Source organism: Hyperolius riggenbachi, chromosome 10, assembly GCF_040937935.1.
Source record: "Hyperolius riggenbachi isolate aHypRig1 chromosome 10, aHypRig1.pri, whole genome shotgun sequence".
NCBI classification, from domain to species: Eukaryota; Metazoa; Chordata; class Amphibia; order Anura; family Hyperoliidae; genus Hyperolius; species Hyperolius riggenbachi.
The window spans coordinates 35,043,936-35,332,293 of NC_090655.1; the positions used below are offsets into that span (position 1 = coordinate 35,043,936).

A 288,358-nucleotide genomic window follows, 5' to 3' on the forward strand; every position below is an offset into this window, starting at 1 on the left:
CTGAACTGAGGGATATGGAGGCTGCCATATGCATTTCATCTTAACTACTTAACTTCAGTCAGGAATAAAAAATCAGTTTTACTTTCCTGGGGCTTCTACCAGCCCCCTGCAGCCGACCCGTGCCCTCGCAGTCACTCACAGAGCCTCTGGTCCCCCGCTGCCAGCTAGTTTCGTTTACGCCGACAGGCCTGGCCACGTGTATTTTTCTTTGCGTTCCCGTCTGCAATAACGGCCTGCGCCTGTGCAGGATGCCATTGAGGATGGGAACATGAAGAAGAATACGTGTGGCCAGGTCTGTGCAGGCGCAGAAAGCCCACCCACTCCCTATCAGGGCCTGTCAGCAAAAATAAAACTAGCTGGCGGCGGGGGAACAGAGGCTCTGTGAGTGCCTGAAAAGGCACAGGATGGCTGCAGGGGGCTGGTAGAAGCCCCAGGCAAGTAAAACTGTTTTTTTTTTTCCTGGCTTAAGTGTCCCTTTAACCCGCCTGGCGGTTTGCTAAAAATCCGCCAGGGGGCAGCAAATCCGTTTAAAAAAAAAAAAAAAAAAATTATTTTTCATGTAGCGAGACAGAGATCAGGAGATCCTGTTCAAAGAACGGGATCTCCTGGAGGGCTTCCCCCATCGCCATGGCGACCGGGTGGGATGACGTCATCGACGTCGTGACGTCATAGGGGACTCCGATCCACCCCACAGCGCTGCCTGGCACTGATTGGCCAGGCAGCGCACGGGGTCGGGGCCGCGGCGTGACGAATAGCGGCGGATCGGCGGCGATCGCATTGCACACGCAGCTAGCAAAGTGCTAGCTGCGTGTAGCAAAAAAAAATTATGCAAATCGGCCCAATGGGGGCCTGAGAGGTGCCTTCCGGCGGCATGGCCCGTGCTCAGCACGGGCTTACCGCCAGGGAGGTTAAGGACCAGGCTCTTTTTGGCTAATCTGTGCTGCGTGGGCTCTTCAGCCCACAGCACAGATCAGATAACAGGCAGGGCGATCAGACTGCCCGCCCCCCTTTTTCCCCCACTAGGGGGATATCCTGCTGGGGGGGGGGGGTGAGGGGCTCCTCAAAGCCCCCCCCCCCCCTCCGCAGGGATTTTTTTTTCAGCCTCCCTCTTTCTCTCCTTCCCATAGGCGGCACAGGACGTCGATCCGTCCTGCACCGCCTCTGATAGGCTTCAGCCTATCAGATGCCGGTACTCCCTGGCCAATCAGAGGTCGGGGATCGCCGATCACCTTTACGGCGCTGCTGCGTGTGTTTACATTTAGCCTGCGAGCCGCGATCGGAGGCTCGCAGGCTGTTCACGAAGACACCCTCCGTGAGCTAACATGGAACGGCCGCTCAAACGAGCAGCCGGTTCCATGTAAATCCATTTACGACCAGCCGCCGCCTATCGGTGTTAGGCGGTCGTTAACTGTTTAAACAATACCAGTTGCCTGGCAGCCCTGCTGATCTATTTGGCTGCAAGTAGTGTCTGAATAACACCAGAACAAGCATGTGGCTAATATGTCAGATCTGACAATGTCAAACACCTGACCTGCTGCATGCTTGTTCATGGTCTATGGCTAAGGCCCCGTTCACATCACAAACGCGGATGGCCATGCGTGCGGAACGCAAAGCATGCGAACGCACGCCATCCGCGTTTGTGTGCGTTGCGTGGCTGATCCCATCACTGAAAAGTGAGTGGGACAGCCACGCGTTTTGACAAAAAAATGCGTGCAGCATGAGTTCCTGGACCGCATGCAGTGTGAACATCAGACAGTGCACTCTATGCACTGTCTGATGTCGTGCGTGTCAGCCTCCTGCACGCGTTTCCAAAACGCGGCTGGAAACGCGTGCAGTGTGAACGGGGCCTTAGAGAACCCGAGGTGGGTTTGAAGAATATTATCTGCATACAGAGGCTGGATCTGCCTATACAGCCCAGCCTCTGTTGCTATCCCAAACCCCCCTAAGGTCCCCCTGCACTCTGCAATCCCTCATAAATCACAGCCACGCTGCTGACAAACAGCTTGTCAGAGCTGGCTGTGTTTATCTCTATAGTGTCAGTCTGCTGCTCTCCCCACCCCCTGCAGAACTCCAGTCCCCGCCTGCATCCCTTCCCTCCCTGCTGATTGGAGGGAAGGGACGGGGGCAGGGACTGGAGCTATTCAGGAGGCGGGGGAGCAGCTGAGACTGACACTACAGATGTAAACACAGCCTCACAGCACGGCTGTGATTTATGAGGGATTGCAGAGTGCAGGGGGACCTTAGTGGGGTTTGGGATAGCAACAGAGGCTGGGCTGTATAGGCAGATCCAGCCTCTGTATGCAGATAACATTCTTTAAACACACCTCGGGTTCTCTTTAAGGATTAGAGGCAGAGGGTCAGCAGGACAGCCAGGCAAACTGTTATGGCTTAAAAAGAAAACATGGCAGCCTCTATATTCTTCTTGCTTCAGTTGTCCTTTACATTAGTCAGACCCTGCTTGGATATTTGGTGGTATTCTGCTGCCAGCCATTTGTGAACCCAGAGCTGCACTGCAGCTATCTGCTCAGCGGATTGTTCAGAAACAGCCTTATCAGTCTGCCGATAGCGCATACACATGAGCTACTGTCGGCTGAACGTCCGCCCAGCAGAAGGGTCTGACGGATCCGTTGTTTCCGGCGGTATGGTGTGTGTACACGCCTTTAGACTTATGTCTCTGCTCCTAATGTATTTTCTTAGCTGTACTACATACACCCCCCCCCCCCCCCCCTCACTTCAGTTTCTTTAACTTGCAGCCACTGCTTGATTAAACTCTCTTACCTGGAACGCAGATCTGTTTAACTTGCTGCAGGTGAAACTTAAATAGGGCTGGGCAGACTTTAAACATTATAAACATATTAAAATGAATGACAAGAGTCCAATATGAAAATACATTTTACTATCATGAGTACAATTACATAAGTTTAGAAAATACATCACTGATCTCTAGAATTTATGTTAATGTCTTTAATGAGGTACAAACATAGGTCATAGATAAAAGAAATCTTTAATACAGGTTTTTTTTACTAGATGTATCTTAATAAAATTGGACATCTGCATATATTACATTAATAGTCTTGCCAATAATGCTAGAAAGATATATCTTTAATCATTTTATACTGAGGGGCAGAGTCTACACTAGCACCCTTCATATAGGAGGCGATTTCAATGCTTCTAGACTGGTTTAGAACATGACTATCACGGCACCACATGGGAGATTAAACCATGAAATGTGGAAAGAGAAAAAGGAGAGAAAACAAAGGCATTATTATGGAGACATTTTTAATTCTCTCCACTACAAACAATGCAATAAGTTTTTTTTGCTAGGCATACATTGATCAGGTACACAGCTAAAGTGATAACTACTTTGTGCCAGTAGACATTACACACTTTCAGCAAAAATCTTAATTTTATTGCAGTTACTTGTGCAGTCAAGGTTATAAAGCAATTGCATTTGTACAGCTCCACGCTTTGATGCAATAAAGAATGAATGTAGCCGATCCATATTCAGTTGATAAACTGTCAATCATTGATTGTCATTACAGTGTCTTGTTATATTGGGGGGGGGGGGGGGGGGGTTTACACTACCTGTATCTGTCATCCACAGGAATCAAACCTTAAAGTGGATCCGAGATGAACTTTTATTCATTGCATAATTGTGTTCCATACATATATAGGGCATTCCTCAGGCCAAATACTTTCTTGTTTTGTTTTAATACTCTCCCTATAAACTAAACAAGCCTCGCCCACAGCTGCTCCAAAACGCCAAGGCACTCAGACCCATGTAGCAAGGGCTTATGGGAGCTCAGTCTGGGCAGGAGGAGGTTACTAGCCAGAGACTTCAGAGGCAGAGGGGAGTGAATTTTTCACAGGCTGAGGGGTGGAGATGCAGTTGCAGATTACCTGTGTAATGATGAAACAGAACATGGCCGCTCTCATTGTATCACAGCAATAAATCATCATAAACTGTTGAAGCAGTTTGAGCCAGATTTGCTGTGTAAACTATCTAAACTTTAGATAAGATATATAGACAAATTACTTGTTATAGTTAGTTTTTCATCTTTGATCCACTTTAAGACTGTTTTGGGCACAAACTCATGCAGACATGTTCCTTGGCTATAACTGGGTGACTTGTGCTTTAGCTATGGGGATGTGTGAGTAGGGAAGATATCACAGCACTCAACGGAGCTGTCTCTAGCTGGCATGTTAAGGAGAGGAGCAATGCTCTGTATGGCCTGGTGCACACCAAAAACCGCTAGCAGATCCGCAAAATGCTAGCAGATTTTGAAACGCTTTTTCTTATTTTTCTATGGCGTTTTGCGGATTGCTGCAGCGGATTTCAGTATAGTACATTTCATATATTGTTACAGTAAAGCTGTTACTGAACAGCTTCTGTAACAAAAACGCCGCCAAAATCGCTCTGAACAGGCGTTTTTCAGAGCGGTTTGCATTTATCCTATACTTAACATTGAGGCAGAAACGCATCCGCAATCCAAAAAATGCCTCACCCCGGCATTTTTCGTTTCTGCAAAACGTCTCCTGCTCTGGTGTGCACCACCCCATTGAGATACATTGACCAAGCGGATCCGCAGCCGCAAGCGGCTGCAGAAACGCTGAAAAAGCCGCTCGGTGTGCACCAGCCCTATGTCATTAGGGCTCCTTTCACATTGGCAACAGACAGGTGGTGACTTCTGCAAGTCAGCTGCTCTCTTGCATCGGCTGGGCGCTTGTTAGCACTCTGTGTCCATGTGGAGGGGGGAGCGCCGGTACAGTCGTTAGACTGAACTGCTGGTCACTGAGATGCAAATATTTGATTCATGCAGATTTATGTAAAAATATGCAGCTTGAAAATGCACCAATCAAGTCCCACCCAGGTTTAAATACATTGGTCCATTTTCAAGCAGCATATATTTGCATAAACATTTACATAAATCTGCATGTACATGGAAATATTTGCATCGCATTGATCATCCCTACTTACTTTAAAATGTAAAGTGTATGCCTAGCCTGTATAAGAACATATGTATACAAGGTACGTTGATAGCAGTGGCATCATGTAAGGCTGAAGGGAACTAGTGCTATAAATGAACATTCTCATCTGTAATAAAATTGTATTAACATTTTCACATTAAATGCAATTGGGCACCAGGGGGGGAAGAAAATGTAAAATTGAGTGTGCTGTTTGGGTGAGAAGTGTTACTTACCCGTGGAGGGGGCTGCTCCTGTGGTCTCTCGTCCATATGAAGTTGGCTATCTTCCCCCACAGAGAGCTTGCACAGTGCTGCATTTTTAACTGTAAATCAGTGTCATGCATGTGCACCTACCGCCGTGCATACTAGGAGATGATGCCTGTGGATGTGAGTACATTGCCTGGCATGCACAACACTGCCGGGAAGTGGGGAACATGATGCACTCCATATTGATGAGTGGCCACAGGAGCAGCAATGTTTGTCCACAGCTTAAAAATTGATTGGAAGTTGACTTTCTTCAGTAAAGCAGATTCAATTTACATGGTTGGATCTGCAAAAAGTTGGATTTTGTTTTCTCTATATTAGCGGAGTAAATTTTCCTTTTAACAGGGATACAGGCAACTGTTAAATCCATGAATGGTTCTCGCCATCCACTCCAACTGTTGTAAAAAGTTAAAGGAAACCTTAACTGAGAGGGATATGGATGTTTCCTTTTAAAATAATACCAGTTGCCTGACTCTCCTGCTGATCCTGTGTCTCTAATGCTTTTAGCCACAGCCCCTCAACAAGCATGCAGATCAGGTGCTCTGACTGAAGTCAGACTGGATTAGCTGCATGCTTGTTTCAGGTATGAGATCCAGATACTACTGCAGAAAGGGATCATCAGGACTGCCAGGCAACTGGTATTTTTTAAAAGTAAACATCCATATCCCTCTCAGTTAAGGTTCCATTTAAAGGGACTCCAAGCACCTCTCATGGGCATGCCTTTAAGACTCCAACCAGTACTGCAAAGTACTTAAAGATGCATACCTTACTGCAGCTTGTGCTCTCCTCTTTCATTTGATGTCTGAATCGCCGTTCTACACCAAATAGTTTTCGTTCAATTTAAAAATCGGGGCTGCCATCTTGGCTATGTTATAACTTCCGGGTCACCCCTGTTTTCTCTGTTAGAGAAGTGCATCACTGAATGAAGCAGGAAGAGAAAGTGACATGTATGGCCATTGCAAGACGGTCCTCCAGAGGGGTCATAGCACGACTTTGTTGGAAGTCGTCTGTCTTAAAGGCATGCCCATGAGAGGTGCTCGGAGTCCCTTTAAGGCTGGGTTTACACTGGCAACTGATACATTTGAACTAAATCAGTTCAACGGCTGCTGTGTTTTTAATACACTTGACTAATACCACGGTCCACAACACACAAAATGCTGCAGGCATTACATTAGCATGAAGCACTGTGTTACAGCACATAGATCTAAACTGGTCCATTAGAAGTCACTAGATGCAGAATTCAGTGCACTGCGGGTCAGTTGTGTTCTGATGCTTGGCAGTGCACCCACTGTGATCCCAATAATACGGAAGAGAGCGCTTCACAGTTGTGTTCAGTCAATAATGTAACATGTTGGCGCGCTTCTTTCATGTACCCAGGAGAGTCATATGTTAGAAGGGAGCGCTACACAACGCAAGTACCATCAATGAGTCCAACAATAGATCTCCGTTACTTCGGATGCCCGCTGTCACTTCCATACACTTATACTATTTCCTGCTGATATACAGCAGATTCGATCACTGTGATATTGTTGCGCAAACGCCGACCGAACGATCGATTTCTGTCCGAAATCGATTGATCCCGTCAATCTGTCTGCACGAAAGGTTTTGCTCGATCGCCGGCGGGTCGGGAGTGTGTCGATAGCGGCGTTCGAATGTCCGACAACCAACGCTGGCGGCAATACATTACCTGATCCGGCCGGCACGTATCCCCGCTGTCCCCGCTGCTCCTTCTCCGTGCTGGGCTCCGGCTGGCTTCACTTCTTCCTGTCCCGACAGGAAGTTTAAACAGTAGAGCGCCCTCTACTGTTTAAACTTCCCCGGACAGGAAGTAAAGTGAAGCTGGAGCGGAGAAGAAGACAGCGGAGACCGGGGGACTTGCGCCGGCCAGATCAGATAATGTATGCACGGGCGGCAGCGGTAGCTTCACAGATTGTGAATCGATTTCAGCATGAAACCGATTCACCATCTGTTTGCAGTAAAGGCAGCCATACGATCCCTCTCTGATCAGATTTGAGCAAAGAGGGATCTATCTGTTGGTCAAATCTGATGGCAAATCGACCAGTGTATGGCCACCTTTAGTCAAGTACGCAGGTGACCACTACACATGATGTATACAGACTCACCAGATCACAGGACCTATATGTAGGCCAGCGTGCACCTTGGGACACTAGGCTGTCCCCCATTAGGCATCAGTCTGCTGTGAAGTCCTCTCCTGATGGTTTACTGCCACATGGACATATGATTGAATCTATAAAGAGGAATGTGGGTGTTTGAAGATTGAGGTTACCTGCAAAGCCAATGAGGTGGGGGACAGCCTAGTGCTGAACTAACGTTCCTGTGACCTGGAGAGCCTGTATACGTTGGGTGTAGTGGTCACCTGCGTACTCAACTAAGAAAATGACAGCTGTCATCGGAACAAACAGATCTATTTGTTGGACACTGATTACGCTTGGGTTGTGTAGAACTCTCTTAACACGTATAACGCCACTGTAAACCCAGCCTATAAGGAACCTGATGTGAGAGGGATATGGAAGCTGGCATATTTATTCCATTACCAGTTTCCTAGCAGTCCTACTGATCTCTTTGGCTGCAGTAGTGTCTGACTAGATCAGCCACATTAGTCTTTGGCTAAAAGTATTAGGCTGTGTTCCCACTTGCTTGCTGGCCCGAGATTATAGCCGACTGCACAGAAGTGCGGATTGTTGCAGCGTGACAAGTGTGAGCGTCTCCTATGTATAACATAGATGCCATTCACTCTCTGGTAAGCAATGAGCAGAGGACGGACTAAAAAAGGCCGTCTGCATTGTTTAAAGAGAAAGTAAATGTCACCCTCCATATCCCTCTCATTTCAGGTTTTCTGGTTACCGCCATTCAAACCAAACGTGAGCTGCACTTACCAATATAATTAGATTTGTTTATTCCTGCATTGCCAGCATTTCTGTAATAATATCTTGCTCCATAGGTCAGTACTTTCTGCCACTGAGGTCTATAAAATGGGATCTTACAGTACAAATCAAAATGTACCTCCTGAACAGCTGTAGACCAGCATTTCCTGTCCAAAACCCATAGTGACCTGACATACATCTATGTCACACTCAGTTATACCCACCTACAGATTACTGAGGGTGCCACTAGAAAGGATCATATCTCCCTGTATAAACAGTGGGGTTGCCTGGCTGTCATCTGCATGCATATTGAAGTATTAGAAGCAGAGCATCAGAATAGAGGTCGGGCAACTGGCATTGTGCATTAGTGAATGTAGATTAAATAATCTGTATACCTCTCACTACAGGTTCCCTTTAAAAACCTGACATTTATGGTTCTGGACTGGCAAATGCTGCAGCTGATTTCCAGTACAGGGAATACTTCATTATAAAACAAAGAAAAAAGTCTAACATGCTAATTTGAATCTATGCGCAACCTGCAGCAGATATTATATATAGCCCCCTGAGCATTTAGGTACAATGCTGATACAGAACCATAATATGTTGTGTTCATTTCAAATGACTAGATTAAAATGGAAGGCTAGAAGATAAAAAATTGTCCAAAAAACTCTTAATTAACCAGAAGGCAGAGTAAAAAAAAATTACCGTAATAATTAACAAAACCAGTCTAAGGCCTGGTGCACACCAAAGGAGTTTTTCTGAGCGTTTTGAGTTTTTAAATCTGCTGCTAACGTTATCCTATGTGTCTGTGCACACTGGAGCAATGAGGTTTTGTAAAAAACCCCATAGCATTACATTGGGAAGAGCTTTTGAAACCTGTAGCGTTTGGGCGCTAGAGGTTTCAAAAGCTCTTCCCAATGTAATGCTATGGGTTTTTTTTTTACAAAACCTCATTGCTCCAGTGTGCACAGACACATAGGATAACATTAGCAGCAGATTTAAAAACTCAAAACGCTCAGAAAAACTCCTCTGGTGTGCACCAGGCCTAACTGCTAATCCAAACTATTTGGTGAACACTGATTTAAAATGTAAGCAATGTGTAGAGAACTGCTCACTATTCTTACCTTTGCTCGTGTGGCTTTCTTGCTGAGGGCATCTGAGTGCACCTTTCATCCAGTTCATCATCTTCATCTCTCTCTCTGGCCTCTTCCTCTGAGCACTGCAAGTTAGAAGCATTTGTAAACAGCTAAGGTGAAGTTGTCTAACAGTGGCACCCCAGACAGTGTAAATGTGGACTCCGCTGAAGGGCAAACTCTTTCCAACAGGAAATGTCAGGAATCATCTTATTTAGATATTTAAAGGACACCTGAAGTGAGAGGGATAAGGGGGCTGCCATATTTCTTTTTAAACCAGGGGTAGGGAGCCTATGGTTCGGGAGCCAGATATGGCTCTTTTGATGGCTACATCTAGCTCACACCATAAGGTGTTGATTCACTAAGCTACACTGCTCAAGCAGCGCAGTTTAGAGTGACAGCGCAAGTAAAAATCTTCAAAGTAGGCACGCTACTGCTGTTGCATGCACTACTAACTACTCGCGCTCCCCCCAAAACTAACGGCCGCTCCAATTGTCCCACCCTGGACCATGTCAGGTCCAGTGACTTTGTAGGACGAGATCTCTGCACGTTGATTGGCCCAATAGGCTGCCTGTCACTTGATAGGCCAGCTAGCTAATTGTACAAGCTGTTAGTCTGTATTTCTCCTGTCTGGCTCTTGGGGAGATTGCTGATGTTGCCGAAACCCAAGAGAAGCTGATGACGTGTCTGACACTTCCACTGCCTGTCGGATCAACTGTATACACATCACTTTTGCAGCAGGGACATGAGCCCCCTGCCACACGTGCGCACTGTCCCAGTTTGAGACATATTGTATGGCTCTCAGGGAAATACATTTTAAAATATGTGGCATTAATGGCTCTCTCAGCCAAAAAGGTTCCTGACCCCTGCTTTAAACAATACAAGTTAGGCATAGACCCTGAACAAGCATGCCGATCAGGGTCTGATCCAGGTCTGACTGGATTAGCTGCAGTACAGCTTGTACATGGACGGTAGAGCAGCCACTACTGCAGCTAACGATCAGCAGGACGCCAGGCAACTGGTCATTTTACAGGAAATAAATATGGCACCCTCTATACCACTTTGACTTTAGGTGAAATAGAAGTCAGAAGAATATGGTGGCTGCCATCCCTGATTGTCACTGTTAAAGGGGAATTAAACTAGTAATAGAAAACTCTTGCACCTGTTGCTAGGTACAGGAGTATTAGTGCAACATTTTTCCTCCCCACCACTTAATGTTATAAATAGATCATTTTATACATTACCTGTGTCCTTGAGTTGCCTGTATACTGGAAGCCGATGCCAAGCAACAGGAAGTTCTCTTATGCTTCTGTAGTGACGCTTTGCTGTGGCAATGGCTGACACGTCATTTAGTAGTGAACCGGAACAGCACAGCTTTCCACTGGCCTGATACTGCTGCTGGTAATTGTGTTGTCAGCGGTATCAAGCAGCTTTGTGGTACTGGACATACTCGTGCAGCACAGCCAAGCTTGTACATGGACGGGAGAGCAGCCACGAGAACATATTCCACAAGCTCTGTAGAAAATGGTCAGAGGGTCCCAGCGCTGGAACAGTGGTCGCCAGGAGGATCCAGGAAGGCTCTGGACTAACCAGAAGCTTCCCTCTACTGGGGTATCTATTTGTACATTGCCTGTCTATGATTAAAAAGAGAGCAGCATTTTCCATTGCCCTGTATTGCAGAAATGGATGGACAATGGTCACTGCCAGCAGATCAGTGGTTGGCGAGTTTAGAAGGCCTCCCCAAGTTTCCTTACCTGCATTTTCTGATACATCTCGAAGTTTATTGCCTTTACTTCTTCAAGCTGTTCCTTCAGGCCAATGAGGGTGTCCTGCTTCTCATGAATGTCCTTCTCCAGCAACTTCACAGCAAGTTCAATTTCATGCTGCATTCTTACTGGTTCAAGGTCCGAGTCCGTTTCCTGAAATGGTAATACAGTAAGGATTACGGAGGGCACAAAAGAAAGCAAACGAATAGGTCTGCGTACATCTGAGAACTCCATTAGGTCAGAACTCCTGGAAAAAAGACTCTCTTTTCATTGCTTTACAATGAGTGGAAAGGACCCTGGGCAGAACTGAATCAGACTCAGAAGGTGAATGATTGACACCTGTCAGCCAGTCTTATTAGCTGTCACGTAGTAGTTTCCACATCTGAAAGTGGTATGAAACTCAAAATGTCATCCCTGCTCTGAAAGATTATACCAGTAAATTATTTTCCTCATGCTGTGTTTAGGCTGGTTTCACACCAGGACGTTGCGTTTTAGGGAACGTTATGGTCGCATAACGTGCCCCTAACGCAACGCCTGGTGCTCTCTGCTGTGGACGTCAGAGTGAGCCGCATTGTGCAGCTCACTCTGGCGTCCGTGATGCCGTGATGCGTACTCTTGGACGCATGCGGCATCACGTGGTCTTGCCCGGCCAATCGCCGCACAGAGGGCCGCTCCAGGAAGTAAACACTGCACGTCACTGAGTGCAGTGAATATTAATTAGCCATGTGCCTGGCCGCTCTCCGCTCCTCCCCAACGTTACTGAGCATGTGCAAACAGTCTAACGTGGCTCTGCCGCTTATAAAGTACTGCATGCAGTACGTTGTCTTATGGCGCAGCGTTACTAAGTAACGCAACGTGGGCACTATGAACAGCCCATTGATTTTTCAGTGCTGTGCGGTGGGGTGCGTTACAGGCTGCTCTGACGTGCGCCTGTAACGTCCCACTGTGAAACCAGCCAAGTCACTGGAAGGGCTAATAATGCAAACTTCAATATCACTTGCAAGCCAATTGATAACACTGCCATAAAATCATCAGATGGTGGTGCGCTTAGTATTTGCAGAGCAGCTTCTGCTGTATCCAGGGAAAGGCAGAGAACTTTCTCAGGTTTGTTTTATTTCCAGATAGTAAGGCTGGGGCCACAGTTGCATCTGTGGATGATTTAGTACATATAGGGCTGGATTCATAAAGCCATGATAAATGACATCACGGCCGTGACATGCTTAGCGTGCGGGTTAGCGAACGTACAGGTTTGCGCGCATTAACTTCCCCGTTCACATTCTAACATATGGGATAGCGCATGTACGGGGAAAGTTAATGCGCGCAAACCTTTACTTTTATACGCGCTAACCTGTACGCTCGCTAACCCTTGCGCTGAGCATGTCACGGCCGTGATATCATTTATCATGGCTTTGTGAATCCAGCCCATAGTGTCCATTTTAATGCAAGCTTCAGCCACCAAACAATTATCTATTTGCTTCAGTGTGAAGTGGAACTTTGTATTATTAACCCTTCCAGTGACTTGATACCGGAACATAGTTTTCCCTATGCTGTGTCTAATCTTAAAGGGAACCTAAACTGAGGAGAAAAACAAAAGTTTGCTTTCCTAAAACAGAAAGAATTTGCGATAATTCAGGTTGGAGTGAGCTTGAGATGTCTCCCAGAGCAACACTGCTGAATATATGCAAATTAACCATTGTACCCTTAGAAGCTAAACACACCTCCAGAACCACTGGAATGCAATGATGTGTCAGCTTGTTAATTTGTACAGAGCCATAATAATCCAACATGCATACAGACTGTTTCGGATTGTTTGATCCTCATCAGTGCATGGCATGGATTAATTTGGCTCTATGGAGTAGGGCTTGTAAACCGAGAGGTACAGACTAACCAGCAAGCTCATGGTGACCCAGAACTCATTGGTGTGTGCGAGGGGCTACAATGGTCCTAAAAGCCCCCTTACTAAGATGTTAAGAAAAACAAAAATTTGCTTTCCTAAAACAGAAAGAATTTGCGATAATTCAGGTTGGAGTGAGCTTGAGGAGGATATGGATTTTTCCTTTTAAAATAATACCAGTTGCCTGACTCCCTTCTCTAATACTTTTAGCCACGGCCCCTGAACAAGCATGCAGATCAGGTGCTTTGACTGAAGTCAGACTGGATTAGCTGCATGATTGTTTCAGGTGTGTGAGTCAGCCACTACTACAGGCAAAGAGATCAGCAGGGCTGCTAGGCAACTGGTATTGTTTAAAAGGAAACATCCATATCCCTCTCAGTTTAGGTTGCCTTTAAGGAAACCAAAGACTTAAAAAAAAAAGCTTTATTATACGCACCTGGGGCTTCCTACAGCCCCATGCGCACGGATCGCTCCCACTCTGCCGTCCTCCGCTGCCTGCAGCTCCGGTATCGGCTCCCGTTAGTTCTGCCAGTCTCCGCAGCCGGACAGATACGCAAAGAGCGCACTTCCCTTACGTCAGACCGCTGCGACTGTCAGAACTAACAGGATCCGATACCGGAGCTGCAGGCAGCGGAGCAATCCGTGCGCATGGGGCTGGGGGAAGCCCCAGGTACGTATAAAACTTTTATTTTTTCGTCTCTGGTACACTTTTAACTATTTGGAAATAAAACAAAGCAGGGAAGTTCTCTGGATATGGGGGAAGCTACTTTTAAATGGTAAAACAAGGAGGACTTACGATTAAATTATTCAGAGTAGGAGGAACATGTGCAGGTACATGCACATCCTAAGTTGAAGGGGGATAAAACTAACATCTTAAATGTGCCCTACAAGGGCCCCTAATTGCATTACATTTCAGTTGTAATTTTTGATAACAGATCTAGTCACATGATCACAGTTCTCTTGTTCTCATTCTAGGAGGGGGGGTTTGTGTGTTAAAATGGACCTGAACTCAGAACTTCCTTTCTGCTCTAAAAGATAAAAAGAAAAAAAACACTTCTTTGTTACAGCTGATACAAATCCTGCAATAGATATGCAGTGTGTCTACTTCCTGCTTCATGGAAGCAGACATAGGGTTACTATCCTGTGTTTACCAATTAACTGCTCTGCCATGGCAGAGGAGATTCCAGAGCTGACACAGTTGAAACGATCATATTACATTGGTCACAGGTCAGGGGGGATTAGACAGGCTAAACTCTCTAAAAACATAAAGGGTACATTTCTCTATGTTTTGCTTCAGTCCTGTGCAAGACTTCAGGTCCACTTTTTAAAGGGATAGAGGCTTTGGTCTGAAATGAGTTAACCTTTTCAGGACCACAGGCCCAGCCCCCCCCCCCCCCCCTAAAGACCAGGCCATTTTTCACAAAAATGGCCACTGCAGCTTTAAGGCCTTGCTGCAGGGCCACACAACTCAGCACACAAGTGATCCAGCCCCCCACCTCTCCCCACCAACAGAGATTTCTCTTGGTGGAGTCAGATCACCCCCCAGATGTTTGTTTATTTTTAAATAAATAAATAATTTTATTTTTTTTTATAAATTTCCCTATTTATTATTTTAATTCCCCTCCCTCCCTTCCCCCGTCAGCCTATCACTGCCGATCGCTCCTGTGTCCCCCAGCTGGCCCCAGTACAGTGCTGCTGTAGATTTCAGCGCTGTACTAACTAAATAGACGGCGGTTTCACCGTCTCCGAGCGGCGATCGCGGTCAACTGAAGGCGGAGTGGAGCTCCACCTTCCAAACCGAGATGCGCACGCATCGGCACGCAAACTCCTGCAAAACCCAGCCCCAGGACTTGACGCCAATTAGCGTTTGGTGGTCCTGGGACTGCCGCCGTAATCATGTCCATTGGCGTGACGCGGTCATTCTGTAGTTAAACAATACATGGGTACCATCACATTTATATGCCCACTGGAGAGTCCTCTCAGCCTATATTCACCTGCGTCAGTTCTGAGTCTTCATGATCCGTACAAATGTCGGTGAAAATCTCGCTCAGTCCATGTCTTGAATGCTGTCTGTACATCTGTTCAGCTTCAATGCTGGCCTTAGCTGCCTGTGCATAAAGCAAATCAATTGTTACACAGTGGAGGCGATTTCCTGTAGAGACATGTGGCTTTATTGTTTTCCCTTCTGATGATGGTAGAGTCAAAGTTATGGGCAGTTTTCGGGACTTGGCTTCCCCACTAACTACACAAATATAATAGCCCACATTTACATAAATAAAGCATGCTTGCTGGCTCTCTGATGACCCAGTTCCTTGTCTTCTGTGATCTCATTCAGCTAAGCATGACAGCATTTGACCAAACAGCCAGTAGTTATCTCTGAAACTATATCTAGAGGTTGGACCCTAGCTTCTGTTCCATCTGGATCTATGGTAGCAAATCCTAAATCTAGACCTGTATCTTGAGTGTTTAAGTTCATACAAGTCCTAGAGCAGTGATGGCTAACCTTGGCACTCCAGCTGTGGTGGAACTACATGTCCCATGAGGCATTGCAATACTCTGACAGCTCTATGCATAACTCGGGGAGGCAGAGGCGTGATGGGATTTGTGTTTTTGTCACAGCTGGAGTGCCAAGGTTAGCCATCACTGTCCTAGACTAAACTTGGCTGTGGTGGCAGATAAACACCCTCTTGGCCAAGAATCTACCACGATGTGGACAACGGCTGCCAAACGGAAAGGAGGACACATGGTGTCATGATACTGGATGTATGGCGCCCCCTCTCTTTATTGGATAGTCAATCTAATGGGAGATTCATCATACTTTTTAACAGGACATGCAGAAGGAAGAGGGTGATGTAATGCACTTGTTTAAAGACCCCCAAAATAACTGGTAACTGCACTTACATGACAGATGTGAAAAATGTTAAAACTAGCTTGGCCACTAGGGATGTTGAGTAGGAGCTAAAGCTTGGCAGCAAGGGTTCGTCAATGAGATGCTATTAAAGAGGAACTGTAACAACATATAGTAGAGCACAGTAAATTTTTCAGGATACCCACTCTCATGGTCATTTTCCTTGATTCAGCATCAGAAACACTTCCAATAGCTATATACTGCTGTATGTTGGTGTGTAGCCTCGCCCTCCCAGTGATGTCACTGCCTAGGCTGTTTAACTATGCGTCATTTTTCTTGCAGTGCCTGGGAGACCAGGGGCCATATGCAATTCCCCTTTTCTCCTGAGTTTTCTCCTAGGAGAAAGCTCAGAAGACACAACCATTCCGCAGTGATGCACCTGCCAGCACTGGTCACCACCTGTGATAAATTTCAGAATGTAAGTCGGGGTACGGTAAGATTTTACAACGGACAGAACACTGAGAGCTTATTTTTGTTACAAAATTCAATTTTCTTAATTACGTTGTTTTCCCTACAGTTCCTCTCTAAGCCTGAAATGTTGACAATATTATGCAAATATATGCAGCTTGGGAATAATTTTGGTTGGCCTATTTCCAAGCTGCATACAATTAGCATCAACTTGGAATTCTTAACATCTCACTGATTTCCCTGTGGCCAATACAAGGGTGAAACAACGGCACATCCGAGAGGCATAGACAGTCATCAAACATTGGTCTGATTTGTGGAATTAGTGTGATTTGTACCTCCAGATGTTGATGAGCTTTCATGAAAATCACAGCATTTTCATTCCTTAACTGATGGTTTTCTTCTTGCAGTTTGATTATATTATTCTTGGCAATAGCTAACTGAAGCAAAAACAAGAACAAACAAGTACATAAAATAAATGGCCACCACAAACAAAAGTAGATCCAGAGAGTTTAGAAAACTTAAGTTGTAATGTAGACATTTACAGTTCTAACTGCCTACAGTCCCAGAGTTCTGGAGAGATCAGGGCTTCTGGAGGGGTGAGCAGTCGGCTGAAACAGCTGGACTTAAAGAGAAACCATGACCAAGAATTGAAATTCATCCCAAACAGTAGCTGATACCCCCTTTCCCATGAGAAATCTATTCCTTTTCACAAATGGATCATCAGGGGGCTCTGTATGGCTGATTTTGTGGCTAAACCCCTCCCACAGTGTGATGTCAGCACCTCACAGCACTGAGGTACTGACATCACACTGTGGGAGCCTTGTTGCATTGTGGGAAACAACAGCTGTTTCCAACTGCCAAAAAAGCAAGCAGCATCCCCTCCCAGTGACATCTCCTGCCAGCAGTAAAAATGTCGCCATGTGATAAATGTCAGAATGTAAATCAGGGAGAGGAAAGATTTTACAATGGGAAAACACTGACTAAATCATTTAGACATAATTATTGTAAAAATTAAGCACTTTTTTATTACATTTTTTTCACTGGAGTTCCTCTTTAACTGGACCGAAACATGACTGTGGGGGGTGGAGGACTCATGCTCACATACAGATGTGGGGGTATGAACCTGGACAAGTGACCAGTGGATGACCACAATTTCAGATGAGATACCATGCAATGATGTTTATGGTGAACAGAAATCTATATACAAATATACAAACAATTTCCAGCATGATAAATATAGACACATGTGCATAGACAGTACAGAGCACAGCAGGTGAGGAGGTCAAGGCAGAATGTAAGGTTCAGCAACAGGTAAGCAGGGTACAGGAGAACGGACCGGAACAGAATATCCAGATACTTGGGGCCTAGCAACAGGAAATTCTGGCACAGCTGAGGAAGGGGTGCCCGGTAAAATGGGTGCAAGGGAATCCCGATAGTTCAATATTGTCAAAAGACGACGCCCAAATTACTTTAAAAACAGCATATTTTGGGCGCCAGCAATAGCCGGCAGCTGAATTACGTCTTTCTCCCATAGTCCATAGTGGCCTGGAAAGGGAATAGTAGCGCCGCCAGCACTTTTGAAGGAGCAAGGTAAGCAGTTTTTCAGCTCCACCCTGCGCCCAAATTTCCCGGTGTCGTTTTTCAATGTATGCGCGGGGGAGGGCCACAGCAAGAGGCGCTGCAGAGCGGAGCAGATATCTGGCACCCAAATAACCCGCCTGGCACCGACATAGCCGGTAATTACAATGTATGCTATGGCGGCACAGAAATTAACAGGTGCAGTGTGATAAAGAGAACACACCGGTGCCTACATGGGAAAGAGGAGCCGGGTGACTTAGGTGCCAGATCCACCGGTAATCTATTGCCGATAGTGAGGATATTGGTAACATTACCAATATTCTACTATTGGCTTCCCCAAACTTATCCCTAACACTAACGAGCACCGTGCCACCCACAGTTATTCCCATATGCCTCCACTGCTTACCATATGTCTCTCAACTCAGGTTCCTTTTAACACCCAGATTTTGTTCTATATTTGAGATGCCCTATAGGGATGATATAAGGTATGCAAATTTTTTGCGTTTATGTAAATTTGTCATTTTTATTTAAATATATGCAACTTGAAAATGGACAAATCAAATCCCCTAGGTTTAAACTGATTGGTCGATTTTCAAACTTCATATATTTTCATAAACAATTTACACACATTTGCATAAACTCTGAATAAAATTTGCATATCATTGACCATCCCGATTGTTCTCTCTAGTATAGAACAGGACTGACAGCCCCACAACAGGGCTAAAAAGCAGAAATAGCAGAGATAGGGGATCCAACCCATCTATATTCAATCAAACACTGCACCTCTGCTCTGAATAATTATCTTTCAAGGAGTAAGAATTTGTGCATTTCATTCATTTTTTCAATAGATTTTACACAAACGGCAGATTAAGTGACATTGGATTTCACATACATGTCATACCTCCTCAATCAGCTTAGCATTCGACTTCTCCATTGTATCAATTCTTGCATGAAGACTGCTAACAGTACCGCTGCAAGCAAGCAAGAAAATGAATCATAGTCTCCTTCAATGCTAAACACACAGGTCCTGATTTACTACAGCACTGCAGAACATACAGTAGGTCAACCTTAAAGAGAAACTCCGACCAAGAATTGAACTTTATCCCAATCAGTAGCCGATACCCCCTTTTACATGAGAAATCGATTCCTTTTCACAAACAGACCATCGGGGGGCGCTGTATGGCTGAAAGTGTGGTGAAACCCCTCCCACAAGAAACTCTTGAGTAGTACTCCTGTCAGTTTCCTGTCTGTGAACCTTGCTGCATTGTGGGAAATAGCTGTTTACAGCTGTTTCCAACTGCCAAAAAAGCAAGCAGCAGCTACATCACCTGCCAACAGTAAAAATGTCACCATGTAATAAATGATAGAATGTAAATCAGAGATTTAAAAGATTTTACAATGGGAAACACTGGCTAAATCATTTATACATAATTATTGTAAAAATGAAGCACTTTTTTTATTACATTATTTTCACTGGAGTACCTCTTTAAAGGACAACTGAAAGAGAACCCGAGGTGTGTTTAAAGAATGTTATCTGAATACAGAGGCTGGATCTGCCTATACAGCACAGCCTCTGTTGCTATCCCAAACCCCACTAAGGTCCCCCTGCACCCTGCAATCCCTCATAAATCACAGCCATGCTGTGAGGCTGTGTTTACATCTGTAGTGTCAGTCTCGGCTGCCCCCCCCCCGCCTCCTGCATAGCTCCAGTCCCTGCCCCCAACCCTTCCCTCCAATCAGCAGGGAGGGAAGGAATGCAGGCGGGGACTGGAGTTCTGCAGGAGGCGGGGAGAGCAGCAGACTGACACTATAGAGATAAACACAGCCAGCTCTGACAAGCTGTTTGTCAGCAGCGTGGCTGTGATTTATGAGGGATTGCAGAGTGCAGGGGGACCTTAGGGGAGTTTGGGATAGCAACAGAGGCTGGGCTGTATAGGCAGATCCAGCCTCTGTATGCAGATAATATTCTTCAAACCCACCTCGGGTTCTCTTGAAGCAAGAGTTATATATATATATATATATATTTATATTTTTATTTTTTTTTAAGGAAACCAGAGACAACGAATGTTAAACGTTTTATACATACCTGAGGCTTCCTCCAGCCCCATGCGCACGGATCGCTCCCACGCCACCGTCCTCAGTCTTCTCACTCTTCGTTAACGGGTCCCGTAAGTTCGGCCAGCCGTGGCCAGTCTCAGCATGCGCAGTGCACTCCCTCCGTCTCTCCGGCGGAGAATAGTACTATACAGGCACAGTACTATTATCCGCTGGAGAGACGGAGGGAGCGCACTGCGCATGCTCAGACTGGCCAAACGTACGGGACCCGTTAACCAAGACGGCGTGGGAGCGATCCGTGCGGATGGGGCTGGAGGAAGCCCCAGGTATGTATAAAACTTTTAAGATTCATCGTCTCTGGTACACTTTAAGCAATCCCAGTTGCCTGGTAGCCCTGCTGATCCTCTAATACTTCTTCATCTTCCCCCCATGAGGAGGTGGGCTGGTGTAAAACCTGTCAGTTCTGTCAGATTTCTACTACCTACTGTAAGTGACAGCAACATAGGAGAAAAGTAATTTATGACTCATTTTGCTCTGTCAGAAATGTATTTTTTATTTATGTTTTTTCATCTATTTTAAGTTTTACAATTTTTCATGATAGTGGTCTTTTAATTACATGTATGCCTGTAGAAGGATGCAGGGAGCTTCTGGAGGGTTCCCTGTATCAAGGTGAGTTTCCAACGTTAGCTTTTTTTTGTTAATTGCAGGTTTACTTTAAAGTGGACCTGAACTCAGAACGTCCTGTATGCTCTAAAAGATACGCAACAGCATAATAACATTTAAACAAAACACATTTCTCTGCTGCAGCTGATACAAATTCAAAAATAAATCTGTACTGCTCCACTTCCTGTTTTCATGGAAGCAGACACATTGTTAACATCCTGTGCTTTCCAATGAGCTTATCTGCCATCTCTGCCGTGGCAGTCATGTGACAGAGAGGAGAGATCAAATTACAGCTTGTGATTAGTCACAGATGAGGGGGAATTAGACAGGCTACACGCTCTAGATATATACAGTGTGCACATCTCTATGTTTTCCTCCTGACCAGTGCAGGAGTTCAGGTCCACTTTAAATAACATTTTAAAATTTTACTCTACATTAGCTATAATTTCTAATGCTGGTACTGCTATAAATATAAAACTAAGCAAACAAAACAACATTACCCTGTGGGGAAGTCATATTGCTCTGGATGAAATAATTCTGACCTAGCACTTCCTGTTAGGCAATCACTGTGTGCATTGCATTGTGAGCTCTATATCAGAATGATGCAGGTCTTTGCAGTACATCTAGCTACAATGCTTGTCCTGTATGGAAACACTGTTGAGGATTGTTCTATATTTAACCAATATATATTTAACTGCATTCCACGCCACTGGGGCCTCCCATGTCTTATCTTTTACCAGGAAGGTGATAAATGAACAGATGTAGAATACATGTGGTAAAAGTACTGTTCTTTTTTCTGTGGAAAAAGTAATGAATTGAAAGCACGGGAAAAAAATTCAAGGCACAGAAGATTATAAATGGATTAATAAATGTTTCCAGCAAATCACAATTGTTCATTGTAGTTCACAGCTGTACACAGAGCCGGCCTTTGGGGGTGGCAAATGGGGCAATCGCCCCAGGCCCCGCACCTGAAGAGGCCCCGCACCCTCTGCAGCTGTGGGGAGAGCGGGCATAGTAGTTAAAACTCAGGTTTTTTCTTCCGATCCTCACAGCTACCATCTATTTCCTCTCCCAGCATCTGTGTATTAGTGTTGTCCGGATCATGAACGATTCGGATCTTTGATCCAAATCTATTTTGTGAGTCGAATCATCCGAATCATCAAAATGAATTCGGATCGGAAAAGGGGCAGTGCAAGGAGCGACACACCCCCTCTCAGTGGGCAGCGGGGTCCTGGAAGCAGAGCAGAGATGGATCGCTCTGTTGAAGGGGAGGCAGCCTTGCACAGCCACAGGTAGATGAGAGAGAGGGGACATCGGTGCCACTGCCAGATATGTGTAGAGCACACATACTGGCTGCAATGTGCTGCCCATTATAGGCTGTCTGTTCCGTAGTTGTGCACAGTGAACACATTGGAAGTTTTTGGCTCAGCTCAGCACAGCTCAGTAACTTTGCAGGCACTGTGATTGAAAGGCAATATGATCCTCCTGCACTCGCTCTAAACAGCTGCACTGCACTTCTGGGAATGCTTTGGGGAATGCTTTCTTTCACTGTGTGACGTTTGCTTTCAAAGTATACAGATGAGCATGTAGGTGAAATACATGTAAAGCATATGACTTCAGCATGTGGGTATTACGTGCAAACATTTCTGCTCTCTGCTCGTCCCTCCTCCCTTCTCTGTCCACTCCCTGCCCTCTGTCCATCTTCTCCCCTTCGCTGTGTGTCCACCCTCCTCCCCGTCTCCTGCCCACAGCAGGGAAAGACCTGTCCTGCTATTCATTTCACCCCCGAATGCTTCGGTAGTAAAATGAGCCGAGATTCGTATCAAAGATCCGGATCTCTTCAATGATCCGATTCAAATCATCCGGATCATTGAAAAGATCCGAACTTCCCATCTCTACTGTGTATTGGTAACAGCGCCCCCTATGATGACGTGACCGCATGTCACCACAGGGGGCACTGTTACCAATACACAGATGCTGGGAAAGGAAATAGATGGTAGCTGTGAGCATCGGAGGAAGACATGTGAGTTTTAACTAATATGCCCTCTCCCCACTGCTGCAGCCACCTTCATATCTAACCTGTACTGTGGGGCACCTACCTATCTAATCTATACTGCAGGGCACCTACCTATCTAATCTATACTGCTGGGCACCTACCTATCTAATCTATACTGCAGGGCACCTACCTATCTAATCTATACATCGATGATGTGACCAATGTAGGGTCGAAATTGATTGTATGTATCGATCGGACATGCTGAAAAATCTCAGGCCGACATACTTGTTCAGCTGCGTGGCGGTAATGGCGTGTGATAATCGCATACAACGAACGTGACGCAAACCCCCAACATCTGTCCCTTCTAATGGACTTGTACCCCCTGGTGGCCCTGCAGTGATACTTTACTGGTGGGTGTCTGCTGCTTGCCTATATGTCTCTATCAGATTTGCACCCCATGTGTAGTATTGCACGTGGCCTGTCTGCAGTACGCTGGCAATCACATGGGGGGCAAACGCAGAGAGGAGTCCAGACACAGCGGCAGACACCAGACAGGTAAAGTATTCATGCAGGAGCTTGGGGTGGGTGAGGAGAGGGGACCCATACTTTGGGGGGACATCACAAGGCCGATTGCTGAAAGATTTCATGCTGAAATTGATCACGAATTGGCCTGCAGTTTATGGTGACCAAAAGATCTCTCTCCGATCAGATTCAATCAGAGAGAGATCTGTCTGTTGGTCGATCAGCCCCAAAATTGCTAGATGTACCTTTATCTATATGTATATGGTCTTGTCACGAACTGTCCCTCAGAGGAGCTCACAATCTAATCCCGAACATACTCATATGTCTATTGTAGTCTAGGGACAATTTAGGGTGAAGCCAATTATCTTATCTCTATGCATTTGGGATGTGGGAAGAAACCAGGGTGCCCGGAGGAAACCCACACAGACACGGGGAGAATAATCGTCACACAACAGTCATGCAGTCACAGACTTACTTCAGTTGTCTATTAAGTTCCTCAACGTAGTTCTTCTGGTCCAGTATAGCAGAAATATGCACATTCCTAACAAAATGGTCAACAGTTAATGGAAATTTTAGCAACACTTGTAAAGTCAATAATATGGATACACAAAGGCATGCTTAGAGGTCAAATACAAAGTTATTTTTATAGCAAGACTAAACAGCATATCCACACTTTACTTAAAGGACAACTGAAGCGTAAGGGATATGGAGGCTGCCATATTTATTCCCTTTTAAGCAATACCAGTTGCCTGGGTGTCCTGCTGATCCCCTGCCTCTAATGCTTTTAGCCATAGACCCTGAACAAGCATGCAGAACAGGACAGGTGTTTCTGACATTATTGTTGCATGCTTGTTTCTGGTGTTATTCAGACATTACTGCAGCCAAATAGATCAGCAGGGCTGCCAGGCAACTGGTATAGTTTAAAAGGAAATAAATATGGCAGCCTCCATATACCTCTCACTTCAGTTGTTCTTTAAAGAGACACTGAAGCGAAAAAAAATATATGATATAATGAATTGGTTGTGTACTATGAATAATTACTAGAAGATTAGCAGCAAAGAAAATATTCTCATATTTTTATTTTCAGGTATATAGTGTTTTTTCTAACATTGCATTATCCTATAATATGTGCAGATTACACAACACTCAGCATTCAAAATGAGTCTTTCAGAGCAGTCTGTGAAGTAATGACATCTCCTCTGCCAGAGGAAAAGTAAACAGTTCAATTACAGTTGAGATAATAAAAGTCAGATAACAGCCCTCTCCACGACTAAGTTAGTCGGAGAGCTTAATAGCTTTTTTGCATAGAGATAACAACTGGAGTTTCTCAACTCTTCCTGTACTGGAAACAATTAGACTGATGTATCTGATCTTAATGTTTTTTTTCTTAGCTGTACTACACATACAAATCATAATATCATCATTTTTTTTTCGCTTCAGTGTCTCTTTAAAGGGGCACTATTGCTAATTTGATCTTTTTCAGACCCTTTAACATACATATGTCTCTTTGTAGTAATGTTATGGCACAGTATATAGTCCAAGATAAATTTAATTGTTCACTGCCACTAATGATTTATAGCCAGGCAGTCACGTCAGTAGCTTTCCCTTTCTGACGCCAATGCAGGACTATACCATTGTATAGTAGGGAGGCATCTGTTATTGATGGTAAGAGCTGCCGTTATTTGAAAGCTGCCCAGGCTTATTTACCTTTCTCCGCCTTGTAACTGCACTAATGTGCAGTTACTCTGCTCACAGCAGCTGCCGTAAAGCGTAGGACGCAGCCACCTCCGTACAGCGCTGGCTGTGTGCGCTGTGTGGTGATTCGCTGCCCGGCCACCAAGGACTGCGCCGTGCGGAAGCCGATCGGGTTGCCATAGAAACGGACAACAATAGGTGTCCGTTTCATTGCCAGCTTAGTGAAAGGGGTCCTTGGCGGCTGGGCAGCGAATCACCACACAGCGCACACAGCCAGCGCTGTACGGAGGAGGTCGGCCTGTACTGCGCCTGCGCGAGCGGCGCTGTCAATCACCGCCACGTGGGCCCTGTGCAGTCCGCTCCAGTCCACGTGGCAGTGATTGACAGCGCCGGTCGTGCAGGCGCAGTACACGTCATCGCCGGGGACACGGAGGCAGCGGCGGCGACCGGCTGACGGCAGAGCTGTGGCGAGGGACATGCTGGGAGCTTGGGGCTGGACAGAGCCCCGGGTAAGTTGCACTTATTTGACTTAAAACAGCCTGATAACTCCTTTAAAGCACACCTGAACGGAGAGGGATATCCTGCTGAGCCTCTAATACTTTAGGCCATAGACTCTGTCATGTCGATTAGTTGTTTCTGACTAAAGTCTGACTGGATAAGCCGCATGCTTGTTTCATGTGTGTGATCCAGACACTGCTGAAGCCAAACAGATCAGCAGGACTGACAGGGAACTGGTACTGGTTAAAAGAAAATAAATATGGCAGCCTCTATTTGCCTCTTCCAATTTACTGTTCAGTGTGAGGCAAATGAAATGGGCAAATTGCAATATATACCCAAATAAAACCTTTCAATATAAACCAACCTCCCACCACCCCCATTTTTACCTACGAGAAAAGGTTTAAAAAAAATTGCAGTCCAATTATAAACTGGGTGGACCTTTATGGCTCACGGGCAACTTTTCTTCTCTGTCGCTAGCACACGGGAGCGTGTACGCGACAGTTTGGCGACAGCTCGTCGCCACGTCCCTCCGCGTACACACGCGGAAGAGGGATCAGCGGTGCGACGGAAGCTGTCGCCAACGTTCCTCCTCCCCCCGCCGGAAGCTCCGTGTTCTTTATGTAGGTTGACTGCGCCAATCGCCTGGCGACAGTAGCGGCGAGCGACGGTTCGGGGTGCGCGCCCGCGCAACGCCTCATACTCACGGGCGACCTGTCGCCGCAACACACGCGCGCCGCGTGTTGCGGCGACAATTGTAGCCTGTGAGTATGGGCCATTACTCTTTCACTGCCGCCAAGACAGACAAACTACTTCCTGCCCTCGGTGTGGTCCCTGTCACTAATACTGTGGTCCCTACTTACCGGTCCTGTTGCCACTGGTGGTGCCCTACTTCCACAAGCAGAGCGCTACCTCCTGCCTCACCGACCATTCCTGTATCACTAACTGCAGAAAGCAGAGCATCTTCATAGTGGACCACAACCCTACCAGAATATTTCCATACTCTCCTCCCTCTACTGTAGCTAAGGAGCTATGCCCCCCCCCCCAGCACCCTATACATAAAAATGAATACGGTGTACCAAAACCTGCCGAGGACAACACCACAGTGCCAGAGGTGCAAGAAGGGGATGGAGAAATGCTTGTTAATGATTACTACCATTCAAAGTACCTATAGAAGTGATTATTACCAGCACAGGACTAATAAAGTGCTAATGCTGCAGTTGAGAGAGGGTCCCTGCATTAGAGAACTACGTAATATTTGTACAAGCATGCTGAGTGGAGTGTGACAGGTAATATTAAAACTGCGACAACCCCCCCCCCCCCCCCCCCGGGATAATTATTCAATAATCTCACCTTCCTTCTCGTTCATGATCAGCTTCCTCAGATTTTAAGTATATGGAGAAATCAATCACTCCCACCTAACAAGATATAGGAATGACAACATAACATTTTATGTAACAGTTTTTAAAAGACCAGTTACAATACATGAAAGAGCTGCGTATATAACATTCATTGGAACCAGATAGTTTCAACTGCTTTATTTGACCATAGGACATGGATGGTAGCGCAAATGGTATTTGGACAGTAGCCCATATGACATTGGGATGCCAACACACAGGGCATTGGGATACAGGCAAACATTACCAGGATGCTAGCAAGTAGAGCACTGGGATGCCAGCACACAGGGCACTGGCATGCTGGCACACAGGGCATTGAGATACCAGCATACAGGGCATTGGGGTGCCAGCACACAGGGCATTGAGATGCTGGCACACAGGGCATTGAGATGCTGGCACACAGGGCACTGGGATGCTGGCATACAGGGCACTGGGATGCTGGCACACAGGGCATTGGGATGCTAGCACACAGTGCATTGAGATACCAGCATACAGGGCACTGGCATGCTGGCACACAGGGCATTGAGATGCTGGCACACAGGGCATTGAGATGCCGGCACACAGGGCACTGGGATGCTGGCATACAGGGCACTGGGATGCTGGCACACAGGGCATTGGGATGCTAGCACACAGTGCATTGAGATACCAGCATACAGGGCACTGGCATGCTGGCACACAGGGCATTGAGATGCTGGCACACAGGGCATTGAGATGCCGGCACACAGGGCACTGGGATGCTGGCATACAGGGCACTGGGATGCTGGCACACAGGGCATTGGGATGCTAGCACACAGTGCATTGAGATACCAGCATACAGGGCACTGGCATGCTGGCACACAGGGCATTGAGATACCAGCATACAGGGCATTGGGGTGCCAGCACACAGGGCATTGAGATGCTGGCACACAGGGCATTGAGATGCTGGCACACAGGGCACTGGGATGCTGGCATACAGGGCACTGGGATGCTGGCACACAGGGCATTGGGATGCTAGCACACAGTGCATTGAGATACCAGCATACAGGGCACTGGCATGCTGGCACACAGGGCATTGAGATGCTGGCACACAGGGCATTGAGATGCCGGCACACAGGGCACTGGGATGCTGGCATACAGGGCACTGGGATGCTGGCACACAGGGCATTGGGATGCTAGCACACAGTGCATTGAGATACCAGCATACAGGGCACTGGCATGCTGGCACACAGGGCATTGAGATGCTGGCACACAGGGCATTGAGATGCCGGCACACAGGGCACTGGGATGCTGGCATACAGGGCACTGGGATGCTGGCACACAGGGCATTGGGATGCTAGCACACAGTGCATTGAGATACCAGCATACAGGGCACTGGCATGCTGGCACACAGGGCATTGAGATGCTGGCACACAGGGCACTGGGATGCTGGCACACAGGGCACTGGGATGCTGGCACACAAGACATTGGTAAAAGACCACACAGGGCACTGGGATGCTGGCACACAGGGCATTAAGAAGCTAGCACACAGGGCATTGAGAAGCTAGCACACAGGGCATGCTAGTATGGCTTGCTAGTAGGAATGCCAGCTGATGATCAGTGAACCTTACATATACATTTTCCACATCCAGCCGGCACTTATCTCTTGCATGAGAGTGACTGGGCTGTGCATCAGCTGTCAGTGCTCCCTACTATTAGTAGCAGTGTCTGCTGGATGGAAGATCACCCTGTCAGCCCACTATCAGCAGACCAAAGCATCCAGTCTGCGGGCACCACAGAGGTCAAGGCCTTACTTCCATGAGCTTCTCCTCAGCTTTCTCACAGCAGTGGCTTTCTCCACCTTGTTCAGTAAAATACCTTTTCAGACCCCAGTAAACAAAAAATGCTCAAAAGAAGTATCAAAATACCGTATTTTTCGGCATATAAGATGCACCTAAGTTTAGAGGGCAAAAATCAGGAAAAAAAGCAAACTACTAAACCTGGTGCTTCTAGAGTGCAGGGGGGTCTTACAGATCCCCCCCCCAACTATTTATTCCAGTCTTTATGTCAGCTAAACTGACTACACTGCCTGTACAGAGGCGCTTAATTTGAATCCTTGTGCAGATTGTCTGATACTCCTCCCTATATTGCCTGATGAAGCGGGGTTGAACCTGCGAAACGCGTTGCATTTCTTTTTAATAAATGTGTTTGACTGTCTGAATCGCAGTCGTTGTCGTGTCTGCTTGAGGGAGGTAAGACCACCACTTCCTCCTTCAATTTTGCCATTTAAGTTGGTTTTTAAGCTCATTTAATCTAATCTTATACTTTTGGCGCCTCTGTTCATTGTATACAATTTTAAGTCCACCCTTGGTGGAAGGTTGCTACCCTTTCTTCCTGTCTACAGAGAGCGACTTCTTAATCCTGAGTGGGGTCAGGACAATCTCCCCACCTGCCTTTACAGTGGTTGCCTGCTGGTGACCCTGACTTGTGAGTATTTAGCAATACAAACTTATTGCCACCTTGTCCAGTACAAATTACACTATTGGGGCTCTTGGTGTTCCCTGTTTTTGACTACACTGCCTGTACATTGACTACACTCCCAGCTACACTTACTAAACTCCCAGCTACACTCACTACACTACCAGCTATACTCACTACACTCCCAGCTACACTGACTACACTGCCAGCTACACTGCCAGCTACACTGACTACACTGCCAGCTACACTGACTACACTGCCAGCTACACTCACTACACTGCCAGCTACACTCACTACACTGCCAGCTACACTCACTACACTGCCAGCTACACGGACTACACTGCCAGCCACATTCACTACACTCCCAGCTACACTCACTACACTTCCAGCTACACTCACTACACTCCCAGCTACACTGACTACACTCCCAGCTACACTGACTACACTCCCAGCTACACTGACTACACTCCCAGCTACACTGACTACACTCCCAGCTACACTCACTTCACTCCCAGCTACACTGAACTCACTACACTGCCAGCTACACTGACTACACTCCCATCTACACTCAATACACTGCCAGCTACACTGACTACACTCACAGCTACACTGACTACACTCACAGCTACACTGACTACACTGCCAGCTACACTGACTACACTGCCAGCTACACTGACTACACTCCCAGCTACACTGACTACACTGCCAGCTACACTGACTACACTGCCAGCTACACTGACTACAGTGCCAGCTGCACTGACTATACAGCCAGCTACACTGACTACACTCCCAGCTACACTGACTACACTGCCAGCTACACTGACTACACTCCCAGCTACACTGACTACACTCCCAGCTACACTGACTACACTCCCAGCTACACTGACTACACTGCCAGCTACACTGACTACACTGCCAGCTACACTCACTACACTGCCAGCTACACTCACTACACTGCCAGCTACACTCACTACACTGCCAGCTACACTCACTACACTGCCAGCCACATTCACTACACTCCCAGCTACACTCACTACACTTCCAGCTACACTCACTACACTCCCAGCTACACTGACTACACTCCCAGCTACACTGACTACAGTGCCAGCTACACTGACTATACAGCCAGCTACACTGACTACACTCCCAGCTACACTGACTACACTGCCAGCTACACTGACTACACTCCCAGCTACACTGACTACACTCCCAGCTACACTGACTACACTCCCAGCTACACTGACTACACTCCCAGCTACACTGACTATACAGCCAGCTACACTGACTACACTCCCAGCTACACTGACTACACTGCCAGCTACACTGACTACACAGCCAGCTACACTGACTGCGCTCCCAGCTACACTCACTTCACTCCCAGCTACACTGACTACACTCCCAGCTACACTGACTACACTCCCAGCTACACTGACTACACTCCCAGCTACACTGACTACACTCCCAGCTACACTGACTACACTCCCAGCTACACTGACTACACTCCCAGCTACACTGACTACACTACCACCTACACTGACTACACTCCCACCTACACTGACTACACTCCCACCTACACTGACTACACTCCCACCTACACTGACTACATTGCCATCTACACTGACTACATTGCCATCTACACAGACCACACTCCCAGCTACACTGACTACACTCCCAGTTACACTGACTGCAATCCCAGCTACACTGACTGCACTCCCAGCTACACTGACTGCACTCCCAGCTACACTGACTACATTTCCATCTACACTGACTACACTCCCAGCTACACTGACTACACTCCCAGCTACACTGACTACACTCCCAGCTACACTGACTACACTCAAATCTACACTGACTGCACTGCCACCTACACTGACTACACTCCCAGCTACACTGACTACACACCCAGCTACACTAAATACACTTCCAGCAACACTGACTACACTCCAATCTAAACTGACTACACTCCAATCTACACTGACTACCCTCCCAGCTACACTGACTACACTGACTACACTCCAATCTACACTGACTACAATGCCATCTACATTGACTGCACTGCCATCTACAGTGACTACACTCCTAGCTATACTGACTACATTGCCATCTACACTGACTACACTCCCAGCTACACTGACTACATTGCCATCTACACTGACTACATTGCCATCTACACTGACTACACTCCCAGCTATACTGACATCTACACGGACTACACTGCCATCTATACTGAGTACACTCCCAGCTACACTGACTAAATTGCAATTTACACTGTTACTAAAAAGTTAGTGCTCAAATTTAATGGCAATAAACGGCTCTTGAGCCTCACATGCTTGGATACAGACTTCAGAGTGGAGGCTCATCGAACGGTTTGATAAACATTTCACACTATAGCACATATGACTTATTACAATGACTGTAGACAACATACTTGTGAATCCAGATCTTCTCCTTTGACACAGAGATTGGCGTCGATCACATTCAGTCCAACCAACAACCCAACAATCACGGTTCCTTCTTCTTCCATCATCACCGCATAATTTTCATAAAACTCACTAAAATACATGAAAATTGTGTTGGTCTTCTAAAAGTAGCTCAACTGTTGTTCACTTGAAAGAAACCTGTAATGTCCACCCCCCCCCCCCCCCCCAAAGAAAAAAAAAAAAAAAAAGAGTTTCACCTACCTGGGGCTTTAGCCAGCCCCCTGCAGCCTCCCTGTGCCCGCATTGTCTCTAAATGATCGTCCGGTCCCCGCCACGGCTCAATTTCGTTATCGGAAGTCGCTGGCAACTGCGCCTGCACGGCCCTGGCCACGTGTATCTCTGTTACCCACGCCGGGAGCGTCCTGTGCAGTATAAGGTTTTCTCTTGATGCTCCTGCCGACAGAAGCGCGAACGTGGACGCACATCACCAGGGCTGCGCAGGCACAGTGGCCGTTGCCTTGTAAGTCGGCAGTTACGAAACTGAGCAACAGCGGAGGACGGATGGATCGTTCAGTGACGGCATGGGCACAGGGGGCTGGCAGCCGCCCCAGGTAATTGAAACTCTTTTTTGGGGGGGACATTTCAGGTTTCCTTTAATGCAGGCTTTCTCAACCAGGGTTCCCTGGTTGAGAAAGTCCCTCGAGTACTTTGCAGGGGTTCCCTGGCATGTTGCCCTCCTGTAACAGTGGTGGGCTGAGAATGTTTCCAAAGTACCTCTTTGGCTCTTCTGTGTCCTCTTCACTCATTATATGCTCACCACGAATGGTGGGGGAAATATCATAGAGCAAACTACAATAGGAGGTACTGTAAAAAGCAGCACTAAATTGGGGGATAGAACAATAAGGATCCTTAACCTGCATGCCCATGTGGCTAAAGGGGAAGAGGTAATCTGCCTGAAGATGGGCAGGCAGCAGTAGGTTGCTGAAGATAAGATGAGAATCTATGAATTGGAGTGGCAAGAAATGACAAGAAAAGCTCAATGACATAGTCTGTCTCAGAGAGCTAAAATATATGAACTATTAACCTTTTTAGAAGCCCCAGGTAAGTTAAACCCACTTTTTTATTTTTAATTACAATAGTGCTTTAAACAGCTATCAAGTTTGCTTTAATTGAAGGCAAGAAACATTACACTCAGCATATTATGATTACTACTTTCCATTTTGAACAACACAAGTATGAATGGTTAAATTACAAAGTAAAACATTACCAGCATTCAGGCATAAACTATACTGGGCTGCAGTGCTAATAAAGCCACATCAATAGTATAAAATGTGTTCCATACGAATCATTTATTTTCCTTGTACATTCTTGATGCCATGCTGGCTGAGGAGTATCTAGTACATGCTGATGCCTTGCTGACTGAGTAGTATTTAGTACATACTGATGCTATGCTGACTGAGGAGTATCTAGTACATGCTGATGCCTTGCTGACTGAGTAGTATTTAGTACATACTGATGCTATGCTGACTGAGGAGTATCTAGTACATGCTGATGCATTGCTGACTGAGGAGTATCTAGTACATGCTGATGCCTTGCTGACTGAGTAGTATTTAGTACATACTGATGCTATGCTGACTGAGGAGTATCTAGTACATGCAGGATTCCTTGCTGACTGAGGAGTATCTAGTACATACTGATGCCTTGCTGACTGAGGAGTATCTAGTACATACTGATGCCTTGCTGACTGAGGAGTATCTAGTACATACTGATGCCTTGCTGACTGAGGAGTATGTAGTACATACTGATGCCTTGCAGACTGAGGAGTATCTAGTACATACTGATGCCTTGCAGACTGAGGAGTATCTAGTACATACTGATGCCTTGCTGACTGAGGAGTATCTAGTACATCCTGATGCCTTGCTGACTGAGGAGTATCTAGAACATGCTGATGCCTTGCTGACTGAGGAGTATCTAGTACATGCTAATGCCTTGCTGACTGAGGAGTATCGAATACATGCTGATGCCTTGCTGACTGAGGAGTATCTAGTACATACTGATGCCTTGCTGACTGAGGAGTATCTAGTACATAATGATGCCTTGCTGACTGAGGAGCATCTAGTACATACTGATGCCTTGATGACTGAGGAGTATCGAATACATGCGGATGCCTTGCTGACTGAGGAGTATCTAGTACATACTGATGCCTTTCTGACTGAGGAGTATCTAGTACATGCTGAAGCCTTGCTGACTGAGGAGTATCTAGTACATGCGGATGCCTTGCTGACTGAGGAGTATCTAGCACATGCTGATGCCATGCTGACTGAGGAGTATCTAGTACATGTTGATGCCTTGCTGACTGAGGAGTATCTAGTACATCCTGATGCCATGGTGACTGAGGAGTATCTAGTACATACTGATGCCATGCTGACTGAGGAGTATCTAGTACATGCTGATGCCTTGCTGACTGAGGAGTATCTAGTACATGCTGATGCCTTGCTGACTGAGTAGTATTTAGTACATACTGATGCCATGCTGACTGAGGAGTATCTAGTACATGCTGATGCCATGCTGACTGAGGAGTATCTAGTACATCCTGATGCCATGCTGACTGGGGAGTATCTAGTACATCCTGATGCCATGCTGACTGGGGAGTATCTAGTACATCCTGATGCCATGCTGACTGAGGAGTATCTAGTACATGCTGATGCCATGCTGACTGAGGAGTATCTAGTACATGCTGATGCCATGCTGACTGAGGAGTATCTAGTACATGCTGATGCCATGCTGACTGAGGAGTATCTAGTACATACTGAAGCCTTGCTGACTGAGGAGTATCTAGTACATACTGATGCCTTGCTGACTGAGGAGTATCTAGTACATGTTGATGACATGCTGACTGAGGAGTATCTAGTACATGCTGAAGCCTTGCTGACTGAGGAGCATCTAGTACATGCTGATGCCTTGCTGACTGAGGAGTATCTAGTACGTACTGATGCCTTGCTGACTGAGGAGTATCTAGTACATACTGATGCCTTGCTGACTGACGAGTATCTAGTACATACTGATGCCTTGCTGACTGAGGAGTATCTAGTACATAATGATGCCTTGCTGACTGAGGAGCATCTAGTACATACTGATGCCTTGATGACTGAGGAGTATCGAATACATGCGGATGCCTTGCTGACTGAGGAGTATCTAGTACATACTGATGCCTTTCTGACTGAGGAGTATCTAGTACATGCTGAAGCCTTGCTGACTGAGGAGTATCTAGTACATCCTGATGCCTTTCTGACTGAGGAGTATCTAGTACATGCGCATGCCTTGCTGACTGAGGAGTATCTAGTACATGCTGATGCCATGCTGACTGAGGAGTATCTAGTACATGCGGATGCCTTGCTGACTGAGGAGTATCTAGTACATGTTGATGACATGCTGACTGAGGAGTATCTAGTACATGCTGATGCCATACTGACTGAGGAGTATCTAGTACATACTGATGCCTTGCTGACTGAGGAGTATCTAGTACATCCTGATGCCTTTCTGACTGAAGAGTATCTAATACATACTGATGCCTTTCTGACTGAGGAGTATCTAGTACATGCTGAAGCCTTGCTGACTGAGGAGTATCTAGTACATCTTGATGCTTTGCTGACTGAGTAGTATCTAGTACATACTGATGCCTTGCTGACTGAGGAGTATCTAGTACATGCTGAAGCCTTGCTGACTGAGGAGTATCTAGTACATCCTGATGCCTTGCTGACTGAGTAGTATCTGGTACATACTGATGCCTTGCTGACTGAGGAGTATCTAGCATTTACAGACCCAGGAAATTATAAACAGAAATGTTCGAGTCACACACCTCAGGAGATCCCGACGCATGAGCAGGCATCGCAGATAGTCTGCCAGCTTCTTCTGCATCATTGATAGCCTCAGCCAGGCTCGGGCTCGACCAAGAGGAGTTCTGCAATTGAGATGAAACTCCATTAGAGAGCTTGTGCTTTTATACCATCCACAGAAGCACCATTGCAGCAATTACGGCTTCTGCGGAAGAGTGGTTGCCTGGCAACGTAACATGCCCACCTGAGTCCTGGCAGGTCTCGTACGCTGGCTGCTATCTCCTCAGCTTCTGGGCAAAGCTTCTCCACAAGTTCCAGGGGTCCCCATATTGTTCTGTTGAAGCTCAGAAACGACTTCCGCACTGCAAACAGGATAAGGTGTTTGGAAATCAGCACTAAAATCATTCACACATTGGAAAAAAAAAATCAAAAAGGCAGCTGATGTCTACCTTTACCACTGTTATTATAGTTATCTACTAGGTGAAGACCCAGATTTGCTCAGGTATGTATTTTGTTGGGTCTATTTCTAACCTTGACACACAGTCACTCAATGACCAAGTTTGTGAGCTTTGGGGTCCTTGGCATCAATTATGTGAGAATGGAAGCAGTTTAAATTTTCCCATCGAAAGCAAGCAAACAAATCTGATTGGTTGTTTGAAGCTCTTCCCCTTTTCTGAATGTGAACCTCAGTTACCCAATGACTGACTGTAGCAAGTTTGAGGCCTCTGCCATTAACAGTGTAAGAATCGGAGCAATTAAAATATTCCCCTTGAAAATTAATAGGTGAATTTTGATTGGCTGTTGAAGGCTCATTTTCCTGATTTTTTTTTTCAGCAAAGATTTATTAAAACATATATAGGAAACAGTACAGTAATGCCAGTAGAAAAGCCAATGAAAACAAACTTGGCAAATATCAAATTGCATAAAAAAGTCAATACAATGTACATCACAATAAAGTGGTAGAAAGCCGCCATCCAAAGGTTGACTAAAGGGCAACAAAAACTATTACATATAATGTCCAGTATAAAGTGCGATGGCTAAACACAGGAAACAAAATCCAAATGAGTTTAGTTGGATGGACACCAATCCGACCAGGGAGACCAAACCTTCAGGAAATAATCTTCTCTGTTAGTGAGAGAAAAAAGGTAATTCTTTCCAAAAGGTATATTTCCTGCAACTTATTTTTCCAGGCTGCCATGCGAAGGGAGGAGGACTTCCATTCCTTGGCTATAATGGCCTTAGCGACATTACAGAATTGGACCAATAGAGCATTTTGGTATTTATCTAATGAAGAAGCTTTCTTATGAGAAAAGGCAACCCATGGACCTGGAGACATCTGGGCCTCAACAACCTCTGAAGCCAAGTGGAGGAACTCCTTACAAAGACGATACACAATTGGACAGTCCCACCAACAGTGAGCTTTATCTGCTTCGACCCTGCAAATATTCACTGAAGAGATACCCCTCTTAAACAACCAACCAGGAGTCCTAAACCAATCATAAAATACATGGTATCCCCGTTCTTTAATAGAGCAGTTGATGGAGGATTTGGCTAAATCCAAAAATATTTCATCCCATTCTTCGGTCATCCAGGAGCACTGGAACCTATCCAGCAATTTAGTCATGGCCGGGTAATATCTACCAGTGTAGAGTACCACATTTCTGAGTACATCATAGATATCAAGCCGGGCTTATGAACATAGGAATGAAACTCGGCGGAGATGGGTGTCGGAGAGATATCCAAGCCCAATTTAATACGAGCTGAAAATACAGAAGAAATTCTGCAGGACGCAAATTGAACTGCAGCCCAGTTTCCTCCCAAGTTATGAGTTTACCGTCAATGATAAGTTCTCTGATCCTGAGAGAGCCCGTGACAGTTCCCCTGAATTTTTAACCTCGGTCGCCAAGTGATCCACGTGCCAAGTTTGGGGACTCTGGCTTTATGGCCTTGAGAATGGCAGCCTTTTAACTGAATATTAATCCCAATCACCCAGTGACCAATTGTGCCACGTTTGAGAACCTTGCCACTAACAGTGTAAGAATGGCTACAGTGTATATTTTCCCATTTAAAATGAATTGCTGATATTTGATTAGCTGTTCTATGCTCCACCCACTTCGCCTGAATTTTTAACCTCGGTCACCAAGTGACTAATGGTGCCAAGTTTGGGGACTCTGGCTTTATTACCCTGAGAATGGCAGCCTTTTACATTTCCTCATTGACGTGAATGGGTGAAATCTGATTGGCTGTTTATGGTTCCGCCCAGGTTTGCAGGGGGGGAAACGAGACCCCAGAATATATCTTCCCAGGTAGTAAGGGATCTGTATACCAAAGTTTCCTTGAAATCGGTCCAAAGTGTTTGAGTGATGTCGGCACATACACACACATACAAATTATACATGCCCAGGGCTTTCTCCAGGCTAATTGGTCCCTTTCCATCCTCTCGGGCCGCCTGGATCCTCTGTTAGATGCCCCGTTAACTCCGTGAATCAGGGTATACTGCACATGCACGGCTGGGCGCCTGCACTGACTGGCCCCGTCTGGCAAAATTACCAGGCCGCCTAGTGGAGGATTCAAATGGCCTGGAAAGACGGCGAGGGACCAATTAGCAAGGGGGCTGGACGAAGCCCCAGGTATGTATAATTTTTTTAATTTTTCTAGGTCTCAGGTACACTTTAATACATTTTAAAGCAGTGCCTGTGCAGTAGCGCATATAGCTGCTTGTGGACGAGTGGCTTCCACTTACTGCACAGCCCCGGCCATACCAAGGTACCCGCAGTACAGCCTCATTCTTACACAGCGAGGACAGTGCAGCCATGAGAACATGCCTGACAACATCTCGTCAGATATATTCAGAGGGTCCATAGGCGGCAACCATGGGGTCGAGGAGGAGATGGGAAGCCTCTGGGCTATCTAGAGCTTTCCCTCTACAAGTCTCTAACTTTTTTTTTTTGGGGGGGGGGGGGGCAGAATGAGGTATTTATCCCCCCGAAATCCCCACGGCAAAATTCTGTGATCGCTTCCCGGTAGAGGCAGAGCTTTGTGCAGTAGCTCTGCCCCTGCTCCAGTCAGGGGAGAGGCGGAGATCGGCGGAGATTGACTGGACTGGAGGCAGAGCTGCAGCGCAAAGCACTGCCTCCCCGCGCAGCAAAATCCATGACCTGGAAAGTTGTGGAATTTTGCCCCGGGATTTGGGGGGAGGGGGTAAAATACATTGTTCTGCTGCAGGGATGTGGCGAATCAGTTTTGATCTTAATGCTTAACATGACTAGGCAATAAAAAGAGGTAATTTATATGGCTTCAGACTCTCTTGAAACTGGATAAAAAAAGAGTGTATAACATCACTAAAGTGGAGTATAAAGCATATACAGACATATTTTAGCACCATCCTTGGCTGTAGTTAGACACTGTACCTTTAAGGCCGTGCTTGAGGCAGTGTTCCATCACAACAAAGAACTGCTGAAGAGGAGGGTAATCTGAATCCAGGGTCCGGCCGTAGCTCAGAGCCGATTCAATGAGTCCTTTTATGCTTAGCTTAGCCATGTTCAGCAGATTTGCCCGCTCCACAACAGCTGGGTCTTTTACTGCTGGTACACAAGGAACAAAAACAGTGATGTAATGCTGAACCAGTATAAACGATACCCAGATATGTAATACATCCTTTAATCAATACCACACAAGGCTAATGGACTATTCTGGGCTCTAGGAACACTAAGTACTCACTTGGAGTTTTTTATTGAAGACAGAATCTTAAACAAATCATGCCCATAATTCTCAGCTGATGAAAAACATTGGAAAGAAAAGACAGCTGACAGGCTTGTATGTGTGAAGCTTCTTGTACACTGCAAATCGCAATTCTGATTGTGATTCCGATTTTCACTGGATGCTAGCAACACAAGAAGAACCACGCAGAAAAAAACGCAGCATGCGGGAATTATTTTAATTGCATAAAAAAGTCGGAATCGAAAAGCCTGTAGTGTAAAAGATCCCTCAAGCACACAGATGCACGCCATTGGCTAGGTTCACAGTGCGGCAGTGTGCTGCGGCGTGTAACGGCAATTTCTATGTAATGGTTGGATAGTTTACTGGGTAAGGGCTCTGCTTCTGGCACAGGAGACCTGGGTTCAAATCTCTGCTCTTCCTGTTCAGTAAGCCAGCACCTATTCAGTAGGAGTTCTTAGGCAAAAATCCCTAACACTGCTACTGCCTACTGAGCTCGCTCTCATGATTGCCTTGCAAGCGATTTGGTCCGACAAGAGGAAAGCGCCATACAAATATTTGCATTATTATTAATATGAGGGACCACCTGAGTGTATTCACTCTGTTTACCTTTCTACTACATAGATGTGGTAAGATTGTACAATCAAGATTATATCATAGTGGAGACCTCTATATATATTCTGCTCTCCTGCGGGCGAATCATGAACTATTAAACTTTTTGTCTGCTCCCTCCACTCAGCAGTGAGGGTTGAGGTCAGAGCTGGATTTCTGGGGAGGCCGCAAAGGCCCGGGCTTTGGGCGGGAGCAGAAAACGTATAAATCCAGCCTTGGTTGAGGTGCCCACCAATGGTACAATGTTTACTGTAAAATCTTACCACATCTATGTAATAAAAAGGTAAACTGAATGAACATACTTTGAACAGATACTTTAGGTAGTCATAGAAGTGGTAAGATTGTACAATCAAAATTGTATTATTAGTGGGCACCTTAAAATATGTCCAATGCTTTAAAAAGGTGACTTGGGGCAAAGCGAAGATTCATCTCTAGCATAAAAATGCTGTTTCTTTTAATATGTGAGAGAAAAATGACTGGCCTCAATTCACTAAGCTTTATCAAACACTTTATCAAACGTTTGATAATTAGGGATGTAGGCGAAGGGTTTGCCGGCGAACCCCTATGGGCCGCTATTACTTCCGGGTCGCTATGACCCAGAGTAGTACGGCTGCACTGGGCCGGCGGTGCACGTCTTTGATCGCGCGCCTGTTGCCGCCCACTCTCTGCGCATGAGCGTGACGTCACTCATGATGTCACGCACATGCGCAGAAAGTGCCCGGCAACAGGCGCGCGATCAAAGACGCGCACCGCCGGCCCAGCGCAGCCGTACTACTACGGGTCATAGCGACCCGGAAGTAGTCCAGGGTGAGGTGTTCGCCGACATCTCTATTGATAATTGACCTCATGAGTAAAATCTAATTTTGAATTCACTAAGGTTTTATAGATTTATTGAACATTTTATCGATAAAACATTCGAAATTAGATTTTACTCATGAGGTAAATTATCAAACGTTCGATAAAGTGTTCGATAAAGCTTAGTGAATTGAGGCTATTGTCTCTTCAAAGTGAGGGGTTGTGTAACTCTTCTCAGTTGTAACGCTGGTTATCATTTCCTCTGAACATACAATGAATTTCATATGGACAAATACATATGGTCATTTACAAATGTAAAGAATAAGGCAACACTCTCCCTATAGGAGTTCTACTCAGTTCAGTACATAGAAAGAACAGACAATGTACCTGGCTGGGACACCACCGCTGCAGTGAGGTGGGATACCCAATTCACAGGATTCCTCGGTGCTCCAAACTGGGCCATAATCAGGAGGAGACGTCACTCTTATCACTGCAATCTGCACAAGGAAGACAAAGAATAACTTCACATCTGCCACTAACTCTGCTTACCAAACTGTGTCATAGAAAACAAAATACAAAGCATTGAAACACCATCATCCAACTATCTCTACATCTACTGGCATTGTCAGGGTCGAAGCAGTTAAGTGATAATGGAGATCACATGACAGGAAACAGGTGGTAAGAAGACTAAAATACCACCAGATAGGGGCTCCCAATCTACTGACTCGCTGGAGGCAATCTAGAGGGCCTTCAGCTCAGCAGAGACTGTATCCTGTCCTGGGCATATCCTGTTCTGGGCACACTGCAGGAAAATGAATGCTAAAGGGACAAAAAAAATACACCAGAACACATTTATAGTAAGTCCTTTAGGGCTTAGAGGGGTGAAATCGGAAACAGTAAATTCGGGCGCCTGAGGCTAGTGGACAAATCGGGCGCCGCCATTCACTCCTATAATAAATATCATTTAATGGGCGCCCGATAGGAAAAAAGGGCGCCGGTGAAAAATAACGTTTTAAAAGCGGCGCCCGGAGACTTAATGTTTTATTACTGCTTCTCATGATTACACATTATTTAATGATTTATACATTTTTAAATATTATTTTTAAACGAAAAACAGTACAATATTTTTTTTCAAACATTATTTTTAAACGAAAAACAGTACATTTTTTTTACATTATTTTTAAACGAAAAAACCAACAGGGGGGTCTTAGGTTTAGGCACCAACAGGGGGGTCTTAGGTTTAGGCACCAACAGGGGGGGTCTTAGGTTTAGGCACCAACAGGGGGTCTTAGGTTTAGGCACCAAAAGGGGGGTCCTAGGTTTAGGCACCAACAGGGGGGTCTTAGGTTTAGGCACCAACAGGGGGGTCTTAGGTTTAGGCACCAACAGGGGGGTCTTAGGTTTAGGCACCAACAGGGGGGTCTTAGGTTTAGGCACTAACAGGGGGGTCTAGGGGTTAGGGGTAGGTACAGGGAGGGTTACTTAGGCACCAACAGGGGGGGTCTTAGGTTTAGGCATCAACAGGGGGGTCTAGGGGTTAGGGGTAGGTACAGGGAGGGTTACTTAGTAATTTTTTATTTTTAACGTTATTATACGTTTCAGTATTTAAACGAAAGATTAACGTTTTTACAATTGCCGATTTAATGCACATTATTTAATGATTTATAACTTTAAAAAACATTAATTTTAAACGAAATACAGTACAATACATTTTTAAACGTTATCCATGCTTATCGTTAAAAACCCGGCGCCCTTTTTTCCCAGCGCCCCTTTTTAACGTACGCGTGAAATCAACCCAGTAGCATTTTACCATGATACACCAGGGACATTCTCTAGTGCTCAGAGGGGTGGAGTCACCCCAGCAGCATGCCACCATGATGCTCCAGGGAAGACCTCTAGAGCTTAGAGGGGTGGAGTCAACCCAGTAGAATTCCACCATGATGTAACAGGGAAGTCTTCTAGGGCTCATCAGTCAACCCAGTAGCATGCCACCATGATGCACCAGGGACATTCTCTAGTGCTCAGAGGGGTGGAGTCACCCCAGCAGCATGACACCATGATGCACCAGGGAAGTCCACCAGGGCTCAGATGGGTAGAGTCAACCCAGTTGCATGTAGATTTACCTCACAGGAGCCTATAGGCACAGATGTCCTGGTACCTTAGATTTCGCCCTCCGTGAACCTACAAACACCCGCCACTGCACCGCACGTGTGCTGACTGTCCCAGCTGTCACTTCTCCCTTACTTCCCTTGCTTGTCATAGGTAGCTACAGGTGCCCCTTAGCTTTAGGTAACCAGATGTACCCTCGGTATTAAGTAGCTAGAGCTGCCCTCGACTGAAGGGAGATCTCATCAGTGGAATGCAGAGAGCAGGGTGAGTCATATCTAATTTATGCTCCGCTTGGGGAATGGGGAAGGGAGGGAATAGGGGAGGGGAGTGGGCCGCCCTTCATCAGGTGCCTCTAGGCACATGCCTACAGTGCCTTATGGTAAATCCGGTCCTGAGCCTAGCGCTTAAATTTAACCCTGTAGAAGCAGTGAGGATAGGTTTAGATCAGATTATCTAAGCAGAAGCCAGCACAGAATGCATCTTGTTTACTAAACACAGCTAATACTGTACATGCTGAAGATCACATGCTGGTGTCTTAAAAATGGGGAGCGAGAAATCAGCTTTGTTGCATTATTAATAATAAATAACTAATTTTATGTAATTTAAAAAATAAAAACATCTTGATTGAACCTGACTGAAGTGCAACAGTTCCCCCAGTGCAATTATAAAATGAAGGTAAAATAAAAATAAATATAAATAATAATAACGATCACAGGCATATGACATTTGCCTAGCACACCATAATGGTGCATCTTAATGCTCACCCACTGCCTGCAATGTTACTGACAAGCCAGGTTAGTGCATAGATCGCATAGATCACATACAGCTGGGCTTCTGTAGCCGGCATAGTCAGCTGATGCTGATAGACCGACGCAGATTCCCCATCAGCTGCCTCTATGATGTATGCTGCAGCCGTGCAGGCACAGTATACTGTATCTGTAGTGAACGCAGCATCCATGATGCCTTCCCATGCATTCCCCAGGCAGGCTCAGCACAGGATACTCACCAGCAAGATGCTCGGCGTGCACCACCTTCCTCTCTAGCTTGTTGGGGGAGTCCGCCCAGAGACGCGGCGATCTGCGCAGGAGCAGCAGAGCGTCACCAACAAATCAGCGTGCTGCAGCTTCAAGAATACCGTACTTGCGCACCATGCGGGGATTATGCAAGGTGTGATACGCATCGGCTACGCTAGGATGAATCGGCTGCTGACCAACGTGCTGAACTAATAGGCTCCGGCGTGAGTAACCTATAGCCTTTTCAGTAGGACATAATATTATCATTTATCAGGTACAATGTGTAACTACTATTCATGAGGAGCCCCCCAGCTAAACTTTGATCTTTGATGCCCCCCCTTAATGTTTACACCCCTTTCCTTGCCTCAACTTGGTGCCCTCACAGCCTCGGGGCCCGCCTTACAAGGGACAAGTGTAGCCATCATGTTCTTCACACATACCAAGTGTAATCACAAAAACATCTGATCTGAGTTACAGCCCCCTGTATTGGAGGAATCGGGTGTAGCAATGGGGGGTGCAGAGGTAGCGACCGCATCGGGGCCCTTGGGCCAGGAGGGTCCTCCTTCAACTACAGTGTTAGCTCTCTATTGGTCCTGTGCTGGTAATATTCACTTCTATAGCTACTTTGAATAGTAGTGATCATTAACAAACTGCTCCCCATCACCTTCTTGCACCTCTGACACTGTAATTGCCATTGGCAGATTTTGGTGCGCCATATAAATTGTTATGTATAGAGTGCTTGGGGGGCCCCATTGTAAAACTTGCATCGGGGCCCACAGCTCCTTAGCTATGCCACCGGGAAGAGGAATGATAGATAGTAGTTGGGGCCCCTTACAGTAGTTCAGGTATATATTAACTTTTTAATGTCCTTCAGCTTTTCACAAGTTCTTTGGCAGGGACATTTCTCTTTATTGGGGCACAAAGATCGTCAGGCGTCTTATGCATGCCAGTGTCAATTTTTGGTATTTGGCTGCCCTAAGTGGTTGGTTGAGCACATCATTGGGAAGCTAGTAACCAATCGGTAACAGTGGTAGCATTTCGGCCACTACGTAGGATTCAGTTACACTGGCCGATGGCTACTGCTTGCGGGAGGGAGAATTAGGGTTAGGCATTAGGAGGACGGTTAGTGTTATGCATTTGGAGGGAGGGTAATGCTGGGAATACACGGTTCGTTTTTTAGCTGATTAGATGGTTCGATAGATAATTTCCGACATGTCCTATCTGCCTTTCGATTCTTTTGCCGCTCAATTTCTGATAGAAGTGAATGGAAAAAGATAAGAAAAACGAGCAGAAGATAAGAGAATTGACTGCAGAATCAAGCTGCAAAAATGATCGAGAGGAGAATCGACTGCCAGAAACGAACAGTGTATTCCCAGTATTAGTGTTAGGCATTAGGTGGCTGGTTAGTGTTAGGCATTAGGAGGGAGGGTTAGTGTTAGGCATTAGGAGGGGGTTAGTGTTAGGCATTAGGTGGGGGTTAGTGTTAGGCATTAGGAGGGAGGGTTAGTGTTAGGCATAAGGAGAGAGGGTTAGTGTTAGGCATTAGGAGGGGGTTAGTGTTAGGCATTAGGTGGCTGGTTAGTGTTAGGCATTAGGAGAGAGGGTTAGTGTTAGGCATTAGGAGAGAGGGTTAGTGTTAGGCATTAGGAGGGGGTTAGTGTTAGGCATTAGGAGGGGGTTAGTGTTAGGCATTAGGAGGGGGTTAGTGTTAGGCATTAGGAGGGTGGTTAGTGTTAGGCATAAGGAGAGAGGGTTAGTGTTAAGCATTAGGAGAGAGGGTTAGTGTTAGGCATTAGGAGTGAAGGTTTATTGTTAGGCATTAGGAGGGGGTTAGTGTTAGGCATTAGGAGGGAGGGTTAGTGTTAGGCATAAGGAGAGAGGGTTAGTGTTAGGCATTAGGAGGGGGTTAATGTTAGGCATTAGGAGGGGGGTTAGTGTTAGGCATTAGGAGGGGGTTTGTGTTAGGCATTAGGTGGCTGGTTAGTGTTCGGCATTAGGAGGGGGTTAGTGTTAGGCATTAGGTGGCTGGTTAGTGTTAGGCATTAGGAGGGAGGGTTAGTGTTAGGCATTAGGAGGGAGGTTAGTGTTAGGCATTAGGAGGGGGTTAGTGTTAGGCATTAGGTGGGGGTTAGTGTTAGGCATTAGGAGGGAGGGTTAGTGTTAGGCATAAGGAGAGAGGGTTAGTGTTAGGCATTAGGAGGGGGTTAGTGTTAGGCATTAGGTGGCTGGTTAGTGTTAGGCATTAGGAGAGAGGGTTAGTGTTAGGCATTAGGAGAGAGGGTTAGTGTTAGGCATTAGGAGGGGGTTAGTGTTAGGCATTAGGAGGGGGTTAGTGTTAGGCATTAGGAGGGGGTTAGTGTTAGGCATTAGGAGGGTGGTTAGTGTTAGGCATAAGGAGAGAGGGTTAGTGTTAAGTATTAGGAGAGAGGGTTAGTGTTAGGCATTAGGAGTGAAGGTTTAGTGTTAGGCATTAGGAGGGGGTTAGTGTTAGGCATTAGGAGGGAGGGTTAGTGTTAGGCATAAGGAGAGAGGGTTAGTGTTAGGCATTAGGAGGGGGTTAATGTTAGGCATTAGGAGGGGGGTTAGTGTTAGGCATTAGGAGGGGGTTTGTGTTAGGCATTAGGTGGCTGGTTAGTGTTAGGCATTAGGAGGGGGTTAGTGTTAGGCATTAGGTGGCTGGTTAGTGTTAGGCATTAGGAGGGAGGGTTAGTGTTAGGCATTAGGAGGGAGGTTAGTGTTAGGCATTAGGAGGAGGTTAGTGTTAGGCATTAGGAGGGGGTTAGTGTTAGGCATTAGGAGGGGGTTAGTGTTAGGCATTAGGAGAGAGGGTTAGTGTTAGGCATTAGGTGGCTGGTTAGTGTTAGGCATTAGGAGGGAGGGTTAGTGTTAGGCATAAGGAGAGAGGGTTAGTGTTAGGCACTAGGAGAGAGGGTTAGTGTTAGCCATTAGGAGAGAGGGTTAGTGTTAGGCATTAGGAGGGTGGTTAGTGTTAGGCATTAGGAGGGAGGTTAGTGTTAGGCATTAGGAGGGGGGTTAGTGTTAGGCATTAGGAGGAGGATTAGTGTTAGGCATTAGGAGAGAGGGTTAGTGTTAGGCATTAGGAGGAGGTTAGTGTTAGGCATTAGAAGGAGCGTTAGTGTTAGGCATAAGGAGAGAGGGTTAGTGTTAGGCATTAGGAGGAGGTTAGTGTTAGGCATTAGGAGGGGGTTAGTGTTAGGCATTAGGTGGCTGGTTAGTGTTAGGCATTAGGAGGGAGGTTAGTGTTAGGCATTAGGAGGGGGGTTAGTATTAGGCATTAGGAGGGAGGGTTAGTGTTAGGCATAATGAGAGAGGGTTAGTGTTAGGCATTAGGAGGGGGTTAGTGTTAGGCATTAGGAGGGGGTTAGTGTTAGGCATTAGGAGGGGGTTAGTGTTAGGCATTAGGAGAGAGGATTAGTGTTTGGCATTAGAAGGAACGTTAGTGTTAGGCATAAGGAGAGAGGGTTAGTGTTAAGCATTAGGAGAGAGGGTTAGTGTTAGGCATTAGGAGGGAGGTTTAGTGTTAGGCATTAGGAGGGGGTTAGTGTTAGGCATTAGGAGGGAGGTTAGTGTTAGGCATTAGGAGGGAGGGTTAGTGTTAGGCATTAGGAGGAGGATTAGTGTTAGGCATTAGGAGGGAGGTTAGTGTTAGGCATTAGGAGGGGGGTTAGTGTTAGGCATTAGGAGGGGGTTAGTGTTAGGCATTAGGTGGCTGGTTAGTGTTAGGCATTAGGAGGGAGGGTTAGTGTTAGGCATTAGGAGGGGGTTAGTGTTAGGCATTAGGAGGGGGTTAGTGTTAGGCATTAGGAGGGGGTTAGTGTTAGGCATTAGGAGGGGGTTAGTGTTAGGCATTAGGTGGCTGGTTAGTGTTAGGCATTAGGAGGGAGGGTTAGTGTTAGGCATAAGGAGAGAGGGTTAGTGTTAGGCATTAGGAGGGGGGTTAGTGTTAGGCATTAGGAGGGGGTTAGTGTTAGGCATTAGGTGGCTGGTTAGTGTTAGGCATTAGGAGGGAGGGTTAGTGTTAGGCATAAGGAGAGAGGGTTAGTGTTAGGCATTAGGAGGGGGTTAGTGTTAGGCATTAGGAGGGGGTTAGTGTTAGGCATTAGGAGGGGGTTAGTGTTAGGCATTAGGAGGGGGTTAGTGTTAGGCATTAGGTGGCTGGTTAGTGTTAGGCATTAGGAGGGAGGGTTAGTGTTAGGCATAAGGAGAGAGGGTTAGTGTTAGGCATTAGGAGGGGGTTAGTGTTAGGCATTAGGAGGGAGGGTTAGTGTTAGGCATTAGGAGGGGGTTAGTGTTAGGCATTAGGTGGCTGGTTAGTGTTAGGCATTAGGAGGGAGGGTTAGTGTTAGGCATAAGGAGAGAGGGTTAGTGTTAGGCATTAGGAGGTGGTTAGTGTTAGGCATAAGGAGAGAGGGTTAGTGTTAGGCATTAGGAGGGGGTTAGTGTTAGGCATTAGGTGGCTGGTTAGTGTTAGGCATTAGGAGGGAGGGTTAGTGTTAGGCATAAGGAGAGAGGGTTAGTGTTAGGCATTAGGAGGGGGGTTAGTGTTAGGCATTAGGAGGGGGTTAGTGTTAGGCATTAGGTGGCTGGTTAGTGTTAGGCATTAGGAGGGAGGGTTAGTGTTAGGCATTAGGAGGGGGTTAGTGTTAGGCATTAGGAGGGGGTTAGTGTTAGGCATTAGGTGGCTGGTTAGTGTTAGGCATAAGGAGAGAGGGTTAGTGTTAGGCATTAGGAGGGGGTTAGTGTTAGGCATTAGGTGGCTGGTTAGTGTTAGGCATTAGGAGGGAGGGTTAGTGTTAGGCATAAGGAGAGAGGGTTAGTGTTAGGCATTAGGAGGGGGGTTAGTGTTAGGCATTAGGAGGGGGTTAGTGTTAGGCATTAGGTGGCTGGTTAGTGTTAGGCATTAGGAGGGAGGGTTAGTGTTAGGCATTAGGAGGGGGTTAGTGTTAGGCATTAGGAGGGGGTTAGTGTTAGGCATTAGGTGGCTGGTTAGTGTTAGGCATTAGGAGGGGGTTAGTGTTAAGCATTAGGAGGAGGGGAGTTAGTGTTAGGCATTAGGAGGAGGGTTAGTGTTAGGCATTAGGAGGGGGTTAGTGTTAGGCATTAGGAGGGGGTTAGTGTTAGGCATTAGGTGGCTGGTTAGTGTTAGGCATTAGGAGGGAGGGTTAGTGTTAGGCATTAGGAGGGGGTTAGTGTTAGGCATTAGGAGGGGGTTAGTGTTAGGCATTAGGTGGCTGGTTAGTGTTAGGCATTAGGAGGGGGTTAGTTTTATTAGTGTTAAACTGGAACAGTTTTCTCTTTATTTACTATATAAAATTCAATAAAATCAACATTTGGACAGTGTAATGCATATGTTATGTAAGTAGAGGAAGTATTTATCTACTTATATGTGTGTTATTGTTTTTTCCTGGGATAGTATGGCTGTCCCTGCTGCTTTAAAGAAGCCCCAGCATGTGAGGAGGAGCACCAATATTACCATCACACCAAATGCACCATTCCCTCACCACTAAGGGGCACAAGCTTAAGTTGCCTAGAAATGAAAGGTCCTGCAATCTTTCACTGGTCAGCAGCAGGTGTTGTATCTCTGTGTCATATACAGTATATTACCCCAGTCATTTAGCAGCAGATGTGTTAGTGGTGAATATTATAAAGCTCTAACTGGTCCTTTTTAATGACTTTCCTTACTGCTGTGCATGCTGCAGCGTGTGGATTATTAATTGCATGTGCTGCAGAAATTACACCAGGCATTGAAATAGATCTGTAAGTAGAAATCATCATACCTTTGGAAGAGCCCCCCCCCCATTAAAAATATAAGGCCTGACTGCTGTACAAGCAGCCATATAAGCTGAAATAAATCAGTGTAGACAGTGAATTATGACTGTTAAAGAGAAACTCCGACCAAGGGCTCGATTCACAAAGCGGTGCTAACCCAGTTAGAGACTTTAGGCATGATAACCATTTTTATCATGCCTAAACTCAGTTTAGGCATGATAAGTTTAGGCATGATAAGTTTAGGCATGATAAGTTTAGGTGTGATAAGTTTAGGCATGCTAAGTTTAGATAAGTTTATTACGCGCGCAAAGTCCCGCACGCAAAGCAGCGCCATTAAACTCTATGCAAAGTGCACCAGACTTTGCTAGCGCAAAACTTTTGATCAGCTGTGCACTGCGGTGCTAACCCAGTTGGTGCTTAAACTTATCACGCCTAAAAACTTATCACACCTAAACTTATCATGCCTAAACTTATCACACCTAAACTTATCACACCTAAACTTATCATGCCTAAACAGAGTTTAGGCGTGATAAAGGACTTTTCACCACGGTGCTAACTGTTAGCACCGCTTTGTGAATCAGGCCCCAAGAATTTAACTTTATCCCAATCAGTAGCTGATACCCCCACTTACATGAGAAATCTATTCCTTTTCACAAACAGACCATCAGGGGGCGCTGGATGACTGATATTGTGGTGAAACCCCTCCCACAAGAAGCTTTGAGTACTGTGGTACTCTTGGCAGTTTCCTGTCTGTGAACCTCGTTGCATTGTGGGAAATAGCTGTTTACAGCTCTTTCCAACTGCCATAAAAGCATACAGCAGCTACGTCACCTGCCAACAGTAATAATGTCACCATGTGATAAATGTCAGAATGCGAATCAGGGATTTAAAAGATTTTACAATGGGCAAACACTGACTAAATCATTTATACATAAATATTTTTAAAATGAATCATTTTTTATTACATTATTTTCACTGGAGTTCCTCTTTAAGGTGGCCATACATCTCTCGACTTGGCGGCTGATCGACCATCAGATTTGATCATTATTATTCAATTGGATGAAAATTGGTGCTGCCAAGAGCATACCAGTTCCATGATGCAACTAATTTCGGGCTGAAATTGGTTGCATGCATCGATCGACATGCTGCAAGACCTCGGGGCTGTCGTGGTCGATCAGGTGCAGGGCGGTGATGAGGAATGACATCGGGCTGAGCAACAAATTCAGCAAAACACCCAGCACTGTCCCCCTAGTGTATAAATGTGCCTCCCCGTGTGTGCATTTGTGCATTTATACTTTACTTGTCCAGTTTTGCCCAGCCCACGGTGCCCATCTGTCTTCAGAATCCCCTGCTTTTTTGTTGGCGCTATACACACCATCGGCATATATCGCATAGTATGCGTGTCACTGTCACACACGTGCAACATGCTATATGCCAGCAGACAACACAGGACAGGTAATGTATAAAGCAGTGGTCCTCAAACTAAGGCCCGCGGGCCGAATGCGGCCCCCTGAGGCTTTTTCACCGGCCCCCCACTCACAAAATGTATTACTTATAGATGTGGTCCACTGTATCTTTAAATATTGGTGTCTCACAGATAGAATAGCAGTGCTGGTACCATCAATCCACAGGGAAGCCAGCGAGCAGTCATTCGCTGGCTTCCAATCCAATTCTGCATCAGGTGACACTGCTGTCCAATTGGACGACAGGTTGCTCCCTGAGTATGCTTCATTGTCTGGTGAAAAGAGGTTTTTTTACTATCTGCACATGCTGTATTGGGGGCATAATATCTGCATGTGTCAACAGGTAATAGTTTACACTACCTAGGTTCAATGTAATGTTTTCTACATGATATCATGTATACTCCGGCCCCCCATTACTTTGAAGTATGTTGACCCGGCCCTTGATGGAAAAAATTTTGGGGATCCCTGGTATAAAGGCAATGTACAAAGAGAGTGCAGTTGGCACTACAGCAGGTGAGATAACCTTGTCAGAAGCGATGTGAGTGACAGTGGGTGCAGGGCACTGTTAGCCTTACGGCCATTTTGCACAATCCAGCGCTTCATTAAGAGCCTCCATGGAAGTGCTAGACGGCGCGAAACGGCTGTAAGGCTAACAATGCCCTGCGCCCACATCGCTTCTGACACTGGTATGTTGCTGTTTTGTCACTTTGAAGTGTATTGCCAATTGTGTCTCACTATGCAATAAATGGAGCTTTGCCGTGCCGATCTTCTCCTCTCCTCCTTTCTCTAATGTATAAAAGCACACACCGGGGGGAACATTTATACACTGGGGTGCAGCGGTGAGGCGGCGGACTTGGTACATTCCCGAGAGATTTTGTGCTGAAATCGACCTGCAGTGTTTGAGCAGCCGACAGATCTCTCGTTAATCAGATTCGATTAGAGAGAGATTGTCTGTTGGTTGAATCTGCCCATCAGATAGATGTATAGCTACCTTTAAAGAAGACCTCTGATTAGAGTGACTAGAGTGGACCTGTGTTTACAGAACACTTATAGGTCCTCGTTAATGTGTCACTGCCAAACACTGCGGGGTGGTAAGGAAGCCCTGTTTATATTAAAAAATACAGACTTGCCTGTCAAAATGGATCTTTACTACAGGCATTTTCTTGCTGCCACAGCTGCAGAAGCTGCTTTCCATCCAGGATGTGTGCCGCCAATTGCTCTGCTCTCCTACTGACACCACAGCCTGCTCACTCAACTGACACGACAGAACTGGTGCTGAGGGCAGGTGTGGAAGTGTTAAAACAGCCTGGCATTTGTCCCTTACACGCACTCACTATGCTGTCGTCAAGTGCATTACCTGGTATACACAGGGAATAGGGGGACCGAGGATCCACCCACTTGCAAGTAGGTCCAGGGAGACGCTATTTAGGGACAAACAGACTTCTAAGATGCTCTCCTACTGCCCGTAATTTTTTTTTTTCCACTTCAAAGAGGACCACGGTCACGCAGCCGCAGTTCTATTCGTCTAGTTAGACGAATAATGACACTGGTGCCGGCGGCGGGGAACGGATCATCGGAGGAGGATGGCCTGTGACATTACAGCTCCAGGGGGCCGATAGAAGTCCCAGGTAAGTGGCAGTTTTTGTTTTTTAAAACATGCAAGAGCTTTAAGAAAAAATGCCGCAGTGGTTTTGCCAGGAAAGAGGTAGAGTTTCAAAAGTGGAATGAATGCTACACTTGTTGTGGGTGTGAAGGTCATGATGTCCACATGACTCTTTTGAGATAGTATTTCAGGATGTGAGGATGACCAAGGTGAGCAAAGTTTTGCTGGGGGCACCATACTTCGTAGGTACACCCAACTCAGTCCACTCCATATTACTGTATGTTCATATAACCAGGCAGTGTGCTGTTCTGCAAAACAAGTCGATCTCACTTATTATAATCAAGGATGAGTGGGGACAGTACTTCCCACATACGATCTCGGTGGTAGCTTGATTGAGCAACCCAATTTTGTGAGTACTGGTTCTGTAGGGTCAGCTGGATATTGTACTGGTGAAGCTGTTGCCTTTGATGTGGGATTTGAGCCCTTTGACAAGGGTTTGAATCCAGTCTCAAGCCAGTATGTAAAGCAGTAAGGAGTCAAGGCTCCCTAATGATCCTGGTTGCCTAGGTGGCTGCAGCTCTGGTGCTTGAAGTACACCAGGAGAAAAGCTCAATATAATGTTCTGTGTCTTGTTCTCACCTACAGTATAATGATGCTAGATTGTGTTCCTGGTGTTATTGTTGCTTTTATCAATAACTAATGGGTAAGGTAACAGTAAATTGCTAGACCAGTGAGGTACAGGAGTCCCAGAGGTGTGTGAAGAGACAAGGTGGATCAACACAGCAGCCACTTTGTGCCTGGTGACTCTTGCTTTTGTTGTGCTGGGACTCATTCACTTCCATAGATTACTGTATTTTTTGGACTATAAGACTCACTTTTTCTCCCCCAAAGAAGGGGGGAAAAAGTCACTGCATCTTCTAATTCAAATGCAGGGAGTTCCTGACTTGTGAATGGCTGCCAATACTAACCTCCAACCTGCCGCAATGTCGGGGACTCCCTGTACTGTGCCCATGCAGAGGAGGACATGGGGACAAACGGAGGACTAAGGGGCATAGAGGCTGACAGAAGGGGAACACAAAGGGTAATAGAGGACACAAGGAAGACAGAGGCGGACACATACGGGACACAGGAGGACAGAAGGGGGACAGAGGCAGATACATGGGAGACACGGGGTACAAGGGAGCATCAGGTACAAAGGGGGCATAATCCACAAGATGCCCCTTCACCATGGATGCACCAGGTTTAGTTTATATTTTTCCCCTGGTTTTTGTCCTCTAAAGCTGGGTGTTTCTTATGGTCAGGAGCGTCTTATAGTCCGAAAAATACAGTTCCTGTTTACCATTATGCAACACATTAGCAGTGGGTCCTCCTTGAGTAAAGATCTTGTTGCTGGATGTGCCTAGGGTAACAAAATGTTTGCAGGAACCTTTGAAGCTTGTGCATCCCAGTATGTATAACTTTATGGCATTTGGATGGTTTTAAACTCTATCTTTTGAGGCAAGAGTGGTGGTCTCTGTTTTCTAATTCTCTGTCTAAAGAGAAACTCTAGGTGCCATTGTCAAAATGCACGGCAGAACAGATACATAAACATGTAGACGTGTTTGATAGACCCTACATCGGATCCACTGTGACCGCAGACATTGCTAGTCCAGGGTAGTGTGGACCCAGCCTTAGCTGGAGAGTGTGCAGCTCAGCATTAGCACAACTGTAAGGTCCTTTTGGACAGGGCTACCCTCCTGAATGTGTAACACTAGTGCTGGTTATTGACTTGCCCTTCTGCTATGTACCTTCTACCAGCTATATTGTAAGTCTATTGTAAGTCTACGGGCAGCACGGTGGCGTAGTGGTTAGCTCTCTCGCCTTGCAGCGCTGGGTCCCTGGTTCGAATCCCAGCCAGGGCACTATCTGCAAAGAGTTTGTATGTTCTCTCCGTGTCTGCGTGGGTTTCCTCCGGGCACTCCGGTTTCCTCCCACATTCCAAAAACATATGGATAAGTTAATTGGCTCCCCCTAAAATTGGCCCTAGACTACAGTACTTACACTACATAATATAGATATATGGCAATGGTAGGGATTAGATTGTGAGCTCCTTTGAGGGACAGTTAGTGACAAGATATATATATATACACTGTACAGCGCTGCGTAATATGTCGGCGCTATATAAATACTAAATAATAATAATAATAATAATGCAGTATCTTTACGGCCCTTGTTTGTATTGTGGAGTTGCCTCTCTACTTAGTATGCCCCATTGTAGTAGCAGTAACCTGAAGGAGGGTTGACCGATTCTATATGACTTGAAAGAAATGTATTCTTCTTTGCAATACATTATCCACAGATGACTATTTTGGGGATGCACAGATCCCCTTTATCATCGGCATCTGTGCATTCACAGATGTATTACAAATAATAATACGTTTCTTTCATATCATATAGTGTGCGGATCATACTTCAAGTTACTGCTTCAAGCTTCCAAGACAAGGGCTGCACATACATACATACATACATATACCCCTGATCTTTGGTGGACCCATTGTAATTACACTGATTGGCCCAAAAAAAATAGAGCCACACCCCTAATAATGAGTTGGTCCACCTTTAGGTCTGATCACAGCTGATATTCTTCTTGGAATGGACTCAACAGGATGCCAATACTGTTGCTGAGGAATGTTGGCCCGTGCTGACATAATGGCAGCTCTAAGTTGGATCAGATTGGATGGTGGCGTTTCTAAGCTTTGAAGTGATCTTACAATTTTGCTTCTCAAATGCTCAATAGGATTGAGATCAAAGGACTGAGCTGGCCATGGAAGCAGGGTAAACTTTGACTGATGTTCCTCAAACCAATCCAAGACCGATCGTGCACAGTGGCAAGGGTCCACAACAGGTGTCTTTTCATACTGTTCTGTGATAAAAGGCACTCTTGATGTTCTTCTGCTGCTAAAGCCCATCCTTTGCAAAGTCCATCTTGTTGTACGTTGGGAGTGTCTTTAATTCTTGGCCACTCAGTGTAATATGGAATATGCTGACACTTTATTGTGATTTTTATGAAGAGGACACTTCTTTGGGTCTAAAGCCTGCCATACCCAGGGAGAGTTTCTCACGACATGTCCAAAAGAAAGATCTGTTACTGCCACACAATGCACATTGATTTTTAGATTTCATCATGAAATAAATCTATTAAAAATCAATGGCTGCCAGGGCTCCCAAAGCCGGTGATTGGCCCTTTAGCTCTTCCCCTAGATATACTGCTCCCCCTGCGGGGTAAAATTGTAACAGAGCGCACTAACCCTCCCCTGACCAGCAGCAAGCTCCTTTCTGTTTCCGTCATCTCCTGATGCTCATACCCAGTGACATGGCAGTGTTATTACGGCAGTACGTATGTGCCTCCAAAAGGCAGTGCAGCGAGAGAGCAGTATAACTGGGAGGATTTGGGGGGCTGTGTTCTGTCACCAGCTCTAGGCCACCACTGGCATAGATATCACCATCCCCTTTTGACCACAGACAAAAACCGTCCTGTCCAATCTGTAACATTGATCAATTTTTTTCTCAAGATTGACTGAAATTACGATCGTGCAGCATGTTGGTATATCGCTTTTCATAAAAGCTGAGGGCAGGACTGGAGGGTGCGTTCTGTCGCTAGCTCTAGGCCACCACCATAGACACCACCCAGCCCCTTCTGATCACAGAAAAAACTGTTCTGTTCAATCTTTAACGTCGATCGTGTTTGTCTAAAAAAAACAAAATTACGATTGGGCAGTATGTTGGTGCATAGATCTTTGCCAAATTTGATCACAGTGATCAAACTTGCTGGGGAATATCACACAAAGATCAGGATAAATATACAGTCTAGGTGTAGTAATAACTCAAGCACACTAATGACATTTAACGTGTGCTCAGGAATCAAGCTACACTCCAGCAGAAGTGCCAGATCCCCCGCCGAACCGAGGCAGGGGCAACAGCACAATACTGCCAGACTTCTGTGGTGGCGGAAGTCATGTAAATCAATGGGCAACACATACCTTTTAAAAAGGTTGGTAGCGGCGTTGAGGCGTGCATGCGCGGAGCGGCGGGAATACTATGGGAATCCCAGTGACGTACTTCCTGTCCAGCAGGGAGTACCTCACTGGGCGGCGAGGAGCGTGCGGTAGGTCTGCGCTATGCATTGTGGGATACAGCAAGGGCATCGCATTTCCACCGCAACTCAAATATTAGATGTAAATCGGACCTCAGAGATCCATTATGCAATACATAAACAAGATCAATTGTTTTGCAACATCTGAACGTTAATATAGTTGTGACATTGCTGTGAGCGCCACCTCTGGTGATTTGATAAACAAGACCAACACACAGGACCAAGAGACACATGTTGGAAAAGTTTAATAAGTTGATAAATAACAATAGTGACTCTAGTGAGGCATAATATGGTTTTCTGGCCTAAACTCAATCTGTCAGGCGTTTGTTTTTCATACAGACATTAAAAACAAAAATAATTCACACCTATCTCAACACATCCAATCACAGTGCAACAAAAAATATTCATATAAAAGTGTACGACCTCTCAGGGGGGTAATGAAGCGTAGCAGCTAAAAAGAAGACTGGCCCCCAACAGACAAATGTAGGTTGATACTTGCCTGACATTGAGAACAAAACATACATGTGGAATCGAGGCATATTACTTGCAACACAACACTATTTGTACAAGCAATGAGAAATGCCCCAGACACCAGAATGACCATCTGTGTACTGTGTTCTACCCAGAATTCTCTGTTCCTAAGCTGATACTGCCCCTTGTGTCCACTAGCCAGCACTACATCTAACTGCAACAAGCTTCCAATGGTAGTATGCCGTATTTATGTACTATGCAGACTTTCTTTTACTACATGTCTCATGGAACAGAGGCATCACTAAGGTTGGTGTCACCCAGTGCGGAAACTCATGGTGTCACCCCCTCTTACGTCATGAACCTCCAACCTCACCAGGTAGTATTATTTTGCTTGTTATTGGGCAGTGATGGCTAACCTTGGCACTCACTGTGACACAACTACAAATCCCATCATGCCTCTGCCTCTCCGAGTTATGCTTAGAGCTGTCAGAGTATTGCAATGCCTCATGGGACTTGTAGTTCCACCATAGCAGGAATGCCAAGGTTAGCCATCACTGTTATAGGGGGATGTTATAGATAATCACCTTGTGACCCTGGTGGCCTCTGAACTATGTTATCAGTTCAACATGGAGCAGCCAGAAGGGAGAAGAGCAGGAGGGGGAAAGTACATCAGGCACTAGCCTGGTCTGTATTTACATAGCCTGCTCCACTCTCCCTTAGCCTGGAGCTTGGTGCCACCCCCTCTGCTGGTGACACCTGGTGCGGTCCGCACCTAACGCACCTCTCTAGTGACGCCACTGTCATGGAAACCAGTTTTAGACCAGTGAAATCATGGAAAAGCTGATGGAATCAAACAACATTTGTACAGATGTCGCCAAAACGCATAAATAATAGTATAAAATAGCAGAATAAATTATGAACAGATTTCGATGGCGTAGAATCGGTGGTATCCGATGACGACTGATGGGGGATGGAGTCCAGTAACGGCCAGTGCTGCAGATAATACTCATTCCTATGGTGGTCTTCTACCTCCCCGTGGTCACATTCCTAAGGACAGTGCAGCTGGACACATCCAGCCTCCATACAGTTACTGCTTGAAATGAAAGTACTGAGAATGCAGGAAACACAAGCAAGGTGATCTGATGGTTAATTCTGCTGAGCGTCACGCAGCCGACATCCCACCGCAGTGATGAGGGCCGCCCCTTTGCCGCTGCCGTCCTCCGATAGTAGGAAGGATACATTGCATTTGGGAGCAAGAGCCGCCACTGTCTGGTGCATGATTCTGGAGAAGCTGCAAGAGGAAATTACTGCATGTAAGAAAGCAGAACACAGAGGAAGCTCAGTTCAAACGTCTGCCAGACTTAAAGGGGCACTATGGTGAAAAATTGTAAAATGTAAAATATGTGCAAACAGACAAATAAGAAGTATGTTTTTTCCAGAGTAAAATGAGCCATAAATTACTTTTCTCCTATAATTCTGTCACTTACAGTAGGTAGTAGAAATCTGACAGAAGTGACAGGCTTTGGACTAGTCCATCTCTTCATAGGGGATTCTCAGCAAGGCTTTTATCCTTTATAAAGATATTCCCTAAAAAGGATTTAAACAATGATGCTGGCCAGCTTCCCTGCTCACTACACAGTTTTTGGGCAGTTGGACGGAGCAACTGCCATTCACTACGGTAAGTGCTTTTGAAAATAAATAAATCCCTGAGAATCCCCCATGAAGAGATGGACTAGTTTAAAACCTGTCGGTTCTGTCAGATTTCTACTACTTACTGTAAGTGACAGCAACATAGGAGAAAAGTAATTTATGGCTAATTTTACTCTGGAAAAAACGTACTTCTTATTTGTCTGTTTGCACATATTTTAAATTTTACAAATTTTCACCATAGTGCCCCGTTAATTAGAAGTATGAGATCTCAAATTAGCAGCACACACTATATTGGGGAAAGAACCACAGGACATCACCTGTAGCACTCCTCTTAGCCCAGATGCAATTCACTTTTTCTCCTGGGTTTTCTCTTGGGTGATATTTTACATCTTCTATTTAAAATAACTTTTCAACACTTTGTAACTGAAAAAGTATAAAAAAGTAGGTGAGAAAGTACTGTCAAAATGATTTTGAGTATTTTCTTGCTTGCTGGTGGTTTGAAGGGCATTTTATTAAAAATTTTGTTAATATCACCTAGGAGAAAACTTAGGAGAAAAAGTGAATTGCATATGGGCCCCTGTGTCCAGTCACAAGAGCAATTAAAGATTAAGTGTAACCAAGGATTTAACTTGATCCCAATCAGTAGCTGATACTCCCTTTCCCACGAGAAATCTTTACCTTTTCTCGACTAGATCTTCAGAGAGATCTGTATGGCTGAAACCCCTCCCACAGTGTGATGTCATGACCATGGTCCTGACAGTTTCTGTCTGTGAACCTTGTTGCATTGTGGGAAATAACAGCTGTTTCCAACTGCCAAGCAACCAGTCTCTCCCTCTGTGTATATGTATATCTATTATTATTATTTATTATTATTATTTAGTATTTATATAGCGCCGACATGTTACGCAGCGCTGTACAGTGTATATATATATATATATATATATATATATATATATATATATATATATATATATATATATATATATATATTGTCTTGTCACTAACTGTCCCTCAAAGGAGCTCACAATCTAATCCCTACAATTGCCATATGTCTATATTATGTAGTGTAAGTACTGTAGTCTAGGGCCAATTTTTTAGGGGGAGCCAATTAACTTATCCGTATGTTTTTGGCATGTGGGAGGAAACCGGAGTGCCCGGAGGAAACCCACACAGACACGGAGAGAACATACAAACTCTTTGCAGATAGTGCCCTGGCTGGGATTCGAACCAGGGACCCATTGCTGCAAGGCGAGAGAGCTAACCACTACGCCACCGTGCTGCCCACTACGCCACCGTGCTGCCCATCTATAAAAAACAAGTTCCTCCTTAACTGCTTGCCAACCTGGAGAGGTGAGCGTGATGGTGGCGGAAGAGGAATGAGCCCTGAGGGGCCGGCACCCAGAGGCTGGGGCCTCTTCAGCCTATGCCTCGGTGCGGCGTTGCCTTAGACTATAACAGGATCATAAGACAATGACTGACTATGGTAGAGATTAGATTGTGAGCCCCTCCCCTCTGAGGGACAGTTAGTGACAAGACAATACTCTCTGTACAGCGCTGCGGAAGATTTCAGTGCTACATAAACAGACAATATTCACAGTGGTAAGATTGCCTTCACTTACTGTGGATGCAGCTTATATAGTGTTCCATCCACTCCAACCGTCACTTCCAGATGATCCAGGCCCCTGTTTTCCCTTATCTTATCCACAACAGCTGCCATTCCAGCGCCACACAGCTGCGCCGCCCTTCTGGAGACGGCACCACACACCTCCTTCACGATGATACTGTCATCACAGGTGCTGTTCAGACCGAGCTGCTGGAGAATGGACCGCACTTGCAGGAGAGCGAGTCTGTCACTGGAGAGAGGGAAACATGCTGGCTGGTCATCGCTGGTCTATTTGTAATGCTTATTTATATGCAACATCCACTCTGAACATGAAGGACGAACAGCTCACATTCTAGACACAAAAGCTACTATTAAAGTGGACCTGAACTCTTGCACAGGACAGAAGGAAAACATAGAAATGCGCCATGTAATTCGAGTTTAGCCTGTCTAATTCCCCCTTATCTGTGTCTAATTGCAAGTTGTACTTCCATCTTTCCCCGTGTCAGCTGACTGCCATGGCAGATAAGCTCATTTGAAAGCACAGGATGTTAAAGGGACTCTGATCACCTCTAGGGCTTGATTCACAAAGCGGTGCTAACTGTTAGCGTGCCTGTGAAAACCCCCTTAGCACGTCTAAACGAGCTTTTCGCGCATAAAACTTTATGCGCGTAAAACTTTACGCGTGCACTGCGCAGGGCGCTCCGCGCGAAGTGCCCATTAAAGCCTATGGGACTTAGCGCGCATAAAACTTTGCGCGCACGCAAAGTTAGCGCGCGATCTGATTGAGAAATCCGGTGCTAACCTACTTAGCACCCTGGTTAGCACGTCTAAAGACTTTAGACATGCTAAGTAGGTTAGCACCGCTTTGTGAATCAAGCCCCTAATGGGCATGCCTTTAAGACAGACGACTTCTAACAAAGTCATGCTATGACCCCTCTGGAGGAGCCCCTTGCAATGGCCATGCGTGTCACTTCCTCTTCCTGCTTCATTCAGTGATGTACTTCTCTAACAGAGAAGACAGGGGTGACCCGGAAGTTATAACATAGCCAAGAGGGCAGCCACCATTTTTAAATTGAAATCAAACGAAAACTATTTGGTGTAGAACTGTGATTCAGGCATCAAATGAAAAAGGAGAGCACAAGCTACAGAAAGGTTTGCATCTTTAAGTACTTTGCAGTACTGGTCAGAGTCTTAAAGGCAATGCCCATAAGAGGTGCTCGGAGTCCCTTTAACAATATGTCTGCTTCCATGAAAGCAGGAAGTAGACACACTGCAGATTTATTGCAGGATTTGTATCAGCTGTACCAAAGAAATGTTTTTTTTTAAAGGCTATCATGCTATTGCTTATCTTTTAGAGCCAAGAGGAAGTTCTGAGTTCAGGTTCGCTTTAGATAAACCTGAAGGGACTCCAGGCAACAGAAATACAGCATGAGGATAGCGGCCCACTGCATTGCTTTCAGTAGCATTCTGGGATTGCAGATGATCGCAGGCGTGCCCATAAAGCGCTATGTCACTGAAAGTGCATGCAGGTGAACCCACTGGAGAAATGGCCATTCGAGGCAAATTGGGCATTTTTGGAGCAATTGCGCTCCAGTGCGAAGTGTAGGAGTGCTGCAAAATCGCTTTTGAATCGCAGTTAGTGAGTGATTTTGCAGCGATTTTGAGTCGAACAGTTTAATCTACCTGCCGGATCTTTCCGCTTCCATGTGCACCAGCTTCCGTAGCCTTGCCCACTTTGCAGAAATGGTCATTGCTTCTCTATTTAGAGATATAGAGACGAGGTCATGACCTTTTATACAAGGTGACAATTTACAAACGTCCAGTAAAGTTGCAGGGAGCCTAAGGCAATTTTATGAGTACATGGCGTCTCGGCACCAGGCAGTTTGGCGCAGGGGGCGCCAAATGACAGCTTTCCCTGCTGCTGCTAAACTCGGGGGTTAAATACTATTCCCCTTCCAAGTTGTCGCAACTCAGAGGGAGATGTAGCTTGAAGAAAAGGAAACCGAGAGCCCGATATGGTGTAGTATGTGAGTGTAGTGGTATCAGATGCAAAAGGACATGATGATTATACTCCCAAAGATGGGTAGCCACCAAGGCAAACACTGGATAAGCAGGCTGGGAGAATTATAACCTGACCTGCTCAGGTTTAAGAAGTCGCTCTCTGTAGACAGGTGAAAATGGGGATAACCCCTCCACCGAGGGTGGACTAGATAATTTTGTAATACGATAACAGAGACGCCAGATAGAATAAAATTAATTAAAATCGCTAAAAAGGGGGAAGTGGGTGGACTCAACTCCCTTCTGGAAAAAATGGCCGGACAACGGGCAGGTTACTAACAGTTTAAAGTAACATTTATTATAAGCTCTTATAATAAATGTTACTTTAAACTGTATGTAACCTGCCCGTTGTCCATTTTTTCCAGAAGGGAGTTGAGTCCACCCACTTCCCCCTTTTTAGCGATTTTAATTAATTTTATTCTATCTGGCGCCTCTGTTATCGTATTACAGAGGGAGATGTAATTCGGGGTCTGGCAGCCGCTGGAGCACAGTATTACCGATACGTGGGGTGCGCAGCATAGCATCGCTGCTATGACGGCGTCCAGCTTCACAATTTTACAGTTAATCATGCTTCCCCGCAACACCTAAGTAACACGAACATTGTTAGCAGGGGCGTAACTAGAAATCACGGGGGCCCGAGCAAAACATTGATGAGGCACCCCCAATGTTCTCACCCTTACCATAACTCCTGTTGACCCTCACAGCCTGGGGGTCCATCTAGTAAGGGTCATAAAACAAGTGTGGACGTCGTAACCTTCACACCCATAACAAGTGTAGCCACAAAAACACCTGATCTGAAGGATGGACCCCTTTATTGGAGGGAGTGAAGTAGTAGTAGGGGACCCCCTTACAGCTCTGGCCCCCCTTGCGGTTGTAGGGCCTGCTCCCCTGTAGTTAAACCCCTGATTGTTATAATGTGCCACCTATATGATATGCAGGAAGAAGGAGGCCACCTGCAGTCCTGTGTAGGCTCCACTCTACCTGCAGCCCAGCTCACTCACTCTATGCCATGATCTATGTTATGCTAGTACTGCACAGCAGATGCTTACATATGATCACTGCTTACCTCTCAATCTGTGAAAGGAATTTGGTTTCAAAGATGCTCCGTGTTTTCAGCGCCTCTGAGATCTGTCCTCGGAACAGGAATCCTCTTTTGGTAAAGTCGATTAAAATGTTGCGTACAATTTCTCCTAAATACATTCCACTGATCATCTTCTCATACCTGAAATCACAAGAACATACATTTGATTTAATCATTATATTGAATTGGAAGAGAATCGGTGCCGCAGAATGGCCGTCCGACCTTTTCAATTGATTTCTGGCCAATATCTGTCGAAAGGATAGGACATGCAGGAAAATTTTGGTTGTAAGGGCTCGATTGGGTGCACGGCTACAACAGTGTTCAATATGTCATCCCCCTCCCCGAGTGCAGTGTTAGTCTTGCCTACCTGCAGGTACGACTCCTGGCCTCTTCCAGTCTCCGCTGTCACTACAAGCACTGGTATCACATGACACTGGTGCATGTGTGACGTCACATGTGCTGAGCCACGTGGTAGGTGATACCGAACACTGGAGGAGTCCAGGAACAGATGAGAGTTTAACCATTCCTGCCTCCCAGTCGTGAGCTTCATGTCTGCGACAGGTACTGCTGTAGCTGTAGGGATGTAAGGCTCACGTCTGTGCAGTCTGCCTGAGCTGTGCCCACGATGGTGCCAGCATCAGGGGGGATTCATGTGTAACTGAAAATGTGATATATTTCTTGAAATGCCCCTGTGGGGTTGGATATGTAGGACAGACTTCTAGAGCTGTTCGTGTAAGACTTAATGAACACCGTAGTAATATTAGAATGTACAAGAAATATGCTAATAATCCTGATAAAAAAATTGACTCCCCTGTAGGGAAACACTACTACGAGTGTGGACATAATGTCAGTGATTTGCGCTGGTGTGTCCTGGAAAAAGTTTACACGAATGAAGGTGATAACGGTGAAATTACGCTACTAAGAAGGGAAAGCAGATGGATGGATAAGTTAAGTACGCTTACACCAAATGGACTTAATGAGGCCTTTAGCCTCAAATGCTTTCTGTGACACTGTCTCTTTAATTGCTAATGTCTCTCTGAACTTACTAAGTGTGTGCCCGCCCTTGATGGGTGTGTTTTAATGTTTATATAGGTGAGTGATTTTTGTATTTGGTAACACTTGATAAAGGCCGTTGGGCCGAAACGTCGTGCTGTTTGCTACTATGGTGCTAATAAAGCCAAAGCTATAATTGCAGAATCCAGGTTGAGACCCAGTTACTTCCTTTCTTCGTGTGTTGGCTTCCCTCACCCTTGATGGATCAGGGTGCTACTGGTCGACTCCCTGGTACATAAAAATCGTGGTTGAGCCCGAGGACATAGCTTTTTCTTCAGGGGGGATTGGTGCCAGGGGACAGAAGTCCCATGAGCCAATCCGTGCATGTCCGTCAAGAATGATCACTGTTGTTGTTCAAAAACAGTGATCATCCTCAATTGGTGCCACCGCGCTGCCTCCCGCTTGCTCGTTTCTGCTGCTCCCGCCGCTGATCGTTAGATTAATGAATGGGAACTTTGTTTCCATTCATTCATCTCCCCTCTAGGCCACCGTGATCGCAGGCATGAATGAGTTGCCGCCGTCACTTCCGAAGTAACACTGTAACGCATTTCTTCCTATTAAGCGTACTTATTGTGTGCTTAAAGAGACACTGAAGCTAGAATAAATCTCGCTTCAGTGATTATATTCAGCAGGGGCATGTGTGCCCCTGCTAAAACGCCGCTATCCCGCGGCTGAACGGGGGTCCCTTCACCCCCAAATCCCCCCCTGCAAAATCAACGACCAAATTGGTCGTAGATTTTGCTGCTCTTGAGGCAGGGCTAACGGCTGCAGCGCTATTAGCGGCGCATTGCCGCCTCTCCCCCACCCCTCTCAGCGAAGGAAGACTGAGAGGGGCGGGGGAGAGGCGGAGATACGCGCTGACAGACGCGCGTGAGGCTGGGCTGCGGCCATTAGCCCTGCCTGAATGCGGAAGCGCTGCCCGGGGCTCCACAAGGGGATTGGGGAGGTAAGGGACCCCCGTTTAGTCGCGGGATAGCGGCGTTTTAGCAGGGGCACACATGCCCCTGCTGAATATAGGCACTGAAGCGAGATTTATTCTCGCTTCAGTGTCTCTTTAAAGGAAGTAATGCGCGAGGACATCTTGTGGCCAAATAGTAAAATTACACCTACATACATTAGGGACTAAAAATGTTTTACTTTGTATGTCAAGAGGGTATATTATTATTAAATTATTTGCATATTATTAGTGATGGATGTAAAACTGAAAAAATACACCTTTATTTCCAAACAAAATATTGTCACTATGCATTGTACTAGGAATATAATTTAAACGTTGCAATAACTCGGACAAATGGGCAAATAAAATTTGTGACTTTTATCCAAAGTAGAACGTTTTATTTTAAAACTATAATGGACGAAAACTGGGAAATATTTTTTTTTTTCCATTTTTTTTCTTATTATTCCCATTAAACTGCATTTAGAATAAAATTATTCTTAGCAAAAAGTACCACCCAAAGAAAGCCTAATTGGTGGCAGAAAAAAAAACAAGGTATAGATCATTTTGTTGTGATAAGTAGTGATAAAGTTATTGGGGACTGAAAGGCAGGAGCACTGAAATGTGAAAATTCCTCTCGACAACCCGCGGGCTGAAACGGTTAAAGCACTGAGTAGGGGGTCACTAAGGGAAAGGGGGAGGCTATCAGGCAGCAGCAGGACCATCTGCAATACATTCCATGCTGAAATATTAGACTAGACAGTGTGTGAGAAGCAGGGCTGTGGAGTCGGTCCGAAAATCCACCGACTCCGACTCCGACTCCTCCGTTTAGGATTCCACCGACTCCACGACTCAGACTCCTAATTTGCATATTACAATTTTGTTGATTAAAAGTATGTAACATGAAATTCGTCTCTTAACTGCCAACGCTTAGGAATTTTACAAGACAACTGAAGTGAGAAGGATATGTAGACTACTATATTTATTCCCTTTAGACTAAAACTAGTCCTTGGTAAGAGTACTTGTAAAAGGTACAAACCGGAACAAAGAACATCTATCAGGCCCTAGGCAATGTAAGTGTGGGTACATGTAAGAATGATGTGCAGGTACTCTGCAGGGGAATGAGGAGATTCTTCCTCTATTACACATTCTTCATGCACAATCTGAACAAGGTTTATGGGTGACAGACAACACCTCTGTGTTCAATGTGCACAGCATTCTCAGTGGATTCCCTGCAGCTCTGTGGGGAGTGCATATGTAGAGTATAGTACTACTGTGTAACAAAGTAAACCTGAGACAGATGAAATTTAAGTTTTATACATACCTGGGGCTTCCTCCAGCCGCCTTCAGGATAATCAGTCCCTCGTTGTCCTCCTCCACCACCTGGATCTTCTGCTATGAGTCCAGGTACTTGAGCCAGTCGGGCGTAGTGCGCATGCACACACTCCGCCGCCAGAAGCATACTACACCTGTGCAGCACTATTGCGCAGGTGCAGAATGTTCCTGGCTGTGGGAGCGGCAGCACTGACTGGCTGAATTACCAGGACTCATAGCAGAAGATCCGGGTGGTGGAGGACAGCGAGGGACTGATTAGCCTGAAGGGGGCTGGAGGAAGCCCCAGGTATGTATAAAACTTTACTTTTCATCCATCTCAGGTACCCTTTAATTTGAAGTCACCAAACCAAATTTTAACAACATATCAAATTATTTGATTTCATCAGCAAAGGGAGTGCATACATTTGCATAAATCAGCATCAATGCAGAATTATTTCCATCTCGTTGACCATCTCTATTAGTGACACAGCTACACATCAGGCTTTATTCTTACAGCATAGAGGTTATTTAGTATATATAAGAGATTCCTGTGTACACATCATATATACAGTCACAATCAGATGTGTATATCTGACCTTAAAAATACGGGGACTGCTTTATTGAAGCAGCACAAGTAACTAATTTTGATTGATTTATTTCATTTTTGTGGACTAAGCACAGCTATTACTGTATATATACATTATTTTTAATGACTATTATCTGAGAAATAGAACATTTTATCATATTTTCTATTTTAATTACAGTTACAAATTCATTAGGAGTCGGAGTCGGTGCATTTTTTCCCGACTCCGACTCCAGGCACCCAAAATTGCCCGACTCCACGACTCCGACTCCACGACTCCGACTCCACAGCCCTGGTGAGAAGGCAATAGATCCCTCTCTGATCAGATTCAGTCCGAGAGGGATCTGTCTAGTGGTTGACCTGGCCATACATCAAGTAATGTATGGCCAGCTCTTTAGAGTGTACTACTGTGCCTACACAGAATTTACCTTGGACTAGCCATACACATTAGATAATGGTTGGACACCACTTGGGGGGGAGGGGCAGCAGGCAGAGGCACTAGGGCAATTTCCAATAGATTTCATGCTGAAATCTGTTTGAAATCTTTCTGCAGTGTGTGTAAAGGCTAGAGATCCCTCTCCAATCAGATTCGATCAGTGAGGGAATAATCTGATGGTTGATCTGGTGGCAGATCAATAGGTGTATGGCCACTGTGCTTATCTCTACCTTGTCAGGTTAAGGCTCGTACGCACGTCTGACTGAAGCCAACGACGGGTCCGTCGGCACCTCCCGCTGGGCGGGTTTTAAGCAGAAAGTACAGCGTGTGTACAGTCTGTCGGCGGACTGATAAGGCTGGTGGGTCCGCCCGGCTGATCGTTCAGAAACAGCCTCATCAGTCCGCCGACAGACTGTACACACGCTGTACTGTCTGCTGAAAACCCGTCCAGCGGGAGGTGTCGACGGACCCGTCGTTGGCTTCAGTCAGACGTGTGTACGAGTCTTAAGAACAGGAAGAATGCAGCCAATGGTTTTCAACTCAGCTTATCTCTTCCATCCTTTCATCTGCTAGTGGTGCCTACATGATACTCCGGCCTGCCTACTTATAGTCTGACACAGTCTAATATTGCAGAAGCTGCCTATGGATACATTTAATGACTACATAACGTACCTTTGTTTTCCTGAATTTAATGAAAGTTCATCTACAGCCTTGTCAAATACTGTTCGGATATCATCAAGGCACCCATTGTCACCAAACGCTCCCCATTCCATATTGATGCACATTCTACCCTCGTCTCCTTCAACCATTTCTATATTCTTTGTTTCTTCCATATAACACGCATTGCTTCCGGTACCTGAAATCAATCAAGACATACGCTGTATAGTAAAGTGATATTACACGAAATATTTATCATGGTCACATATTGCCGAGCGTACATTAATCTAGTCCCAAAAAGTAATTGATGAGCATTTGTAACTTGAATGTTCTTTGAGAACCTACTGTATTTACACTTAAAGAGAGACTGAGGCAAACAAAAATTGCTATTTTTACCTTCTAGTTCCCCGGGAGGGGGGTTGGGACACGACTGTTCAATCCGGGCAGCGCTTCCTGAAAGAGGCAGAGCTTTCAGCTGCAGCTCTGCCTCTACTGGTGTCAATCACTGCGGATCGCCGCCTCTCCAAGATGGTCGTGGATGTTTGCTGCGGGATTTGGGGGGTCTAAAGCCCTCGATTTGCAGCGGGGATGCGGCGGTTTACATCTAATAAGACTACTGAAGCGAACTTCAAGGTAAAAATAGCAATTTTTGTTCGCTTCAGAGTCTCTTTAATGCATTGTGCTGAATTGTGTCACATCCATTTTGGCAAATGGGAAGCAACGCTACACAGCGCAATACAGCTCAATGCAACGCATTAAGTGTAAATAGGGCCTAAGGGCCCTTTTCCACTAGCGCGTTTGCGCTGGCTGAATCGGAAAGTCGCACACCGCTAGCGATTTTACAATCGCTATGGTTTGCTTTTTAACATAGGAATCGCGGTAGGTCATTTCCACTACCGCGATTCGTTTTTTACAGGAACGCGAAGCGGAACGATTATTGCCGCGATTTTGCTATGCAGTGCATAGCATAGCAAAATCGCGACCGCAAACGTCGGGAAATCGCCGCAAATTTTTGTACTTTTGCGATTCAGCAATCGCTAGCGTTCAGCGTGAACGCTAGCGACTGCTAGTGGAAAAGGGCCCTAAAGGTGCGTACACACCGGTGACTGATGACGCCTGTCGGGGATCAGGATCTGATCCCCTTGGGCGACATTGCTGGGCTGTGTTGCAAAGATGCATACTGTGTTGCTATGCGGGGGGCGGGGCCACAGGGGGACGACAGAGGGATGACGGAGCTGTCACTCGGCAGGCAGGGGAGTGACGTGAACAATGTAATCGACCTTCACTGGGGTTGAGTAGATCCGCCAGACTAATCCCTTATGCGGCGCAGGTTGGTGGCCGCTGCAGTGTTCTCCCCAGGCCTTTTTAGCCGGGTGCTCCACCCGGCTAGTTTTGGTGAGCACCCGGCTGTCATTGGCTTACCTCCTCCTCTGCAAAGCTGCGCAGAGAAGCGCCGGCCCTGCATTCTCATATTGTGCCCCACCCACTTTTTCATGTCACCCAGGAGGACACTGCGCTGTACATACACCTGATTTTTGGCTGAGGCCATCGTTATTGGCCACCTCAGCTGACTTGTGTCAGGCGTGTGTATGAGGCTTTAAAGAGAATCTGTACTCTAAAATTCTTACAATAAAAAGTAAACCATTCTATTCATTATGTTCTCCTGGGCCCCTCTGCCACTCCCTGCTGCAATCCTGGCTTGTAATTGCTATTTTTATGCAGTGTTTAAAAGACATAGCAAGTGATAGGCTGAGAGTAGCTCAGTGTGTGAGTCATACAGAGCTTGCAGGAGGCCTGGAGAGGGTGTGTATAGCTTCTATCCAATCACAAGCAGCACAGCACATTCCAGCCTGACTGCCTGAGCCCGACAGAGCCGTCAGAGGAAAGAAGATTAGATCATATAACAGAGATAATACAGCCACTGTGCAACTAGGAAAGGCTGCAGTAAGACAGAGCACATTAGAACAGGTATAGGAACTTATAGAAGAAATAAGGCTCAAAATTTTGTTACAGAGTCTCTTTAAACTGTAGAAATTTTAGTCTGATTGGTCAAGTAGAATTGTTTTAAGGCCCAATCGGGTTGATGCACAAAACTTATTGCATACGTTATTTCACCTTCCTCACCAACTGACAATTTATCTCTCCTTATCTGTCTGAACACAAAATCTATCCCTACTTAGGGTAAATTCACATAACTGCCATAAAATTTCCTAGAGCAAGCAGCACGTTACACTAGCAGCTAACAGCCCTACTAGACATCACGCTGTCAGCAGACCGTAGTTTTTATTTTTGCTCATAAATGGAGCTAGGAAATCTGCTGAGGACATTCATTTATCAGCAAACGTGCATGTGAAATTTAAAGGGATTAGCAGTTCCTGGTTTCAAATAGCTGAAAGGGCTGCCATGTTTGAGAGGTTAACCCCCCTGCTTCCTTTCCACTGCCATTATCCAGGGTTGGTGTGAAATGTATCAAGTGTGACTGTTATCTGTTTGAAGCACAGTCTTCTCACTCATCCCCCTCCCTACTGCACAAAGTAACCCAGAGCTACAGAAATAAAAAAAACAAATCAATACTTACCTGCTGCTTCCTCCAGCAGCATAAACACGTGCAAGTCCCTCGCCGTTCTCCCACGGCCTGCCGTTCAGCCACTATCAGCCCTGGTAACTGTCTCAGTCGCGTCCAGTCTGGGTCTTCTGCGCATGAGGTACACTTTAATGGGTTTGTTTGATCTAAGCTTGTGGGCAATTAAGTCTAATTGTATGAGTCCTTATCTGCCTTCCATCCTCTGTTGCTTTTGCCCAGAGGAAGTACGGGAAGTAGAAGGATTCTTCTTGTAATTAACCCTTAAAGCCAGTGGGTACCACTTTAAAAATGAAAAAAGTCAGATACTCACCTAAGGAGAGGGAAGGCTCGGTTCTAATGAGCCTTCCCTCTCCTCTCCCGGTGCCCTCGGTGCTGTGCTGGCTCCCCCGTTCGCGTCCGCCGCCGCAGGGACTTCGGAGGTCTTCGGGAGCACTCGGGCTTCCGAAGATGGGCCGCTCCATACTACGTACGCGCGAGCGCGTCATAGAGGGCGCTCGCGCATGCGTAGTATGGAGCGGCCCGTCTACGGGAGCCCGAGTGCTCCTGAAGGCTTCCGAAACATCCCTTCGGCAGCGGAAGTGGCAGTATTTGACTGAACTGGTCGAATACTGCTACGGGGGATCCTGCGCGCGACCGGGCACCGGGAGAGGAGAGGGAAGGCTCATTAGGACCGAGCCTTCCCTCTCCTAAGGTGAGTATCTGACTTTTTTATTTTTAAAATGGTAAACATTCACTTTAAATGTAAAAAGATACGGTAAAATGATTTTTTTAATAATGAACCACATTTTTAGCATGCATTTTTATTTGTTATTGAGCTGCCCTGAGAGTTAAAAATGATGCTTGGTTCTCTTTAAAGTATCACTTCAGGAAAGCATGACATTTCTTCTCTTTTGTGATGGGGTATGGCCAGGATTGTTAATCACCCCACCTTCAGTGAAGCCTGATGGAAGGGGGTGTGGCCTGGACCGATGTACAGGTTAAAGCCTGGCTAGTTGATACAGGAAAGCAGAGATCTGCTGCCACCACATAATCTAGGTGCAAAGATTAAAATAAAGGTATTTCCATTCTTTATGAGCTCAAGCAGCGCTACAATGTTTGATGGTAATGGGAGAAGTTGAGACATGTTATGCTTTTATTTGTATAGCAGAATTTTGAACGCACCGACAATGAGACCGATTTCACAATTTGGATCTTCATATGCACAAGTCATCATTGTTCCAACAGTATCATTCACTATGGCAACTACATCCAGGTCAAATTCCTTAAAAAAAAGAAAGTAAAAAAAAAGACAGAATGCAATTAATATACGGACGAAACACATCTTTTCATTCTTAAGCACTATGGTGATTGCTATACAACACTCTCAAAATCTGTTCAAGATTGGGCACCATGGTGGCGTAGTGGATATCACTCTCACGTTGCAGCACTGGGTTCCAGATTTGAAACCCAGCCAAGGCACTTAGGATTGATTCACTATAACAAATAGCGTGCCTTATCAGAGTTAACATGCCTTATCAGAGTAGCATAGCGAGCGTTACAAACTTATGCCTGCTAATTGGCAATGACGAGAGCTCCATTCGTCCTGCCCTGAGCCCCTGTGGGTCCAATCACTTTAAGGGCTGGTTCACAGGGACGACTGCATAGCGTCGCGTTTGGGGGCGTTGCGGCGGCTGCGCGGTCAGGCTTTCAGCAGCCTTCGCGTTCGGATGCGGTCGCGTTTTTTCTTCCCCTAGGGGGACATTAGCCGACGCGGTTGGCCGCCCCTGGAAGCTACATGTAGCTTCCAGGGTGGCCACGAACGCTAGCGAAAATGGGGACCTGAACGCCGCGTTCGTGTAAAAGCTTGGTGCAAATGCTCCCATTCACTTGAATGGGAGCGTTTAACGCGACGTTCCGAACGCTTGCGGTAAACGCTCCGCAAGCGTCCGTCTGAACCAGCCCTAAAGGACATAATCCCCGCACTTTGATTGGCCCAATAGGCTGCCTGTCACTTGACAGGAAATTTGACAGGCAGCCTATTGAGCCAATCAAAGTGTGTGGATAATGTCCTTTAAAGTGATTGGACCTACAGGGGCTCAGGGCAGGACAAGTGGAGCTCTCGTCATTGCCAATTAGCAGGCATATGTTTGTAGCGCTCGCTATGCTACGCTGATAAGGCATACTGACTCTGATAAGGCATGTTAACTCCGATAAGGCATGTTAACTCTGATAAGGAATGCTATTTGTCATAGTGAATCAACTCCTATCTGTTGGTATGTTCTCCCTGTGTATGTGTGTGTTTTCTCCAGGCACTCCAGTTTCCTCCCACATCCCAAAAACATACACAAAAGTTAATTGGCTTCTCCCTAAGACAAAATTGTCCCTTGACTACGATGGACAAATGACTGGTAGAGATTAGACTGTGAGCTCCTCGGAGGGACAGTTAGTGACATGACTGTATACTCTGTAAAGCCCTGCAGACGATGTTGGAGCAATATAAATACTAAATAATAATTGGAATACTGACAATGACCAGTTTCCAGTATGAAGAGAAGCCAGGAGTATTCATGGTGTACATGATATTATCTTACCTAATAAATGGCAGAGTTGTTACGTCCTATGCCTGCGTATGTGCGGCCGCAGGTACGTAAGCTGCGCAAACTGCGCAAACTGCGCATCTCCAAACACATACCCGTACATGCGCAGTGAGGATGCACTTTACGCCTGCGTGGGCCGCTTGGACCTACATACTCCGCAATGGTAACTATGCAATTAAAAAAAGGCAACAAGCGAAAGGAGGTCCTGGAAGAAAGACCGTTCCTGTAAACATTTCTGCACCCGTTAAAGTGGACCTGAACTCAGAACTTCCTCTCTGCTCTAAAAGATAAGAAACAGCATAATAACCTTACAAGAAAAAACATTTCTTTGTTACAGCTTACAGAACTCCTGCAATAAATCTGCAGTGTGTCTACTTCCTGCTTTCATGGAAGCAGACAAACATCCTGTGTTTACATACTAGCTGTTCTGCTGAGGACTGCTGTATTCCTGTGCTGACACAGCTGAGATCAAATTACACTAGTGATTACTTGAAGATGAGGGTGAATTAGATAGCCTCTTCTCTCCAAAAACACACAGGGTGCATTTCTCTGTTTTCCTTGTGTCCTGTGCAAGAGTTCGGGTCCACTCTAATGTAACGTAGTTTAATATATAAAATTGTGAAAAGCCACCATTATTCTACCTCACCCATGAAAACAGTTTTGGCTCTCTACACAGATTGCAAAAAAAGAGCATTATCATAAAGGATAAAAGAACTCATTATATATGAAATTAATCCCTGCTGCTCCTAGGTCAGTGATCTGCAAACTTGGCTCTCCAGCTGTTAAAGAGAACCCGAGGTGGGTTTGAAGAATATTATCTGCATACAGAGGCTGGATCTGCCTATACAGCCCAGCCTCTGTTGCTATCCCAAACCCCCCTAAGGTCCCCCTGCACTCTGCAATCCCTCATAAATCACAGCCACGCTGTGAGGCTGTGTTTACATCTGTAGTGTCAGTCTTAGTTGCTCCCCCGCCTCCTGCATAGCTCCGGTCCCTGCCCCCGTCCCTTCCCTCCAATCAGCAGGGAGGGAAGGGATGCAGGCGGGGACTGGAGTTCTGCAGGAGGCGGGGAGAGCATCAGACTGACACTATAGAGATAAACACAGCCAGCTCTGACAAGCTGTTTGTCAGCAGCGTGGCTGTGATTTATGAGGGATTGCAGAGTGCAGGGGGACCTTAGGGGGGTTTGGGATAGCAACAGAGGCTGGGCTGTATAGGCAGATCCAGCCTCTGTATGCAGATAATATTCTTCAAACCCACCTCAGGTTCTCTTTAAGGAACTACAAGTCCCACAATGCATTGCAGGAGCCTGACAACCACAGTCATGACTCATAAAGGCAACTGCATTGTAGGACTTGTAGTTCCGTAACAGCTGGAGGGTCAATAATATAACTATAATGCATTACTGATTTTGCAGTATATAGGGCACTTTTACTTACTCTTGGATTAGATGTATCCAAGAGGGGAGAAACATGCGAGACAAAAAAAGGAGCAGGGTATAAAATAAAAAAATGGGATCATTTTAGTACTCTTCTTTTCATGTAAACAAATACGCCCCAAATGAATCCCACATATGCTTAAAAGTAACATCATCTTCATAGAAGTATTATATCTGATTCCATAATTAGCTCTGCTAAGCCCATAAGCAATCTTTAACGAGTAGCATTTCTGCTCATTTATAGTATAATTGTTCATAAAATCCTGAGTCATTGCACAATCTCACAATGACACTGCCTCAGTTATAACGCAATTATCACAAACTATAAAGCACTGGAATGAGATTTTATAAACCAATAAGACGTGATGAATAGTGCTGTGCAATTTATGAATGCGGCAGATGGCATGTTAGTCATACTCACCTCTCTCCTCTTGATTCCTTCTCTTAGTAAGTTAACCACATCCTCTCCTTCGCAGTCAGTTGCCTTGAAGCCTTTGGTCCAGGTTAGCAGGATACCCTGGATGTTTATGAATAAAGCAAATGCATTAACTGACGTAACATAGACAAAAAAATTGTTTTAAAAAAGGGAGGTATCGCCTAAAAGCAGCCATTGAAATCCTAGTTGTCATTCCAACAGAAATACACAGTAAGGACATGTTCAGACTATGAAAGCTTTTTAAGTGCTAGTGATTTGAAAAGCTCTTGCTAATGCAATGCTATGGGGGATTTTTACAAAATCACATCAGTCCAGTGTGAACACACGCTTAGGATAACATTAGCAAGAGCTTTTAAAATCACAAAGCACTTAGAAAAGCAGCTCTTGTAGTATGAACAAGCCCTAAAGGAAGGTAAGCACCTGCCAAAGGCAGCTTAGCGTAGATTTCCTATGAATCCTAGTAAAAGTATAGCCATATGGGTTTAGCAAACCTGGGATTACACAAAAGACAGACATATTAAACATCAGGCCCGTTTTAAGCGCCGTGCGGCCCGTGCCGCCGCCCGGGGCGCTGTTGAGAGGTGGGCGCTGAAATGGAGGGGGGAGCCGGAGCCGCTGGGAGGGCAGCCCGACCTCTCCCTCCCTCTCCTGGGCCGCCCTCCGTGCTCCCCCCTCAGATGCAGAGCGCAGCAGCAGCAGCCAGGGAGGAAGCGCTGTAAACAACATACCTCCCTGCGTTTCAAGCGCTGGTCTCTCACCGCCGGTCTCTTCCTCTCTGCCGCCTATACGATGATGCACACACTAGTTCCGGCTAACAGGAACCAGCGTGTGCATCATCGTATAGGCGGCAGAGAGGAAGAGACCGGCGGCGAGAGAGCAGCGCTTGGAACGCAGGGAGGTATGTTGTTTACAGTGCTTCCTCCCTGGCTGCTGCGCTCTGCATCTGAGGGGGTAGCACAGAGGGCGGCCCAGGAGAGGGAGGGAGAGGTCGGGTTGCCCTCCCCGCGGCTCCGGCTCCCCCCTCCATTATGGGGGACAGCTACCTATCTAACCTACCCTGGGGGGCACCTACCTAATCTAACCTACGCTGGGGGGCACCTACCTATCTATCCTATACTGGGGGGCACCTACCTAATCTAACCTACCCTGGGGGGCACCTACCTAATGTAACCTACCCTGGGGGGCACCAACCTAATCTAACCTATACTGGGGGGCAGCTACCTAATCTAACCTACGCTGGGGGGCACCTACCTATCTAACCTACACTGGGGGGCACCTACCTATCTAACCTACACTGGGGGGCACCTACCTAATCTAACCTACACTGGGGGGCATCTACTTAATCTAACCTACGCTGGGGGGCAGCTACCTAATCTAACCTATACTGGGGGGCAGCTACCTAATCTAACCTACACTGGGGGGCACCTACCTAATCTAACCTACACTGGGGGGCACCTACTTAATCTAACCTACGCTGGGGGGCAGCTACCTAATCTAACCTATACTGGGGGGCAGCTACCTAATCTAACGTATGCTGGGGGGCAGCTACCTAATCTAACGTATGCTGGGGGGCAGCTACCTAATCTCACCTACGCTGGGGGGCACCTACCTATCTAACCTATACTGGGGGGAACCTACTTAATCTAACCTACACTGGGGGGCACCTACTTAATCTAACCTACACTGGGGGGCACCTACTTAATCTAACCTACGCTGGGGGGCAGCTACTTAATCTAACCTATACTGGGGAGCAGCTACCTAACCTATACTGGGGGGCACCTACCTAATCTAACCTATACTGGGGGGCAGCTACCCATCTAACCTATACTGGGGGGAACCTACCTATCTAACCTATGCTGGGGGCAACTATTCTGGCTACCTATATTAGAGGCACCCACCTAGCTAACCTGTACTGGGGCACCTACCTAACTAACTTATACCGGGGGCGCCTGCCTATCTAACCTATACTGGGGGCAACTATACTGGCTACCTATACTGGAGGCACCTACCTGGCTAACCTATAGCGGGGGCAACTATACTGGCTCACCTATGCCTGGCTACCTATACTGGGATACCTATTCTTGGCTACCTATACTGGGGGGACCTATACTAAGTGCAACTAGACCTGGCTAACCTATACTGCGGGCACCCATACCTTGCTTGGGGGGGGGGGGCGCAATTTTTACACACTCGCCCTGGGTGCATTTTAGCCTAGAAACTGCACTGTTAAACATAACTTACTAAGCGCCTCAAAGTCTGGTGAACACCGAAGTACTGGCAAGAAACCTCCAGGTTGTTTTAGCTTCTGGTGGTTTGTTTTGGATGTAGTTCCATTGGACACCAGAGGGTGTCTCCCTGCAGTCTCTGGCACCTCATTATGCATAACATGCTCACCACAACCAATGTATTTACTGGTTTCACCCTTCCCTAGTTGCTGTTGCATTCAGTTCAGTTTCCTAGTTTGCTGCTCTGGTCACTTGCCCTTTAACCTGTTGCAATACCCTGCCCTGTCTTTCTCCCACCCCTGATACTCACGCCATTACCCTGATCTGTTAAAGGGAACCTTAACTGAACGGGGGGTAAAGAGTTTTACTTAGCTGGGGCTATTACCAGCCCCCTGCAGCAGTCCTGTGCCCTCGGCGCCGCTCTGGAATCCTCTGGTCCCCCGCTGTCACTTAGTTACGTTTTTGACGACTCACCAGTCGTTTTTGACGCATTCACCAATGCAATTAGCGCTATTGCGGACCGCAACGCGTACAAAAATACGCGTTGCCGCATATCTACGCGTGCGGAATGCACGCAATAGCGCTAATTGCATTGGTGAATTGCTAGCAATTGTAGGCAGATTCAACCAAGAGACCGATCTCTCTCTAATCGAATCTGATTAGAGAGAGATCTGTCAGCTGCCCATACACCACATGCTGAAATCAATCTGGATTTGGCTTTGTGGCGATGTCCCCCTAATGGTGCCCATACATGGTACAATTTTTCATTTTTTTCGATTAGATAATTTAGTTCGATTATTCAGTTAGATCGAATATAAAGATTTTTCCAGCATGTCCAATCTGATTTTTCTCGAAAAAATGGGATAATCGTTCTAATTTCTTGATCGAAAAACAAATATTTTAAACTTTCATTCGATTCGATCATTTAGATCGAATAAACGGGATAATCAAACGTTTTATTGTACCATGTATGGCCACCATAATGTTCACAGCTATTCAAACGATCACATGACACTCCTTTCTGTGTTTGTGTGTCAGTATATGCTGCAATCTGATCTAGCCTGTGCCATAAGTTCCTGCAGTCAGGAGAACTAATTACCGGAGTAGACGTCAGGCAGACTATGAGGAGGATAGTGAAACAGTGGTTGTATTGTCTTATTGGCCACACTATAATTAGGAATGCCTATAATTTCTTACTTTATGATCTAACTTAAATCTAAATGAGCCCTCCTTCTGACCATTAACCCTTTCCAATCCTATGTCAGACTGTGTCCGACATTGGCTTCTTCCAGTATGGGCCCAATGACGGTAAAAGTCCAACACAGGAAAAATGGCTGCTGCTTGGGGGCACTGTTGCCACACAATAACCGGCACAAATCCGTCCCCTTTAGATCCTTCCTCCGCCGCTGCACCATGTCATTTAAATATGACGTGGGGGCATTTGGGCTCGCCATTAGGGGCGCTGTTGCTGGATGTAGACCGGCACAGCATCACCCTAAGCTAAGGCCCCGTTTACACTCAATCAGTTGGTGTGCGTTAGTACGTGTTAGTGCACCTTGGTACGCATTTTTTCCATAACAGTGCATTGGGAAGAAGATTTGAGTTAAAACGCGTTAAGTGTAAAAGAGGCCATAGGCAAACATGGTCATTACTTTGAAAATCAGTTTTCTTTCAGTTATAACTGAGAGCAACTGATTAAGTGTAAAAGAACCCTTAGTAGACACTTCTGTACCACGCTGAGCCATGTAATACCATTAATACACTGGAGTGCATGCAATATGGGTGGAGCTACAGCGTGTGAGCTGGTGCTGCCCCCCCTCCTTCTGCTGATGCTGGGTCACTGGCTCACTCTCGTGCAAGAAGGTAGAGACCCTCCCCATCCCTACCCCGGCAGCACTCCCGCGATCACCCACATCCTCCCCGCACACCGGAAAAAAGAAAGTGCTGGAGAGGATGTGGGTGATCACATAATCGGATCGGAAAGGGTTAACGGCAATGGAAAGGGTGAATGGCAATGTATATCGACTATTTATTAACTGAGATTCACAGCTAGGGACTCCAGTGCCACAGCTTAGTGTCTCTCCTGCATAGTACAGGGGCGGTGCTTGTTATGTGTCATTGCTCTATTGTAATCCATGCTTTCTGGAGGAGCATTACCATGAAGAAAGCAGCAAGCATTGCAAGCGGCCTACTACAATCTAAGAGAAAATGGCTATTGGTTTCTACCGTACTAGTGCCATCCGTCTCCAAGACGGATGCCGGCACTTGTGTGCGCCGATTACCCATCCAAATCCCTTTAGCCGTGCCATGCATGGACGTGTTTAGGGGCATAGCAGTAGGAGGTGCAGAGGTTACAAGCACATTGGGGCCCTCCCTCAACTTTAGTATTAGCTCTCTATTGGTTCTGTGCTCATAATAATCACTTCTATAGATACTGTGAATAGTGGTGATCAGTTAACAAGCTGTTCCCCATTCCCTTCTTGCACCTCTGACACTGTAGTTGCCATTGGCAGGTTTTGGTGCGCCGTATCAATTATTATATATAGCGTGCTTGGGGAGCCCCAATGTAAAACTTGCATCGAGGCCCACAGCTCCTTAGTTACGCCACTGGAGGGGTTGTCCAGAATTTGAATTTTTTTCACGCACCCAAATTCGGAAAGCAGCCTATTGATATAAATAGGCTGAGATTCTGGACACGTATTCATGCGCGTGAATTCGGGCACAAACAGCCCTAGTGGAAACAGGCCCTAAGGCCTGGAACCCACTAGGAGAGCTTTTCTGAGCGCTTTGTGATTTGAAAATCTCTTGCTAATTGTAATGATCCGCTCAGCTGGTTGCACAGGCAGACAGCTGTTTGACCATTCCTCTAGTCTGTGGGCTGCAGGTCTCTGGAAGAGAGACCTGTCTTTTCTTTGCAAGTTCCAGACCTGCTTTGCTGCTGAGGGATTTGCATACATTGGTTATGCAAATCACCTAGCTGCCTCCTTTGTAGGCTGGTAGTATAAAAATCTATGTTTTCCCAGAGTCCTTGGCTGGTCATCCCTTCAGGGTTTGTTGAAACACTCCTAGAGTGTCAGCCATGCTATTTCTTGTCAAAGTTATCTTAGAGTAATTCTTGGGACTGTACTAGGCAGTTTCCCTAGTGCAGTTAGATTGTTTATCTGTGTTGTCTGTATTGCCTCTTTGTTGCGATTGTCCTGTCACCAACGGTGGTTGTCAGGAAATCGTTCTGTCTGTCTCAGGTGCTAACCAGAGCAGCGGTCGCTACTGGTAGCCCCTTCTGTTAATCTGTCTGTCTTGTTTGGATCGCACTAGCCTCTAGCGGTAGCGGCTGTGGATCCTTCTGATCCATGTTCTTGGAGTGTAAGCTGGAGCAGCGGTTGCTACCGGCTACCTCATCTGTCTGTCGTGTTTGGATCGCACTGGCCCCTAGCGGTAGCGGCTGTGGCTCCTTCTGATCTGCCTTCTTGTCCCTGTACTTGGATCGCACTCGCTCTGGCGGAAAGAGCAGTGGATCTTATCTGACCTATACCTGTTTTCTGTTGATCTGTCTGTCTTGTCTGATACGAACGCTTGCTGTAGGCTCGGTGAAGTAACCGTTAAGCAAGTGCTCGCGTTCTCTGTTTCGTGTTTGTCTGTCGGTGGTTAGTTAGGCGTGCTTGTCTCTGTTGCGCTTAACGTGCGGTGTTCGCGCTGTAAACGTGTTCGCTGTTGCGAATGAGTGCGGTGTTCGCGTTTAGTTAGCGTTTGCTATTTTCGTTATTTTCTCATTGTCGTTTGCTGTGCCTTTGCTACTCTTGAGTTCTGTTCTGATCAGTCTTGTGTCACTTCTGGCGATCGCCTTTCTCGCGATCGCGTTTTTGCTTTTGTTTTTGCTGATGTGTGTTCACTGTCGCAGGGTCGCGACTAGACTGGTGAACACACATTCATCCTGTATCTGTGCTCTTTCTCTTTAAGGGCTGTTCAGCCCCGCTTTGTCTTAGATCTGTACAATTCCCATCTGGCATTTGTGGCTGTGCTCGTCTGCACTCCACAGCGCCATCTGCCGGTGGGAATTGCCCTCTGCTGGTGCATTGCACCTAGCCTGGGTTCACCCAATTATACGCTTGTGGGGTTTTTTCGCTGTGTCAGTGCGCATCTTGTGCGCTGACCGCGAAAACAATTCCGCAGATGTTACACTAATGTAATGCTATCGGTGTGATCCCACTTGAGCGATGTGATTTTATAAAAATCCCCCATAACATTGCATTAGCAAGAGCTTTTACAATTCACAAGCGCTTAGAAAACTCTGCTAGTGGGGTTGAGCCCTTAGACTCCCTTCTAAGCGCTAGTGATTTGAAAAGCTCTTGCTAATGCAATGCTATGGGGGATTTTTATAAAATCACATTGCTCAAGTGGGATCACACCCATAATTACATTAGCAAAAGCTTTTCAAAGCACAAGCGTTTACAAAAGGCTTAGAAAATCACTGCTAGTGGGTTCCAGGCCTTAGGCCTTAGCTTAGCAGTATGTTACTAAGCACTTGGGATTGGAAAAGCTTTTGTTAATGAAATGCTATAAGTGTGATCCCACTTGAGGGATGTGATTTCCCCATAGCATTACATTAGCAAGAGCTAAAATGCTTAGAAAAGCACTGCCAGTGAGTCCCAGGCCTTATAGCTTTATATCTGAACGCCACTGTTTGAATTAGACATCACTGCAACACAACAGCATAAGAGGAAGACAGTAAGGGCAGCACTCCGCATTCCCAGCCAGCATCCCCCCCCAGTTGACTTACGGCATCTAGGCTGGTCTGCTTGCAGGGGAACGAGAAGGTGAATCCCAGGGGAAGCTTGGCTCCTTTGATTCCCATGTAGTCCAGGAAATCGGAGATGCAGTGAACAATGTGATCGAAAAGCTGAAAAACAAGTTTCACATTCACACACTATTACACACCAAGAAGGGCAACCGTGAAAATGCTAAACGTATTCCCAAACAGTACTAACTATACTTTCCATATAAAGTTCTCTGTTGAGAACTGCTGTTCTGCATGCATAGCTTTGGGACATATTGTTATGGGCCCCCAAATAATTGAAGTGATTTGATCTAATCTATTTAGACATTTAGGTATTTTTGACATATTTATAGATCTACCTTTTCTGCATATATATGGTTAGGATGTATTATAATGTATGTTGTATACACGCATGTGCACCCGCCTACCTCTTCTCCATCCTGGCCATCTGGGGAGTGCAGAGTACAACCTGGAAAGGCTATGGCCTCTCGCGCGCGTTTGGTTGTCTGTGGTATGCGCCCCTCTGGACGGGCTCTGGAGGATTATCGTGTCACTATACAGTTAGGGGGCGTCTGCACCCTTCCCAGTGACACGCCTATCTATGCGTTGTCTGGCCCCGCCAGAGTCCGCCCTTTTAGGGCGGAGTCCGGGTATAGTCAGCCTAATCCCATTGGCTGCTATCAGGGTGGACGCGCTTTCGTGCGTTCCACCCTGAGGCGCTTGGCGTCCTCTTTCCGGTTCTCTCCGTGTTTGACATGGGGCGTCTCCGGATATGACGCCGGGCGCTTGGAGCAGCACACCGATTGGCTCGGGGCGGAGGATGGAGGTGGGCGGTGCACCTATTGCGTTCTTATGGCGGCTCTGGCGTTCGTGCATAGAGTCACCTATTGATCTGGCGTTACCACCTGAGGAGGCTGACTTTGTGATCAGCGAAACATGTCGTGGAGTCATCTAACGCCATGATATATCCCCAGCTTGTGATTCATGACCTAATCTACACCAAGGACTGGTAGCTATGTACACTGGCTGATCCACTTTTTCAGTTTTACAATTGGAGCATGAACTTTCCTGAATTGCATACACATCATGCAGGGATGGGCGTTTCTCTATGGCTGCTTAAACTGCATGGCTTGATGTGATATATCTCCTGATGGACTGCAATTGGGTCTTGTTGGAGTTCTGGTGATCTCCTTTATTTATGATTGTTTCAATACAGTCGTCCAGATCTGCGAGTGGGATTATGGATTACACAGAACGTTGCCTGATGTGATTGCTATTTTTGGAGTCACCTGCATCTGGAGTCATTGCTTATTACTAACTGCTGCTTGCTGCATGCTACATTTTGCTATGCTTTGAAGGCTCATCTATACTACCATTTAATTTGCCTGCAAGAACTGCATGCTATGCTGTTGTGCTAATATTTCTGCTCAAGGCCTTTGGAAGTTACATCTGGATCTATCAATATACATCCTTTTAGGCCACTTCATGTGCACATGAGTACCAGAACCTTTTATTGGAGGGCTGCAGCCTCCTTTTGGTCATGTTTTTCTATGGGGATGTTTTTAACATTTGTATGCATTGTTTTTTGTCTTGTGTTTTTTTCACAAACTTTTTGCTATCAGCTTATTGTCTGAACTTTTCAACTAACTAATAAATTATACGTTTTCTATGTGCACCCAAGAGCCAATTCCTATTTTTTGCAGTATTCAAGTTTCACATTCATTGTCATTTGAATGCCTACAACAGCAGCTTTTATTTGAAACACAGGAAATCATATTACTCCACGCAGAGACCATACGAAAGCAAGTATACAGTGTTATGCGCCAGTGTTTCTCAACATTTTGTTGGTATGTACCCCTTTTAAAACCCTGTACTCACTAAGTACCCCCTAGCATGGGAAACATTATCACAAGTACCCCTTGACAAATCGAGTTGACTCCAATATTTGACCCTTTTAAGCTGGAATTTTTTGTTGACTCAAGTATAAGTCTATACAGTAAAGTGAATGGCTGCACTTGGGAACCAGGAGGCATTAACAGCTGCACTTAGAAAAGGGGTTAATGACTGCACTACATTCAGTATTGCAGCCATTAACCCTTCCTATCCCTTAAGTGCAGCCAATAACTCCTCCAGGCCACCAAGTGCAGCAATTATTCACCCCCCTTCCCGCATGCCCAGTATTCCCCCCCCCCCCTGCCCCTTTTCCCGTTAATTGTTGTGGGCAGGACTTTCAGACTTGTTTTTTCTTGGCATTTCCTTTATCAAGAAAGTTTACTGCTGGGTACATTGCTACAAATGGGAATGTCACTAATAGTACATACATTACTCAGTGTGCTCAGTGTTGCTCGTGACTCGTGTATAAGTCGACCCCTGTACTTTTATTTAGTGAGTCAGACCTAAATTATTAGACTTATAGTCGAGTATATCGAGTATATTTAATCGTAGTACATGATAATTGGTTCTAAACTATATCCACGCATTTACTATTGCTTTTAATCAGCTAAAACACTAACTTGGTGTTGCTTAAATAAGATTTAGCATTTTCTAAAACTCTAAATTTGTTGTTATTGGTTAAATATATCAAGCCCGAGTACCCCCTGGAACCATCAGAAGTACCTCCTCGGGTACGCGTACCACACATTGAGAACCTAGGTTATACGCAATGACATACTAAAGGGGGCCACACACTATGCAATTTCTTTAGATTTCTTTTCAATTCGATTTTTCAGATTCATTGTAACATTTGAAAAATCTGACCAATGTATCACACACATGTTCAATTTTCCCAAAATTTTGAAAAATAAATAAATTATCGCTTGGGCCTATCAATGAAGAAACTGACAATCTAACCTACACCATTCAATTTTGACTTATAGCGATAAAAACAAGAAATTCTAAGGAAAAAAAAACACCTTTCGATTCTTTAGTACAGCCAATCGTTTTTATCAAATGCTGTAAATTCAACTATTTTTAACCTATCGTGTGTGGCAGTCAGATCTAGCAGGAGTTTCTTTTCAGGGAATGGCTGGGACAGCACACCTAAGAGATGACCATTTGCTATTACACTGAGACAAGCAATAGAGCAATAAAAGCCCACCTCCTTTCCTGTAGTCATCTGTTAAAGACTTCAACAACTTGGGGGGACAGATGGACAGATAACATCCTGTAACATTTTACGCTAAAGACAAATTTGGGTTAGCGGACACATCAAGCTTGCAGTGATCAAATGTGCGACCGCTATGCTTAAACCTGGTACACACCTTCAACTTTGATTGGCCAATCACTGACCAATTTTACCAACTCCATGTAGTATGAGAGTTGGGGGCAGGGCCGGCGCTGCCATTGAGGCAAGGGAGGCAATTGTCCCAGGCCCCCTCCGCCCACATCAGCCCCGTTGCCTGTCTCTTCTCTATGCCAGGGCACGTTATTTGCACATAATGTGTGCCAGACGCAGGCAACAGGGCTGAAGATGGAGATCGGGATAGAGCAGCCACCAGGACAGGTGAGTTATTTCAAGGCAGCAGAACTACCAAACATGGGGGGGCGGGAGTAGTCAGAGGGAGGCCACCTAAGGGGGTCTGGTAGAGCGGGAGCCCCCAGGAGCTTGCTTTGATGGGGGGCATTCGCCCCATGGCCCCCGTGTGGCCTAAACCCACTTTGCACAAAAGCTAACATGAAGTTCCTGAATGGTGAACTGCAAACTCTATAATCACTGGTCCTTGTGCCTCACTGACTTCCCATGAAATCCAACTCATTCCATGTACATAATAGCATTCATAATCCAGCTGATGTATAAAGCATGGAGACTAGTGGCCAGGATGACTAGGAGGAAGCATGTATATATGTATCATGTATGTGGCATACCTCCTCTCCAGTGCCCTGCATACTATCTATAGGGATGGCATAAATCTTATTATGCATCTCCACTGTTCTTCTTTTACCACTTCTAATCTTGACAAGTAATACTCTGAAGTTTGTTCCTCCAAGGTCCAGTGCCAGAAAATCACCATTTTCTAAAATAAAAAAAAGAAAGAAAATTATACAATATTAGTGTAAAGAAAATACAATAGATGTTTCCCAGAATGTAATACTCCATGTGGGCAAAATATATAACAGCTGCTGCCAACAAATAGTGGACACACTTACCCATGCTCCTCCCTTCTTCAAATCTATAATACCAGGCAGTCACATGACCACTCAACCTCTAGGGCTGCCCCCACCTTCATGCAGTCACAGTATATACTGTATATACAGTATATATATACCGGTGTATATATATATATATATATATATATATATATATATATATATATATATACAGGTCCTTCTCAAAAAATTAGCATATTGTGATAAAGTTCATTATTTTCTGTAATGTACTGATAAACATTAGACTTTCATATATTTTAGATTCATTACACACAACTGAAGTAGTTCAAGCCTTTTATTGTTTTAATATTGATGATTTTGGCATACAGCTCATGAAAACCCAAAATTCCTATCTCACGGAGCTTACCTCCGCTGCAGCGGTCAATGGCGCAGCCGCGTCTTCCGGGTCGCCTGAGCACGCTGTCGACGATGACATCGACAGCTCATCTTAGCGGCAGTTAGATGGTGGATGCACACGCTGTGTGCGTCGCACCTTTTATGGCCTCAGGAAGCGTGTCAGCTGACAGCCGGTCAGCTGACACAAAGGGCTGCATCTCCAGCTCCTGATTGCGGGGTGGTTGGGGGCGTGGCTCTCCTGCCGTCTCGGGCTTCTTAAGCCCTGTGCTGACAGTCTTGCATTGTCAGTCGTAGCTAAACACTACGCAATGGAGGCTTCAGACCTTAGTTAGATCCGTGTGTGCTTGAACCGGCAGGACCCCGGGGATTCACACTTAGCTCAGGAAAAACATTTATTGTGTATTTGACCTTTTGCCTTGCCTTTTACTACCCTCTTGCCTAACAATTCTGTACATAAACAGACGTGAATTGCACAAAATGTTTTGCATAGCCAATTAATTTGCATTAACTATAACCTACATTAAAAATGAGAAGCTTAAAGGGAACCTAAACTGAGAAGGATATGGAATTTTCCTTTTAAAATAATACCAGTTGCCCGACTCTACTGCTGATCCTGTGTTTCTAATACTTTTAGGCACGGCCCCCCAACAAGCATGCACATCAGGTGCTCTGACTGAAGTCAGACTGGATTAGCTGCATGCTTGTTTCAGGTGTGTGATTCAGCCACTACTGCAGCCAAAGCGATTAGCAGGACTGCCAGGCAACTGGTATTGTTTAAGAGGAAACATCCATATCCCTCTCAGTTAACCTATTTTGGTTCCTGGACGTAGAAACTACGTCCAGGAACCATGCGCGCTACCGCGCGCTCCCGCGGCCGATCGCGCGCGTGCACGCGCACTCCCGGCCGCGGATTCGGTAGCCGCAGAATCAATGTATCGGGCTATGGTGCCCGATCACTGATTCCTCTCCCCCGCTGAAAAAGCAACAGCTTCTCTCGGAAGCTGTGCTTTTTCTGGCCGTTCCCTCCCCGATGAGTCACTCTAAGCGTGTGTTACGCTTAGAGTGACGTCATGTAAACAAACTCATGGCCGCCATCTTGTGGCCAAAAAGTAAAACTACAACTAAAAAAAAAAAAAAAATTAAAAATAACACACAATTACATTATAAAACTATACTTTACATCCCACCCTCCCAAAAATACCCAAATAAAATGTTTAATATAAAAAAAAAAAAAAACCATTACAATAAAAAAAAAACATGTAAATATTTACCTAAGGGTCTAAACTTTTTAAATATCAATGTAAAGATGAAATATTTCTATATTTTTTTTATTTTAAACTTGTAAATAGTGATAGATGCAAAACGGAAAAAATGCACCTTTATTTCCAAATAAAATATTGTCGCCATACATTGTGATAGGGACATAATTTTAACGGTGTAATAACCGGGACATATGGGCGAATACAATACGTGAGTTTTAATTATGGAGGCATGTATTATTTTAAAACTATAATGGCTGAAAACTGAGAAATAATGATTTTTTTCCATTTTTTTCTTATTCTTCCTGTTAAAATGCATTTACAGTGAAGTGGCTCTTAGCAAAATGTACCCCCCAAAGAAAGCCTAATTGGTGGCGGAAAAAACAAGATATAGATCAGTTCATTGTGATAAGTAGTGATAAAGTTATAGGCTAATGAATGGGAGGTGAACATTTCTCAAGTGAAAACGACGGAACGCGAATGGGTTAAGGTTCCCTTTAACTCTGGCTTCTAAATGGCTATGTGGTCCAAATAAGATACATGGCAGGAAAGTATAGCAATGCCACGCATAGAATGGTGTCAGCTAAAGCAGGGGAAGTTCATATTCCCCCTCCTGCTTTTCTTCTGAGAGAGGGGATTGGACAGCAGGATATTATAGCCTGGATGAATTTGGTCACTGTTCTATCTTTACTAGCTGTTGTAGTGTAGTTCTGTATGTTGCAGACCTCGTGCCAGCTCTGTGGATGGGAACTCAAGATATGTAAGGCTGTCAGCAGAGCCCTCTAGTGCCAAGTGAAGCTCTTCTCAGCAGGTTACCCACCCTCCCTACCTCCTTTGGTCATGTGATATACTTCTGTGGATGTCACTCCTCTAGGGGAGTGAGGACTTTGCTTTTAGCACTGAATTTCACACTTGTCTGGGCTGTGGTGGCCAGGCTAAAGGCATGCTATTTCTTACTGACTATTATTAACATTTTAAAGTGAGTTAAAATTTTAAATGCCCACTACCATGAAAAAATGTTAAAATCTAAAATACATGAAAACGCATAAATAAGAAGTACGTTTCTCCCAGAGTAAAATGTGCTATCAATTTATTTTCTCTGATGCTGCAGTCATTTACAGTAGGTAGTAGAAATCTGACAGAACTGAAAGGTTTCAGACTATCCCATCTCCTCATGGGGTGTTCTCAAGATTTTCTTTACTTTCAAAAGCACTTAGTGAACGGCAGTTGCTCAGTGCCGCTGCCAAAATAGAGTCAAGACTGGGCCAAGAAATATCTCAAGACTGATTTTTCTAAGGTTTTATGGACTGATGAAAGGAGAGTGAGTCTTGATGGGCCAGATGGATGGGCCCGTGGCTGGATTGGTAAAGGGCAGAGAGCTCCAGTCCGACTCAGACGCCAGCAAGGTGGAGGTGGAGTACTGGTTTGGGCTGGTATCATCAAAGAGGAGCTTGTGGGGCCCTTTCGGGTTGAGGATGGAGTCAAGCTCAACTCCCAGTCCTACTGCCAGTTTCTGGAAGACACCTTCTTCAAGCAATGGTACAGGAAAAAGTCTGCATCCTTCAAGAAAAACATGATTTTCATACAGGACAATGGCTGGCAAGAAAGGGTATAAAAGAAGAAAAACTAATGACATGGCCTCCTTGTTCACCTGATCTGAACCCCATTGAGAACCTGTGGTCCATCATAAAATGTGAGATTTACAAGGAGGGAAAACAGTACACCTCTCTGAACAGTGTCTGGGAGGCTGTGGTTGCTGCTGCACGCATGTTGATGGTGAACAGATCAAAACACTGACAGAATTTTGAGTGTCCTTGCAAAGACATGTGGCTATATTGGTCACTGATTTGTTTTTGTTTTGTTTTTGAATGTCAGAAATGTATATTTGTGAATGTTGAGATGTTATATTGGTTTCACTGGTAAAAATAAATAATTGAAATGGGTATATATTTGTTTTTTGTTAAGTTGCCTAATAATTATGCACAGTAATAGTCACCAGCACACACAGATATCCCCCTAAAATATCTAAAACTAAAAACTACTTTCAAAAATATTCAGCTTTGATATTAACCACCCTGGCGTTCTATTAAGATCGCCAGGGCGGCTGCGGGAGGGTTTTTTTTCAATTAAAAAAAAACTATTTCATGCAGCCAACTGAAAGTTGGCTGCATGAAAGCCCACTAGATGGCGCTCCGGAGGCGTTCTTCTGATCGCCTCCGGCGGCCAAAAGTAACACGGAAGGCCGCAATGAGCGGCCTTCCGTGTTATGCTTACTTCGTCGCCATGGCGACGAGCGGAGTGACGTCATGGACGTCAGCCGACGTCCTGACGTCTGCCGCCTCCGATCCAGCCCTTAGCGCTGGCCGGAACTATTTGTTCCGGCTGCGCAGGGCTCAGGCGGCTGGGGGGACCCTCTTTCGCCGCTGCTCGCGGCGGATCGCCGCAGAGCGGCGGCGATCAGGCAGCACACGCGGCTGGCAAAGTGCCGGCTGCGTGTGCTGCTTTTTATTTGGTAAGAATCGGCCCAGCAGGGCCTGAGCGGCACCCTCTGGCGGTAATGGACGAGCTGAGCTCGTCCATACCGCTAAGGTGGTTAATGAGTTTTTTGGGTTCATTGAGAACATGGTTGTTGTTCAATAATAAAATTATTCCTCAAAAATACAACTAATAATTCTGCACTCCCTGTATTCTAAGAAGCTGACTTTATTTAGTCACATAGTCACCTATGTAAACGGAAGGCTCTGGATCTTATGGAGCATTCCCTGTCCTCACTTGGTCCCCTCCTTCCAGCGTTGTCATCCACTTTACACATATTAGATCAACTGGTTGAATATGCCTTCGGGGATCCTCGGAAGAACTCCTCACCCTGAGTGCTTCAGAAGACGCACAGCTCTGTACTAAGCATGGACAGTATGGAGCCACCTGTCTTCAGAAGCACTCGGGACGCAAGTGCTTCTGAAAATGGAAGAGGATCCCCGGAGGTGGCAGATTCAAATGGGGAACCAGGACACCGTGCAGGGGCGGCCTTAGGTATGTGCCATCTGTGCATGTGGACACCATTCCCGGAGGACGACCCGGTCACTATGGCTGCACACATCTCTGCGTGACTCATGTCACTGCAGCGCAGCAGGTCACAGTGACACCAGAGGACTGGTATAGCTCTATAAGATCCAGGCCGAGGCAGAGGCCGCCAGCCTGCACAGTGTAGGAGGGGGCACACAACTCACTCAGCTATCATTCCCCTATTGTGTTTGCAGCAGAGAGAGATAAGAAAAGGGGATACATGGCATTGACTGCAAGGCAGATAACTCGAGATTAGGTGTTGGGGGCCCTGGGGTGCCTCTTAGTCTAATAGCAATCAGTGTGTGACAGCTGGAGTGAGAGGGATGGAGGGGCGCACTTTGGTGTCTCAGCCTTGGGTGCTGGAGGACCTTGTCCCGACTCTGATAAGATCCAGAGCCTTCCATAAGTGAGTATGTGACTTTTTTTTGGTCACTACAGATTTGCTTTGCGTATATTGTATTGATGGAGTGCCATGCACTATTAGTACCTGTGCCATCTGGTGTACTGCGAACAAAGGTTGGCAACATTTTCACTTTAGCAGTCTCATGAGTTCTCTTCTTTAGTCCGCACTCCATCTCAACCCGCATCCTCCTCTTCACCTCCAATAGCTGCTCGTGACTGAGGGCGAACTCCTCCAGCGTCTGGTCAATGTGCCGCCTCTGCTCTGCAAGGCGGTAAGCCACTGCTGTCACCATAGCAGCACCCTTACCGCTACCACTCTCTGACAGCAAGAATCGCACATCACAGTCCGGGACCAAGCGTCTCACAGTTTTATGAAGGCGTCGAGAGTACCTGAACAACACACAAAATAAAGAAAAGTAAAGGTAAGAGATCTCCAAAGTGCATCAGATTGCTAAACTGCACCTCCTACTCTGTGTGTGTGTTTGTGTGTTTAGTGGCTGGATAGTGTACTGGTTAACCACTTCAGCCCTCAGTCGTGTTTCACTTTATGCATCTGAGCAATTTTCTCCTTCCATTCATTAGCCTATAACTTTATCACTACTTATCACAATGAACTGATCTATATCTTGTTTTTTCCGCCACCAATTAGGCTTTCTTTGGGTGGTACATTTTGCTAAGAGCTACTTTACTGTAAATGCATTTTAACAGGAAGAATAAGAAAAAAATGGGGAAAAAATCATTATTTCTCAGTTTTCAGCCATTATAGTTTTAAAATAATATATGCCTCCATAATTAAAACCCACATATTATATTTGGCTAATAGTCCCGGGTATTACACCGTTTAAATTATGTCCCTATCACAATGTATGGCGACAATATTTTATTTGGAAATAAAAGTGCATTTTTTCCATTTTTGCATCCATCACTATTTACAAGCTTATAATAAAAAAAAAAATTTGAAATATTTCATTTTTACATGGATATTTAAAAAGTTTAGACCCTTAGGTAAATATTTACGTTTTTTTATTGTAATGTTTTTTTTGTTTGTTTTTTTTCTTATTAAACATTTTATTTGGGTATTTTTGGGTGGGTGGGTGGGATGTAAATAGTAATTTTTTTAATGTAAATATTTTTTTATTTTTTTTTTATTAAATGTGGATGTAGGTTTACTATTTTGCCACAAGATGGCAGCCATGAGTTTGTTTACATTACGTCACTCTAAGCGTAACATGTACACTTAGAGGGACGTAGGAGGCAGAAAAAGCGAGGCTTCCGAGAGAAGTCGTCACTTTTTCAGCCGGGGAAAGGGATCCCGATCGCTGATTCCCTGACTATCAAACCGTGGGCCGGGAGTGCGCGTGCACGCGCGCGATCGGCCGTGGGAGCGCACATGCGGCCTTTTGGACGTATATTATACGTCCAAAAGGCCAAAGTAGTTAAGGCCCTGTTCACAGTGGTCAGTTGCGTTGCAGAATAATTCTGCATGCCAGCTCACTGCCCATATAATTCTATGGGCCTATTCACAGTAACGTATCGCATTATTCTAACTCGCTGCATGCAGGCTTTGTATTACAGTCTATGGCCAGTCTCCATTGTAGTTCACAGTCATAATGCGTGAGATATGCAACTGACCACTGTGAATCTAGTCTTAGGGTTCTGCCTCTGACACAGGAGAACTGGGTTCAAATCCCAGCTCTTTTTGTTCAGTAAGCCAGCACCTATTCAGCAGGAGACCTTGGGTAAGTCTCCCTAACACTGCTACTGCCTATAGAGCGCGCCCTAGTGGCTGCAGCTCTGGCGCTTTGAGTCCGCCAGGAGAAAAGTGCGATATAAATGTTCTGTGTCTTGTCATGTGTATATATCCTTAAAATTATGAAAACAAGGGGAAGTAAACAGGTTGTATGTCCAAATACAGAGATGTGGAGGCACGGTGACGTAGTGGATAGCAGCCTTGCAGCATTGGGTCCCCGTTTCGAATCCCAGCCAAGGCACCACCTGCATGGAGTTTGATTGTTATCCCCATGTCTGTGTGGGTTACCTCCAGCCACTCCCATATCCCCAAAACATACAGGTAAGTCGACTGGATTCCCCCTAATCTTCCCCTAGACTACAATGGACATATGACTATGGTAGGGATTAGATTGTGAGTCTCTCTGAGGGAAAGTTAGTAACAAAACTGTATATACTCTGTAAAACGCTGTGGAATATATCAGTGGTACAGTGGAGGAAATAATTATTTGACCCTTCACTGATTTTGTAAGTTTGTCCAATGACAAAGAAATGAAAAGTCTCAGAACAGTATCATTTCAATGGTAGGTTTATTTTAACAGTGACAGATAGCACATCAAAAGGAAAATCGAAAAACTAACCTTAAATAAAAGATAGCAACTGATTTGCATTTCATTGAGTGAAATAAGTTTTTGAACCCTCTAACAATAAAAGACTTAATACTTAGTGGAAAAACCCTTGTTTGCAAGCACAGAGGTCAAACGTTTCTTGTAATTGATGACCAAGTTTGCACACATTTTAGGAGGAATGTTGGTACACTCCTCTTTGCAGATCATCTCTAAATCCCTAAGGTTTCGAGGCTGTCTCTGTGCAACTCTGAGCTTGAGCTCCCTCCATAGGTTTTCTATTGGATTAAGGTCCGGAGACTGACTAGGCCACTCCATGACCTTAATGTGCTTCTTCTTGAGCCACTCCTTTGTTGCCTTTGCTGTATGTTTTGGGTCATTGTCGTGCTGGAACACCCATCCACGACCCATTTTCAGTTTCCTGGCAGAGGGAAGGAGGTTGTCGTTCAGGATTTCACAATACATGGCTCCGTCCATTTTCCCGTTAATGCGATTAAGTTGTCCTGTGCCCTTAGCAGAAAAACACCCCCAAAGCAAAATGTTTCCACCCCCATGCTTGACGGTGGGGACGGTGTTTTGGAGGTCATAGGCAGCATTTTTCTTCCTCCAAACACAGCGAGTTGAGTTAATGCCAAAGAGCTCTATTTTGGTCTCATCAGACCACAGCACCTTCTCCCAGTCACTCACAGAATCATTCAGGTGTTCATTGGCAAACTTCAGACGGGCCTGCACATGTGCCTTCTTGAGCAGGGGGACCTTGCAAGCCCTGCAGGATTTTAATCCATTGCGGTGTAATGTGTTTCCAATGGTTTTCTTGGTGACTGTGGTCCCTGCTAATTTGAGGTCATTCACTAACTCCTCCCGTGTAGTTCTAGGATGCTTTTTCACCTTTCTCAGAACCATTGACACCCCACGAGGTGAGATCTTGCGTGGGGCCCCAGAGCGAGGTCGCTTGAGGGTCATTTTGTGCTCCTTCCATTTTCGAACAATCGCACCAACAGTTGCCACCTTCTCTCCCAGCTTCTTGCTAATGGTTTTGTAGCCCATTCCAGCCTTGAGCAGGTCTACAATTTTGTCTCTGACATCCTTGGACAGATCTTTGGTCTGTCCCATGTTGGAGAGTTTGGAGTCTGCTTGATTGATTGATTCTGTGCACAGGTGTCTTTTATACAGGTGACTAGTTAAGACAGGTGTCCTTAATGAGGGTGACTAATTGAGTAGAAGTGTCTAACCACTCTGTGGGAGCCAGAACTCTTAATGGTTGGTAGGGGTTCAAAAACTTATTTCACTCAATGAAATGCAAATCAGTTGCTATCTTTTATTTAAGGTTATTTTTTCGATTTTCCTTTTGATGTGCTATCTGCCACTGTTAAAATAAACCTACCATTGAAATGAAACTGTTCTGAGACTTTTCATTTCTTTGTCATTAGACAAACTTACAAAATCAGTGAGGGGTCAAATAATTATTTCCTCCACTGTATATACATACTAAATAATAATAATGTGGCCACTGCAGGCTAATATAACTGGATTTAGAGATTCCTCTAAAGTAGGGCTGACTAACTGGCGGCCCGCGGGACAGACGTGGCCCCCGGGCCGCACTCACTAGCCTGGCTTAATTTTTGTGTCAGGCTCCCTCTTCTGGCAGGCCCACCTTTTGTTTGCACTTGGCTCCACCCTTGAAGCCAGGACATTGATGCTTTGCCCCCTCCAACCAAAAAATCTGGTGCTAGGCACACCCCCTGCGTGAAGTTGGACAGCACTGGTCTGAGGCAGGCTGTACATTACACTGCAGAGAATAAAGCCAGCGCTCACCACATGGGCTGCATTTGAATGACTTATCACCTTATGTGCACCACTTATACAGCTCAAATACACACTCAGCAATCAAACAGATGCAAAACATATGCATAACTAAATACTTACCATGCAAACAGGAAAGCACAATGGGAGCTGCTAGCCTGGTAGTTACAAATCTATGGAAAGAAATACGGGTAGAAGGCTGTGCATCCCTGACCTAATACTACAGTTGAATGGTTAATCGCTGTGGCGTACACCGCCCCTCCTGGACTAAAAATGCACGCCCCGCATCCAAACAATGCAATACTGGCTTATGGAGAAAGTTTAGCTTCCATTATAGTTTGCATGCAAAATACAATTTACTGGACATCTGCACCAACGTTGAGGTAATTCTCTGGAACAGATGTCCTACAATATTTGACTTAAGTTAAAAGCATATGTCCTTACCCTGGCAGCAGCTAAGCAAAAATGTGAAACTTACATTCAATATGGACAGCAGAGAATAAAGACAGCGCTCACCCGTATTTGTTTTCATAATTTTGTAACTACCAGGCTAGCAGCTCCCATTGTGCTTTCCTGTTTGCATGGTAAGTATTTAGTTATGCATATGTTTTGCATCTGTCTGATTGCTGTGTGTGTATTTGAGCTGTATAAGTGGTGCACATGAGGTGATAAGTCATTCAAATGCAGCCCATGTGGTGAGCGCTGGCTTTATTCTCTGCTGTCCATATTGAATGTTTTCTGCCAAAAAGCTAAAGAGTTGGGAAATCGTGGCCTAGCAGAAAGGGAAGATTAAACTAAATGTATTTTTGACATCATTTGTGGTTGAAACTTTTACTATATTCAAAATGTATAATAGACCCACATTTTGGAAAAGGTACAAGCAAAAAATTCATGAAAATTAATTGAACCTCTTTTTGCACAGAATTCCAGCAGAAATTGAACATCACGGCCCTTTTACACTTAATCAGTTGCTGTCAGTGGTAGCTGAAAAGACAACTGATGTGCAAGGCAATGTCCATGTTTCCCTATGGCTCTTTCACACTCTACGCTGAAAAACTGAAGCTTTTTCAAAATGCACAGCTAATGCAAGGCGTACTAGTGCATACCAATGCATTGTGTAAAAGAGCCCTCAGGTAGGATAACAGAATTTCAAACTGTGAATTGGCTTTTCAGAATGTCATAAGGAATTGGGTATCCCTATAGGTGATAAGTAAAGTACAGATTAGCACTCACTGTGGATGCATCTTGTATAGCGACCCGTCAATGCCCACAGTAGTACGCAGCCTGGGGATCCCTTTGTTCTCCCGGAGACGAGTGAGGATGCCACCCAGAGTAGCAGCTATCAGGTTGGCAGATCGGAAGGACACAATGGTACATACATGTTGTACAGCAATACAATCTTCATGGGCAGGCTCCACCCCCAGGCGGGTCAGTATATCTTTGGCCTTGCTTAAACCATCTTTACTCCTGAAAATAATAATAAAGAAAACATTTTACGAACACAGAACTAGAAAATATCATCAACTCTAATGTTGGTAGTTCCATGGATACAGTAGAGTCTTGGCTATCCGGCAAGGATGGGAATTGGCTTGAGAATCAACGATGGTTGCTTGAGTCTCCATGTTAAAAATGGTCCAAGAAAATACAGTACTATACTCCATATACAAGCCAGGAACACTGTGTTAAATGTTAAAATATAGTAATTGAAAGTATATTCACCTTGAGGGAGCCATGGAACTCAATCTTTAAGCACAGCAGAGCCCACAAACAGCCTAAGAAGTTGGCCTTCACCACTGTGACTACAGCCAGAAATTTGTGCTAGTTTCTTGTGACTGCTGGTTAGTTGAGTTCCGGAATAACTGAGAATCTACTGTACATAGATACAGCCCCGTTTCTATGGGCGTGCGATATGTGCAATCGCCCGGGGCGCTTGATTGTGAGGCAGGAGGGGGGGGGGGGGGGGCGCAGCAGCGGGGGGAGCAAACATAATAGTTATATCTCACCTTCTTCAGCCGTTTCCCCGCAGCTTCAATGTCTTTCCTCTCCCAGCGTCCGTTGCATGGTAACAGCGCCCCCTATGATGATGTACCGCATGTCATCACAGGGAGCGTTGTTACCAATGAGACAGATGCCGGGAAAGGAAGGACATTGAAGCTGCACGGATTCGGCGGAACAAGTTGAGATGTAACTATTATGTCCGCTCCCCCCGCCTATTTAACCTAAACTGCGGAAACCTACCTAACTAACCTAAACTGCGGGAACCTACCTATCTAGCCTAAACTGCAGGAACCTACCTAACTAACCTAAACTGCGGAAACCTACATAACTAACCTAAACTTCGGGAACCTACCTATCTAGCCTAAACTGTGGGTACCTACCTAACTAACCTATACTGCGGGATCCTGCCTATCTAATCTAAACTGCAGGAACCTACCTAACTAACCTAAACTGCGGGAACCTACCTATCTAGCCTAAACTGCGGGAACCTACTTAACTAACCTAAACTGCGGGAACCTACCTATCTAACCTAAACCGCAAGAACCTACCTAAATAACCTAAACTGCGGGAACCTACCTAACTAATCTATACTGCTGGAACCTACCTAACTAACCTATACTGTGGGAACCTACCTAACTAACCTATACTGCTGGAACCTGCCTAACTAACCTATACTGCTGGAACCTACCTAACTAACCTATACTGCGGGAACCTACCTAACTAACCTATACTGCGGGAACCTACCTAACTAACCTATACTGCAGGAACCTGCCTAACTAACCTATACTGCGGGAACCTACCTATCTAAACTATACTGCGGGAACCTACCTATCTAACCCATACTGATGGTAACTATACAGGCTACCCTATACTGGAGGCACCTATGTAGCTAACCTATACTGCAGGCACCTACCTATCTAACCTATACAGGGGGCACCTACCTATCTAACCTATACTGGTGGCAACTATACAGACTACCCTATACTGGAGGCACCTATGTAGCTAACCTGTACTGCGGGCACCTATGCCTGGCTCCATGAGGGGGGCAATTTTTACACCCTTGCCCTGATTGAAATTTAGCCTAGAAACTGCCCTGCATAGATAGATACAGACATGTCCCACTGCAATATCCAAACAGGAAACAGGAAGTGCTGCATTCTCAACCAGCTCTCTGTTACACACAGGACTACACTTCCCATGATCCCCATTTCTATATCTGCATTTCAGGGGGCTTAGATGCTTTCCTTGCTTTGAAAGACATCCATGACTATAATTATTAGGTCATTCCTGGTGGTGTAGATCCAAGGATTTTATTTCATTGTCATCTGGAGTCAGGAAGGATTTCGTTTTCCCTTTAAGGGTTAATGGTCCTCCAAGCCTTGTAAGGTTTATTTTGCCTTACGCTGGAGGAGGAACTGAGATATGTGAGGGTGCAGGCTAGTGTTGTACATTTATTTCAGGTTGAACTCAACCGTCGTTTGTCTTTTTTCAACCCAAATAACTGTAACTATTTCTAGTGGTAACAGTTGCAGCTGTCAATACACGTCCAACATCAATGAATGCAGATGGCTGATGTCAGCTTGCAGTTCTTCTGGCCATCAGTTGTTAATAGGAGTAGTAGAATCAAAGTATTTAACACCAATCTTTGACATCCCAATACAGAAAGTGTGGCCATATTGATATTTTCTGAAAGACCATTTGACCATTTAATTGAGACAACTTACTTTTCAATGGCGGAGACATGCTTAGTCTCAAACTTTCCTCTGGTTAGGAGTTCTGGGGTGATCCTTCCTTCGAAGAGAAGGCCTTCTTTGGCCATTTTGACCAGTATAAGTCTCACCAATTCTCCCATGTACATGCCACACACCATCTTCTCAAACCTGCAGGAAAAAGGATAAAGAACATCAATAAATACACTGAAATCAGTGATGTACAAGAGTTCTAATCGGTCATATTTTGTCATCAAGCATGAAAATCGGACTATGGGTGTATGGTGACCATTGCTGAACCACAAATGACATTGTCTACAGCAATGAGCCTGTAACCAGCTTTCATTTGTGCAACCAACAGTGGAAACCATCAACTGAAAAGTATTTCCAGTAAACAACTTCTTCATGGTATCATAAGCACTGAAATATCCTCCCTCTGTGTCTAGAGAAGAGGCACAATGGTGTGGCGCATAATACTTTCACCTTGCAGAGCAGGGGCAATTAGCATGGAGTTTTTATGTTCTCTTTGTGTTTCTCCCAAAATCATATTGATAAGTAGATTAGCTCGCCCTAAACTGGCCTTAAAGGATAACTGTAACGTCCCCCCTAAAAAAGTTAAAAATTCACCTAAGAGGAGGGAAGGCTCTGAATCCCTTAGGGACTTCCTGTTCCTCTCTGCGACCCCTCGTTTCACTGCTGGGCCCCCGTTCCAGCCTCTGACTTTAATACTGAGGAGACCTTTGGGTCTCCTTGAAAGGCCACAGAAGTACTCAGGTCTCTGAGCACTTTAAGAGACTGAGTACATGCAAATGTGTGGACTCGTGCATGTGCAGTACGGAGTCGCTCGTCTTCGGAAGTTCATGGAGACCAAAAGAGACAGCTATGGGAGATCTGAACAGGGCCTGGTGGTGGAACGAGGGGACACAGAGAGGAAAGGGAAGGCTCTAGTCTAAGGGATCCAGAGCCTTCCCTTCTCTTAGGTGAGTATCTAACTTATTTGTTTTCAAGAAATTTGACTGGAATTGTAGTTTTTCCCAGAATTGATCATCAAGAAGGTTAGAAATATCATATTTATTTGACCAGAAATTGAATAGTGAGTGGTAGGTTGTATGAAATTCTTTCAACCAAATAAAGTAAAAATGAAAGAATCTATTTGTAGAAAAGAGAACAGAAATGTGATCATTGAAACAGATGTAATTTGTGAATGCAAATTATAGAGCTCATGAGTAGTCAGAAACAGGTAAATCTCCTGACTTTTAAGGTACATATACAAAGCAAACACTATCCTTACACGTCGACTCGCAATGGCTTGCTGTGGGACATCTTGGAATTACTCCCTATGACGCGTGCAAAAAGCGTGTCTTTTTTCTGATCAAATCTAAACCATTTTTTTCTCGATTTTTACTTCCAACTCAATTTTTATGATTTATTTGATCTTTTTTCTCTTGATTGTTTCAAAATCGAATACACGCATGTGGTACATCGGTTCGATGAGTCTAATGTTTCATTTGACTGGAACCTTTGGACTATGGTATGGACATTAGACGTTGACAATGGCAGTGATTAGATTGTGAGCTCCTCTGTGGGATGGCAACATAACTATGTACTCTGTAAAGCACTACAGATAACAGAACTATAAATACAGTAACAAAAAATAATAATCAGTAAGAAGGTGAAATAAATGTCCTCTACTGCTTGGGTATGAAGAAAAACCTCTGTGCAGCACTGCTAACGAGTACGCCAATATGCTAGTAATGAGTACGCCAATACGCCTGCAGTGTAACAGTCAGCCTGATTCTATGGTAAGTGCATGAAATGGTCTAGAGTCTAGACACATGAAAATGCTTACAGTTGTTTTCCTGGATTCAGAGAGCCTCTGTCAATCTCTCTATCAAACTCAGTTCTGATGTCCTCCAGAGATCCGTCATCTCCAAATGCTCCCCATTCTGTGTTAATGCACATCCTGCCCTCGTCTCCTTCCACTAAATCAATATTCCTCAGTTCCTCCATATAGCAGGCATTCGTTCCAGTACCTTAGAGGATAAACACAATGAGCGGACTCAGCGCAACAGCCATAGCATGATTGACATAAACCGGTATGTCTCATTACCAATGATTATGCCAACTTCACATCTCTGGTCATCAAATCCACAGGTCATCATTGTGCCCACCGTGTCATTTACCACCGCCATAATATCGGCATCATAGTCCTAGAGAAGGAAAACCACATAGTGACTGAGGGTGTTTATACCTGGAAATTAAAATGGATGTATTAATGCCAGTGATGTCACAGACACAAGGATCAGAATGGTCACATGGGAACAGAGGGCCCAGACTGAGAGCACATATTGCTGCGCCACCGCATCAGTTGGGCGCAAGGTGGTGCCACTAACAGTAAAATATTGGTAATTTCTACCCGGCACCTATCCTAACTTTAACAATTCGCTGTAAGTGCCTAACCTTAACCCCCACATTTAATGCCTAACCCTAAAGCCACAGCTACACGATACGATTCTTTGTGCGATTCGATTACGATTCTATTTACGGTCCGATTAAATCCGACGTGTCCGATCGGAATTCGATTTGATTTGCCATTGTTTTGCAATGGCAAATCGAATTGAATCGAATACCGATCTGATATGTCGGATTTAATCGGATCGTAAATAGAATCGTAATCGAATCGCACAAAGAATCGTATCATGTAGATTGGGCTTAACGCCCCCTGTAGGTGCCTAAACCCCACCTAATACCTAACCTTAAAAAGTGTACCAGAGCTGAACAATCTAAAAGATGTTATACATACCTGGGGCTTCCTCCAGCCCCATCCTCTCTGATCGCTCCCACGCTGCCATCCCCCACTGCCCGCAAATTAGGGAACCAGGTCCCCGCACTTCTGTCAGTCGGAGCCAGTCTTAACGTCAGAGAAGTGCGCTGTGTGCGTATCTTTCCAGCAGCCGTAGAGGGCGCACTTCTCCTGCGTAGGCTGGCCGTGATGACAGAAGTGCGGGGACTCGGTTCCCGAAGCTGCGGGCAGTGGGGGACGGCAGCGTGGGAGCGATCAGAGAGGATGGGGCTGGAGGAAGCCCCAGGTATGTATAACATATTTTTAATTGTTCAGTTCTGAGTGCCTTTAAGCTTGGGCGCCTTTGTAGGAACCAATCGGCTACTGCTTGCATCGGACACCCAAACGACCAGCTGGGAGCCCGACTGCTGAAAGTTAACACAGGCATATATGAGGTGACTGGCGATCGCAGCGCTGAATTGACCTGCTCCGCAGCCTGCTTCTCTCTGTAAACCACTGTATTTGTATGCAGCTTAAGCCACACTAACCATAGATATTATCTCCAGTAAATATTTGAACAACACAAAAACAACAACTAATAACATTTGTAAAGCGATTTTCTCCCGTAGGGCACAAAGTGCATTAGCATGGCTCCGACCAATAATTGGTTGCTTGGTAAGTATAAATCCTTGTGTTGCACTGGTCTCAGGTTTAAGACTATTATCCATGCTATCTACTATCTTTTACCAAGTGGAATTACAAACCTAACCTGGGTTGTATTCAAAACAAAAAGAGGTGTGTGCTCAAACCCGGTATCACCTGACTTATATACTAGCTGCCCAAATGCCTATTGATACATTAAAAGGGCACAGCAAATACATACTGCATCCGCTTGGCGGAATGTGCCGGGTCTAAGCTAACTCACTGCAATGCAGGAGTTAACCCACGCAAAATAATTTGCATCTCAACAGGGGTGCCCCATTACAGACTCCCATGCCCCCAAGAAATGAGGGGCAGAGCTGACAGCACCACCAGCATGACCCATTGGCAAAGCCTGGGGGGCTATCTGCAGTTCTCTGCTCCTCTCCCACCCGGGAAGCCGCTGCTGCGCTCCTGAGCGGTGGCAATGCTCGGGGTGCTGTCAGCGCTGCTCCCCATTTCCTGGAGGTATGGGAGGCCTACACACTCCCCGTTGTGTGAAGATGTAAAATGATCTCTTTGGAAAAAACTCAGGAAAAAAATGTATTGCATTTGGGCCCTGATGTCTATTTATTGTGATTATTTTAAATGTTTCAAATCATTTAAAAGCTCTCTACAGAAAAACATTAGAAAAGTGGAGATCATGTGTTACTTACCCCTCGTTTCTTAATGGCTTTGTTTAGCAATTTAACTACGTCCATCCCTTCCACACCGCTGGCTTTGAATCTTTTGGTCCAGGTAACCAAAATACCCTATTGGGAAAATGAAAGAAGCTGCATTATTGCTGCGTTAAAGGTAATCAAACAACAGGTACATAAAAAGGGCCCCTGGGGGTACTTACCTCGGGAGGGAGGAGCCTCTGGATCCTATCGATTCTTCCCTGTCCTCCTCCGTCCCACGGTGGTCTCACTGGGCCCCTCCAAATGGCGGCCATGTAAATATTTTCCTCTCTGGTGCCAGAGCAGGAGCAGTAGCAGCTCTCAGCTCGGGATCAGGCAGAAATAGCCGATCACAGTCGGGTCTGCTCTACTGCGCAGACGCAAGTCGCCTGCTGGGGAAGGTAAATATTGCAGGTGCCACAGCTTGACAAATCCTTGGCTGTGGTTTTGGAGGGGCCCAGCTAGACCACCGTGGGATGGAGGAGGACAGGGGAAGCCTCGATAGAATCCAGAGGCTTTCCCCTCCTGAGGTAAGTTACAGGGGCTCTTTAAGGCAGAATTCAGATGTCAAAGAGGGATCTTAAAGCCCAACTTTGGCCACATGCATGAAGATGTGATCATGTGTTCTGGAGCAGCCTGGCTGATTGGCTCCTTATCATGCTGTCCAGACTGCATAAGGCACAGACAGAGATATCTACAAATACTGCAGCCAGTAGCTCTGGCAGTCCATGCTGCAGGAAGTGGTTGGTGATGGGTGTCTTGACCAGGTAACTGAAAAAGACTATACTTCCCTTGGTGCCTCAACCAATGAACAGCCAAGAGGATTGACTCAGCCGAGCAAATTGTTCTCCCCACTTACCCAGCACCCTCTGTACAGCTTTATTGGCTCTCATCCCCTCACCTCCCCATAGGAACAGAACGCATTGCTAGCCTCTAAAATGCACAGCCATGGCCCTGAACTCTCACCTGAGGAATTGAGTCCCAATCTCTGCCAGGTGATAGTAAGTGCACACAAGTACGCGTCTTAAAGTGGGATTGTCAGCCAAAAAATCAAATACTATTTACCCACTGCTCTGTGTTTATTATGTAGTCTACAACCTCACCCTGCATTAAAATAATTCCAATATAATAAATGTTTCTGCTGTAATGAATCATATCTCAGTCAGCCAGGCTCTATTTGGTACATTGCCGAGGAGAGGGAAGCTTGTTTTCTCCCCTCCTACATTCCTGCTCCTCACTGATTGGCTGAGGGCCGTTCAGTGTGGCAGGCTGAGAAGGGAAATACAGAAGCTGCTAAGATAGGATCTATGCTGTGCTCACAAGTGTTTACAAACAAGCTAGATATGACAGTGCAGTTCCTTGGAGAAAAAAAAGAGTAAGGGCCAGGGGCGTAACTAGACAACACTGGACCCCCCTGCAAAACTTTGGATGGGCCCCCCCCCCCCCGCAAAACTTTGGATGGGGCCCCCCACCCCCCTCGCTTTATGCACAGGAAAACTGAGGACCAATGTGTTTTCCCCATGCAGATAAAAACACTTAGACTTAAAGGAAACATCAGGCAATCTATGCTACCCCCAGATCTACTTACCCGGGGCTTCCTCCAGCCCCTTGCAGCTGACAAGTCCCTCGTTGCAGCTCTGCTCCCAGTACATACACACACACACAGCTGTATTATTTTACTACATGAGAGCACATGGTATATGGAGGAACAATGACATGCTGAACATAACATATAGTATTTACTGTAACTTTGGCAAAACATTCAGAATGTCACTGATTGATACTCTTATTACGGGATCTTGGACTCAGTATGAGACAACAAGCTCTCAATGAAGCAGCAACAGTAAGATATCAATCTCCACTCTGCTGTGTTGTAAAAGTAATCAGAGGCCATAAGGTCTTTAGCCTGTGTGATAAGAATCTAGGAATCCTTTCAGAGTGAAAAAGGGAAAGTCTACATTTTTTTTTCAAAATGTGATTACGTTCTTTATTAGGTTGTACATGCAGTCATCAGATCTTTGCAGCAGTGAGAGACAGATGTTTTTTTACGAACCCTAGGGAGCAGGGACAGTGTAAAAATTGTGTGTATGAGTGTGTATGAGTCCTTATCTGTGTGGTGGAAACATGCAGTCAATATAACAATGGTGCTAGAGCAGAATACGTTTTTTTCTCTTGGTGCCCTTAGCTGTCAGTCTCTCAAAATTTTCTCCCCACGGGCCCCCTGTGGCTTCTGGGCCCCCCTGCGGAGGCATCCCTTGCAGGGTCTATTGTTATGCCCCTGGTAAGGGAGGAAATGACATAAGGAGGCTTCAGTGAGAGGTGGTAAAGCTGGAAAATGCCTGAAACTGTTTTCTCTTTATTTATTATATAAAATTCACTGAAATCAAACCGTGGACAGTACAATATGTTATGTAAGCAGAACAAGTTTTTATCCACTTATATATATGTGTTTGTATTTTCCTGGGATGGTATGGATGTCCCTGCTGCTTTAAGGTGTAGTACACTGTACACTATACCTATTTCCCCACTTTGGACTCAGAGGCTGCAATCAAAACAGTAAATATCACTGACTGGGCCATGTAAGGGGAGGTCTGAAGCATCTTCTCCCTTGAAGCACATTCAGTGGTTGCCTAATATTGCTTGCAACCAGAACATTGTGAGTATATCCATCTCAAAGTTATTTCCAACCACTCAACAAAAGCTATTACACCATATCTGGATTCTATGGTGTCTCCTTTTCTGGGTCATCCACACACAAATAAAGCAAGCAAGAAAATGTGTACCTGAAGATGGGACTAACTAAACTCAAATTATCTAGCATATCAATGCTATTGTGCTGCTGAAGTGGCAACATCTCACCAATTATAGGCCTCAATTCACTAAGATCATGCTGGTGATAATAAGACAAGTGAAAACTTATCAGCACACGTCGTCGATCAGTATGTCATGACTCACAGACATGACATACATAAGCCTAGTTATGTTCTTTTAGGTTAGGAATAGGAATGGGAGGGCAGAGGGAATAGGAATATGATAGGCGTTATACTTAGACAAAGGCCTGTGGGACATTACCTCATCCAGTTTGGTTTGTAGGCATGGGAAGGAAAAGGTGAATCCCACAGGAAGCTTCCTTTCTTTAATCTGCTTCTTCTCCATGAAATCCCCCAGGCACTCCGCCACGTGGTCAAAGAGCTATCGGGACACAAATATGCAATTGTGAGTCACAATGTTGCCACATAAGAAAGAATTTATATACTATTACAGGGTACATGAAGTGACATGGTGGTACATTTACTTGAAACAGCGCAAAAACAGTGCAGGGAAATTTGGGCCCCCTATGCGCCCCCAGAGGCTGTAATGTGTCGAAAGACGGCACCCAAATGACGTTATAACCTGCATAATTTGGCCGGCAGCAATAGCTGGCAGCCGCATTACATCTTTCCCCATTGCGTCCACGGTGGCCTGGAGGGGAATAGTAATTAACGCCGCCGGGACTATTGCAGGCTCAGGGTGAGCTGTTTTTTGGCTTCACCCTGCACCCAAATTTCCCACTCTGTTTTTGCATGTATGCATATTTACTAAGCTGCAGTAATTAGAACTACTTACATAAAGTCGGATCACACAACGAGTAGAAGTGAATGCAATACATCACATGTCATGCATTACGCTCTACTCATCGTGCATCAGACTTTGCGCATATTATTCTGATTACCGTAGTGAAGTTCATATAGCTTATGATGAGATAAACGTGATGTACAGACCAAAATCTAATTTTTGACCTCCAATTTTTTTCCTTCTTCTTGTTTGGGTTTTTATGAGGCTTTTCACATTCTGATTTTTCCATGCATACCAATAAACGTAATTTACATTAAATCGTATGTTACCAACTGCACATGCAAATTTTCGCATTTCTATTGAGTTGCACCGTATGCGATTTGCATGTCCACTGCAGTAAAAAGCATACAGGTAGGCTGGGGCTGGGGGGGGGGGGGGGGGGGGGCTGTTTGCTGCAGAAAATTCTAATGCAAAAATTTGCGCACCAACTACTGTGAAGCTGTGTACACACGCTTGACTAAAGTCGGCTGAGGTGTAATCAGGCATGTATACAGAGGCCTGATTCCCGATGCGAAGGCAATCTGCCAAGCGGATCAACTCACCTCCCCCCCCTCTCCCCCCAGGGACGGCCGATTCCTTTGTGCACGCCGTTCCCATGGATGCCGTCACACATGTGCCACTCCATTGTCCCTCCACATAGCAACAGTACGTGTGGTCAGCTATACAGATGACTCACATCTGTGCAGTGCAGCCTTGCCCAGCCATGTTGCCCAAGGAGATTGGATACCGATCACGAGTGGAAAGGGCACTGAACCAGGACATACTGAATACACACACACACAAACATACACAGACTTAACCAGGACATACTGAATACACACACACACAAACATACACAGACTTACGCAGACATGTACACACAGACACATACAGACACACACACATACAGACACACACACGTACACAGACACACACACACACACACACACAGAGACGCACAGACACACGCACACATACATACACACACACACACGTACACACAGACACACGCACGTACACACGCGCACACACACGTACACACACGCGCACAGACACACACACATACAGACACTAGAGATGTGGCAAACGGTTCGCGAAGTAGTACGCCTGCGCTGCCCGGCCGGAGCGCGTCCTAGATTGCGCTCCTGTTGCCGGGCACTCTCTGCGCATGAGCATGACGTCGTTCATGACATCACGCACATGCGCAGAAAGTGCCCGGCAACAGGAGCGCGATCTAGGACGCGCTCCGCCGGTCAGCGCAGGCGTACTACTCCGGGTCAGAGTGACCCGAAAGTAGTAAACCCCCCAGGGATTCAGAGATGTTCGCCTCTAACAGACACACAGACGCACACACACACAGACACGCACACACACACGCGTACACACACGCGCACACACACACAGACACACACACATACAGAGACACACACACAGACGCACACACACACACACACACACACACAGACACACACAGACACACACACACACACAGAGAAACACACACATACAGAGAGACACACACACACACACACAGACGCACACACATACAGAGACACACACACATACAGAGACACACACACACACGCACGTACACACACACACACCAGAAAAACAGATTCTAGGCGATTCATAATTATCACCCATTATATCCAAATATGCATTTTATTTATTATTTTATTAATCACATCAGTGATACAGGTTTCCTTTAAAATACAAGAACACCACTGACAATTAAACAAAGAAAAGACCAAAGATCTCCTTTGTTTGGTTGGAATGTCTTTTTCCTAGCAGGACTTTCAGAAGGAGACACAGCCACACAGCGTTGTTTAGTTATAGTAGAACAGATGCTGCATTCAGTGGGTTTCCTGGGTGAATGAAGAGTACAAAGGATTGGTCCTCTGTCTATAGTATTGTTTCTGGTGAATTCCTCAGTAACCCTCTGAGAAGTGATCATCAATGATCCAAAAGACCAGCTGTAAGTCACTATTATTATGCAGGATGAGGGGAGGCCTTTAGTTACTATTTGTTCCCACAATTGACAGAAGAGGCCAGGCAACTACTGAGGTAAACACAATGATTGCCAACAGGCCCACTGCACTATGTGAGGAAGACCCCCATATTTGCTAGTTACAATTTTTGTGTAGCGTGTGAAGGGTACTGATGTGGTCTTTATTGAAAATCCACTTTTATTGGAACTGTAGCTCCACTGGTAAATTGAACTACAGTTCTGTAAGCACCCTGCGCATGTCGGTTCAGTCTTTAGAGACGGATGATGAAATAAACACACACAACTTCAGCCGAAGTCGCAGGATTACCGGAGCTGACAGCCGGACAACGCAAGGGAGCAAAAGGATGCCGGACGACCTCGTGGGCTACAGGGGGCTGGAGGAAGCCCCAGGTAAGTCCAGATTTTAAATGTAACCCTCTGCTCAGGGTCCCATTAATAACCTTTCTCTCAATTCCTCAGTGCCTACATACGGACTTCCATCTCCCAGTGTGCATTGCGGCGCGCATGAGAGTTCCCCAGGAAGTTCATAATGCAGTATAACTGTGGTTGGTCCGTGGCAAAGATGGCAGCTCCCATGGCCAGAGAAGTAGCACCCTGTAGGTAAGTATTTACAATCACCCCAACCCCTGCCCCCTCAGTAACATACTCTACCACGAGCTTCCCTTAAAGGGAGGTTTGTTGAACAAAAAAACAATAATTCCAGGTGCCCAGTCCTCTTTAACCTCCCTGGCGTTATGGTTGAGCCTGACTCATCCAGAGAAAAATAGCTGAAAACGGTGTGGACGAATAAGGCTTTTTCAGCAGTTCTAAGTAAGGTTTCTGTTTCTGCTAATGTGTTTTTAACATTTAAATTTTCACTGCAAACCTGCATGCAAAAAATTGCATACGAACGCAAACTTTAATGCGAAAAACGCGTGCAAAAAAACTGAACAACTTCTGCCAAAAAGATGAAGATTTGGGAAATTGTGACCTGGCAGAAAGGGAAAATTAAATACATTTTTTGCCATGATTTTGTGTTTGAAGCTTATAATTATGCTCAAAATGTATACTAGACCCTTATTTGGCACATTGTGGTAAGTTACAGGCAAAAATGTCATGAAAATTAATGGAACCACTTTTTTTGCACAATAATCCCGCAGAAATTGAGCGCCAGGAAGGTTAAAACTTGTGAGGAGAAAAAGTTTGTTAGTAGAAAGCCTTTCTATGCTCCAAAGGCTTCCCAGATCTTCTGCAAGCCCACCGCTCCTGGGTGAGACCGTTCACCTCCGTGGCCACGTCCAGTTCATGTACAAGCACGGCTGTACTGCGCATGCGTAAATACAGTCCACGCATGTCTGGCCTCCCCTTGAACAGCTGCCAGACTCATGCATTCTTCTCACTGCTCTGCATCCACATCGCCCCTCTGTAAATCCCTGCACTGGCCCCTATCCTATTCAGGATAAGTTTTAAGATTCTATGCCTGGCCTACAACTCTGTGCACAAAACCTGGCCTACAACTCTGTGCACAAAACCTGGCCTACCTACATTCTGGAGCTTGTTCACAGGTATACACCAGGCATTCCCCTCCGGCCCTCCAACGACCTTCACCTAGCTGCCTCATGCATTTCCCAATTCCATGCACGCCTGCATGGATTTCTCAAGAGCCGCCCAAATCCTCTGGAACTCCCTTCCACCGCCCATCAGACTTGCCCCTTCCTTCAAGCAAGCCCACCTCTTCAAAATGGCCTACCCAACGCCTTCCACAAAGTAACTTTCTAATGAATACTTATCAGAGCTGGCCTTTGGGGGGGGGGGGGCAAGTGGGGCAATCGCCCCAGGCCCCGTGCTTGAAGAGGCCCTGCGCACCGCCACTAATTTAATATTCACTGCGGCCGGACCGCCGATCGCTCACTGACCTGAAAGCCCCTGGCTTCCTGTATGTGGAGCGCATCAGCATCCGGACGGTGCGCTGCGTGTTCCAATCCTTTCCTCTGCCCGGCTGCTGTGTGCGCTCTGCGAGTGACGTCACGATTGGCGTCATATGCATGTGCAGAGGGTGCTACCCGCGGCAGCCCGACCTGAAGAGCCGACCCGGACGGACACAGAGCCACTTTCACGCTGCACTTTGCAGCCGCCGCCAGACATATTGCAGAGGCAGAGCAGATACCGGTCCGGTAGGATTATTTGAGAGACAGAAGGGGCTATCTAATCTATACTGCGGGGTACCTATCTAATCTATACTATGGGGCACCTACCTATACTGCGGGGCACCTATCTATCTATTATTATTATTATTTAGTATTTATATAGCGCCGACATATTACGCAGCGCTGTACAGTGTATATATATATATATATCTTGTCACGAACTGTCCCTCAAAGGAGCTCACAATCTAATCCCTACCATTGCCATATGTCTATATTATGTAGTGTAAGTACTGTAGTCTAGGGCCAATTTTAGAGGGAGCCAATTAACTTATCTGTATGTTTTTGGAATGTGGGAGGAAACCGGAGTGCCCGGAGGAAACCCACACAGACACGGAGAGAACATACAAACTCTTTGCAGATAGTGCCCTGGCTGGGATTCGAACCAGGGACCCAGCGCTGCAAGGCGAGAGAGCTAACCACTACGCCACCGTGCTGCGGAGCACCTACCTATCTATACTTCGGGGCACCTACCTATCTATACTGCGGGGCACCTACCTATCTATACTGCGGGGCACCTACCTATCTATACTGCGGGGCACCTATCTATCTAATCTATACTGCGGGGCACCTATCTATACTGCTCGGCACCTACCTATCTATACTGCGGGGCACCTATCGATCTAATCTATACTGCGGGGCACCTATCTATCTAATCTATACTACGGGGCACCCATCTATACTGCGGGGCACCTACCTATCTATACTGCGGGGCACCTACCGATCTAATCTATACTACGGGGCACCTATTTATCTAATCTATACTACGGGGCACCTATCTATACTGCGGGGCACCTATCGATCTAATCTATACTACGGGGCACCTATCTATACTGCGGGGCATCTACCTATCTATACTGCGGGGCACCTATCTATCTAATCTATACTACGGGGCACCTATCTATACTGCGGGGCACCTACCTATCTATACTGCGGGGCACCTACCTATCTATACTGCGGGGCACCTATCGATCTAATCTATACTGAGAGGCACCTATCGATCTAATCTATACTACGGGGCACCTATCTATCTAATCTATACTGCGGGGCACCTACCTATCTAATCTATTCTGCGGGGCACCTATCTAATCTATACTGCGGGGCGCCTACCTATACTGCGGGGCACCTATCTATACTGCGGGGCACCTACCTATCTATACTGCGGGGCACCTATCTATCTAATCTATACTGCGGGGCACCTATCTAATCTATACTGCGGGGCACCTATCTATCTAATCTATACTGCGGGGCACCTACCTATACTGCAGGGCACCTATCTAATCTATACTGCGGGGCACCTATCTAATCTATACTACGGGGCAACTATCTATCTAATCTATACTGCGGGGCACCTATCAAATCTATACTGCGGGGCACCTATCTAATCTATACTACGGGGCACCTATCTATCTAATCTATACTGCGGGGCACCTACCTATAGTGCGGGGCACCTATCTATACTGCGGGGCACCTATCTATCTATACTGCGGGGCACCTATCTATCTAATCTATACTGCGGGGCACCTATCTAATCTATACTGCGGGGCACCTACCTATCTAATCTATACTGCAGGCACCTATCTAATCTATACTGCGGGGCACCTACCTATCTAACCTGTACTGCAGGGCACCTATCTAATCTATACTGCAGGCACCTACCTATCTAACCTGTACTGCAGGGCACCTATCTAATCTATACTGCGGGGCACCTACCTATCTAATCTATACTGCAGGCACCTATCTAATCTATACTGCGGGGCACCTACCTATCTAACCTGTACTGCAGGGCACCTATCTAATCTATACTGCAGGGCACCACCCTACCTAATCTATACTGCAGGCACCTATCTAATCTATACTGCGGGGCACCTACCTATCTAACCTATACTGCGGGGCACCTACCTATCTAATCTATACTGCAGGCACCTACCTAATCTATACTGCGGGGCACCTATCTAATCTATACTGCAGGCACCTATCTAATCTACACTGCAGGCACCTATCTAATCTACACTGCAGGGCACATACCTATCTAATCTATACTGCGGGGCACCTATCTAACCTGTACTGCGGGCACCTACCTATCTAACCTATACTGGGGGCACCTACTTATCTAAACTATACTGCAGGCACCTACCTATCTAACCTATACAGAGTGTGTGTTTCCACAGCATATCTGTGTGTGTGTGTGATGTGTGTGTGTGTGTGTGTGTGTGTGTGTGTCTGTGGTGTGTGTGTGTGTGATGTGTGTGTGTGTGTGTGTCTGTGATGTGTGTGTGTGTCTGTGATGTGTGTGTGTGTGTGTGTCTGTGGTGTGTGTCTGTGGTGTGTGTGTGTGTCTGTGGTGTGTGTGTGTGTGTGTGTCTGTGATGTGTGTGTGTGTGTGTCTGTGGTGTGTGTGTGTGTGTCTGTGGTGTGTGTGTGTGTCTGTGGTGTGTGTGTGTGTGTGTGTGTGTGTGTGGTGTGCGTGGTGTGCGTGTGTGTGTGTATCCACAGCATATGTCTCTAGGCCCCGCATATGGCACTCGCCCCAGGCCCCGCGTACTCTAAGGCCACCTCTGATACTTATTCTACATCACTACCTAGTGTGTCTATCTCCCCTCACCTTAGATTGTAAGCCTTTGTCAGGTCCTCCCTTTCTTAGTGTACTCCCCATGAGCATGTGCTCCTTTCCTATGACCACCTCATACATGTATTACTGGGCCTAACTAACCAGCCCAAAATCACATGATAATGTATTTTGTACCCAGTTTGCCTTGTACAGCTTTGTCCTATGTTGTATAACCTATTTACGTCTGTCATCCTTGTATCATTGACGATCGGGGAAGCGTCTGTACTATCCAGAGCATTGCCTCTACTGAGGTATCTTTTTTATTTTTTTCCCTGCCTCAGATGCAGAATTGGAAGAGAGAACATGCTGCAGCATTTATCCTTGTTTAGATCCATCCTGAGCAGTAGGGTCACTTACCTTGGTCCCCGTGCCATGGATAATATCCTCCGGCGTATCGTAGATCTCACTCTCCATCTGCACCGTCAGCTTCTTTTCATGCGAAACTTTAACCCGCAGGATCCGGAAATGAGAGCCGCCCAGATCCAGAGCAATGAAGTCTCCTTTCTCTGTAACACAAGACAACAACAATGAGGTGCTTCTGTGGCCAGCAAGGTCGGCATGCAAGACTGTTATGCTACGTACACACATTACAATTTTCTGTTAGATTTACCTGCCAGATCGATCTTTTCCAACATATCCAATCTTAATTTTGATCGTTTTTCCGATCAATTCCCATAGAAGTGAACAGAAATCGATCAGAAAATCAATTGGAGAATTGAAATTAATGCTAGGTACACAGCATACAATTTTGTGTTAGATAGATGGTTCAATAGATAATTTTCCGACATTTCCGATCTTATTTTCAATCGTTTTTCTGATCAATTTCTCATAGAAGTGAATGGAAATAGATAAGAAAAGATAGCAGATTCGAATCGGAAATTGATCGGAAAATCAAATCGGAAATCGATCAGACGGAAAATCCACCGAAAAAACGCATTGTGTGTACCCAGCATTAGACATGTTGGAAAAATCGATCTGGCAGGTAAATCCAACAGAAAATTGTATGGTGTGTACCTAGCATTACACATTCAGGTGAAATGATGCGGAAATCACAAGGTTTCACTTTGCCATTAGCAGAAAATAAACTCTGTAACAGATGTCTGTGTCATTATGCCTGAGTGATGCCAGACTCAAACCGTAACTAACTGCTGGATGATTGCAAAGGTAAACACACTCAACAGGTAATGTGGTGACAATATCATTAACCAATGACTGGTAATTACGCATATCTGGGAGATTAAAGAACCACAACTACAAAAAAACTATAAAATGTAAAATACATGTGTACACATAAAGTGTACCTGAAACGATTGTAGAAAAAGGATTTATACTTACCTAGGGCTTCTTCCAGCTCCCTGTAGTCTGTCTGCTCTGCCGGGATCCTGCCAGTCCCCTCCTGGGTGCCGCTCTCAGTCCTGTAAAATTTCAACTCGGCTGAGTCTTGGAATACTGCAGATGCGGGATCACAGCAGTGTGCACCCTCCAATTGCGCTCCCATAGCTGGCAGCGTTCTGCACATGCGCAGTTAGTAAAGACTAACTGCGCTTGCACAGAACTCTCCACTGAAGTGCGATCGGGGGTGTGTGCAGCAGGGGCAACGCATGTACAGTAACCTGCAACCCAGCTGGATCGCAGACTTCACAGCGGCAGAACAGAGAGCACTGGACAGACACAGAGGGAGCTAACTGACTAAGGGGGATGGTGGAGGCCTCAGGTAAGTATGAACCTATTGCTATGATCATCTTTACTTTTTTCCTATTCAGCTGTCACTTACAGTGCCTCTTTTTGTAAAGACAGAAGAGAGCACTCAAGAGACATCTCAACTTGAAGGGGGGGGGGGGGGGGGTTGAAAAGATAGGAGACTCCGGGGAGTTTTTCTCAGCTGGGCCTTCATATAGCGAATCAGATGTGCTCCTTGTAATTGAGGAACTGAATTGAGGGCAGTGAAAGTCAAAGGGCAGCAACCTGATTTGCCACCCCCTGGGCATCCGTCAGTCAGTTCTGCTCTCCTCATTGTCTGCTGTCTAATAACTGGGCACCTTGGATTTCATTGTTACAAAAAAAAAAAAAGCATTATATCAGATCGGTGCCCTTTGGCTTTCACTGCTTTGATTCATCTTTTACAGAAGGTAGAATTAAAGAGAAACTCTGACCAAGAATTGAACTTTATCCTAATCAGTAGCTGATAACCCCTTTTACATGAGAAATCTATTCCTTTTCACAAACAGACCATCAGGAGGCGCTGTATGGCTTATATTGTGTTGAAACCCCTCCCACAAGAAACTCTGAGTATGTACTCCTGGCAGTTTCCTTTCTGTGAACCTTGCTGCATTGTGGGAAATAGCTGTTTACAGCTGTTTCCAACTGCCAAAAAAGCATGCAGCAGCTACATCACCTGCCAACAGTAAACGTGTCCCCATGTAATAAATGTCAGAATATAAATCAGGGATTTAAAAGATTTTACAATGGGCAAACACTGACTAAATCATTTATACATAATTATTGTAAAAATGAAGCACTTTTTTATTACATTATTTTCACTGGAGTTCCTCTTTAAAGGGAACCTGTACGGAGTAAAATTATTTAAAATAAACACATGAGGTAACTTAAAATGAACATTACATAGTTACCTTGCCATCAGTTCCTCTCAGAAGCTCACCATTTTTTTCTGACAGTGATCCCTTCCAGTTCTGACAACATTTTGTCAGAACTGAAATATATCAGTTGCTGTCAGTTACAGCTGAGAGGAGAACTGATGTGTCCATGTTTCCCTATGGCTCAAGTGGGCGATGTTACAGTTTAACTGTGTGCTGACCAGAAAGCTGTTATCGGTAATGGCCATTTTCAAAATGGAGGACGGAAAATTCTCTTGATCACAGTGAACAAACAGGACGTGGGACAGGAGAAAGACGCTGAGGAGTAGACTACATGGAAGGTAAGTATGACTTGTGTATGCTTATTTTGACTTTTAATTTTCAGTTCAGGTTTTCTTTAAACTGACAGCTCTGAACCTCTTACTGACAGGTTTTGGACTAGCACATCTTTTTAAGTTTCCTTAAAGAGACACTGAAGCGAAAAAAAATTATGATATTATGATTTGTATGTGTAGTACAGCTAAGAAATAAAACATTAAGATCAGATACATCAGTCTAATTGTTTCCAGTACAGGAAGAGTTGAGAAACTCCAGTTGTTATCTCTATGCAAACAAGCCATTAAGCTCTCCGACTAAGTTAGTCATAGAGAGGGCTGTTATCTGACTTTTATTATCCCAACTGTAAGTGAACTGTTTACTTTTTCTCTGCTAGAGGAGAGGTCATTACTTCACAGACTGCTCTGAAATAATCATTTTGAATGCTGAGTGTTGTGTAATCTGCACATATTATAGAATAATGCAATGTTAGAAAAAACACTATATACCTGAAAATAAAAGTATGAGAATATTTTCTTTGCTGCTAATATTCTAGTAATTATTCATAGTACACAACCAATTCATTACATAATATATTTTTTTTCGCTTCAGTGTCTCTTTAATCTTTTCAAAAGCATTCCCTTTTAGGGCTCATTTCCACCATAGCGAATCCGCATGCGGCGCCGACATGCGGATTCGCTTGGTACATTGAAGTGGCCGGGGCTGTTTCCATATGTGCGGCGTGCGGGAGCAATTTGGCGGCGGGCCAAATCTGCACGACGGGACCCACAGAATTCGCCTGCGTCGGGAATCCATGCGAATTGCCGCTAATGTATTTAATAGGAAAAACGCATGCGTTTTTTACATGCGTTTTTACCCGCGATTCGCGTGCGATTTCGCACCTTTTTCAATGTTATTTTGCCCTGGCAGAGTCATGGTTAATTTCGCATGGCACCCTGCCATGCGAAATCGCACGCGAAATCGCGGGTGAAAACGCATGCGGAAACGCATCCGCATGCGTTTTTACAAGCGTCGGGATGCCGGCGAAATCGCGTCGCAACAGTGGAAACGGACCCTTAAGGACCTATACAAAGATGGTAGCTGTCAGGTCCACTTGCATGCACACTTTTCTGGCAGGTGGTCTGTGCCACTGTCATCCACAAAGTGTTTTTTTTTTTTTTTTTAAAGGAAACCATTGTAATACCTGTGAGGAGATGGACTAGTCCAAGACCTGTCAGTACCAGGTTCAGAGCTGTCAGGTTAATACTACCTACAGTAAGTAACAGCTACACTGGAAAAAAGTCATTTACAGTGTATTTCAATCTAGGACATATGTACCTCTTAGGTATGTGTACGCATGTATTTTACATTTTAAAGTTTTTGATGGTAATGGTTCAGGTGTTCAGATCACATGACAATATTAGCTACAATTAAGATCAGAGTAAAGGTGGCCACTAATGATACAATTTGCTGAACGATTGGTTGCAAACTATTCTTTGCATGAACAATCGTAATTGACCGTTTGGGACCACTAATTAACAAAAATCTCCTAACCAATCCGATCAGATTGACGGGAACAAACCCGAAATTTGGATCGATTTCATTAATATGATTGGGTTGGTTAGGAGATTTTTGTCCATTAGTGGTCCCAAACAATCATTTCCGATTGTTCATACGAAGAATCATTCGTAATCGATCGTTCAGCAAATTGTATCATTAGCAGACACCTTTAGGCTACTAAGGAAACATGGAGGGCTCTGTACTCCTGGAATAGGAATAGCTCCATCCAATACACACTGTATTTGTTTTATCAAAATGCCGACTACAGCTCAATTCTGATTTTTAATTAATTAATTCAGAAATGATTGATATTGAGTGTAGGAAATTAAAGAAGCTTGATCGGGAAGATCGGAACATTTACAACGTATCTGAATGATTTTGCGGCCTTTGCTCTGTGTTGAAGAGGAACTTTCACAAAAAGGGTAACAAAATAAATCAATACATTGCAAAGTGAGAAGCTAAAAAATAGGAGATCAAAAAATGATTGATATTTTCTTGTAATTTCTTTAAATTGTTTGATCCACAATCAGCCTGCACGTCATCATCTTTGCTACTGGCAGACATAAAAAAACCCAGCACCAACCGCCATTATCTATAACCACACCCCTTAACAATGCGTTAGGCTAAAAGGTTGTTTTTTTTTTATAGATATACATATGCACAGGGAGGGGATACTGGTTGCTTGGCAGTTGTAAAAAGCCACTTTAAAGAGAACCCGAGGCGGCATACTGAAATCCTAATAGGACCCAGAGGCATGTTGTGTACACAAAGACATGCCTCTGCATCACTGTATCGCTGCTGCTAGCCCCCACCCCCACCCCTGCACCGCGCTGCACCCCCTTAAAAGATCGCCAGGCTAGCGACAATCTGCTTGTCACTAGCCTGCTTTATTTATGTGAGGCTTGTCAATCACCCTCATAGCATCTCCCCCAAGATAACACGCTCCCCCCGCCGCTCTCTGCCTCTGTTAGTTTCCTCCAATAGGAAGCCAAACTGTGACCCAGGAAGTCAGCAAAGCAGGAAGCAGGCCTGACTTCTTCAGGCCAAAGTCTTCTCATAACAGAGCCGCCAGCTGGGACCGGGAGAGGAGCCAGGAGGACACCGGGGGATCTTGCAGCCTACGGTGGGCTGGAGGAAGCCTCAGCTAAGTCACTATTTCATTTTTAACAAGTACTCAGGGTCCCTCTAAGTGCAATAATACCACGTCATAGGAAGCCTACTGCCACTTGCTGTGCCTTCTTGTAAATATTCACAATGACAGTAATAATCAGATAGCATGATTGACAACAAATAAAGTAAAATGATACAAAAAGATACCACCAGTCCCAATCGCAAGGTAAAGAATAAAACTTACAAAGTGTAAAACGCCTTCGTCAGAACGCCGAAACGCGTAATGACGCACTAAGGCGCAGGACTACTGCAAGCTTGCTTCCGTGTTCCGGGTCCCGCTGGCGCTATCGGATCTCCGAATCCCGCTACTACTGGCCATAGAGCGGAGGCGTTCGAGCAGGTGTCATCCATCTCCTGGGGCACGGTGATATACACTATAAGTGTGATAAGCTTTTCCATCTTTTACACTTTGTAAGTTTTATTCTTTACCTTGCGATTGAAGCTACATTAAAAAAGTTAATACACCAGGGAGCGCTCCTCCTCTCTCTTTTTGTATTTCTGTATTTCTACCAGTGTCCATACCTTGGTCCCAGGGTATTTTGGAGCAGCACCTGGTGGAAAACTTGTTTGTTCCGTGGATTCTACACTCGTCGGAGCGCAGTGGAATTGTGTGTGTGATACCACCAGTCCCATCTGCCTGTGGTATGTGTAAAATACGTGTAATGTTCTACATAAGGCACCAAAACTATTTAATAAAAAAAATACAAAGTACTGTAACCCACAACAGCCAATCACATGTCAGTTTTGTAAGGCCAGCTTAGAAAAAGATAGACAAGACAAATAACATTTATATTGCACTTTTCTCCTGGCGGACTCAAAAAGCACTTGAGCTACAACCAAGAGGGCACGCTCTATAGGCAGTAGCAGTGTTAGGGAGTCTTGCCCAACGACTCCTTAATGAATAGGTGCAGGCTTACTGAACAGGAAAAACAAGGACTTGAGCTCTCCTGTGTCAGAGCCCTTATTTAACCAGTACATTATCTGATTGGCTGCTATGAGTTGCTGTATCCTGTTTTGTAACTGAACGTTTTGCTTTCTGTAAGTAGGCAAGACTTTCATCACTCTTATCTCCTCTGTGCAGATCCTCCTTGTGGTTTCTGGGAAGAACACTGAAGACGTTCCTGGCATGCAGCTTAATCTGTACCATGCTCTATATCTGATCTGTTAATACGGCCTCTTGGGCTATATGTATGATATTACCAATTACGTGGCGACGCTGTCTAGACATTTTTGTACCCTTTTACCCCCCTCCCCATATCATGTTCCTCATTAGCGGTTACTATATTGTATGTATGTAATTACTCGTGTCATCTCACAAGCTCCAATAGAAGTTCACCATCGCAGCTGCTCATAAGTCAACAACATGGGGAGCAGTCAGAGACCACTCTGCAGACTGACCCCAGAAAGGCACGTGAGAGATGAGCTGCACTACTCACTATGGAAGGCTTGGGCAATGGCATCGCGTGGACTCCGGAGGCCACAGGACAGACAGCTGACACTGGCACAGCCACAGAACGGAGCTCTTTAATAAAGGTTAAACAGGCCAGCTTTTCCCAGCACTAGGTGCAGCAAGGCTGGTGACTCCAGGCACAGTTATTTTGGTGCTGAGCTGTTATAAATAAAATTGTCTATTAGTGTAAAAAAAAAAATAATGACCTTGACATTAACTTTGGCCTATCACTAACCTTCTTAAACCTTCCGCTACCTCTGACCAAGGTTGTAAAGCAAACCTGAAAGGGGAACTTCAGCCTAAACAAACATACTGTCATTAAGTTACATTAGTTATGTTAATTAAAATAGATAATATAATCTCTTACGCACCCTGTTTTAAAAGAACAGGCAAATGTTTGTGATTTCATGGGGGCAGCCATCTTTTTCATGGGGGCAGCCATGTTTTTGGTTGAAAGGAGGTGACAGGGAACAGGAGACACAGTTCCAACTGTCCTGTGTCCTGATCACCCCTCCTAGCTGCGCACGCTAGGCTTCAAATTCAAAATTACAAAAAAAATTGCACAGCAGAAGAAGAACAACAACATCAGAAATCCCATCAAGCATTGCACAGCATCAGGGGGAAAATGCCCGGGCATTTTTCTTCTGTGCAGCTAAAAATGATGCTTGGGTTAGAAAAACAAAGTTCTGATGCTGTGAAACTGTTAAAGGAGAACTGTAGTGATAGGTATAAAGGAGGCTGCCATATTGATTTCCTTTTAAGTAATACCAGTTGCCTGGCAGCCCTGCTGAGCTATTTGTCTGCAGTTGAGTGAATCACACCAGCAGTTGAGTGAATCACACCAGAAACAAGCATGCAGCTAATCTGTCAGATCTGACAAAAATGTTAGAAACACCTGATCTGCTGCATGCTTGTTCAGGGTCTATTGCTAAAAGTATTAGAGGCAGAGGATCAGCAGGGCTGCCAGGCAACTGGTATTGTTTAAAAGGAAATAAATATGGCAGCCTCCTTATATCTCTCACTACAGTTCTCCTTTAAAGAAACACCAAGCCTTTTCAGGGCTGCCGAGTAGATTTTTAGTCTGGAGGTTCACTTGAAGTGACAATAAACTTATGAAATCATTACTTGTAGGTGTAGTAGTAATGATAAACAAAACTTTCCTTAAGTTTGGTATTAGTATTATTTTTAAGTTAAAGAGACACTGAAGCGAAAAAAAAATTATGATATTATAATTTGTATGTGTAGTACAGCTAAGAAATAAAACATTAAGATCAGATACATCAGTCTAATTGTTTCCAGTACAGGAAGAGCTAAGAAACTCCAGTTGTTATCTCTATGCAAAAAAACCATTAATCTCTACGACTAAGTTAGTCGTGGAGAGGGCTGTTATATGACTTTTATTATCTCAACTGTAAGTGAACTGTTTTCTTTTTATCTGCTAGAGGTGAAGTCATTACTTCACAGACTGCTCTGAAAGACTCATTTTGAAAGCTTAGTGTTGTGTAATCTGCACATATTAGAGAATGATGCAATGTTAGAAAAAACACTATATACCTGAAAATAAAAGTATGAGAATATTTTCTTTTCTGCTAATCTTCTAGTAATTATTCATAGTACACAACCAATTCATTATATAATTTTTTTTTTTTCGCTTCAGTGTCTCTTTAAAGAGAACCCTGAGGTGGATTAGAACAAAAAAATTAGATACCTAAGAAGAGGGAGCCACTGCCTTCTGGAGACCACCACCGCTGCCAGCCTGAGTCTTCCTCCATCTCCTGGAAGCCTGTATGTCCATCGCTGCAGCTCAACTCTCAGCCAGTCCATTGGGGTTCCCTTGCGGCACTTTTGGGTGCGCTTCCGTAGACAGGAGCATTCTGCTCAGGCGCAGAAGTGCTGCACTTGTGCAGGAAGCTCCCTGCCACAGGAGCGGGAGCTGAGCATCCGCATGCTCCTGCATGTGTAAAGCCACGGAGGAGACCCTAGGAGACTGGTTGAGAGTGGAGTTGTGGCAAGGGACACATAGGCTTCTATGGGCTGCCGGAAGCCCCAGGTACTTAAATCTGCCATTATTTTATTCAGCTTATGTATACTTTAAAAATGAGAAATAAAATCCTTTTGAACTCTTCAGCACTATCCTGTTATCAGCAATGTTTGTTCGGCCAGACAGAAGTGTGTAGCTTCTATTTGCTTGAGGAAAACTGCCTCTGCATTTGACTGTAATTCGATTGCTTCATTTACATGCATAAAACTGCTTGATTAACACTTGCAATGAAAAAAATAAACACTGGTTCACACGACAGTCAGGGGTCCGAGAACCTGCCACAGACCGGGAGCCCTAAACCACCATGTGATACCTAGAGGGAGATACAGGTAAGCCCTGGAATTCTCGCCACCAGGGGAATCACCCACACTGCCTCTAAACTGAATGCTGACTGCAAAACACACAAAAAAATGCACACTCCCAGTTAGCTCCTCGATTCAGGTGGGAGGCTTCGGGCGGAGGTAATCGTACATCCCTCTGCCACAGACCGGGAATCAGAGTTCCAGGGCTCACATGCATCTCCCTCTGGATATCGAATGGTGCTTTAGGGGTTCCAGTCTGTGGAATATTCCAGCACCCCTGACTGTCGTGTGAACCAGTGTTTATGATTTACATTTTTTTTTGCAGCTTCCAGGATGCGGGTGACAGGTGAGTGGTTAGGGTGGGACCCCTGTGGGAGCAGTGCCTGCATGGGGCGTCCTTGCTAGTGACATAATCTACGATCCGACCAAAGCCTCCCACCTGAATGCTGCTAAATGTATGCAATTCCTGCTAGATTTGATACAGCAGACAAAAGGTGCGTATATATGCCTGATTTCTTCAAACTACGGGTCGTCAGACCCGTCCACGGGGCGGCCCTTCTGACCACAGTTTGCCCGTGTGTATAGTCTGTCGACAGGCTGATAAGGCTGGTGTTGACCGATCCGCCGAGTGGATCCGTCAAAACCAGTCTTTTATTTCGCTAGGGTTGCCACTTTAACATAGGAATCGCGGTAGCGATTTTTACCACAATTTTGCAATGCAAGTGCATTGCATATGCAATGTGTTAAAAAAAAGTGACAAGGCGCAATCGCTAGCGTTTAGAAATTGCGATTGCTAGTAGAAAAGGGCCGTCAGGGTTAGGCATTCGGGGGGAGGATGGGAGGGCTTTGTGTGAAAGTAGGATTAGGTTTGGCCATAGTAAAATATCAGTCTTTAGTGGGTGTCTAAATTCCCAGGCGCCTTTATTTAACGGACACAACGCCCTGGGCTGCTTACATGTGAACCCAGGGCTGCAAAACCAGAAAGCAATCTCCTTAGTCACAGTGCTGCTTATTTTAGTAATAGCCTTGTTGCTCTACAAGTAAAGTCCATATCGAATGTGCTGCATAAATGACCAGAAAGAAATTACAGACTCTGTGTTGGGGAGGGGATCAGAAACAGACTGAATCATTCTGAACTACTCTGTCCTTGTCATTCTGTTAGCACTCTGTATTTTTAACTGGCGTGTATGCCAGCTGTCACTAGCCCCTGGCTAAATATAGGGACAGGAGAAACCAGAGACAGGCCAAACAAATGGTGTGTCAGAAATGTCAGGGCAGTGAAAGCTATCGGAGGAGTGCTCAGACACCTCCGCCCCAGCAGGCTGATTGTGTACCTTCATTCAGGCCACTTCCTCCTTCCACTGTACAATCTGTATGCACAATGACTGTCATTTGTACACATGATCGATGGATGGGTCAGGCCCTGGCTGCCGTGAGAAGTCATTGCTGCAGGTGACAGGATTGTCTCCTCTATGCTAAAAGATCAAGAGGAGATAAAATAGCTAGATTTCTTCCATTCACGTTGTAAACATGGCCATACACAGTGCAATAATGGCAAGAGGTGTAAGTTCAGGCTCATGTTTTCTAATGCACATTGGGGTCAGTGGCGTAACAATAGGCCCTGCAGCCCATGCTACCGCGGGGGGGGGGGCGCCCCCCCCCCCCGGGCCGCTCGTGGCCGTTTTGTGGGGGCTGGAGGGGTGGCAGCATGAGGGGAAAGCCTTGGCCACAGTCGGCAGGGAGAGGGTAAGTTCCCCCCCTCTACCTCACCTCGGGGCTCTCCCCTCTGCGCTCCCCTCCAGCTAGATACAGTGTGGGCAGCGGCGGGCAGATACATACCTTCTTCCGTGCGATCCACCGGAAGTGACGTCAGCCACCAGAGCGAGGAGTCTGCGGTGGAACGCATGGAAGAAGGTATGTATCTGCCCGCCGCTGCCCACACTGTAACTAGCTGGAGGGGAGCGCAGAGGGGAGAGCCCCGAGGTGAGGGAGAGGGGGAAACTTCCCCTCTCCCCGCCGACTGTGGCCAAGGCTTTCCCCTCATGCTGCCACCCCTTCAGCCCCCACAAAATGGCCACGAGCGGGCCCCAGGGAGGGGGGGGGGCGCTCTGAAATTCTGCAGTGGGGCCCGGTGGGGCCTAGTTACGCCCCTGATTGGGGTCGATTCATAAAGCATTCCCGCATGCGGTAATGCTCAAAACAGCAGACTTTACAGACCACTTAGCAAAATGTCAATTCATAAAGGCTGTTACTGCATGAAAAGCTGACATTCCCGAGCAGTGAGGTAAATTACCGCCTTGTGCAGTGATTATCTCAACAGGTCACTAAATGTCAATTCATAAAGATTAGAGCAGGCAGTATTGGGACCGAGAATACTGTCTATTTAGAAAAGGTGATAAGAGAGCAGATAACAGCAAAGTTAATGGAGACAGACCTTCCAGGCAGCAGCGAGAGGAGGGAACAAAAAAGGCTTTCCGGAATACCCAGGCTGTGTTTTTTAACCCCTTGGGTACCTGTTTTCAGACATATTTCACATCAGAAAGCCTGCATGTGTAACATTTCTTGAAGTTCTTCTAAGCTGTGGCAATTAAATAGATTGTTTAGAAAGACTAATAGACAGATTCAGCGCAGATTCAGGACAAGGAGAGGCAGTTTATCCCATCTTCCCTCCACATGATGAAATCAGAGAGTAGCTGGGAGGTGGGCAGTCTTCTATAAGCAAAGAACTGACCCCACCAACTGGAGGAAGGAGTAGGGTGGATTCAGGTGGTGATTTTGAGCAAAGCATTTCCAAGTCTACTGATAGCGCTAGACTTCAGGGAAGTCAGTATCGTGAATTTCTGTGGAATGGCTGCATCAAATGTTTAAATTGTGTGGAAATATACTATTATACTATCAATGAAAATAATCTAGGAGTGTGAGGTCTCTGGCTAGATGGAAACATTTGCCTGTCCAGGTTTAAGAATAAGCTATCATACAGCAAAGGGTGATCAAATAAGCAATGCTGTCAGAGGGTGAAGAACTCTTCTTTATATGGTTCTTGGGATTTGCTTGATGCTGGTCAGATCCTAAACAACAGACTTCAACTTCTGCCCAACCTGGAGTTACTTGCAGAAGTTAAAGTCCTATAGAAGGGCTTCATGGCCAGCAGAGGCTGGAACATTGGGCTTTGGATGGGCTAGAGCCTACATTGAGAAGGGGCAAGGTATGGCAGAAGTCAAGGCCTACTAAGTATCCATAGACTCCCTGGCTACAGATTATCCTTTTAGCAAATACTACAGTACTTGAAGGCACCACAAGGTCACTGCACTTTGGGTGCATTCCTTGACCGCTTCCTGTGAACGCACCGGTTCCATTTTACAATACTTTTAAAAATAGTGGACATTTATTTAAATGTTTTGGTTTATCTGCCCATATACAGGGCCGGAGCTACCATAGGAAAAATTAGGCAATTGCCCCAGGGCCTGTAGGGGTCCCCAAGGTGTCCCTCCCCCATCTTAACTGTTGCTCCCCAGGGACTCTGCAGAGTCTGTTAAGTTGGGAGGTGATTGGGGGAGGGTCAGCAGCCAGCTCAGGGGCCCAGGAGGGAAATTTGGCTGCAACAAAGGGCCTCTAATGACGCTTTTTGGTTGGGGATGTCTGTTGGGGGGCCCCCAGGCTAATTTTGCCCTAGGGCCCAATTGTTACTTGAACCGGCCCTGCCCATATACCATGCTAGTATCTTGTTGGTCACTCTGTTGTAGCTTAAAGAGGAGCTGTTAGGTATAAGGTCTCAGAGAAAATAAACACATATATCAGTAGCTAAAGATTGGCTGTACTTACATTACATATGCATTTCACTGTCCACGTTTGGATTTCACAGAATTTGTATATAGTATATGCAGAGATAGATGCTCCTGACAGCTCATGGCAGGCTCCATGTTTTTCTATCAAATATGTCGTCATGTCCTGCCTGCTTCCTGATCACAGATAAGCTCGTACTTGAACAACACAGTGTGCAGTGAATATTAATGAGCCATGTGGCTAGGAACAATAGCTGACTCCTGCAGTGTACTCTGCCCGGAGATTTATCAGTGCTACGCGCTGGACTGATTACAAGCTGCTGTAACGTCTCATTAGCAGCCGAGGGGAGGGCCCCAGAATGCTTTGCAGTTTAGTATGCGGCTTGCGTCCTTATGGGTCTATAACAGCCTTTCTGATAAGCACACATCAAAGGTAACTGAGATTTTTATCTTCACTAATGGCTTTATGGCTTCCTTCTAAACTGTTTAACACAGGAGAATAGAGGTTTAAATTAGCTTCTGCAGCCTGACAGTTACTCTTTAACTTATCTTTTCACCATTCACCAGATACCATATCTTTGATGGTCTAGTCTAGTGGCTAGGATTTGGTGCGCTCATTGCTGCGGCCTGGGTTCGATTCCTGGTCAGGGAAGGTCTACTTCCTATGGGCAGCATGGTGGCCCAGTGTGGGGTCCCTGGTTTGAATCCCAGCTGGGGCACTATCTGCACGGAGTTTGTATATTCACCCCATGTCTGTGTGGGTTTCACCCCAAAAACATACAGATAAGTTAATTGGCTTCCCTGTAAAGTTGGCCTTAGACTACAATACATATACTATATGATACATACATATGACTATGGTAGGGATTCAATTGTGAGCCCCTCTGAGGGACAGTTATGTAACAAGACAATAAACTCTGTACAGTGCTGTGGAAGATGTCGGTGCTATATAAATAATAATAATAATAACTCGCTGTACTTGTTCTGTAATTTACATTCCCTAATGTTTTGTTCTGTTATATACCGCAAACAAATTCACACACCAATAAACCCAACCACACATAAAAATCAATATAGGAATCAGAAGGCCATTTAACCTACAGTCAAGTGTTCAGGTTGTGGGAAGAACATATATATTTAGAATGACTGTAACATGTGACCTTGTATGACATTGTGTTTGACCTCTCAGCTTCTCAGTTTTCATAGGCTGTGTCTCCTGGTGTCAGAGTGACGATTTGTTCTCATCATAACAGTCCTGTTTCCTCTTCACAAAGCTGTAACCTAGGGAACCTTTGAAGGTCTGAAACATGTTGTTCTCTCCTGCAATGTGACTGAGGCATGAAACCCCTCTCAGGGCAGCACAGAGAAGGGACACATTGTGAACTCAGCTGTGAAATCTCAAATAGGACTCCACCCATCCGTGCATCACCTTTTGAACTCCTTTGTAGAGATGACAGAATGTTATTTTAAAGAGGGAGACAATAATTTACTACTGTGATACAAGATGGTCACATAACAATGCTAATTTTGAAAGGGAGATGCCATTTGAGACAAGTATGTTCTTTGCTTAGGGAAGCCCCACCACTGCAAGCGCAGAACGCAGCAGCCCTGAGGAGATGGTAAAAATTGTGCCACATGAGTTAACGGCTCATTCAGAGTGCAGTAACCCACAGCAGCCAGTGCTCCTATTTCATTCGTATACTGTAGTTTTACCCTCTTAACCTTCTGGGGACCCCCTAACGCCAATGGGCGTGATCAAGACGGCAGCCCCAGGACCGCCTAACGGTAATTGGCGTCAAATCCTGGGGCGGGGATTTGCAGGAGCGCACATCTCCGCATGGATGACGGAGCTCTGCTCCGCCTTCAGTCTCCCAGCGATCACCGCTAGGAGACTGTTAGATGGCGAAACCGCCGTCTATTTAGTCCATATAGCGCTGCGATCTAATGCAGCGCTGTACTGGGGACAGCCGTGTGACACGGCTGTCCCACTGGCAGGCTAAGGGGTGATCCGCTGTCATAGGCTGAAGCCTATGACAGCCGACAGCCGATCACAGTGATTGGCTGGCAGGGGGAGGAAGGGAGGGCTGAGTAAAATAGCAAAATTTATTACACTGCACCACCAATCAGAGCCCACCAAGAGAGAGCTCTTTTGGTTGGCAGAAAAGGGGGGAGGGAACCACTTGTGTGCCGAGTTGTGTGGCTTTGGTCCTTTTTGTGAAAAATGGCCTGGTCACGGGGGGCAAGGGGGGGTGAAAGCCTAGGGTCCTCAAGTGGTTAAAGCAAGTCTGAAGCGTAAATAAAATAAAAAAACAGATACTTACCTAAAGGAGAGGGAAGGCTCTGGGTCCTATAGAACCTTCTTGTTCTCCTCACAATGTCCTCGTTCCCCCGCCAGCTCCGCTGTCGGCACTCAGGCTCCCGAAGATCGGCGGCTCTGTACTGCACGCTCGTGAGAGGCGACTAGCGCGTTCGCAGAATGGAGCGGACCATCTTCAGAAGCCCAAGCACTTTCGAAGACCGCCTAAGCTAGCCCAACCCACAAGAGAGAAGTCTAAAGGTGGCCACACATGATACAATAAAATGATCCGATTTTACAGTAATTCGATAAAAACGATCGTATCTCGCGAAAACATTGAAAGCTTTTTTTTCATTTGACTGAAAAATCTGATCGGATTTCCCATTTTTTTCGATTTAAATCGATCCGGAATGCCAGATATTTCTCTTCAATTTCTACTGAAGATTGTATGGTGTGTGTTGGATTGTTAATTTATTAATATACACACCCTAGCAATTTTCTCTGAGTTTCCAATTATTTTTATCATAATTGAGGAAAAAATTGGACATAGGTGTGTGGTACATTGGTCATATTTTTGAAATGTTACAATCAGTTAGAAAAATTGATTGCAATTCTTAAATTGAACAGATATTTAAAAAATTGTATGGTGTGTGGCTACCTTAAGACCAAATGGCTATCGCTGGTTGGCCGAATTACAGTGTTTTTAAAGTAGTTTGGGCCCCGGCTTTCGGCGCCGCCCAAATTACGGGCTGAGAACCACTATAACCATAATTCACCTTACAGCCTATGGCCTATTTGTTCTGCTTCCACCATGCAGGACACCTGCACTGAGGCTGGATTTCCACCCAAGATTATCACAAACGATTGTCTTGAGCACTGAAAATCCAGCATCAGCTGTCACTAGTCTCTGCGACAAGTTGCTAAGCAGTTGCTGCTAATGTTACTCAATGTAGTTACCATGGTAACTAGGACACAATAAGGCTGCATCAATAAGTCGTTGTTATAAGGCTGCAGCAATAAGTGTGCCGTAGTGGTTACCAGCTCCTTTTTATAACATCAGCAGCAGCTGCTTAGCTTCTTGTCACAGGGATTAGCTGCAGCCATAAAGTGGCCTGTGTGACCTGATCCTGAGGACTCACAGTACGTGCGGGTGAGTGCTGTACAGTGCACTACACACACTCGCTTGATTCACTAATGGCCCATACTCACGGGCTGCAAATGTTGCCTGTCGCCAGCACACGTGAGCGTGTGGGCGACAGGCCGGCGACAGCTTCTCGCCAGGTCCCTCCGCGTACACACGCGGAAGAGGGACCAGCGGCGAGGCGGAAGCTGTCGCCGACGTTCCTCCTCCCCCCGCCGGAAGCTCCATTTGATACAATGGAGGTTGCTGTCGCTAGTCCGCGTACTCACGCGGACTAGCGACAGTTGCGGGGGAGGTGCGGCGGCGACTGTCGCCATGCGATTGAAACTTTCAATCGCATGGCGACATGAGCGGCGGGCGACAGTTCGGGGTGCGCGCGCGTGCGACGGCCCATACTCACGGGCGACCTGTCGCCGCAACACGCGCGCGCCGCGTGTTGAGGCGACAAAAGTCCCTCGTGAGTATGGGCCATTAGACAAATAGCATGCCTTACAGTGGCGTAGCTAAGGAGTTATGGGCCCTTTGCTTTGGGGCCCCCCAAGCATGCTATACATAACAATTGATACAGTTCTCCAAAACCAATAAGGGAAAACCACAGTGTCAGAGGTGCAAGAAGAGGATGGGGAACCATTTGTTAATGATCACTACTATTCAAAGCATCTATAGAAGTGATTATAAAAACAGGGAACACGACACCAAGAGCCCCAATAGTGTAATACGTACTGGATAAGGTGGCAATAAATTCATATTGCTAGATACTCACAAGTCAGGGTTACCATTAGGCAACCACTCTAAGGCAGGTGGGGAGATTATCCAGACCCCACTCAGGATTTAAGAAGTCGCTCTTTGTAGACAGGAAAAAAGGGTAGCAACCCTCCACCAAGGGTGGATTCGAAATTGAGACAGAGGTGCTTAACTTGAATCCTTGTGCAGATCGCTTGATACTCCTCCCTGTATTGCCTGATGAAGCGGGATTGAGCCTGCGAAACGTGTTGCAACATTTTTTGGGGGAGTTTCTAATAAATGTGTTTGGTCGTTGTCACTTACCGCTCCCTCGGGTTCGCCGCCTCCGTTCTCCCTTCACAGGCCCGTTCTGGCTCCCGACCCGATCGCCGAGTTTGGAAATACGGCGCCACACATGCGCAGTATTTCCTTTCTGCTCCCATGACAGCGCTCCTCTGACATCACTTAGACGCGCGCTCCTGGCTTGCTGACGTCCTGCCGTTGCGCACTCCAAAGCCCTCTGCAGTTCATGCTGTGGAGATGGGAGTGAGCGCATGCGTCTAAGTAATGTCAGAAAAGCGCGGTCACGAGAGCAGAAAGGAAATACTGCGCATGCGCGGCGCAGTATTATTTCCATACTTGTCGATCGGGTCGGGAGCCAGAATGGGCCTGGGAACGGGGAGGCATGCAGCGGCAAACAGAGGGAACTGTGAGTGACAATGACCCCCTCCCATAAGCACAATATTTTTTTAACAGAGATGGTTGGGCTGGTAGGTGATGTGTTAAGGTTAGGCTAGGACAGTTAAGGTTGGCAGTGGGGGAAAGCCATGGGGGAAGGGCAGGGGACAGATCCGATCTGATTTCTGATCATTTTTCTGATCGATTTTGAACAGAAGGGTTTGGTGAATCGATCAGAAACATTATCGGAAATCAGATCAGACCTGTTGGAAATGATTGATTGCACCTGAAATTTAGCGGAAAAGTCAAGTGTGTAACAGGCATAAAATGTTTAGCCACAGCCCCCAAACAAGCATGCAGATTAATGTTTGACCTAAGTACACCTGAAGTGAGAGCGATATAGAGGCTGACATATTTAATTTTAAAACAATACTAGTTGCCTGGCAAGTCCTGTTGATCCTCTGCCTCAAAAAATTTTAACTATAGATTCTGACAAGATTAGCTGCATGCTTGTTTCAGGTGTGTGACACTTCTACAGCCCAACAAACCAGTAGTGCTGCCAGGCAACTGGTATTATTTAAAAGGAAATAAATATGGCTGCCTCCATACACCTCTCGCCTCAAGTTCCCTTTAAGTCTGACTGGATTTGCCTCATGCTAGTTTTAGGTGTGCATGAAAGACACCAGGACTGCCAGGCAACTGGTATTGTTTAAAAGGAAATAAATATGGCATCCTTAAAATACACCTCTCACTTCAGTTGTCCTTTAATGCAAACTAAATGAGCCATTTAACAGAATCCTCATTCACACCTAAAATCGTAAACGCAAGCGTTTTACATTTTTGTGCGCTCCCCCCCTCGGCGCTCCACTGTGCGTTGCGTTTCTGGTAAAAAGCGCTTTTCTGAGCGCTTTTCCAGAGCAGTTTTGTAATTCACTCCCTGACGTAAGTCAGGAAGTGAACTCTTTGACCCGCAAAAGAATACAATGTAAAAATGCGAATAAGGCGGTTTTGTGAGTGTTTAGCGCTCTTCCTATACCTTCCATTATAGCAAAAACACCCCAAAAATGATACAGGCACCACTTTGCTGAACGGACAGCGCATGGACCACGCTATGAACCTTCTCATAGAGATTCATTGCACAAGCATTTTGTGGGCGATTTTAAAAATCGACTGCGCTTGAAAAAAGGCCGAAACCGCCTCTAGTGTGAACCAGCCCTCAGTGATAGCACATTTCAATGCATAAATCTTGTTGCCAAGCTCTCTCAGAAGTGATAGCAAGAAGATCAATTATTTTGTCACCCTCTAAAACATAAATATCGATGAGAGGGATTCTTGACATAACTTCTGTGTGTTTACGGTTGGGTAATACGTAGTGCAAGTTCACGACAAAGGCCTACAGTTTTCTGCAAAGGAGATTAGCTACCAGTTCACAGGGCCCTTTCTCTAGCCTGCTTATGGGTCAAGGAGAAAGTGGGTTAATCAAACTGAGAATGAGGTCAGAGAGTGGCTCTGCTAACGCGCAGGATCATAGTCACTGGGAGCTGTATACACATAACACAATGCGCAGAGCAAATCTGCTACGTGCAGCACTCATTACCTGGATTGCGACACACAGTAATACTAACACATCAAGGACCCAAGCCATTCAGCTGCTTAAAATCCAAGTGTTTTATAAAGGGCTTTACACCCTATTTACACTGAAAACAGAATAACCAAGCAGTTCTGTGTGACCCAAAACCACAAGGAAAGTACAGAGGACTAAAAGAGACTGAATGGCCTCCTACTAAAAAGCAATGCTTAGTGTGGTTTGCCTTCTTAAAACAGAAGATACTAGCGATAATTCAGCTATAAGTGAACGTCTGTGGTTACCCACAATGCACTACTGCTGAATTTGCAAATTATCTCTTTATGCCCCTGAAAGCCAGGCAGGCATCCAGAACCGCTGGTGTATAGCAAGCCTATAGCTTTAAATTATACAGAGCCACATCAACCCCACATGCAGACAGCCTGTTTCGGACTGTTGGTCTCTTTTAGTCCCCTATACTATCCTAGTGGTTTTGGATCACCCCGAGCTGCTTGGGTATTCTTCTGGTCTGGACCAAGCCCTGTCCCATTGTAACGGTCGGTGTCAGCACACAGAGAGTATCTGATTATTGGTGATCTGCAGTATCACCGACAATACAGATATATACCTGATTATTAGTGATCTGCAGAATCATCAATAGTACAAGTATGGCTAACCTCTGGACACCGAATAAAGTGTAAGTGTTTGGGTGCAACCGTAACTTTAATAGTTTGAAGAAACCTCACCAGAGGGGCTGGTGAGGTACTATCAGTACACGCCGCGTGCACTAGCGTACAAGTTCCAGCAATCTGGAGAAACAATACTGAAGAGGCTGAATCTCCCGAGGAGCGGGTGATTCATAATATACTGCTGGAAAATGAACACCCGAGGGGTAGGTGAGTCAAACTGTACTGCAGCCTACGAGATACAGTAATACTAAAATGACAGATATCTAGTGAGCAGGTAATTAAGGCTGAACTATAGCCTAGTAGAGTTGCTTAACCAGCGGAGCTGGCGCAGTAAACACCTCACCAGTGGCGAGGGCCCAGTGGCGAGTAGAATGGTCAGGCAGGCAAGGGTCAGTAACAGAGAGGTGCGTATCGGTACAAAATCGTGAGACAAGAGAGTAAACGGTAATCAGACAGAGGTTCAGCAACAGGAAGATACGTATCGGTACAGAATCGTGAGACAAGAGAGTAAACGGTAATCAGGCAGAGGTTCAGCAACAGGTAGACCGATAGGCGAAAGTACAGGATCAGAAGGCAGGATCAGAGTCAGAGGTAATAGCTAAGAGTCATACACAGGAGATCAATACAGTAGTAATATCCTAGTCTGGGTGTGAAATCCGTGGCATCAACACCCGGGAACTAGTCTACAAGTAACAATAGCAATACAGCAATCCTAGACTAGGTATGAAATCCTTAGTATCAACACCAGGGAACTAGCCTAAGGTCTGAGCGCTAACACGCAAGTATTCACGACAACAGACAATCCTACAATGAAGCCCGGAGGCTTATGAAGCAGAGGAGACCCCACTGGCACGCCCCCTTGAATCAGCCAATCCCGGGCGGCGTGGGACTCCTCTGACGTCAGCCGACCGACAGGTCAGCTGACGGGCTTCCTCCCTGCATAAAGGTCCCGTCTGTGCGCGCGCCCGCGTGCTACGGCGACCCCCTGCCCGAAAGAACGTTCCGTCCTCGGCATCCTGGACGCCGAGGGTACGGATGGCCGCATGGAGGCAGCTGCGGCGGCGGTGCTGTTCGCCGCATCTGCCTCGTTTCTCACACCCATAGCGCAGTGTTCCCCAAGCCTGTCCTCAAGGCCCACCAACAGTGCGTGTTTTGTGGAAATGCTCAGAGGTAGTTAATCAGCTCTGTTGAGACACTAAATACCCCACCTGTGAATGTTTGTGGCTTTCTGCAAAACATGTATTGTTGGTGGGCCTTGAGGACGGGGTTGGGGAACTCAATCCCATATCAATCCCTGCCACGCACTGAGGAAGATCTGAAACAGGCATGTGGGGTTAATGTGGCTCTGTAAAATTTAAAGGGCCACTATCACGAAACAGAATGCTATCTGAACGGGATAGTGAAGGGTTAACACTATCTCATGACCTAAGCCAGGCACATACATGCAGCCCAGAGTACAGCCTCCGTTGGTAAACTCCTCTCAAAATCACGCAGACGGGAATGTGTAAGGAGCAGTGTGATTTATTTATTAACTTATTGTTAACCCTTTACTATTCTACTAGCATTCTGTTCAGTAGAAATCTTTTTTAGTTTTAGTTTTTTATACATTTCACGATAGTGGTCCTTTAAAGCTATAGGCTTACTATACACCAGCGGTTCTGGATGTAAGCCAGGGGTATAATGAGACAAAATCTCAGTGATTTTGCCACAATTTGTCATTGATTTTGCTGCATTTGTGTTTGCAATTCTCATTCAAGTGAATGAGAATTGCTGTAGAAATGTCGTAAGCAGCCAGGAGGCCGCAATAGCAGCATTGGAGGGCGATATACAGGCTGGGAACGCGAACAATCACTCGCGTTCCCATGCCTGTCGGTCGGTGACAGCCAAACCGTAAGTGTTCGCCGGCGGGTCCTGGAACATCGGAGCGCGGCTGCGAGGGTACCGATCGGCTGCAGGGGCTGAGGGAAGCCCCAGGTGAGTTAATCTCATTTTTTTTACTTGGCTTTAGATTCACTTTAACGCAGCCCATGCAGCCAGTGTGGATCAGGCCTAAGGGCTGTTTTCCACCACACGTGATCTTGATGAGCTTTCTAGTCTCATGCAAAATGCAAGGACATCAGCAACATTGTCTTGTGAGTGTTCTGATGTCTGAGTCTGGAAGTGACGCTCCTATAGGTGCGTACACACGCACTACTAAAGAGTACGACGGGTCCGTCAGACCCTCCCGCTGAGCGGTCGTTCAGAAACAGCCTCATCAGTCTGCAGACAGACTGTACACAAGCACTACTGTCGGGAGAACGCCCGCCCAGCGGGAGGGTCTGATGGACCCGTCGTTCTCTTTAGTAGTGCGTGTGTACGCACCTTATGACTAGGGAACAGCTAATAATAAGGTGACACAGCTCAGCATGAGGCATGCTGGGATTTCCCATTAAGAAAAGAACAGTGTCAATGCCAGAGATCTCACAAGCACCCTTTACTTGCTGGCTGTTCCATGGCTGATTAAATCAAACCTGAAGCAAAAAAAGCGTATGATATAATGAATTGTATGTGCAGTACAGATAAATAATACAACATTAGCAGCTAAGAAAACAATTTTTATTTTCAGTTATAGTGTTATTCTTTATAACATTGCATCGCTCTGTCATATTTGTAGTTTAGAAAGCACACTCTGTCTTTTAAGTTATAAAACAAAGCACAACTAATGACTCTTTGAACTTTCCAGCAGTAAAACCTTATCTCAAGTTGTCTCTCACTGTTTCTTAGCTGTTTAAGTGCTTCAGAAAACAGGACTGTATTTAACCCAGTGGGTCAAAGAGCTCAGAGAAGCTCTTTTGTATAGATAACTGATTTTTTTTTTTTAACTCTGTGGGTTGACTCTGACTGTTCTCACCATTCGTCGCTTCTGTTTATCCGAGATTTTTCTTGGTCTGCCGCATTAACTTGAACTGAGCGTGTGGTCCTCCATTTCCTCACTATGTTCCTAACTGTGGAAACAGACAGCTGAAATCTCTGAGACAGCTTTCTGCATCCTTCCCCTAAACCATGATGATGAACAATATTTGTCTTTAGGTCATTTGGGAGTTGTTTTGAGACCCCCATGTTGCTACTCTTCAGAGAAAATAAAAAGAGGAGGGGAACTTACAATTGACCCCCTTAAATACTCTTTCTCATAATTGTGTTCACCTGTGTATGTAGGTCAGGGGTCACTGAGCTTACCAAGCCAATTTGAAAACACTATAAAACTCTTTTCTTTGCTACTTATGTTCTATTTCTTAGCTGTACTACACATACAAGTCATTATTTCATGTTTATTTTAGCTTCAGGTTTGCTTTAAGAAACTCTACATCAAATGTGATGTCATTCACTTTTATGGGACTCCACCGCAGACGTACTAAATAACAAAGCAACACAAGGGATTTGAAGGCTTAGAGGCCTTGATTGAAAAGGCAAATAAAATGTTGTATTAAAGCCTCACCTTCCATGAAAACATATAACGTCTGAGCTGTCATACTAGAAAAAAACACGTGACTCATATTTGTACTGACTTATATGTATAGTGGGATGCGAAAGTTTGGGCAACCTTGTTAATTGTCATGATTTTCCTGTATAAATCATTGGTTGTTACGATAAAAAATGTCAGTTAAATCTATCATATAGGAGACACACACAGTGATATTTCAGAAGTGAAATTACATGTATTGGATTTACAGGAAGTGTGCAAGAATTGTTTAAACACAATTAGGCAGGTGTATAAATTTGGGCACCACAAAAAAGAAATGAAATCAATATTAAAGAGACACTGAAGCGGAAAAAAAAATATGATATAGTGAATTGGTTGTGTACTATGAATAATTACTAGAAGATTAGCAGCAAAGAAAATATTCTCATACTTTTATTTTCAGGTATATAGTGTTTTTTCTAACATTGCATCATTCTATAATATGTGCAGATTACACAACACTCAGCATTCAAAATGAGTCTTTCAGAGCAGTCTGTGAAGTAATGACCTCTCCTCTAGCAGAGAAAAAGTAAACAGTTATCTTACAGTTGAGATAATAAAAGTCAGATAACAGCCCTCTCCACGACTAACTTAGTCGGAGAGCTTAATGGCTTGTTTGCATAGAGATAACAACTGGAGTTTCTCAACTCTTCCTGTACTGGACACAATTAGACTGATGTATCTGATCTTCATGTTTTATTTCTTAGCTGTACTACACATACAAATCATAATATCATAATTTTTTTTTCGCTTCAGTGTCTCTTTAAGTAGATCCGGATTTTGCAGAAATTACAGCCTCTAAACGCTTCCTGTGGGTTCCAATGAGAGTCTGGATTCTGGGTGAAGGTATTTTGGACCATTCCTCTTTACAAAACATCTCTAGTTCATTCAGGTTTGATGGCTTCCGAGCATGGACAGCTCTTTTTAACGCTCACCACAGATTACAATTATATTCAGGTCTGGGGACAGAGATGGCCATTCCAGAACATTGTACTTGTTCCTCTGCATGAATGCCTTAGTTGATTTTGAGCAGTGTTTAGGGTCATTGTCTTGTTGAAAGATCCAGCCCCGGCGCAGCTCCAGCTTTGTCACTGATTCCTGGACATTGGTCTCCAGAATCTGCTGATACTGAGTGGAATCCATACGTCCCTCAACTTTGACAAGATTCCTGGTCCCTGCGCTGGCCACCCAGCCCAACGGCATGATGGAGCCACCACCATATTTGACTGTAGGTAGCAGGTGTTTTTCTTGGAATGCTGTTATTTTTCCTCCATGCATAATGCCCCTTGTTATGCCCAAATAACTCAATTTTAGTTTCATCAGTCCACAGCACTTTATTCCAAAATGAAGCTGGCTTGTCTAAATGTGCTTTAGCATACCTCAAGCGGCTCTGTTTGTGCTGTGGGCACACTCTCACATACAGCATCTCCTTGTGGAAACTGCGCCGAATGTTTGAGCGATGCACAGTGACTACATCTTCAGCAAGTTGATGTTGTAGGTCTTTGGTGCTGGTCTGTGGGTTGACTCTGACTGTTCTCACCATTTGTCACATTAACTTGAACTGAGCCTGTGGTCTTCCATTTCCTCAATACCTGTATGTTCCTAACTGTGGAAACAGACAGCTGAAATCTCTGAGACAGCTTTCTGCATCCTTCCCTTAAACCATGATGGTGAACAATCTTTGTCTTCAGGTCATTTGAGAGTTGTTTTGAGACCCTCATGTTGCTACTCTTCAGAGAAAATTAAAAGAGGAGAGAAACTTACAATTGACCCCCTTAAATACTCTTTCTCATAATTGTGTTCACCTGTGTATGTAGGTCAGGGGTCACTGAGCTTACCAAGCCAATTTGAGTTCCAATAATTAGTTCTAAAGGTTTTGGAATCAATACAATGACAACAGTGCCCAAATGTATGCACCTGCCTAATTTTATTTAAACAATGATTGCACACTTTTTGTAAATCCAATAAACTTCATTTCACTTCTCAAATATCACTGTGTGTGTCTCCTATATGATATATTTAACTGACATTTAACGTAACAACCAACGATTTATACTGGAAAATCATGACAATTAAAAAGGTTGCCCAAACTTTCGCATCCCACTGTATAAAGCAGCAAGCAGTGGAACCCAACAGCCTAGGTTGTCAAACAGATGGTATTTGGGGTTATTCAGGTTGGAGTGAGCATTTCAGGTGTCCCACAATGCATCACTGCTGAGTATGTAAATCATCCCTTTGTTGCCCCTGATAGCTAAACACACCTCCAGAGCCGCCGGAATGCAATGATGTGTCAGCTTGTTAAAGTGATGTATAAATGTATACATACCTGGGGCTTTCTCCAGGCTGATCCCTCTCACGCCGCTCTCCTCCCACCCCCAGTTTGTCCACAATTGTCCCCAGAAAATCCTCCACTTGGGGCCAATCGGCGCAGCCACAGTCTGGCCAGGCACGCTCCCCCATCTCGTTCTTGTCGCCAGGAGCATTCTGCGCCTGCACAGGCACAGAACACCATGGTTCTGACATCACACTGTGGGAGGCTTGTTGCATTGTGGGAAATAACAGCTGTTTCCAACTGCCCAAAAAAAAAGCAAGCAGCATCTCCTTCCTCTGACATCATCTGCCAGCAGTAAAAATGTCACCATGCAATGAATGTCAGAATGTAAATCAGGGATTTAAAAGATTTTACAATGGGCAAATACTAACTAAATAATTTATACATAATTATTGTAAACATGAAGCACTTTTTTTATTACATTATTTTCACTGGAGTTCCTCTTTAACTGTCCATTTTACCTGATCCTACAATAAAACAAGTGGGGAAATGCACAGATTGTAGTTACCGCTGTGCTGTCAGAATACTTCTAATTGCAAGTGTGGTAATTATCAGCCCTCCCCAGGGAGGATTTTCATTGGACCACTACTCAATTGTCCAGCATTTCCTCCCTTGTTTTATTGTAGGATCAGAAAGCTAACGGAGAAAAAAAGCAGGAAGCTTTAAGGAGCAAAGGTGGGGAGGGCTGTTACTTTTACAATTAGAAGTATTCTGACAGCACAGCGGTAACCACACCTCCCAACTTTTTGAGATGAGAAAGAGAGACAATTAAAGAGAATCTGTACTGTTAAAATCGCTCAAAAGTAAACATACCAGTGTGTTGGTGGACATCTCCTATTACCCTCTGTCACAATTTCGCCGCTCCCCGCCGCATTAAAAGTGGTTAAAAACAGTTTTTAAAAGTTTGTTTATAAACAAACAAAATGGCCACCAAAACAGGAAGTAGGTTGATGTACAGTATGTCCACACATAGAAAATACATCCATACACAAGCAGGCTGTATACAGCCTTCCTTTTGAATCTCAAGAGATCATTTGTGTGTTTCTTTCCCCCTGCATCTCTCATGCACTGAAGTGTCAGGCTGCTCTTTTCTTCCTGCAAACAGCTTTGCCCTTGTCTGTAATTCCTCACTATGTGAAAGCCCAGCCAGCTCAGAGGACGATTTATCCAGCTTGTAAAAGATAAGAGAGAAGAGAGAAGCTGCTCTAATCTAAATAATACACAGGCAGTGTGCATAGAGGGTCCTGGAAGGGGGGAGTTCATAGCAGAACCACAACACTGAAGAACTTGGCAGCCTTCCAGACACAGGCTGACAAGTCTGACAAGAGAGAGATAAGTTGATTTATTACAGAGACTGTGATAGCAGAAAGTGCTGCAGTAAGCCAGAACACATTAGAATAGCTTTTGGAACTTGTAGGATGATAAAAAACTGGATGCAATTTTTGTTACAGAGTCTCTTTAAGCCACACCCCTGCCACACCCCTGATCACGCCCCCACCACACCCCTAGTTACGCATACAATACAGATTTCATGAGAAAAATATGTGGTTTTATAATTCACACCACACTGGTCCTTTCTATCCTGGTTCATTTTCTTTCATAGTAACATTTTAAAATTAGTAATATATCAATTTACAGGATGGGAATAAAGTTTAGAGTCAATCAACACACATTTTTTAGTAGAGAAATATATATATTTACATAGAAAGAGGGACAAAGTCCTGAAAGAGGGACAAATAAGGAGGAAAGAGGGACATGGAGGAAAGAGGGACTGTCCCTCCAAAAGAGTGACAGCTGGGAGCTATGACGGTAACCACAATTTGTGTATTTCCCCCCTTGTTTTATTGTAGGATCAGGTAAAATGGGCAGCTTGGGCTTGTTCATACCTTTTTTCAAGCGCTGGCGGTTTTGAAACTCGCCCTAAAAAGCTTGTGCCATGATTCCCTATAAGAGTGTTCTCATCTGGTCGGTTCGTTTCCGATCCCCTGGGCAAAACGCTGCCTGTACCGTTTTCTGAGCGTTTTTGCTCAATAAAAGGTATAGGTAAATCGCAAAGCACTCAAAAAAAAGTGCTTTGTATAGAGATTTCCCAAGCGCTTCTATGAATACATTATATTTATTCATTTCCGGGTCAAAGAGTTCACTTCCTGACTTGAGTCAGGAAGTGAAAAAAGCTGAATCGCTCTGCAAAAGCGCTTTAAAAAAACCGCAGTGAGGGGAAAAAAATTGCCCACAAAATCGTAAATCGCTGGCATCAGCAATTGCGATTTTAGATGTGAACAAATACTCAAAGTTTAGTGCACTGGGCACAGGAGGAAGGGGGGGGTTTAGCACATTACATTTTAGGGGGGACAGTGTTGAGCTGGCGAGACGGTCGGCTGTAGCGTCACAAGGCCAATTCCGGATTGATTTCAGCATGATCGGGAATCAGCCTGCGGTGTATGGGCAGTTGACAGATCGTTCTCTAATCAGATTCGATTAGAGAGAGATTTGTCTCTTGGTCGAATCTGCCAACCATCGCTAGATGTATGGATATGTTCAGCTTTGAGATGGAACAGACAACAGCCCTGATAATACAGAATGTATTCTAGCTGCAGCAATCCTGAGCCTTATCACTATGAGAAGGGAGAAGACTTTCCTACCAGCGATTCTCTGCTCCTGATGATAGGTAACTCAGAGCCCACACAGAAAGATTAATCTCCTGCAAATCTGCTTACTCATAAGCTGGACAAAACCTGAACTGAAAGTGTGGCCAGTCAGCTCTCCATGCCGCTCGGCCTGACGATGACTGCCAGCCAGGGTCGGTTCTCTCATGAAGCAAGGTGAAACATTTGCATCAGGCGCAGAGATTACAGGGGCAGCATGTTTGTACACTAACAGCATGCAGTCAGAGTAGGAGAAGCAAGCGAGGCAAATAGGTCATCATTGGGGAAAAGCAGCTTGTTGTGCTGTGTGAGGAGTCTGACAGTGAGTGAGGAGGGGGAGGCAGGAGAGCAGCAGTGTTTCATTTGACTTGCACAGCAGAAGGGAGGAGGTGGCACTGCTGTCCTGATTGAGGAGGATTGGAGTGGCTGAGGGTAAGCAGTTTGTCTGTCACAGACTCCCAGCCAGCCAGTGTGCTATTGTGTTGAGCTGCAGCATGTCATGTGAGAACATTAATGAAGCAGAGTAAATTGTTGGGTGCTGTGCGATCATTCCAAATCGGAGGGGGTCAGACCCTCACAAGTTTGCCTCAGGCAGCAAAAAGTACAAAGGCCCTGCTGCCAACCTACCTGTGCCATCGGGGATGGATCTCACAAACGTGGGCAGCATCTTGATAATGGCTGTAGGGTTTGTGTCCCTTGAGAGGCCATTCTCCATTTCCTTCTTGAAGCGAGACATGATATCCAGCAACGTCTCGTCCGAGAGCCGCATGCCGTACAGATACTTGTCGATCTGTGGAGAGATGAAACGGGTGTAAAATCAGAGCAAGGAAATCAGACACCATTGCATTAAAGGGAACCTGAGGCAAGAAGTATATGGAGGCTGCCATATTTATTTCCTTTTAAACAATACCAGTTGCCTGGCAATCCTGCTGATCTATTTGGCTGCAGTAGTGTCTGAATAACACCAGAAACAAGCATGCAGCCAATCTTGTCAGACTTGACAATAATGTCAGTCACACCTGATCTGCACATGCTTGTTCAGGATCTATGGCTAAATGTATTAGAGGCAGAGGATCAGCAGGATAGCCAGGCAACTGGTATTGCTTAAAAGGAAATACCAGTAAATACAGCAGCCTCCATATAACTCTCGCTTCAGGTTCCCTATAAATAGCAAGTTTTCAGGTATGAAAGAAACTAGTTCAAAATGTTGTATCGTGGCCACGGATTTTGTCAAAGGGATCTCAACCGCCACCTAAAAACCATCAGTGGCTGTTATTTGGGCCCATACACACTTCAAAGTAGCAAAACGGTATTGCGTGGGTGATTTCACCACAATTAGCATGGTAAAAATCACTGGACGCCCTCCTGATTCCCGACGATTGCGATCAGCGCTTTGCTAAGCAGTGAACCGCTATCACTCGAGAATCGCGGCAAAATGCTGCAGGCAACGCATTTGAGATTGCCGCTAATTGCAGAAATGCCCGTGATCGGCTGCAATCGCTACAGTGAGATCACTGCAATATAGTTACCATTGCACTAGCGTTTTGGCGATTAGTGGGAATCACCCGTTAATCACCATAGTGTGAATGGGCCTTTAGTGTACATTGGGCTTGATCTACAAAAGCGTGATCACTTACTTATCACGCCTAAAAGCTTTGCATGTGCAAACTACGGTGCTAAGTAGTTTGCACATGCAAACTACTTAGCACCCTAGTTTGCATGTGCAAACTACTTAGCACCCTAGTTTGCACATGCAAACTACTTAGCACCCTAGTTTGCACGTGCAAACTACTTAGCACCCTAGTTTCCACGTGCAAACTACTTAGCACCCTAGTTTCCACGTGTAAACTACTTAGCACCCTAGTTTGCACGTGCAAACTACTTAGCACCCTAGTTTCCATGTGTAAACTACTTAGCACCCTAGTTTGCACATGCAAACTACTTAGCACCCTAGTTTCCACGTGCAAACTACTTAGCACCCTAGTTTCCACGTGCAAACTACTTAGCACCCTAGTTTCCACGTGCCAACTACTTAGCACCCTAGTTTACACATGTAAACTACTTAGCACCCTAGTTTGCACGTGCAAACTACTTAGCACCCTAGTTTGCACGTGCAAACTACTTAGCACCCTAGTTTCCACGTGCAAACTACTTAGCACCCTAGTTTCCACGTGTAAACTACTTAGCACCCTAGTTTGCACGTGCAAACTACTTAGCACCCTAGTTTCCACGTGCAAACTACTTAGCACCCTAGTTTCCACGTGCAAACTACTTAGCACCCTAGTTTCCACGTGCCAACTACTTAGCACCCTAGTTTACACATGTAAACTACTTAGCACCCTAGTTTCCACGTGCAAACTACTTAGCACCCTTGTTTCCACGTGCAAACTACTTAGCACCGTAGTTTCCACGTGCAAACTACTTAGCACCGTAGTTTCAACGTGCAAACTACTTAGCACCCTAGTTTCCACGTGCAAACTACTTAGCACCCTAGTTTCCACGTGCAAACTACTTAGCACCCTAGTTTCCACGTGCAAAGCCTTGAAATCAATGGAGCTTCACCCGCACAGTATAATAAAGTATGTTAATGTAATTATGAATGGTGGTTACATTAACATGTGTGGTACTGTAAAGCGGCGCGCGCAAAAGTCCTATGTGTGCCGCATAATGAAGTATATACAGTAATCAATGTTTTACATTGCGCTCGCGTGATCTGCACTGACTTTGCGTGCTAACTATCATTATCACGTGAAGTCAGTGCAATTCACGGTACTTTGCACGTGAAGTGCTTGCGCGCAAAACTTAACGCACAAAAACTCTTACGTGCATGTTAGCATGTGCAAAGCATGTTAGCACGTGCAAAGTGGCTTTTCACTGGCGTGCTAACCGTTTGCACACTTTAGTGAATCAAGCCCAATGTGTGGTCAGAAGGCCCGTGTGGAGCTGGAGGACAGATTCCCGGTCTATCATGATTGAAGGAATTACTATTACAGGTATAGATATTGATGGAGTACCAGTTTGCCATATTATCCTTGACTTCTGCTGGGCTTCACTATTTCAACTTAAAGGGGCGCTAAAGTGAACAAAATGTACCCAGTTTACCTAGGGCTTCTTCCAGCCCCTATAACAGAGCTGGATCATCCACAAGGTAAACCTAGGCAGTGGCCTAGGGCCTGGAGAGGGTCTAGGAGCCTGGTGGATGCTAGCTCTTCTTTCTTGCCTAGGGCCCCATTTCATCTTCATGCTTTTCTGCACAATAGTCATCCTGGTCCCTTGCAGTTATTCCGTGCTGCTCTGTTCAGTAGCTGTCAAATGCTGTATTCGCACCTCCTCAGGGGCACTCCCATAGCCGGGAGCATTCAGTGCATGCACAGTAGCAGTTTTTACAAACTGTACAGCACAGAATGCACCCGGGTATGGGAGCGAGATCGAAGAGGCGGAGCACAGCTGCTGCAGGGATCGGAGTGGAATGACGGCTTAAAATGCAGCAATGGATCAACAGGAACCGATGCCAACTGCTTTTCTTGGCTAAACAAGAAGTCAGCAGAAGTCCATGTGAACAGACCGTAATCCCCAAGTCACAAACCCAGAACAAGATTTGCAGATCAGGTGCATGCTAAGTCCAGGGGTATAATGCTCAATGGACATATATGCAATTTTTTTAGACATGTCAAGATTTGAGCCGATTCTGAACTAGCCTCTATCAACTCGTCTATCCGGTGACTGGACAGGACATCATTAAATTGCTGTAGAAGCATTACTTTGCAACATTGTTTCCACCTGCGGCTTTATTCTCACTGCTTACAACCTTTCTGATTTACGTCTATTTGGACATTTCACATATTACACATATTCAGCCTAAACTAACCTTCTGCATACTGGGCCTGATATACCTCTCCAAACAGGTTGCCACAAGTGACTGAGCAAACGTGCACTGGATAGGTGAGGGGAGTTTACAATCATCATCTGCTATACCGACACAGTAGGGATTTGTGGAAGGTTAGTATTTGTGCTGTGTGCTGCGTGATTTCAGTCTCACGCAGTTACACTATGATATAACTGCTGGAACTTCAAGGTAACCTGAACCAAGTAAAATTATTTAAAATAAACACATGATGTACCTGCAAATTCATATGACATACTTACCTCGCTGTCGGTCCCTTTTAGCCTGACAGCTCCTCTTTAAAGCGGATCCGAGATGAAAAACTAACTATAACAAGTAACTCGTCTATATATCTTATCTAAACTTTAGATAGTTTACACAGAAAATCTAGCTGCAAACAGCTTAAATAGTTTATGATTATTTATTCCTGTGATACAAAGAGGGCAGCCATGTTCTGTTTGTCACAGGCTGAGGGCTGGAGATGCTATCAGCTTGCCTGTGTGTAATGTGAGAAATTCAGTCCCCTCTCCTCCTCCATCCTCCCCTCTGTCTGTGAAATCTCTGGCTAGTAATCTCCTCCTCCTGCCCAGACTGAGCTCCCATAAGCCCTTGCTACTGTCTGAAAATAATGTCTGAAAATGATTGAGCTCCCATAAGCCCTTGCTACTGTCTGAAAATGCCAAGGCACTCTAAAAAGCTGTGTGCGATGCTTGTTTAGTTTATAGGGAATTAGAGTATTAAAACAAAACAAAAAAAGTATTTGGTTTGAGGAATGCCCTATAAACTATATGAAAGGAACACAATTATGCAATGAGTAAAAGTTTATTTCGGATCCACTTTAAAGAAAACCTGCACTGAAAAAAAGTTCCCCTGGGGGGTACTCACCTCAGTAGGGGGAAGCCTCTGGACCCCATAGAGGCTTCCCCCGTCCTCCTGTGTCCCACGGCGGTCTCGCTGCAGCCCCCGGAACGCACAGGTGACAAATCCGACAGCCTGTTCAATATTTACCTTTTTGGGCTTCAGCGGGGGCGCTGTTGCGGCTCTTCCTGCGCCTGCGCAGTAGAGCGGACCCGACGCAGATCGGCTATTTTCGCCTATCTCCGTGGGAATGAGCGGATACTGCGCACGCGCTGGAGCCATAAGGTAAATATTTACATCGCCGTCGCTCCGGGAGGATTTTCGCCGCCGCCGTGGGACCGAGGAGGAAGGGGAAGCCTCAATAGGATCCGGAGGCTGCCCCCACCCGAGGTGAGTACCCCCCAGGGGAGTTTTTCTCATTACAGATTTTCTTTAAGGTGCTTAGGTCTACAGAATGCAGGGGTGGGAGGGGGTCTGGAGGAAGTAAAGTAAAGTGTAGCATTCATGCTAGTACTCCAACAGCAAAGTGTACTATTTACTGACTGTAGTCTTTGTCTGTCAGCAGCCATAAAGCAAAGATCTGTCACCAAACCAAATAATTGCATCTAAAGCACAACTAGAATAAGACAAACATCACCGTGGTTACATGGCTGTAATACTGACTAAGCTACAACACTTCTGGCCTGAGCACACTTGTGCTACTCTGTACATTTATCAGCAACACACTGATGTTACAGACTGATATTTAACGCGGACCTTAACTCAGAACTTCCTCTCTGCTCTAAAGGGCAAGCAACATCATAATAACCTTTAAAGAAAAACATTTCTTTGTTACAGCTGGTACAAATCCTGCAGTAAATCTGCAGTGTGTCTACTTCCTGCTTTTATGGAAGCAGCCATAGGGTTAACATCCTGTTTGCAAATTAGCTGCTCTGCAGAGGCAGCCAGCTGTCACAGCTGAGAGATCAAAATAAAACAAGCTAAAACAGGCTAAACTCTCTAAACACATACAGGGTGCATTTCTCTGTTTTTCTTCTGTCCTGTGCAAGAGTTCAGGTCCACTTTAAAGCAAACCTAAACCAAACCTGTGCAATATATAATAAGTATACCCCAGTATGCCCCTCCGTTTGTGCACCCCAATAATCATTTCCAATCGATCCCAACCAGAACTGTTGAGTCGGTGCAAAAATCATCCAACTCCTCATTTTATGAAACCACCGACTCCGACTCGAGGTACCCAATATTGCTCCGACTATTTAACTCCGACTCCACAGCGCTGATCACATTGATAGAATCAGATGGTCGATCTTTTGGAAAATTGTATCGTTAATGAGCATCTTAGACAAATACTTGTGGCAGTTTCTTATCTTTACTGTATATTTGTTTTTAGAAACATTACCTTGCGGAGTTCAAAAATGAATTTCCAAGTAAAAAGAAAGCTTTAGCCGTATATATCATTATCTGCAGGGCACTGAGTATGCTGTTCATTCCCACAACTAATAAGATAATTGTTCTTAAAGAGAACCCGAGGTGGGTTTGAAGAATATTATCTGCATACAGAGGCTGGATCTGCCTATACAGCCCAGCCTCTGTTGCTATCCCAAACCCCCCTAAGGTCCCCCTGCACTCTGCAATCCCTCATAAATCACAGCCGTGCTGCTGACAAACAGCTTGCCAGAGCTGGCTGTGTTTATCTCTATAGTGTCAGTCTGCTGCTCTCCCCGCCTCCTGCAGAACTCCAGTCCCCGCCTGCATCCCTTCCCTCCTTGCTGATTGGAGGGAAGGGACGGGGGCAGGGACCGGAGCTATGCAGGAGGCGGGGGAGCAGCTGAGACTGACACTACAGATGTAAACACAGCCTCACAGCACGGCTGTGATTTATGGGGGATTGCAGAGTGCAGGGGGACCTTAGTGGGGTTTGGGATAGCAACAGAGGCTGGGCTATATAGGCAGATCCAGCCTCACTATGCAGATCACATTCTTTAAACACACCTCGGGTTCTCTTTAAAGAGAAACTCGGACCAAGAAATGAACTTTATCCCAATCAGTAGCTGATACCCCCTTTTACATGAGAAATCTATTCCTTTTCACAAACAGACCATCAGGGGACTCTGTATGATTGATATTGTGGTGAAACCCCTCCCACAAGAAACTCTGAGGACCTACTCCTGGCAGTTTCCTGTCTGTGAACCTTGCTGCATTGTGGGAAATAGCTGTTTCCAACTGCCAAAAAAAGCAAGCAACAGCTATATCATCTGCCAACAGTAAAAATGTCACCATGTGATAAATGTCAGAATATAAATCGGGGAGAGGAACGATTTTACAATGGGCAAACACTGACTACCGGTAAATCATTTATACATAATTATTGTAAAAATGAAGCACTTTTTTTATTATATTATTTTCACTGGAGTTCCTCTTTAAAGGACCACTATCGCGAAAAAAGTATTAGATTTTCTTTGTTTTCAACAGCATTTCCTGAACAGCAGTTTAACTGCCAAAATAGTAACATACACATACCAGCCGGCCTCCTTACTCAGTTGCACACTATTTTTTTCAGTTAGACTTCGCATCTGCTGTTCAGGAAATGCTGTTGAAAACAAAGAAAACCCTGAGAATCCCCCATGAGGAGATGGACTGGCCCAAAACCTGTTGGTTCTGTCAGATTTCAACTGCCTACTTTTTTCGTGATAGTGGTCCTTTAACCTCCCTGGCGGTTAATTTTTTTTTGCCAAATGGGCAAAAATCCTTTTTTTTTTTTTACATTTTTTTGTTTCATGTAAAGCTACCAGAGTGGTAGCTACATGAAACACCACTAGAGGGCGCATGTGTCCCTCTAGTGCGATCGTCGCTGGCACTAATAGCGCGTATATAACGCGTTCCCCTGTTTGGCTTCTCCTGTCGCCATGGCGACGATCGGGATGACGTCATGGACGTTAGCCGACGTCCTGACGTCAGACGCCTCCGATCCAGCCCATAGCGCTGCCCGGAACTCATTGGTCCGGGCAGCGCAGGGCTCTGGCGGAGGGGGCCCTCTTTCGCCGCTGCGAGCGGGCGATCGCCACAGAGCGGCGGCGATCAAGCTGTGCGCACGGCTAGCAAAGTGCTGGCTGCACGCACAGCACTTTGAATGGGGCGAATCGCCCCAGTAGAGCCGGAGAAATCCTCCTGCGCGGCATAGCCCGAGCTCAGCTCGGGCTTACCGCCAGGGAGGTTAAGGCTGGTTTTACACCTGTTGGATGTTCCACAGAAATGAGGCTTAATATGACCCTGTGCTACGGTGCTGTGACAGGGACATATGCATAGACCCGCCCCCTGGTTAGTGACGTACTCCTTGCTGGGCAGGAAGTACATCACTGGGATTCCTGTCGGTCTGCATATGTGCGACACACTCCCATCGTGCACTGCACACTGCGGTAAGCACAGTTCATGTAGTTAGATGCTGCAGACGCTTCCGTCGCATCGCACCTCACTAAGTCTGCACGGCTCCATTGACTTACATTGCGATAAGAAAAGGTATCACAACGCAGGTTCACAATGCCAGTGTGTAAGGGGCCTCAAAAATACCTGAAGTGAAGTGAATATTTGGGCTGCCATATTTATTTCCTGTTAAACAATACCAAGTGCCTGGCAGTCCTGCTGATCTCTTTGGCTGCAGTAGTGTCTGAATCACACCAGAAACAAGCATGCGGCTAATACAGTCAGACTTCAGTCAGAAGCATGTGATCAGTATGCTTGTTCAGGGTCTATGGCTAGAAGTATTAGAGGCAGAGGATCAGCAGGACAGCCAGGCAATGTGCATTGTTTAAAAAAAAATGACTATGGCAGCCTCCATATCTGTCTCAGGGCAGGTGCGCTTTAAGTTCACATATAATATCTCAAGAAGAAAATACAGAAATATTTTAGGTATGGCGGTGGAATTTGTGGAATAATCAGAAGCAGGATGGGGCATGTTACTAGGAATGGCAACCACTGAGCAGTACAGAAGAAAACGAGTTCATAAGGTGTTTCTTTCTGTTTACTTTGTACAACGAGGAACTCGCATATCTCTGTCAGGGCTGCTGCACACCAAGTGTTTTTGGTAGCGTTTTAAAAACCGCTGCCGCCTGTGAAAATGCTTGCCTAATGTATCTCAACGGCATGGTGCACACCAGCGGTTTAAGGTTTTTAGCAAACCGCAAATGTGGCTCCTGCAGCATTTTTGCGGTTTGCAGATGCGTTTCTGTCTCAATGTAAAGTATAGGAAAAGCTCAAACCGCTCTAAAAAACGCTAGATCAGAGCGGTTTTCCAGGCGTTTTTGTTACAGAAGCTGTTCAGTAACAGCTTTACTGTAACAATATATGAAATCTGCTACACAAAAACACTCCAGAAAACGCTAGGCATGTTTAGAAAACCTCTCTAAGGCCTCTTGCACACTGCAAGTGATTCTGATTCAGATTCCGCTTTTTAATCAGTTTTTACATCCGATTCAGATTCCGATTTGCAGTGTGCAGGGAGCAAACTGCAAATCTTAATTTGAATCGGATGTAAAAACTGATTAAAAAGTGGAATCTGAATCGGAATCGCTTGCAGTGTGCAAGAGGCCTAAACATGCCTAGAATCGCTCTGAAAATCTGCTTCAAAAACCTCTAGCGTTTTGCAGATCTGCTAGAGGTTTTTGGTGTGCACTGGGCCTGAGTTGTGTTCCAGTTATCCAGAAGTCTGTGAGCACTTCCAGTTACTGAACATTCATCTCTGAGGACATCTGGGCCTGTCAGTGGGGCTTAGGTTTATAGAACAGAAAGCAGTGCTGTGTCATCTGGGCACCACACTGTAGTCATCTGGGGGGAGAGCTGGCTGGTCTGCACTAGGCCCGCTGACAGACCCCTTACCACAGAGGATGGCAGCAGCCCAACGGACGTGCAGAACGCGCCACATGCTTTCCTATGGGAAACATGCATACACATGTCCGCTTACACCGTGACCACATTTGTTCCTTGCATTTCTGCTACACACAAATCTGACCTGCATGACTTTTCAGACAGCGGATGCCTTGCCTAAAGCTACGTACCCACACCAAGATTTTTGCAGCATTTTTTTCTGTGGCCGGAGATTTTTTTGTGCAACGAGCAAACGTTTCTGTGATTTTGCGACGTGGGTATGGAAGCGCTATTAAAGGACGACTATCGCAAAAAAAAGTAGCCAGTTAAAATCTTTCAGAACCGACAGGTTTTGGGCCAGTCCATCTCCTCGTGGGGGATTCTCAGGGTTTTGTTTTTAACAGCATTTCCTGAACACCGACACCTGAAGCGAAAATAAACTAATGAATTAAACGCTATTTACAAAAAATTCTTGTTGCTGTCTCATGCACATGTACAAAATTTTATTACCGCCTTAGCTGTATATTGGAAGATCACAACACATTAAAACAACAGACACTTAAAATCACTACCTGGCCAGGAGCGCTCACTATTTTAATAAAGGGGACCAGACCTGTGCATACATGCAGCGTGATCGCCCAGCCTTGGCCTATGCAGAAAACGCTTTGCACCACACTGGTCTATACGGTCCTCATCCCACCACCACAACACCCAGCACGCTGTGCTCTGCTGACTCGAGTGCCTACTATTGGCACAGATTACGGATCCTCATGACATAGCTATGTACGGGGTTCCGCCCAGAATGTTCAGACTTTAGATTTGCGTGTTGTCATCTGCCTCATGGTAACACTGGTTTGCTAAGGAACTGGCTCTGCATAGCGTATACTGTCACTTAGTGGCTTTGATATACTTGCACTTTCAGATGGCGGACTCCTGTCCGCTTGGCCAGACCTACAGTGCACTGGGTCTCTTGAGTCACGCAGACATATCTCGTGTCATGATCCTCTGAAGCGGTCAATCCTCTTGGCTGTTAGCAGTAGAACTAGGGATCCCAGCAGTATGGAGTTTCGCTCAGCGTGCCGGCGTTTGCACGTGGAAGGCCAGCGCGAGCACTCCGGAGGTAGCCACGCCTACCAATGAATTAAACGATTGTATCTATCTTCCTTCTCCTAAAAATGACTTTTTAAGATATTCCAAAGTGTTATGTTATGTTTAAATCTACTTTTTAAATGTAACTGTTTTATTGTTTTTGCTCAATGACACATTCATTGAAGTATGCCAGAGCTAAAATGTATGAACTATTGACCCTTATTACCTCTTTCCTGCTCTCAGAAGCCATTTTCTGCTAGGAAAGTGTATTATAGTTGGAATTTCTTATGAGTGATGGTCACACTATAGTCACTTCCTGTCTGAGTCAGCCACTTACATACCTGGTATTTAACTCTTTCAGGCAGGGAAAGAAAAAAAACGAACACAGCATAGTTCTTAGTGTGCTAGGCACTGTACATACACATGTCCATCTCATCATGTCACATGTCACCTTGGGTATCCTTTAACTGCTAAAATAGTAAGATACCAGCCAGCCTCCCTAATCACTTGCACACTATTTTGTCAGTTAGACTTCGCAACTGCATACAGGAAATGCTGTTGAAAACAAAGAAAACCCTGAGAATCCCCCATGAAGAGATGGACTAGCCCAAAACCTGTCGGTTCTATCAGATTTTAACTGCCTACATTTTTTGCTACAGTGGTCCTTTAAGCGAACGTTTCGTGATGCATGGCAATTACGACCGCCATGACGGATCGGCTGAATTAGGATCCTGTGCAAAGTGCCGCGATCTTTTGAACTCTTGTCTGCACTCGTCGTGTGTTCCCAGCGGGTAGGAAGATGGCCTAGAGAATGCTCATTCATCAGGTTGCGTCACTGAGCATTCCCGAATCCATCTACCAGTGAGTGCAGGCCTTTAAGATGCATACACACATCCAATTTTGATTGGCCAATTTTACCACTTCCATGAGGTATGTGGGCTAGCAGATTTTGAATACTATGCATAGATTGTGTAGGTAAGCTCTCATACTGCATAGAAATGGTAAAATTGGCCAATTACTGGTCAACCAAAATTGAATGTGTGTATGTGCCTGATATGCGATTGCAAATCCACTGGCATGTAATTTTTCTGTTTTACACCGATCCCTTTTTGACATGATTTTCATGCATTCAATTGTCTTCAAAATATCATTGCTAAACAAAAGGGGAGAGTACCCTGGCGCAACACAAAGTTTACCATCTCCAGTACTACCCGGTATGTATGAAGATGAATGGTTCATACCTCAGTGTGTCCTTTCAATGCTCCATCCAGTAATATCTCTCCAGCTGGCAAACATCACCTCTGTAAGCTAAGCTGAGGAAGTTCCTGGATGCAACATGGGCAGTGTGCCACTTCACCCGGGGCATCATGATAAAAGTTATAATGACAGCATGCTAGTGATCAAGGAATTGTCACTTAGAGAGAAACTCCGACCAAGAATTGAACTTTATCCCAATCAGTAGCTGATACCCCCTTTTACATGAGAAATCTATTCCTTTTCACAAACAGACCATCAGGGGGCGCTGTATGGCTGATATTGTGGTGAAACCCCTCCCACAAGAAACTGAGTACGTACTCCTGGCATTTTCCTGTCTGGGAACCTTGCTGCATTGTGAGAAATAGCTGTTTACAGCTGTTTCCAACTGCCAAAAAAGCATGCAGCAGCTACATCACCTGCCAACAGTAAAAATGTCATCATGTGATAAATGTCAGAGTGTTAATCAGGGATTTAAAATATTTTACAATGGGCAAACACTGACTAAATCATTTATACAGAATTATTGTAAAAATGAAGCACTTTTTTTATTACATTGTTTTCACTGGAGTTCCTCTTTAAGCCGGTTTCACACAGTAAACTGGCGTCAGCAGTGCGCTGCAGCGGGCCCACTGCACCGAAACGATAGAAACAGGCCTTTAGGGAATACCGCATTACTACACGGTATTCCCCTTTAGGCATCCAGACAAACAGGAAGTGACACAAGCTTGCGTCACTTCCTGTTTTTGGAACACGAAGTGCACGGAAGCGTATTGTAAAAATGAATACAGTGGATGCTATGGGAACTGGAGTTCAACATCAACGTGGATATGATGGTAAACAATGATGGTAAATATGCTTCAAATCTATATATATAAAATCGGATGTATGTATGTATGTGTGTGTGTATGTGTGTGTGTATGTGCCGCGATCACTCGAAAACGGCTTGACCGATTTGAACGAAACTTGGTACACAGATCCCCTACTACCTGGGATGATATGTTCTGGGGGTCTTGCGGCCCCCCTGCACACATGGGCGGAGCTACAAACAGCAAATCAGATTTCACCCATTCAAGTCAATGGAAAAAATGTAAAAGGCTGCCATTCTCACAGTAATCAACCCAGAGTCCCCACACTTGGCACAGTTGGTCACTTGGTGGCAGAGGTTACGAATCCAGGAAAAGTGGGAGGAGCATAAAACAGCCAATCAAATTTCAGCCATTCATTTTAAATGGGAAAATGTAAACTGCAGCCATTCTTAAGGCTCATACACACATCAGACTATAGTCTTTGGAAAATGAAAGATCACAGACCAATCTTACCACCCTTCATGTAGTATGAGAGCCATACTCTACACAGTCTTTTCTATGGAGCTGAACTCCACATCAGAAAAAAATCTTTGCAAGATGCTGCACACACAGATGCTGTACAGACACAAAAGATCAGTATCTGCAAAAGATCTGCTCCTGCCAAAAATCCATTCCTGCAAATTGCAATGATAGTCTATGAGATCTGCAGATCATCATACACACATGATTTAACTGACATTCATCTGCAGATCAAGCAATCATCTGCAGATCTGAAAATCCATCCTGGTGGATCTGATCTGCAGATGAATGTCAGTTAAATCATGTGTGTATGATGATCTGCAGATCTCATAGACTATCATTGCAATTTGCAGGAATGGATTTTTGGCAGGAACAGATCTTTTGCAGATACTGATCTTTTGTGTCTGTACAGCATCTGTGTGTGCAGCATCTTGCAAAGATTTTTTTCTGATGTGGAGTTCAGCTCCATAGAAAAGACTGTGTAGAGTATGGCTCTCATACTACATGAAGGGTGGTAAGATTGGTCTGTGATCTTTCATTTTCAAAAGACTATGGTCTGATGTGTGTATGTGGCCTAAGACTGTTAATCACAGGGTTCTCAAACTTGCCACAGTTGGTCACTGGGTGACTGAGATTAAGATTCAGGGAAGTGGGAGGAGCCTACAACAGCCAATAAAAATTCACCTATTGATTTTCAGGGGGAATATTTAAACTGCTGCCATTCTTACACTGTTAATGGCAGAGGCTTCAAACTTGCTACAGTTGGTCATTGGGTGACTGGCGTCCAAATTAACTAAAGGGGCGGGGCCACCTACAGCCAATCAGATTTCCTTGGTGGATAAACTGCTTCCATTCACACATTTTTGATGCCAGGAACCTGAAAGCTCACAAACTTGGTCACTGGGTGACTGTGTGTCAAGGTTACAAAAAGTGGGCGGAGCTAAAAACAAATTTCACTGGAAAATATAAACTGCAGCCATTCTTACACTGTTAATGGCAGGTCTCTCAAACTTTGCACAGTTGGTCACTGGGTGAATGAGATTAAGATTTTGGAAGGTGGGTGGAGCCTACGAAAGCCAATAAAAATCAACTTTTGATTTTCAAAGGGAATATTTAAGCTGCTACCATTCTTATACTGTTAATAGCATATGCCTCAAACCTGATACAGTCAGTCATTGGGTGATTAGGGTTCAAATTCAGAAAGGGTGCGGAGCCACAAACAGCCATATTTGTTTATTTTTCAATGGGAATATACAAAGTATTGATACCAAGGACCCCAAAGCTGATAAACTTGATAACTGAGTGACTGTATGTCAAGGTTAGAAAAAGTGGCCGGTGCCAACAACTAAATTTTTAACATGGCAGGGTTCCCAAACTTTACACAATTGGCCACTGGGTGACTGGGATGAATATTCAGAAATGTGGGTGGAGCCTACAACAGCCAATCAAAATTGACCTATTGATTTTCAAGGGGAATATTTACATTGCTACCATTCTTACACTGTTAATGGCAGAGGCCTCAAACCTGATACAGTCAGTCATTGGGTGACTGGGGTCCAAATTCGCTAAAGGGGTGGAGCCACAAATAGCCAATCAGATTTGTTAGATTGATTTCAGCCGTTCGCTTATTGGCAGGTTTCTCAAACGTGACACAGTTGGCCACTGGGTGACTGGGACTAATATTCAGGAAAGTGGGTGGAGCCTACAGCAGCCAATCAAAATTTACCTTTTGATTTTCAAGGTGAATATTTACATTGCTGCCATTCATACACTCTTAATGGCAGAGGCCTCAAATCTGGTACAGTCAGTCACTGGGAGACTGGGGTTTAAATTCTGAAGGGAGCGGGCCAAACACAGCCAATCAGATTTGTTTAATTTCAATGGTAAAATGCAACTTATTTATGCCAAAGACCCCACAGCTCATAAACTTGGTCATTGAGTGACTGTGTGTCAAGGTTAGAAATAGTGGGTGGAGCCAAAAACAACTAACTTTTTACATTGGAAAATATAAACTGCAGCTTTTCTTACACTGTTAATGGCAGGGTTCTCAAACTTCCCACAGTTGATCACTGGGTGACTGGGATTACTATTCAAAAAAGTAGGTGGAGCCTACAAGAGCCAATCAAAATTCACCTACTGATTTTCAAGGGGAATATTGAGACTGCAGCCATTCTTACACTGTTAATGACAGAGGCCTCAAACCTGCTACAGTCGGTTGTTCAGTGTCTGGGGTTCAAATTCAGTAAAGGGGCAGAGCCAAACACAGCCAATCAGATTTCTTTGCTGCATAAACTGCTTCCCATTAGCAGAATTTTGATGCCAGGAACCCAAAAGCTCACAAACTTGATCACTGAGTGACTGTGTGTCAAGGTTACAAAAACTGGGTGGAGTCAAATACAGATTTTTCTGGGAAATTGTAAACTGCAGCCTTTCTTCACTGTTAATGGCAGGGTTCTCAAACTTTGCACAGCTGGTTTCTGGGTGACTGGGATTAATATTCAGAAAAGTGGGTGGAGCCTAAAAATGCCAATCAAAAATCACATGTCGCTTTTCAAGGAGAATATTAAAATTGCTACCATTCTTGCACTGTTAATGGCACAAGCCTCAAACCTGGGACAGAGCCACAAACAGTCAATCAGATTTGTTTCATTTCATGGGAAAGTACAAATTATCGATGCCAAGGACCCCAAAGCTCACAAACTTGGTCATTGAGATACTGTGTGTCCAGGTTACAAAAACCAAAACCAAATTTCACTGGGAAAATATAAACTGCAGCCATTCTTACACTGTTAATGGCAGGGTTCTCAAACTTTGCCCAGATAATAATAATTGCAGTATTTCTCCTGTCGGACTCAAAGCGCTTGCGAGGCAGCCACTAGAGCGCACTCAGTAGGCAGTAGCAGTGTTAAGGAGACTTGCACAAGAAACTCCTTACTGAAATAGGTGCTGGCTTACTGAACAGGCAGAGCCGAGATTTGAACCCAGGTGGTCACTGGGTGACTGAGATTAATATTCAGGGAAGTGGGTGGAGCCTATAATAGCCAATCAAAATTCACCTGTTGATTTTCAAGGGGAATATTTAAATTGCTGCCATTTTTACACTGCTAATAGCAGATGCTTCAAACCTGCTACAGTTGATCATTGGGTGACTGGGGTTCAAATGCTGGAGAGGGGGTGAAGCCACAAACAGCCAATCTGATTTGTTTCATTTCATGGGAATATACAAATTATTGATGCCAAGGACCCCAAAGCTCACAAACTTGGTCATTGAGTGTTTGTGCGTTTTAGGGTTAGAAAGTGGGCGGAGCCAACACCAGTCAAATACATACACAGGCAACGCTGGGTCATCAGTGGGTGGAGACAAATACAAATTTCCCTGGGAAAATGTAAACTGCAGCCATTCTTACACTGTTAATGGCAGGGTTCTCAAACTTTGCACAGTTGGTCACTGGGTGACTGAGATTAATATTCAGAAAAGTGGGTGGAGCCTACAAAAGTGAATCAAACTTCACCTATTGCTTTTTAAGGGGAATATTTAATTGCTGCTATTCTTGCACTGTTAATAGCACAGGCCTCAAACCTGGTACAGTTGGTCATTGGGGTTCAAATTCAGAAAAGGGGGTGGAGCCACAAACAGCCAATCAGATTTTTTAATTTCAATGCAAATTATTGATACCAAAGACCGCAAAGCTCCCAAACTTGGTCATTGAGTAATTGTGTGTTAGGGTTAGAAAAAATGGGCGGAGCCAACACCAGCCAAATACATACCCGGGCAACGCCGGGCAATCAGCTAGTACTGTATATAAAAAGCCTGGAAACTGTCCCTATACCACTAGGCCTCGTAATGTAGCACTACGGGGACCATTTCCTGTACACGGAAGCTTCTTTGTACAACATACTGAATTTACAGTGCAGATCTGTTGTGTCACTTGCTGAGGGTGACTATCATGTGCAGTGACATAAAGGACTGACAGGGTAACATGAGCTACGAGCGACTAGTAAATCTAGCCCCTGCCGATATTTCCACACTCTGCAGAAAAGAATGCAGTCAAACTGGCAGTTAGTGTTTGCCGACACAGGAGGGGGAGATTGCATTTACTGGGTAATAATACGCTACACAACTCTGAGATTCATGATGCCGAAATCTCTACATTCCACAAGATCCTGCCCAGTCACCACATGTAAGCAGTTCTCTACAGCCTGGGGAACCGGCAATGACCTGAGAAACATATCTGTAAGGAGGCATTGGTAGAATACAGGGCAAACTGATAGGAAGGGAGGGTAAGCTTCTGAGAGGTCATATGATAATCAGTTGCTTCATATAGTTTCTGCTTGATCATGTGGCAACCTAATATCCACAGAGAAATGCTGAGAAGACCATCTGACTGGATACATTAGGAGGTTAGGCTAAACCACTATGGATCTTTGCAAAATACCTGCTCATGGCCGTGGCCGGATTTAAGCCAAGGCCACCGAGGCCATGGCCTAGGGCACCACAGGAGTAAGGGCACCAAAGCAGCAGGCTAAACTGGTGCAGAATTTGAAAGCTTGCAAATGCTGCAATGCAGGGAGATAGGCGGGTGCCTGACTGCGGTACTCTGCTGCTAGCTGCCTGTGCAGCAGCCACCTTGCTCTCTCTGCATGTTTGTGTTGTGGCCGGTGGCTATGGACTTGGCAGCATTGGAGACAGAAAGGAAGAGGAAGCTTCTGCACTGGAGACGAGCGGAGAAATGAGTGACACTGATGGCTGCTGCGGTGTGAAGGCGAGCTGGCTACCTATACTGAAAGGGTGGGGGGGGGGGGGGGGAGTGAAAAAGGGAGAGATTAAGGGAGTAATCTGGCTATCTATAAAGGAGGGAAAGGGGGGAGAGGTCGTCTGGCTACATATACTGGGGAGGGGGGGTCATCAGGCTACCCATACTAGAGGGAAGGGAGGAGGGGTCATCTCGCTACCTATACTAGAGGGAAGGGGGGAGGGATCATCTAGCTACCTATACTGGAGGGAAAGGGGGAGGGGTCATCTCGCTACCAATACTAGAGGGAAGGGAGGAGGGGTCATCTCGCTACCTATACTAGAGGGAAGGGGGGAGGGATCATCTAGCTACCTATACTGGAGAGAAAGGGGGAGGGGTCATCTCGCTACCTATACTAGAGGGAAGGGGGGAGGGATCATCTAGCTACCTATACTGGAGGGAAAGGGGGAGGGGTCATCTCGCTACCAATACTAGAGGGAAGGGAGGAGGGGTCATCTCGCTACCTATACTAGAGGGAAGGGGGGAGGGATCATCTAGCTACCTATACTGGAGAGAAAGGGGGAGGGGTCATCTCGCTACCTATACTAGAGGGAAGGGGGGAGGGATCATCTAGCTACCTATACTGGAGGGAAAGGGGGAGGGGTCATCTCGCTACCTATACTGAAGTGGCCTTGGGCGGTAAGGAGTACAAATCCGGCCCTGCTCATGGCCCCACCCCCTTCACCACCCCTCAGGCTCTGTTCCCAGTTCACGCTCTAGACAGTGCAGTGTCCGATCTGATTGTCCGTTTGTAGTCTGGCAGGAGCCCGAGGCCGATGTATTTCCACCAAAGGCCATAGGGCTGGTTTACACTTCTTGTTAAAACGTATCCGTGGCGCCGTTCTTTGGCCCAGACCAAAACCAGAGCCAATGTTAAAAATAGCAGCCGTCTTCACCCAATGCAAAAACGGATCCGTGGGTGGTCTGGGGGATCCAGCTTGAAAAACTGAACGGAGGGTCCGGATTCCTCAGGACTTAACGGTGCCCAGATACATGGAGGGATAGTGGCAGGCAATGCAAAAATGGATCTCCCTCTACACAGATACAGAAACAGAGGGAGATCCGGATTGCCTACTGCCTGCTCCTCCCCTCAAAGCATAGGTGTCCCCTGGTAGGCTGGAGGGGGAAGCAGCCAGGAAGGGGGGCGCAGCGGCGCCCCCTTGTTGTTACAGGGAGACAGAACACAAGGACAGAAAGAAGAAAGAAGTAAATACGCGTGTGAAAGACCCCCGCCGCTCCAACCCCCTCCACCCACACCTGCCTAACTTTACTGCGGGCACCTATTCCTGGCTATATATACTGGCTGCACCCATCCCTGGCTACCTATACTGCGACCACCTATTACTGGCTGCACCTTTCCCTGGCTACCTATACTGCGACCACCTATTACTGGCTGCACCCATTCCTGGCTACCTATACTGCGGCCACCTATTACTGGCTACACCTATCCCTGGCTACCTATACTGCGGCCACCTATTACTGGCTGCATCCATTCCTGGCTACCTATACTGCGACCACCTATTACTGGCTGCACCCATTCCTGGCTACCTATACTGCGGCCACCTATTACTGGCTACACCTATCCCTGGCTACCTATACTGCGACCACCTATTACTGGCTGCACCTTTCCCTGGCTACCTATACTGCGGCCACCTATTACTGGCTGCATCCATTCCTGGCTACCTATACTGCGACCACCTATTACTGGCTGCACCCATTCCTGGCTACCTATACTGCGGCCACCTATTACTGGCTACACCTATCCCTGGCTACCTATACTGCGGCCACCTATTACTGGCTGCATCCATTCCTGGCTACCTATACTGCGACCACCTATTACTGGCTGCACCCATTCCTGGCTACCTATACTGCGGCCACCTATTACTGGCTACACCTATCCCTGGCTACCTATACTGCGACCACCTATTACTGGCTGCACCTTTCCCTGGCTACCTATACTGCGGCCACCTATTACTGGCTACACCTATCCCTGGCTACCTATACTGCGAGCACCTATTACTGGCTGCACCCATTCCTGGCTACCTATACTGCGGCCACCTATTACTGGCTACACCTATCCCTGGCTACCTATACTGCGGCCACCTATTACTGGCTGCATCCATTCCTGGCTACCTATACTGCGGCCACCTATTACTGGCTACACCTATCCCTGGCTACCTATACTGCGACCACCTATTACTAGATACAGCTTTCTCTGGCTACCTATACTGCGGCCACCTATTACTAGATACAGCTTTCTCTGGCTACCTATACTGCGGCCACCTATTACTGGCTACACCCATCCCTGGCTACCTATACTGCGGTCACCTATTACTGGCTGCACCTATCCTTGGCTACCTATACTACGGCCACCTACTACTGGCTACACCTATCCCTGGCTACCTATACTGCGGCCACCTATTACTGGCTACACCTATCCCTGGCTACCTATACTGCGGCCACCTATTACTGGCTACACCTATCCCTGGCTACCTATACTGCGGCCACCTATTACTGGCTACCTATACTGCGGCCACCTATTACTGGCTACACCCATCCTTGGCTACCTATACTGCCACCACCTACTACTAGATACACCTTTCCCTGGCTACCTATACTGCGGCCACCTATTACTGGCTACCTATACTGCGGCCACCTATTACTGGCTACCTATACTGCAACCACCTATTACTGGCTACACCGATCCCAGACTACCTATACTGCGGCCACCTATTACTGGCTACACCCATCCTTGGCTACCTATACTGCGGCCACCTATTACTGGCTACCTATACTGCAACCACCTATTACTGGCTACACCGATCCCAGACTACCTATACTGCAGCCACCTATTACTGGCTACCTATACTGTGGCCACCTATTACTGGCTACACCCATCCCTGGCTACCTATACTGCGGCCAGCTATTACTGGCTACCTATACTGCGGCCACCTATTACTGGCTACCTATACTGCAACCACCTATTACTGGCTAAACCGATCCCAGACTACCTATACTGCGGCCACCTATTACTGGCTACACCCATCCTTGGCTACCTATACTGCGTCCACCTATTACTGGCTACCTATACTGCAACCACCTATTACTGGCTACACCGATCCCAGACTACCTATACTGCAGCCACCTATTACTGGCTACCTATACTGTGGCCACCTATTACTGGCTACACCCATCCCTGGCTACCTATACTGCGGCCAGCTATTACTGGCTACCTATACTGTGGCCACTTATTACTGGCTACCTATACTGTGGCCACCTGTTACTGGCTACCTATACTGTGGCCACCTATTACTGGCTACCTATACTGCGGCCACCTATTACTGGCTACACCGATCCCAGACTACCTATACTGCAGCCACCTATTACTGGCTACCTATACTGCGGCCACCTATTACTGGTTACACCTATCCCTGGCTACCTATACTGCGGCCAGCTATTACTGGCTACCTATACTGTGGCCACCTATTACTGGCTACCTATACTGTGGCCACCTATTACTGGCTACACCCATCCCTGGCTACCTATACTGCCACCACCTATTACTGGCTACCTATACTGCGGCCACCTATTACTGGCTACCTATACTGTGGCAACCTATTACTGGCTACACCCATCCCTGGCTACCTATACTGCGGCCACCTATTACTGGCTACACACATCCCTGGCTACCTATACTGCGGCCACCTATTACTGGCTACACCCATCCCTGGCTACCTATACTGCGGCCACCTTTTACTGGCTACACCTATCCCTGGCTACCTATACTGCGGCCACCTTTTACTGGCTACACCCATCCCTGGCTACCTATACTACGGCCACCTATTACTGGCTACACCCATCCCTGGCTACCTTTACTGCGGCCACCTTTTACTGGCTACACCCATCCTTGGCTACCTATACTGCGGCCACCTATTACTGGCTACCTATACTGCAACCACCTATTACTGGCTACACTGATCCCAGACTACCTATACTGCAGCCACCTATTACTGGCTACCTATACTGTGGCCACCTATTACTGGCTACACCCATCCCTGGCTACCTATACTGCGGCCAGCTATTACTGGCTACCTATACTGTGGCCACCTATTACTGGCTACCTATACTGTGGTCACCTATTACTGGCTACCTATACTGCAGCCCCCTATTACTGGCTACCTATACTGCGGCCACCTATTACTGGCTACACCGATCCCAGACTACCTATACTGCAGCCACCTATTACTGGCTACCTATACTGCGGCCACCTATTACTGGTTACACCTATACCTGGCTACCTATACTGCGGCCAGCTATTACTGGCTACCTATACTGTGGCCACCTATTACTGGCTACCTATACTGTGGCCACCTATTACTGGCTACACCCATTCCTGGCTACCTATACTGTGGCCACCTATTACTGGCTACACCCATCCCTGGCTACCTATACTGCCACCACCAATTACTGGCTACCTATACTGCGGCCACCTATTACTGGCTACCTATACTGTGGCCACCTATTACTGGCTACACCAATCCCTGGCTACCTATACTGCGGCCACCTATTACTGGCTACACCCATCCCTGGCTACCTATACTGCGGCCACCTATTACTGGCTACACCCATCCCTGGCTACCTATACTGTGGCCACCTATTACTGGCTACACCCATCCCTGGCTACCTATACTGCGGCCACCTATTACTGGCTACACCCATCCCTGGCTACCTATACTGCGGCCACCTATTACTGGCTACACCCATCCCTGGCTACCTATACTGCGGCCACCTATTACTGGCTACACCTATCCCTGGCTACCTATGCTGCGGCCACCTACTACTGGCTACACCTATCCCTGGCTACCTATACTGCGGCCACCTATTACTGGCTACACCCATCCCTGGCTACCTATACTGCGGCCACCTATTACTGGCTACACCCATCCCTGGCTACCTATACTACGGCCACCTATTACTGGCTACACCTATCCCTGGCTACTTATACTGCGGCCAGCTATTACTGGCTACCTATACTGTGGCCACCTATTACTGGCTACACCCATCCCTGGCTACCTATACTGCCACCACCTATTACTAGATACACCTTTCCCTGGCTACCTAACTGCGGCCACATATTACTGGCTACCTATACTGTGGCCACCTATTACTGGCTACCTATACTGTGGCCACCTATTACTGGCTAAACCCATTCAATGCCACCAGGACTTTTGCTGGAGCAGGAATGAGCCATTTTACAGCTTTACCCTGCATCCAAATCTCCCAGCGGCTTAATATGGCTACCATACTGGTGTGTGTGTGGGGGGGGGGGGGGGGAGGGGGGCACATTATTTAATGTAAGGGGGAGGCCCGGGTTCAAATAACTGTATAATACAGTGCACTGTGGTACTTTTTTAGATGGCTATCATACTGTGGATTTTCGTACCGTTGCAACCCTATATGCAGCAAAATGCGACCTTTCACGCACTGCCTAGTGTGTTCTTACCCAAAGTGAATTTGATTGCCCCAATTCCAAGATGCATACAATTTGCATTAGGCCTCTTTTCCACAGACAGTTGAACTGTGTGCTCAGCAAGCAGTTACTAGGCAGCAGTGAGCAGTAACCAGGCAGCAGTGAGCAGTTGTGACAGTTTGAGAGGCATTTCACTGCCTATTAACTGGAAAAGAGGCCTTAAAGGAGAACTGTAGGGAGAGGTATATAGAAGCTGCCATATTGATTTCCTTTTAAGCAAGACCAGTTGCCTGGCTGTCCTGCTGACCCTCTGCCTCTAATATTTTTAGCCATAGCCCCTGAACAAGCATGCAGCAGCTCAGGTGTTTCTGTCATTTTTGTCAGATCTGACAAGATTAGCTGCATGCTTGTTTCTGGTGTGATTCTGCAGGCAGATAGCTCAACAGGGCTGCCAGGTAACTGGCATTGCTTAAAAGGAAATCAATATGGCAGCCTCCATATACATCTCACTACAGTTCTCCTTTAAACATGCAAGCCAGAATTAGCATCTCACTGACTATCTTCTTTGCAGATGCACTGTAGACTGACTCACGCAGGAGGGAGGAGGAGCACAGGCCTCTTCTTCCTCTCTCCTAGTAGAGTTATCCAAAGAAACTCTGAAACTGAATATTATGCATGCAATCTTTTTTTTTAAAACACGGTAAAGATCTTTTTCAGATATTTTTAAAATAATCAAAAACATTCTGTAAATTCCTAAACTAACGGTAATTATGCTACACTGGCTTTAAAATGTAGTCCTGTCTCTTTAAGTAAGGCATTAACAGAAGATGTCATCACCCCATCTATCTGGTTCAGCCAGTCTGGAATGAATGTGTGCCTGTGAGGGATTTCTGAAGGCGATTGGCTCAGTGGAATTTCCTGGCAGTCTCCCCAGAAACAAACCAGCATCCAGGGCATCATCTGACTGTCCCCACACCAGGCAGGATCATACAGGCGTAATTAAGGTGTAAGAAGCCTTTATTTAATGTACTTGTGCCAAAAAGATCAAGCCAAGTTTAAAAACAATCACAGAAGTTAAAGCGGACCTGTGCTTATAACTTCCTCTCTGCGCTAAAAGGTAAGCAACAACATAATAACCTTTAAAGTAAAACATTTTTGTCACAGCTGATACAGATCCTGCAATAAATCTGCAGTGTGTCTACTTCCTGCTTTCATAGAAGCAGACATAGGGATAACATCCTGTGTTTACAAATTAGCTGCTCTGCCTTGGCAGCCAGCTGACACAGCTTACAGTTGTGATGAGTCACAGATGAGGGGGAATTAGACAGGCTAAACTCTTTAGATCAGTGGTCTGCAAACTAAGGCCCACGGGCCGGATGCGGAGGTTTTTTCACTGGCCCCCAAACACAAATGTATAACTTATAAATGTGGCCCACTGCACCTTTAAATGACAGTGCCCCGCATATAGAATAGCAGTGCTGGCACCGCCCATCCACATACTGTAGAAGCCAGTGAGCTGTAATTCGCTGGCTTTCAGTCAGGTTCATCAGGTGACACAGCTGTTGTCACCTGGTAATGCTTCCCTGTCTGGTGCACAAAGACATTCTTTGGGCGCCGCACGACTGAATGGCTGCTGCTGGGAGTTCTCCTCCGGGCATGATTGGGGGGGAATCAATACCTAGATTTAATGCAATGTTTTTCAACATCATTTTATGTATGTTCCGGCCCCCCAGCAGTCTGAAATATGTTGATCTCGGCCAGGGCCGGTTCAAGTAATAATGGGGTCCCAGGGCAAAATTAGCCCAGGGGCCCCCCAACAGACACCTCTTGACCAAAAAGCAGCATTGGGGGTTCTTTGTTGCATCCTAATTTCTCTCCTGGGCCCCTGAACTGGCTGTGGACGCTCCTTCCTAACCACCTCCCAAATTAAATGTGTTCCCCGGGGCCTCTGCAGAGTCTTTGGCAGTGTAGTGTCTGACCTGCCCGCCAGCACAGATGATATGCTGCTCTGCCAAACACTCTGCAGAGGCCCTGGGGAGCAACAGGGGAGACACCTTAGGGGCCCCTACAGGCTCTGGGGCCCTGGGGCAGTTGCACCCTTTGCCTCTATGGTAGCGCTGGCCCTGATCTCTGCCCTTGACCGAAAAAGTTTGGGGACCCCTAGATACATACAGGGTGTATTTCTCTATGTTATCTGTCTGACCTGTGCAAGAGTTCAGGTCCACTTTAAAGGGTACCTATTATTATTATTTATTGTATTTATAAAGCGCCAACATATTACGCAGCGCTGGACATTAACCTTCTGCCGCCCGCGTCACGCCAGTAGGCGTGGCCGCGGCGGCAGCCCCAGGACCGCCTAACGCCAATTGGCGTAAAGTCCTGGGGCTCTGTTTTGCATGAGATCGCGCGCATGGCGCGAGCGCATCTCATGCTAGGAGGGCGGAGCTCCACCCCACCGTCAGTCTCCGAGCGGCTATTGCCGCTCGGGAGACTGTTAGACGGCGATCACGCCGTCTATTTACTAGGTGCAGCGCTGCGATGAGCAGCAGCGCTGCACTGGGGACAGCCGTGTGACACGGCTGTCCCCATGGGGGACAAGAGAGCGATCGGCTCTCATAGGCAGAAGCCTATGACAGCCGATCGCCGTAATTGGCCGGCTGTGGGGAGGGAGGGAGCGAGGGAGGGAAAGGAATTAAAGGAAGAGGTTTTTTTTTTTTAAAAAGTGACAACATAAATATTTATTTAAAAAAAAATAAACATGGGGGGAGCGATCAGACCCCACCAACAGAGAGCTCTGTTGGTGGGGAGAAAAGGGGGGGGGGGGGGAATCACTTGTGTGCTGAGTTGTGCGGCCCTGCAGCTTGGCCTTAAAGCTGCAGTGGCCAATTTTGCTAAAAATGACCTGGTCACTAGGGGGGTTTAGCCCTGCAGTCCTCAAGTGGTTAATTTAGGTTACAGACAATATTTAGGGGTGACAAATAGCAATATGAGTATAAATATACTTACCTAAGTAGAGGAAGGCCTCTGGACAATGCAGAATCTTCCCCCATCCCCACAGAGCTTGCCACCCCAGCGCTGGGAGCCTCCAAATCTCTTCTACATGGGCTTGTCAAATAAGTTTGGGCGTCCGCACTCCCGTCCGTGTATGAACGCAGCCCCACTTCGCTGCCCCAAACGATTTGTGCCTGCGCCGTATTACAGAACCACTGGTGCACGGCTTTTCCCTTACTGCACAAGTGGCTCCATGCCACCGTATGTGGATGGGAGAGCGGCTGTAAAGAAGAAAAGAGTCCTGGTGAGGATTCGTGGGCTGCAGTAGGATTGGAGAAGCCTCTGTCATCCAGAGGCTTCCTCTTGTGAGGTAAGTATCTAACTTTTTTTTTTTTTTAACTCACAGATTTACTTAAGAGGGATCCAAACAGCTTTCTTTTTCTGCAGTTTGTCCTGGTTTCTAATAGCTGTACAAGCTGCCATTTCCGCCGCCCCCCCTCCCTTTCCCCTGACCTTATTTATCCAGGGTAAGGTATGAATCAAGTGTGAGTCTCTAAACTCTTTGACGTACAGTGTCCTATCTTCCCATCCACCCCTGCTGATGAAAGCTTTTGTTTGCACATTGCTACTGCTAATTACAGCATTTCTTATCTGGCTGCTCTTTCTGTTGATGGCAGGCCTTGGAAGTAGAGCAATAAATATTACATATTACGCAGCGCTGCGTAATATGTTGGCGCTTTATGAATACAATAAATAATAATAATAATAATAAAAGCCTCTAAAAAAAACATTTAAATGTAAAAAGAAAAGGTAGAATGGATTTTTGTTTTTAGTAATGAGCCATATTGCTAATATGCATGTTTAATGTGCTATCGAGATGCCCTGGGTGCTAAAAATGGTGCTCGGGTTCACTTTAAAACTAGTGAGGAGTGTCCTAGAGTAAATACACAAAAGACAAAAGGTAAGGTTGGGAGGTTAAAATAGTGTAGTAATACAAGCAGTATAATGGACAACACCTGGGTACTCACAAGTAAGGGTTGCCAACAAGGCAATCACTGAATGGGTTAGTGGGGAACACTAGCCTGTCCCCACTCAGTTCAAGGAGGAACCAGGCTCTCGCTGCTTTCTTCCCAGCTGGACAGTCGTTGCAGGTGGGATTTAAATGAACGGGCACTGGGGGGACATTACCATTTGGGGGGACATTGGCCAGGAGGCGGATGTGGCGTAACAAGGCCAATTCCAAGGAGATTTAGTGCTGAAATTGATCGTGAACCGATTTGATCAGACGGAGAAGTGTCTCTTGGCCGATCTGCACATACATTACTAGATGTACAGGCACCTTAAAAGTTCTGCGGAAGATGTCAGTGTGATACACATAGTAAATAATAATATTTGGACAAAGTTTTATGCCTACGTCGCTAATACACGTTTTCTTAGAAGAATGTGATGTGCGAAATCTGACAGACAACTAACATTCAGAGCGCAGCAGGACGGCCCCTCCACCTCAGCCTGCATAGAACCTGCTCACTATTGTTTTAACACTGTACAGTTCACATTATTCAGTGTAATCTTGAATTTTCCTGCATGCAGTGGTTTGACTGTGGCCTCCAGAGAGTGCAGTGACAGGTGGCCTCCAGAGAGTGCAGTGACAGGTGGCCTCCAGAGAGTGCAGTGACAGGTGGCCTCCAGTAAGACCTGATCACCACACTGCAGACTGAGTCCACACACCCTGAGGTAAGAGAAGGCTAGAATACAAATAACGCACACATTACACAGCAGTGGGTGGAGCGCTAGGCGTGTCCTGACAGGTGCTGTATGATCATCACTCCCAGCGGAAACCACACAAAGAACAAAAAAAACGCTTCATCTCCCTTTCATGTGCTTCAGGATCTTCTGAGGCCAGAAGTGAGCAGGCTGGGAGCGCACTTGTCTGGGCGATTCTCTGGGTTTGTGTCTGCGCGTTCTCGTTTGCAGTTTTTCAGTACAAGGTATTGAATTTGGGAACATGTGCATCATGCGGGAAGAAGCAAACTGCTGTGCGATTTAAAATTGCGACAGAAAATAGAATGTAAGATGTGAATGACACAAACGACTTGCGATTCCTGAGCGGGCCACTGACTGCAATAGTCAGCCTGGAAGTGCGCATTTTGCTGTGTGCGGCAAAACACGCACAATTCTAATATTTGTGCTCCCTTGCTTACTGTACAAGAAATCTGTCTGGTCAAGTATGGAAGAAAAAAGGCCGGCATGGTAGATCAGGTGCACAGCGGTAACGGCGAGCACTGAGAATGACGAACTCCCCGACACTGTTCCCCCTAGTGCATAAATCTGCCCCCATGTGTGCATTTATACATTACCTGTCGTGTGCCGCGCACCACACAGTGCCCATCCGTCTTCTTCCTCTTCCATTTGGGCCTCACACGCCGCCGTCGTATAGCATATGTGTGACGTCACATGAGCCAAGCGCTAAATGCCGGCGGCGTGTGAAGTGCAAATGGAGGAGTGGGAAGTGTAAGACGGATGGGCGCTGTACGGTGTGCGACACAGGATAGTTAATGTATAAATGCACACAGGGGGGTATCAGCGAAGAGGCGGATTCAGCCTGAGAGATTTCATGCTGAAATTGATCGGGGAATCGGTCTGTGGTGTATGGTCAGCTGACAGATCTCTCTCCAATCAGATTCGATTAAGAGAGAGATTTGTCTCTTGGTCGAATCTGCCCATCATCTCTAGACGTATGGCTACCTTAAGGAGAAACCGTGACCAAGATTTTAACTTCATCCCAATCAGTAGCTGATACCCCCTTTTCCATGAGAAATCTATTTCTTTTCTCCAACAGATCATCAGGGGGGGAGTCTGTATGGCTGATATTGTGGTGAAACCCCTCCCACAGGAAACTGTGAGGCCCAAGTTCCTGGCAGTTTCCTGTCTGTGAACCTCGTTGCATTGTGGGAAATAACAGCTGTGTCATAAATGTCAGAATGTATATCAGGGAGAGGAAAGATTTTTTCAGTGGGAAAACACTGACTAAATCATTTATACATAATTATCATAAAAATTAAGCATTTTTTTTACATTATTTTCACTGGAGTTCCTCTTTAAGCTTGTTTATTTAAGAGAGCCCAAGACACTAAACTACCTCAAACAGTAAATACTTACCTAAGGACAGGAACTCCATGCTGTCCTCTGCTGCTGCCCGGGACCCTTCTTAATATCGGGGCCGCTCTCCTCTTCTGGCATGAGCACGACGGTGCTGCACTTGTGTAAGCAGGGCCACGCAGGCGCAGTAGCACGGAGCCATTTGTGCATGAGCACCTCCTGCTTACTCCTCAGGCGAAGCCATAGTTGTACAGGTACACTAAAGCTGCCCTATTGCCTGAAGGAGTACGGCCCTGAGGTTCCTACTGACAAGCCCTTGTTGGTAATCTTTGGGGGGGTCCGTGCTCGGTGATGGCGTGGGAAGCCTCTCTATAGGATCCAGAGGCTTTCCTTTTCTTAGGTAAGTATTTCTATTTGTACCAGAGGTAAACTTTCAGCATGCAAATTTGAGTATAGCTGACAAGCTCAGAGCCCACCTCTGAGCATTACCAACCTGGCCAACAACGGGTGTATTTGCTCACATATCACGCTTCAATTATTTATACATTAAAGCTCCAATACAAACTCCTGCACCTTTGGCAGCTGTGGTGTTTCTGAGTCTGTGATAATACAAAGCGCTATCCAAGCAACTGCTGTACAATGCAACCATCCCGCTATGCCCGGCCTACACAGGGGAACACTCATGGGCACAGCAGGCACTGCTAATATTACACAGGCCCACCATCACGCCATTTTTAATTTCATTTCATTTTTTAGGTCCATGTAACGTGTACAGATTGCCTGTACTCAAGTAATCATTTCACTTACCGGTATGTCAGGATGATCGCACGGTGTAACTTGTTAGAACAATGGTATTATTGTTATTATTATAATAAAAAATATGGGAGCTGCAGGTGCATTTTGCAGAAGCTTCTTGGCTGTTATGCTGATCCTACAGCCTCCCATCTAAGGGCTGGTGCACACCAAAAACCGCAAGCAGATCCGCAAAACGCTAGCAGATTTTGAAACGCTTTTTTTTATTTTTATGAGGCGTTTTGCTAGCGTTTTGCGGATTGCTGCTGCGGTTTTCAGTATAGTAGATTTCATATATTGTTACAGTAAAGCTGTTACTGAACAGCTTCTGTAACAAAAACGCCTGCAAAACCGCTCTGAACAGGCGTTTTTCAGAGCGGTTTGCGTTTTTCCTATACTTAACATTGAGGCAGAAACGCATCCGAAATCTAAAAAATGCCTCACCCAGGCATTTTTCGTTTCTGCAAAACGCCGCCTGCTCCGGTGTGCACCACCCCATTGAGTAACATTGACCAAGCGGATCCGCAGCCGCAAGCGGATCTAAAAACGCCCAAAAAGCCGCTCGGTGTGCACCAGCCCTTAAAGTACAACTGAAGTGAGAAAAATATGGAGGCTGCCATTTTTATTTCCTTTTCAACAATACCAGTTGTCTAACAACCCTGCTTTCTATGTGGCTGCAGTAGTGTCTGAATAACACCAGAAACAAGCATGCAGCTAATCTGTCAGATCTGACAATAATGTCAGAAACACCTGATCTGCTGCATGCTTGTTCAGGGGCTATAGCTAAACGTATTAGGGGCAGAGGATCAGCAGGACAGCCAGGCAACTAGTATTGCTTAAAAGGAAATAAATATGGCAGCCTCCATATACCTCCCACTTCAGTTGTCCTTTAAGCTTCGTACACACATGCCAACAATCATTAGGTGTGTACGATAATGCTTGGGCAACGTTAAAGATCTGTCCTGTCAGCTTCCTAACGACCCATGATGCACAAGCAGGTCTCTTCGCAATGCTTTTTGAAAAGCCCCGCCGACCGACTGAAGCCCCTTGTCCACCGATCGTCATCCCTTCTCCCCCCTCCATAGCAACAGAACACATCGCTAGCCTCAAGGCTAGGGATGCGTCTGTACAGCATCGTTCTACTAATCGTCACCTGAGGAAACACTTCTCGATCCCCAGTGGGCGACAATTCTCGCATGTATGTACTTAGCTTGAGGCCTCTTTCCCACTGGAGGCTGAAGGTGGTGAATTCACCGCCTGTCAGCCGCTCTCATTCACCAGACGGAGGTACACTAGCACTTAGCATGGATGGTGGAGAGGCGACTTGCATTGAGTCACATCTGAGCACCGGCATGGCTCAATGTTGTGGGGTTTTTTGCCGCTGTTTAACCGGACTTCATGTCAAACACTATGAGGTCACAAAAGGCTTCCTTTGAGGACCCTTTTACACTATGGTGTTGTGGTGAGCAATTTTACCGCAAGAGTCCGCTAAGTCAATGAAAGTCTATGTAGACTTAATGCGTTCATTCACCACAGTCATCCATGCGTTATCACGATCCATGCCTACCGCACAAATTATGCAGTAATGCAAGTCTATAGCGACACAGTAAATTTAAACAGTGCAGTGCCGCACGGCATGCATGCATGGAGCAACAGGAATCGGCGTGACCTACTTCCTGTCAAGCAGGAAGTACATCACTGAGCGGGGGTGGGCTTTCGGGCGGAGTGTCGGCCTAACACTTCCTGGACCGGGATGCTCCGCGTCATCATGCCGGCCCCTCCGCGTCATCACAGCGGCCGGTGTGACAGTCCTGCGCATGCACGGTTTAGAGTTAGAAAACCACGCATGTGTAGGACTGTCATGCCGGCTGCCGTGATGACGCGTAGCAGCCGGCGTGATGAAGCAAAATGTACCGGTCCAGGAAGCGTTGGGCCAACACTCCGCCCAAAAGTCGCTGGTAAAGGAGCCGCCAGTGGGACCCGGAGAGGAGCCAGGAGGACGCCGGGGGACCTCGCGCCCTACGGTGGGCTGGAGGAAGCCCCAGGTAAGTACCAATTTCATTTTAATCCACTGCTCAGGTTTCCTTTGATATGCGCATCTGTTATCTATATTCCAAGCTGGCGGATGGCATCTCATCATTCAACATACTGTGACCGTACAGCTCTAAGAATAGACAGTATAATTACAAGACGACTGCTAGTGCTTTACAACCAGTCAGACGCTGCAGCGTTGCATTTCCCACATATCTCCCCCAGGTCCTGGCATCTGCTGCTTGTTGTAGTCACGCCTTTGCGTTGCTATGGTTACAGTAGTGCAGTGTAGAGTGGTGAAGTACAGTAAAGCACACACACAGTACTATAGATAAATAGAAAGGGTAGTAAAGCAATGATTGTCTAAATTTCAGATTGCAGTTTTCTTCCTAGGCTTGACGGATGACAGGAAGTGAAAAATCATCCTAAAGGTGGCCACACACCATACAATTGTTTAAATATCTGTTCAATTCAAGAATTGCAATCAATTTTTCTGACTGACTGTATCATTTCAAAAATATGACCAATGTACCACACACCTATGTTCCATTTTTCCCCAATTATGATAAAAATTATTGGAAACTCTGAGAAAATTGCTACGGTGTGTATATTAATAAATGGACAATCTAACACACCATACAATCTTTAGAAAAATGTAAAAAACATTTTCAGCATTCCTGATCAATACAAATTGAAAAAAAATGGGAACTCCGATTGGATTTTTCAGTGAAATGAAGAAAAAGCTTTTGATTTTTTTCGGGAGATTCGATCATATTTATCAAATTGCTGTAAAATCGGATCATTTTATTGTATCGTGTGTGGCCACCTTAATGGGGACAATGACATCAGTAAAAAGTAGACCAAGGTCTAACCCTTTCTCACACTACCCAAACCAGGAAATGTGCAGAGATTCTACTTTAACTTTAGGGCTCTTTTCCATTATGGAATGCTGAGCCATGTGGGGGACGGCGCTTGCGATCCCATTCATTATACTGAATGGGATCGCGGGCGCAATCACCCCGAAATGCAGGCAGCCATGCGCTGCGATTCAGTGGTGACTCGCCACATATGTATGGAAACATCAGGCAGTGCAGGCTATGCACTGCCTGATGTCCATGCCATCACGTTTCCATAAGCGCGCATATGGAGACGAGCCCTTAGGGTCACGTTCACAGTGGTACATTGTGGTGCAGTGTAATAGCTGGTTTGTAACACAGCATACCACACTGCAGTGCACCACCTATGCAACGCTCACGGTATGTTAACGCAGTGCGTTACCGCTAAACATGCGTGTTGAAGCATAGTTTTCATTGACTATGCTTCACTGTACCCATCACAAAGCATGGATAATGTGCAACGCCGCAGTCCTGATCCATGGCGTTGTATTCCTGCTCTTGTTAGGGTTAGGCATAGGTTGGGGGGATTGTTATGGTTAGGCATAGGTTGGGGGGTTGTTATGGTTAGGGATAGGTTGGGGGGATTGTTATGGTTAGGCATAGGTTGGGGGGTTGTTATGGTTAGGCATAGGTTGGGGGGATTGTTATGGTTAGGGATAGGTTGGGGGTTGTTATGGTTAGGCATAGGTTGGGGGGGTTGTTATGGTTAGGCATAGGTTGGGGGGGTTGTTATGGTTAGGCATAGGTTGGGGGGGTTGTCATGGTTAGGCATAGGTTGGGGGGATTGTTATGGTTAGGCATAGGTTGGGGGGGGGGGTTATGGTTAGGCATAGGTTGGGGGGTTGTTATGGTTAGGCATAGGTTGGGGGGTTGTTATGGTTAGGCATAGGTTGGGGGGAGGGGTAATGGTTAGGCATAGGTTGGGGGTTGTTATGGGTAGGCATATGTTGGGGGGGGGGGGTTATGGTTAGGCATAGGTTGGGCAGGTTATTAGGATTAGGCATAGGTTGGGGGGGGGGTTTATGGTTAGGCATAGGTTGGGGGGGTTATGGTTAGGCATAGGTTGAGGGGGGGGGGTTATGGTTAGGCATAGGTTGGGGGGGGTTGTTAGGGTTAGGCATAGGTTGGGGGGGGGTTATGGTTAGGCATAGGTTGGGGGGTTGTTAGGGTTAGGCATAGGATCAGGGGTTGTTAAAAATAGGCAAAGGTTGGTGGAGTTGTTATGGTTAGGCATAGGTTGGGGAAGTTGTTTTGGTTAGTCATAGGTTGGGGAGGTTGTTATGGTTAGGCATTGCTCTAGCTGGTAGTTAGCAATTGTGTTTGTTGCAGTTAGCATTCAGTTTAGAGGTGGTGGGGGTGAGTTCCCTGGAGGTGAGAGGTCCAGGGCTTGCCCACACTTCTGTCTAGGTATCGCATGGTGGTTTGAGGGCCCCAGCTAGTGAGAGAACCCTGGGGGCCCCGGCTGTCGTGCGGACCAGAGTTTGTGTATGGTTAGCCATAGGTTGGGAGGGGGGTTTGTTATGGTTAGGCATAGGTTGGGGGGGGGGGTTGTTAGGCATAGGTTGGGGGGGGTTGTTAGGCATAGGTTGGGGGGGGTTGTTAGGGTTAGGCATAGGTTGGGGGGGGGGGTTGTTAGGGTTAGGCATCAGTTGGGTGGGTTGGTTACAGTTAGGCATTAGTAGAGTGAGGGTTCAAAATATTACAAAAATTACAATTACATTATATAGTAGAATATCAGTAATTTTACCAATTTTCTACTGTCGGCTATTTCCAGCGCCCAAATTACTGTGGCACTCTTTTTACATGTATGCAATGATTTCCCATTTTCAAAAAAATTTGCTAAACTTTAATGGTACCTCCTGAGTACTCCAAAAGTAACCCCTGGGGTACACGTCGCACATGTTGAAAACCTAAAATATGGTAGAAGTATTCGGATATATTGTACTTCTATTGTTTCTGTGACTAAAATCCCCATATGGATTACAAAAAGGTACTGGTTATAGGGATTAAAATGAGGATATATTCCACGCTCTGTGTCTATTCTAAGGAACTTTTAAGGGCCTGCCTTGCCTGATGTTACTAACTTCTGTAGATGTAGTGACTTTCCTATCGGAAATGCACAAGGTCACAAGGCGGGCAGACAAAGTGACCACAGTGCACTCCACATTCCACACCTATTCCATGTCCATCTTTAGAGTAAGCCCACCCGCTGGAGGACTCCACACATACGTCCATCCTCAGAGCAAGCTCACCCACTGGAGGACTCCACACATGCGTCCATCCTCAGAGCAAGCTCACCCACTGGAGGAATCCACACATGCGTCCATCCTCAGAGCAAGCCCACCCATTGGAGGACTCCCCACATACGTCTATCCTCAGACCAAGCCCACCCACTGGAGGACTCCACACACACGTCCATCCTCAGACCAAGCCCACCCACTGGAGGACTCCACACATGGATACATCCTCAGAGCAAGCTCACCCACTGGAGAACTCCACACATGCGTCCATCCTCAGAGCAAGCCCACCCATTGGAGGACTCCCCACATACGTCCATCCTCAGACCAAGCCCACCCACTGGAGGACTCCACACATACGACCATTCTCAGAGCAAGCCCACCAACTGGAAGACTTCACACATACGTCCATCCTCAGAGTAAGCCCACCCACTGGAGGACTCCACACATACGTCCAGCCTCAGAGCAAGCCCACCCACTGGAGGACTCCACACATACGTCCAGCCTCAGAGCAAGCCCACCCACTGGAGGACTCCACACATACGTCCATCTTCAGAGCAAGCCCACCCACTGGATCACTCCACACATACGTCCATCCTCAGAGCAAGCCCACCTACTGGAGGACTCCACACATAAGTCCATCCTCAGAGCAAGCCCACCCACTGGAGGACTCCACACATACGTCCATCCTCAGAGCAAGCCACCCAGTGGAGGACTCCACACATACATACATCCTCAGAGCAAGAACCCACTGGAGAACTCACCACATATGTCCATCCTCAGAGCAAGCTCACCCACTGGAGAACTCCACACATGCGTCCATCCTCAGAGCAAGCCCACCCATTGGAGGACTCCCCACATACGTCCATCCTCAGACCAAGCCCACCCACTGGAGGACTCCACACATACGACCATTCTCAGAGCAAGCCCACCAACTGGAAGACTTCACACATACGTCCATCCTCAGAGTAAGCCCACCCACTGGAGGACTCCACACATACGTCCAGCCTCAGAGTAAGCCCACCCACTGGAGGACTCCACACATACGTCCAGCCTCAGAGCAAGCCCACCCACTGGAGGACTCCACACATACGTCCAGCCTCAGAGCAAGCCCACCCACTGGAGGACTCCACACATACGTCCATCTTCAGAGCAAGCCCACCCACTGGATCACTCCACACACACGTCCATCCTCAGAGCAAGCCCACCTACTGGATCACTCCACACATAAGTCCATCCTCAGAGCAAGCCCACCCACTGGAGGACTCCACACATACGTCCATCCTCAGAGCAAGCCACCCAGTGGAGGACTCCACACATACATACATCCTCAGAGCAAGAACCCACTGGAGAACTCACCACATATGTCCATCCTCAGAGCAAGCCCACCCACTGGAGGACTCCACACACACGTCCATCCTCAGACCAAGCCAGCCCACTGGAGGACTCCACACATGGATACATCCTCAGAGCAAGCTCACCCACTGGAGAACTCCACACATGCGTCCATCCTCAGAGCAAGCCCACCCATTGGAGGACTCCCCACATACGTCCATCCTCAGACCAAGCCCACCCACTGGAGGACTCCACACATACGACCATTCTCAGAGCAAGCCCACCAACTGGAAGACTTCACACATACGTCCATCCTCAGAGTAAGCCCACCCACTGGAGGACTCCACACATACGTCCAGCCTCAGAGTAAGCCCACCCACTGGAGGACTCCACACATACGTCCAGCCTCAGAGCAAGCCCACCCACTGGAGGACTCCACACATACGTCCAGCCTCAGAGCAAGCCCACCCACTGGAGGACTCCACACATACGTCCATCTTCAGAGCAAGCCCACCCACTGGATCACTCCACACACACGTCCATCCTCAGAGCAAGCCCACCTACTGGATCACTCCACACATAAGTCCATCCTCAGAGCAAGCCCACCAACTGGAGGACTCCACACATACGTCCATCCTCAGAGCAAGCCACCCAGTGGAGGACTCCACACATACATACATCCTCAGAGCAAGAACCCACTGGAGAACTCACCACATATGTCCATCCTCAGAGCAAGCCCACCCACTGGAGGACTCCACATATACACTCCTCCTCAGAGCAAGCCAACCTACTGGAGGACTCCAGTCATACGTCCATCCTCAGAGCAAGCCCACCCACTGGAGGACTCCACACATACGTCCATCCTCAGAGCAAGCCACCCACTGGAGCGCTCCACACATACGTCCATCCTCAGAGCAAGCCACCCACTGGAGGACTCCACACATACGTCCATCCTCAGAGCAAGCCCACCCACTGGAGGACTCCACTCCACATATACGTCCTTCCTCAGAGCAAGCCCACCTACTGGAGGGACTGCACACATACGTCCATCCTCAGAGCAAGCCCACCCACTGGAGGACTCCACTCCACACATACGTCCTTCCTCAGAGCAAGCCCACCTACTGGAGGACTGCACACATATGTCCATACTCAGAGTAAGCGCACCCACTGGAGGACTCCACATATACGCTCATCCTCAGAGCAAGCCCACCCACTGGAGGACTCCACACATATGTCCATCCTCAGACCAAGCCCACCACTGGATCACTCCACATATACACTCCTCCTCAGAGCAAGCCAACCTACTGGAGGACTCCAGTCATACGTCCATCCTCAGAGCAAGCCACCCACTGGAGGACTCCACACATACGTCCATCCTCAGAGCAAGCCCACCTACTGGAGGACTCCACACATACATCCATCCTCAGAGCAAGCCCACCCACTGGAGGGACTGCACACATATGTCCATATTCAGAGTAAGCGCACCCACTGGAGGACTCCACACATACGTCCATCTTCAGAGCAAGCCAACCCACTGGATCACTCCACACATATGTCCATCCTCAGAGCAAGCCCACCCATTGGAGGACTCCACATATACGCTCATCCTCAGAGCAAGCCAACCTACTGGAGAATTCGAGTGATACGTCCATCCTCAGAGCACGCCCACCCACTGGAGGACTCCACACATACGTCCATCCTCAGAGCAAGCCACCCACTGGAGGACTCCACACACACACACACACACGTCCATCCTCAGAGCAAACCCACCTACTGGATCACTCCACACATATGTCCATCCTCAGAGCAAGCCCACCCATTGGAGGACTCCACATATACGCTCATCCTCAGAGCAAGCCAACCTACTGGAGAATTCGAGTGATACGTCCATCCTCAGAGCACGCCCACCCACTGGAGGACTCCACACATACGTCCATCCTCAGAGCAAGCCCACCCACTGGATCACTCCACACACACGTCCATCCTCAGAGCAAGCCCACCTACTGGATCACTCCACACATAAGTCCATCCTCAGAGCAAGCCCACCCACTGGAGGACTCCACACATACGACCATTCTCAGAGCAAGCCCACCAACTGGAAGACTTCACACATACGTCCATCCTCAGAGTAAGCCCACCCACTGGAGGACTCCACACATACGTCCAGCCTCAGAGCAAGCCCACCCACTGGAGGACTCCACACATACGTCCAGCCTCAGAGCAAGCCCACCCACTGGAGGACTCCACACATACGTCCATCTTCAGAGCAAGCCCACCCACTGGATCACTCCACACACACGTCCATCCTCAGAGCAAGCCCACCTACTGGATCACTCCACACATAAGTCCATCCTCAGAGCAAGCCCACCCACTGGAGGACTCCACACATACGTCCATCCTCAGAGCAAGCCACCCAGTGGAGGACTCCACACATACATGCATCCTCAGAGCAAGAACCCACTGGAGAACTCACCACATATGTCCATCCTCAGAGCAAGCCCACCCACTGGAGGACTCCACATATACACTCCTCCTCAGAGCAAGCCAACCTACTGGAGGACTCCAGTCATACGTCCATCCTCAGAGCAAGCCCACCCACTGGAGGACTCCACACATACGTCCATCCTCAGAGCAAGCCACCCACTGGAGCGCTCCACACATACGTCCATCCTCAGAGCAAGCCACCCACTGGAGGACTCCACACATACGTCCATCCTCAGAGCAAGCCCACCCACTGGAGGACTCCACTCCACACATACGTCCTTCCTCAGAGCAAGCCCACCTACTGGAGGACTGCACACATACGTCCATCCTCAGAGCAAGCCCACCCACTGGAGGACTCCACTCCACACATACGTCCTTCCTCAGAGCAAGCCCACCTACTGGAGGACTGCACACATATGTCCATCCTCAGACCAAGCCCACCCACTGGATCACTCCACATATACACTCCTCCTCAGAGCAAGCCAACCTACTGGAGGACTCCAGTCATACGTCCATCCTCAGAGCAAGCCACCCACTGGAGGACTCCACACATACGTCCATCCTCAGAGCAAGCCCACCTACTGGAGGACTCCACACATACATCCATCCTCAGAGCAAGCCCACCCACTGGAGGACTGCACACATATGTCCATATTCAGAGTAAGCGCACCCACTGGAGGACTCCACACATACGTCCATCTTCAGAGCAAGCCAACCCACTGGATCACTCCACACATATGTCCATCCTCAGAGCAAGCCCACCCATTGGAGGACTCCACATATACGCTCATCCTCAGAGCAAGCCAACCTACTGGAGAATTCGAGTGATACGTCCATCCTCAGAGCACGCCCACCCACTGGAGGACTGCACACATATGTCCATATTCAGAGTAAGCGCACCCACTGGAGGACTCCACACATACGTCCATCTTCAGAGCAAGCCAACCCACTGGATCACTCCACACATATGTCCATCCTCAGAGCAAGCCCACCCATTGGAGGACTCCACATATACGCTCATCCTCAGAGCAAGCCAACCTACTGGAGAATTCGAGTGATACGTCCATCCTCAGAGCAAGCCACCCACTGGAGGACTCCACACACACACACGTCCATCCTCAGAGCAAACCCACCCACTGGAGGACTCCACACATACGTAGCTGCTGCAGGCTTCCTCCCCTCACAGGGATGCTGTGATATAATTGGCCTGGTAATGAATTATATTATGTAATAAAATGACACATCCATCTGAAGCACATATTTAGATTTATGCAAGGGACGCATACGATATTCATGAATACTTGAGGGTCATTTCCACAAAACACAAAGCAATCTGCACATCTAACAGCTGGCCCCAATGTCCTTTCCTGCTGAAATTCATTATAATAGAGAATTTAACCAAGAAAAAGCTATCAGTATTAACAAGTGAAACAGTGCAAGCCTGACTAGAATTCAGTAATGGGGAATACACACACCATTATTCACATTGTTTGACCTCCCCTCAGGACCAGGCCTATAAATACACAGCAGCAGAGGTCAAACCTAAGCTGTTCCATTTCCTAGCTACCAGTAATTCGTGACCAGGCTGGTGACGTGGGCTGGGTAACCGTGACTGATGTTAAATCAGCATCCCTAGGTGACTGGGGATCTCACCAGAGGCCCTGAGTGTGCAGCCTAAGGATCCCTACCAAGGTGTGTCCTCCTCCACCAATCCACCCATCACCATGGAGTCAGAAAACGGATTAACAGGAATACAATTCAATACAGCAAGTCACTGAATGCCACAAGGAAGGTTTGATATTCTCATCTCCATAATCATATCAGCTTACAGAATCCCATTTTTAGAAATCCCTGATTCACCTCAATCATCTCACAATAACATCATGCTTCAGGGACAGTCTGCAATGCTTCTAGGAATTCTCAGAAAAAAAAAGCAGAAGTCATGGAAATACAGGAACTGGCCGTTACTTTGCTAAGCAACCAGCCTTCAACGTTCCATCTTTCCAGTGGAGGTTTGAGAATGCTAAAATGTAGTTGCTAGGGGTAACAGAGAAGACCTTTAACCCTGATGTCACCATTTTCATCATTTACAGTTCAGCACCTGAGTCAGGTCCTCAGGCTCCTTGCTAGATCAAAGTATAAATATATCACTTACTACAGCTGCTACACAGTAAAAGTAGTTATAATAATATTTTTACTGATAAAGCGCCAAAGTATTACGCAGCGCTGTATAATAAATAGAGGTTACAGATGACAAACCAGAAAACACAAGTAAAAATGACAACAATAATAAAATAATAATAATAGAGACCAAACAGCTCAGATGGCAAGGATGAGTTAAAAAGTGTGCATGTAAAAAAAAAAAAATTTGAAGATGGCATGACGTGGGCAGGATGAGCACGCCTGGCAGTGCCCTGGCACAGGTAGTGCCCCTAGTCTTACAGAATAAGCTGTATAGTACAAGCATTGCATCTAGGGAAGGCCTACTAGACCTAGAGTAACAGACATGAAATGTCACCACATCCTGCTTTCAAGGACATTGCAGGCTGCTCCATGGATCCTATCTCCAGTCTCCTCTACATCCCACTGATGTAATTTATCGATCCCTGCTGGCAAGGATGCCTATCTGGCTAATGGGCACATGATGCACAGCACAGCAGGCATGCCTACACCATCATGGGCATGCATGGCATTGGGGAGAATGGTGGGGTATCCCACTCACCTTTTTGACCTGATCATCTTTGAGCTCAGTGAAGTAATAGGCCAGGAGCTGGGCTGCTATCATCCTGCAGGCTGGTCACAGCTGCCAGTGCAATGTCAGGTAATCTTCCTGTGGGGGGTAGCAGCACTTTAGTGCCTAGGCAGGGCAGAAATTCACTGATAACAGAGCTGCTCCCCCTCTCTCTCTCCTTCTGGCTTACAAGCTAAGAGATGTAGTCGTTTTTTTTCTCCTTTCCTCTCTGGCTGTGACATGCTAGACCAGCCCACTTCCCAGCCTGCCATTGGCTAGCAAAGAAGGGCTTGCTTGCTGCATTTAGAGAGCAGCTTCATTAAGGGGGGGGGGGGGGGGGGGGTGCAAGACCTGAGGGTGCTCAGTGCTGTGGGTGTGTAGGTGCTTTATGGGAAGTGTGTCCTGATGGGCAGAACAATGTCACGGGAGTTGGTCAGAACAGCAGCACTCATGCACTTTGCATAGAGGATTCTGCACAGGGGGAAGGGGATGTGTGTCAGAGAGGGATGAAACTTCTCAGGAGGAAGGGGGCAGGTCCAAAGCAAACAGCATCATCTACTACTAAATATATCATAATAGCACGTTCATCACGTAGCAGTGGTGCCCACTGCCTTCCCCCATCACTTCCTGGTCTGTGGACCACACAAGGCAGGGGCTGGATCTGAGATAGATGGGGTGAAGGCAAGTGGACATCCCCCTGCATTGTGGTGAATGTGATCTGTGCTAAGAAGAATGCCTGCCTGTGATGACATTGCACAGATCCTTCTGCTGTGTGTTCACTATACACATCCATGGGAGGAGGGACCTTACACGAGAGAGGACTGCATTCCTGGTGGCTTAGTAAGAGGCTTGCTGTTCTTGAGAAACTTGTGACTTGACCACCAGGTTACAAAGTCACGATTGCCCTTTAGATGATTAGAGAGGAGGACTCAGGTTACCTCCCATGCTAAAGCCTATAAGGTTTCACTCAGTATGGCCTCAGGTGAAGGATGGGAGGCCAGTACCAGGCAGAAAAAGCTAGACCTATGCTTATTTCACATAGCTTGGTGTAATCTATTTCACATAGATTACAGCAAAATGCCAGGAACTCAATGAAGCCTAGCAAATCGACTCTTCTCTCCCCCAGCCAACAGCTTCTTAAAACTAAAACTATTTTGTTTCAAAAAATACTTTATTTTGCTACATTGTTATTTTTTCCCTTTTTTTTCTAGGAAGTATTTGTGTTGTTCTACGGAATAATAAACAGAGGTAGATTGTTTTGAAAAGCTCTTGCTAATGCAATGCTATGGGGAATTGTTATAAAATCACATCCCTCAAGTCGGATCACACCCATAGCATTACATAAGCAAGAGCTTTCCAAATCACAAGCGCTTAGAAACGGCATAGTAACCTACTGCTAGTGGGTTCCAGGGCTTAGACCCGGTTAAGGCCCGGTTCACATTAGCGTTCCAGGTCCGGCTTCCCCGGACCCGGAACGCTCCGTACACAGCGGATGGTGAATGGATACATTGTTAATCAATGTATCCATTCACACTCGTGCGACCGTCCCGATCCGGGAACGCAGCTCCGGAACGATCCGGCTTTTTTTTCCAACATGCTCCATTTTTGCCGTCCGTCCCGGTTCGGCTGCGGACCCGGGCCGGATCCTGACCCGAACATGCGGCCCATGCTGTGCAATGAGAAACTGATGTTTCTCATCACACTGGCAATAGGACCAGATGCTTCCAGCACCGGTCCTATGCCACTTGGGGGGCCCGGACTACACGCCGGTATCCCCCATGCTTGCGGTGCCTTTCTGGCACTGCAATGTATCTAGTTCCGGCTACTTTATTGTAGCCGGAACTGATACATTCCGGATCCGCAACTGGTGGAAACTTGTGGCCACCGCAGAGACCCATACGGTCTCTTTGCGGCCCCCGGACACTTGCTCCGGTGTTGTTCTTCCTCGGAGTCGTGCCCCCATGCCTGTACTAGTGCGTCTGTTCTGCGCATGCAGGAAAAAGCCGTACACTAGCAGCTTTGTGCTATTGTGCCGGCGTGGACTGTATTTGCACATGTGCAGTACACTCCTGCTTGTACATGAATGGGTTCAATATTTGGCAAACCCTTGTTGAACATGCTTAGAGGGAGCCTACACTGGAATAGCTACCAAACAACATAATTAAGCAGCATATCCCACCAAACAACCTACTTAGGCAGCATATCCCCTCCAAAGCTACCTTATTAGGCAAAATATTCCTTCCTTCAATCACTGCAATACAAAAAACTGAACACAAAGCATTGAGTTTTTCACAACAAAGATTGATCTGTCAGCTAAAATTTGTTTCCTTTGTTTAAAGTTTGCTCTAAACCGACACTGATCAACCACAACTTTAAAACCACTAATGGAGAAAGTGAATAATACTGGTTATCTTCTTACACCGGTACCTGTGAAGGGGTAGGACATATATAGAAGGTGACATCACCGTCTATCGCACTGCCCAGCCTCTGCATATTTTTGTGATGAATGTCCAGGCGAGCCACCATCTGGCCACTGCAGGGGGCCGGCCATTTATTAACAATGGACATGCGTTTGCACTGTTTCCTTATTCACTGAAATATAGAAATGAAGCCGGTACCATCCAATGCTCTTTTACAAATTTTATTCCATCAGACTGTCATAATAAGTACAGCGTTTCGGAGAGGTGTATTGCTCCTTTATCAAGCTATGACAGCTGTGGCTATCCGACTGTCATAGCTTGATGAAGGAGTATGACACCGCTCCGAAACGCTGTACTTATTATGAAAGTCTGATGGAATAAAATGTATAAGGGCTTGATCACACTATGGGCCTGATTCACAAAGCGGTGCAAAGTGTTTGCACCCCTGTGAAAAGCCCTTTATCACGCCTAAACTCAGTTTAGGCGTGATAAAATGAAACTCGCGCGAAATTCCCGCGCACAATCACGCGGCGCACGGTACAGTGCGCGCGTTGCGCCCATTAAACCCTATGGGCGCTGCGCACGGAATTGCGCTATTGCGCGTGGGACTTTGCGCACGATAACCAGCACAAAGCGGTGCTAACTCAGCGGTGCAAAGGTTATCACGCCTAAAGTCTTTTAGGCGTGATAACTGAGTTATCACCGCTTTGTGAATCAGGCCCTATGAGTGTTTGCGGATTTTTTTACGCACTGGTGATTTTAAAAATCGCCCTAAAAGCACTTGTTCAATAATTCCCTATGAGAGTGTCCACATCTGAGCGGTTCGGTTCCGATCTGCTTTCAAAAGCGATGCCTGTACCATTTTCTGAGCATTTTGGCTCAATGGAAGGTATAGGAAAATCGCAAAGTGCTTGAAAAAGCGCTTTGTATAGCGATTTCCTGAGCTCTTTTATGAATAAATACATTGTATTTATTCATTTCCGAGTGAAAGAGTTCACTTCCTGACGTCAGACAGAATCGCTCTGCAAGAGCACTTAGAAAAGCGCTTTTCTAAGCACAGGGAAAAGCGCTGACAAAACTCTCAAGAAATCGCTCAGCACTTGCGATAGTGCTGGCGATTTATAATGTGAACCTAGCCTAAAACAGCATTGGATGGTGCTGGCTTCATTTCTATACTGAACTACTTGCTTGGTGATCAGGCAGCCTTGGCACATGTACAGATAACTTTCTACAGGGAGTGCATTCCTTTATCGATTTCTTCTTATTCAATTAAATGGAAAACTATAAAGAAAGAACTGACACAATGCTGCACTGTTTCAAAACTGAAGTTCAAAATTATGAATAAATAAACAGCAAATAATAATCTGGATAAAGACACTATCCTTTGGGGGGGGGAATGAGGCAGTGAATGCCACATAACGTGCCCTGAAAAAAGGGGGTGAGTGGGGAGGAATGCTGATCTTGTAGTCTGCAGAGCCGCATCATCCACAAGGAAAGCCTAAGCAGTGGCCCAAGGCCTGGAGAGTGTCAAGGGCCTGATGGTTGCTAGCTCCCACTAAATCTAACAAAAAAAAAAAAAGCAAGATGATTATCAGCTCTGGGCAAAAACTGCTATCTTAGATCAAAAGGACGTAACACCATGGTCACCCCCAGAATCCACCTCAAAACCTTTGGAGACAGAGCCTTTTGTCATGCTGCCCCTACACTTTGGAACTCCCTGCCACACCCAATCAGGACAGCTCCATCCCTGGAAGCATTCAAGTCTAAACTGAAAACCTACCTCTTTAGTCTGGCATTCATGAACATCTGACTATCTCCTCTGTAACACAACCCAGCCTGCAACTCTGTATTAATCTGAGACACAGCTATGCGCTTTGAGTCCTATGGGAGATAAGCGCTTTACAAATGTTATTGTATTGTATTGTATCTTGCCTAGGGCCCAATTTCATTATAATCCTTTTCTGGTAGTCTGGCATCCCTCCTCAGATCCTAACAAAAGGAATGCCTACTAAACCTACAAAGGGAGCTGCGTAATATATTGGTGCTTTATAAATACAATTAATCAAATAATAATAATAAACCTTTAAGGGCTCGTTTCGCATGCAGATTCGCATAGGCAATACAAGTGGATGGGATTGTTTCCACTTGTGCGTCGTGCGGGTGCGCTTTGGTGTGCGGGGAAAATCCATACGGCAGAGCCGTCAGATTTCGCGTACGGCTGGAATGCGGGCGAATCGCACGCAATGCTTTTAATAGGGAATGCGGCTTTGTCATGCGGTTTTCCCCGCGTGCGATTTCGCATGAAATGTTATGGAAATTTACACAGGCAGTGACATGGTTAAATTCGCCTGCTTCTTAGCCATGCAAAATCGCGGGGAAACAGCATGCGGAAACGCATCCACATGCGATTTCGTCCGCGGTGGAATCCAGGCGATTCTGCACTGCAACAGTGGAAATGAGCCCTAAAGTAGACCCGAACTCAGAACTTCCTCTCTGCTCTAAAAGATAAGCAACAGCATAATACATCTGCAGTGTGTCTACTTCCTGCTTTCATGGAAGCAGAAAGGGGTAACATACTGTGTTTACATATTAGCTGCTCTGCCGTAGCAGCCAGCTGACAGCTGAGAGATCAAATTACAATTGTCATTAGTCACAGATGAAGAGGAATTAGACATTAAATAAATACTGGGAGAATTTTTTCTCTGTTTTCCTTCTGTCCTGTGCAAGAGTTCAGGACTACTTTAAGAAACTACTGTTAGTACACATAAAAAGAGCATACAGGTAATTCTTGGTTTGCGAACAGAGGAATGACCTGCCATTATTAATGTGCACCCTCGCCGCAATCATGTCATTTTCACAGGCCAGAGCTGACAATGGAGACACAGAAGGCAGTAAACTCTCCCAGACCAGCATGGGAGATGAGTAAAGGGAGAGACCACAGGATTAATCAAAATATCAAAAAAGGAGTCAAAACGACTGTGTATTACTTACAGTATAGTTACATATGCTCTGCGTCAATTCAGTATAATCATGATTCGTGTGTACCATGCTGACAGTAATAATATGTAATAAGGCTAAGGAAGAATTAGCTCTTGGGTGCACAAACATGTCACAAGTCACCCCAATACCCTCTGAAAAAGACCACTGCTGCTGCTGCCATGGGAGTCCAGACTTCATGCAAAAGAGGCTGCAGTACTCTATGCTTAATATTCCTTCCAGCGTTCAATATTTATGCCTAGGCAAGTTACGTATACACTGCTCAAAAACTAGAGGGAACACTTCAAGGACAACTGTAGAGAAAAGAATATGGAGGCTGCCATTTTTATCTCCTATTAAACAATACCAGTTGCCTGGCAGCCCTGCTGATCTATTTGGCTGTAGTAATGTCTGAATAACACCAGAAACAAGCATGCAGCTAATCCTGTCAGATCTGACAATAATGTCAGAAACACCTGATCTGCTGCATGCTTGTTCAGGGGCTATGGCTAAACGTATTAGAGGCAGAGGATCAGCAGGACAGCCAGGCAACTGGTATTGCTTCAAAGGAAATAAACATGGCAGCTTCCATATCCCTCTCGCTTCAGTTGTCCTTTAAACAACACAATGTAACTCCAAGGCAATCACACTTCTGTGAAATCAAACTGTCCACTTAAGTAGCAACAGTGATTGACAATCAATTTCACATGCTGTTGTGCAAATGCAATAGACAACAGGTGGAAATTGTAGGCAATTAGCAAGACATCCCCAATGATGGAGTGGTTCTGCAGGGGGTGACCACACAGATCACTTCTCAGTTCCTATGCTTTCTGGCTGATGTATTGGTCACTTTTGACTACTGGCAGCCAGGGGCGTAACTAGGCCCCACCGGGCCCCCCTGCAGAATTTCAGAGCGCCCCCCCCCCCGGGGCCCGCTCGGGGCCGTTTTGGGGGGCTGGAGGGGTCGCAGCATGAGGGGAAAGCCGTGGCCACAGTTCTTTAACCTGGAGGGGAGCAAAGAGGGGAGAGCCCCAAGGTGAGGGAGGGGGGGGGAGCGCCCCCCCTCCCCACTGGCTGTAGCCACGGCTTTCCCCTCATGCTGCGACCCCTCCAGCCCCCCAAAACGGCCCCGAGCGGGCCCCAGGAAGCAGGCCCTATTGTTACGCCAGTGCTGGCAGCGCTTTCACTCTAGTTGGTTGAGACCCACTCCATGGTTTGAGATGGTGTCTACAACTCACACAAGTGGCTCAGGTAGTGCAGCTCATCCAGGATGGCACATCAATGCGAGCTGTGGCAAGAAGTTTTGCTGTGTCTGTCAGCGTAGTGTGCAGAGCATGGAGGCTCTACCAGCAGACAGGCCAGTACATCAGGAGACGTGGTGGAGGCCATAGGAGGGCAACAACCCAGCAGCAGGACCGCTACCTCCCCATTTGTGCAAGGAGGAACAGGAGGAGCACTGCGAGAGCCCTGCAAAATGACCTCCAGCAGGCCACAAATGTGCATGTGTCTGCTCAAACGGTCAGAAACAGACTCCATGAGGGTGGTATGAGGGCCCGGTGTCCACAGGTCGGGGTTGTGCTTACAGCCCAACATTGTGCAGGACGTATGGCATTTACCAGAGAACACCAAGATTGGCAAATTCGCCTATGGAGCCCTGTGCTCTTCACACATGAAAGCAGGTTCACACTGAGACAGAGTCTGGAGACGCCGTGGTGAATGTTCTACTGCCTGCAACATCCTCCAGCATGACTGATTTGGCAGTGGGTCAGAAATAGTGTGGGGTGGAATTTCTTTGGGGGCTGCACAGCCCTCCATGTGCTCTCCAGAGGTAGCCTGATTGCCATTAGGTACCGAGATGAGATCCTCAGACCCCTTGAGAGACCATATGCTTGGCCCTGGGTTCCTTCTAATGCAAGACAATGTTAGATCTCGTGTGGCTGGAGTGTGTCAGCAGTTCCTGCAAGATGAAGGCATTGATGCTATAGACTGGCCCGCCCGTTCCTCAGACCTGAATCTAATTGAGCACATGTGGGACATCATGTCTTACTCCATTCACCAACATCACATTGCAACACAAAGGCCTAGTGCACACCAAAAACCGCTAGCAGATCCGCAAAATGCTAGCAGATTTTGAAACGCTTTTTCTTATTTTCCTGCAGCGTTTCAGCTAGCGTTTTGCGGTTTTGTGTAGCGGTTTTGGTATAGTAGATTTCATGTATTGTTACAGTAAAGCTGTTACTGAACAGCTACTGTAACAAAAAACGCCTGGCAAACCGCTCTGAAGTGGCGTTTTTCAGAGCGGTTTGCGGTTTTCCTATACTTAACATTGAGGCAGAAACGCATTCGCAATCCAAAATCTGCAGCAGCCCGGGAGTATGCGTTTCTGCAAAACGCCTCCCGCTCTGGTGTGCACCAGCCCATTGAAATACATTACCCTAGCGGATCCGCACCCGCAAGCAGATCGCAAACCGAAGCGGAAACGCTCCGGTGTGCACTAGGCCAGACTGTCCATGAGTTGGTCGATGCTTCAGTCCAGGTCTGGGAGGAGATCCCACAGGAGACCATCCGCCTCCTCATCAGGAGCATGCCCAGGTGTTGTAGGGAGGTCATACAGGCATGTTGAGGCCACACACACTAATGAGCCTACATCAAAATTGGATGAGCCTGTAGGTTTTTTTTCCACTTTAATTTTGAGTGTGACTCCACATCCAGACCTCCATGTGTTAATAAATTTAATTTCCATTGATCATTTTTGTGTGATTTTGTTGTAAGCAAATTCAACTATGTAAAGAAATAAGTATTTAATAAAAATATTTAATTCACTCAGTTCTAGGATGTCTTATTTTCATGTTACCCCTATTTTTTGAGCAGTGTGTATAGTGTAAGCTTGGCTTGTAACTCCAAACTTGTATTGTGGTGACTTATGTTATGTTTGCATTTATCTGTGTTTTCAATTTTTTGGATACTTTCATAAACTATTTTTGGTACTTATCCGTTAGCCGGGCGCATCCAGCAGCTAATTCCATTCATACTTCACGTAACAAAAGTGTTAATGTAAACGATGGTATTGTGTTTTAAGTGGTCGTCTCGCTGCGGCCAAATGTATTGTAAACAGTGAGTTAATGGAATTAAAATGAAGCCGGCAGCTATCGCTCTCCTCCCCCTTACCCTCTCTCTTCTATACAATACTGGCAGCCGGCGGGGACATGCGTGCCCCCCCAGAGTCGTTTGTCGCGGCAGGGAATCCTGGTTGTTTGCTTGCGACGAACGACTCTGGGGGGACACGTGTTCCCCCCCCCCGCCCCGCCCGGCTGGCAGTGTTCTATAGGAGAGCAAGGCGAGGGCAATTGGGGAGGAGAGCGAGAGCCAAAGCCGGCGGCTTCATTTTAATTCCATTAACTCACTTATTACAATATATTTGGCTGCAGCGAGACAGCCACTTAAAGAGACTCTGAAGCGAGAATAAATCTCGCTTCAGAGCTCATAGTTAGCAGGGGCATGTGTGCCCCTGCTAAACCGCCGCTATCCCGCGGCTAAACAGGGGTCCCTTCACCCCCAAACCCCCCCGCAAAACTTGGTCGTCTTCTTGGTCGCAGATTTTCGTTTCCTGGAGGCAGGGCTAACGGCTGCAGCCCTGCCTCCAGTCACGTTTATCAGCGGCGCATCGCCGCCTCTCCCCCGCCCCTCTCAGTGAAGGAAGACTGAGAGGGGCGGGGGAGAGGCGGAGATACGCGCTGACAGACGCGTGGGAGGCAGGGCTGCGGTGGTTAGCCCTGCCCCAATGCGGAAGCGCTCCCCCGCTGCACCGAGGGGATTTGGGAGTGAAGGGACCCCCGTTAAGCCACGGGATAGCGGCGTTTTAGCAGGGGCACACATGCCCCTGCTATCTATGAGGTCTGAAGCGAGATTTATTCTCGCTTCAGACTCTCTTTAAAACACAATACCATCGTTTCCATTAACACTTTTGTTATGTGAAATATGAATGGAATTAGCACCACCTGCCAGATGAGCCCGGCTAACGGATAAGTACCGTATTTTTTATGCTATTTGTGTACACCCAAGAGCCAATTCTTAGTTTTATTACATAAGAGACCACAGGAGACACAAAAGGGGAACGGTGGATGAAGAGGAGACACAGGGGTTACATAGGAGGCACAAATAGGTCAGAATGAGAACAGTGGAGGGACGGATGGCACAGTGAAGGTACAAAGTGGGCAGTGGTAGTACAAGGGACAGAAGGCACAATGGCGGCAGTGGAAGCACAGTAAAGGCACAGAGGGAGACACTGGTGACACAGAGGGATGCACAGTGGGACACTAGGGTCACAACGAAACAGAGGTGATGGAGAGGGGGACACTAGAGGCACAGGGGGGCAGAGATGCTGCAGAGAGAGACACCAGAGGCACAGGGGGACAGAGTGGGGACACTGGAGGCACAGAAATAGAGCAGAGGGATGCACTGGAGGCACAATGTTCCAACAAATTCAGATTAAGAATGAACCAACAGTCCCTATCTCATTTGTTAACCGTGGGCTACCCGGACACTTATATGGCTACAAACATTAGTAATAAAAAAATCTGGAACCTGTGTAATGTTAGTTGCGTGTAATGTTATCACTGCACAGACTACAGCTCACGTAGCCCTCTAGTGGTACAAACTGTGATATACATGAAAATAGCATTGAGTTTACATTGATAAAGCAACATTTTTTTTTTAGTATTTAATTTATAGAGTACTGAAATCTTCCACAGGACTTTGCAGACTATAATATATATAGTCACTATATAGTCATGTAATTAACTGCCCCACAGCTCAACATATAGTCCCTAGCATATTCATATGCCTAGAGATGCCTAGAGCAGGGACAAGGTTCTCCAGCACCCAAGACTGAGACACCAAAGTGCGCCCCTCCATCCTGCCCACCCGAGCAGTCACACACTGTTTGCTATTAGTCTAAGAAGCGCCCCAGGGCTCCCAAACACCCCGCTCCCCCCCCCCCCCCCCCCTTCCCAGCATATCAATCTCGAGTTATCTGGTTTCAAACACAATAGGGGAATGATAGCTGAGTGAGTTGTGCGCCCCCTCCTACACTGCGCCCTGAGGCTGGAGCCTCTCTTGCCTCGGCCCGGCCCTGCATATGCCCATCATAGTCTAGGGCAGGGGTGTCAAACTCAAATACAAGGAGGACCAAAAAGACCACAAGGGGGTCCCACATCTATTTCATTGCCCAGGGCCCCATTAGCTCTTAGGGTGCATTTCCACTAGTGTGGAGGGGAATCAAAATCGCGTGCGGTTGTATGCGAATTTTACCGCGAATTCGCATACGATTTCGCTTGGATGACGCTGTGTGCGAACTTAACCATGTCAGTGCCTGTGTGCTTTTTCATTGATTCCATGCGAAATCGTATGCGAATTCGCATGAAAATTCGCATGCATAAACGGCATGCAAATTCCCTATTAAATACATTGTATGCGAAACGCATGCGGTATGTGCGGTGTCCAAATTCGGATGGCTCTGCTGTGCAGATTTTTCCTGCACAAGAAAACGCTCCGTTTTCCTGACAAGTGGACACAGGCTCATTTACTTTTATTGGTTATGCGAATTTGCATGCGGGGAACGCATGCGAATTCGCGTTAGTGGAAACGCACCCTTAATCCATCTCTGATCAGTGCATCCCCCTTCCTCAAAAGCTAGATTTCTTGTATGCCGTGCCATGTATTTGGTACTAGTTGTTGCATATTATGGTTTTGAGATGTATAGATTTGTTGATGTCATTTAAATGGTTCATATGCACTTTATTCACAACTAGTGACCTTAGCCCTTTTAAAAACAGGTTAGGTCTGTCACTGTACATCCGCCGCGCCCACCACGTGCCCAAAACGCGCTTACACGTGTGCGTGCGTGCGCATATGCCCGCCCCTCCTGACCCCCCGCCGTGTCATTCCCCCAGCTCTCCTGTGTCTCTGCGTCCCTTCTTGCACATGCGCACAACAAAAACACACAGACATTAGGGTTTTAAAATATAGGATTTTTGCAATCAATGGATAATAATCTGAGTCTATAGTCTATAGCACAGTGAGTGATGGCTAACCTTGGCACTCCAGCTGTGACAAAACTACAAATCTCATCATGCCTCTGCCTCCCCGAGTTATGCTTAGAGCTGTCAGAGTATTGCAATGCCTCATGGGACTTGTAGTTCCCCCATAGCTGGAGTGCCAAGGTTAGCCATCACTGCTATAGCACGAATACATGCACTTTCCTGAACCCATGTTCAGTACTATGGGGGTTCAATATTGAACCTATCCAAAGTACATAATTGTATAGAGTTCCTTACTTGCTATTAAAGAGACACTGAAGCGAAAAAAAAAATATCATATAGTGAATTGGTTGTGTACTATGAATAATTACTAGAAGATTAGCAGCAAAGAAAATATTCTCATACTTTTATTTTCAGGTATATAGTGTTTTTTCTAACATTGCATCATTCTATAATATGTGCAGATTACACAACACTCAGCATTCAAAATGAGTCTTTCAGAGCAGTCTGTGAAGTAATGAACTCTCCTCTAGCAGAGGAAAAGTAAACAGTTCAATTACAGTTGAGATAATAAAAGTCAGACAACAGCCCTCTCCACGACTAACTTAGTCGGAGAGCTTAAAGAGACACTGAAGCGAAAAAAAAAATATGATATAGTGAATTGGTTGTGTACTATGAATAATTACTAGAAGATTAGCAGCAAAGAAAATATTCTCATATTTTTATTTTCAGGTATATAGTGTTTTTTCTAACATTGCATCATTCCATAATATGTGCAGATTACACAACACTCAGCATTCAAAATGATTCTTTCAGAGCAGTCTGTGAACTAATGACCTCTCCTATGGCAGAGAAAAAGTAAACAGTTGAGATAATAAAAGTCAGATAACAGCCCTCTCCACGACTTTGAAAGTCGTAGAGCTTAATGGCTTGTTTGCATAGAGATAACAACTGGAGTTTCTTAACTCTTCCTGTACTGGAAACAATTAGACTGATGTGTCTGATCTTAAAGGGAACCAGAGAGGATGCAATATACATACCTGGGGCTTCCTCCAGCCCCATACGCACGGATCGCTCCCACGTCGCACTCCTCCGCTGCCTGCATCAGCCGCCACCGGGTCCCGTCATTGCCGCGAGTCGGCAAGTCGGCCGGCGGACGCGGCCAATTCTCCGCATCACAGGGTGCTCTCCCCATACAGATACGCATGTGGCTGTTAACTGCGCAGCCGCATGCGTACATGTATGGAGGGAGCCCCTGTGATGCGGACAATTGGCCGTGTCCGCCGGAAGTGACGGGTCCGGTACCGGCGGATCCAGGAAGCTGAGGATGGCGGCGTGGGAGCGATTCAGGCTTATGGGGCTGGAAGAAGCCCCCGGTATGTATAAAATCTGTTTCTTTTTTCACCCCCCGTTCCTCTCTGGTTCCCTTTAATGTTTTATTTCTTAGCTGTACTACACATACAAATCATAATATCATAATTTTTTTTTCGCTTCAGTGTCTCTTTAATGGCTTGTTTGCATAGAGATAACAACTGGAGTTTCTCAACTCTTCCTGTACTGGAAACAATTAGACTGATGTATCTGATCTTAATGTTTTATTTCTTAGCTGTACTGCACATACAAATCATAATATCATAATTTTTTTTCGCTTCAGTGTCTCTTTAAGTTATACAAATTATATATCAAGGGAGGATACAGTTTATTGTCTCTTTAAGTGTTTTTATACTGTACAGTGGTGTGAAAAACTATTTGCCCCCTTCCTGATTTCTTATTCTTTTGCATGTTTGTCACACTTAAATGTTTCTGCTCATCAAAAACCGTTAACTATTAGTCAAAGATAACCTAATTGAACACAAAATGCAGTTTTAAATGATAGTTTTTATTATTTAGTGAGAAAAAAAACTCAAAACCTACATGGCCCTGTGTGAAAAAGAAATTGCCCCTGAACCTAATAACTGGTTGGGCCACCCTTAGCAGCAATAACTGCAATCAAGCGTTTGCGATAACTTGCAACGAGTCTTTTACAGCGCTCTGGAGGAATTTTGGCCCACTCATCTTTGCAGAATTGTTGTAATTCAGCTTTATTTGAGGGTTTTCTAGCATGAACCGCCTTTTTAAGGTTATGCCACAACATCTCAATAGGATTCAGGTCAGGACTTTGACTAGGCCATTTCAAAGTCTTCATTTTGTTTTTCTTCAGCCATTCAGAGGTGGATTTGCTGGTGTGTTTTGGGTCATTGTCCTGATGCAGCACCCAAGATCGCTTTAGCTTGAGTTGACGAACAGATGGCCGGACATTCTCCTTCAGGATTTTTTGGTAGAGAGTAGAATTCATGGTTCCATCTATCACAGCAAGCCTTCCAGGTCCTGAAGCAGCAAAACAACTCCAGATCATCACACTACCACCACCATATTTTACTGTTGGTATGATGTTCTTTTGCTGAAATGCTGTGTTACTTCTACGCCAGATGTAACGGGACATGCACCTTCCAAAAAGTTCAACTTTTGTCTCGTCAGTCCACAAGGTATTTTCCCAAAAGTCTTGGCAATCATTGAGATTTTTTTTAGCAAAATTGAGACGAGCCTTAATGTTCTTTTTGCTTAAAAGTGGTTTGCGCCTTGGATATCTGCCATGCAGGCCGTTTTTGCCCAGTCTCTTTCTTATGGTGGAGTCGTGAACACTGACCTTAATTGAGGCAAGTGAGGCCTGCAGTTCTTTAGATGTTGTCTTGGGGTCTTTTGTGGCCTCTCGGATGAGTTTTCCCTGCGCTCTTGGGGTAATTTTGGTCAGTCGGCTACTCCTGGGAAGGTTCATCACTGTTCTATGTTTTTGCCATTTGTGGATAATGGCTCTCACTGTGGTTCTCTGGAGTCCCAAAGCTTTAGAAATGGCTTTATAACCTTTACCAGACTGATAGATCTCAATTACAGTACTTTTGTTCTCATTTGTTCCTGAATTTCTTTGGATCTTGGCATGATGTCTAGCTTTTGAGGTGCTTTTGGTCTACTTCTCTGTGTCAGATAGCTCCTATTTAATTGATTTCTTGATTGAAACAGGTGTGGCAGTAATTAGGCCTGGGGGTGACTACAGAAATTGAACTCAGGTGTGATAAACCACAGTTAACCCATTCAGGTTCCGTCGTTTTCACGTGAGAAATGTTCACCTCCCATTCATTAGCCTATAACTTTATCACTACTTATCACAATGCACTGATCTATATCTTGTTTTTTCCGCCACCAATTAGGCTTTCTTTGGGGGGTACATTTTGCTAAGAGCCACTTTACCGTACATGCATTTTAACAGGAAGAATACGAAAAAACGGAAAAAATTCATTATTTCTCAGTTTTCAGCCATTATAGTTTTAAAATAATACATGCCTCCATAATTAAAACTCACGTATTGTATTTGCCCATATGTTCCGGTTATAACACTATTAAAATTATGTCCCTATCACAATGTATGGCGACAATATTTTATTTGGAAATAAAGGTGCATTTTTTCCGTTTTGCATCTATCACTATTTACAAGTTTAAAATAAAAAAAATATAGAAATATTTCATCTTTACATTGATATTTAAAAAGTTTAGACCCTTAGGTAAATATTTACATGTTTTTTTTTTTTATTGTAATGGTTTTTTTTTTTTATTGTAAACATTTTATTTGGGTAGTTTTGGGAGGGTGGGAGGTAAACAATAGATTGATAATGTAAATGTGTGTTAATTTTTTTTTTTTTTTTTTTACAGGTGTAGTATTACTTTTTGGCCACAAGATGGCGGCCATGAGTTTGTTTACATGACGTCACTCTAAGCGTAACACACGCTTAGAGTGACTCATCGCAGAGGGAACGGCCAGAAAAGGCGCAGCTTCCGAGAGAAGCTGTCGCTTTTTCAGCGGGGGAGAGGAATCAATGATCGGGCACCGTAGACCGATACATTGATTCCCTGGCTACCGAATCCGCAGCCGGGAGTGCGCGTGCACGCGCGCGATCGGCCGCGGGGGCGCACGGTAACGCGCATGGTTCCTGGACGTAGAAACTACGTCCAGGAACCAAAATAGGTTAAGTTATTTTTTAACAAGGGGGGCAATCACCTTTTCACACAGGGCCATGTAGATTTGGTGTTTTTTTTCTCACTAAATAATAAAAACCATCATTTAAAACTGCATTTTGTGTTCAATTATGTTACCTTTGACTAATAGTTAATGGTTTTTGATGATCAGAAACATTTAAGTGTGACAAACATGCAAAAGTATAAGAAATCAGGAAGGGGGCAAATAGTTTTTCACACCACTGTATATGTTTGATTTTGCTGACCTAATAAATATTGTTATATGCCCTGTTTCCCCCAAATTAAGACATCCCCGAAAGTAAGCCCTAGCAAGAATTTCAAGCATGCATGAAATATAAGCCCTACCCTGAGAGTAAGCCCCAGCTGCAGTAGGGGGAAAAATATGGCAACTCATGTTATTACTGGAGCCCATGATCTTGTGGGCAGGACCAATATTATTATTTATTGTATTTATAAAGCATTAACAAATTACACAGCGCTGGACAATAAATATATACAATGATACAAAGGATGACAGACATAACAAGGTTATACAACATAGAACAAAGTTATACAAGGCAAATTGTACAAAATACATGATCGTGAGATTTGGGCTGGTTAGGTAGGCCCAGTAATACAAATATTAGGTGGGCATAGGAAAGGTGCATAATGATGGGGAACACAATCATGTAGAATACACTAGGGAAGGGAGGACCATGCCAAAGGCTTACAAAGGCCTAAAGGGAGAGGAGATGGACACACTAGGTAGGGCTCTAGAATAAGTATTTAACAGAGAGTTACGGTGTGGTAGGGGATGGGTAGGACAATGGCTTCGTCATCCATTATTGAGCCAATCACTGCAGTAATTGGCCCATTAATGGAGCCATGGTCCCACCTGCGAGACCATCAGCTCCAGTAGGAACACAAGTTACCCTACTTCTTCCCCCTAGGCTGAAGCTCGGGACACAGATGCATGGAGCCGGGGGAAAGAAGAGGATGCAGGGGGACATTGAAGAACATTGGGGGACAGCGCAGCATTTAGCTGGGGGAAAAAAGAGGATGCAGGGGGACATTGAAGAACATGGGGGGACAGCGCGGCATGGAGCTGGGGATAAGACGAGGAAGATGCAGTGGGCATCGGAGGACACAGGGGACAGCGAAATACACATCAGTGGACATAGGGGCACATGAGACACAGGAGGACAGGGAATAGAGCAGGACAAGGGGACAGAGGGGGACACCATGAGGACACTAAAGGAACGGGGGCACAGGAGCACACAAGAGGTGGATCCAGGAGAGGAAGAGGTGGTACAGCGGGGAGGAGGACACTTGGAGGAGGAGGAACTTGTGTGTTCATAGAAATATAAGACATACCCTGAAAATAAGCCCTAGCGCATCTTTTGATGCAAACATGAATATAAGACACTGTCTTATTTTCGAGGAAACGTTTTTTATACAACAGGCAGTGCTGATGAGCCAATCATTTCTCTCTTCCAAGCCTTGAATATATAATGAATATATAATGGCATTATGGGTGCTGTGATTCACACAGTTACCATCAGACTTTTCTATTATTTATAAGTCGCCGTGATTATACCATTATGGCTACCAAATAGCCTTATTTTCATTGATTTTTACAAGTGTCACAGAATAAATATCCTTATCATACATAATTTAGTGACACAATCAGCATGAAGAGCTAATTCTGTGACCTGACAAGTGACATTTGTCTGAGTAATAGTAGAGCTGTCAGTGTTGCCACGTGCCATGTGATTTATTGTCACATCAGTCTTTGTAAGTGACCTAGACTTTGTTTACTCCTAGCAGGTGATCTCCCAATTTATTTTCTTCAAGTGGAGATTAACCACTTCCCAACCACAGGTTTTTTTTTCCCTTAAAGGATACCTGAAGTGACATGTGACATAATGAGATAGACATGTGTATGTACAGTGCCTAGCACACAAATAACTATGCTGTGTTCCTTTTTTTCTTTCTCTGCCTGAAAGAGTTAAATATCAGGTATGTAAGTGGCTAATTCAGTCCTGACTCAGACAGGAAGTGACTACAGTGTGACCCTCACTGATAAGAAATTCCCCTTTTATCTCTTTCTTGCTCTTAGAAGCCATTTTCTGCTAGGAAAGTGTTTTATAGTTGGAATTTCTTATTAGTGAGGTCACACTGCAGTCACTTCCTGTCTGAGTCAGGACTGAGTCAGCCACTTACATACCTGATATTTAACTCTTTCAGGCAGAGAAAGAAAAAAGGAACACAGCATAGTTATTTGTGTGCTAGGCACTGTACAAACCCATGTCTATCTCATCATGTCACATGTCACCTCGGGTATCCTTTAAAAGGAGTATGAAATGTATTTTTTTTTAAAAGATACTCACCTAAGAAGAAGGAAGGCCCTGGGTCCTATAGAGCCTTACCATTCCTCTCCTGGTCCCCACATTCCACCACTGGTTTCCTGATTTGCAGTCTTCAACTGATGGGTCAGAGACTACTCTCTGCCGTTCCTTCCGTAGCACCCTGCAGCAGGGAATCAAACGAAGGAGCCATCGCTGGAATGAGTGGACCGTGAGAGGAACGCTCTATAGGACCCAGAGTCTTCCCTTACCCTAACGTGAGTATCTGTTTTTGTTTTTTGTTCACTTTTAAAACCAGAGCAATTTTTACATCACGCTTCACCCATTAATTCGCTAATTACTTTATCATTACTTATCACACCAAAATGATCATTTTTTTTCCCCAACAAATTGGGCTTTTTTTGGGTGGTACTTTTTCTAAGAATTTCTTTATTTGGTGTGCATTTTAAAAAGAATAAGAAGAAAAAAAATCTATAATTCTTAGTTTTCAGCCATTATACTGTAGTTTTAAAATAAAATGTGCTATTGTAGATAAAACCCACACATGGTATTTGCCCATTTGTCCAAGATATTACAACATTGAAATTATGTCCCTAGTACAATGTATGGCGATAATATTTTATTTGAAAATAAAGGTGTATTTTTCCATTTAGTGTTTTTTATACTATATAAAAAATTACAAGCCTTTATTTGAAAAAAAAAACCGTATATATAATTGTATCTATCCTCCTTCTATTAAAGATGACCTTTTATCTCTGCTTGACTTGACAGTCAGGCTACAGGGCCAATCAAAGTACAGCGATCGTTAAATGTATTGTAGCGCTCTTTAAACGAATTGAGCCCAGCGTAATTGGACTACTGTAGCAGCGCAGCTTAGTGAATCAAACCCTAAGTATTATTGAAGTGTAGTTTATCCACACTTCAGGTACTCTTTAAAGGACAACTGCAAAAAGAGGAAAATGAAGGCTGCCATATCTCTTTTCTTATCAGCAATACTAGTTGCCTGGCTGCCCTGCTGATCCTCTGCCTCTAATATTTTTAGCCATAGACCCTGCACAAGCATGCAGCAGATCAGGTGTTCTTGACATTATTGATCTGACAAAATTAGCTGCATGCTTTCAGACGCTGCTGCAGCCAAATAGACCAGCAAGGCTGCCAGGCAAATGGTATTGCTTAAAAGGAAATAAATGGCCTCCATATACCTCTCCCTACAGTTGTCCTTTAAGGCAACGTTCACTGTGGCCATTGCGTTGCATTCCCTGTGAGAGCAGGACCACAAAGCAACACAACAGGACAGCGGCGCTGCACGCTATGCTCTAGTAAAAACATACTTCAGATTTACTGTTAACCAAGCCTTAAAGTGGTCTGAAAGCTAGCATTTCTACTTTGCTCTAAAAGATTCCTCACAGCTTGAAAGCTGCTATCCCAGAATTTTTTTTAGCAAAACATCACTGAAATGGTTAAACAAAACACTTTGTCCTGCTATTCAGCTTCAAATGTGCATCCAAACTGGAGATAACAGTATCTTTGTTTGCATTCCAATGTTGATACATGTGTGTAAACACAGTGTAACAAGTGAAAAGGAGATCTCTGTGAAGCTTTCTGTGCTTCAAGCACACAAACAGCTCAGGATAGCTAATTAGAAGATATTAATATGTAATAAAAAGCAGTTTGAATAAAATGCAATGGCAGGTTTCAGGGCACATTAAAATACACTTTGGAAACGTGTAATTTGTAAACAGACAATATTACTTGTGCACAAAAGCAAATATGATAACTGTATGTGTAATAAAAAGTAGGAAAACATATCTTTATTGAATGTTATTTTGGAGTTTCAGACCACTTTAAGGTGGCCACATAAACAAAAATGTTTTCTTTCGACGTGCGTTCCTCACTCTAGTCTCTGATGCGACTTCCTATTTTATACAGGAAGTCGCGTCAGAGACTAGAGTGAGGAACGCACGCTGGAGCGCATGGAAGACGGAAGGTATGTATCAGCCGTTGCCTGCCACTGCCCAGACACTCATTAAGCTGAAGGAGAGCGCAGAGGGGAGAGCCCCGAGGTGAGGGAGGGGACCGCCCCCCCTCCCTGCTGACTGTGGGCATGGCTTTCCCCTCATACTGCGACTCCTCCAGCCCCCCAAAACGGCCCGAGCGGACCCCAGGGGGGGGCCCGCTCAGAATTTCTGCAGGGTACCCCGGTGGGGCCTAGTTACGCCCCTGGCTGGGATTACAGTTAGTCCGCACATGCGCGCAGTGCCGCGCTCCGCAGTTTACACTTACTGCGTCGCCCAGACTTCCATTACCCCAAGCTTGAAAGAAAGGGGAAAACCGAGAGCCCAATATGGTGTAGTATGGTTATACTCACAAGGACGGGTCGCCTCCAAGGCAACCACTGGATAAGCAGGCGGGGAGAATTGTAACCTGACCTCGCTCAGGGTTAAGAAGTCGCTCTCTGTAGATAGAAGGAAATGGGGATACACCCCTCCACCAAGGGTGGACTAAACAATTATGTGGTATAACAACAGAGGCGCCAAGTAGAGTAAAATTAGTTAAAATTGTTAAAAAGGGGGAAGTGTGTGGACTCACCTCCCTTCTGAAAAAATGGCCAGACAACGGGTAGGTTACTTCAAGTTTAAAGTAACATTTATTATGAGCTCCAAAAGTGCAACGCGTTTCATGGGTAACAGTCCCGCTTCTTCAGGAAAACAATTTTTGAAAGGAAAAAAGTCGGGTCAAGAGCCAGATATATATACAGAGGCGCTTTATCTTGACCCGACTTTGCTCCCTCCAAAAATAGTTTGCCTGAAGAAGCGGGACTGTTACCCGTGAAACGCGTTGCACTTTTGGAGCTTATTATAAATGTTACTTTAAACTTGAAGTAACCTGCCCGTTGTCTGGTTATTTTTTCAGAAGGGAGGTGAGTCCACCCACTTCCCCCTTTTTAACAATTTTAACTAATTTTACTCTACTTGGCGCCTCTGTTGGTATACCACATAATCCATTACCCCAAGCACTGTGTGTTAAGCGTGGTGTTTGCAGTAACGCGCTGCAGCCCTTGCGTTGGATCAGATATGTCCAGGTGCACCACAACAGACTGCAATAAGTGTGACAGTCTCCATAGACTTTCATCGCTTTTGCAGTAAAATACGGTAACGCACCGCAGGTTTTACCTGCAGGTGTAAAAGGGACCTCAGCGTTTATGATCTTTTTTCCCGAATTGACAGCAATCTTATTCAACAGTTTCTCCAAAACTTCTGATCAACCGAAAAATTAAATCAGATTGGTGGAATCGAATAAAAATGTAAAAAAAAGTAACGTGTTTAGCCACCTTTACTCCTCCTTGCTCCAAAAAAAAAAGTTTTGCCAGGCGTTCTAATTTTAATTTGCATGCGGTGTTCCCCTGCAAATGACCCCTAGCAGGAACACATCCACCCGCCCCACCAGTGGTTACTTACCTCCCCTGACATGTGACCCCCTGCAGGTTGGCGAGCCGCGTGCGGGAACACCCTGGTCAGCTACAGCATTGCGCTGGAAATAACATTTTGTTTTGGTTCTGTGATCTGCCTTGAAGTGACGTTATTGAATAGGCAGTGTTCATTCCTTAACAATTCAGCTGTTGAGCTCTCTGGCCAGAATGGCATTTTCCTTTTTGTATAAAATAAATGACCTTGCAAATTATTCAGATCTCGGCCTCGCTGTAAAAACATTTTATAACAACAAGACTTATGCCCAGTGCTGAGGAACTTTGCTGCTCCGGAATGTTTTGTCGTATCTTGCTGATCAGATACAATGCAGATTCTACAGGCATAAGAAAGAATCAGCCAGACATATTACAACCTTTGGGATGTTAGGCAACTGTCTCAATAGTACAGCATAAAAAAAACACCAAATACAGGATCTGGACTCATGCCCACTGCGTTCCATGCTACAGTGCCTGCATATGTTCCCAAACTCTGGTACAAAAAAGTGGGACATCTTTTAATGCCAACCTCACACGCAGCCTGCCACATCCCTTTTCATTTTCCCAAAAACAAACCTATCCCACAATTGGCCAAGATCATCTGAACATACGTAATCATAAAAAATACGTATTTGTCCTGTTCAGTTCAAAGTGAAAATGAAAGTTAAGTCAAACCTGTAAGGGTTTGAAAAGTTAGACACCTATCTCGTTGTTGCAGCACTGTGTCCTCCTGAAGCTTGTGGCCACATTCCCATACAATAAGGAGTGTGGCCGCACTGCGCCTACGCAGTAGCACAGACTTGTTCGGGTTTCGGCAGAATGATCGGGTCCATTTTAAGTACTTATTCTTCCGGAGGCAGTATATCTACACCCCGGCAGACTTCATCTGAAGTCCCAAGGGCGTAGATACGCGCTCGTGCTTGCCCCCACCCTCCGGCAACAGTTAGAGGACAGACTGGTGAATGGGAACATATGTTCTAAGTGCCTTATTAACGGATAATCTCTGCTGTAATAACGAGATTATTAAGAGTAAGAGTAAAAAAAAAACCTTTTACTTTCTTTTCGGCAAAGAAAGCTGTGATTCAAATTTATTTGCAGATTCAGCACCATCTAGTGGACAAATTTAAAATAGCGTACACGCAAAAAAAAATACTACACACATAAATAAAAATTATTAACCCCTCGTTGTCCCTGCCTCACTCCCATTGCTACCCAAAAAAATTACTTAAAAAAAAGCATAAATTGTTACATTAGGGACTTAGATTTACATATATGTATGCCATAAGGGTATATTATTGTTATTTTGCAAATTAGGCCCGGTTCACATTAGCCTTTTTTACGGATTGGAACTGAAACGCATACTGTACAAACGGAATGGATGTGAATGGATCCAATGTTAACCTATGGATCCATTAACGTGCGTCCATTGGTACGGATACATTCTGTATGTTCCAGTCCCCAGATCTAAAAAATGCTGCAGGCCCTCATTTTCCTGCACCATTCTGCCCATCAGAACGGATCCGGACAAAAAATGCTGCAGCATTTGGGGCAATGTAAAACGGACCAATCCATGGGGGATTGGGGCATGTGTCAACGCGAATCTGAGCGACGGGAGGGTGTAGCAGCTGGGCGGGTGGGTGAGGGAGGGTTTATTAATACCTAATCTTCTGTAGCAGGCGGCGGTAGAGGCTTCCTCCTTCTTCCGCTGTGACTACATAGCGCGTCACATGACGTGCTGTGAAGTCACAGCGGAAGAAGGAGGAAGTCTCTACCACCGGCTGCTACAGAAGATTAGGTATGTAGTCGCCCGCGAAATTGAATGAAAATGGATGCGATTAATCATTGATCAGATCCGTTTTTACTATCCATTTTCAATGTGAACCGGGCCGTGGACATAGCCATCTGGATCTGGTTAAACGGAGACCGGATCCGCTCACCGGATCCTTTTTGGCTGAACCGCTGATGTGAACTGGGCCTTAGGGATTGTAATTACTAATTAAGCACAATGAGAAAACCAAAAACATTAAATGAAAAAAATACACCTTTATTGCCAAATAATATGTTGTCACCATATATTGTACTAGGAACATAATTTCAATGTCATAACTGGGACAAATGGGCAAATAAAATGGGTAAGTTCTATCTAAAGTAACATTGTTTGTTTTAAAACTATAGGGGTTGAAAATTTAGAAATAGTGTATTTTTTTTAATTTTTGCTTATTTTTCCCTGTAAAATGCATATGAAATAAAATAACTCTTAGCAAAAAGTACCACCCAATGAAAGCCTAAATGGTGCCCCAAAAAGAAACAATGCATAGATCATTTCGGTGTGATAAGTAATGATAACGTTATTGGCAACTAAGTGGGAGGAGCGCTGAAATGTGAAAATTGCTCTGGTCCATAAGGGGAAAAAAACCCTTACTGATGAACTATTTAAAGTAAACTTGTGAGTTAAAAATGGAAAAGTTAGACACTTACCTTGGGAGAGGGAAGCCTCTGGATCCCATCTCCCTCCACCTCTCCGGTCCAGGGCTGAGATCCCTGATTGGCTGCAGTGTGCCTGCGCAGTAGTACGGACACGCTCCGGCTTTGTTGGAAATAGCCAAGCTTAATCAGGTCAGTGCTACTGCGCATGCACAATCCATTGACAAGGGCTTGTTGATAGTTTTCCTAGAAGACAGCGCTGGAATGGGCTGGCGAAGAAGCACTCTGCCTCATATGAATCTATGTTTTTGCGATGCGATGGAGGCGGAGCATCGCACCACAATTCAATGACCAGGTGTAAAACCGGCACTTCCTTATAAACTTTGCTTGTATTCTGAAACGAGAAACTAAAAACCAACGTTTCGACACCTCACTGGGTCTCTTTATGGAGGCACGATGCTCTAATGGCCCGTCTGTCCGCCGCTCTAATAGCACATCTTACCTAAGATGGACCAGGGTGAACTCCAGCTGTGTAACTAGACTTAATAGGGCCATCCTGCAAAAATGATAGCATGGAGCCCCCTTGGTCCCCGAACCCCATGAGGGTCACATGGTTGGGAGCCAGTGAATGGCAGCAGAGAGTGTTCTGCTGTGAAGCTGCGTCTAGAAGCAGGAAAAAAATGACAGACACTACTCGCTACTCTGCATGGTGGTGGGAGGTGGTAGGACAGTTTTTTTTTTTTTTTAAACATATTTTTATTTTTCTCCCAACAGGTGAACATACAGAAAGTCACATTGCTTGGTACAAACAGAACAATTACCAGACATGCGTTGCTTTAAGCTTCTCATAGCAAACATTTGTTTGATTCCAAGGTGGATTCAAATGACAAGCTCATACTTTCCCGTATATCCCCCCCCCCCCATATCCTGTTCCCCCTTTTCCCTCCCCCCTCCCCTTCTGTCATCTCAGAGAGTTATTCGTCCATAAGAGAGCGATCTTCTATGTTATGTCTAGTCTACCCAAGGATCCCTGCAGATGTTCTGTGAGAAACCATTTTGTATATTTGAAATGTTCCATTAAGGTTTTGATCTCAGAGTCCGTAAGAGTTGCGAGAATAAAGCTTTTCCACTTTTTAAAGAAACCCGCTGTTTTCTTGTCTTTATGCATAATGGAATCCAACTTGTCCTGGTTAAAGAGATGTTGAAGTTCTTCCTGCACATCCCACACAGTGGGGACATTTGGGTAAATCCATCTATTAAAAATGGCCTTACGCGCTGCCACCACAATCAGATGTGCCATCTTGCTCACAACTGGTGTAGTCACTGCAGCAGGGTCAGACCCAGTGCTTTCAACGTAATTGAACAAGAGCATAAGCGGGCATGGATTAAGTTGTATATTGCACACACGCTTAATATATAGCAGTACACTATCCCAGAATACTACTATTGATGGACAAGACCACAAGCAATGGAACAGATCGGCATCTTGCAGAGAACATTTGGAGCATCTTGGTGAATAATGCGCAGGGGGTGACCGGTATTTTATGTTAAAAGCATATTTTGCCCGATGTATTAATTTGAGTTGTGATTCTCTCCAATTTTCCCCTGGAACCAATTTATGTACTACTCTGTACCCCTCAAGGATTTTCCCTTCTATGTTTTCAATTGGGAAATCTTTTTTCCATTTAGAAAAATTGTGCTGGGCTTTAGTCTCCATATTTATTTCCTGCAATTTAGCGTGTGTTTCAGAGAGTGATTGATGTGGCCGATGGGGGGAGAGAAATCTATCAAAAGAATCTAGAGTGGCTATGGATTGTATATCTCTGGTTTTACTATGCACATACGACTGTAATTGGCCATAGTACAAGAAATGATTCCTTGGTATTCCAAATTTTGCTCTGATCTCTAAGAATGATAAAAGTCTCCCCCTGCGCAAGTCACACAGCTGCCCAAGATTTTCTACCCCCTTATCCAGCCAGGACAAAAATCCCCCATGAGCAAGACTTGCTTGAAAGCCTGGTAGACCCCACAGTGGCATGTATTTCGAGATTTGCTGTGGTGTTACACGCAATTTCCTGAGGGCTCTCCAGGCCATCACCGTATCTTTAATAACTCTGCTATTTTTAAGTTTGGGGGGCATGTATTTTTGAGGGGTGTGTAGTAAGCCAGTCAGCGACCAGGGATCAGAAAAGGATGCCTCAAGGGAATAGTTTGAATAGTAGCTAGTTTTATTTAACCAGTCCCTCACATGTCTGGTCAGGCAGGCCAGATTATAGCGACGGATGTCTGGTATCGCAAGGCCCCCCCACATTCTTGATAGTGACAGCTTGGAGAGAGCTATTCTCGATTTTTTGCCCCTCCACAGAAACCTAGTGAAGGCTCTATTTAGATTTTGGATATCCTTGTGTCTCAGCATTAATGGTATAGTTTGTAAGGGATACAACAACCTACCAAAGGAGACTGACTTGATTAATGCCGCCCTCCCCGAAAGGTTAATTGGTAAATTTTCCCAGCTAGCTAGTTGACGTATTAAGTCTTTAATTAATGTGTCATAGTTTAGAGAATATAGCATATTTGGGTCTTTGTGAATTTTTATACCTAGGTATGTAACCACCGAGCTGACTTTGACTGGGAGGTGTGTCAAGGTATATCTGGGAGCGTAAGGAGATAGATAAAGCAGTTCAGATTTAGTAACGTTTACTTTGAACCCGCTCAGGGAGCCTACCTCGCTCATAATTTCAAATATTTTGTCGAGTTGGGTTTCTGGATCGTTTAAAAATAATAGAATGTCATCAGCGAACATGGCTTGAGAAATCATCTCCTCGCCAATTTTTATCCCCTCTATCTCTCTATCTAATATCCGAGTTAGAGGTTCCAGTGCCAGGTTAAACAGTAGGGGAGACAGAGGACACCCTTGTCTAGTGCCCTTTTGTAATATAAATTCTTCTGATAGAAAGCCCGGGGTATAGACTCTAGCTTTAGGGTTGATATGCATGGCCCCAATTAATTTTCTAATTCCCCCTTGGATATTCATTTTGTCTAATATTTTCTCCAACCAGCTCCAGCCAACATTATCAAAGGCCTTTTCGGCATCAATTAGCAGTAAAGCGTACGTTTTGCCCGATTTGGGGTAAGCTCTGACATGGTCTTGGGCTATCAATACTTTGCGAATGTTGGCTATAGCAGATCGGTGTCGAACAAATCCCACTTGATTAGGGCTCACAAGCCTAGGAAGCAAATCTGCTAGTCTGTTAGCCATTATTTTTGAGAGGATCTTAAGGTCCTGATTTATTAGGGATATAGGGCGATACGATCCTGGCTCTAAAGGGTCCTTGCCATGTTTTGGAATCAATTTAATGTAAGCCATGTTCGCTGATGAAGGATATTGTCCTTCCTTGAGGATCTTATTAAACAAAGAAACAAGGTATGGGGCTAGTTCCTGTTTCAAGATCTTATAAAATTCGGGGGTGAACCCGTCTGGTCCCGGGGCCTTTCTATTTGACAGGGCTTTAATTGTGGCGCTTACCTCTTCTGGGGTTATCGGTGCATTTAGGGCCGACAGATCCTCTTCCGTTAGGGTCGGGAGAGTGATATCATCAAGCCAGTGTGGGGTTGAGGAGTTTAGAATTTGAGCATCCGGCTGCTCATATAAGTTTTTGTAGAATTTCCCGAAGAGTGTATTTATGGATTTGGGATCATTAAGAATCTGACCCGACGGAGATCTGAGACCAGTGATCACAGTGCACATTTGTGGAGGTTTTGACATTTTCGATAGAAGGCTCCCCATTTTATTTCCATATTTATAAAAATATAGATCTCTATACGATTTTAGGTATCTCTCTCTAATTTTGTAATCTGCCTCTGACTTTTGTTTTGCTGTTATCCATGTTAAACGTGATTCAGGGGTGGGGTTGCTAAGAAATAATTTGTGGGCTGAGCGAAGCTCTTCCATAGATAGCATATAAGCTTCATGTGACTTCCTCCTCTTCCCTGCTAAATAACTTATAATTCTACCCCTGAGTGTCGGTTTAGCTGCTTCCCAAAATAAAAATATGTCTCTTATGTGCGAGGAATTGTCATCTTTATACTCCCACCACCATTGTAAAAGCAGTTGAGCAAAACCTTCGTCTTCATATAAGTAAGAAGGAAACCTCCATATGATGTCTGTGCCCTTAGGAATTATGGTAGAAAATGTCAATTGTATGGGAGCGTGATCTGATATCACCAGGTCCAGAATCTCCGTTTGAATTACTTGAGGCATCAATGAGGGAGTAACCAAGAAGTAGTCCAGACGAGACCACATATCGTGGGGTATAGAATAAAAAGTATATTCCTCATTATCTGGGTGTAAGGCCCTCCAGCTATCACATAACATTGAGGATGATAAGTATTCAGTTAGTATTTGGGATTTGGTGGTAGTGGATTTACTGGCAAGTGTTCTCTTGGACCTATCTTCTAATGTATTCATAATGGCATTGAAGTCTCCTCCTTGTACTATCTTGGCATCCCCCAACATCAATATCTCATTCCTGATCGTATCATAGAACAGTTTATCTTCCTCATTGGGAGCGTATACATTAAACAATACAAGTTCCTCTCCCGCCAAGCGTAACCTGATCCATAACCACCGCCCCTCTCCGTCGGATTTATGCTCCAGAATCTGCCCCTGTAAGGATTTATGGAGTAATATTAACACCCCAGCTTTGCGCCCTTGAGCCGGGGAGCCAAAAACTTGTCCCACCCAGGATTTGGACATATATTTGAATTGATCTTGTGATAAATGACACTCCTGGAGCATGGCTATATCTGATTTAATCTTTTTTAAATGGCGAAGTACAATTGAGCGCTTTCCCGGTGACCTTAGCCCTTTAACATTCCAAGATGTTATCTTGAGTACCATGGGTATAACGTGTCCTGGATCAGGTCAGCTGGCTTATTACATTTCACATTTACCATATACCATATAAACTTGTTTACTCTCTCGAGATGACAGAACCCTCCCATAACCCCCCCCCTTTACCCCCCTTAGCCCCTTCCCCAAGTGGCTTGAGATTTGACAGTGGAGCTGGACTGCTCCTAGAAAACTCCATGAAAGTTGACAATCGAGTCAGTTGGGGAGAAAAACATAGGGCTAAAACAAAACAAATATAAACAAAAGCATAGCTACTTGACTCCACTTCTTCCCTGAACGTTCTCCTCAGAGTGGCTCCAAAACGATGCTCCGACCAGCGTCACATCCTTAGCTGTGCATGGTTGGGGAAAAGCTCCTTCTCCCATCGAAAAAAATATATGGGAAAGAACTGTGGAAGCCGTAAGCTCAGAACTATGAAACAAAAACAAGATATATCAGGCTTCAACTATTAACACAGGGAAATTAGCTTGCTTCAGTATGGCAGCGCCCCCTGCCAGCCAACAACAAACAATGCAGAACAGAGAGCTTAATTATTTCAGTCTGGGTCAGAATTGTTTTTCCTTAAAAAGGTGAGAGCATCGGCTACTGAGTGAAATATATGTGTTTCATCTGCGTCATCTGTAATTCTCATTACAGCCGGGTACTGTAGCGCAAATTTCCATTTCTTCTCAATGCATAATGCACATGCCGGGTTAAAAGCCTGGCGTTTCTTAGATACCTCAGCTGAGTAGTCATTGAAGATTCGGATCTGTGTATTTTGATGTTCCAGCGGGTGATCTAGATCCCTGTATGCCCGCAGCAATTCGTTTTTCTCTGCAAAGTCCAGATATCTGGCCAGTACCAGCCGTGGGGGGCGTTTATCAGAAGGAGGGCGCGGGGGTCCCACTCTGTGGGCCCGTTCTACTTTGCAGCCTCTCTTGAAACCCAGCATCTTGGGAAGTGTGGATGCACAGAAATCCCGGAGCGCCTGGGCCGTCATGGCTTCCGGGAGTCCCACCACCCTTAAGTTATTGCACCGCGATCTGTTCTCCAGATCTTGCAGTTTCTCCTGCATCAGTTTATGCTCAGCTCTCAGCTTTTTATCCTCTTTCTCTTCCTTAGCCCTATCATCTTCTATCTTTTGAATACGTTCCTCCGCGTGGTCTAAACGCTGGCCATGGGCTTGCACCTTAAAGTTAATCTCTTTAAGCGAGTGATCTATAGCTGCTTGTATTACTGACTGCAGCTCAGGAGCAAGTTTCTCCACTACCGCTGCAGCTAGAATCTGATAGTCTATGCCCCCTCTCCCTCCCTCACCTTGTTGTGAAGCGTGGGTGTCCTGGGAGAAGTCTCTTGCTGGCGAGGAGGGAGGGTCGAGCTCGCGCGCTGGAAGCTGTGGCTGCATTGATTGTGTGGAGGAAGGTGCGGCGGCCATATTGGATACTGCCTCCTCTGCGCCGGGTGTTTGTTTCCTTGTGGACCTCGTAAGGTACCGGTCCATGGGGTGGGCGGATGGCGTCCAGAGGGTCTATCTGGCTCCAGCGGTTAGTGTCGGCAGGCGGGGGCGCCTTTGATGTGCTGCGGATCGCTGGAGGGAGTCTCGGTTAGCGGAGCTCTGACCTCAGCCTCCTTCCATCCAGGCGCCGGATCCGGAAACGGTAGGACAGTTTTTATGAGCGAACAGGGAGGTTTTTTGCTAATTGGCTGCACCTGGGAAAGCTTCTTATCAGGAAAGCAGACTAAGTCCAAAGAACACGTCTTTCATGCAGTGTACTTCCTATAGTTGTCCAACAAGGTTCCCACAACCTAAAGGCAGCACAGAAGAGGAAACAATAAGGTCGATTCATAAAAGTAGAGGTACATATACATGTACATTGGTTGTCGCCTGTAGGTACTGGACAATTGGTTGCAGTGGTGTACAGGCCTTAAGATGAGCATTGCCCCTTTACACAAAGGGGACTATTTCCATGGGAAGTTTTGGCAGCACAAGCAACCATAGCTATGCCCTATACCCTGCCACATGACCATGCATGGACCAAGCAAGTGGATCCAGTGAAGTATGTCTGACAGATATTAGTGTTTCCAGTACATGGATAAAGGCACAAAAGAGAGGGGTGAGATAGAGGGGAATGGACTGAGAGGACTGACAGGGGGGAAGGTGAAATGGTAGTGCAACTGAGGAGGATGATATGAAGGTTTAACAGAAGGAGGTGACAAGAAGGAGCAACATAGGGGGTAAATATGATGGAGGGACACACATGGGTGTTGATTCACAAAGGTTACTTATTTTTCAACTTAACTATAAAAGCTTTGTGAATCAGGCCCATAGAGTGAGAGCGGAGTTTGACAACAGCAGGGGAGCCTCTAGGCATAGGCAGTACAGGCCATTGCCTGGAGTGCCATTGTGGTCCTGGGGGCACCATGTTGCTGGATTAAGCCACGCCCCTGGATGAAGCCATGCCCCCTGGCTAAGCCCCACCCCTGCAGGTGTTCTATCACTTGCTTCTAATGCATCTGCTTAGCGTAAGTTACAGGCAGCTGCCACTGTGTCCCTCTGTGCCTTGTACATTCCCCCCCCCCCCTTCCTTTGTGCCTCCTTCTGTCCCTTTTGTGCCTCCTGTCTCCTTGTGCCATGTCTGACCCCCTGTTTGTCCTACTGTCTCCCTTTATCCCTCCTGTCTCCCCTTTGTGCCTCCTTCTGTCTCCATGTGCCTCCTTCAGTCCCCCATGCCACCTCTGCCTCCTTCTCTCCCCCTGTGCCTACTTATGTCCGCTTGTGCATTGTTTGTCCCCCTGTGCTACCTCTGCCCCCCTATTCCTCCTTCAGTCCCACTCTGCCTCCCTCTGTCTCCCTTTGTGCCTCATTCTGTCTCCATGCGCCTCTTGAGTCCCAATGTGCCACATATGTCCCCTGCGCCTTCCTCTGTCCCCCTGTGCCTCTTTCTGTTCCCCTTTGTGCATTGTGTATTTTCTGGTGAAACGCTGCCGCATTGTGTATTTTTTGGGGAAACGCTGCTGCATTGTGCATTTTCTGGTGAAACACCCCGTATGGTGTATTTTCTGGTGAAACGCTACCATATTGTGTATTTTCTGGTGAAACGTTGCCTGCATTGTGTATTTTCTAGTGAAACGTTGCCCGCATTGTGTATTTTCTGGTGAAATGCTGCCGCATTTATGTGTATTTTTCTGGTGAAACGCTGCCACAATAAGTGTAATTTCTGGTGAAAGGCTGCCTCATTATGATTATTTTCTGGTGAAACGCTGCCTCATTACGATTATTTTCTGGTGAAACGCTGTTGCAATACGATTATCTTCTGATTAAACGGTTCCGCAATACGTGTATTTTCTGGTGAAATGCTGCCACATTAGGATTATTTTTGGGTGAAACACTGCCGCATTATGATTATTTTTAGGGGGGGGGGGACACAGAGGCGGCGATCTGCCGCGATTGACATCAGGAGAGGCAGAGCTGCAGCTGAAAGCTCTGCCTCTTTCAGGAAGCGCTGCCCGGATTGCCCTAGTTTTGCGGCGGAGATGCAGTGGTTTATTTCTGCTGAGACTCCTAAAGCGAATTACAAGGTAATTTATTCGCTTCAGAGTCTCTTTAACAAATGGTTTGCTTACTCTAAATACACCTCTCTGACACTGCGACTGTCCTTGGTAGATTTTAATAGAGTGCTTGGGGCCCCATGTAAAATACACTATCCTTAGTTACGCTACTGGCTGGGATTTCTCTTTTAGATCCTTTATAACCTAGAGAACTTAATGTCGCGGACCTAACGGTGGACATACATTGTTTTAAAAGTGTTTAGTTTTTACTAAAGAATGGGTTGTATAGCAGTCTCCATACTCCCCCCTTCTTTCTTTTTTCATGTACTGATTTTTTGGTCTGAATGCAGTTTTGTTCTAACCCACTAGATGTCACTCTTGTTGTGTTTTTAATATTGTGCATATTTTGTTGTGTATTTTCTTGCAGCTAAACATCAACATTTTGCTTTTGAAGATATATTTTATGATGTTCTATAAGTGGATTGTGGAGAAGACCATGCAAATTGCTTGGCTGCACCCTTGAAAAGGTCAGGGGACAAAAATGGTGTGGGAAAAAAAGCTATAAACTAAGAATTCTTTATCAAATAGAAGTGTTAATATATTTTATTTTTATCAATTAATCCAAAGTGACTGAACAAAAGAAAAATCTAAGAAATCAATATTTAATGTGCCCATCCTGTAACTTACATCAGATGCTTCTGTCTTCTCATGCATCCCCAAACACACTTGATGACATAGAGATCAGGGCTCTGTGCAGACCATACCATCACTTCCAGGGCTTCTATTCTTCTCAAGATGGTTCCCACATCCCAACCACAGGTTTTCACATCATGCTCCTCCCATTCATGCGCCAACAACTTTATCTTTACTAATCACATCAAAATGATCTATATCTTTTCTTTTTTCTTCACCACAAATTAGGTTTCTTTGGGTGGTACTTTTTGCTAATAATTATTTAATTTTCTATGTATTTAAAGGGAATAATAAGAAAAAAAGGAAAAGAAAATCATTATTTTTCAGATTTCAGCCTTTATAGTTTTAACCTCCCTGGCGGTTTATTTATTTTGCCAGGGAGGCTGCGGGAGGGTTTTTTTTAAAAAAGGGCGCTCCTAGAGGGCGCTCCTGAACCGTACTTTCGATCGCCTCCGGCGATCGAAAGTAACAAGATAGGCCGCAATGAGCGGCCTATCGTGTTTCGCTTTCCTCGTCGCCATGGCGACGAGCGGAGTGACGTCATGGACGTCAGTCGACGTCCTGACGTCAGAGCCGCCCGATCCAGCCCCTAGCGCCGGCCGGAACTGTTTGTTCCGGCTGCGCTGGGCTCGGGCGGCTGGGGGGACCCTCTTTCGCCGCTGCACGCGGCGGATCGCCGCGGAGCGGCGGCGATCGGGCAGCACACGCGGCTGGCAAAGTGCCGGCTGCGTGTGCTGCTTTTTGCAGAATGAAAATCGGCCCAGCAGGGCCTGAGCGGCGACCTCCGGCGGCATACCCCGAGCTCAGCTCGGGATTACCGCCAAGGAGGTTAAAATAAAATTTGCTTCCATACATAAAACCCACACGTTTTATTTGCCCATTTGTCCCAATTATTACGTTTAAATTGTGTCCCTAATACAATGTATAGCAGTAATATTTTATCTGGAAATAAAGGTGTAATTTTTTTTTAGTTTTGTAATACTACATCAATAATTACGAGCATTTATTTGCAAAATTAACAGTAATACACCCTCATGATATGCATATTAAAAAGTCCATAAGGTAAATATTTATGTATTTTTTTAAATGGTGTCATTTTTTAAATTTACATGTTTTGGTATCTATAGGGTAGGGGTGTAAGGGGTTAAAAATTAATAGAAATGTATGTAGGTATGTAATGTAATGTTAGGGTGCATTTTTACTTTTGGCCACAAGATGGCACTACACTGAACTTCCGTGTGCTGTCCATAGCACACAGAAGTACTGTTTACATTCGGGTTTTGTGAATGAAAAGTAGCGTCTTGCCGATGCAAGCTTTTCATTTATTACAGGCACTGTGATCGGGTTTGAGATCAAGCTGTTCTTATTCCCTGATCACAAAACGGCGGGTCTGCAATGTGGCAATAGGGAAGGGCAAGGTAAACAAAGCAGGTATGTGTATCTACGTCCCTGGTTGTTAAGTGACGTTTCCAGGGGTCTAGATACATGTTCCAGAAGGGGAACTGGTTATAAGACAAATGAGCACCCGGAAAAAAAACATTTTGTGATGCACTTTCTATGCACTTTTTTTTATTACTGTCATAATTAGCAAAGTGGATTTGTATAGTTTTATTAGTACTCAAGGGATACTGCTATCCATTCAGCTGCTGTCAGCCCCTGTAGCGCTGGTGTCTTTTACGTTACTTTTTATTTAAATTGGGACCATCATGTGCACTTCCTGTCTTTTTTAAATGACCCAGTACCAAACAGTAAAGCAATATAGAATTTGCAGTTATGTTTATTATATGCAAATAAGTCCACTACAGACAATGGCATATCTAGGGAAATTGACATAAATGTTGGTTGGGAAAATGTATAATACATTGAGCTTACCCTAGCACGGTCCTGTTTCTACATGACTGAGGTCTTATATAGCAAAATAGATTTTAGGGAATAAATACTAATGTTTAATTAAAGAAAATGTGTCCACTGTGATTGTGATGGTAATAGTATATAATGATAAGCAATAATGAAAAACCATATTTTTCGTGATAGATGTACATTAAGGCTGCTTTCACAGTGGGACCTTACAGGCGTACGTTAGAGCAGCCTGTAACGCACCCCACCGCACAGTAATGAAAAGTCAATGGGCTGTTCACAGTGCCCACGTTGCGTTACATTGTAACGCTGCACGTCAAGTTAAAGTGCTGCGTGCTGTACGTTATAAGCGGCTAAGCCGCGTTAGACTGTTTGCACATGCTCAGTAGTGTTGGAGAAGGAGGTCTCCCCACCTCCTCCTCCTCGGCCAGCTACATGGCTAATTAATATTCACTGCACGATGTGACGTGCAGTGTTTACTTCCTGGAGCGGCCGCTCTGTGCGGCGATTGGCTGGCGGGACCACGTGATGCCGCATGCGTCCAAGAGTACGCATCACGGACGCCAGAGTGAGCTGCACAACGCGGCTCAGTCTGACGTTCACATCCAGCACCACCAGGCGTTGCGTTAGGGGCACGTTATGCGACCATAACGTCCCCAGCCTAAAGGGACCCTGTGCTGTGTTTTAAAAAAGAAAACGGGACTTTCCTGGGGCTTCCTCCAGCCCACCAAAGTCCGTGAGGTCCCCAGCATCCTCCTGGTCCCCTGCACTGTCCAGCTGATTGCTCTGGAAAAGTGCAGACTTTGGGTGAAGTCGCATGTGCTCTCCCCGCTGCATACCCATCGGGTCATCACGCCAGCCGCCATAAGAGCCCTGCACATGCGTGGTTCAGTCTTTAGATAACCGCGCATGCACAGGGCTCTTACAGCAGCCGGCTTGATGACGTGATGGGTACACAGCGCGGGCAGGCACACGCGACTTACCGGAGCCGCCGGCAGAATAGTGGAGAGGGCCAAGAGGATGCCGGGGACCTTGCGGGCTACGGTGGGCTGGAGGAAGCCCTAGGTACGTTCAGTTTTCTTTTTTAAGACACCGCTCAGGATTCCTTACAAAAATAAGCCAATCTGAGATATGCTCACATTCTATGCCTGGGTGCAAAAACTTCAATTCTGTGCTGGGATCACAATTAGGGAATCCATGAGGCAATGATTCCAACAAGCCTAGGCACATACTGTAAGTGTAACAGGTTCAGCTCTAAGGTTGTCATGCCCCCTATACCCTCCCATGTTCCTTTGAGTCCTATGTGTAAGATTTATATTATTGGATCACTATTGCTAGGCTTGATGGACCTCTCGCCTCACTGGACTCCCCGTGTTACATTGGTATTATGCTGAGAACGGCAGTTCCTTCAGTTGATTGCGCTCTACCATGCCCCCCATACCCTCCCATGTCACTCCGACCAATGAGATAATTTATTTTCACATATATCTAACTCATTGCCTGTCCCCTGATCACCACATTTTACTAATAATTAAGAAGTTACTGTCACCTTATTTGGAAAGCAGAGAATAGATGGTCTTTGGGAGAGCTCTGGAGCCCACTGTAGCCCCCAAGTGATGCACCTTTAGTGGGTGAAGAACTGCACCGAATGTGCATCGTTTGTGGGCTGCAGAACTTATAGAGGCCCTAGCTTCATGCCTGAGTCAGCCGCAGTTGGCTCCTGGTGGTATTCCCAGGATCGGCTCAAGTAAGGCCTCTTTCAGAAGAGCAGCTGAAGGCAGTGATTTCGACACCTACCAGCTGCTCTTTTGCACTGCCTGGACGTTTTTTAGCACTCAGTACCAGCAGTGGACAGACGGCCTCCCCCTGGAGTCACATCTGAGCCCAGCCATGGTGTTTTTCTGCTGCACAATAACACCACTGCGTCTCAAGCGCTGACACGTGTGATGTTACAAACGCTGCCATTCAGCTGCATTTAAATTACACCCGAATGGCGCTTGTGGGCTCAACAAGCATGTATTTTAACGGTCCGCCTGAAAAAGGCATAAGTGGAATTGTGAATTGGCCCTTCAGGGTAATGATGGTTGGTAATCCAAGCATTTCAAGTCGTTTAGTTAATCTAACTCAGGGGTGCCTCTAGCCATTTTGTCACTCTAGGCGAGAAAACCTGTGACCCCCACACACTACCCTCATGGTGGCCCCCATGAAAATAATCGCAATGTGGCATAGTTTCACCAGAAAATAATAATGCAGCAGCGTATCACCAAAAAATACACTTATTGCAGCAGTGTTTCACCAGAAAATACATGTAATGCGGAAGCGTTTCACCAGAAAATAATCGTAATGTGGCGTTTCACCAGAAAATTCACTTATTGCTGCAGCGTTTCACCAGAAAATAATTGTAATGCGCCAGCATTTCACCAGAAAATACACTTATTGCGGCAGCGTTTCACCAGGAAATACACGTAATGCAGCAGCGTTTCACTAGAAAATACACTTATTACGGCATCATTTCACCAGAAAATACACTTATTGCAGCGGCATTTCACCAGAAAATAATCGTAATGCGACTGCGTTTCACTAGAAAATACAGATATTGCAGCAGCGTTTTACCAGAAAATAATAATTAATTACTGCGGCAGCGATTCAATAGAAAATAATCGTAATACGGCAGGTTTTGTGACATCACGCACATGCACAAAGTGTGCCCGGCCACAGGCGTGCTATCAAGGACGTGCACTGCTAGGCCAGGGCATGCATACTACTGAACATGTCCGGCCCAGGGTATGCTTACTGCTGAGAGACAGTGACTCGGAAGTAGCACAGGGCCATAGCTGTTCGCAGGCGAGCTGTTCTCCTCGCAGGCAATCGCCTACATCACTATATAACATTCATTTATTTCATTAGCTTAAGGTTGTTGAGTCCTCTCCCTGTTAAACAACTTATACAGTATTTGCATCAACTACCACTGGAGATGGATTGTTCAATCTTATTGTGATCTCTAGATGGCAGTATATTACAATGTTGTGCCTGTTATACAGTATATCAATCTAAGTAACCTGGGCAGATGGGTTTGCTGGGCTGTAGGCTATTTTTCCTCATTATGAGACATGCATTTCTGTTCATGTACAATGGTGTATTATGTTTGAAGTGTATGAAGCTTTATTATTTTAATTACTGATATACATACAGAAAAAGGAGAAGCTTCACCAAATATCCTACCTAGACTGATAAAACAAAAACACATCATGCAAGGATTTTGGCACTGTCTGAAATGTCAAGTTATAAAGTACTTGATCTTAAAGCACACCTGAAGTCATAGGAATATGGAGGCTGCCATATATTATAAACCATATCAGTTGCCTTGCAGTCCTGCTAATCTCTCTGGCATCAGTAGTGTCTGAATCACACACCTGAAACAAGCATGCAGCTAATCCAGTTATGCTGAGAATACACGGTTCATTTTCTAGCTGATTAGATGGTTCGATAGATAATTTCCGACATGTCCGATCTCACTTTCGATTCCTTCGCCGCTCAATTTCTGATAGAAGTGAATGAAAAAAAGATAAGAAAAATGAGCAGAAGTTAAGAGAATTGACTGCAGAATCGAGCGGCAAAAACAATCGAGAGGAGAATTGAGCGCCAGAAACGAACATCTGATCTGCATGCTTGTTTATGGTTTATGGCTATTGGCTAAAGCAGTGGTGCTCAACCTTTTTTGGCCCGAGGGCCGAACTTCAAATCAAGAAAAATCTCGAGGGCCGGAACACATGCATACAAAATTTCGATGTAAAACGTTTAACGTTTTTCTAGTAACAGTTAACATGGTGTTGGAAATGGAAAGAAAACGACAATATAAGAATTGTTGTACTCACCATTTGAAGCACATTTTCTTAATGAGAAGTTTGTGGCTGTTTGGGTGTATGCACAGGGCAGATTAATGCAGCAATGGTATCAGAGTGGCCTGTAGTGTGCTGGCTGAGGAGGCTGTCAGCTCTGTGTGGGGCTGAGGGGGCTGTCAGCTCTGTGTGGGGCTGAGGGGGCTGTCAGCTCTGTGTGGGGCTGAGGGGGCTGCCAGCTCTGTGTGGGGCTGAGGGGGCTGTCAGCTCTGTGTGGGGCTGAGGGGGCTGTCAGCTCTGTGTGGGGCTGAAGGAGCTGCCAGCTCTGTGTGGGGCTGCCAGCTCTGTGTGGGGCTGAGGGGGCTGCCAGCTCTGTGTGGGGCTGGGGGGGCTGCCAGCTCTGTGTGGGGCTGAGGGGCCTGCCAGCTCTGTGTGGGGTTGAGGGGGCTGCCGGCTCTGTGTGGCGCTGAGGGGGCTGTCGGCTCTGTGTGGGGCTCAGGGGGCTGTCGGCTCTGTGTGGGGCTGAGGGGGCTGTCAGCTCTGTGTGGGGCTGAGGGGGCTGTCAGCTCTGTGTGGGGCTGAAGGAGCTGCCAGCTCTGTGTGGGGCTGAGGGGGCTGCCAGGTCTGTGTAGGGCTGAAGGGGCTGCCAGCTCTGTGTGGGGCTGAGGGGGCTGCCAGCTCTGTGTGGGGCTGAGGGGGCTGCCAGCTCTGTGTGGGGCTGAGGGGGCTGCCAGCTCTGTGTGGGGCTGAGGGGGCTGTCAGCTCTGTGTGGGGCTGAGGGGGCTGTCAGCTCTGTGTGGGGCTGAAGGAGCTGCCAGGTCTGTGTAGGGCTGAAGGGGCTGCCAGCTCTGTGTGGGGCTGAGGGGGCTGCCAGCTCTGTGTGGGGCTGAGGGGGCTGTCAGCTCTGTGTGGGGCTGAAGGAGCTGCCAGGTCTGTGTAGGGCTGAAGGGGCTGCCAGCTCTGTGTGGGCCTGAGGGGGCTGCCAGGTCTGTGTAGGGCTGAAGGGGCTGCCAGCTCTGTGTGGGGCTGAGGGGGCTGCCAGCTCTGTGTGGGGCTGAGGGGGCTGCCAGCTCTGTGTGGGGCTGAGGGGGCTGCCAGCTCTGTGTGGGGCTGAGGGGGCTGTCAGCTCTGTGTGGGGCTGAGGGGGCTGTCAGCTCTGTGTGGGGCTGAGGGGGCTGTCAGCTCTGTGTGGGGCTGAGGGGGCTGTCAGCTCTGTGTGGGGCTGAAGGGGCTGCCAGCTCTGTGTGGGGCTGAGGGGGCTGCCAGCTCTGTGTGGGGCTGAGGGGGCTGCCAGCTCTGTGTGGGGCTGAGGGGGCTGCCAGCTCTGTGTGGGGCTGGGGGGGCTGCCAGCTCTGTGTGGGGCTGAGGGGCCTGCCAGCTCTGTGTGGGGTTGAGGGGGCTGCCGGCTCTGTGTGGCGCTGAGGGGGCTGTCGGCTCTGTGTGGGGCTGAGGGGGCTGTCGGCTCTGTGTGGGGCTGACACAGCGTGTCCAGTTGTCTGCTCATGGTGTCTGCCTGCGGAGGAGGAGAGGATCGGGTGGTATTGCGTAGTATGGCACTCGGCGGGACGCGCATACACCAGCGTGTGCTTGTATTCAGCCCCGGGTAGTGCTGGGATAGGTAGAAAGCCTCGCTCATTGGTTACTGCAGGAACCTTCCTCCAATAGGAACTAGGCTGATTCCTATTGGAGGAAGGTTCCTGCAGTAACCAATGAGCGAGGCTTTCTGACTCTCCCAGCACTACCCGGGGCTGAATACAAGCACATGCTGGTGTATGCGCGTCCCGCCGAGTGCCATACTACGCAATACCACCCGATCCTCTCCCCCTCCGCAGGCAGACACCGCGCGGGCCACAGAAACTGGCTTCGCGGGCCACAAATGGCCCGCGGGCCGTAGGTTGGGCACGGCTGGGCTAAAGTATTAGAGGCAGAGGAGCAGCAGGCCAGCCAGGCAATTGGTATTGTTTAACTACTCTAAGTCATCAGCTGCAATGGAGGGGGCCCTGGGACACCGGCTGGGAGCAGAGCTGCGGCGAGGGACACATAGGCTGGTAGGGGCTGGAGGAAGCCCCAGGTAAGTAGATCTAGTATTGATGCACTTGAGCTGGAGATCATGCAGGCCTCTATCTTCCGCCCTTCCCCCACTCCCCTTCCCCCGTGTGTCTTTCTTTGCAACCCCCCCCATTACTATTAGCTACATACTGCTGATAAATACTGTATATGACATACTGGCCATTCTGTAAATTCCATAACCATATGCTTGGGCAGGCAGCACTCTGCTGTGTAGCAGTCCTACATCCTACATCAAACTGTTACCTTGGATTCCTTTACTTTGCAATTCTGTCTGATCTGTAATTTTGTGGCTGTCCATTTCATGATTTTACATTTGGCATCAATGCCCTAGATTTACACTACTCTGTAAAACTAGTGCAGAGTATTATTATTTATTGGATATATAGAGCACCAACATATGACGCAGAGCTGGACAATAATTAAGGTTACAGACAATGATAACTGAGGGGACTGACAACACAATACAGCAGTGTCAAACTCATATACAATGTGGGCCGGAATTGTACACTGGGACCTAGTCAAGGGCCAACCTCAATGTCTAAAGGCCACTTCCATCCCTTATAGTGTTCCCTGGTGTTTAATGGCTTCCCTCCAACCCCTATACAGTTCCCCAGTGTCTAATGGTCCTCCTCCCTTCCCTATCCAGTTCCCTGGTGTCTAGTGGTCCTCCTCCTTTCCCTATACAGTTCCTTGGTGTCTAATGGTCCTCCTCCTTTCCCTATACAGTTCCCCAGTGTCTAATGGTCCTCCTCCCTCCCCTATACAGTTCCCTGGTGTCTAGTGGTCCTCCTCCTTTCCCTATACAGTTCCCTGGTGTCTAGTGGTCCTCCTCCTTTCCCTATACAGTTCCCCAGTGTCTAATGGTCCTCCTCCCTCCCCTATACAGTTCCCTGGTGTCTAATGGTCCTCCTCCTTTCCCTATACAGTTCCCTGGTGTCTAGTGGTCCTCCTCCTTTCCCTATACAGTTCCCTGGTGTCTAATGGTCCTCCCTCCCCTATACAGTTCCCTAGTTTTAAGTGCTTTCCCCCTACTTCCCCCATATGGCTTCCCTCGAGTTGTAGGTCTTAACGCACCAATATAGCTTCACTGGTGGTCTAGAGTGGGACAAACATAATGCAAAGTGGGGAAACCGCTTGGGAGCCAAATCTAATGGCTCTGAGGACCAGATTTGGCCCGCGAGCCAGAGTTTGTATGCAATACAGGTAATAAACAATAAGATATACAATGCCAGATCATGCACTGGAGTAGTAGTCCCCATAATACAAGTTCACATTATTCCCTGGGTAGATTGCACAATCAAGTATGATACACAAGGAGGAAGGGCCCTGCCAAAGCCATAAGGTCCGTACACACGCCGGACTGGAGGCAACGACGAGTCCGTCGTCACCTCCCGCTGGATGGGCGTTCCAGCGACAGTCCGGCGTGTGTACAGTCTGCAGACAGACTGTACACACGCCGGACTGTCGCTGGAACGCCCACCCAGCGGGAGGTGACGAATGGACCCGTCGTTGCCTCCAGTCCGGCGTGTTTACGGACCTTTACAATCTACAGGGAGGGGTTGGTGATATGAAAGGAGGGGGGCTGTAGTATGGTACAGTACACTGCTGTTAGAACAAACAGAGAGTCAATCCAGCTTTCAGAGAGTATCTCCTTCATTATGAGAGTGTGGGAACGAAGACAGAGTAAGAAAATAAAAGGAAGTTCAGTATATCGGTGCCCAGGGCTGTTTGTGATGTGTATAGTGTGCCAGGCAATGCAATCTGTGTCACTCTCAGTTGGTGTCAAGTAACAATGAGTACCAATCAAGCAGACTCTAAGGCAGGGGTCACAAACTCGCGGCCCGCGGTCCATTTGCGGCCCTCGATACAATATTTTGTGGCCCTCGCCGGCAAAAGCTTCCTTATAGTTTGCTTCAGTGCTCCCAAGTAATCCACCGCATCCCCGCCGCTAAACGATGGCTGCAGAGCCCCCAAATTGCCTGGGGGGGCAATCCGCCTGCATTTCCTGGAAGGGGCAGAGCTTTCAGCTTCAGCTCTGCCCGTCCTGACGTCAATCTCCGCACGGATCGCCGCCTATCCCCGCCCCTCTCTGTGAAGGAAGAGTGAGAGGGGCGGGCAGAGGCGGCGATGCACTGCGATTGTGAAATTCCTTATGCGGCCCAGCCTCATCCTGACTTTGCCTCCTGCGGCCCCCAGGTAAATTGAGTTTGAGACCCCTGCTCTAAGGTGTTCTTGGTGGTGGCAATTGGTTGGATCACTAGTTCTTGGCAGTAGTAGGTGTAATGCTGGGGATACATGGTACAACCGGCGGCTCGATTAGCTGCCGGATCGACTCCCGCCGCTTCCCCGCTCGTCCCCGCAGCCGCCCGGATCGATTCCCGCTCATCCCCGCTATTGTCATAGCGGGGTCATCGGACCTGTCGGAAATGATCAATCGAGCCATCAGCGGTTCGATTGATAAGGGGATAAACATACTGTGTATCCCCAGCATTAGGGATGCAAAATGAGAGCAGCAGAGGGTGGAATCTCTTATATTACTTACTTTCCCATCACCACTCTTCTGCTCCTCCAATGTGGGGGTCTTCGTCCTTCTTCCTACTCTTGGTTTGTTTTCCTGCAGCTGCATCACATCCAGGAGCATAACTACAACTCTTGGGCCCCCCAGAAAAGCGTTGATGGGCTCCCCAATGTTTACAGCCCATCCCTTGCCACACCTTGGTGACCCTCACAACCTGGAGGCCCATCTCACAAGGGTCATAAAACAAGTGTGACCACCATGATTTTCCAACCCATAAGAAGTGCAGCCGCAAAAACACTTGATCTGGAGGATGAACTCCTGTATCAGAGAAGGGGGGTAACTAGAGGGGTGCAGCCCCTGCAATTTCAGGAGGGCTCAGAGGTGTGGGAGGCCCCAACTACAAAAATTCCCTTACACTGATACAGGGGACTAAACTTGTTAAAAGGAACCAGAGACGAAGCACCCTCATGTATTTTACCATATATATCAGTGGGAACATTAGAGAAAACACCTACCATGCTCTCTGTTTCATTATTTACTGTTCAGATTGCTTCTTATCAGCCCAAATAGAGCATACAGTCTGGCTTTGTTCAGGAATCTTTATAGCTGAGTCTTTCTTCTGTGCTGTCTTTTCAAGCCCAAGCCTGCCCCCTTGTGGCTCTGCTCAGGAATCATTATAGCTGAGTCATTATAGCAAAGCCAGACTGAATGCTCAGTCGGGGATTTTATCAGGGCTGATTAGAAGCAAGCTGGTCTCATCCTTTTCCCTGCTGTCCAAGCAAACAGTAGGGAGAGAGTGATAGTGGCAGTGCAAAGGAGACCTGGCCTACTGAGCTACAACCTCCCATCACTTCAAGAGGAGAGAGGCGGGGACTACGTGTTGTTCCTCCCCTCTGGGGGCACTCCAAGCTTCAGCCTCGTAGGCCTGTGCCTAAAAATGCCACTGTTAGCACCAAGTCTGAAACGACAGATTTTTGAGCTAATAACCTGTTAAACAGGGTGATACTGGATTGACTTTACTAAGGTACGTTTTCAATGACTTTTGTTTGTGTTTTAAGAAAATACAACCAATCTCCATTATTGCTATGACAAAAGAACTGAAGAAACTCTCATCACTTTTCATTGTCACACATTCCGCAGAGTCTTTCACCTTAACAAATATGATGCTCAAAAAATACAAGTTCCCTTTCCCAGCAGAAAAACCTGAATGTAAATAAAAGCCAGCGTTTGTTTCAGCCGTTTTACTGCAAAGACAAGTGGGCTGGCGGATGACTATCTCTGAACACACTTGCGGTACATTGTTTTGTTTAGAAGGTGAGGAAGTTACTTTGTAGTGAATGAGGAAAGCGGTAAAAGATGAAGTCATTGCATTTCGGATTGTGCTAAACACCGGAGCTGGAAAAAGGGAGCTCACCCAACTTACATGCGGCCAAAGAAAATGTCTATGTAACCCGGGGCTTGTGGCCCCGTCAGCCTTGATAATCAGTAATTAGTGGGAGTCAGGAAATAAATTCAATCGTATCATTATTTTTATTTGATAAGGTGCCGGCGGAGATCTTTTCATTGGCTCGATCAATTTCCCGGAAAACTGAACAACATTTTCCCTGCTTATTATATTGCCCACTTTGTTTTGTTGTTACAGCATTTTGACGTCAGTGCCTTCAAATGTTATTTGTTTATACATATTAGTAAGTAATTTGGGAATAATACCGAACCTATCTCCTTTAGGGCTTGTTCACACCTAGGGTGTTTTGCGGGTTTTTTTGAGCGCCAGCGATTTTTTAAAACGCCCTGAAATCGGTAGTGCAATGAATCCTAATGGGATAGTTCATATCAGCGCGTTGCGTCCGCTTTCCGTTCAGCAATGCGCTGAAAGTATAATTTCGGGTCATTTTGCTACAATGGAAGGTATAGGAAAAGCGCACAACGCTCAGAAATCGCTTTATCCGGTGATTATCCAGCTATTGCGTTTGCGCTGTTATGAATAAATACATTGTATTTATTCATTTCCGGGTGAAATAGTTCACTTCCTGACTAACGTCAGGAAGTGAAAAAACGCAATCGGTCTGCAAAAACACTTACAAATCGCTTTGTACAAAATCGTAGCCCGCAGTGGAGCACCAGGAGGGGGAAAAAAAACGCCCACAAAATCGAAAAAAAAATCACTGCCGTCAGCGATTTCGATCTTAGATGTGAACAAAGCCTTATAGGGTTTAAAGAGACACTGAAGCGAAAAAAAAAATGATGATATTATGATTTGTATGTGTAGTACAGCTAAGAAATAAAACATTAAGATCAGATACATCAGTCTAATTGTTTCCAGTACAGGAAGAGTTAAGATACTCCAGTTGTTATCTGTATGCAAAAAAGCCATTAAGCTCTACGACTTTCAAAGTCGTGGAGAGGGCTGTTATCTGACTTTTATTATCTCAACTGTAAGTAAACAAATGTCTTTTTCTCTGCCAGAGGAGAGGTCATTAGTTCACAGACTGCTCTGAAAGAATCATTTTGAATGCTGAGTGTTGTGTAATCTGCACATATTATAGAATGATGCAATGTTAGAAAAAACACTATATACCTGAAAATAAAAATATGAGAATATTTTCTTTGCTGCTAATCTTCTAGTAATTATTCATAGTACACAACCAATTCATTATATCATATATTTTTTTGCCCTTCAGTGTCTCTTTAAATTACACATTTCCTTATATGTTTAGATCAGGCTTTCTCAACCAGGGTTCCTTGAGTACTCTGCAGGGGTTCCTTGGCATATTTCCCCATCGTGGGGGTTGGGGGGGGGGGAGTATGATAGAGAGCACACTATAATAGGGGATACTGTAAAAAGAAGCATTACATTCAGAATAATAATGAGCACATTAATACAAAGCATTACAAAAAGGAGACATAATGAAGGGAACTGTAATAGGGAGTAGTGATATAAACAGCCACCCCAGCTTTTAAAGACCATGCCTCCTCCAAAATAAATTCAGGGGTTACTTGAGATCCAAAAAGTAATTACAGGGTTCCTCCAGGGTAAAAAGGTTGAGGAAGGCTGGTTTGGATAGTTTATTGTATAAATAATTGGCTTTATTTTAACCATTTTGAGTTTTGGTTTAGAGTTATGGTTGAAAGGTCAAAAGAAGGATCTGCTGAGCACTATGTGGCTCTAAAATACTGTACATTGGCCACGTAGTGCAGCCGTTGTCTACTATTGTTGGCTCTTATTCACACCGGAGCTGGAGGTAAAAATAAAGCAGCTGACATAGTGCCATTTTACACCTGTTTAGTTTACACATATTTACTAATACTTGCAGGGTCGGCCCTAGGTTTCACAGCGCCCTGAGCGAAACCTGATTTTGGTGCCCCCCCTCTTCATCCTCTTCGCACGTGCGCACACACACAGACCCATATGCAATTCACCTATTCTCCTGAGTTACCTTTTTGAAGTCGTGACACATCACACCAAATGCTCAGATCTCCGTGACACATCACCTATGTATAGTAGAAAAATACTAATAACCACTAAGGGCCCGTTTCCACTTGTTACCGCACGCGTCAGTGAGACGCGCGGCGGCACTTCCCATGCACGGCTATGGAATTCGCAGCCTCCCACGCTAAATCTGTGGCCAGTGTCGGCCGCATCGCTAGGGTAAGTGATTCGGCCGGCGGTGCCATAGTTTCCTATGGCAGAGTTTCCCTGCGTGATTTGCCTGCGGGGAAACTCTGCGGATTCGGAGAGGTTTCCGCTCCAGTGGAAACGGGCCCTATATGGGCGAAAAGAGTGCATTATCCTGAATACACGTCAGTACCTCCAGTATAGGAAGTCAGGTGTAGGTCTCCCCCCATAGGTAGCCAGGCGTCAGTACCTCCAGTATAGGTAGTCAGGTGTTGATGCCCTTCCTCATATAGCCAGCTCTAGGTGCCCCCTTGGAAGCCGGCGCCCTGAGCGACCGCTCGGGTCGCTCAGGTCAAAGGCCGGCTATGCATACTTGACATAAACACAATATTCTAGATCAATCATTTTGTTTAAGCTACGGTACACAAAAAGTAACACAAGCGTACAGTACTGTGTTGGATTAGTTTGGCTCTGTACAATTAACAAGCTGACACATCATTGCATTCCAGCGGTTCTGGACGCGTGTTTAGCTATCATGGACATCAATGGGATTATTTGCATATTCAGCAGTGATGCATTGTGGGACACCTCAGGCGCTCACTCCAACATGAATAATCACAAATACCTTCTGTTTCAAGAAGGCAAATTTATGTTTTGCACAGTGTTTTAGCAAGAAGTCTTTTTGGTCCTTTTTAGCCCCTTACAAACTCCAATGAGTTGTGGTTCACCATGAGCTTGCTGGGCAATCTGTAACGCTGGGTGTTTCAAGTCCTACCCCATAGAGCCATATTAATCTATGCCATGCACTACATGAGGATTTAACCAATCTGAATGAATGTTGGATTATTGTGGTTTAGTACAATCAACAAGACAGTTACCAAGCAGCTCGTGGTGAACCAAAACCACAAGGAAAGTACAGGGGTCTAAAATTGACTGAAAAGCCCTCCTACTAAATAGCAATGCTTAGTGTGGTTTACCTTCTTAAAACAGAAGGAATTTGTGATAATTCAGCTTTAAAGAGACTCTGTAACAACAAAAACCTCCCCTGGGGGGTACTCACCTCGGGTGGGGAAAGCCTCCGGATCCTAATGAGGCTTCCCACGCCGTCCTCTGTCCCACGGGGGTCTCGCCGCAGCCCTCCGAACAGCCGGCGACTGTGCCGACTGTCAGTTCAATATTTACCTTTGCTGGCTCCAGCGGGGGCGCTGTGGCGACTTTCGGCACGGAAATAGACGGAAATACCCGATCTCCGTCGGGTCCGCTCTACTGCGCAGGCGCCGGAAACTTGCGCCTGCGCAGTAGAGCAGACCCGACGGCGATCGGGTATTTCCGCCTACTTCGGCGCCGACAGCCATCAGAGCGCCTGCGCAGGAGCCAGGAAGGTAAATATTACGTCACCGCTGCACGGAGGGCTACAGCGAGACCCCCGAGGGACGCAGGACGGCGTGGGAAGCCTCATTAGGATCCTGAGGCTTCCCCCACCCGAGGTGAGTACCCCCCAGGGGCCGTTTTGTCATTACAGTTCCTCTTTAAGTGAACATCTGTGGTTACCTACAATGCACCACTACTGAATATGCAAATTATGTATTTATGTCCCTGAAACCAGGCTTGCATCCAGAACTGCTGGTGTATAGCAAGCCTATAGCTTTTACATTTTACAGAGCCACATCAACCCCACATGCAGACAGCCTGTTTCAGACATTTGGTCCTCATCAGTGCATGGCAGGGATGGCTATGGCTCTATGGGATAGGGCTTGGACCAGTGCAACACAGTAACCGAGCAGCTTGGGGTGACCCAAAACCACAAGGAAAGTATAGGGGAATAAAAGTGTGGTTTGCCTTCTTAAAACAGAAGGAATTTGTGATAATTCAGCTTTAAGTAATCATCTGTGGTTACCCACAATGCACCGCTACTGAACACAAAATCCTTCTGTTTTAAGAAGGCAAACCACACTAAGCAATGCTATTTAGTAGGAGGCCCTTCAGTCTCTTTAAGGCCTGGTGCACACCAAAAACCGCTAGCAGATCCGCAAAATGCTAGCAGATTTTGAAACGCTTTTTATTTTTCTATGGCGCTTTGCTAGCGTTTTGCGGATTGCTGCAGCGGATTTCAGTATAGTACATTTCATATATTGTTACAGTTAAGCTGTTACTGAACAGCTTCTGTAACAAAAACGCCGGCAAAACCGCTCTGAACAGGCGTTTTTCAGAGCGGTTTGCGTTTCTCCTATACTTAACATTGAGGCAGAAACGCATCCGCAATCCAAAAAATGCCTCACCCCGGCATTTTTCGTTTCTGCAAAACGCCTCCCGCTCTGGTGTGCACCACCCCATTGAGATACATTGACCAAGCGGATCCGCAGCCGCAAGCGGCTGCAGAAACGCTGAAAAAGCCGCTCGGTGTGCACCAGCCCTTAGTCCCCTATATTTTCCTCGTGGTTTTGGATCACCTTGAGCTACTTGGTAACTGTGTTGTACTGATCCAAGCCCTATCCCATAGAGCCATAGCAATCCCTGCCATGCACTGAGAAGGACCAAAAGTCTGAAACAGGCTGTCTGCATGTGGGGTTGATGTGGCTTTGTAAAATGTAAAAGCTATAGGCTTGCTATACACCAGCGGTTCTGGATGCAAGCTTGGCTTCAGGGACATAAAGAGATAATTTACATATTCAGTAGTAGTGCATTGTGGGTAACCACAGATGTTCACTTAAAGCTGAACTATCACAAAGTTTTAACAAGGCAAACCACACTAATACAATTAACAAGCTGACACACCATTACATTCCAGCGGTTCTGGAGGTGTGTTTAGCTATCATGGACATCAAAGGGATGATTTGCATATTCAGCAGTGATGCATTGTGGGAGACATAATATGCTCACTCCACTCTGAATAATCGCAATTACCTTCTGTTTGAGGGCCCGTTTCCACTTGTGCGGTGGGAATCGCCGCGGTAAAAATTTGAATGCGGATGCGAATTTCGCATGCGGTTATATGCGAATTTTCATGCGAATTCGCATACGATTTTGCATGGATGACGATGTATGCGAATCTAACCATGGCAGTGCCTGTGTGCTTTTCCATTGATTCCATGCGAAATCGTATGCGAATTCGCATGAAAATTCGCATACCAATACCGCATGTTAATTCCCTATTACATACATTGTATGCGATTCGCATAGCGGTATGCGAATTCTGATGGCTCTACCGTGCAGATTTATTCTGCACAGAAAAAAGCAAAGGAATCCTGACAAGTGGAAACAGTCCCATCTACTTGTATTGGCTATGCGAATTCGCATGTGGCAAACGCATGTGAATTTGCGATGGTGGAAACGGGCCCTTATGAAGGCACATTTCTGTTTTGCATGGCATTTTAGTAAAAGTGTTTTGGTCCTTTTAGTCCCTTACACACTCCTAGGCGTTCTGGTTCACCATGAGCTTGCTTGGCAATCTGTAGTACTGTACTACTGAGATTGTCAAAAGCGTGTGGAGATTCAATAATACATAAGCAATGAAAGTGTTGTCTCTCATGAAATGAGTGCTTTATTCTATATAAATACAAATTTTCTGTAAAATAAAAGACCTGCTCCACAACAGTGAGGTAAATTTTACTGTTGCTAATGCCGGGCATTACTGGGTTAATGCATGCGTTGCTATGGTAACGTACAGTCCTCTGAGGGACAGATAGTGACATGACTATGTACTCTGTAAAGTGCTGTGGAAGGAAATTGTCAGTCTACATAAACGCACAATAATAATATGCGGCGAGCTGTTTTAGTGCTAGCACAAAATATATTCTAGTTGTAAAAGAAACCACTGAAACACCTGTGTTGTCAAACTGATTAACTGATGGTATTTCATATCTTTAGGCTTACCAAGTGTTTATTAAATGTAAAAAAACAGCCCAGTTTTTATGTCCGATGACGAGGACAAAATGTAAATGTTTGTAAAATGTCACAGATAAATCACATAGGATTGAGCTTAATTACCGAGAGAAGATAAGGGGAGAATGCTTCTCCTATTTCTGCAACTCTTCACTCCTGATTTGCTGAATCATACATAAGTCCTGGACAGTTCCCAGAACACTTCATCCACTGACCAGCTTCCTGAAGAGCTACAGATATACAGAAAAACAAGTTGGTAATCATAGGTAAGGGCTCTTTTCCACTATGAAATGTGATCACAGTCACAATCATCCTGCAAAGCAATCATGTTTTGTTGCCTTTTCTCCTACAGCGCTATTTGCGGTGCTTTCTAATTTTCCAATGGGAGAAAAAAATAACTCAAGTTTGATTTGCTGAATCGCGGGGAAAATTTGATTTTAACCTGATTTTATCTTTACCTGGTCGCCTCTTCACCCTTATTGTGTATTACACTTCCCATCCCTTTTAGGTTGGAGGGGCTTCTTCTGAGGTCACATGGCGGAAGCCATTGCGACTTCCAGTTGTTTTTGACCTAAGAGAGCGACCATAACCAGTCCCACTGGGACACCCCGAGTTGAGTCGGGTTAATTGTCTCCACCTCAATTGGTTGTCACTTGCCCCGTTGCAACCCACCTTTGTGAGTAGCTTTTTTTTAATTTTATACACCATCCATTAGCTACTAATGTGCTGCACTATTTGGGCTCCTGTTGTCTCTGTGTCTTTTTTCCTCAGAGTGTCAAGGCAACCCATTCTTCAAACAATCTGCATGTGCTTGTTCAGGGTCTATGATTAAAAGTATTAAAGGCAGAGGATCAGCAGGATAGCCAGGCAACTGGTATTGCAAAAAAGGAAATAACTACCGTATTTTTTCGGACCATAAGGTGCACTTTTTCTCCCCCAAAAGTGGGGGGGGGGGGGGGGAAGTACCTGCGTCATATGGTCCAATGTAACAATTTAGACCAGCACCAGGAGCCTACACATGCACAGTGGCTGACCCCTGCGTCCACCGCACTAGCGCATTACTTACTCTTCCTCCATACATGAACATGATCCCTTTCAGATGCCCGCCGGCCAATCACCTGGGGACGCTGTCAATCACGGCCGCTGCAGTGGCCAGACACGCTAACTCCCGCCGTCCACCGCATCACTTTACGCTGTTGCTTGGCCTCTATCTTCATATATTTCTATCAGATGCCCGGCCCGCCATCTAATAACATGGGGATTCTGTCAATCATGGCCGCTGCACCGGCCAAACACGCTGACCCCTGCCGTCCCAGGTGACTGGCCAGCGGACATCTGAAAGGGACATATGGAAGAAGAGTAAGTGATGCGCTGGACGGCGACCTGGACAGAGAGAGGGGGACATAGGACTAACAAAGGAAGGACATGGGGGACACAGAAAGGACTGAGGAGGACACAAAACGTACAAGGGGGACCCAGAAGGTACAAGGGAGACATAACAATTTATGGGAATTGGAGGAAAAGGTTCATAAGACATAGACACTGCCATAGACACTGTCCTCTAGGTGCGTCTTATGGTCCGGAGCGTCTTATGGTCCGAAAAATACGGTATGTCTGCCTCCATATCCCTCTAGCTTAAAGAGACTCTGTAACTTTAAAAAGATCCCCTGGGGGGTACTCACCTCGGGTGGGGGAAGCCTCCGGATCCTAATGAGGCTTCCCACACCGTCCTGCGTCCCACGGGGGTCTCGCTGCAGCCCTCTGAACAGCCGGCGACAGGCCCGACTGTAATTTCAATATTTACCTTTGCAGGCTCCAGCGGGGGCGCTGTGGCTGCTTTCGGCACGGAAATAGACGGAAATACCCGATCTCCGTCGCGTCCGCTCTACTGCGCAGGCGCCGGAGACTTGCGCCTGCGCAGTAGAGCGGACCCGACGGCGATCGGGTATTTCCGCCTACTTCAGAGCCGACAGCCATCAGAGCGCCTGCGCAGGAGCCAGGAAGGTAAATATTACGTCACGGCTGTACGGAGGGCTGCAGCGAGACCCCCGAGGGACGCAGGACGGCGTGGGAAGCCTCATTAGGATCCGGAGGCTTCCCCCACCCGAGGTGAGTACCCCCCAGGGGACGTTTTGCCGTTACAGTTCCTCTTTAAGTTGTCCTTTAACCTATTTTGGTTCCTGGACGTAGAAACTACGTCCAGGAACCATGCACGCTACCACGCGCTCCCGCGGCCGATCGCGCGCGTGCACGCGCGCTCCCGGCCCGCGGTTCGTTAGCCAGGCAATCAGTGAATCGGGCTATGGTGCCCGATCACTGATTCCTCTCCCTCGCTGAAAAAGCGACAGCTTCTCTCGGAAGCTGCGCCTTTTCTGGCTGTTACCTCCCCCGAGCGTCGCTCTAAGCGTATGTTACGCTTAGAGTGACGTCATGTAAACAAACAAAAAAGTAATACTACAACTAAAAGTAAAAAAATAAATAAAATTAACACACATTTACATTATAACCATATTGTTTACATCCCACCCTCCCAAAACTACCCAAATAAAATGTTTAATATAAAAAAAAAAAACCATTACAATAAAAAAAACAAAACATGTAAATATTTACCTAAGGGTCTAAACTTTTTAAATATCAATGTAAAGATGATATATTTCTGTATTTTTTTTTATTTTAAACTTGTAAATAGTGATAGATGCAAAACGGAAAAAATGCACCTTTATTTCCAAATAAAATATTGTCGCCATACATTGTGATAGGGACATAGTTTTAACGGTGTAATAACCGGGACATATGGGCAAATACAATACGTGAGTTTTAATTATGGAGGCATGTATTATTTTAAAACTATAATGTCTGAAAACTGAGAAATAATGATTTTTTTCCGTTTTTTTCTTATTCTTCCTGTTAAAATGTATTTACAGTAAAGTGGCTCTTAGTAAAATGTACCCCCCAAAGAAAGCCTAATTGGTGTCGGAAAAAGATATAGATCAGTTCATTGTGATAAGTAGTGATAAAGTTATAGGCTAATGAATGGGAGGTGAACATTTCTTAAGTGAAAACGACGGAACACGAATGGGTTAAAGAGGAACTGTTGTGAAAATCTTAAAATTTAAAACAAATACACATAAGTACATTTCTTCCAGAGTAAAATGAGCCATAAATGATTTTTCTCCTAAGTTGCTGTCACTTACAGTAGGTAGTACAAATCTGACATTACCAACAGATTTTGGGTTAGTCCATCTCTTCATAAGGGATTCTTAGCATGGCCTTTATTCTTTATAAAGACATTCCCTGAAAATGATTTATAAAATGATGCTGGCCAGCCTCCCTGCTCACTTTTTTGGCAATTGGACAGAGCAACTGCCATTCACTAAGTGCTTTTTAAAAATAAAGAAAACCCTGAGAACCCCCCATGAGAAGATGGGCTAGTCCGAAATCTGTCGGTAATGTCAATTTCTACTACTCACTGTAAGTGACAGCAACATAGGAGAAAAGTAATTTATGGCTCTTTTTACTCTGGAAGAAATTTACATCTTATTTGTATAGGTTTACATGTATTTTACATTTTCACGACAGAGGTCCTTTAAATAACCTCTGTAACCTCTGGTTTTATTTGCGCAGTACCTGTAAATATAATATTCAGGGAAAATAAAGCCATCTCCCTTGCATTGGGGTGTGCGGCACTGGCCTGTGTGCGCTGAGTCACATGGAGGAAAACAACAAAAGGGATGCAGCTGTAAATACAGACACAGGAACCCCCGCAGCTTCCAGTACACAGAGACCTCTCTTTTCACTGGAACGGAGGAAGCCAGAGCACTAACCAGCGGCGCAGGCCCGAAACTCACGTTTGTTTTTCTTCCTGTTATACGCTGTATCATCCAAGACTGAATTTCCTGGCGAGATAAAATACAAAACAAGACCAACACTCACAATGGAATATGTGTTCTAGTGTGTGTGACTTTTTTTTTTTTTTTTATTCTTTGGAAAAATCATGTGTTTGTTTGAGTGAAAGTTCATCTGCCAAGCAAGACTGGAGACTGACAAGTTTATCCTTCCACAGGGATGAAGGGCTCATCCTCAGCTCATGCATGCCAGGCAAAATGGCCGAATTGCTGTTCTTGTGCGATCAACACACTCATGATTATTATTTAGTATCTTCTGCAGTGCTGTACAGAGTATATAGTCTTGTCATTTAACCTTCCCTCAGAGGGTCTCACAATCTAATCCCTACCATAGTCATACAGTATGTCTATGTATGTATCGTGTAGTGCATGTATCATAGTCTAGGGCCAATTTTTTAGGGGGAAGCAAATGAACTTATCTGTATGTTTTTGGGATGTGGGAGGAAACCAGAGTACCTGGAGGAAACCCACACAGACACGGGGAGAACATACAAACTCCTTGCAGATGTTGACCTCGCTGGGATTCGACCCGGGGACCCAGCGCTGCAAGGCAACAATGCTAACCACTACACCACCATGCTGCCCATATGGATATATTCTGAAGGAAACAGCCCCTGTGGAGTTAGGAAGGCGATCTGAAATTCAAAATTACATTTCTGCTCTAAAACATTAAACACAGCAAAAATAAAAACAAAAAAACATAGCATCTGTATTGTATATTCCCTTATATATTTTTTTTCTCAAAGCAAAATTTTTTATTTGTCTTTAGGACTATTATTCACATATAGGGCTTGATTCACAAAACAGTGATAACTGCTTTGCACGTGCAAACGTGCGTGTAAGCCATTTTGCGTGCAAAGTTTTAGCGATTGCGCTTTAACTTTTATGCTCGTACGCATTACGCCGTACGCGCAATAAGTCCACTTTGCGTGCTAACCTATTAGAGTGTATGCTTAGCACACGAGTGCTAAGCTGGGTTGCACGCGATGTAATGCGCGCAAAACGTAGTTTGCGCACGTAAAGCTTTGCACGCATGATATCACGTGTAAAGCAGCTTTGCACAAGCGTGCTAAGTGTTGGCACTCTTTTGTGAATCAAGACCATAATGAGCGGCTAAACAATTTTTTTTTAACCAGGGTAACCCCCATACAGGTTTTCTCATGTGCTTCCCCCACCTCCTCCTCTGGAACTCGTTACCTGAATTAGTCTGACAACCTCCATCTTCAAATGCGCCCTCAATACTGACTTTTGCAAGTAAGCATGTAATCTGTCTCCTAGGCTATTTTAGCTGGTTACTGAGTTGACACGGCTTCCACCTAAAGCACATGGTAGTTCAGTTTTATTTTTCAGTTAACGAATCTACACCCACCTTTCCCCCCACACCTTCTGTGTCTGCCCTTTATCCCCTTACATCAGCCGCGGGAAAACTACAGCTGGATCCGACCTGTGGCTGCAATGAAGCCGACCCTTCACTAGATTCCGGATCCCTCCCAACCTTGCCCTCCCGCTGTCCTTTCAAAGTTGCGTGCCACACGCAGCAACACAATAAACTCAACCCAAAACTTATTCCAGCGACCATCTCCAAGGCAACGGCCACGTCATTTGACATGCCTTCAGCATGTACCAGCATGTTTCATGACGCCATTGCCATGGAGAATGCCACTGGATTGAGTGATTGGGTGAGCTACACCCAATCATTCCCCGTGCGCTGGATTCAGGAGGAAGGAAGGAAGAGAAGCCGCACCTGGCGCGGCTCTGCGCGGGCCATCGCCCACTACCGGTGGCCCTCCTACTCGCCCTCCATTAACCCCCATGGGACCTCAGTGCCGGCAATGACCGGGTATGGGCCCAACGCTCTTAATCTCAGTAATAATTTAATTTAAGGTGTGTAGGTTATTAGCCTTCAGCACCCGATCCTGGTGGTGGGGCTGCCACCTAAAGTTTCCAGACAAACTGATTTTCTGTTGGGGTTCCTTCTCTTAACCTCTGGAATACAATTTCCACCGCAAGGCAGCAGTGCTAGTTTTGGTTACCACTGGGTTACTCCAGTACTTTCCATATCTAGCCAGTGTACCTTGTTGTGTCTTCACTTCCGGTTAGCCATCGTGTTTGTGGTTGTTGTCAAGCAACATGGCTAGTGCAGCAGCTCGGGGCCCGCAAAGTCTCCACTATACTTCACTCCAACAGGCAGCCTATTACTTGAGGTTGCCCAGGTCCCGCCTCAAGGATGTATCGAGCTTGGTACCCCTCAAGACAATCTGATACTACATTAATTGTCAGATTCTTAAAGGAGTCATCAGGGGGTTTTAAGAACAATAAGTGCTACTTATCCGGGGCTTCTTCCATCCCCAAGCTCCCAGCATGTCCCTCGCTGCAGCTCCGCGGTAAGCCGTTCGCCTGAGAAGCTTCCTGATCCCCGGCAATGACGTCAGGCTGACCTGGAGGTCAGCCTGTACTGCGCCTGCGCCAGCGGTGCTGTCAATCACCGCCACGTGGACCGGAGCGTGCTGCGCAGGCGCAGAACTGACCTTGCAATTTTTCCAACAATTTTCCCAACAACCGGGGATATTTTTAAAAGCGAATGGTCGTTTCTGTGATATTGCGATATTGATACAGGGGCACGATGACGTGAACACTGTTTAGAGTCACGAAGCGATATTTAAGATCCCCGACGACTCCTAGACAAAGTACCGCGATCGCTTGAAGTCTTCTTTGCACATGTCGTGTGATGCCGCGCATACCCGGTTGGCCGGACGATGTTTTGGGGAGCACTCATCGTCAGGGAGTATTCGCTGGATCCATCTTCCTGCACTGCGAGGTGAGTATGTAGTTTTAGAAATTTTAGGATCTTTAAATAATCACCTCTGTCTCATAACTTAGCTTTAACACTGACTGCCTAAGCATAAACATGTAGTTTGCTCGAGCGTTTTGAGTTGTGGTGACAGATATACAGTACAGTGCAGGCTGATCAGTATAAACGAGATCAGTCAAACACAATGGAGTGCATTGCTAGATGAAAAAAACAAAGATTATTTTTCCTCACTAGATCTGTCAGCGGGAATTTTATCAGGGAAAGACTCGCAGTAAAGATGTGCAGGTTGCTTGGATCTTGTGCCAGAGATCAGTGCTTAGAGGTCTGGGAAGGAGGGGGGGGGGGGGGGGTTATGCACTTGATTTACTGTATGACTCAAATCTCCCCAGTGTTTAAATTATTCTATAAGATAACCCTGTTTAAACAAATTCCTTTGCATTACACTTTATGGCAATTTTGAATCATTGTTTAGGTAACTGCGGTAAACTTTTCCACTGACTTGTTGATGAGCTGTTTCTTTGACCTAATGGACGTGCAGCCAAATGAGATTATTTATGACATGCAGCTGTAGTGACCACACCTTGCTTTCTTCAATAATAACCTATAATAACCTAAAAGCAAAGCTATGGATGGCTGCCCGGTAATCTCCTGACCGTGGAGTGAATTGAATGACTGAACGATAACATAGCACAATGGTACGGGACTGCTATAAAATGCATTTGGAGATTCCACTGATACATGTTTAAAGAGAAGCCAAGGCGTTCAACAGCTCATGCAATAAATACTGTATTTTTTGGACTATAAGACTCACTTTTTCTCCCCGGGCAAAAAAGTCACTGCGTCTTATAATCCAAATGCCGGGAGTTCCTGACTTGTGACCGCCTGCCAATACGAACTTCCAACCTGCCGCAATGTCGGGGACTCCTTGTAGCATGCCCATGTAGAGGAGGACACGGGGACAATGTGAGGACACAGGGACTAACCGAGGACACAGGGGGACACAAAGGGGCATAGAGGAGGACACAAAAGGGCATAGAGGAGGACACAAGGACAGAGGAGGACACAAGGGGACAGAGAAAAACACAGAGAGACACAGGAGGTACAAGGAGGCATGAGGTACAAAGGGGGTATAATCCACAAGATGCCCCTTTACCATGGATGCACCAGGTTTAGTATATATATTTTTCCTTAGTTTTTGTCCTCTAAACCTAGGTGTGTCTTATGGTCAGGAGCATCTTATAGTCCAAAAAATACGGTACTTACCTAAAGATCAGTGGTGTAACTGCAATTCTTTTGGCCCCCAGCAAACCTTTGATGGGCCCTCCAGTATATTCACACCCCTTCCCTTGGTGCCGTTCACGGCCTGGGGACCCATCATACAAGGGTTCTAAAGCAAGTCATCAGGTTCTTCACAGTTTTTAAGTAAAAAGGTAAGCACACCTGTGGGCAGTCAAAAGAAATGAGCTTCATCAAATGGGTGCTCAGTCAGTAAACCAGGCTAGCAAGCCCTACACAGTATTAGAAAAAGTAATTGACTCGCTGTAAGGATCTGCACATGCAGATTCTTATCAAGACAAGGCAGGGGCAACAACATATAAGAAAATACTGAGGTCTGCACAGGCTGGATTTGAAGGTGAAAACGTGTTTATTTACATAGGTGCAGCAATTCAAATATACAACCACAATACACATACAATCAGTGACAAACACAATGAATCACAATACCAGAATCCCTCTACCTGACTGACCAACTGTACAGATATTTACAATAGCAAATGAGCAACACGGATCACACAATATATACAGAAGTGGATAAACCTAATCACCATACAAGCGGCAAGTCAGACAGGCAATAATCAAACCAGGCACTCAGAATATACAGTAATACAGACAGAAGGCAAGGAGAATAGTTAGACTAGCAAGGGTCAATACCGGGAGTTCAGAGTACAAGGATCAAGGAGCTAAGGAAACATGGCCAATCATAAACACAACACTGCAAGAGTACCAGAATGATCTAGCAATGTGCTGCTAGGAAGTCCACTCTTAAAGAGACTCTGTAACATCAAAAACATCCCCTGGGGGGTACTCACCTCGGGTGGGGGAAGCCTCGGGATCCTAATGAGGCTTCCCACGCCGTCCTCTGTCCCAAAGGGGGTCTCGCCGCAGCCCTCCGAACAGCCGGCGACAGACCTGACTGTAGATTCAATATTTACCTTTGCTGGCTCCAACGGGGGAACTGTGGCTGCTTTATGCTCCGAAGTAGACGGAAATACCCGATCTCAGTCGGGTCCGCTCTACTGCGGAGGCGCCGGAGCAGCGATCAGGTATTTCCGCCTACTTCGGAGCCGACAGCCGTCAGAGCGCCTGCGCAGGAGCCGGGAAGGTAAATATTGACGTCACCGCTGTACGGAGGGCTGCAGCGAGACCCCTGAGGGACGGAGGACGGCGTGGGAAGCCTCATTAGGATCCTGAGGCTTCCCCCACCCGAGGTGAGTACCCCCCAGGGAACATTTTGATGTTACAGATTCTCTCTAAATATTCAGCACATTGATCAGGTGACTGTCCAGAACTCTTTACAGTTCCATCTGCTGGCGAGCCAGGGAACTGCACATCTCCCAGCAAGAGGAGAGCTATCTGCTGGTGGATAGTGGAAGTCTGCACCACTGTTCACCAGTGCTGCCACCAGCAGGATCACAAATGCACAGATCCTGACACTAGCAAACCAGCAATAGAGTATATGCAAAAAAATGTGTATTCAAAAAAAGGGTGTCAATCAAATCACAAGCTCATTTACTGAGGTTATACAGCTCAAATGATCTCATATACAATGCTACACAATAGTCGGAAGTAGTATAATACATAATGGCATAGTCAAAAGAAGGGGGGGGGGGGGAGAGGAGAATTACAGCTGCCCAGAATCCCCCCTGAGACCAGGGCCAGTGCAGTGTCTGGGGACAGGAACAATTTGAGACACCAGAATATCTGCAGGTATCCTGCTACTGCCCCCTTTCTTGCCCTGCTAAAGTTGACTTTGGATGTAGCAGCAGTGGGTGTACAGAGCATGAAGCAGCAGCGTGTGCACAGAGCATGGAGCAGCAGTGTGTGCACAGAGCATGGAGCAGCAGCGTGTGTACAGAGTATGGATCATCTCTGGGGAACTTAACAGAGTTGGGTATGAGCACAGCCCTGCTGTGTGAATGCTTCACTTTCCCCTTCATTAGCAATGTCAGCCGTCCTCATTACTATCTGTATCCAAACTGCTCCTGATCGATCCCATTGTCGATCGGGAGCAGATTGGACATGTCAGAAATAATCGTCAGATGCTGTCAGCCGGATGGGAAATTGCATTATGTGTACCCAGCAAGATGTCCTGACCTTTCAGGTATCCCCCCACCCCTTCCCCCTTGAAAATCCTTGGTTTGCCCCTGAATGTAGTCACAAATGCATACACATCCAGTGAAAGCTTGAGTCCATAATCATCAGTGGAGAAAATACTAGATGTACACAACAAGTATATAACAATATACAGACCAGAAGCTAGCAGAAGCTAAAGGAACATTACCCTCTGCTGAAGGACTACCGACACAGGATTGTCAGGGTAATACTCTGCCACATGGGACCAAAATGATTAGCTTACTTCTGATCTGTAAAAACTTACTATTGCCACCAAAGTCCTTTGTACCAGACTTTGTCCTGAGCACTCTTTTGTACGTATCGGAGACGTGGACAACATGCGGCAAACTCTTGCAAGCGTGATATGGATTGCTTTGGCATTAAAGAGACTCTGTAACAAAAATTGCATCCTGTTTTTTATCATCCTACAAGTTTCAAAAGCTATTCTAATGTGTTCTGGCTTACTGCAGCACATTCTACTATTACCATCTCTGTAATAAATCAACTTATCTCTCTCTTGTCAGACTTGTCAGCCTGTGTCTGGAAGGCTGCCAAGTTCTTCAGTGTTGTGGTTCTGTGATGCATCTTCCCCCTCCAGGCCTCTCTCTGCACACTGCCTGTGTATTATTTAGATTAGTGCAGCTTCTCCCTGCTCTATTATCTTTTACAAGCTGGATAAATCCTCCTCTGAGCTGGCTGGGCTTTCACATACTGAGGAATTAGATACAGGCAGAGCTGTCTGCACTCTGCAGGAAGAAACAGCCTGACACTTCAGTATAAGTTAGCTGCAGGGGGAAAGAAACACACAAATGATCTCTTGAGATTCAAAAGGAAGGGTGTATACAGCCTGCTTGTGTATGGATGTATTTTCTATGTGTGGACATACTGTACATCAACCTACTTCCTGTTTTGGTGGCCATTTTGTTTGTTTATAAACAAACGTTTTAAAACTATTTTTAACCACTTTTAATGCGGCGAGGAGCGGCGAAATTGTGACAGAGGGTAATAGGAGATGTCCCCTAACGCACTGGTATGTTTACTTTTGTGCGATTTTAACAATACAGATTCTCTTTAATACTGGAGGCTGGGAGAAACGTGCTGAAATTAGATCCTTATGGCGTCAAGACCTAAGTACTGGCACTAGCTGACACTACGAAGTCTGCTTCGAAAATCTAAAGCAGAAAAGACTGCATCCCTTCAGTCACAAGCGAAGATGTGGCAACACTAACAGATGACACCCACAGACGTAGCAACAATCATCTGAAAAAGATGTGGTGGCCAATGATGATTACTAAGCAGGACCCAGAAGCTCACACTTCAAGCAAACTGGAAGAAGATGTTGAAATACATACAGTATTTGGAGATTGGTAAAAAATAATTGTGTAGTGAAAAAACATTCTCATGGTAAAAACAAGGTAAACCAAACATTTCTGCATCACCTGAAAATCAACACCTGATTGTGAGGCATGCATGAGATTACTGAGCATTAGGCAATAAAAACACAAGAGTAGCAGCTTTTTAGGATCAAAGGTTCTTAGTTTATTTAAATAGGTGATAAGTTAAGTATTATATTAATATGTACAGTAAGTATTAGTGTTGTTCATTTCTTACTTAAAATGTTCTGCCAAGAAGACGTTCCAGGTGGTTCTCATGTTTCTTAAGGAGTACAATGTGCAAATATTGCTTAGCAGCTTATAGTGAGAAATGTTCCTGACTTCTTCATTGGGCCTGATGCATGAAGACCTGGTAAATTTGCCATGCACACAGCAATTTTACCAGTACTAAGGCTTGGGCCACACATACATCTGCACATTTCCGCAGGGCGGTGGAGTCGGAGTTGGAGTCGAGGAGTCGGAGCAATTTTAGGTGCCTGGAGTTGGAGGTTTTATAAACTAAGGAGTTGGAGTCGGGAGTCGGATGATTTTTATACCGAATCCATAACCTTGGTAAGAATTAGACTAAGGAGTCGGAGTCGGTGTCATTTTGGGTACCTGGAGTCGGATTTGGAGTCGGTGGTTTCATAAACTGAGGAGTCGAAGTCATATGATTTTGGTACCGACTCCACAGCCCTGTATTTCCGATCCAGTCCAGACCAGTCCAGTACTGTCTTGTCAGTTTTACCTGGCTGGACCAGAAATTCAGACCTTTTATGTGTTAACAAAGCCATAGAAACACATACAAAATTGACAGGACTGGACTGCAAATGTGCACCTATTATGTGTAGTGCACATCCATAGATATGCATACAAAACTGATACCAACTGTCAAAAACTGACAGGCCACACCTCTTAATGTGTGAACCAAGCTATAGTTTAATTTTTATATTTATCATGAGAAATAAACTTTTGCCTATTAATCTTGAAGTGCTTTACAACATTTACTTAATTATATAATTAGTTTGATACTGCGCTTGCCCTTTAATTCTGCTCATTGGGGCATTATAGCATGCTAGGTATTGACTATCCACAGGCTGTGTTCCCACGTGTGCCGGATCATGTGCGGCCAATGGGAGCAGATAGTGTAATGTCCTCTTCAATAGTCCGCAGTGATCCGGCTGTAGCCCGGGCAGATGAGCTCCCATATAATCTTTTATTTTAAACTTGTTTTATTAAACAACAGATCAGTGAATACATAACAGATTATTCAGAAGCCAGTTACATCAAGGAGAAGCAGTAAAAGGTACAAATAGTATATATAAGAATGTTGACATAAAGTGCATACATATACACATATGCACAGGAGAGACCATCCATATGATGTGATGTGATATACATTGGCCTCAATTCGTGTAGGGTTATCAAACAAATTACCTCATGTGAGGTAATTTACCCCATGAGGTAATATCTTTTAGCAATTCTGGTAGGCTTTAGTCATGTTTTACCTCATGAGGTAAATTATGAGGTCATTTGTGAGGTAATTTACAGAAAATAGCTATTTTAATGGAAATTAGGGGGCATTTTAGCACATAATTTACCGATCAGATTAAGACCTGCCTTTACCTGGAGGTAAAGTCAATTTGTATGCATTTTGCAGTTTTTAGTGGAGTTCCTATTGCTGTTTTAGTGTTGCTCCTATTCAGGCTGTGTAATAGAAAAGTATAGTAGAAATAAAACTCCAAATATTTACTGGATTTTTTTTTTATAAGGGATGCCTATAAACATACTTTTCATAGGTTGCTACATAATCACATACACCTTCCCCCCTTCAAAAAAAAAGACATCTTTCAAAGACTATCCTAACTTATGGAGGACAATTAAAGATTATAATTCATTTACTGCATGCTCACAGCTGAAATACCTCATGTTTTACCTCACTTCATGCATTTACCTCACGTTTTACCTCATGTTTTACCTCATGTTCGGAAATGGAGAAAAATCTTTCAGAAGAGGAAAATACCTCATGAGGTATTTTACCTACAAAAAAAGTATTTACCTCACATAGCTACCAGAATTGAGGCCATTATATCAAATAAAATATAGTATAACATCCACCCTCTGTCTCCCCCATAATCTTTATGTTGGAATGCATCCGTCTGCCCAGGCTTATCGGGGACTGCACTTACTGCAATGGATCCAGCGGATCTGTTGCAGCGTGACAAGTGTGTGAGCAGCTCCTATTTATAAAATAGGAGCTGTTCACTGTCCGTTTAGCGACAAGCAGAGAACGGACAAAAAACCAAAATTAGCTTACCTGGTAATGCTGTTTTTAATAACCCTCCAGGACAGGTGCTACATATGAGACTTGGGCCCGCCCCCAACAGGAAACACAAAGAACTAGCTCTCTATAAGTTCCACCTCTAATCTCTACCTGCCAGTACGTTCCAATTAACTGTTCCGATAGAATACCTCACATATTACATAAATCTATACTTACTACTTACATAAACACATGTTTACAACATACCGTTATTTACGTGCACGTATAAGTCTTAGGGTGGGTCACCTGTCCTGGAGGGTTATTAAAAACAGCATTACCAGGTAAGCTAATTTTGGTTTTTTCCAATAACCCTCCAGGACAGGTGCTACATATGAGATGATATGCAATGAACAACACTAACCTTAGGGAGGGATCACAGCCTGAAGAACTTTTCTTCCAAAAGTCTGTTTTTCCGCAGATAGTAGATCCAACCTGTAGTGCCTGATGAAGGTGTTAACCGTCTTCCAGGTTGCCGCCTTGCAGATGTCGGTTGCCGAAGCTCCAGCTCTGTAAGCCCAGGAAGTTGCAACTGACCTAACTGAATGTGCTGTTATATCCTTTGGACATGGAACCCCTTTAAGTCTATATGCTTCATTAATACAGATCTTGATCCATCTTGCTATAGATGCTTTGGACATACTCTTCCCTCTTGTTGCTCCAGAAAAATTAATAAATAATGCTGTAGATTTTCTGAATTCCTTTGTTCTGTCAAGGTAATATAGTAAACATCTTCTGACGTCTAAGTTATGCCATCTCATCTCTCTGGGATCAGTGGCGTTTTTGCAAAAGGATGGCAATACAATCTCTTGCATCCTATTGGATATAGTAGCTACCTTTGGCAAGAATTCACTTGTCGTCTTCAGGACTACTCTATTATGAAAAACTACACAGAAAGGTTCGACTGAACTCAGGGCTTCCAGTTCACTTATCCTCCTTGCTGAGGTCATGGCTACTAGGAAAATTGTCTTAATGGACAACAACCGTAATGAAATACTGCTCAATGGTTCAAACTCATCACTCATTAGAACGTTTAAAACTAAGGTTAAGTCCCCTCTAGGATATGAACGTTTTATTACTGGTCTGGATCGCTCTACTGATTTCAGAAATCTAATAACTAATGGTTCTAAGGCTAACCGCCTATTAAGAAAAACTGAAAGGGCTGCAACTTGCACCTTTAATGTACTTAATGCCAGCTTCTTGTCAATACCGTCTTGCAAGAATTCTAATACTGTCGCCAGTCTATTGGATCTCAGACCTACCTCTTTTTTCCAGTTACAAAAGGTCTTCCAATATTTTAAGTAAATAGTTCTTGTAACCTTCTTTCTACTGTTTAATATTGTTTTTGTCACTCTGTCAGATAAACCTCTTCGTCTTAGGATTTGCCCTTCAGAAACCACGCTGTCAGCTGAAGATTGGGAATCTGAGTCAACTCGCCTTCTTTTCTGAGTACATTGTGTTTGTCTCTCAACTGGATCGGTCTGTCCATCAACATTGAATTTAGTATTGGGAACCAGAGTCGTTTTGGCCAATTGGGTGCAATCAATATTAGATACATTGCTGTTGCTTTTAGTTTCTGCAATACCATCGACAATAGAGGGATTGGAGGAAATGCATAAGCGATCTGGAAGTCCCATGTCTGGGCCAATGCATCTACTCCTAAAGCTCCTCTTGGGTCTAGAGAGAAGAACCGGGTGCAGTGCGTGTTTTCCCAGTTGGCAAATAGATCTATCTGGGGATGTCCCCACCTTTGTGTCAATTCTCTGAATATTTTTGGATTCAGACTTAGCTCTGAATTTGATAGTTTCTTTCTGCTTAATAGATCTGCCATGGTATTTAGTGACCCCTTGAGATGTACTGCTGAGATTGACTGAAGATTCTGCTCTGCCCAGTCTAGTATCTGCAGCACCAGCCCTAAAAGCTGTTCTGATCTCGTTCCTCCCTGTTTGTTCAAGTACATTACTACTGTAATGTTGTCCGAACGGACTTGAAGATGCTGGCCGTTTAATCTGTGTGTCGCTTGTATCAGTGCTTCCTTTACTGCTAGCAGTTCCCGGAAATTTGATGATTGAGACATTACTTCTTTTGACCAAGTGCCCTGTAAACAGATGCCTTCTATATGGGCCCCCCAACCTGTGAGACTGGCATCTGTCGTCAGGATTTTTGTTACTGGACATTTCCATAATCGACCCTGTGTAAGATTGTCTTCCTGAGTCCACCAATCTAAGGTCTGCTTTAACTCTATCGGTATACAAAGGGTTTGGTCTAGAGCTGAATGAACTCCTTTCCAATTGTACAGAAGCCAATGTTGAAGAGGTCTTATATGCTTCAGTGCCCAATACACTGAAGGTGCTGTGGAGGTTAAAAACCCGATCAGTCTCATAACCTGTCTTACTGTTGTCATAACTTCCTCCTGACACTGCTGTATCATTTTCTGAAGTTTTACTATCTTGTCCTGAGGGAGATACAATCTTTGTGACACAGAATCTATCCTGAATCCCAGAAACTGAATTTCTTGTGTTGGGACTAGGTAAGACTTTTGGTAATTCACTAACCACCCTGTCTGTTCCAACAGTTCTATCACTATTTCCTTGTGGCTCTCCAGACTCTTTATGCTGTCGGCTACCACCAATAAGTCGTCCAAATAAGGAATTATTAAAATGTCCTTGAGGTGTAGAGCTCCCACAATTTCTGCCATGACCTTTGTAAAAATTCTGGGTGCCGACGAGATTCCGAACGGGAGACAGCAAAATTGAAAATGCTCCAGACCTATACCTGTCTTTACACTGAAACGAAGGAAAACTTGTGATTCTTTTCTTATTGGGATATGCCAGTAGGCATCGGTTAGATCTATATTGATCATAAAACAATTTGGGGATAGAAGGTTCCGCATTGTGAAAACTGTCTCCATTCGGAATCTCTCGTACCTTATGTAAGGGTTCAAGGGTTTGAGGTTTAGTATCAACCGATACTTCCCCGTGGGTTTCTTTACCAAAAACACTCTGGAATAAAATCCTTGTTCCTCCTGATCGGGAGGAACTGTGCAAACTACGTCTCTTGCGAGCATATCTTTCACAATTTGTCTCATGGCCCTTCTTTCTTTTGGAACCCTTGGAGTCTGAGTTACAATAAATCGTTTGGGAGGAGGACTTGAAAACTGAATCTTGTATCCATTCTCTACTAGATCTAGAATAAACCTGTTTCTTGTTATTTCTTTCCAACCTAATAGAAATGTCTTTAACCTTCCTCCCACCTTGTTGGCGTCATGGCTTATCCTTATTTTCCGCTGCTCTAAAGAGCGGATTTTTCTTGGTAAATGCCTTATTACCCATCCAGGGCTTACGCCTCTGTTGTTCTCTGCCCTGTGTCTGGTTCCTCCGAAAAAACGGTTTCTTTTTAGGCTCAAACTTCCTCTTTTTAGGAAATGTTGTCTTTTTGCTGGCTGTACGCTCCAATACTTCTTGGAGTTTAGGACCAAACAATAAATTTCCCTGGAAAGGAAGATTACAAGCCCTAGCCTTGGAAGCTTGACTACCCTCCCAGGTTTTTAACCATAAATTGCGACGTGCATTGTTTATCAACGCTGTAGATTTAGCTGTGACCCTTAAAGATTCTGAGGCTGCATCGATGACATAGTCATTGCCTCCTTCCACAACTTCAATTGCTTCTAAAATATCTTTTTTAGGGGCATCCTGCTCTACCAACTTCTTTATTCTTTCTAACCAAACTGACATAGTGCGAGACACACAAGTTGTCGCCGCAGCTGGTTTAAAGTTAGTCGCAGAAGCTGACCAAGCCTTTTTAAGAGAAAATTCAATTCTCTTATCCCCTGGGTCTTTTAATCGACCTAAATCCTCAAATGCTAGCTCATTATCCTTCTCAACCTGACTAAAAGCTGCATCTAACTTGGGACATGATTCCCATAACTTAGCATCCTCTTCTGAAAAAGGAAAACGCCTTTTGAATCCCTTTGAAATAAACAATTTCTTATCGGGTTCCTTCCACTGTAATGCAATTAAATTTTTCATTGAATTGTGGACCGGAAAACAAAGTTGTTCAGAGGGTTCCATCCCCATATACAACTTATCATGTAAAGATTTCTCAGAGATCTTCTTCTGGGGTATATCAAGTGTTGAGTAAATTGCTTTCAGCAATTCCTCCGTCTCTTCAGAAGAAAACTTAAACCTAGAAGACTTAAATGCATCCTCAGGATCTTCATGATCTGACAAATCTTCAGAAGATTTGGATTCTGGTTCACCAGTATCATGGTGACTATCCTGTTCATCCTCTGAGGAATAAATTATCCTAGGAGATTTACTCGTAGCTTTCTTGGGTTTAACTGGGCGCACTGATTGTTGATCCTGTGCTGAGGTAGTTGGTAGACTCTCTCTAAAAGCCTTAAAGGTCTCCACCATCTCTTGCCGCATGGTGAACATGAAGTCTTTACATGAGGCTGTATTATCCTCATTAATGATACTAGCTATACATTTCTGACATGATGCTTTTGGCCAGTGTTGTTGTAAAGGTTTGTTACACAGAATGCAACTCCTGGGCCTATCAGAGTTATCAGACTCCATAGCATCCTAGGAAAACATACAAATAACATAATCAATATGTTTTATCCTAAGACCATCCTTTTCAGAAAAATAACCATTTATTCTAATAATCATGCCATAATATCATGTTAATACCATATATATCATATAGGCCAATCAATGTTCAGCCTGTAATATCAATCATATGAGACCACGCTCTGCTTCAGTATGAAATTAATCATCACATATACTATATAGGAAACCTATGGCCCTATAGTAATATTCACCATATATCCTATATCTGCAGAAATATTTACCATATAACCGTAATCCTTATATTAGTAAACTTTCTATAACAACAGAGTGCTATGAGTAATATAACCAGGCTGTTTTCATCATACCACTTTAAAAGCCGACCCACATGATCAATATATAGCTTAACCCAAGCTATCTTCATAAAGGATCCATAGGGGCAGTCCCCACCTCCATTGATCAGACTGCGGCCTGTACCAACATCAGACCTCGCAGACCAGACGGGCGACTTGTCCTCCGACACTGCCTCTTACCTGATCTGCCGCCTTCTGTTTCGCGTCCATCTCTTCCAACACTCCAGCCGCGTGTGAGGATGGACGCCGCAGCTTTTAGACAGACGCGTGATCCGGAAGCGGAAATGACGTCACCGGCCGTGACGTTTCCGTGAGGGCAGAAGTGCTGGGCTGACAGCCGGCTTGCCCATGCTCCGCTCGGACACCCTGCTCAGCGCACTCCCGCCTAGCAGCTACCTCTCCGCCTCCGCCAGGTTCAGCCACCTTCCGACACGCGGATAGCCTCCGCCAAGACTGCCTCCAAAGCCGCCTTCAGCCTCCACAACAGCGGACGCCGGACACCAGGTAGCCACCATATTCACCAGGACAGGGCTACATTATAGTAGTTCTTATGGCCTCAGCACTGCCTGGCTGCTGACCACAACTAGCTAAGAGAGCTAGGTGTTCCCCGGAACAGGAAACACAAAGAACTGGCAGGTAGAGATTAGAGGTGGAACTTATAGAGAGCTAGTTCTTTGTGTTTCCTGTTGGGGGCGGGCCCAAGTCTCATATGTAGCACCTGTCCTGGAGGGTTATTGGAAAAAAATATCCGTTCTCCACTCAAGTGAGAACACAGCCTTAGCAATAGCAACTGACTCAACATTTTGATCTTTTTTTAAAAAAACAAACAAGACTTTATTTAATTTGCGAAAGCTTCACCCAATAGTACAGTGTACTGTGCAGGCGCAGATCTGCTGCACCAGCGCAGTACACTCCGGACAGCATGGACTTGATCGACAGCGGCGCTCACGCAGGTGCAGTAGAGGATGACCTTGCGGTGGGGACACCGGGCCGGCGGCTGAGAGCGGAGCTGCGGCGTGGGACATGTCGGCTGCAAGGGGCTGGAGGAAGCCCCGGGCAAGTATATGGTGTTTTTTTATTTGCTTGGATATTCCCTAGAGCCCTTTTCCACTAGCGCGTTTGCGCCAGCTGAATCGCTAAATCGCAAACCGCTATCGATTTTACAATCGCTAGGGTTTGCTAAATAACATAGGAATCACGGTAGGTTATTTCCACTACCGCAATTCGTTTTTGCCGCAAACGCGTTCGCGCCGCAGAGCGATATTTGCAGCGATTTTGCTATGCACTACAGCATAGCAAGATCGTGAACGCAATCGCCGGTTTCCTGCACTTTTGTGATTCAGCAATTGCTAGCGTTCAGCGTGAACGCTAGCGACTGCTAGTGGAAAAGGGCCCTAGCCTGGTACACACTTTCAGGCCAGAATCCCACTAGCAGCCTTCTGTAAGCACTAGTGATTTGAAAAAGCTCTTGCTAATGCAATGCTATGGGGGATTTTTTTAAACATTGCTCAAGTGGGATTAAACTCATAGCATTACATTAGCAATAGATTTTTAAACCACAAAGCGCTCAGAAAAGCGCTCCTAGTGGGATTCTGGCCTCAATTATGATTGGCCAATCAATAACCAATTTTACCACCTCCATGTAGTATGAGAGTCAACAGATATTGAATACCATGAGTAGATTGTGTAGGAAACCCCTCATACTAAAAGGAAGTGGTTAAATTGGTCAGTGATTGGCCAATCAAATGTAAAGTGTATACCAGGCCTTAGCCCTGTAATTTCGTCCGAGGGATCGGATCCCAGTCCCTGTTGGGCGACACTGATTGAGCATGTGTACGGGCCTTTAGCAATCAGGTGGATGGATTGCTAATCAACATGAGGGGTCAGCTGTACACCCTGTAGATTGTCAGCCCAGGCTTATATATGAACGAGGGTGTACGAGGCATTAGAGTTTGGAGACTGGGGCGTGGCAGTCATTCTTCCTCTAACGGCTGTAATTACAAACAAGAGCTGATCCTAAGTACTCACTTCACAAGTCACTCAGTAGATTTACTAACAGCATCTGTCATGAACCAAGTTCATACCTCAATCTGCCATTTCCACAAAGCAGGCTGTGCTTCAGATCTAATCCTTTTTTCTCACACAGTCCACCCTGCAATCACCACTTCCTGTGGAAGTCAGTCACACAGTATAGACAATAAAGGCATTTCCTATCATTTGCTTCCAAAGACTTTGGCGTGCAGTTCGTGCAGACTAGGAGATTCTGGTTACATGCTGTATTCAAATGTAATATCCTTGAGTTTTTGCTAAACGTTCTTCCTAGATTACGTTATGGACATTCAGTAGCAGTGGAGTACTATACACTGATTTTTTCACCTTTTGCCGACCGCATTACGCCAATGGGCGTGGCCGCAGCGGCAGCCCCAGGACCGCCTAATGCCAATTGGCGTAAAGTCCTGGGGCTCTGTTTTGCAGGAGATTGCGCGCTGGCTGCGCGCGCATCTCCTGCTTGGGGGGCGGAGCTCCGCCCCGCCTTCAGTCTCCGAGCAGCTATTGACGCTCGGGAGACTGTTAGACGGCGATCTTGCCGTCTATTTATATGGTGCAGCGCTACGATCAGCAGCAGCGCTGCACTGGGGACAGCCGTGTCAAGAGAGCAATCGCCTCTCATAGGCAGAAGCCTATGGCAGCCGATCGCCATAATTGGCTGGCTGTAGGGAGGGAAGGGATTTAAAGAAACAGTTTTTTTTTAAAATGTCAACAATAACATTTATAAAAAAAAATAAATAAACATGATGGGAGCGATCAGACCCCACCAACAGAGAGCTCTGTTGGTGGGGAGAAAAGGGGGGAATCACTTGTGTGCTGTGTTGTGCGGCCCTGCAGCTTGGCCTTAAAGCTGCAGTGGCCAATTTTACTGAAAATGGCCTGGTCACTAGGGGGGTTTAGCCCTGCAGTGCTCAAGAGGTTAAATTGATTTTCTCAAAAGCTACAAGTCCAATTTGAAAAAAAAAATTGACTTGTTCCCATGGAAACACAGAATCCATACCGTTTGTATCGGTGGGTCGTTCGTAATTTTTTTGACTTGTTCCCATGGAAACACAGAATCCATACCGTTTGTATCGGTGGGTCGTTCGTAAGTCGGGCGTTCGTACGTCGATGACTACCTGTACTGTGTTAGCTGTTATCTTGATGTAATTAATACATCTTATAGGACATCTGAGCTGAAAGAGAAAAGTTTTATGCTATACTTACCAGGGGCTTCTTCCTGCCCCTAGCAGTCTATTTGGTCCAGCACTGCAGTTCCACGGCCCTCCAGTGCGCCCCTAGCCCCTCCGAAAGATAACCAGACACAGCTGTGGTTGTGGGCTTCTGCGCGTCTCTCTTGATCGCTCTTCCGTGGCCAGGAACACTCTGCACTTTGTGTTCCCTGCATAGAACGCAACACAACAAAAATAAAAATTAGTACCGCACATTACGCCAGTTTTGCGTCGCATGCAGTGAAAATTCAGTCAATAAAAAGTAACCTTCTGTTACCGTGCACATATTTTGCAGTAACACACTGTATGCATCATGCAATACCATACAGCATACCGTTGTACTACGATGCACCCGCCGCACTGTGAACATCGCTATAGGTGGTGCATTGCCATGCGGCGATCTGTGTTACAGCGCGGCCTTTATGCTGCACAGCACTGTCAACGAGGCCGTAAAGTTATCATCCCAATTTGATTCTTTCATTATGAAGACGTATGAGTGATGGTCGTTAGGAAAGCAGTACAAATTGTAGGTGAGGAGTTTCTGGTCTAATCAGCAGGCAATAATACCATTGTTCTTGGGGAGGATGCACCCGGTGGTAATACACTTGGTCTTTCATACAGGTGGTGCATTTACACAGACACTGTGCAGTAATATGCTTTTATGTAAATGTGTGTTCACACGTTCTGTTACTGTTAGTCATAGGGATAGGGCGACAGTGTGGGCCACAAACTCATACAGATACTGTACATCCTTTGGCTACAGCCAAGTGATGCGCACTGTTGCTATGCAGAGGGGAGAATGGACAGTGGTGTGGTGCAAGACAGAGCAGCTTCCAGTGGGCGGGATAAAGAGGGGAAACATCGCCCTCTGCTGTTGCCATCACTTAAAGATGCAGCATGTACACACACTAGATTGTACGCCGGTATGGCCTTGAATGGCCACCTCAGCTCACTCCAGTCTAGATCCAGAGGTGTCAAACTCAAATACAAAGTGGGTCAAAATGTAATACTGGTACCAAGTCGTAGGCTGACCTCAATGTCTAGTGGTCCCCCTCCCTCTCTTATAAAGTTCTCTGGTGTCTAATGGCCCCCTCCCTTCACTATACAGTTCCCTAGTGTCCCCCCCCCCACCCTTCCTTCCATATACAGTTCACTGGTGTCTAGTGGCCCTCCTCTAACCTATATACAATCCCCCGGTGTTTAATTCTTCCTCCCTTTCCTATAAAATCTCAGGTATCTAGTGGCCCCCTCCTGCCCCTATACAGCTCCCTGGTGTCTAGTGGTCTCCTCCCCACCTTATACTGTTCCCTGGTGTCTAGTGGTCTCCTCTCCACCTTATACAGTTCCCTGGTGTCTAGTGGCCCTCCTCGAACTCATATACAGTCCCCTGGTGTCTAATTCCTCCTCCCTTCCCTATATGTACAATGTAACGCAACGTGGGCACTGTGAACAGCCCATTGATTTTACATTACTGTGAGTTGGGCTGCGTTACAGGCTGCTCTAACGTGCGCCACTGTGAAAGCAGCCTTACAGTTTCCTGGTCTCTAAGTACTTTTCCCCTTCCTCCACTATATGGCTTCCCTGGTGATCTAGGGCTTCAACCCAAATATAGCTTCCCTGGTGGTCTACTAGCGGGCCAAATTTGATGGCTGTGTGGGCCAGACTGACATGTATGTTCTGGAGTATGTACAAAACTTAATGACACAGTTTCGAAAATGCACTCTGTAACTGTAACACTTTGTAATTTGTAGGCTACCCATAAAGCCTCCAATAGGCTAATAAACTGCTAAAGGTTTTTAAAAAGAGACCGAGTATACACTCGAACACTTTCTGACCAAATTTTTCTCCGGGGAACGGCGGGGGGCGGGCGCGGGTGTTTGCATGACCCAGTGGACAGTGTCGTGCGCAGCAGGCTATGGGGGGGGGGGGAGGCTGGGGTGCGGCTGCATAGCTAGCATAGTTGCCCCAGTGTAGGGAGTTTAGTTGCCCCAGTATGGCTAGTATAGTTACCCCAGTATAGCTAGTATAGTGCCCAGTATAGCTAGCATGGTGCCCAGTATAGCTAGCATAGTGCCCAGTATAGGTAGGCAGTGCCCAGTATAGCTATTATAGTGCCCAGTATAGGTAGGTAGCGCCCCAGTATAGTGCCCAGTATAGCTAGTATAGTGCCCAATATAGCTTTCTAGTATGGGTAGGTGTGCCCCTCCCCCCTCCGCGGCCACCGCTTCTGTCATCTTATCATGAGCGGGCGGCCGCTTGTCCGATTAGATTCCCCCGTAGTAGCCGCTCTCCTCTGTGGCATCTCCTATTACAGCAGCGGGCGCTCGGCAGCTGCTGTGATGAGCAGGAAGTGGTACATCGGCTTCCTGTAGCGGCGATATGCATCGCCAATACCATGGGAACCGCTGTACCGCTTCCTGCTCATCACAGCAGCTGCCGAGCGCCCGCTGCTGTAATAGGAGATGCCACAGAGGAGAGCGGCTACTACGGGGGAATCTAATCGGACAAGCGGCCGCCCGCTCATGATAAGGTGACAGGAGCGGCGGCCGCGGGGAGGGGAGGAGCGAGAGGCCAGATCTGTACGGCACACCAGGCAACATCCCGCGGCACACTAGTGTGCCGCGGAACAGCGGTTGAAAAACGCTGCATTATACAACAGTCTTTTAGCTTAAAATGTACCTTCTAATTCTAACCTAATTACGATCTGATGACCTGAATTTCCATATTCCCATTTTTGTCATTATACTGTCCCAATGGCCTTATGAAATGAAGTCTCCCGACAACTGCCCTATTTCTCTGTTACTTCCAAAGGCTCTGCAGCTTGGCAGACAGGCAGATCAGTGATGATGGATGTCAGCTTTGATCCGGGGCATTGCACAATCTTTCCCAAACCAGGTATTTCTGTTCCAGATAGCCTGCTTGTTCTTTTCCACATCAAGCTGCTGTGTAAATGTAATTTGTGCTCGAGACTGCTTACAAAATGATCACTACGAACAAAACACACACACAAACACACACGCGTGCACACGCACATACACACACACACACACAGACACGCACACACACACACAGACAGACACGCACACACACACACACAGACACGCACACACACACACAGACACGCACACACACACACACACAGACACGCACACACACACAGACACGCACACACACACACAGACACGCGCACACACACACACACACACACACACAGACACACACACACACACTCACACACACGCACAGACACGCACACACACAGAGACACGCACACACACACAGAGACACGCACACACACACACACACACACACACACACAGACACACACACACGCGCACACACACACACACATACACACACACACATATACACACACACAGACACACACACACTCACACACACACAGACACGCACACACACAGACACGCACACACACACAGACACACACACACACACACACAGACACACACACAGACACACACGCGCGCGCGCGCACACACACACACACACACACACACACACACACACACACACACACACACACACACACACACACACACACACACACACACACACACACACACACACACACACACACACACACACACACACACACACACACATATATACACACACACACACACACTCACTTCTTACCTATTTAAAGCGGATCTGAGATGAGAAACTAACTACAACAAGAAACTTGTCTATATATCTTATCTAAAGTTTAGGTAGTTTACACAGCAAATCTAGCTGCAAACAGCTTCAACAGTATATGATTATTTCTTCCTGTGATACAATGACAGCAGCCATGTTGTTTGTAAACATTACAAACAGGCAAGCTTATCTGTATCTTCTGTTTAAAAAACCTATTCCCCCTTAGGCCTGCACGATTTTAGAAAAAAATTGGATTGAGCGATTTCTGTCTGAAATTGCGATTTCGATTCGATTCACGATTTCATTCAAATCAAGCTTTGTTCCCTCTGTCCCCCTGTCTCTCTTTGTGCCCACTTTGCCTCTTTATGCCTTCTCTGGGTCTCTCTCTTGCCCCCTTTGTGTCTCTGTGTCCGCTCTGTGTCTCTCTGTGCCTCCTCTGTCCCCCAAGCTGCATCAGTTCTGGACATAGCTTCCAGCCCGTCTATTCACTTTGCCTCCTGCAGGCTCTAATGCACGTAATACTTCCTGTATGTCATGTGACATAGAGTAACCCAGAATTTTGCCAAGCACCAGAGGCGGCAAACGACGAAAGAGGACGGACAGCGTTAGACTCGTGCGGAAGGTATGTACAACGCTGCGGGTCAGTCATTTGGGGAGGTTTGAAGCCATTTCTTCAAGCTTACCCCATGTGGAAATTATGTGATCGCAATAATTGTCACTTTGACGATTCCGAAATTGTGATGTTGGTGATCGCGATTTCGGTTTAAATTCGATTTATCTTTCAGGCCTATTCCCCCTCCTCCTCTCTGCCCCTGAAATCTCTGGCAAGTAATACCTCCCCCTCCTCCTGCCTAGACTCCTATAATGCTGACATTACCGACAGCTTTTGGACTAGCCCATCTTCTCATGGGGGGTTCTCAGGGTTTTCTTTATTTTTAAAGGGGCACTACGGCGAAAAATTGTAAAATTTAAAATATGTGCAAACATATACAAATAAGAAGTACATTTTTTCCAGAGTAAAATGAGCCATAAATTACTCTTCTCCTATGTTGCTGTCACTTACAGTAGGTAGTAGAAATCTGACAGAAGTGACAGGTTTTGGACTAGTCCATCTCTACTTAGGGGATTCTCAGGGATTTCTTAATTTTCAAAAGCACTTAGTGAATGGCAGTTGCTCTGATCAACTGTCAAAAAACTGTGTAGCGAGCAGGAAAGCTGGCCAGCATCATTGTTTAAATCCTTTTTAGGGAATATCTTTATAAAGAATAAAAGCCTTGCTGAGAATCCCCTATGAAGAGATGGACTAGTCCAAAACCTGTCACTTCTGTCAGATTTCTGCTGCCTACTGTAAGTGACAGCAACATAGGAGAAAAGTAATTTATGGCTCATTTTACTCTGGAAAAAACGTACTTCCTATTTGTTTATGGTTGCACATATTTTACATTTTACAATTTTTCGCCATAGTGCCCCTTTAAAAGCCCTTAGTGAATGGCAGATGCTCCATTCAACTGCCAAATAAGTGTGCAGCGAGTAGGCGGGCTGGCCAGCATCATTTTATAAATCTTTTTCAGGGAATGTCTTTATAAAGAATAAAGGCTATGCTGAGAATCCCCCATGAAGAGATGGACTAACCCAAAACCTGTCAGTAGTGTCAGATTTCTACTACCTTCTACTACCTTATATCTCTTCCTGTTTTACAACAGTTTTAGAAGGAAATTGCACTTTCTTAAAGACAACACAAGCCGAAACTTGGGTTCAGAAAGAAATAGTTACCTTTACAGAGTAACCGTAACGACATATAGTAGAATGCAGTAAATTATTCAGGATACCCATTTTTATGGTAAATAGCTTTGTCTCAGCATCAGAAACACCTCCTATTGCTATATATTAATATGTAGTTCCACCCTCTTGCTGATTCTTTACCTAGGCCCTATGCTGTTCATTATGCAGAATTCTCGACCCAACCCCCCTATGCATTCTGGGAGACTAGAGATCTTTTCTACTGGCTTTAGAACTCTCAGTAAATGAACATTCCGCAGAGATCACCTGCCAGTTCTAAAGATGTTTTCACCTGTGATAAATTTCAGAAAGTAAATCAGTCAGAGGGAAGATTTTACAATGGGCAAACGCTAACTAAATACAGTGGTTTATAAATTAACATTAAAGACATAAGCAATTGTATTCATTGTTATTTTGACTAGCACAGTAAGTCACCTTTTCAAACCTAGCCAGACAAAATAACAATGAAAAACGGGTTTATATTCAATACATAAAACTTTGTGCATTGAAAATTATGATACGTTACACACAAGGGGCTTGATTCACAAAAGAGTGCTAACTGTTAGCACTCTTTTGTGAATCAAGCCCAATATGCCTTAGAAAATAACCCAAGTTTGAACTAGGGCTTCAATATACCTTCTTAGAGAGGTTTGTGCCTATATTCTTTGAGGGCCCTTTCATACTGTGGCGTTCCGTTGTGACAATTTGCTGCAGCGTAACGCTAGTCTAATGCAAGTCTGTGGGTAAAATCATATTGCATGAAGTGCGTTGCAGTGCAGTCCTTAATCTGACGAGCTTTCAAAACTACGTTACCCGCGTATCTACGTCGACGTGCGGCGGACTGGAAGTCATGTAAGTCTATGGCGATGCGAGTCAGTGTGAAAACCCACCGCAAGTTTAACGCGTTGCGCATGTGCAGAAGCTGTTGGTCAGTGTAGAGAGGAGGAGGCTTTCGCGCTTGTCATCGCTTGGCTGGCAGGAAGTGGGCATCACTTCCTGCTTGGCCGGATACCAACAGTGAATACCGCATAATAAGGCAGTATTCCTGAAAGCCTGTTTTTGGTGATGTTGTGTAGCGGGCGCGCCGCACTGCTAACGCCAATATATAGTGTGAAGCCGGCCTAAGTGCTGAACCACAAAGCTCAAACATTGATATCAGCACAGTTTGATATTTTTAGATGAGCGATGCAGGGAGATCCCCTCTATTGTTCTTATGTTAGTGTCATTTGCAGCCCGCTCACGCACTCATCCTCTGTACTCCCCTGTGGACCTCTGTACTTGACAGAAATGGCTCTATTTTTGCACAGCTGAAGCCTATATATAACACAATTGTTTATCCATATGGAGTGTTCCTTTGTAAAGCTGTACACACTGGATTACACACTCTTAAAACTTACTTAAAGAGGAACTTCAGCCTAAACAAACATACTGTCATTAAGTTATACTAGCTATGTTAATTAAAATAGATAGGTAATATAATCTCTTACCCATCCTGTTTTAAAAGAACAGGCAAATGTTTGATTTCATGAGGGCAGCCATCTTTTTGGTTGAAAGGAGGTGACAGGGAGCATGAGACACAGTTCCAACTGTCCTGTGTCCTGATCACCCCTCCCAGCTGCGCGCGCTAGGCAACGAGAACAACAACAACAATCCCATCATCCTTTGCACAGCATCAGGGGGAAAATGCCCGGCCAGATTTCTTTGATGGGGCGGAGCTTAGCTTTTGTGCAGCTAAAAATGAGGCTTGGGTAAGAAAAAGAAAGTTCTGATGCTGTGAAACTGTTAAAGAAACAACAAGCTTTTTCTGTGCTGCTGAGTAGATTTTTAGTCTGGAGGTTCACTTCCCTAAGGAAGGTTTGTTAATGTGGGGTGAGGGGAGGGGGTGCAGCAGGCATTCACTTACCTACGGGGGACTGCTTTGTAAACCCCCCCCCCCCACCCTCCAATCTACATAGAAGCCTCCATTTTCTTTGTCCCTGCAGCACATTTTGCGGGTTGAAATTCCCACGGTGATGTCATATGGCGACTGCATTGCAAGCTGGGAGATGTAGTTCTCATTGGCGTGATTAAATCTCCTGGCCAGGAAATGTAACCACATGAATGAGTTAAATCTCCCGGCATGCATTGCGACGGCCAGGGAGACAGGACATCACACCTGCGACACAGGGACATCAAAAATGGAGGCTTCCATATAGACGGGGGGGAGTGGGGGCTACTGAGCAGCCGAACATAGGTAAGTCGATGGACAAATATACGCACGCTTAGTGGACCAGGACTAAAGGATATAATGTCCAAAGTGAACCAGTTCTCCCATATCAGACAACAAAAAGAGGAAAGTAGCGTCCAGAGCAGCTCTCCCAGTGGTGGGACTCGACTGGTGCCTGTATCAGAAAAAAGAGAGAGAAGAGAGCACTTCTATGGTGCAATACATTTCATTTAGTTTGCAAATTGCATTAGAAATGCATGTACAAGACAGCAAAGGTGTACAAGCGTTTCTCACCAGTGTGTCTTTGCCAAGTCAGCTGACTTGACAAACACTGGTTTGTGTCAAAACACGTTGTCATTATCACCCAGAACTGGAGCTTGCTTCGACTCTAGACCGCCCTCGCACTGCACACTGAGCAGAACTTGTACTGCTGCATGGGCTCTGATTGGCTGGTGCCGCACAACACTCATTGCATTATTGCAACGGATTTCACGGTACTGTACTGCTACCGTGCCGATGTGAATGACCCATTGCAATATAATGACATCGCATTGGCAATGTGATTATGCAACACAATGTGTCAGTGTGAAAGTAGCCTTAATGTTGGGGGTTATGCTTTAAAAGCACATATTACAGCAGAGGTGTGCATTATGGTATAATCAGGGGCATAACTAAAGCTGGTTGGGTCCTCCCGCAGAGATCTGTGGGCGGACCGCCCTCCCACATGGGAAGGAAGGTAGGGGTGGCGTGGGCTAGGATTTAGGGGGCCTGGTCATGTGCCCAATGTAATAATTTAGAATGCCCAGTGGAAGTCTGAAAGTCTGAAGCCTTATACGTTACCTGCTCAGGCGATCGCGTTTCCTCCACTTCCTGGTTAGTTAGCAAGTGCAGGGCAGTCAGCCAATCACCATGCAGGGCCTGAAGCCGCATGGTGATTGTCTGGCTGCACTGCACTTGCTAACTACACAGGAAGTGGGCGAGATGCGATAACCTGAGCAGTTGCGCAGGTGATCGCATCTTGTCCACTTCCTGTGTAGTTAGCAAGTGCCGTGTATAAGGCCTTCGCTGCACTTTCTGCATTAGTATATTAGGTACAAGACCGCCCCCCCCCCCCCCCCCCCATAACTGCAGTGCCGGCAGGGGCTATTGTTATGCCACTGGGTATAAGTCTTCTGATCACTTTTCCTCTAAAGATAATGTACAGTATAGAAGCTGGTATTTGCTGAAATCTTAATGGGAAAGTAACGTTTTAGTTTCTACACTCTGCAGGTTGCCAAATAGCTGTCACTCGGATCACATGGGATACTTTATTAACTTGAAGAACCACTTGAAACATCTGAACTCAAAGTGAGTAGGGTGCCACTCCTCATTGAATGGGAACTGAAGGGCCTGAAGGTTTGAGATCAGGTGTACCGGACTGCGTCTGGCATTACAGGAAAGGGGAGTCAAGGGTAATCTTTTTTTTCTTTTTCTATAGTAGAAACAAAATGCAGGTTTTATCTGCATTTCATAATAAATGATTATATTTTATATCTGGCTCTACTGCTAAATAATTATCCATAATCTCCACATTTGCTTAATGTGTGCTTTAAATGACAACCGAGGTGACAAGTGACATGATGAGATTGACATGTTTATGTACAGTGCCAAGCACACAAATACATAGGCTGTGTACCTTTTTTTTTTCCTCTGCCTAAAAAGTTAAACATCAGGTATGCAAGTGACTTCTCCTGTCCGTGTCGGACTGAGTCAGACTATAGCATAACCCTCACTGATAAATAATTACAGCCATCAAACACTTTCCTGTCAGTAAATGGCTTCTGAGAGCAGGAAAGAGATAAAATGGGTCAAAAATTCATAGATTTGAGCTCTGACATACTTCAATGAAGGTGTAATTGAGCAGAGACAATGAAACAGTAAAAACTAGATTTAAATATAAAATAAGACTGATATGGCTAAAAAAAAAAGTCATTTTAGGAGCAGGAGGACAGATACAATTGTTTTTCTCATCAGTTTATTTTCACCTATGAGGAAGAAAGGGTTAGACACTTACCTAAGTAGGGAGAAGCCTCTGTCCAAGATCGTCTTTCACTTCTGCTGCCCAAAACCCTCGTTTGTGGCCGTACTGCGAATGGATGAAGAACCTGTGCATGAGCGGCTTCCTGCTACTCCGCATGTGTAGACTGTACTTGCACAAGTACTGTACAGACGTGCTTTAACACGGGACACACAACAGCATATCCTACAGGCTATGGGGATCCTCGGAAGCCTTCAGAAGCACTCTGGGATGCGGGTACTTCCGAAGATGGGCCGCTCCGTACTGCATATGTGTGAACATGCTCTCGCACGCACTCATGCAGTATGGAGCCGCCCAACTTAGGGAGCACTCGGCAGGGCCGTGCAGAGGATCCTCAAGGGAGTGGTGCCCAAATTTGAAAAAGGGGCCTCAATCAATCAGTCAATCGTGCTAAATTGTGTATGTAATACCTCCTCTCCAGAACGCAGTATTAGGCAGACTTAGCCCCCCCCCCCACTCTTTCCTTTATAGCGGTATAAGGTAGACTTTTTCTTTCCTTACAACCAAGTCTTTTGGCGCCACCACCCTCAAATCAGCAGTGATAGGTGCCTACTATTAGAGTGGGCACAGTGGGGCCTGATGTAGGCACGGACTCGTCTGTCATTACTGGGAACCTCTGTCCCTCTTGAGCAGCACCCAAGCTTCTTTTCAGGCAAACAATGGTTGCCAACATGCAGTGGTTGTTAAGCATAAGAAGGTGCAAAACTGCAGTAAGTGCCAAGGTGCAGTGGGTGCCCAGATGCAGATGGTGGTAAGATGCAAAGGTGAAGTTTGTGCTAAGTTGCAGTGGGTGCTGAGGTGCCAAAGTACAGTCTGTGTCAAGCTGAAGTGCGTACCAAGGTCCAGTTTGTATTGGATGTTTATTTGTAGTTGGTGCTAAGCAGTATTGGGTGCTGAATGAGTAGCAGATAGTGATAAACAATAGTGGATGCCATGTGAGTGCTAATTGGTACAGGGAGCCATGTGAGTGCTGGGTACAGGCCAAGAGTGGGTACTAGGTGCATGCAGGTGCAGAAGGCAGTACATGAGTGAGTAGGGAGTGCCATGTGTGGTCTGGATGTGTGCCATGGGAAAGTTCTAAGTCTAAATTGGGTTCTGACCAAGGGTGGGTACTCAGTGCTATTTGGGTGCTGGCCATGGACGGGTACTAGGTGCATATAATGGGAGTGAGTACATGGTGCCATATGGGTGATGGGTGCTGGCTAGTGGAGTATTTGTTGTCATGTGGGAGCTAAATACAGATGCTGGGTACCATGTGGGTTCTGGCACAGGGTGTCATGTGGATTCTGGCTGTATGGGTGGGTAACAAGCATCATGTGGGTGTTGATTGCAGGTACTCAGACCCTTGTGAGTTCTGGGTGCATGTACTAAATGTCATATGAGTGCTTGGTGTGGGTGCTGGGCACCAAGTGGAGGCTTGGTGCAGCTGGAACCACTGCAGGTGAAACGTGGGTGCAGGTACTGGGTATCACATAGGTGCAAATACTTGGTGCCATTCCTGCATTGGGTGCTAGCTATGGGTGGGCATTGTGTGTCTTGTGGGTTCTGAGTGCAGGTACTTCGGGTGCTAGTACTAGTTATGTGGGTGCAGATAGTGGGTGCCATGTGGAGGCTGTGTGCAGGTGTGAGTAGTGGGTGCCATGTCGGGGCTGGGTGCAAGTACTGTGCCATGTGGGTGTGAGTACTTGGTGCCAGCTATAGGGTGAAGAAGTGCAGGTACTAAGTGTCATGTGGCTGTTTGATGCAAGTACTAAGTGCCGTATGGAGGCCGGATGTGAGTACTGGGTGCAGTGTGTGTGTGTGTGTGTAGCTAGACTAGATACCATGTGGGTGCTTGGTGCAAGTACTGGGTGCTTGAGTATGTGGTTGTGGGGTTTACAGGCTAAGTGTAATGTGGGTGCTGGATATTGGTGGGATTGCTGTGGGTGCAGGGTGTGGGAGGTCACTGTGGATGCTGCTAGAGTAGATAAAGAAGCCGTCAATCTTTCTCATAGAAGCCGTCGGTCTTTCTAACGGGGACATACATCAATAAATGGGAACTAGGTTCCCATTCATTGATCTTGGGGCTAATGGATGGCGGCACGGGAGCGTGCAGGTGATCGGCTGTGGGAGCGTGCAGCAGCAGCCCTTTGGACATAGCAGCTACGTCCAAAAGACTGAAATGGTTTACAGATGCTAAGAGTTCATCTAGCATAAGAAAAATGTTGTCATCATTTAGCAATCCGCTGTGTCAGATCACTAAACATAAATAATTGTTATTGTTCTGCCCCACCTGCTTACCTTCTGCTATTTGTTCCCCTGACATCTTTCTGCACCAAGCAGGCTGCTTGGCTGTAGCCAGACAAGTGTCTGTACAGTGATCGTTCTGAAAAATGTCACCTGAAGCTACCACCAAGTCATCTCATGTGACAAGAGGTAGGCATATGAGTTTAGATTCCAGCCCCCTCCCCATCTCTGTTTCTGGATCTTCATGTATCATGTTTATTTTTATTTTTTTTTGGGGGGGGGGGGGGGGGGAGGAGTGGGTTAGAAGAAGAGATTAAGTTAGGCCCCGTTCACACTTGTGTTTCTGTGCCAAACGGACTGGATGACCGGACCGGATCTGGACCGGATACGGTCCGGTTGCATCAGGTATGTATACGGCTGCGATCCGGATCCGTTTGGTAAAAGTAATAAATAAAACTATATAATTGTTGGAGTCTGGGAGGTCAGCAGAAGGTGCACCTGTAGAATCAGGTCCTCCGCTGTTTAGGCCTCACCTCCACCTCCGACATACTGTCAAACAGCTCCAGCACGTCTGTCACTGCTGCTCCACTCCAGAAATGCTGGGCCCACGTGTCCCCATCCAAAATGGCCGCTAGAATTCGCATAGTAAGTGGGGTAGAACGTCAGGTGTTTGTAGCCAGTGTGTTCTGTGCTTTCCGTTTCCCATTGGTTTCTATTTCCGGATGGTGCAGTCAGGCTCCGGTCTGGGTGCGTGGGCCGGATGATCCGGACCCGAAAAATAGCACATGTTGGAAAAGTGTCCGGAGTCCGGATCCGATCCGGCTCCGTTCTGTACGGAACGGACGCATGTGAACGTTCGCATAGACTTTGCATTGCTATGCGGAACGTACGTTCCGTTTGTACAGTATACGGTCCGGATCCGATCAGGCGAATCCGGACAGCGAACGCTAATGTGAACCAGGCCTAAAGGAAAATGTCATACCTGGATTTAAGTACACGTCTTTGAATGCCATTCTCATGCTATGTTTGCACATATATCTATGTTTACTTTTCTTAGTGTTGCGTATTAGACCAGTATGTGGAAATAGGTCTTAAATTGATAAACATTGGTGGAATTTAATGCATGTGATAAGGTGGGGCTTTCTTGCATACCGTTTCTCCCAACAAGTACCGTGTGTGCGCCGGGACAGCACTTTCTTCAGCTTTGTCTGAGCTAAAATAAACAGTCCACATTTATCTTGTAACAAAGCTATTCTAGTGCTTTGACAGAAAATGATCATGCGATCTCTGAAAATAATTGAATATGATTTTCGTGTTGGCCATCTCTCATTTTAATCAGTTTGCGTCAGTCATATTCTGAGCTGGTGCTGTATTTTTACCTCACCCCACAGCAGGGCAATGAAAGTCTATGGGGACGGCGAAATGCAACGTTTTCGCCGCATCCCGGCTGCTAAGACAAATCTACGTTACCGAGCCAGCCTGTGGTGATGTGTTGCAGACCGGAAGTCATGTAAGTCTATGGCGACGTGTATGTGTGTGAAAACTTGACGCAAGTTTTACGCGTCGCGCATGTACGGAAGCGTGTTTTTTAGCAATACCCTTCTGCGCATGTGATTGCTTTGGCCACAGGAAGCGAGCATCACAACCGACTTGGCCGGCTGCCCGACGGGGATTGCCGCGTACTAATGCAGTAATCTCCAAAGGCCTGTTTTTGACAATGCGGAACATCTAACCAGGGCTGTGGAGTCAGTACAAAAATCTTCCGACTCCTCAGTTTATGAAACCACCGACTCCGACTCCAACTCCAACTCCGGGTACCCAAAATGGCTCCGACTCGTCGACTCCGACTCCTCAGTCTAATACTTACCAGGGCTGTGGATTTTGTACAAAATCATCCGACTCTGACTCCCTACTTCGATTCCTCAGTTTATGAAATCACCGACTCCGACTCCACAGCCCTGCATCTAACGCCAATCGGCAGTCTGAAACCAGCCTAAAAGTCTAAGCAGTGACAGGCGACAGTCTGGCTCCTTTTACACTGGTGCGTTTTCATTGCGTTGCATTACCCAACCCATCGTTCGGAGACTGCTAACGTGGGGATCCAGTGCTGGAACGTGGGCACCGTAGGAGGAACAGAAAGACTCTATAGGACCCGGAGCCTTCCCTCTCCTGAGGTGAGTATCTGTTTTTTTTATTTTATTCGCTTCAGATTATCTTTAATGCGTTGTGATGAGTTGCTTCGCATTCCATTTTGGCAAATGGGTTGCAATGTGACGCATCGCAGCTGAACACATTAAAGGATACCCGAAGTGAAATGTGACATGATGAGAAAGACATGTGTATGTACAGTGCCTAGCACACAAATAACTATGCTGTGTTCCTTTTTTTTCTTTCTCTGCCTGAAAGAGTTAAATATCAGGTATGTAAGTGGCTGACTCAGTCCTGACTCAGGCAGGAAGTGACTACAGTGTGACCCTCACTAATACATTTCCCTTTTTTACCTCTTTCTTGCTCTCAGAAGCCATTTTCTGCTAGGAAAGTGTTTTATAGTTGGAATTACTTATCAGTGAGGGTCACACTGTAGTCACTTCCTGTCTGAGTCAGCCACTTACATACCTGATTGTTAACTATTTTAGGCAGAGAAAGAAAAAAAGGAACACAGCATAGTTATTTGTGTGCTAGGCACTGTACATAGACATGTCTATCTCATCACGTCACATGTCAATTCGGGTATTCACATGTCAATTCAGCTTTTTATTTCAAAAATGTGTTGAACATCATTCCCCTAACTAAAACGCAGCATCCCCGCGGTTGAATCTAACTAAACCCCCCCAACTCCCCGGGGGGCAATCCAGGCAGCACTTCCGTGAGAGGCAGAGCTATGAGCCGCAGCTCTGTTTTTCCACGGGTCTGTCAGCCCGGGTCGCCGCCTCTCCCCGCCCCTCTCAGTCTTCCTTCACTGAGAGGGGCGGAGGAGAGGCGGAGATACGCGCTGATAGACGCCTGTAGAGGCAGAGCTGCAGCTGAAAGCTCTGCCTCACACGGAAGAATAGAGGCCAGCAATATCCACAACCAAGAAAATCGTGTGCGAGGGGAGTTTGGGGGGATTTAGTTAGTGTCCAGCTGCGGGGATGCTGCGTTTTAGTTAGGGGAATGATGTTAAACACATTTTTGAAATAAAAAGCTGAATTTTAAGAGACTTCAGAGTCTCTTTACAGTCCATGCCTTCCTTGAAGTCCCAAAGATATTTTCAGCGGTTCCTTGAAATCTAAAAATTATTTGCAGGGTTCCTCCAGGTTAAAAAGGCTGAGAAAGGCTAGCCTAGTCTGTACAGACATGTCACTAGTCTGCAAGCTAGCAACATGTTCCGTTGCTGTTTAAGGGGAGGAGGGCCGATGGAAGTGCGCGGGAGCGACGCCATGCAGCGGACGGGATAAGCGGTGACAACAATGCTCTCGGCCGGCGCTCGGCTGATTCGATCCGTCAGGCTGATTGGTGGCCGCGACAACAGGGTCTGCTGTACACATGCTAGATTCTTGTCAGAGTCGGTCGTTATCTGCCACCTCGGTTGAGCTTCATCTAGTGTACGAGACTATATGAGTAGTATTTGGGGAAAGTAATGTTTTGTCATCAACATAAAAATGACTAGCAATCAGTATGAGTGAAGCACGACTCCCTCCTGCAAGCGGCTTGGTTTTCTCTCCAAGCCTTTATTTGCCTGTTACATAATGCGTGCTGCACCATTTAAAAATCAAATAAGGAAAGAAAAAACAGGGTTCTTACTTGACCTTGTTTGCTCTGGAGAGATTACGCCTCTTTTATGAGAACTAAATAGCTTCTTAAAGTGCAGCAGTGACAAATTAATAACAGCATAAGGCTACATCTGGGCATCTTTTACTTTCTACATTTGACCAAAATATAAAGGGGGACTCCGTGCTCCCCGTCCATTTCCAGCCATCCCCCTCTGTATTAGTACACACAGCACACTGAGGAACAACCAGTACTGCTACCAGGTTGATCCTGCACTTCTGCTCCCACCCCTGTACCAATGCAAGCGCAGAGAAGCAGTCACATGGGGAGTGGGGGTGGGACAAGTGCAAGGCAATTTAGGAGGGAAGAGAGGTAGAGATAGAGGTTTAGCCACGTAAAGATATTTTTATGGCTGTTGCAATAGAGAAGAGGGGAACAACAACAACACAGAACCTTTATATCGCGCTTTTCTCCTCAAAGCACCAGAGCTGCAGCCACTAGGACACGCTCTATAGGCAGTAGCAGTGTTAGGGAGTCTTGCCCAAGGTCTCCTACTGAATAGGTACTGGCTTACTGAACAGGCAGAGCCGAGATTCGAACCCACGTCTCCTGTGTCAGAGGCAGAGCCCTTAACCGTTACACTTTCCAGCCACCGCTGGAGGCCTAGAATTAAGGAACATTCACCAATCATTTAGACTACCAAACATGCAAAGAACATTCACCAATCATTTAGACTACCAAACATGCATAAATCCACTTGAAATAAGAACCCTATTTTTAAAGTGTACGGCGACAAGGCTAAGCAACTGTATACACTGTGCAGGTTTTGGGGCTACTTATGTATAACTACTAATTAAAAGAGTGCCCGAGCCGAAGCTGGGGTCCAAAATTAGATACTTACCTAAAGAGAGAGAAGCCTCAGGATCATATTAAAGCTTCCCTCCCTGCTGTGTTGTCCCCCATCACTGATTGCGGCTCCCCAGAAGATTAGCGACTATCGTAGGCTACACAGCTCTTCTTCCTCCAGCGTAACAATAACAATAACAATAATATTTATATAGCCCTTTTCTCCCTGGGGACTCAAAGCGCTGTGACCCTGCATTATGCAGTCTCAAAGGCTCGGGAAAAGAGGTAAGTTTTTAGCCTTTTTTTAAAACTGTCCAGAGAAGGAGCCTCTCGTACTGATTGTGGAAGTGAGTTCCATAGAGTAGGGGCTGCGTAGGAAAAGGCCCGAGCAGCAAATGTTAAGTGTATCCTGGGAATAACCAGCTTCATCTTGTTGGCAGAGCGGAGGGTGCGTGAAGGGGCATAAAGTTCCAATAGATCCGCTATGTATTTGGGTCCCCTGTGGTGTAGAGCCTTGAATGTCAGCAGGCAGATCTTAAAATTGATTCTCCATTTTACTGGCAACCAGTGAAGAGTTTGCAGTACTGGGGTGATGTGTGAGCTGCGGGGGGCATTGGCTAGGAGTCTGGCTGCAGCATTCTGTACTAGCTGTAAGGGGTGCAGAGCCTTATCTGTAGATCCGATGAACAGGGCGTTGCAGTAGTCTAGGCGGGAGGATACAAATGCGTGAACCAGGGCAGGTAGGTCTTCAGCTGGGATAAGGTGTTTGATTTTCGCTATATTTCTTAGATGGAAGAAGGAAGACTTGACGACAGCTGATACCTGCTGTCTGAGTTTTAGATTTCCATCCAGGATCACCCCAAGGTTTCGCACAGAGTCTTTATACTGTACAGTATCTCCCCCAATTGCTAGTTTGAGGTGGTGAGCGTTTTGAACTTTATCCATCATGTGTGGACCACCTACCACCAACACCTCTGTTTTGTCAGAGTTCAGCCTCAGCCAGCTGGTGTTCATCCAATTTTGTAAATCCACTAGACACGCATTTATGGATGCTGATGGGTCTTGGGTGCCAGGCTTGAAGGACAGATACAGTTGTGTGTCATCTGCATAACAATGGTATCCTAGGCCATAGTTCTGGATTATTTTGCCCAGTGGGAGCATATAGGCTGCAAAGAGTAATGGTGATAGTACAGAGCCCTGTGGAACTCCATAGGCAAGTGGCACTGGATTAGAGTAGTGTGTGCCCAGACATACTTGCTGTGTCCTGCCAGATAGGAAGGTCTGAAACCATCTAAGAACAGCGTAGACATGCAATAGTTGACCCAGCCCGCTCGCGCATGCGCAGTAAGCCAGAGCTGCGGGCTCCGTGCTACTGCGCAGGTGGGCTTGTGTGACCCCGCTTCAGGAAGAGCTGCGCGGCCCAGATGTTGAGGGGTACCACGCTCTGCAAATGGGGGGCTTTACATTAGTCAAATACTGCTTTACCCAGCCGAAGGAGGCTTCAGAAGTCTTCAGGGAGCCCGAGTGCTCCTGAAGAAGGGCGGCCCTGTACTGCGCCTGCGCAAGCACGCTCTCTTGCACGCTCACGCCTGTGCAATATGGAGCCGTACGTCTTCGGGAGGACACGGCTCCCGAAGACTTCCAAATACCCTTTCGGCGGGGGATTGAAACGAGGGGGGGGGGGGAAAGCCAGCACAGGATAGAGAGCACCGAGAGTCAGCGCCACCGCAAGCAGCTCTCGCGCAGGTGTAGTAGATGCTGACCTGTCAAGGTCGGCATCTTGCACCGGAGGGGACACTGGACAACCGGCAGGAAGCGGCGCGGGCACAGGATGGCTGACAGGCTCGTGAAAGCCCTGGGTAAGTAGATTTTTTTTTATATACTCTTTGGACATTCCCTATAAATACAGTATGTATCAGAATTTGCCCTGTCTGTATCTGCCACCACAGTGGCCTCAATTCACTAAGCTTTATCAAACGTTTGATAATTTACCTTATAAGTAAAATCTATTTTTGAATTCACTAAGGTATTATATCTTTATTGAACATTTTATTTATAAAACTATATAAATCTATAACACCTTAGTGAATTCAAAATGAGATTTTACCCATGAGGTAAATGATCAAACGTTTGAAAGTGTTTAATAAAGCTTATTGAATTGAGGCCAATGTTTGACAAAGAGCAGGAGATATTTTCTACGCATGAACAGAAAAGAGAGACCACTTTCTCCTCCTTACCTGTCTGGCTGGGACTGTGGGAGCCGCATGGGAAAGATGAAACAGCTACAGACAGATCTGGCTGAGCTTTCCCTGCCTCCTGCCTGACAGGATGTCCCGCCCCCTGCCTGACAGGATGTTCGATCTCTGCTGCGCGTGGTGGAGCAGAAGAGAGGAGAAGAGGTAGAGAGTAGAGACTGGTATATTATCTCTGCTTTTACATGTGCCATACTGACTGCAGACTGAGTGCAAAACTGCACTGCCAGGTACACACACACACACACACACACACACACACTGCAGCAATGCACTGCCAGGTACTCACACACACACACACACACTGCAGCAATGCACTGCCAGGTACTCACACACACTGAGTGCAGCACTGCACTGCCAGGTACACACACACACTGAGTGCAGCAATGCACTGCCAGGTACTCACACACACACACACACTGAGTGCAGCAATGCACTGCCAGGTACTCACACACACACTGAGTGCAGCAATGCACTGCCAGGTACTCACACACACACTGAGTGCAGCACTGCACTGCCAGGTACACACACACACTGAGTGCAGCAATGCACTGCCAGGTACTCACACACACACTGAGTGCAGCAATGCACTGCCAGGTACTCACACACACACTGAGTGCAGCAATGCACTGCCAGGTACTCACACAAACACACTGAGTGCAGCACTGCACTGCCAGGTACTCACACACACACTGAGTGCAGCACTGCACTGCCAGGTACTCACACAAACACACTGAGTGCAGCACTGCACTGCCAGGTACTCACACACACACTGAGTGCAGCACTGCACTGCCAGGTACTCACACACACACTGAGTGCAGCACTGCACTGCCAGGTACTCACACACACACTGAGTGCAGCACTGCACTGCCAGATACTCACACACAATGGGCTCTATTCATAAAACCTTACCGCAAGTTTTCCGCTCAAAACAGCGGATTTTCCCGTCCATTTAGCAAAGTGGGCATTCATAAAAGCTGTTCCCGCATAAAAAATCTACAATCCCCCAGCAGAGCGAGAAATTTCCGCTTTCTCCAGTGTTTTTCTAGATTTATCTAGAAAAAAGTAACAAAATGGCCATTCATAAAGATTAGAGGAAGCGGTATGTGGACGGGAAATACCGCTTCCTCTGATTTTGCGGATTACATACAAGTGAATGGGACAGACCTCCCAGAGAGAGCAGTGCATGGAGGGACTCTGCCGGCTGAAGTGTTTCCGCATGCCTTCCGACAGCTTACCGCCAGCTTTCAGCGGGAGATCTCCGCTCTTGCATCGCAGCTTTCAAGATTTTTTTGAATGACCACCCAGAAGTGTAAAATACCGCTGCGGTATTTTACCTCCAGGATTTTTTTCGACTCAGAAGTTTTATGAATAGAGCCCAATGAGTGCAGCACTGCACTGCCAGGTACTCACACACACTGAGTGCAGCACTGCACTGCCAGGTACTCACACACACACACACTGAGTGCAGCAATGCACTGCCAGGTACTCACACACATACACACTGAGTGCAGCAATGCACTGCCAGGAACAAACACACTGAGTGCAGCACTGCACTGCCGGGTACTCACACACACACTGAGTGCAGCACTGCACTGCCAGGTACTCACATACACACACACACACACACACACTGAGTGCAGCACTGCACTGCCAGGTATTCACACACACACTGAGTGCAGCACTGCACTGCCAGGTACTCACATACACACACACACACACACTGAGTGCAGCACTGCACTGCCAGGTACTCACACACACACAAACAATGAACTGCCTGGTACTCTCACACACACACACACACACTGAGTGCAGCACTGCACTGCCAGGAACAAACACACTGACTGCCGCTCTGCACTGCCAGGGACACACACACACACTAGTAAAGGATTTAGGTTGGCCCTAGCGCTAGCTTGACTGATCCTTGGAATCGTACTAGGAATCGAAAATTGCGATACAGTGCTGCAAGGGTTGCTGGGGTTTGGGCACTGACGTATCTTGCTTGCTGCAGGCTGACTGAGCGATTGAGATGGACAAGGGCTGCCATCAGAGATTTTATAACCAAACAATGTGTGCTCCCTCCAATAGGTGTGTGCCTATACCTATTCCTTACCTGTCTGTGTTAGTCATAGTTACCCTAAGCCAAGCTGCCCATTTGTCCCCTACATGGGTGAGTCAGCATGTAGTCTAAGTCAGCCCCACCCCTGCTGGTCAGTTCATATTACGCTTCTTCTCCACCCCCACTGGTCAGTCACTGACACCCTCCTACCCCAGCACTACTAATCAGTCAGGTACAGCCTTCTCATCCCAACCTACTCCTGCAGGTAGAGATAGGCATCGGGTCGGGTACTGGGGTTAACCAAAATGCGGGTCGGGTTTGGGTGCTCATTTTTGTTTTAGGGTAAGACGGGTAGTGGGTGCGGGGTGGGTTGTGGGTAGAGAGGAGAAGAGAAGCCGATCGAGTCGTCTGGACAAGCAACTATAACAACTCCCTGCCACCCACTCTGCATGGCTGCATAATGCTGGGCATACACGGCTCGATGCCCCCTTGGCAATCGAGCCGCTGATGCCCGATTGATAATATCCGACGCGTCCGATCACGGCAGCGATCGATTCAGCGCTCGATCCCCGCGGGCGGACAATAGCGGCGAATCGAGCGGAAGATAAGAAGCACCGGTGGGGACGCAGCGGGAGTCGATCCGGCGGCTAATCGGCCGCCGGATCGACCCGTGTATGCCCAGCATTATGCAGCCGATAAGTGAGTTGCGGGTCCGGACACTAAAGAGTCAGGTGCTGGTATCGGAATGCCCAGAAATCAGATAGTGGGGGTGGGGGTCTTAAAAAAGAGACTACCACTAATAGATTTCTGTTTGGTAATTAAAATAAATAAAAAAAAGTTCAATACAGTTAAATTTTATATCTGCCTAAACGTGGCCACACATCATACAATAAAATGATCCGATTTTATGTCAATTCGGAAAATATGATCAGATCTCCTAAAAAAAATCGAAAAGCTTTTTTTAAATTCAACTGAAAAATACTATCGAATTTCCCGTTTGTTTTTTTTTCCGATTCTTATCGATCCAGAATGCAGAAAATTTTTCTTCAATTCCTCTAAAGATTGTATGGTGTGTGTTAGATTGTCAATTTATTAATGTGCTCACCATAGCAATTTTCTCTGTTTCCAATCATTTTTATCACAATTGGGGAAGAATTGAACATAGGTGTGTGGTACATTAGCCATATTTTTGAAATGTTATAAGCAGTCAGAAAAATTGATTGCAATTCTTGAATTGAACAGATATTTAAAAAAATTGTATGGTGTGTGGCCACCTTAACAATCACTTTTCCATGTATATGATTTTTACATTACATACAATACTATTTTCATATTTCTATAGGCATGTACATACACTCCCCTTCATAATTCCATCCTGTTTGTTATTTATACAATCAATGAATTAAGTTTGGTGTGTACTGAATAGTTACATACAATTTATTTAGGTTGAATACAATTTGACAATCTGTCACACACACTGTACAATTCTTGGTAAAGTTGATCTGAATTTTCCAACTCGTCCAACATAAAAAAAACTAAAAAAAAAATGGGAAATTCGATCAGATTTCTCAGTCGAATAAAACAAAAAAAGGGAAACATTTGTTTTCATTGAATTGCAGTGAAATTAAAAAGAAAAATTGAAACGTGTCGCCACCTTCAGACACGGTGACATTTATGGTGTCCAGTAAGGGACAGTTCATATGGGTTTTTGTTGTTGTTGCATTTAGCCAATGCTGCTAAGCGCTTCCCTGCAAACAAGCAAAAAAGTGTTAGCATCGGTTCCCATCGTCAGGCAAATGCATCATGCTTTGACTCTTGTAGAGGGGCATAAAAGCGCCACAGTTAGCCGATTCTGGGAGCTACATGTAGTGTCCAGGATGAAAGGAGATGAGGGAAGATGACAGGATCAAGTGCAGCATTTGCGGGAACAATGGTAAAAAGGCCAATGTTAAAACCATGGTAAAAATGCCTATTCATTTAAATGGACAACACATGAGCAATGACCGCCATGTGAACCGGGTCAAACTCTTTATTATGCACCTCTTTTTGATTCTAAGTGCTCCACTATATCAGTTACTGTCGGTTAAAACTGAAAGGGCAGCTGATGTGCAAGGTAGTTTATATGTTACACTATGGCTCAGGTCACATTATATGTGTTTTAACTGAAAGCTTTTTCACATTGCACGGCTGTGGAAAGTTAAAACACAGCAGTTTTTCAGCGTGTAGTGTAAAAGAGGCCTTAGGGATCTTTCCCACTAGCATGCGCGATTCCAAGCACGATCAGGCTGTGTTTGCGATTGCGCAGGCTGCTTTTCTCAGTCACTGCGATCGCACTGTTGGGAACTGAGCACAATTGCACATAAAATCGCTCCAAGAAGCTACTGCGCTTTACATACAATCGAATCATGAAAATGGAAAATACGTTCCGTGATTTTAAACCACCTATACTTAAAGGACAACCGAGGTGACATGTGACATGATGAGATAGAGAGGTGTATGTACAGTGCCAAGCACACAAATAACTAGGCTGTGTTCCCTTTTTTTTGTGCCTGAAAAGGTTAAATATCACGTATGCAAATGACAGTTTCCGTCCGGGTCAGGACCGGGTCAGATTATAGCATAACCCTCACTGAAAAGTAATTACAGCCATAACACACTTTCCTGTTAATAAATGGCTTCTTATGGCCCATACTCACGAGGGACTTTTGTCGCCTCAACACGCGGCGCGCGCGTGTTGCGGCGACAGGTCGCCCGTGAGTATGGGCCGTCGCACGCGCGCGCACCCCGAGCTGTCGCCCGCCGCTCTTGTCGCCATGCGATTGAAAGTTTCAATCGCATGGCAACAGTCGCCGCCGCACCTCCGCCGCAACTGTCGCTAGTCCGCGTGAGTACGCGGACTAGCGACAGCAACCTCCATAGAGGTGAATGAAGCTTCCGGCGGGGGGAGGAGGAACGTCGGCGACAGCTTCCGTCTCGCCGCTGGTCCCTCTTCCGCGTGTGTACGCGGAGGGACCTGGCGAGGAGCTGTCGCCGGCCTGTCGCCCACACGCTCACGTGTGCTGGCGACAGGCAACATTTGCTGCCCGTGAGTATGGGCCTTCTGAGCAGTACAGACTAACCAGCAAGCTCATGGTGAACCAGAACTCATTGGAGTGTGTAAAGGGCTACATTGGTCCTAAAAGCCTCTTTACCATTGTAGCCCCTTACACACTCCAATGAGTTCTGGGTCACCATGAGCTTGCTGGTTAGTCTGTACCTCTCGGTGTTACAAGCCCTACTCCATAGAGCCAAATTAATCCATGCCATGCACTGATGAGGATCAAACAATCCGAAACAGTCTGTATGCATGTTGGATTATTATGGCTCTGTACAAATTAACAAGCTGACATCATTCTGGAGGTGTGTTTAGCTGCTAAGGGTACAATGGTTAATTTGCATATATTCAGCAGTGATGCCTGGGAGACATCTCAAGCTCACTCCAACCTGAATTATCGCAAATTCTTTCTGTTTTAAGAAAGCACATTTTTGTCTTTCTTAGAGCAGGCAAGAGATAACAAGGGTTAATAATTCAGCAATAATGTCATTGAGCAGAGGGAATGAAGCAGGAAAAACTTGAAAACTATATTTAAATATAAAATTAAACTGGGGGATACCTAGAAAAAGTCATTTTTAGGAGGAGGACAGATACATCTGTCTTTCTCATCAGTTTATTTTCACCTCGGATGGCTGTTAAGATTCCGATTGAATCGTGCTCAGTGGAAAAGAGCTCTAACTCTCTACAGAGCAGAAGATGATGGCACTATATAAACCAATAATAATACTAAAACCGTTGAGCATTTGTTACTATGAGGCTTTGCAAACCAGGTAACATGGTGACACCCTGAGACTGCATTTGCAGTGGGACGATGCGTTGTAATGCAACATTAAAGTCACAACGCAGCATTACAACACAACGCAAAAAGTTGGGTAACGCACATTACTGCTGCGTTACCATTGACAAGACAACATTTATATCACACTTTTCTCCTGGCGGACTCAAAACGCTAGAGCAGCAGCCACTAGGGCGCGCTCTATAGGCAGTAGCAGTGTTAGGGAGACTTGCCCAAGGTCTCCTACTGATTAGATGCTGGCCTTACTGAACAGGCAGAGCCGAGATTCGAACCCTGGTCTCCTGTGTCAGAGGCAGAGCCCTTAACCATTACACCTTCCAGCCACCATTGCATACAGTAGGTACAGTAAAGCATACAGGCAATGAAAAGTATGCTTTCCTGTACCTGGTAATGTGTGCATTTAGAGGTAACGCACTGCAAGCAGTGAGTTACCATAACGCTATCATTTATAATGCAACGCTAACATCGCACTGTGAACGGCCCATAGGATTAACATTGCAGCGCGGTAAGCTTCGTTACAAGACTTTATAACACAGCTCCGCAATGTCCCACTGTGAATGCAGCCGGAATCACATATGTATTTGTAAAATAACATTTTAGGGCAAATACCTACAATGTAATATATAGCATCGGTTTATAAACATCTCCAAAGGAATGTAAAAATTGACTGAAAACGTGTATCATTTCCATTTCACAGATGGTTCAAATGTCAAAAAAGTCTGCTTATTCCATCAAGTTCCTTTTGATGTCTCAAGACAAGGAGGTAAATAGTTATTTACTAGCAAAAAATCCTCACACACAATTGTGAGCTGGGAAGGCGAGTCACAGCACAATAAACTAACAGTTCCCGCAGCTAAACTACCCGCCGTCTATATTTGTTATAGATTTTGCTGCCGATTACCTATTATTGAGTTATGATTAGGTTATGTTTCAGAGTCATATTATTTGAACAGTGCAGCTAATGTAGTTGTGTCATATCTGAGGCATGCTCAGGGGTGCTCTGCCTGCAGAGGTGGATTCAACCCTTCCAGTCATCTTGGCTTATCAGGCAAGGGAGATACATTCCTAAAGACTGCTCCCTTTTTTTTCACTCGCTCCTGGCTGGGAGCCACCTACAGTTCAGAAACGCAGCCCTCTGAAAAGCCAGCACTGATTGAGCTCTTAGTTCAGTTTCCTCTGTCACAGAGACAAGAATCCAACCTCCAGTTCCTCTTACAGCTGGAGCTGGCTCTTGTTCTAACATAGCTGGCTGTACATCTTGTGCACAGAGCACAGCAAGACTGACAACCATGGATGCCGCTGACAGGGAAACACAATATTTTACTGCCTTAAGTTAAAAAAAAAAGAAGAAGAAAATTCCAAAGTTGGGATCCAGATCCTGTTTCCTTAAGTCTGCTTTCCGGAGAAGTACAGAAACCACCAGATTCACTTGACTTGAGCTGGAGGAGGACAATGTTTAGCTGGCATAAGACCTTTGCCATTCTGCCACCCTGGAGAAGAGGTACGTCACTTGTCATCTCTTTTACCGTATTGATCATGGCTAATGGATGGGATGCTCTTTGATGTTGCTGAGTGACAAACATTACGTAGTATTGCAGCGCTGGGTCCCCGGTTCAAATCCCAGCCAGGGAACTATCTGTATGGAGTTTGTATGTTCTCACTGTGTCGGTGTGGGTTTCCTCCGGGAAACTCCAGTTTCCTCCCACATCCCAAAAACATACAGATCAATTAGTTGGCCCTAGACTACAATACATACTGTACACTACACAATAGATACATAGGGCAGCACGGTGGCGTAGTGGTTAGCGCTCTCGCCTTGCAGCGTTAAGTCCCCGGTTCGAATCCCAGCCAGGGCACCATCTGCATGGAGTTTGTATGTTCTCCCTGTGTCTGTGTGGGTTTCCTCCAGGTACTCCGGTTTCCTCCCACATCCCAAAAGCATACAGATAAGTTAATTGGCTCACCCCTAAATTGGCCCTAGACTACAATACTTACACTACATAATACATACATAGACATATGATAATAGTAGGGATTAGATTGTGAGCTCCTTTGAGGGACAGTTAGTGACAATATATATATACTGTACAGCGCTGCGTAAGATGTCAGCGCTATATAAATACTAAATAATAATAATACATACATACATAGACATATGACTATGGTAGGGATTAGATTGTGAGCCCCTCTGAGGGACAGTTAACTGACAAGACAATATACTCTGTACAGCGTTGTGGAAGATGTCAGCGCTATATAAATACTAAATAATAATAATACATACATACATAGACATATGATAATAGTAGGGATTAGATTGTGAGCTCCTCCGAGGGACAGTTAGTGACAAGACAATATATTCTGTACAGCGTTGTGGAAGATGTCAGCGCTATATAAATACTAAATAATAATAATATTGTGAAATGTTACTTGTACTAGTTTAACTTGTGTGCAAAGGGTAGATTCTTCCAAAGGACATTGCAGCAGGTAAATGCAGGTGGAATGTTAGCCATGTGTGCACATTACTCTGTTCATAGAAAAAACTATTTGGGCAAGGCATGACTAAAACAGAATGTATCATTTAGTTATTATATAGCGCCGACATCTTCTGCAGCGCTGTACAGAGTATATAGTCTTGTCTTTTAACTGTCCCTCAGAGGGTCTCACAATCTAATCCCTACCACAGTCTTAAGGTGGCCACACACCATACAATTTTTTAAATATCTGTTCAATTTAAGAATTGCAATCAATTTTTCTGACTGATTTGTAACATTACAAAAATATGACCAATGTACCACACACCTATGTTCAAATTTTCCCCAATTATGATAAAAATGTTTGGAAACTCTGACAAAATTGCTAGGGTGTCTATATGAATAAAATGACAATCTAACACACACCATACAATCTTTAGAAAGGTTGAAGAAAAATATCTGGCATTCCGGATCGATAAAAATCGAAGAAAACGGGAAATCCGATCGGATTTTTCAGTCGAATGAAAAAAAAGCTTTCGATTTTTTGGGGAGATCTGATCGTTTTTATCGAATTGACGTAAAATCGGATCATTTTATTGTATCTTGTGGGGCCACCTTTACAGTATGTAAATCGTAGTCTAGGAACAATTTTTTTGTGGGAAGCCAGTTAACTTATCTGTATGTTTTTGGGATGTATGAGGAAACTAGAGTACCCGGAGGAAACCCACACAGACATAGGGGCCCGTATGCAATTCACCTTTTTCTCCTGAGTTTTGTCCTAGTTGATATTTCGAAACCTTGTCATGAAATGCCTTTTAACCTCCTTGGCGGTATGAAAAATACCGCCAGGAGGGAGCGCAGCAGTTTTTTTTTTTAAAAATTTTTTTTTAATCATGTAGCGAGCCGAGGGCTCGCTACATGATAGCCGCTGCTGAGCGGCACCCCCCCGCCCGCTTCGATCGCCTTCGGCGATCTCCGATCAGGAAATCCCGTTCATAGAACGGGATTTCCTGGAGGGCTTCCCCCGTCGCCATGGCGACGGGGCGGGATGACGTCACCGACGTCACTGACGTCGGGACGTCATTGGGAGTCCCGGGCCACCCCTCGGCGCTGCCTGGCACTGATTGGCCAGGCAGCGCTGGGGTCTGGAGGGGGGGGGGGCCCGCGCCGCAGCAGATAGCGGCGATCGGGCAGGGGCCGGCGGCGATCAGAGTGCTGGCGCAGCTAGCAAAGTGCTAGCTGCGTCCAGCAAAAAAAAAATTATTAAAATCGGCCCAGCAGGGCCTGAGCGGCACCCTCCGGCGGCTTACCCCGTGTCACACACGGGGTTACCGCCAAGGAGGTTAAACCACCAGCCAGCAAGAAAATACTCCGTATATTTGTGATAGTACCTTTTCACATACTTTTGGGTTTTTTCAATTGTAAAATGCTGAAAAGTTATTTTAAAGGGAAGATGAAAATTATCTCCTAGAAGAAATAAGTAATTGCATATGAGCCAGGGAGACCATACAAACTCCATGCAGATAAAGCCGTGACTGGTATACAAACCAGCCAGCGCTGCAAGGTGAGAGTGCTCACCAGTACGCCAATGTGTATGAGTGGAGTGAGCAAGGAGCAGGTATGATAATACTAGTGTAGTGCTGGCAGAGGGGTGACAGCGATTGTTGCATAGGGACATTATTATTTCTGATTTATATAGCGCCAACATCTTCTGTAGCGAGTGGGGAGCATAGATACATGAGCAGTTCAACACACTGTACAATAGAACACCCAACAACACAAGTATTAATATATACATAGATGGAGGAAGAAAAAGCGACGGTCGGCACTGCAAGCAATTCGGTTTATTCCACAGTGAAAATGCAATCTGCGACATAGGCTAAGCCTCCATAGAAGCGCAGGTGTGCGAGAAACGGCCGTCAGGCAGTTGTTCCCTGCACCCACCATCCATCACCCACTGGCTGCCCACCGGGACCGGTATGTGCACAAAATGTGTCTTGTTGCACAGGATAGCACTTTTTATTTCACTGATTGCATTTTCACTGTGGAATAAACCGGATTGCTTGCAGCGCCGACTGTCGCTTTTTTTCCTCCATCTACAATATTGTACCTTGAGGTCTGAGCATGGTTATTGGCTAACCAGCCGGCCCTGAGTGGCGCAGTAGCAACCCTCCCCAAGTAACACTGCAGTGGCAACACTTGGCTCTACAAGGTTAGGTTTGGGGGGTGGTGGTTAATGTTAGGCATAAGTAGAACGAGGGTTCTGTGTGACAATAGGGTTAGGTTTAACCGTAGTAAAATATCAGTATCATTTACGGATATTTTACTACTAAAATAATTTACAATTTTACTACTAATTAGCACTACAAGAGTAAAATATCTGTAAATGTACCGATATTCCACTGTCGGTTATTTCTGGGCGCTCTTATCTCATGAGCAATTGCAGTTTCTTGTTCCCTTGATAAATAGGCTGCTGTGTACTCGAAGCTTTGGATCTGTTTGGACAATAACCTAATAATAAAGCAGGCCATACACGCGTTAGATTAGCAGCAGATAGATCATCAGATAGATTTCTGATCTATCTGATGTATTTAGGATCATTTTTTATTAGGAACAGATTTCCAATAGATTTCACTATGAAATCTATTGAAAATCGATCTGATGGCATTTTTTTTGCCATCAGTTTTCCATTAGGTCCAGTGCAAAATGATAAGCAATCTCAACAGATCGACCTAGATTTTCCAGCATGTGAAATCGATTGAAAACGATCAAAATCGGCCGCAAATCGATCGATTGGTCAATTTCGATCAATCGATCGGCCGCTAATCGGCTCAGTGTATGGGCACTTTAAGAAGTGCTGACTGTATTATTTAAGGTGGCCATACACTTTGGATTTGCAGCAGATTCAACCATCAGATGGATAACTGTCAGATGCCTGTCAAGTTGAATCTGACAGGAATCTATCTGTTGTGTGCCACACACTAGGAACAGATTTAAGGGGCCCATACACTGGTCGATTTTAGCCATCGATCGATCGATTCTATACAATCGATCAATGAGAAATTGATTCTTTAAAATTCCCAAATCGATCGATTTCAATCGATCTGACAGGATGGAAAATCTAGGCTGATCTGTTGAGATTGCTTATCATTTTGCATTGGCCCTAATGGAAATCTGATGGCACAAAAATGCCACCAGATTGATTTTCAATAGATTTCAAACTGAAATCTATTGGAAATCTGTTCCTAGTAAAAAATGTTCCTAAACACATCAGATAGATCAGAAATCTATCTATTAATCTATCTGCTGCTAATCTAACGAATGTATGGCCACCTTTACAATACATTTCAGAATGAAATTTATTGAAAATCTATTGAAAATCAAAGGAAATGCATTATTGCACCATTAGATCCAATGCAACTCTATGGGCCATCCTGTCAGATTTTCCATCCTGTCACATAGATCAAAAGGATCGAAATCGGCTGCAAATTGAAGCTCTCACTGTGGCACTTGGCTGAAGCCCCGCCAGTACTTATTTTTACCAGTGTTTC

At 45.8% G+C, this 288,358-nt stretch overlaps 3 protein-coding genes across 4 annotated transcripts in view; 1 reads left to right on the plus strand and 2 right to left on the minus strand.

The window, feature by feature from the left end:
• Window positions 1-2,879: 2,879 nt before the first annotated feature.
• Window positions 2,880-43,625, minus strand: RUFY2 (RUN and FYVE domain containing 2). Of its 2 annotated transcripts, none has more exons than XM_068255295.1 (14): window positions 43,555-43,625; window positions 40,827-40,936; window positions 38,726-38,896; window positions 35,560-35,677; window positions 35,339-35,440; window positions 31,488-31,611; window positions 26,583-26,647; window positions 23,515-23,580; window positions 18,705-18,774; window positions 16,561-16,662; window positions 14,904-15,017; window positions 11,004-11,168; window positions 9,241-9,335; window positions 2,880-3,192 (listed from the first exon to the last, which is right to left on the minus strand). In XM_068255295.1, exons 2-14 carry the CDS (start codon window positions 40,900-40,902, stop codon window positions 3,087-3,089), a joined length of 1,374 nt encoding a protein of 457 aa, XP_068111396.1. In that variant the 5' UTR covers window positions 40,903-40,936; window positions 43,555-43,625; the 3' UTR covers window positions 2,880-3,086. The 2 variants fall into 2 exon arrangements, with proteins under 2 accessions (XP_068111396.1, XP_068111395.1); XM_068255294.1 differs by having other exon boundaries at window positions 38,726-38,899.
• A 13,152-nt stretch (window positions 43,626-56,777) lies between these two features.
• On the minus strand, window positions 56,778-185,212 carry LOC137534143 (hexokinase-1). Its single transcript, XM_068255524.1, has 18 exons — window positions 184,953-185,212; window positions 143,458-143,620; window positions 114,407-114,555; window positions 106,726-106,845; window positions 103,651-103,746; window positions 101,624-101,723; window positions 101,363-101,546; window positions 99,529-99,684; window positions 97,040-97,273; window positions 91,735-92,039; window positions 86,287-86,435; window positions 82,426-82,545; window positions 75,409-75,504; window positions 72,135-72,234; window positions 68,405-68,588; window positions 63,398-63,553; window positions 60,290-60,523; window positions 56,778-58,311 (listed from the first exon to the last, which is right to left on the minus strand). Exons 1-18 carry the CDS (start codon window positions 185,013-185,015, stop codon window positions 58,167-58,169), a joined length of 2,754 nt encoding a protein of 917 aa, XP_068111625.1. The 5' UTR covers window positions 185,016-185,212; the 3' UTR covers window positions 56,778-58,166.
• Window positions 185,213-276,517: 91,305 nt separating this feature from the next.
• LOC137534144 (uncharacterized) overlaps window positions 276,518-288,358 on the plus strand; it is a 113,697-nt gene continuing 101,856 nt past the window's right edge. The window contains exons 1-2 of the mRNA XM_068255525.1: window positions 276,518-276,534; window positions 283,034-283,099. The gene's annotated coding sequence lies outside the window, so the exon portion shown is untranslated. The remainder of the gene's footprint in view (window positions 276,535-283,033; window positions 283,100-288,358) is intronic.

Excerpts from the sequence above, each read along its gene's own strand:
- LOC137534143 (XM_068255524.1), bottom strand. The coding sequence starts at position 185,015 with ATGATAGCAGCCCAGCTCCTGGCCTATTACTTCACTGAGCTCAAAGAT. Across the intron at positions 82,546-86,286 it reads TGCAGGGCACTGGAGAGGAG|CTTTTCGATCACATTGTTCA; the intron begins GTATGCCACATA and ends CTTGTTTTTCAG. Across the intron at positions 60,524-63,397 it reads TTCCTTTCACAGATTGAGAG|TGACAGACTCGCTCTCCTGC; the intron begins GTAAGCAGTGAT and ends CCCTCTCTCCAG.
- RUFY2 (XM_068255294.1), bottom strand. The coding sequence starts at position 40,902 with ATGGCCCAGTTTGGAGCACCGAGGAATCCTGTGAATTGGGTATCCCAC. Across the intron at positions 35,678-38,725 it reads CCTCAAGCACGGCCTTAAAG|TGCGGAAGTCGTTTCTGAGC; the intron begins GTACAGTGTCTA and ends TCCTGTTTGCAG. Across the intron at positions 11,169-14,903 it reads AAGACTCAGAACTGACGCAG|GAAACGGACTCGGACCTTGA; the intron begins GTGAATATAGGC and ends TTACCATTTCAG.